This window comes from Carcharhinus amblyrhynchos, chromosome 6 (assembly GCF_965287045.1).
Source record: "Carcharhinus amblyrhynchos chromosome 6, sCarAmb.v2.hapA, whole genome shotgun sequence".
Classification (NCBI taxonomy): domain Eukaryota; kingdom Metazoa; phylum Chordata; class Chondrichthyes; order Carcharhiniformes; family Carcharhinidae; genus Carcharhinus; species Carcharhinus amblyrhynchos.
In genome coordinates this window covers 73,535,861-73,824,218 of record NC_137329.1, presented here as the reverse complement: position 1 = coordinate 73,824,218, position 288,358 = coordinate 73,535,861, and the positions used below count along the sequence as shown (strand labels likewise).

General features: G+C 43.2%; 1 protein-coding gene and 1 pseudogene across 4 annotated transcripts; one reads left to right on the top strand and one right to left on the bottom strand.

Annotated features, from left to right (window-relative positions):
- The first annotated feature begins 155,277 nt into the window (after positions 1-155,277).
- Positions 155,278-155,568, top strand: LOC145344492 (dynein light chain roadblock-type 2 pseudogene; annotated as a pseudogene).
- A 9,531-nt stretch (positions 155,569-165,099) lies between these two features.
- Positions 165,100-288,122, bottom strand: svopl (SVOP-like). 4 transcript variants are annotated; one of them, XM_080190655.1, is made up of 17 exons: positions 288,029-288,122; positions 269,201-269,322; positions 264,913-265,032; positions 234,387-234,481; positions 227,862-227,960; positions 222,525-222,596; positions 215,926-216,050; positions 211,976-212,039; positions 209,758-209,883; positions 206,657-206,785; positions 200,493-200,566; positions 194,709-194,896; positions 185,523-185,634; positions 182,060-182,141; positions 174,270-174,359; positions 169,094-169,207; positions 165,100-166,934 (listed from the first exon to the last, which is right to left on the bottom strand). In XM_080190655.1, the coding sequence occupies exons 3-17, from the start codon at positions 264,980-264,982 to the stop codon at positions 166,905-166,907; spliced, it is 1,470 nt and encodes a 489-aa protein (XP_080046781.1). In that variant the 5' UTR covers positions 264,983-265,032; positions 269,201-269,322; positions 288,029-288,122; the 3' UTR covers positions 165,100-166,904. The 4 variants fall into 4 exon arrangements, with proteins under 4 accessions (XP_080046781.1, XP_080046779.1, XP_080046780.1 ...); XM_080190653.1 differs by lacking the exon at positions 269,201-269,322 and adding an exon at positions 287,642-287,787 and having other exon boundaries at positions 288,029-288,120; XM_080190654.1 differs by lacking the exon at positions 269,201-269,322 and having other exon boundaries at positions 288,029-288,118.
- Positions 288,123-288,358: the final 236 nt, after the last annotated feature.

Genomic DNA, 288,358 nt, shown 5'->3' with positions numbered 1-288,358 from the left:
CTAATCTTCAAGTTCAGAACTACTTGTCCCCACATTTCACTTCCTGAAGTCTATCACTGTCTTCCTCATGATTCAGTATGTTATCACATTTCACATCATCTGCAAATTCTGGCATTGTTCCTTGTGCACGACAGTGCAAGCAATGGTCTCAGTACATGACCGTCTCCTGGTAAACCCTTTTATATACCTTCCTGCAATGCAAGAAACAACTGTTCATCATTACTCTTTATTTCCTGTCACTCAACTCTATTCCCCTCAAATACGTGCTCACACATCTCATTAAAAGCTCCAAATCTTAACAAATCTTTTTGCTGCTCCACATTGATGGATTTTTTAAAATCTTCTATCCAATAATGGATTCCGAGGCTCTGACACCATTCAAGGTTTGTACACCTTCCACCTTCAGAATGTGATCATTTCCCCATTCCTATTGCCCAGCTGGTTCAGGCAGTGTGTGGATGAATCATCCAGACCAGGAAGGTGATAGGGTTTGACTGAGACATTGGGCCTGATTTTACCATTTTCATTCTAAGTGCTGAATCTGGGCGTAATGCAGATCCGATTTAGACATCTGCTTTCAGGCGCCCCCCCCATATGCTCTCAGCCATCTCCAGTCCCATTCGCGCTGTGAGTGGGGTTTAGTGCGGCCAGAACGATCGGAGCTCTGATCTGCGCATGCACAGTTAGAAAAAAATTTGAAAAAGCGTGGCCATGTCAGATCGCTCCCGAGCCGCAGGAAGTGGAGAAAGTGGACTGGGAGTGAAAAGCGGGAGCGATGGTGCACACACACATCAGTGTCCTCCTTATCCACCCCCCCCATTACCCACACACATCAGTGTCCTCCTTATCCACCCACCCCAGACTGATTGCCACTGCTGCCCCCTCCTCCCTTAACCGACTGCCCACAAAGTGGCAACGGACCCCCGCCCCTGCCCCCCCACCAGAGATCCATCAACCCCGCCCCCACCGGGATCCATCTGTCCCCCCCACCAGAGATCCATCTTCCCACCTGCCCCAAGATTCATCTTACCTGCCTCCGTCCGCTCCTCCTCCTCCCCCTCCCACCCCCCCACCACAAGACAATGATCTGGCGTCACTCACCCCCCCCTCCATATAACAATCTGGCTCACACCACCCCCCCTCCCCCACCAAACAATGAACTTGCCTCACTTCCCCACCTTCCCCTGCCCCAGGGGATGGTCTAGCCTCACTCCCCCTCCCTCCAGAAGGACATTTGACCCACCTCCTCCACCACCACCAGACAACAATCAGCCCTCCCCGCCGCCAGAGATGCATGTGACCCCCCTCCTCCTCCCCGACCCCCAACCAGACAACGATCTGACCTCTCTCCCCTTTCCCCCCTCCAACCAGAGAATGATCTGACCTGCCTCCTCCCCCCCACAACCACTGATCAGAGTCAGTGAGCCTTTGAAAACACTGAACGAGCTCTTCAGAAGCTGGAGCACCTGACTCAGACTTTTATTTAGCAGGTCCATTACGACGCAGTTCCGGATTAGCAAATGAGGTAGTAAGGGGGGATTAGCAAATGCAGTGGTATAGCTGATAAAGTTGCGTGGGCAGTTCATTAATTCAATTTAAATGCATGCAAATACATTTAAATCGTTGTTGCGCCATTTTGAGCGCGAAGCAGATTGCTGCCGTTTCCGGGTTTTGGTGAAGTGGCAATCTGCACGGACGCGGGTGCGGATTGCGTTAATGGCCTCTCACCTGACTTTACCACATTTCCATGCCTGAAAACTGGCTTGAGGCAATGGTAAAATAGGGCCCATTCTCTCAGAGATTTGTAATTTCTTCCTCATGGGGTCAAAGAAATGGAAATTGGAAGCGTTCCCCAGGGTAAATCGAGTGTCATCACCTGTACAATTCCTACTATCTGAAATACGTTAACAGTGTGGAATGTTAACAATACTTACAGCTTTTGGTTTGAAAATGTAACATTGAATCAATGTCCTCTTCTCCAGACAACATTTTCACAGCAACACTGACAGTGTATGGGGTTGACTCAATCAGATCTGTTAAAGGGAAATAACCAGATACATTCGTCACTTAGGTCCCATTTTAAAATGGAGACTGATTTAAGGTCAATGGTAAAAGACCCAAAGAAAAAATGAGCGCAACATTAGTTAGGATCTGGAATGTGCTGCCTGAGAATGTGATGGAGTCAGTTAAATCGTAGCATTTAACAGGGATATTGTAATGTGATCATCACTTTCACAGCTATGGACAGAACAATCCATACAGCTGACAGTGGCTGGAGTTCTTCATGGAGACGGCACAGTTCCTATACTCCTCCTTCACAGAAACATATTTTTCCCAATCAGATACCCTCACTGGTGTCTTCAGATCTGTATGGATAGAAATTATTTCTATTTTCATATATCGTGGGTTGTGTATCTCTCTCTTATGCTGCTTTATTTTCTATTCTTCTATCCTGCAATGAAATTCTGCGTGGTCCTTTAAAATCTCAAACTGGGAAATAAACATTGGGAATTCCATATGTGGTTCCCTGAACAGCAACAATCATTTTATGCTCAGGTCCAAAGTAAAGCAGTTCTATTGGTCTCAGTTGGTGCTGTCAATAGACATGACACTTAACTGATACATACTCCACTACAATGGGAACTTAAGTCACAAGTCAACGACATGCAAACTCTTCCTTGTTAATGATCCTGATTTTAATCATCTCTCAACCACATCACATACACACCTGGTGAAAGGCCAATACTGCCTTTACCCCCACTCCCATCTCTGCCCCACCCTGCCACCTGGTCATAGACTTGCCAGGACACACCCACACACTTCCCACCTGCATGCTCCCACAGCGCATGTCAAAGTGTCCTTTGGTTCCTCACAGTTAGTTGCACTGACTGTGTCATTACCTGTGAGGATCACACTGGTATTCGGAGGGAAAACAATTAGATTCTTCATGACTCTGTCACTATCAGAGGGACCGTAGCTAATGGAATAGGACAAAACCAGGGCAGCATCGGAGGTGGGTGGATCCCAGCTGATCACAGCGGTAGATGAGGTTATCTGAGAAACATTCACGTTGCTGAGGAATCTCGAAGCTGCCAATAAAACAAAGCCTCAGTTAGATTGAGGAAAACATTTCAGTTCTCCAACTGTGAGAGAAAGACAAGCTGACACTAATATTAACGTTTGTGAATACATACATGGGAGAGTAGTGACATTAAGAGACTGGGAACGGAGTGTCTCATTAAACGGAGAGACACATTCAACAGCCACGGAGTAAGTTGTGTCTGGTTCCAACCCTGAAAAGAAAGATTCAACATTAAATAGAAGTCCAGAATTCTGTGAGAATATTTCACGTCAATTATTTTGCAAGAGTAAATACTTCTCCATATTTACTTCTTAACCTCCCCTTCCTCATTCAGGACTTACAGCTCAGACATGCCAACTACAACCATGTTTGGGGTTTGTCTGACTGGTCACATGTTAACGCTGCCCTTGAGCAAGGTGCAGCAGAGCAGCCTGGGAACAAGCTGCCCATTTCTGTCAGAAAGTAACAGGGTGACATTTGCTGCTTCCCTCAGGTTAACATGGTGTTTTCAGCTTTCACAGAGACATTAAAGACCTGTTAGAATCTTTAAGAAGGGAGTGAGGTGGTGGAGGTGGTGGTGGTGGGGGGAATGTGGATCAGATGGCCGAGTGGGCAGGGAGAGAGAGGGGAGTGGTCTAATGAGTGAGGGAGGGGGTTCTAATTCCAGCTTCATGGAGGCCATCAGTCAGCTTTTACTCCTCAGTGAGGTTGACATGTTTCCTACAAAGCCGTGCTGTGTGAGGGATCTCCCACACCCTCAGTCACAGTGGAAAACACTCACTCCTTTGATTCTACACATGGTGGGGATGAATTTCCCTGGGGTTATGCATATCACTCTCATAATAAAGCTGAAACACTGCCAGTTGGTATAAATATTGTCTGCATTAGATTTAACCATAAACATTGTTTACTCTTTATTTCAGAGATTTCCACTGTTCCCCCACCAGCTCTGTATTGGAGAACATTGTTCTCTTTGATGTTTGCCTTGAGAGTGTGTCATATCCTTTACTGCGCACTTTGTCCAGGGAGAAAAGGTGACACAAACTTTAGATAAGGAGCAGGATCCATGGATGGTTTTCCTTCCCTTAACCTGGAGCCAGTGTGGCCTATTGCCAACCCCAGGAACTTTCCTGACAGAAGTTAGTAATATTGCTATGGACCATTCATGGCATCAGGATGTCCCAAAGTGCTTTTAAGCAATGATGTATGTTTCAAGTGGAGACACTGTTGTAATGTAGGAAATGCAGCAGCCCATTTGTGCACAGCAAGATCACACATGCAGCAATGAGATATTGACTTGACAATCTGTTTTACTGATGCTGGTTGAGATGCCAGTACTGGCCAAGGTTTGGAGGTGATTTTTCCTCGCTCTGTTTTATAATCAGCCTAGTGGATCTTCTTCATTCAACAAAGCTTTGGTCTCTTCTGCACCTGAGAGTGCAGCAATCCCTCAGTTCTCTCCACAAGGGTCAGCCTAGCCTTTGCGCTCAGGTGTCTGGAGTTTGATGATCCCTGCAAGTTTCTATCTCAGGCAGTGGTAGCACTGAGTCACACCTGGCACACGAGGTCCTGGTTGAGATCTAACTGGAAGCAGAGAGTGAAGGATGAATCCCGAACATTCCTGCGCTGAGCAATTCAAAACTCCGGACATTCCTGTTGAATGTTTTGGGTGGCTGAGGTTTAAAACTGATGTTCCTGGAACTGTGAGGCAGCAGCACGAACCACTGCACCACTGTACTGACATCACACTCCCAATGGTTAAAATTCAATCCAGAACAGATGTACAGAATCATAGAATCCCAACAGTGCAGAAGTCTGCACCAACTACAATCCCACCTAGGCACTATTCCCGCATCCCCACATTTATACCCTCCTTACACACTCAATATAGCATGGCCGATCAACTTAACCTGCAAATCTTCAGACTGTGGGAGGAAACTGGATCACCCAGAGGAACCCACACAGACACGGGAGAATGTGAAAACTCCACACAGGTAGTGACCCCAGGCTGGAATTGAACCCAGTCCCTGGCGCCATGAGGCAGCAGTGCTAACCACTCTGCCACCATGCCATGGGAGGAATGGCAAAGATTTCACAAAGCTCTGCCCTGAGATTGGTACTTTGCCAACCTAAACTGCAAACTACCCTCAGGCAGATTCTCAGCTGCCACTGACTGCAATGCTGATGTGTCTGTTACCAGGTGGAAACCAGACAACTCTTTCTGCTTCTCACATCATGTTCCCATTGCTAAAACTTTCACTTGGAACAGTGATAGAGTGTGAGGTGAAAAGAAAAGGGCAATGATTTCACAATGTTACCTGGGGGATACATTCAGTCCAGAACTATTACGATGGCAGAATTTTAAAAATAGTTTCCCTTATTGCTCTCAAGGGGCTGACAGATAAATTGGGGAAAAACAGCTAAAATGGTTCTCTGGTGTTTACAATGGAGACCTGGAAAGCTTCCTGTAAAAGGAGGAGTTGGGGGAGGGTACATCTTGGCAATAATTAAATGGGGGATTTTCACCCAACCCCAATATTGCAAATGTGACCATTATTTTATCTTTGCAACTATAATTATGTTTGTAATTGTTTGGCCAAAAGCACCTCTTGATTCTTCATTCTGAAATTACTGATGATATATTACAGAATAAAAGGCTGTCCATTAACTTGGCTGATGACTCAGTAAGAATGTCCCAAGCTGGATCCCAGGGATATGTTGAGTCGGTCAGTTTTCTACAATTAATCTTCTTGCAGCAGGTTTAGGGAAGGAAATAATATCAGCCAGGGATCCTGCTCGCTCTCCATGCCAATTCAGGTCCCCTCACTTAACTGGGTGGTAAACTTAGAAATATTACTTTGACTATGGCCATTTGTGGAAGAATCCATTCAACCTTTGGAGGAATTATCCAGTTTGACTGAAACTCAAAGCTTTGTAATCTAAGACTGTTATCTGTTCTGCGAGAAAGTCAGATGTAGGGGTCCACTCTTGGGGTGGAGGTGACTTCAGATGAGATCTGAAATTTCTTTTGCACTTGAGATACAAACATTCTTTTCAACTAAAACGTTACAAAGTGGCCCCAAATGATTGTTGTACCTACAGCAGTCTCATTCACGAGTTGCAGATGAATTTTGCTACTTAAGTCTTAGTCATAGCTCAGTGGTAATTGTCTGCACCTCAGTCGGAAGGTTATATCACACTCCAGAGACTCGAGTGCAAAATCTCAGCTGACAGTGCAATGCAGCATTGAGGGAGGGCTGCACTTTCAGATGAAATCATAAACCGAAGACCCATCTCTGTCTGCAGGTGCATGTGAAATATTCCACAATAATATTTCAAAGAGTATCAGGGCACTTCTGTCTGGTGTACTGGCCAACATTCATCCCTCATCCAATATCACTAAAATAGGGCACCGTAGTGTAGATTCTGGCAATATGCAATAAAAACAGAAGAGTTTTGGCTTTGCTCTCCATAGATGCTGCCAGACCTGCTGAGTTTTTCCAGCATATCACTAAAATAATTCAGCACTCCTTGTAAGAGTTTGGTGTACACAATTGGTTGCTGCATTTCCAAGATTATAACAGTGTAAACACGTCAAAATGGATTTTAGAGGCTGGAAAGTAGCTTCAGATGTTCTTAGCTCATGAAAATGACAAGTGATTTCTTCACTTTGCTGTGAATTTTACAGAATGATAAGGTTTGTCCACATTAGATGGAAGCTGATTACCTTCATTTCTTACCTGTGATCAGTGTGTCTGTGTTGGCTGAGACGAGGCTGACAGTGTGGTCAGTGTTGGGTGTCCCAATACTGTGGTAGTGCAGACTGCAGTCCCTCAGCGCACTCACATTCCCAAGAGGGGCCCACGAGATCACAGCACTGCTGTTGGAGATGGATGTTAAACTCAGAGTCCCTGCGATCATTTCTAAAGACCAAAACAAAAACTCATTAATCTCAAGGGTTCCACGGGATCACTGCAAGAACGGCAATCTGTGCTCACGGCTACAAAGGGAATTCTTATTTCCTGGATTACTCTTTAAAAACCAGGAGCAAAAGAAAGTGCGTCTGAAATTTGTTTTTATTTATCCCTCTCGAGAGAGCCCTATGAAATACCGATATTGACTTTTCTGCTGTTGTTGTTTCTCTTCATCTGCAGTTTAATGTCAGATTCTCCCAGTTAAATAGAATGTTTGAGACTAATGTTCGCAGATCCAAGATCAGGAACTTCCATTGGAATGAGAATTCCACGGTCCGAATAACTCAGGAATCGTCATGTTCTCCACAACAATTACATTAAAGGATGTGAGAGGTTTCTGGGTATGATTTCCATTCCCAATGAGAATAAAGGTCAGATATCGGGGATAGAAATAAAAAAGAATATTGAAAGATAGAAATGGGATGAATTCCCTCTGAGATGATTCAATAACAATTACCTGTACAATTCCTTCCATCTCCAATGTACCCAGCCTTACACACACAGTGGAAAGAGCCGGGGCTGTTGAAACAGGAGGCTGAGCTGTGACAGTCGTGGTTTCCACTTTGACATTCATTCACATCTGAAGTTGAGAAGAAAGGAAGAGTTCATTGGAGGACCTGCAACTGTTTCAATCTTAAGCATTCGACAAATCCAGATTTAGACTTCAACCACACGACCACCCCTGCCTGGTCTGGTTTGGAACTTGACAAAATCTGCCGTCCTGTATGTAAGCAGTAACTTCAGTTCACTCCCCAATGGGTTCAGTGATTCCCATCACACACCTGTACAGATAGATCCATTCCAGGTGTAGCCAGTCACACAGGAGCATCTGAAGCTTCCATCCTGCTGGGTACAGGAGGCATTGGGTCCACACGGATTATTCACACACATGTCAATAACTGCAGTTATAGTGAAAATATAGGTGGTTTAGACAAACAAAGCTGAATAACAGCACAAATAATGTGTTCAATTCAAAGCCGACAATTTTCTACAGATTCCCTAGGCACATTCAAAACAAGAGAATGTTCTGTCATATTTGTGACGGAGCATTTGGAATTCAACATCGGGGATTGTCCAATAGAACAAGGTTCACAATGCTCCCATGAGGAAACTGAATAAAGTTAGGCACCTTAGGAGAGGACATTGTATTTGCTCAATGAGGATTGAATATTGGGCCAATTTTTAACCATCAGTTAAAATGAACTTATTGCTGTACTTTCCAACATACTAATTGGTAAAAGTGTTTACTTTGTATCTGGAATCAATTTTGAGGAAATCACAAATATTTCAGATATTCGACAAATTTCCTCATTCCCAAAAATTAAAGAATGATCAGAAAAAGGGATCTTCCCAGGAATGCAGACAGTCGGCAGGTATATCATGTAGACAAGGGTGTTTCTGGATGTGATTCCCATAACAGTCCTGAACAGACACCCAAATATTGTGGGTACAAATTAAAACGAGATGGAAATGGGATAATTTGCCACAGGGAAGATTCAATATCTTTTACCTGTACAATTCCTTCCATCTCCAGTATATCCAGCCTTACACACACATTGGAAAGAGCCGGGGCTGTTGAAACAGGAGGCTGAGCTGTGACAGTCGTGGCTTCCACTTTGACATTCATTCACATCTGAAGTTGAGAAGAAAGGAAGAGTTCATTGGAAGATAAGAACATAAGAACATAAGAACATAAGAAATAGGAGCAGGAGTAGGCCATCTAGCCCTTCGAGCCTGCCCCGCCATTCAATAAGATCATGGCTGATCTGTTGTGGCTCAGTTCCACTTTCCCGCCCTCTCCCCATAACCCTTAATCCCCTCTCTTATCAAAAACCCATCAACCCGCTTCTTAAAAATATTTAGCGAGGCAGCCTCCACCACTTCAACGGGCAGAGAATTCCAGAGATTCACCACCCTTTGAGTGAAGAAGTTCCTCCTCAACTCCGTTCTAAACCGCCTCCCCTTTATCTTGAGGCTGTGCCCCCTAGTCCTACTGTCTTTTTTGAGCGGGAAGAGTCTCTCCACCTCTATCCTATCCATCCCATTCATCATCTTATACATCTCAATGAGATCTCCCCTCATTCTTCTAAACTCTAGCGAGTACAAGCCTAGTTTATTCAGCCTCTCCTCATAGCTCAACCCCCTCAACTCCGGTATCAGCCTAGTAAACCTCCTCTGCACTCCCTCCAGGGCCAAAATATCCTTGCACAGGTGCGGCGCCCAAAACTGCACACAGTACTCCAGCTGCGGCCTCACCAATGCCCTATACAGCTGCAGCAAGACCTCCCTACTTTTATATTCAATCCCCCTCGCTATGAAGGCCAGCATCCCATTCGCCTTCCTGACCACCTGCTGCACCTGCAAGCTGGGTTTTTGCGACTCATGCACAAGGACCCCGAGGTCCCTCTGCACCGTCGCCTGCTGCAGTTTTTCGCCACGTAAGTAATAGTCCTTCCTACCATTCTTCCTACCAAAGTGGACCACCTCACACTTGCCAACATTAAATTCCATTTGCCATTTCCTGGCCCATTCGCCCAGCCTATCTAGATCCTTCTGCAGACTCTCCACACCCTCCGCACAATTTGCCTTTCCCCCAATCTTGGTGTCATCAGCAAATTTCGACACCCTGCACTCGGTTCCCTCCTCCAGATCATCTATATAAATGGTAAATAGCTGAGGCCCCAGCACCGACCCCTGGGGCACCCCACTAGTCACCAACCGCCAATCCGAATAGCACCCATTGACCCCCACTCTCTGCCTCCTATTTGACAACCAATCCTCTATCCACGCTAACACCCTACCCCCAACTCCAAAGATCCACAGCTTTGTCAATATTAAATTATCTACCATTACATCCAGATTTAGTCTTGAACAACATGAATCTTGGAGAACAATCAGTTCCCACCAATGGCAACCTTTGCCATTTGGTGGGTTCACACTCCTTGTCAGTAGCTTGTGAAAATAATCAATAAAGTCTAAATTCTATTATTGTTCTATCTTCACTGTTCCCTTGGAGAGAATTGTGTGTGACAGTGGAATGATTTTCAGGATGATTAACAGTCTGACAGCTTGTGATGTGAATGTTCCCTCCAAGGTCATAACTATTTCAATCAGCAGCTACTGCTGTGTTGAAGACATCCCAGTGTCCACCTCATTTGCATTGTTTCAATATGTGGGAATCCGAAACATTGGGAAAAGCAGGAAATTTCTCCTTACCCAGACATTGCTGGGTACAATTTGTAAAGACCTTCAACATGCTTCCCCCCAACCACATTGAGTCACTTTCCATATTTTAGCCCTATCAGTGGCAGCAGGATGTCTCATTGTGAGGGAAATCACATTCTGATGCGAAACTTATCAATCCTTTGTCCAAGGGCAAAACAAATGACAGAACACATGTCTTAATCCCACTCCTGTCCTGGTCTGGTTTGGAACTTGACAAAATCTCCAGTCCTGAAATGGAAGCAGTAAGTTCAGTTCATTCCCCAATGGGTTCAATGATTCCCATCACTCACCTGTACAGACAGATCCATTCCAGGTGTAGCCAGTCACACAGGAGCATCTGAAGCTTCCGTCCTGCTGGGTACAGGAGGCATTGGGTCCACATGGATTGCTCACACACATGTCAATAACTGCAGGTAGAAAATCACATTGTTGGATTCGAAGAAATCACAAAGATGCTGAAAATAATTTCTATGTTGTCATGGTGGGACGGCAAAATTATATCCCATAAACATTGTGAAACCTCAAAGAGGAGATGTAAGGAATATAGGAAAAGAACAAGAGCTTCCTGCCTTATAGATATATCAGGCTGTTCACACTCATTTACCATGAGATTTGTGTATCACTCACATTTCTCTCTGTTGTAATTTGATGCTCTGGTGATTGTTTCTGTCAAGATGACAATTTCTATCCAGCAACACACTTCCAAACTGTGATACATTAGAGCATTTGAACCTTCCTACATGACATGATTCTGAATCTTATAATTTGTCCCTTCCAAAAGATCAGCTTGCTCAGGTTGTCTGTAAATTGGACATCCTGACCAGGATTATTGAAACATCATCTCAGAGATTTGTACTTCCTCTAAAATGAATGCAAAAAAATAGAAATTAGAATGTTTTTCACTGGGAGGATTCAGTATCAGTTACCTGTACAATTCCTTCCATCTCCAGTATATCCAGCCTTACACACACATTGGAAAGAGCCGGGGCTGTTGAAACAGGAGGCTGAGCTGTGACAGTCGTGGCTTCCACTTTGACATTCATTCACATCTGAAGTTGAGAAGAAAGGAAGAGTTCATTGGAGGAGCACCGCTTTTGCCATCTTTAACCTTTTACACTCCCAGCTTTAGGTTTCAACTGGATGTCTCTTATAAATGATGAATGGTCCAGAACTCCAGAACTCAGACCCCTATCTCACCCCTGTCCCAGTCTGGCTTGGAATTTGACATAATCTACAGTCCTGTACGGAAGCACCAGCTTCAGTTCATTCCCCAGTGGGTTCACTGATTCCCATCACACACCTGTACAGACAGATCCATTCCAGGTGTAGCCAGTCACACAGGAGCATCTGAAGCTTCCGACCTGCTGGGTACAGGAGGCATTGGGTCCACACGGATTGTTCACACACATGTCAATAACTGCAGATAGAAAATGAAAGAGATGGTTTCAGCACTATGCGGCTGAATAAGATTGCCTCAGGACAGAAGAGGAATCTTATACGGATGGCGCAGCACCCAGGTGGAGCAAAGTACTTAATTACAAGGCAGCGACATTAACCTTGTTACCTGTTAGTTACATGAAGAAGTTTTTAATCTTTCAGTGTGATGATTTTGAAACACTCAGTTCCCTCTGTACAATTTTATTACTCAGGGTTACTGCCTCAGGAAACGTTCCATTTTCTGTCGAGTAAATGATTTTCAGGCAGCATTTGAACACCTCCCAACATGTTAAAATGAAAAATGTTATAATTCTACTTCTCCAAAGGCCTAGATGGTCCAGACAGTTTGTAGATGCATCATCCACACCAGGGAGATGATAGTATTGATTCATTCGTAATCTGACATCTTGCAATTTGATCACAATGATTATAAAAGAATAGGAAATGAGAATACACGTCACTGGGAGGATTCAATGTCAGTTACCTGTACAATTCCTTCCATCTCCAGTATATCCAGCCTTACACACACATTGGAAAGAGCCGGGGCTGTTGAAACAGGAGGCTGAGCTGTGACAGTCGTGGCTTCCACTTTGACATTCATCCACATCTGAAGTTGAGAAAAACGAGTTCATTGGAGGATCCTCTGCTTTGACAATCTTAATCTTTCTACACACCCAGATTGAGGCTTGAAACACATAACTCTGACAAATGGTGAATTGATTCCGTATGATGTTTCAATGGGTAAAGGTTCCACATGCTATAACATTGAACCTCACAGCATAGGAAGCTCCCAGTTTCCCTGCTTGCTCTGCACTGTGTTACTGACCTCAGTCAGGGCAGCAGTTGGGTGTTAGAAATGATCTCTGCTCTCCTGGGCTGGGAGATAAAATCATTGATCATTCTACCTCTGATTAAACCCTAGTTACTCCTGCTGGAAAGTGTGTGTCTGTAAACACAGAGTGAGGACAGGATCAGACCCTCTATGGTCACACAGGATGGGATTTTCCAGCCATGCACTGCCCAAAAACCAGAGAACCCTGCCTAAGGTCAATGGACCCCGCCTAAGGCTGTGTCCTGCTCACCATAATTCCTGTGTTGTGCGGGATGGTGTGATTCCGCCTACGCTGATTCTGATGATCTATGAAGAATTGCTCTTTGTTTGGTGGGGTCTGTATTACTGTATCATGATGTGCAGATGCCAGTGTTGGATGGGGGTAAGCACACTAAGAAGTCTCACAACACCAGGTGTAGTCCAACAGGTTTATTTGGTAGCACAAGCTACAAGCTTTTGGAGCGCTGCCCCTTCATCAGGTGAGTAGGACTTGCGTTCACAAACAGGGCATATAAAGACACAAGTTCAATTTACAAGACAATGGTTCGAATGCGAGTCTCTACCCCGATCCTGATAATGGTTGGAAGACTCACATTCCAACCATTATCTTATAAATTGAGTTTGTGTCTTTATATGCCCCATTCTTGAACATGACTCTAACTCACCTGATGAAGGAGCAGCGCTCTGAAACCTTGTGGCTTGTGCTACCAAATAAACATGTTGGACTTTAACCTGGTGTTTTGAGACTTCTTATTGTAACTGTATCCCAGCAGGGACAGAGTCAATGTTATCAGTGGGTGAATACTCTGCTGAAAGGGAGGGGGCTTCAGCAGCCCCGACTGCACAGTCTCTTGGAGCAAGATTTTTCCAATTCACTCAGCAGGTTCTGACTGCTCGTCAACAATTCAAATCTTTATTTCAAACTTGCATCCAAAAAAACATAAAGAAGCAATTTTGAACATGAGATGTGAGGGATTCCTCCGCACCTTCCAGATATATATGCTTTTCTCATTTTCCAGAGCTGGATATATTTTAACAGATAGGCACTGACAGTTTCATTAAGTTATATGTATGAAGTTGGCCTCTTTCAACATAACGAGTATCTGTTCATGTTAAAGCTTTCATCATCGGTAAAGCAAACTCCAGAACTCAGACCCCAATCCCACCCCTGTCCCAGTCTGGTTTGGAATTTGATAAAATCTCCAGTCCTGTATGGAAGCAGTAAATTCAGTTCAATCCCCAATGGGTCAATGATTCCCATCACACACCTGTACAGACAGATCCATTCCAGGTGTAGCCAGTCACACAGGAGCATCTGAAGCTTCCGTCCTGCTGGGTACAGGTGGCATTGGGTCCACACGGATTGTTCACACACATGTCAATAACTGCAGATAGAAAGCACATGAAATACTTGAGAGAAATCATTATATTTTTGAATAGAATCCATTCAGAAGTGTGGTGGCAAAATTACTGTTCTTAAGGATCAAGAAGAGATACAGGCAATAACAGGAAGAAAACAAACCTGGTGCCTTTAAAATACACCAAGCACCTCTCTCTTTTTCAGGAGGAGATTTGTGGATCACTCACAGTTCTCCCTGTGCTGATGGAGAATCAGAGTGCTTACATTCAAAATGTTGTCTTTCAGTCCACTGAGCCTGACCCAGCTCCCTGCAACAGTCATGTCATTATACTTTGTTGGCATGAGGCTGTGTGGCCCTTTATCTTATCCCCATAGTCCTGGAATATCCTTCCCTTCAATTGATTACCCAATTCTGTTTGGACAGCATCATATGATATCTTGATTGTTGCTAAACTAATCTTAATTCAAGTTCAGCACTACTTGTCCCCACATTTCACTTCCTGAAGTCTATCACTGTCTTCCTCATGATTCAGTATATTATCACATTTCACATCATCTGCAAATTCTGGCATTGTTCCTTGTGCACTACAGTGCAAGCAATGGTCTCAGTACATGACCGTCTCCTGGTAAACCCTTTTATGTACCTTCCTGCAATGCAAGAAACAACTGTTCATCATTACTCTTTATTTCCTGTCACTCAACTCTATTCCCCTCAAAATACATGCTCATACATCTCATAAAAACCTCCAAGAAAACCTTAACAAATCTGTTTGCTGCTCAGATTGATGGATTAATTTTTTATTTTCATTCCAATAATGGACTCCAAGGCTTTAACACCATTCAGGGTTTGTACACCTTCCAGCGTGTTATCATTCAGAATGTGATCATTTCCCCCTTCCCATTGCCCAGCTGGTTCAGACAGTGTGTGGATGAGTTGTCCAAATCAGGTAGGTGACAGGGTTTGACTGAGACATTCTCTCAGAGATTTGTAATTTCATCCTCATGGGTTCAAAGAAATGGAAATTGGAAGTGTTTCTGAGGGTACATCGAGTGTCAGTTACAGTCAGTTAATTCTTACTGTCTGAAAAAAGTTAACAGTGTGGAATGTTAACAATACTTACAGCTTTTAGTTTGAAAATGTAACATTGAACTAATGTCCTCTTCTCCAGACAACATTTTCACAGCAACAGTGACACTGTATGGGGTTGACTCATTCAGATCTGTTAAAGAGAAATAACCAGATACATTGGTCACTTTGGTCCCATTTTAAAGTGGAGACCGATTTAAGGTCAATGGTAAAAGACCCAAAGAGAAAATGAGCGCAACATTAGTTAGGATCTGGAATATGCTGCCTGAGAATGTGATGGAGACAGATTAATTGTAGCATTTAACACTTTCATCACTTTCACAACTATGCACAGAACAATCCATGCAACTGATAGTGGCTGGAGTTCTTCATGGAGATGGCACAGTTCCTATATTGCTCCTTTGAGGAAACATGTTTTTCCCAATCAGATACCCTCACTGGTGTCTCAAGGTTTGTATGTCTCAAAATTTTACATGTTATAGATTGTGCATCTCTGTCTTATGCTGCCTCATTTTCCATTCTTCTATCCTGCAATGAAATTCTGCGTGGTCCTTTAAAATCTCAAACTGGGAAATAAACATTGGGAATTCCATACGTGGTTCCCTGAACTGCAACAATCATTTTATGCTCAGATCCAAAGTAAAGCAGTTCTATTGGTCTCAGTTGGTGCTGCCAATAGACATGACACTTAACTGATACATAGTCCACGACAATGGGAGTATAAGTCACTGGTCATCTACACTCTAACTCTTCCTTGTTAATGATCCTGATTTTAATTATCTCTCAGCCACATCACATACACACCTGGCGAAAGGCCAACACTGCCTTTAGCCTCTCCCCCGCCTCCACCCCTATACTGCCACCCGATCGTGGACTTGCCAGGACACACCTACACACTTTCCACCTGCATGCTCCCACAGCACATGTCAAAGTGTCCTTTGGTTCCTCACAGTTAGTTGCACCGACTGTGTCTTTACCTGTGAGGATCACACTGGTATTCAGAGGGAAAACAATTAGATTCTTCATGGCTCTGTCACTATCAGAGGGACCGTAGCTAATGGAATAGCACAAAACCGGGGCAGCATCGGAGGTGGGTGGATCCCAGCTGATCACAGCGGTAGATGAGGTTATCTGAGAAACATTCACGTTGCTGAGGAATCTCGAAGCTGCCAATGAAACAAAGCCTCAGTTAGATTGAGGAAAACATTTCAGTTCTCCAACTGTGAGAGAAAGACAAGCTGACACTAATATTAACATTTGTGAATACATACATGGGAGAGTAGTGACATTAAGAGACTGGGAGCGGAGCATCTCGTTAAACGGAGAGACACACTCAACAGCCACGGAGTAAGTTGTATCTGGTTCCAACCCTGAAAAGAAAGATCCAACATTAAACAAAAGTACCAGAATCCTGTGAGCATAATTCACGATGTGGATGTGCCAGCGTTGGACTGGGGTAAACACAGTAAAAAGTCTGACAACACCAGGTTTGGTGTTGTCAGACTTTTTGCTGAGCAAAATTCACGCCAGTTATTTAGCAAGTGCAAATACTTCTCCATATTTACTTCTTAACCTCCCTTTCCTCGTTCAGGACTTACAGCTCAGACATGCCAACTACAACCATGTTTGGGGTTTGTCTGACTGGTGACATGTTAACGCTGCCCTTGAGCAAGGTGCAGCAGAGCAGCCTGGGAACAAGCTGCCCACCTTTGTCAGAAAGTAACAGGGTGACATTTGCTGCTTCCCTCAGGTTAACATGGTGTTTTCAGCTTTCACAGAGACATTAAAGACCTGTTACTGAGCTGTTAGAAAGTGAGTGAGGTGGGGCGGGTGTTGGGGGCGGGGGTCGGTGGGGAGACCAGAGGGAGAGGGGGCTGATCTTATGGGCAAGCGTAAGCGGTTTTAATTCCAGCTTCATGGAGGCCATCAGTCAGCTTTTACTCCTCAGTGAGGTTGACATGTTTCCTACAAAGCCGTGCTGTGTGAGGGATCTCCCACACCCTCAGTCACAGTGGAAAACAGTCACTCCTTTGATTTTACACATGGTGGGGATGAATTTCCCTGGGGGTTATGCATATCACTCTTGTAATAAAGCTGAAACAGTGGCAGCTGGTATAAATATTGTCTGCATTAGATTTAACCATAAACATTGTTTACTCTTTATTTCAGAGATTTCCACTGTTCCCCCACCAGCTCTGTATTGGAGAACATTGTTCTCTTTGATGTTTGCCTTGAGAGTGTGTCATATCCTTTACTGCGCACTTTGTCCAGGGAGAAAAGGCAACACAAACTTTAGATAAGGAGCAGGATCCATGGATGGTTTTCCTTCCCTTAACCTGGAGCCAGTGTGGCCTATTGCCAACCCCAGGAACTTTCGTGACAGAAGTTAGTAATATCCCTCTGGACTTTTCATGGCATCAGGATGTCCCAAAGTGCTTTAAAGCCAATGATGTATGTTTCAAGTGGAATCACTGTTGTGATGTAGACAGTGCAGCAGCCCATTTGTGCACAGCAAGATCACACATGCAGCAATGAGATATTGACTTGACAATCTGTTTTACTGAGACTGGTTGACTTGCCAGTATTGGCCAAGGATTGGAGGTGATGTTTCCTCGCTCTGCTTTATAATCAGCCTAGCGGATCTTCTGCACCCTGACAGTGCAGCAATCCCTCAGTACTCCCCGCCAGAGTCAGCCTAGCCTTTGTGCTCTGGAATTACATAACCCCTACAAGTTTCTATCTCAGGCAGTGGTAGCACTGAATGACACCTGGCACACAAGGTCCTCATTGAGATCGAACTGGAAGCAGAAAGTGAAGAATGAAACCGGAACAAAACTCCGGACATTCCTGTTGAATGTTTCGGGTGCTGAGGTTTAAAACTAATGTTCCTGGAGCTGGGAGGCAGCAGCACTAACCACTGCATCACCGTGTTAACATCACACCCCCAATGGATAAAATTCAATCCAGAACAGATGAATGCAATCATAGAATCCCAACTGTACAGAAGGAGGCCATTTGGCCCATCGAGTGTGCACCAACCACAATACCACACAGGCCCTATTCCCATAATCCCACATATTTATCCTGCTTACCCACACAATTTAGCATGGCCAATCAACTTAACCCACATATCTTCAGACTATAGGAGGAAACTGGACCACCCAGAGGAAACCCATACAGATACAGGGAGAATGTGAAAACTCCACATAGACACTTACCCCAGGCTGGAATTGAACCCGAGTCTCTGGCTCTGTGAGGCAGCAGTGCTAACCACTGTGCCATGAAATGAATGACAAACATTTCACAAAGCTCTCCCATTTATGGAAGAATCCATTCAGCCTTTGGAGGAATTATTCGTTTTCATTGAAACTCAAAGCCTTGTAGTGTTAGCGACTCTGTGAGAAATTTTGAGGTCTTGGTGACTTCAACTAAGATCTGAAGTTTCTTTCGCACTCTAGATCCGGACATTCTGATGAACTAAAATGTTACAAAGTGGCCTCAGGCACCTGTTGTACCGACAGCAGTCTCATGAGTTGACGGATGAATTTTGCTACTTAAGTCTTAGTCATAGCTCAGTGGTAATTGTCTGCACCTCAGTCGGAAGGTTATATCACACTCCAGAGACTTGAGTGCAAAATCTCAGCTGACAGTGCAATGCAGCATTGAGGGAGGGCTGCACTTTCAGATGAAACCATAAACCGAAGACCCATCACTGTCTGCAGGTGCATGTGAAATATTCCACAATAATATTTCTAAAAGGATTTGGGGCACTTCTCTCTGGTGTTACTGGCCAACATTCATCCCTCATCCAATATCACTAAAGCAGGGCACCTTAGTGTAGATTCTGGCAATATGCAATAAAAACAGAAGAGTTCTGGCTCTCCTCTCCATAGATGCTGCCAGACCTGCTGAGTTTTTCCAGCATATCACTGAAGTAATTCAGCACTCCTTGTAAGAGTTTGGTGTACACAATTGGTTGCTGCATTTCCAAGATTATAACAGTGTAAACACATCAAAATGGATTTTAGAGGCTGGAAAGCAGCTTGAGATGTTCTAAGATCATGAAAATGACAAGTGTTTTCTTCACTTTGCTGTGAATTTTTCAGAATGATAAGATTTGTCCATATAGATGGAAGCTGATTACCTTCATTTCTTACCTGTGATCAGTGTCTCTGTATTGGCTGAGACGAGGCTGACAGTGTGGTCAGTGTTGGGTGTCACAATACTGTGGTAGTGCAGACTACAGTCCCTCAGAGCACTCAAACTCGCACGAGGGGCCCACGAGATCACAGCACTGCTGTTGGAGATGGATGTTAAACTCAGAGGCCCTGCAATCATTTCTAAAGACCAAAACAAAAAATCATTAATCTCAAGGGTTCCATGGGGTCACTGCAGGAACGGCAATCTGTGCTCACGGCTACAAAGGGAATTCTTATTTCCTGGATTACTCTTTAAAAACCAGGAGCAAAAGAAAGTGTGTCTGAAATTTGTTTTTATTTATCCCTCTCGAGAGAGCCCTATGAAATACCGATATTGACTTTTCTGCTGTTGATGTTTCTCTTCATCTGCAGTTTAATGTCAGATTCTCCCAGTTAAATAGAATGTTTGAGACTAATGATCGCAGATCCAAGATCAGGAACTTCCATTGGAATGAGAATTTCACGGTCCGAATATCTCAGGAATCATCATGTTCTCCACAACAACTACATTAAAGGATGTGAGAGGTTTCTGGGTATGATTTCCATTCTCAATGAGAATAAAGGTCAGATATTGGGGATAGAAATAAAAAAGAATATTGAAAGATAGAAATGGGATGAATTCCCTCTGAGATGATTCAATAACAATTACCTGTACAATTCCTTCCATCTCCAATATACCCAGCCTTACACACACATTGGAAAGAGCCGGGGCTGTTGAAACAGGAGGCTGAGCTGTGACAGTCGTGGCTTCCACTTTGACATTCATTCACATCTGAAGTTGAGAAGAAAGGTAGAGTTCATTGGAGGATCTCCAGTTTTGTCAATCTTAAACTTTCTCCTGTTACACACCCTGATTTAGACTTGGTCTGTACACCCCTTATAAAAGATGAATTCTTCAGGCTGTGATATAAAGAGTTGATTTTTGTGGTGGATACCTGTACAACTGCAACATCAGCAATGAGATTATTCATTCGGGGGTGGGTAGGGAGACAATGTGACAAGATTTTTCCGCATGTTTAATGAATTAGAGATGAAAGTGAGGAAAACTGAAGCAAGAAACTTGTAAAAGTCACAGGGATAGAATGAAAAATGTAGATCAAACAAGGCTGCTTGTTCTTAGGCAGTAAGCATGCAATGTGGTGACTGTGGATGGGACTTTTCCAGTCAGCGGTGAAATGATTGTCTCTCCTCTGGCTTCACAGAGAGAAACAAGCTCAGTTAGTTTGCTGGCTGCAGTGAGAACTCCCTCATCTTCCGACACCAGGGACGGGCACCAGGACAAACAAGGAACTCTTCCAGCCTGACACATTGCTGGTGAAGTCACGGCCACCATTGACCTCAGGAACTGAATAGACATCCCTTGAGGTCAGTTTTCAGTTCAATGGCAGGTTCTGATTTGAAACATTTTCAAGAGTTATGAAACTTTTAAAACATCTTACGAATTTTAAATATTTTTAATATTTTATAACAGGTTTTAAATGTTGATAAATCATCCAATACTGAGGCAGAGGGAGAGGGAGATGGGGCGAAAATTAAGAGGGTAGAGGCAGATGCTTAGAGTGGTAGACATGAGATGGTTGTGTGATAATTCTCTCTCTTGCCTCTGGCGTTGCGAATGAGGAGCTCCCGAGGCACTGCAAAGAAAGTGTGGCCCTGGCCCAAATGTTGCTGGATAATTGGCAAAGTAAAAGAGAGACACTAAAGGCTGCTGGGAAACGTGGCGAAGTTGTAGCGATTCTGCAAGGAATCACATAGGCAGTTCTCTCACAGCATACAAGACAGCAGGAGAGTTCTTGACTTCAAAAAGTGATGGTTATCAGTTTCAGATGCCAATGATCACAGATGAAAAAACAGTTGTAAACTATCACCCATCACACAGAACTGGGTGATAATGACTAAAGAATGGGAGGCCATCAACATGGACAACTGTGGTGATCTGTCAAGGAACAGAGGAAAGCAAGCAGACATACAGTCCCAAGGACGATGTAAATATTGTCACAGACCGAGTCAAATGAGTGATAACCAAAAGCAAGAAGCATTGTGGAAGGGAGCCTCAAGCTATCAGGTTGAAGACAGTTCAATGCGCATTAATCCCTGCCCAGCACCATTGCGGGGGGCGATGTCTCCACAACTGGGAGTCAGCACAGAAGTATTCAGAAAGAGAAAATGCTGGAAAATCTCAGCAGGTCTGACAGCATCTGTGGGGTGAGAATAGATCCAACGTTTCATGTCTGGATGATCCTTTGTCAGGTATGTTTAAACTTACGCTGAAGAATTTGAAGCAGCAGTAAAGGGAAGTAGAATCATTTCTATGTTTTAAACAGGATATAGTATGTGATAAGCATCGGCATTTTATATTTTGTTTAATAAAGAAGTAATTTGATTCAAGAATAATGTTGTGGCGTCTATCAATTGACTGGAGCGAGGGTCTCAGTCAAAAGATTCAATGATTCCCATCACACACCTGTACAGACAGATCCATTCCAGGTGTAGCCAGTCACACAGGAGCATCTGAAGCTTCCATCCTGCTGCCTACAGGAGGCATTGGGTCCACACGGATTGTTCACACACACATCAATAAGTTTTAGTGAAAATATGGGTGCTTTAGACAAACCACACAGCTGAATAATAGCACTAACTATGTGTTCATCTCAAAGCCTCCAATTTTCTACAGATTTCACAGGCTCAGGCACAATCAAAACAACAGAATGTTCCCTCCGTCCTGGGACGGAGCATTTGAAATTCTACATCTGGAATTGTACGATAGAGGAAGTATCATAATGCCCCCATGACGAAACTGAAGAAAGTTGAGCACCTTAGGAGAGAGGACATTGAATTTGCTCAATGAGGATTGATCATTGGATTAATTCTTAACCATTGATGTTTTTTCAAACCAGAGTCTTGTTAGATTTTGTAATTTACTTTCCAACTTTCCATTGCTATTAAAGATTGTCCTGTGAATGAAGTTACTGCTGATCTTTTCAACTCACTAATTTGGTAAAAATGTTTCCTTTGTATTCAGAATCAGTTTTGAGGCAATCACAAATATTTCAGACATCGGACAAACCTCCTCATTCCCAAACATTTTAGAAATATCACTAAATGGATGTTCCCAGTGACTCTGTTAGCTCAGATAGTCGGCAGGTATGTCATGTAGACAAGGGTGTTTCTGGATGTGATTCCCATTCTAGCCCTGAACAGACACCCAAATATTGTGGGTATAAATTAAAAACAGATGGAAACAGGATGATTTGCTCCTGGGAAGATTCAGTATCTTTTACCTGTACAATTTCTTCCATCTCCAGTATATCCAGCCTTACACACACATTGGAAAGAGCCGGGGCTGTTCAAACAGGAGGCTGAGCTGTGACAGTTGTGGCTTCCACTTTGACATTCATTCACATCTGAAGTTGAAAAGAAAGAAAGAGTTCATTGGAGGACCTGCAACTGTTTCAATCTTAAATATTTTATAAACCCAGATTTAGACTTCAACCACATGACCACCCCTGTCCTGGTCTGGTCTGGAACTTGACAGAATCTCCAGTCCCGCATGGAAGCAGTAAGTTCAGTTCAATCCCCAATGGGTCAATGATCCCCATCACACACCTGTACAGACAGATCCATTCCAGGTGTAGCCAGTCACACAGGAGCATCTGAAGCTTCCATCCTGCTGGGTACAGGAGGCATTGGGTCCACACGGATTGTTCACACACATGTCAATAACTGCAGTTATAGTGAAAATATAGGTGGTTTAGACAAACAAAGCTGAATAATAGCACAAATAATGTGTTCACTTCAATGCCTACAATTTTCTACAGATTCCCTGGGCTCAGGTGCAAACAAAACAAGAGAATGTTCTGTCATATTTGTGATGGAGCATTTGGAATTCTACATCAGGGATTGTACAATAGAACAAGTTTCACAATGCTCCCATGAGGAAACTGAATAAAGTTAGGCACCTTAGGAGAGGACATTGTATTTGCTCAATGAGGATTGAACATTGGGCCAATTTTTAACCATCGATTAAAATGAAATTATTGCTGAGCTTTCCAACATATTAATTGGTAAAAGTATTTACTTTGTATCCGGAATCAATTTTGAGGCAATCACAAATATTTCAGACATCAGACAAATTTCTTCATTCTCAAACATTTTAGAATTATCACTAAAGGGATCTTCCCAGTGACTCTGTTAGCTCAGACAGTCGGCAGGTATGTCACCTAGACAAGAATATTTCTGGATGTGATTCCTATTCTGGCCCTGAGCAGACACCCAAATATTGTGGGTACAAATTAAAAAGAGATGGAAATTGGATGATTTACTACTGGGAAGATTCAGTATCTTTTACCTGAACAGTTCCTTCCATCTCCAGTATATCCAGCCTTACACACACATTGAAAAGAGCCGGGGCTGTTGAAACAGGAGGCTGAGCTGTGACAGTCGTGGCTTCCACTTTGACATTCATTCACATCTGAAGTTGAGAAGAAAGGACAAGTTCATGAAATGATCTCCAGCTGTTTCAATCTTAAACTTTCTACACATCCAAATTTAGGTTTGAAGAACACGAGTCTTGGAGAACAATGAGAGTGCCCACTTCTGACAGGCTTTGCCATTTTGTGGGTTTACACTTTCTAGTCAGTACCTTGTGACACAAATGAATAAACTTTAAATTCTATTATTATTGTATCTTCAAGCCTCCCTTGGAGAGAATTGTGTGTGGCAGTGGAATAATTGTCAGGATGATTAACAGTCGGAGAGGTTGTGATGTGAATGCTCCCTCCAAGGTCATAACTATTTCAGTCAGCAGTTACTGCTGCAGTGAAGACTTCCATCCCAGTGTCCACCTCATTTGTGCTCAGTGTCAATGACTCCCATGTGAGGGAATCCAGGATTCCAAGGCTCTGGGAAAAGGAGGTAAGGAAATTTCTCCCCTACCGAGACCATGCTGGGTGCAGTTCAACACTGTGTAGATACTGTCCAACCCCTCACCCAGTGAGTCAGTGTCCATCTCTTATCATTGACAGGAAGTGTCAGCGGGATGTTTCATTGGGAGGAGAATCATAATGGGTGCAATTTTCCAGCAGTTCATGCCGACGGGATTCTCTGGTCCCAGGGTTGTAAATGGAGATTTGCTGAGTCAAATTCTCCACCCTCACTTGCAGTGGTGGTGAAGCAAGAACAGCTGGGAAGTTCTGGCCAACCTGGTTACTAAAGTTTTTAAATCATTTTTCAAAGGTGAAGCGAACTTCAGAACGTACACCTGAATCCCACCCCTGTCCCGGTCCGCCCTGGTTCCTTGGAGAGAATTGTGTGTGACAGTGGAATGATTTTCAGGATAATTAACAGTCTGACAGCTTGTGAGGTGAATGTTCCCTCCAACGTCAGAACTATTTCAATCAGCAGCTACTGCTGCAGTGAAGACTTCCATCCCAGTGTCTACCTCATTTGCATTGTTTCAATGTGTGGCAATCTGATACATTGGGAAAAGCAGGAAATTTCCCCATCCCCAGACATTGCTGGGTACAATATGTAGAGACCTTCAACGCGCTCCCCCGCCCACCTCCTCCCGGCCCCCCACCACATTGAGTCACTTTCCATATCTTAGCCCCATCAGTGGCAGCAGGGTGTCTCATTATGAGGGAAATCACAGTCTGATGGTAAACTTATCAATCCTTTGTCCAATGGCAAAACAAACTGTCTGGTTTGGAACTTGACTGAATCTCCAGTCCTGTATGGAAGCAGTAAGTTCAGTTCATTCCCCAATGGGTTCAATGATTCCCATCACACACCTGTACAGACAGATCCATTCCAGGTGTAGCCAGTCACACAGGAGCATCTGAAGCTTCCATCCTGCTGGGTACAGGTGGCATTGGGTCCACACGGATTGTTCACACACATGTCAATAACTGCAGATAGAAAACACATGAAATGCTTGAGAGAAATCATAATATTTTTGAATAGAATCCATTCAGAACTGTGATGGCAAAATTATTGTTCTTAAGGATCAGGAATAGATACAGGCAATAACAGGAAGAAAACAAACCTGGTGCCTTTAAAATACACCAAGCACCTCTCACTTTTTCAGGAGGAGATTTGTGGATCGCTCACAGTTCTCTCTGTGCTGATGGAGAATCACAGAGTGCTTACATTCAAAATGTTACCTTTCAGTCCACTGAGCCTGACCCAGCTCCCTGGAACAGTCATGTCATTATACTTTGTTGGCATAAGGCTGTGTGGCCCTTTATCTTATCCCCATAGTCCTGGAATATCCTTCCCTTCAATTGATTACCCAATTCTGTTTGGACAGCATCATATGATATCTTGATTGTTGCTAAACTAATCGTAATTCAATTTCACCACTACTTGTCCCCACATTTCAACTCCTGAAGTCTATCACTGTCTTCCTCATGATTCAGTATATTATCACATTTCACATCATCTGCAAATTCTGGCATTGTTCCTTGTGCACGACAGTGCAAGCAATGGTCTCAGTACATGACCGTCTCCTGGTAAACCCTTTTATGTACCTTCCTGCAATGCAAGAAACAACTGTTCATCATTACTCTTTGCTTCCTGTCACTCAACTCTATTCCCCTCAAATACGTGCTCATACATCTCATAAAAACCTCCAAGAAAACCTTAACAAATCTGTTTGCTGCTCAGATTGATGGATTAATTTTTTATTTTCATTCCAATAATGGATCCCGAGGCTTTAACACCATTCAGGGTTTGTACACCTTCCAGCGTGTTATCATTCAGAATGTGATCATTTCCCCCTTCCCATTGCCCAGCTGGTTCAGACAGTGTGTGGATGAGTTGTCCAAATCAGGTAGGTGACAGTGTGTGACTGAGACATTCTCACAGAGATTTGTAATTTCATCCTCATGGGTTCAAAGAAGTGTTCCTGAGGGTACATCGAGTGTCAGTTACAGTCAGTTAATTCTTACTGTCTGAAAAAAGTTAACAGTGTGGAATGTTAACAATACTTACAGCTTTTAGTTTGAAAATGTAACATTGAACTAATGTCCTCTTCTCCAGACAACGTTTTCACAGCAACACTGACAGTGTATGGAGTTGACTCATTCAGATCTGTTAAAGAGAAATAACCAGATACATTGGTGACTTTGGTCCCATTTTAAAATGGGTACAGATTTAAGGTCAATGGTAAAAGACCCAAAGAGAAAATGAGCGCAACATTAGTTAGGATCTGGAATATGCTGCCTGAGAATGTGATGGAGACAGATTAATTGTAGCATTTAACACTTCCATCACTTTCACAACTATGGACAGAACAATCCATACAGCTGACAGTGGCTGGAGTTCTTCATGGAGACGGCACAGTTCCTATATTGCTCCTTTGAGGAAACATGTTTTTCCCAATCAGATACCCTCACTGGTGTCTCAAGGTTTGTATGTCTCAAAATTTTACATGTTATAGATTGTGCATCTCTCTCTTATGCTGCCTCATTTTCCATTCTTCTATCCTGCAATGAAATTCTGCGTGGTCCTTTAAAATCTCAAACTGGGAAATAAACATTGGGAATTCCATATGTGGTTCCCTGAACAGCAACAATCATTTTATGCTCAGATCCAAAGTAAAGCAGTTCTATTGGTCTCAGTTGGTGCTGCCAATAGACATGACACTTAACTGATACGTAGTCCACGACAATGGGAGTATAAGTCACTGGTCATCTACACTCTAACTCTTCCTTGTTAATGATCTTGATTTTAATTATCTTTCATCCACATCACATACACACCTGGCGAAAGGCCAACACTGCCTTTAGCCTCTCCCCCGCCTCCACCCCCACCCTGCCACCCGATCGTGGACTTGCCAGGACACACCCACACACTTTCCACCTGCATGCTCCCACAGCACATGTCAAAGTGTCTTCTGGTTCCTCACAGTTAGTTGCACTGACTGTGTCTTTACCTGTGAGGATCACACTGGTATTTGGAGGGAAAACAATTAGATTCTTCATGGCTCTGTCACTATCAGAGGAACTGTAGCTAATGGAATAACACAAAACCAGGGCAGCATCGGAGGTGGGTGGATCCCAGCTGATCACAGCGGTAGATGAGGTTATCTGAGAAACATTCACGTTGCTGAGGAATCTCGAAGCTGCCAATAAAACAAAGCCTCAGTTAGATTGAGGAAAACATTTCAGTTCTCCAGCTGTGAGAGAAAGACAAGCTGACACTAATATTAACATTTGTGAATACATACATGGGAGAGTAGTGACATTAAGAGACTTGGAGCGGAGTGTCTCATTAAACGGAGAGACACATTCAACAGCTACGGAGTAAGTTGTGTCTGGTTCCAACCCTGAAAAGAAAGATTCAACATTAAATAGAAGTCCAGAATTCTGTGAGAATATTTCAAGTCAATTATTTTGCAAGAGTAAATACTTCTCCATATTTACTTCTTAACCTCCCTTTCCTCATTCAGGATTTACAGCTCAGACATGCCAACTACAACCATGTTTGGGGTTTGTCTGACTGGTCACATATCAATGCTGTTCTTGAGCAAGGTGCAGCAGAGCAGCCTGGGAACAAGCTGTCCACTTTTGTCAGAAAGTAACAGGGTGATATTTGCTGCTTCCCTCAGGTTAACATGGTGTTTTCAGCTTTCACAGAGACATTAAAGACCTGTTATTGAGCTGTCAGCATTTAAAAAGTGAGTGAGGTGGGTGGGTGGGGGAGCCAGAGGGAGAGGGGGCTGATCTTATGGACAAGCGTAAGTGGTTCTAATTCCAGCTTCATGGAGGCCATCAGTCAGCTTTTACTCTTCAGTGAGGTTGACATATTTCCTACAAAGCCATGCTGTGTGTGTGATCTCCCACACCCTCAGTCACAGTGGAAAACAGTCACTCCTTTGATTTTACACATGGTGGGGATGAATTTCCCTGGGGGTATGCGCGAAAAACTGCAGCAGGCGACGGTGCAGAGGGACCTCGGGGTCCTTGTGCATGAGTCGCAAAAACCCAGCTTGCAGGTGCAGCAGGTGGTCAGGAAGGCGAATGGGATGCTGGCCTTCATAGCGAGGGGGATTGAATATAAAAGTAGGGAGGTCTTGCTGCGGCTGTATAGGGCATTGGTGAGGCCGCAGCCGGAGTACTGTGTGCAGTTTTGGGCGCCGCACTTACGCAAGGATATTTTGGCCTTGGAGGGAGTGCAGAGGAGGTTTACTAGGCTGATGCTGGAGTTGAGGGGGTTGAGCTATGAGGAGAGGCTGAATAAACTAGGCTTGTACTCGTTAGAGTTTAGAAGAATGAGGGGAGATCTCATTGAGACGTATAAGATGATGAATGGGATGGATAGGATAGAGGTGGAGAGACTCTTCCCGCTCAGAAAGGATAGTAGGACTAGGGGGCACAGCCTCAAGATAAAGGGGGGGCAGTTTAGAACGGAGTTGAGGAGGAACTTCTTCACTCAAAGGGTGGTGAATCTCTGGAATTCCCTGCCCGTTGAAGCGGTGGAGGCTGCCTCGCTAAATGTTTTTAAGACGCGGGTTGATGGGTTTTTGATAAGCGAGGGGATTAAGGGTTATGGGGAGAGGGCGGGAATGTGGAACTGAGCCACGACAGATCAGCCATGATCTTATTGAATGGCGGGGCAGGCTCGAAGGGCTAGATGGCCTACTCCTGCTCCTATTTCTTATGTTCTTATGTAACACTCTCGTAATAAAGCTGAAACAGTGGCAGCTGGTATAAATATTGTCTGCATTAGATTTAATCATAAACATTGTTTACTCTTTCTTTCAGAGATTCCCATGGTTCCCCCACCAGCTCTGTATTGGAGAACATTGTTCTCTTTGATGTTTGCCTTGAGAGTGTGTCATATCCTTTACTGCGCACTTTGTCCAGGGAGAAAAGATGACACAAACTTTAGATAAGGAGCGGGATCCATGGATGGTTTTCCTTCCCTTAACCTGGAGCCATTGTGGCCTATTGCCAACCCCAGGAACTTTCGTGACAGAAGTTAGTAATATCCCTCTGGACTTTTCATGGCATCAGGATGTCCCAAAGTGCTTTTAAGCCAATGATGTATGTTTCAAGTGGAGACACTGTTGTAATGTAGATAATGCAGCAGCCCATTTGTGCACAGCAAGATCACACATGCAGCAATGAGATATTGACTTGACAATCCGTTTTACTGAGACTGGTTGAGATGCCAGTGTTGACCAAGGACTGGAGGTGATGTTTCCTCGCTCTGCTTTATAATCAGCCTAGCGGATCTCCTGCACCCTGACAGTGCAGCAATCCCTCAGTACTCTCCGTCAGAGTCAGCCTAGCCTTTGTACTCTGGAATTACATAACCCCTACAAGTTTCTATCTCAGGCAGTGGTAGCACTGAATGACACCTGGCACACAAGGTCCTCATTGAGATCGAACTGGAAGCAGAAAGTGAAGAATGAAACCGGAACAAAACTCCGGACATTCCTGTTGAATGTTTCGAGTGCTGAGGTTTAAAACTGATGTTCCTGGAGCTGGGAGGCAGCAGCACTAACCACTGCATCACCGTGTTAACATCACACCCCCAATGGATAAAATTCAATCCAGAACAGATGAATGCAATCATAGAATCCCAACTGTACAGAAGGAGGCCATTTGGCCCATCGAGTGTGCACCAACCACAATACCACCCAGGCCCTATTCCCATAATCCCACGTATTTATCCTGCTTACCCACACAATTTAGCATGGCAAATCAACTTAACACACACATCTTCAGACTATAGGAGGAAACTGGACCACCCAGAGGAAACCCATACAGATACAGGGAGAATGTGAAATCTCCACATAGTCAGTTAACCCGGGCTGGAATTGAACCCGGGTTTCTGGCTCTGTGAGGCAGCAGTGCTAACCACTGTGCCATGAAATGAATGACAAACATTTCACAAAGCTCTCCCATTTATGGAAGAATCCATTCAGCCTTTGGAGGAATTATTTGTTTTCATTGAAACTCAAAGCCTTGTAGTGTTATCAACTCTGTGAGAAATTTCATGGTCGAGGTGACTTCAGATAAGATCTGAAGTTTCTTTCGCACTCTAGATCCGGACATTCTTTTGAACTAAAATGTTACAAAGTGGCCTCAGAACCTGTTGCACCTACAGCAGTCTCACTCAAGAGTTGACGGATGAATTTCTCTACTTAAGTCTTAGTCATAGCTCAGTGGTAATTGTCTGCACCTCAGTCGGAAGGTTATATCACACTCCAGAGACTCGAGTGCAAAATCTCAGCTGACAGTGCAATGCAGCATTGAGGGAGGGCTGCACTTTCAGATGAAACCATAAACCGAAGACCCATCACTGTCTGCAGGTGCATGTGAAATATTCCACAATAATATTTCTAAAAGGATTTGGGGCACTTCTCTCTGGTGGACTGGCCAACATTCATCCCTCATCCAATATCACTAAAATAGGGCACCGTACTGTAGATTCTGGCAATATGAAATAAAAACAGAAGAGTTTTGGCTTTGCTCTCCATCGATGCTGCCAGACCTGCTGAGTTTTTCCAGCATATCACTAAAATAATTCAGCACTCCTTGTAAGAGTTTGGTGCACACAATTTGTTGCCGCATTTCCAAGATTATAACAATGTAAACACATCAAAACGGATTTTAGAGGCTGGAAAGCAACTTGAGATGTTCTAAGATCATGAAAATGACAAGTGACTTCTTCACTTGCTGTGAATTTTTCAGAATGATAAGATTTGTCCATATAGATGGAAGCTGATTACCTTCATTTCTTACCTGTGATCAGTGTGTCTGTGTTGACTGAGATGAGGCTGACAGTGTGGTCAGTGTTGGGTGTCCCAATACTGTGGTAGTGCAGATTGCAGACCCTCAGAGCACTCACATTCCCAAGAGGGGCCCACGAGATCACAGCACTGCTGTTGGAGATGGATGTTAAACTCAGAGTCCCTGCAATCATTTCTAAAGACCAAAACAAAAACTCATTAATCTCAAGGGTTCCATGGGATCACTGCAGGAACAGCAATCTGTGCTCACGGCTACAAAGGGAATTCTTATTTCCTGGATCAACTTTTAAATACCTGGCACAAAAGAAAGTGTGTCTGAAATTCTTTTTCATTTATCCCTTTCAAGAGAGCCCTTTGAAATACCGATATTGGCTTTTCTGCTGTTGTTGTTTCTCTTCATCTGCAGTTTAACGTCAGATTCTCCCAGTTAAATAGAATGTTTGAGACTAATGTTCGCAGATCCAAGATCAGGAACTTTCATCAGAATGAGAATTCCATGGTCCGAATAACTCAGGAATCATCATGTTCTCCACAACAATTACATTAAAGGATGTGAGAGGTTTCTAGATATGACTTTGCATTCCCAACGAGAATAAAGGAATTGCTTGATAGAGCAGACGCAGCACGGTTTTGTTAAGGGGAAGTCAGGTCTGACAAATTTATTGGCGTTCTATGAGGATGTGTCTAGGGCGGTGGATAGAGGAGAGCCAGTGGATGTGGTCTTTCTTGATTTTCAGAAGGCGTTTGACAAGGTACCTCACAAGAGGTTACTGCAGAAGATAAGGGGGCATGGAGTTGGGGGTAGGGTGTTAGCGTGGATAGAGGATTGGCTGCCTAATAGGAGGCAGAGAGTGGGGGTCAATGGGTGCTATTTGGATTGGCGGTTGGTGACTAGTGAAGTGCCCCAGGGGTCGGTGCTGGGGCCTCAGCTATTTACCATTTCTATAGATGATCTGGAGGAGGGAACCGAGTGTATGGTGTCGAAATTTGCTGATGACACCAAGATTGGTGGAACGGCAAATTGCGCGGAGGGTATGGAGAGTCTACAGAAGGATCTAGATAGGCTGGGCGAATGGGCCAGGAACTGGCAAATGGAATTTAATGTTGGCAAGTGCGAGATGGTCCACTTTGGTAGGAATAATGGTAGGAAGGACTATTACTTACGTGGCGAAAAACTGCAGCAGGCGACGGTGCAGAGGGACCTTGGGGTCCTTGTGCATGAGTCGCAAAAACCCAGCCTGCAGGTGCAGCAGGTGGTCAGGAAGGCGAATGGGATGCTGGCCTTCATAGCGAGGGGGATTGAATATAAAAGTAGGGAGGTCTTGCTGCAGCTGTATAGGGCACTGGTGAGGCCGCAGCTGGAGTACTGTGTGCAGTTTTGGTCGCCGCACTTACGCAAGGATATTTTGGCCTTGGAGGGAGTGCAGAGGAGGTTTACTAGGCTGATGCCGGAGTTGAGGGGGTTGAGCTATGAGGAGAGGCTGAATAAACTAGGCTTGTACTCGTTAGAGTTTAGAAGAATGAGGGGAGATCTCATTGAGACGTATAAGATGATGAATGGGATGGATAGGATAGAGGTGGAGAGACTCTTCCTGCTCAGAAAGGACAGTAGGACTAGGGGGCATAGCCTCAAGATAAAGGGGGGGTAGTTTAGAACGGAGTTGAGGAGGAACTTCTTCACTCAAAGGGTGGTAAATCTCTGGAATTCTCTGCCCGTTGAAGTGGTGGAGGCTGCCTTGCTAAATATTTTTAAGACGCGGGTTGATGGGTTTTTGATAAGCGAGGGGATTAAGGGTTATGGGGAGCGGGCGGGAATGTGGAACTGAGCCACGACAGATCAGCCATGATCTTATTGAATGGTGGGGCAGGCTCGAGGGGCTAGATGGCCTACTCCTGCTCCTATTTCTTACGTTCTTATATCGGGGATAGAAATAAAAAAGAATATTGAAAGATAGAAATGGGATGAATTCCCTTTGAGATGATTCAATAACAGTTACCTGTACAATTCCTTCCATCTCCAGTATATCCAGCCTCACACACACATTGAAAAGAGCCAGGGCTGTTGAAACAGGAGGCTGAGCTGTGACAGTCGTGGCTTCCACTTTGACATTCGTTCACATCTGAAGTTGAGAAGAAAGGAAGAGCTCATTACAGGTTCCCCAGCTTTGTCCATTTTAAATTTTCTCTGGTTACACACCCAGATTTAGAGTTGGTCCATTCATCCCTTATAAAATTGTTCAGTCAGTGATATAAAGAGTTGATCTTTATGTGGTGGATACTTGTACAATTGCAACATCATCAATGAGATTATTCATTCAGGGGTGGATAGGTAGACAATGTGACCAGATTTTTCCGCATGTTCAACACATTAATGATGAAACTGAGGAAACTGAAGCAAGTAACTTGTGAAAATCACAGTGATAGAACGAAAAATGCATTTAAATCAAGGTTCCTGGCCTTTGGCAATAAGCTTGCAATCCAGTGACTATGGGTGGGACTTTTGCAGTCAGTGGTGAAGTGATTGTTTCTCCATTGCCTGCACAGAGAGAAACAAGCTCAGTTAGTTTGCTGCCTTCCGCGAGAATTCCCTCATCTTCCTGCAGCAGGGACAAACACCAGGACAAACAGGGAGCTCTTCCACGCTGACACATTGCTGGTGAAGTCACGGCCACCATTGACCTCAGGAGCTGAATAAACATCCCTTGAGGTCAGTCTTCAGCTCAATGGCAGGTTCTGATTTGAAACATTTTCAAGAGTTATGAAACTTTTAAAACATGTTATGAATTTTAAATATTTTTAATATTATAACAGGTTTTAAATGTTTATAAATAATCCAATATTGAGGGAGAGGGAGATGAGTAGAAGGATTAAGAGAGGGAAGGAGGCAGAATGCCATAGTAATTATTTACCAAAATTTGCTGGATTCCGGGGAAGTGCCGGAAGATTGGAAAACAGCTAATGTTACGCCACTGTTAGGTAGCAGACAAAAGGCAGGGAATTATAGGCCGGTTAGTTTAACGTCTGTAGTTGGAAAAATGCTTGAATCCGTCAACAAAGAAGAAATAGCGAGGCACCTAGAAAAGAATGGTTTGATAGAGCAGACGCAGCACGGATTCGTTCAGGGGAAGTTGTGTTTGACGAATTTATTGGATTTCTATGAGGATGTGACTAGTGCGGTAGACAGAGGAGAACTGGTGGATGTGGTGTTTTTAGATTTCCAAAAGGTGTTTGATAAGGTGCCTCATGAAAGGTTGCTACAGAAGGTTAGGGTGCACGGAGTTGGGGGTAAGGTGTTAGCGTGGATAGAGGATTGGTTGTCTAATAGGAAGCAGAGAGTTGGTATCAGTGGGTGCTATTCTGCTGGCGGATGGTGACTAGTGGAGTGCTGCAGGGATCGGTGCTGGGGCCTCGGCTATTTACCATTTATATAGACAATCTGGAGGAGGGGGCTGAGTGTAGGATGACGAAATTTGCTGATGACACAAAGATGAGTGGAAAAGCAAATTGCATGGAGGGTGTGGAAAGTCTGCAGAGGGATCTGGATAGGCTGAGCGAGTGGGCGAGGACCTGGCAGATGGAGTACAATGTTAGCAAGTGTGAGGTTATCCACTTTGGCAGAAATAATAGTAGGAGGGATTATTATTTAAAAGGCGAAAAGCTGCAGCATGCTACGGTGCAGAGGGACCTGGGGGTCCTTGTGCATGAGTCGCAAAAACCCAGCTTACAGGTGCAGCAGGTGGTCAGGAAGGCGAATGGAATGTTGGCCTTCATAGCGAGGGGGATAGAATATAAAAGTAGGGAGGTCTTGCTGCAGCTGTACAGGGCATTGGTGAGGCCGCAGCTGGAGTACTGTCTGCAGTTTTGGTTGCCGCACTTACGCAAGGATATTTTGGCCTTGGAGGGAGTGCAGAGGAGGTTTACTAGGCTGATACCGGAGTTGAGGGGGTTGAACTATGAGGAGAGGCTGAATAAACTCGGCTTGTCCTCGTTAGAGTTTAGAAGAATGAGGGGAGATCTCATTGAGACATATAAGATGATGAATGGGATGGATAGGATAGAGGTGGAGAGGCTCTTCCCGCTCAGAAAGGACAGTAGGACTAGAGGGCACAGCCTCAAGATAAAGGGAGGGCGGTTTAGAGCAGAGTTGAGGAGGAACTTCTTCACTCGAAGGGTGGTGAATCTCTGGAATTCTCTGCCCGTTGAAGTGGTGGAGGCTGCCTCGCTAAATATATTTAAGACGCAGTTTGATAGGTTTTTGATAGGCAAGGGGATTAAGGGTTATGGGGAGAGGGCGGGAATGTGGAACTGAGACATGACAGATCAGCCATGATCTTATTGAATGGCAGGGCAGGCTCGAGGGGCTAGATGGCCTACTCCTGCTCCTATTTCTTATGTTCTTATGTTCCTAGGTGCCAGTGATCAGAGGTGAACAAATGGTCGTAAACAATCACCCATCACACAGAAGTAGGAGATAAGACTGTGAAGGATGGGAGGCCATCAACATGAGCAACTGTGTTAATCTGTCAAGGAACAGAGAAACGCAAGCAGAAATACAATCCCAAGGAAGATACAAATATTGCCACAGACTTCGTCAAATTCATGATAACCAAAAGCAGGAACATTATGGAAGGGAACCTCAAACTGTCAGCTTGAAGACAGCTTTCGATCTGCATTCATTCCTGGCCAGCACCATCAGGAGGTGATGTCTCCACAACTTCACTGAAAGTCATTAGATAAGTATTGTTTGTTTAAACCTACGTTGAGGAATTTGTCAAAGCAGCAAAGGAAGGTGGAAACATTTGTGTTTTAAACAGAGTACAGTAGTGTTAAGCATTGGAATTTTATATTTTGTTTAATAAAGAAGTGATTTGATTCAAGAATAATGGTGTGTCCATCAATCATCTAGAGTGAGGGTCTCAGTCAACAGGTTCAATGATACCCATTACACACCTGTACAGGCAGATCCATTCCAGGTGTAGCCAGTCACACAGGAGCATCTGAAACTTCCATCCTGCTGGGTACAGGAGGCATTGGGTCCACACGGATTGTTCACACACATGTCAATAACTGCAGATAGAAAATTAATAAAGGTGGGATAGCCAACATCAAAGTGTGGTTGAATAATGTCGCTAAAACCTGTAATTGGGGCATTTGCTTTCCCCAGGATAGCTTAGCAATTTCCTTTCCACCTAAGTGGCATTTGCTAATCACTGTAAAATCTATCATTTTTAACAGAGATCTTGGGCTAGGCAGCAGTAAAAATCACGGAACGTTCACTTCTCAGAGTGAAAGCTTACACTTGTAGATTGAGTGAGAGCAGCATTGGGGCTGTGTCATGATGTCCCCGCTGTCAGTTGGTGTCCCATGAAGAATGGATACTTCAAATTAGGTACTGGGTTGGAATTGTAATGAAATAAAGGCAACTTCAGGAGGAACAGCGTGAAGCAACTGAATGTTGATAGGACAAATGATATACTTTAAACTGCTGTTTTCCTAATGTATGGTCTGAGCAATTTACTTTCCCAAATTTGAACTTGTATAAAATTTTGAAATTTATATGAACTAATGTAGTTCAGCATCCCCCACGTACTGAGTCAACAAAATGTTCCTTTTTGTATGTGGAATCAGTGTTGAGGAGGATAGACATACTTAAGGGATGAGGCAAACCTCCAGACTCCCCAACATGTTACAATTTTCACTAAAGAGATTCTCTCAGTCATTCAGTTGGGTCTGGCAGGGAGAGGCTTTGTCACATGGGGCACGAGTTGTCTGGGTGTGATTCCCATTCCAAGATCGAATAAGCTCCCAGGTATTGGGATTACAAATTGAAAGGAGCATCCATGGAATTAAAATGGACGGGGTAATTTCCACTTTGCTCAGTTGACTAAATGATTAGTGTGAGGAGCAGAATGGCAGCAGCAGTTCTGCTTCGATTCCCATTCTGGCTGAGGTTGATTTGTGACCTGCTGCCTCACTCTGTCCCTGGAAGGCAATGGCAAACCACCACTGACTAAAAACCTGCCAAGCAAACCCCTCATGTACAAAGCAGACAATGGGCCAGGGGCCTGCCTTCAGGAAGAGAACGCATGACAAGATCTGAAAAATAAAGATGGAAATTGGATGATTTACTCCTGGGAAGATTCAAAGTTATCAGACTCAAAATTTTGGCTGTGTTCTTTCTCTACAAATGCTGTTCAGGCCTGCTGAGGTTTTTCAGCATTTTCTCTTTTGGTTTCAGATTCCAGCATCCACAGTAGTTTGCTTTTATTAATATTCAGCGTCAGTTACCTGTACAATTCCTTCCATCTCCAGTATATCCAGCCTTACACACACATTGGAAAGAGCCGGGGCTGTTAGAACACGAAGCTGAGCTGTGACAATCGTGGCTTCCACTTTGGCATTCATTCACATCTGAAGTCGAGAAGAAAGGACAAGTTCATTGGAGGATCCTCAGTTTTGTCCGTTTTAAATTTCTTACACACACAGACTTAGGCTTGAGCCACATGAGCCTTGGAGAACAATCACATGCCCACTTCTGACAGGCTCTGCTGTTTTGTGGGTTCACACTTTCTAACCAGTAGCTTCTGATATGAATAAATAAACTTTAAACTTCATTATTGTTGTATCTTCACTCCTCCCTTGGAGAGAATTGTGTGTGGCAGTGGAATGGTTGTCAGAATGATTAACAGTCTGACAGATTGTGATGTGAATGCTCCCTCCAAGGTCATAACTATTTAATTCAGCAGCTCCTGCTGCAGTGAAGATTTCCATCCCAGTGTCCACCTCATTTGTGCTCAGTGTCAATGACTCCCATGTGAGGGAATCCAGGATTCCAAGGCTCTGGGAAAAGGAGGTAAGGAAATTTCTCCCCTACTGAGGCCATGCTGGGTGCAGTTCAACGCTGTGTAGATACTGTCCAACCCCTCACCCAGTGAGTCAGTGTCCATCTCTTATCATTGACAGGAAGTGTCAGCGGAATGTTTCATTGGGAGGGGAATCATAATGTCCGGAATTTTCCAGCCATTCATGCCGACAGGATTCTCTGGTCCCAGGGCTGTGAATGGAGATTTGGCTGAGAGTCAAATTCTCTGTCCTCTGTCTTGCAGCAGCAACCGGGTGTGACTGGCCAGAAAATTCCAGCCAACATGGTTACGAAACTTTTTAAATCATTTCTTCAAATGTGAAATACACTTCAGAATGTACACCTTGATCCAAACCCTGTCCCAGTCTGGTTTGGAAATTGACAAAATCTCCAGTCCTGTATGGAAGCAGTAAGTTCAGTTCATTCCCCGGTGGGTTCAATGATCCCCATCACACACCTGTACAGACAGATCCATTCCAGGTGTAGCCAGTCACACAGGAGCATCTGAAGCTTCCATCCTGCTGGGTACAGGAGGCATTGGGTCCACACGGATTGTTCTCACACACGTCAATAACTGCAGCTATGGTGAAAATATAGGTGGTTTAGACAATCAAAACAGCTGAATAATAGCACAAACAATTCCCTGATTTTAGAGACAAGGTCTCCCCAAAATCAGGGCGGATGAGGCTTGAAGAATAACATTCTTTATTGGCCTCAAAGGTGATCTTACTTTCCAACGGCAACAATAATCTATCCCTCAATGTCACAAAATGAGGGAGATTGTTATTGACTTCAGGAAACATCAAGGGGAACATGTCCCTGTTTACATCAACAGGAACGAAGTAGAAAGGGTTGAGAGCTTCAAGTTTTTAGGTGTCCAAATCACCAACAACCTGTCCTGGTCTCCCTGTGCCGACACTATAGTTAAGAAAGCCCATCAATGCGTCTACTTTCTCAGAAGACTAAGGAAATTTGGCATGTCAGTTACAACTCTCACCAACTTTTACAGATGCACCATAGAAAGCATTCTTTCTGACTTATCACAGCTTGGTATGGCTCTTGCTCTGCCCAAGACTGCAAGGAACTACACAAGGTCGTGAATGTAGCCTAATGCATCATGCAAACCAGCCTCCCATCCATTGACTCTGTCTACACTTCCTACTGCCTTGACAAAGCAGCCAGCATAATGAAGGACCCAATGCACCCCGGACATTCTCTCTTCCACTTTCTTCTGTTGGGAAAAGGACACAAAAGTCTGAGGTCACATACCAACCGACTCAAGAACAGCTTCTTCCCTGCTGCTATCAGACTTTTGAATCAACCTACCTTGTATTAGTTGATCTTTCCCTACACCCTAGCACTCCCTCATTCCCTTCTCTATGAACAGTGTGTTTTGTCTGTATAGCGTGCAAGAAACAATACATTTTACTGTGTGTTAATACATGTGACAAATTAAATCATGTCAAATCAAATCAACTTTCCATTGCTATAAAAGGTTGTCCTGTGAATAAAATTATTGCTGATCTTTCCAACTTACTAATTCAGTTTACAGTGTTTACTTTGAATCCTGAATCAATTTTGAGGCAATCACAACTATTTTAGACATGAGACAAATCTCCTCATTCCCAACCATTTTAGAATTATCACTGAAGGGATCTTCCCAGTGACTCTGTTAGCTCAGACAGTCGGCAGGTATGTCACATAGACAAGGGTGTTTCTGGATGTGATTCTCATTCCAGCTCTGAACGGACATCCTGATATTGTGGGTATAAATTAAAAAGAGATGGAAACTGGATGATTTGCCACTGGGAGGATTCAGTGTCAGTTACCTGTACAATTCCTTCCATCTCCAGTATATCCAGCCTTACACACACATTGGAAAGAGCCGGGGCTGTTGAAACAGGAGGCTGAGCTGTGACAGTCGTGGCTTCCACTTTGACATTCATCCACATCTGAAGTTGAGAAGAAAGGAAGAGTTCATTGGAGGATCTCCAGCTTTGTCGATATTAAACTCTCTACACATCCAGATTTAGGCTTGAATCACATGGTTCTAGAAGAACAATCATCTACAGATATCTGACACCACGGAGCAGTAGAATCACAGAATGCCCATTTCTAACAGGCTCTGCCATTTTATGGATTGACAATTTCAAAATCAGTAGGTGACTATTCTCAGACCTTCATTCCTCTCTTGGAGAGAATTATGTGTGGCAGTGGAATGATTTTCAAACTGACTGACAGTCTGACAGGTTGTGATCTGAATGCTCCCTCCAAGATCAGAATTATTTAAATCAGCAGCTACTGCTGCAGTGAAGACTTCCATCCCAGTGTCCACCTCAGTGTCCAGTCTCAAACATTTCCATGTGTGGGAATCCAGGATTCCGAGGCACTGGAAAAAAGACATAAGAAAATATCTCCCTCCCCAGACGATGCTGGGTGCAAATCAACAATTTGTGAAGACAGTTAGCACCTCATCCAATGAGTCACTGTCCAGGTCTTAGACCCAACCGGAACTGTCAGACGGATGTCGCAATATGAGGGAAATCACAGTCTGATATTAAACTTATCAATCCTTTCTCCAATGGCAAAGCAAACTACAGTCCTGTATGGAAGCAGAAACTTCAGCTCATTCCCCAATGGGTTCAATCATTCCCATCAGATCCATTCCAGGTGTAGCCAGTCACACAGGAACATCTGAAGCTTCCGTCCTGCTGGGTACAGGAGGCATTGGGTCCACACGGATTGTTCACACACATGTCAATAACTGCAGAGAGGAACTGAGTTGGTTTAGATAAAATTACAGTGCTGGTGTTTTACATCCTAAAAATATATAACTGGTGAATTTTCATTCCCCTGGATATTTTACCAATCTTCTTCCTCGGGTTTAGAATTTGCTGATCACTGGAACGCCTACAATTCTCTGTAATGATCCTAAGTTTCAGAGCCATAAAATAGCATAAAGTCTCCATGTCATCATAGAGATCAAATTGTGAAATGTGAGAGAGCAGAATTGGACTCTTCCACAATGGTCTCTTGATTATTGTTCCCTCTTACTGTTGAAGCTGCCATTGGTTGTGGAACTATAACTGGGTAAAGGTGAGCAGCTTTAAGTTCGGAGCTTGCAAGGCAACTGGACAGTGTTAGGACACAGCATTGGATTTAAACCCTCCATGTGTTTTTACACTGGATTCAGCTCAGTTGGACAAATTATTTTCCAAGTTTGAACTTGTATCGGAGTTTGAGTTGTATCTGATTTTATTGCTTAGCTTCCCCACTTCCTGGCACAGAAAATATTCCACTTTGCAATTCTAATCGTTTCTGAGGCTGCCACAAGTATTTCAAAGATCTGACAAACCTCTTCACTCCGCAACATTTTATTATTGTCATCAAAGGAATCCTCCAAGTCAATCGCTCGGTGCAGACAGTGAGCAGCTACATCAAATAGACCAAGGTGGTATGATCCCATTCCAGGCTAGAATAGACTCCCAGACTTTGCGGCCCACAAATTAATAATAACATAATAAGAAAGACGATAAAAGAAGGATCTTTTTCACCTGGAAGGATTCAGTGTCAGTTACCTGTACAATTCCTTCCATCTCCAATATACCCAGCCTTACACACACATTGGAAAGAGCCGGGGCTGTTGAAACAGGAGGCTGAGCTGTGACAGTCGTGGCTTCCACTTCGACATTCATTCACATCTGAAGTTGAGAAGAAAGGAAGAATTCATTGGAGGATCCCCCGCTTTGTCAATCTGAAACTTTCTACGTCCACCAAACTTTCACACTGATCCACATAACCCTTACAAATGATGAACAGACTATGAATGAAGAATAGAAGTTTGTCTGGTGGATATTTGTAAAACTGCAACATCAGCAATGAGTCAATTATTCATGGCTGAATAGGGAGGCATGATTTTCCAGGAACTAAAGACTAAATTCCCAAATGCTGAAGTGAGCAAATTGGGTGAAAATCAAAGGAAGAAACAAAAATGATGAGTTGAAAGGCTGTTTAACCAATAACAACTCAATCCAACTGTCAGTTGTTTATTATTTAATGGTATTGGTATGTCCCATGGCGGGAAAGTGGGGGCTGGGCAGTAGGAAGATGGAGGTCATGTGACGAACCTTCCTGTGGTATGCCCAACAAGAGCTAACAATGTGGTTGTGGGAAAACAGAGGAGGGATTTGAGTGAATTTACAATCTGTTGAAAAAGACAAATTCCAGCAGATGCTGCAAATCCGAAACAAAAGGAAATGTTGGAAATATAGAACAGGTGAGTTAGTAACTGAGGAATTTCCATTTCAAATCAGGAACCTACACCAATTGTCCACTCACTGTCCCCATTGCTTTTCTTCAATTCTCTGCCAATTATAGAATGTGTGGAAGAATTGAAAATCGGTACAATGACAGAATACAATTGACAATGCTCAGTAAATCTACAGTTACCCATGAAGAAAATGTGAACACCAACAGTCAATCAACAAAAGTCTTTTGTATTTTTATTGAATTCCAGTTTATTCACTTTTGAATCTGTCCTCAACACTGAGTTCCTTGTTTTCATTCCCCTGTCCAGATTGAGATTCAGGTTAATATTTGTTAACCATCCTCCAGTAGCTGTCCCACATTGTTAATGTATGAGCCTTGATGGTCAGGTGGATTGTGAAGAAAGTTAAAATTGATTGTTGGGGGTTTCAAAGGTTTACAGGCAAAACAATACCACAGAGATCCCGAACCCCAGAGGAGTAAAATCACAGGGGGTCCTCTTCTGACAGCCACAGGCCCTGCTCATTTTGAGGGATGGCACTTCAAACCAATTAGGTGTCATTTTTATATCTTCACTCTTCCCTTGGAGAGAATTATATGTGGCAGTGGAATGATTTTCAGGCTGATTAACAGTCTGACAGGTTGTGATGTGAATGTTCCCTCCAAGGTCATAACTATTTAAATCAGCAGCTCCTGCTGCAGTGAAGGCTTCCATTCCAGTGTCCACCTCATTTGCACTCAGTGTTAGTATGTGGGAATCTAGGATTCTGAGATACTGGGAAAAGAAGAACATTTCCCCATCCCCAGACGTTGTTGAGTACATTTTAACGATTTGTAGACACTGTCCAACCCTTCACTCAGCGAGCCACTTTCCATGACTTAGCCTCGTCAGTGTCAGTGGGATGTGTCATTGTGAGGGAGATCACAGTCTGATGCTAAACTTATCAATCCTTTCTCCAATGGCAAAGCAAACCACAGAACACATGTTTTAATCCCACCCCTGTCCCGGTCTGATTTGGAACTTGACAAAATCTCCAGTCCTGTATGGAAGCAGTAAGCTCAGTTCATTCCCCAATGGGTTCAATGATTCCCATCACACACCTGTACAGACAGATCCATTCCAGGTGTAGCCAGTCACACAGGAGCATCTGAAACTTCTGTCCTGCTGGGTACAGGAGGCATTGGGTCCACATGGATTGCTCACACACAAATCAATAACTGCAGATAGAAAATCAGAGGGATGTTGTAAGCACCATGCAGCTTAACAAGATTGCCTCAGTACAGAAGGGGAATCATATTAAAAAGGAGCACATCCAGGTTGGGTGATGCACTTATTACAAGATGGCAACCTTATCCTGGTTACCTGTTAGATATATGAAGCAGTTTCGAACCGTCAGAATGAGCAATCTGGAACACTCAGTTCCCTCCATGCAATTTTATTACTCAGACTTACTGCTTCAGGAAAGGTTCCATTTTCAATCCAGCAAATCATTTTGAGGCAGTGACACATTTCAGGGTTGGAACACCTCCCAATATGCTACCATTCAGAATGTTATAATTCCTCTTTTCCAAAGGCTCAGATGGTCCAGCAGTTTGTAGATTCATCATCCAGAAAGTGATGATATTGATTCAATCATAATCTGTCATCTTGCAATTTGCTTACGATGATTATAAATGAATACGAAATGGGGATATTTTTCCTGAGAATATGTAGTGTCAGTTACCTGTACAATTCCTTCCATCTCCAGTATATCCAGCCTTACACACACATTGGAAAGAGCCGGGGCTGTTGAAACAGGAGGCTGAGCTGTGACAGTCGTGGCTTCCACTTTGACATTCATTCACATCTGAAGTTGAGAAGAAAGGAAGAGTTCATTGGAGGATCCCCAGTTTTGTCAATCTTAAACTTTCAACATACGCAGATTTAGGCTTGAAACACGTGACTCTTATAAAGGATGAAATGATCCCATCTGTTGTTTCAATGGGTAAAGACCCCAAGTGCTATAATATTGAACCTCTTACCACACAATGCCCCAACCTTCCATTCTTGCTCTGCACTGTGTCACTGAACTCAGCTGGGGCAGCAGCTGTGTGTTAGAAATTATCTCTGCTCTCCTGGGCTGGGAGACAAAATCATCAATCATTCCTGATTGGAGCCCAGTTACTCCTACAGGAACTGTGTGCCTGTAAACACAGAGTGAGGTCAGAATCGGACCCAGTTGTGGGGTCCCATTGCTTTCACACAGGGCAGGCTTTTCCAGCCCAAAACCAGAAAATCTCACCGAAGGTCGACGGGCCTTTCCATGGTCCCGCCCACAGCAATTCCTGCAGCAGGCAGGACAGTAATATTCAGCCCATGCTGTCGATGATGAGCTGTGAAGAGTTGCTCCTTGTTTGGAGGGCTCCGTGTAACTGTATCCCGCAAGGACAGAGTCAATGTTATCAGTGGGTGAATACTCTGCTGAAAGGCAGGGGGCATCAGTAGCCCCTACTGCGTATCTCTTGGAGCAAGGTTTTTCTAATTCACTCAGCAGGTTCTGACTGCTCGTCAACAATTCAAATCTTTATTTCAAACTTGCATCCAAAAAGAATGAAAGGCAATTTTGAACATGAGATGTGGGGGGGTCCCTCCACACGTTCCAGATATATATGTTTTTCTCATCTTTCTGAACTGGATATAATTTAACAGTTAGGCACTGATGTCCTCATTAAGTCATAAATGGTCACGCATGAAGATGGCCTCTTTCAACATAACGTTAACATCATGTTAAAGGTTTCATTTTCAGTAAAGCAAACTCCAGAACTCAGACCCCAATCCCACCCCTGCCCCAGTCTGGTTTGGAATTTGATAAAATCTCCAGTCCTGTACGGAAGCAGTAAGTTCAGTTCATTCCCCAATGGGTTCAATGATTCCCATCACACACCTGTACAGACAGATCCATTCCAGGTGTAGCCAGTCACACAGGAGCATCTGAAGCTTCCGTCCTGCTGGGTACAGGAGGCATTGGGTCCACACGGATTGTTCACACACATGTCAATAACTGCAGATAGAAAACACATGAGATGGTTCAGAGAAATCGCAATATTTCTGAATGGAATCCAAAGGTGTGGGATTGTGATGGCAAAATTATTGTTCTTCAGGATCAAGGGAAGATACAAGCAATGACAGAAAAAAAACAAGCCGGCACCTTTGAAATACATAAGGCATTTCTCACTTTTTCTAAACTAATTTTAATTGAAGTTCACCACTACTTCTCCCCACATTTCACCTTCTGAAGTCTATCATGGTCCTCCTCATGGTTCAATATATTACCATATTTCACATCATATGAAAATTCTGACATTGTTTCTTGTGCACTACAGTGCAAGCAATGGTGCCAGGACATGGGATCAAAACAGTAGGTCAGTAAGGACAGAGGCTGGAGACGAGCTTGGGGCCAGAACAAAGCTGGCTAAGAAGAAGAGCATTCTGGAGGAGAATGACCTGAGTGGGCCTGGAGGTCTGGAGTGCATCTGCTTCAATGCAAGGAATGTAACAGGTAAGACAGATGAACTTAGGGCCTTAATGCTTACGTGAAATTTGGATGTGGTTGTGGTGACGGAGACTTGGTTAAAAGAACAGGACTGGCAGCTGAATATTCCAGGGTATAAGTGTTTAGGCGAGACAGAGGAGGGGCTAAAAGAGGTGGGGGAGTAGCAATATTAGTTAGAGAGAATATTATAGCAGTGCAGAGGGTGGACAATTTAGAGGGGTCATGTAATGAGTCACTGTGGGTAGAGGTCAGAAACAGGAAGGGCGCAGTCACTATGCTGGGGGTATATTACAGACCACCCAACAGCCCACGGGATGTGGAGGAACAGATATGTAAGGAGATTCTGGATAGGTGCAGAAAAAATAGGGTTGTTGTCATGGGAGACCTTAATTTCCCTCGTATAGACTGGAAAGTGCTTAGGGCTGGGGTCTGGACGGTGAGGAATTTGTATACAGGAAGGTTCTTTGGAACAATATATAGATAGCCCAACTAGAGAGGGGGCTATACTGGACCTAGTACTGGGTAATGAGCCCGGTCAGGTCCTCAAAGTTTCAGTAGGGGAACATGTGGCAAATAGTGACCACAATTCTGTAAACTTTAGGATAGTAATGGAAAAGGATGAGTGTTGTCCGACAGGTAGGGTGTGTTGGGGGAAGGCTAACTACAGCTGGATTAGGCAGGAACTGGTGGCCATTGATTGGGAGAGGCTATTCGAGATTAAATCCACATCTGACGTGTGGGGGTCTTTTAAGGAGCAGTTGATGGGGCTGCTGGACAGGTATGTGCCTATAAAAAGGAAGGCTAGGAAAGGTAGAATTCGAGAGTGGATAACCAGGGAAATTGAGGATCTGATCAAAAAGAAAAGAGAAGCGTACGTTAGGTCCAGGCAACTAAAAACAGACAGAGCGCTAGAGGAATACAGAGAAAGTAGGAAAGAACACAAACAGGGAGTTAGAAGGGCAAAAAGGGGTCATGAAATGTTCTTGGCAGACAGAATTAAGGAAAATCCTAAGGCATTTTATTCATACGTTAGGAACAAAAGAGTTGTCAGGGAAAGAAATCGGACCTCTCAGGGATAAAGGAGGTGAATTATGCTTAGAACCCAAGGGAATAGGGGAGATCCTAAATGAATACTTTGCATCAGTGTTCACAAAGGAGAGGGATGTGTCGACTGGGAGTCTCTCAGAGGGAGATGTTGACCCATTAGAGAAAATCCCCATTACAAGGGAGGAAGTATTAGGTTTTTTAGGGAATGTTAAAACTGACAAATCCCCAAGCCTGATGGCATCTATCCTAGACTGCTCAGGGAGACAAGAGATAAAATTGCTGGGCCTCTGACAGAAATCTTTGTTTCTTCATTGGACACAGGTGAGGTTCCTGAGGATTGGAGGATAGCCAATGTGGTACTGTTAATTAAGAAGGGTAACAAGGACGCCTGAGTAATTACAGGCTGGTGAGCTTGATGTCCGTGGTAGAGAAATTGTTGGAGCGGATTCTTAGAGATAGGATGTATGTACATTTGCAACGGAATAATTTCATTAGTGATAGATAGCATGGTTTTGTAAGAGGGAGGTCATGCCTCACAAATTTGGTGGAGTTTTTTGAGGAGGTGACAAAAACAATTGATGAGGGTAGAGTCGTGGATGTCATCCATATGGATTTTAGTAAAGCGTTTGACAAAGTCCCTCATAGCAGGTTGGTGCAAAAGGTTAAATCTCATGGGATAAAAGGAGAGGTGGCGAGATGGATAGAGAACTGGCTTGGTCACAGAAGACAGGGGGTAGCAGTGGAAGGGTCTTTTTCCGGTTGGAGGTCTGTGACCAGTGGTGTTCCGCAGGGCTCTGTACTGGGACCTCTGCTATTTGTGATATATATAAATGATTTGGAAGAAGGTGTAACTGGTGTGCTCAGTAAGTTTGCGGATGACACAAAGATGGCTGGACTTGCGGATAGCGATGAACATTGTTGAGAATACAACAAGATATAGATAGGCTGGAAAATTGGGCGGAGAAATGGCAGATGGAATTTAATCCAGATAAATGCGAAGTGATGCATTTTGGTAGGACTAATGTAGGGGGGACCTATACAATAAATGGCAGAACCATAAAAGTATAGACACACAGAGGGACCTGGGTGTGCAAGTCCACAGATCCTTGAAGGTGGCAGCACAGGTGGAGAAGGTGGCGAAGAAGGCATATGGCATGCTTGCCTTTAATGGACAGGGTATAGAGTATAAAAATTGGCGTCTGATGTTACAGCTGTATAGAATGTTGGTTAGGCCACATTTGGAGTACTGTGTCCAGTTCTGGTCACCGCACTACCAGAAGGACATGGAGGCTTTGGAGAGAGTACAGAGAAGGTTTACCAGGATGTTACCTGGTATGGAGGGTATGAGGAACTTTGAGGAGAGATTGGGTAAACTGGGGTTGTTCTCCCTGGAAAGACAGAGAATGAAGGGAGACCGAATAGAGGTATATAAAATTATGAGAGGTATGGATAGGGTGAACAGTGGGAAGCTTTTTCCCAGGTCGGAGGTGACAAACACGAGAGGTCACAGGTTCAAGGTGAGGGGAGCAAGGTTTAACTCAGATATCAGATGGACGTATTTTACACAGAGGGTGGTGGGGGCCTGGAATGCACTGCCAAGCAGGGTGGTGGAGGCAGGCACGCTGGGATCATTTAAGACTTCTCTGGATAGTCACATGAGCAGTCTGGGAATGGAGGGATACAAAAGAATGGTCTAGTTGGACCAATGAACGGCGCAGGCTAGGAGGGCCAAGGGGCCTGTTTCCTGTGCTGTACTGTTCTTTGTTCTTTATGACCGACTCCTGGTAAACCCTTTTATAAACATTCCTGCGATGTAAGAAACAGTTCATCATTACTCTTTGTTTCCTCTCACTCAACTCTATTCCCCTGACCAGTCCTCTCATAAATCTCATAAAAAGCTCCAAAAAACCTGAACAAATCTGTTTGCTGCTCAGATTGATGGATTTTTTAAAATTTTCATTCCAATAATGGATCCCGAGGCTTTAACACCATTCAGGGTTTGTACACCTTCCAGCGTGTTATCATTCAGAATGTGATCATTTCCCCCGTCCCATTGCCCAGCTGGTTCAGATAGTGTGTGGATGAGTTGTCGAAATCAGGTAGGTGACAGGGTTTGACTGAGACATTCTCTCAGAGATTTGTAATTTCATCCTCATGTATTCAAAGAAATGGAAACTGGAAGTGTTTTCCGGGGAATATTGAGTGTCAGTTATCTGTACAATTTTTACTACCTGAAAAAAGTTAACAGTGTGGAATGTTAACAATACTTACAGCTTTTAGTTTGAAAATGTAACATTGAACTAATGTCCTCTTCTCCAGACAACATTTTCACAGCAACAGTGACACTGTATGGGGTTGACTCATTCAGATCTGTTAAAGAGAAATAACCAGATACATTGGTCACTTTGGTCCCATTTTAAAGTGGAGACCGATTTAAGGTCAATGGTAAAAGACCCAAAGAGAAAATGAGCGCAACATTAGTTAGGATCTGGAATGTGCTGCCTGAGAATGTGATGGAGACAGATTAATTGTAGCATTTAACAGGGACATTGTAATGTGATCATCACTTTCACAATCCATACAGCTGATAGTGGCTGGAGACGGCACAGTTCCTATATTTCTCCTTTAAGGAAACATATTTTTCCCAATCAGATACCCTCACTGGTGTCTTCAGGTCTGAATAGATAGAAATTCTTTCTGTTTTCATATATTGTGGATTGTGTATCTCTCTCTTATGCTGCCTCATTTTCCATTCTTCTCTCCTGCAATGAAATTCTGCATGATCCTTTAAAATCTCAAACTGGGAAATAAACATTGGGAATTCCATATGTGGTTCCCTGAACTGCAACAATCATTTTATGCTCAGATCCAAAGTAAAGCAGTTCTATTGGTCTCACATGACACTTAACTGTTACGTACTCCACAACAATGGGAGTATAAGTCACAGGTCATCAACACTCTAACTCTTCCTTGTTAATGATCCTGATTTTAATTATCTCTCAGCCGCATCACATACACACCTGGTAAAAGGCCAATACTGCCTTTAGCCTCTCCCCCCACACCCTGCCACCTGATCATAGACTTGCCAGCACACACCCACACACTTCCCACCTGCATGCTCCCACAGCGCATGTCAAAATGTCCTTTGGTTCCTCACAGTTAGTTGCACTGACTGTGTCTTTACCTGTGAGGATCACACTGGTATTCAGAGGGAAAATAATTAGATTCTTCATGGCTCTGTCACTATCAGAGGGACCGTAGCTAATGGAATAGCACAAAACCAGGGCAGCATCGGAGGTGGGTGGATCCCAGCTGATCACAGCGGTAGATGAGGTTATCTGAGAAACATTCACGTTGCTGAGGAATCTCGAAGCTGCCAATAAAACAAAGCCTCAGTTAGATTGAGGAAAACATTTCAGTTCTCCAACTGTGAGAGAAAGACAAGCTGACACTAATATTAATGTTTGTGAATACATACATGGGAGAGTAGTGACATTAAGAGACTGGGAGCGGAGTGTCTCATTAAACGGAGAGACACATTCAACAGCCACGGTGTAAGTTGTGTCTGGTTCCAACCCTGAAAAGAAAGATCCAACATTAAATAATAGTACCAGAATTCTGTGAGAATAATTCATGCCAGTTATTCAGCAAAAATAAATACTTCTCCATATTTACTTCTTAACCTCCCTTTCCTCATTCAGGAACTAAGAGCTCAGGCATGCCTACTACAAACCATGTTTGGAGTTTGTCTGACTGGTGACATATCAATGCTGTTCTTGAGCAAGGTGCAGCAGAGCAGCCTGGGAACAAGCTGCCCACCTTTGTCAGAAAGTAACAGGGTGACATTTGCTGCTTCCCTCAGGTTAACATGGTGTTTCCAGCTTTCACAGAGGCGTTAAAGACCTGTTATTGAGCTGTCAGCCTTTAAAAAGTGGATGAGGTGGGTGGGTGGAGGAGACCAGAGGGAGAGGGGGCTGATCTTATGGGCAAGAGGAAGAGGTTCTAATTCCAGCTTCATGGAGGCCATCAGTCAGCTTTTACTCCTCAGTGAGGTTGACATGTTTCCTACAAAGCCGTGCTGTGTGTGTGATCTCCCACACCCTCAGTCACAGTGGAAAACACTCACTCCTTTGATTCTACACATGGTGGGGATGAATTTCCCTGGGATTATGCATATCACTCTTGTAATAAAGCTGAAACAGTGGCAGCTGGTATAAATATTGTCTGCATTAGATTTAATCATAAATATTGTTTACTCTTTATTTCAGAGATTTCCACTGTTCCCCCACCAGCTCAGTATTGGAGAACATTGTTCTCTTTGATGTTTGCCTTGAGAGTGTGTCATATCCTTCACTGCGCACTTTGTCCAGGGAGAAAAGGTGACACAAACTTTAGATAAGGAGCAGGATCCATGGATGATTTTCTTTCCTTTAACCTGGAGCCAGTGTGGCCTGTTGCCGACCCCAGGAACTTTCCTGACAGAAGTGAGTAATATCCCTCTGGACTTTTCATGGCATCAGGATGTCCCAAAGTGCTTTAATAGAAATGATTTATGTTTCAAGTGGAGTCACTGTTGTAATGTAGGCAATGCAGCAGCCCATTTGTGCACAGCAAGATCACACATGCAGCAATGAGATATTGACTTGACAATCTGTTTTACTGAGACTGGTTGAGATGCCAGTATTGACCAAGGATTGGAGGTGCTCTGCTTTACAATCAACCCGGCGGATCTTTCACATTCAACAAAGTCTTCGTCTCTTCTGCATCCTGACAGTGCAGCAGTCCCTCTGTACTCTCTGTCAGGATCAGCCTAGCCTTTGTGTTCAACTCTCTGGAGTTCAATAACTTCTACAAGTTTCTATCTCAGGCAGCAGTACCACTGAGTCACATGAGGTCCTGGTTGAGATCTAACTGGAAACAGGGAGTGAAGGATGAATCCCGAACATTCCTGCGCTGAGCAATTCAAAACTCCGGACATTCCTGTTGAATGTTTCAGGTGGCTGAGGATTAAAACTGATGTTCCTGGAACTCTGAGGCAGCAGCACTAACCAGTGTAGTCTCACTCATGAGTTGACGGATGAATTTTGCTACTTAAGTCTTAGTCATAGCTCAGTGTAATCGTCTGCACCTCAGTCGGAAGGTTATATCACACTCCAGAGACTCGAGTGCAAAATCTCAGCTGACAATGCAATGCAGCATTGAGGGAGGGCTGCACTTTCAGATGAAACCATAAACCGCAGACCCATCTCTGTCTGCAGGTGCATGTGAAATATTCCGCAATAATATTGCAAAGAGGATCAGGGCATTTCTCTCTGATGTACTGGACAACATTTATCACTCATTCAATATCACTAACGCAGGGCACAATACTGTAGATTCTGGCAATATGAAATAAATGATGTGGAGATGCCAGTGTTGGACTGGGGTACGCACACTAAGAAGTCTCAGAACACCAGGTTAAAGTCCAACCAGTTTATTTGATAATAATCCCACAAGCTTTCGGAAACGGTGTTCCTTCATCAGGTATGTGGGAGGTTCTGATCAGAGAAGGGCATATAAAGATTGTCTTCATCTTTAAGACTTGAATAGCAGGTTAGCTGTAAAGACTTGCATTCTAATCAGTATTCTGTAAACTGTGTGTGACTTTATATGCCCTTCTCTGATCAGAACCTCCCACACACCTGATTAAGGAACAGCGTTCCCGAAAGCTTGTGGGATTACTATCAAATAAACTGGTTGGACTTTAACCTGGTGTTGTGACACTTCTTAATATGAAATTAAAAACAGAAGAGTTTTGGCTTTGCTGTCCATAGATGCTGCCAGACCTGCTGAGTTTTTCCAGCATATCACTAAAATAATTCAGCGCTCCTTGTAAGAGTTTGGTGTACACAATTGGTAGCTGCATTTCCGAGATTATAACAGTGGATACACATCAAAATGGATTTAATTCTCTGTGAAGCAGCTCAAGATGATGTAAGATCGTGAAAGTGACAAATGATTTCTTCACTTTTCTATGAATTTTACAGAATGATAAGGTTTGTCAACACAGATGGATTCTTACCTGTGATCAGTGTCTCTGTGTTGGCTGAGATGAGGCTGACAGTGTGGTCAGTGTTGGGTGTCCCAATACTGTGGTAGTGCAGACTGCAGTCCCTCAGAGCACTCACATTCCCAAGAGGGGCCCACGAGATCACAGCACTGCTGTTGGAGATGGATGTTAAACTCAGAGTCCCTGCAATCATTTCTAAAGACCAAAACAAAAAATCATTAATCTCAAGGGTTCCATGGGATCACTGCAGGAACGGCAATCTGTGCTCACGGCTACAACGGGAATTCTTATTTTCTGGATCAACCTTTAAATACCCGGTGCAAAAGAAAGTGTGCCTGAAATTTGTTTTCATTTATCCCTTTCGAGGGAACCCTTTGAAATACCGATATTGGCTTTTCTGCTGTTGTTGTTTCTCTTCATCTGCAGTTTAACGTCAGATTCTCCCAGTTAAATAGAATGTTTGAGACTAATGTTCGCAGATCCAAGATCAGGAACTTTCATCAGAATGAGAATTTCACGGTCCGAATAACTCAGGAATCATCATGTTCTCCACAACAATTACATTAAAGGATGTGAGAGGTTTCTGGGTATGATTTCCATTCCCAACGAGAATAAAGGTCAGATATCCGGGATAGAAATAAAAAAGAATATTGAAAGAGAGAAATGGGATGAATTCCCTCTGAGATGATTCAATAACAATTACCTGTACAATTCCTTCCATCTCCAGTATATCCAGCCTTACACACACATTGGAAAGAGCCGGGGCTGTTGAAACAGGAGGCTGAGCTGTGACAGTCGTGGCTTCCACTTTGACATTCATTCACATCTGAAGTTGAGAAGAAAGGAAGCGTTCATTGGAGGATCCCCAGACTTGTTGACACCCAGATTTAGGCTGGAACCACATGACTCTTGGAGAACAATCAGAGTGCCCACTTCTGACAGGCTCTGCTATTTTGTGGGCTTACGCTTTCTAGCCAGTAGCTTCTGATACAAATAGGTAAACTTTAAACTCTATTATTATCGTATCTTCACTCCTCCCTTGGAGAGAATTGTATTTGGCAATGGCACAATTGTCAGGCTGATTAACAGTCTGAGAGGTTGTGATGGGAATTCTCCCTCCAAGGTCATAACTATTTACATCAGCAGCTACTGCTGTAGTGAAGATTTCCATCCCAGTGTCCTTCTCATTAGTGCTCAGTGTCAATCACTCCCATGTGAGGGGATCTAGGATTGCGAGGCTCTGGAAAAAGGAGGCACTGGTAAAAGGAAGTAAGGAAATTTCACCATTCCACCATGTTGAGTGCAGCTCAACACAGTAAATACTGTCCAACCCCTTGCCCAGTGAGTCAGTGTCTATCTTAACATTGTCAGGTAGTGTCAGCGACATGTTCCATTAGGAGGGGAATGGTGCTGAAGGGACTTCTGGTCCCCCTGCTGTAAATGGAAATTTGGCTGAGTGTCAAATTCTCTTTCCTCACCTGCAAAAGCAGCAGGAAGTGAATGGCTGGAAAATTCTAGCCAACCTGGTTACTAAATGTTTTAAATATTTCTTCAAAAGCAAAATAAACTTCAGAATGTACGCCTTGATCCAAACCCTATCTTGAACTGGTTTGGATCTTGACAAAGTTTCCAGTCCTGTTTGGAAGCAGTGACTTCAGCTCATTCCCCAATGGGTTCAATGATTCCCATCACACACCTGTACAGACAGATCCATTCCAGGTGTAGCCAGTCACACAGGAGCATCTGAAGCTTCCGTCCTGCTGGGTACAGGAGGCATTGGGTCCACACGGATTGTTCATACACATGTCAATAACTGCAGATAGAAAATGAATAAAGGTGGGTTAGCCAACAACAAAGTGCAGTTGAATAGTGTCGGTAAAACTGTAATTGGGGCATTTCCTTTCCCCAGGATAGCTTAGCAATTTCCTTTCCACCTAAGTGGCAATTGCTAATCACTGTAAAACTTATCAGTTTTAACAGAGATCTTGGGCTAGGCAGCAGTAAAAATCACAGAATGTCCACTTCTCAGAGTGAAAGCTTATACTTGTAGATTGAGTGAGAGCAGCACTGGGGCAGTGTCATGATGTCCCCGCTGCCAGCTGGTGTCCCATGAAGAATTGATACTTCAGATTAGGTACTGGGTTGGAATTGTAATGAAATAAAGGCAACTTCAGGAGGAACAGTGTGAAGTAACTGAATGAAGATAGGGCGTACAATATATTTTAATCCACTGTTTTCCTGATGTATAGTGGGCTCAGCTAAACTGGGCAATTTACTTTCCCAAATTTGAACTTGTATAAAATTTTGAAATTTATATGAACTGATGCAGTTCAGCTTCCCCACATACTGAGTCAACAAAATGTTCCTTTTTGCATATGGAATCGGTATTGAGGAGGATAGACATACTTAAGGGATGAGGCAAACTTCCAGACTCCCCAACATGTTATAATTTTCACTAAAGAGATTCTCCCAGTCATTCAGTTGGGTCTGGCAGGGAGAGGCTTTGTCACATGGGGCACAAGTTGTCTGGGTGTGATTCCCATTCCAAGATCGAATAAGCTCCCAGGTATTGGGATTGCAAATTGAAAGGAGCATCCATGGAATTAAAATGGGTGGGATAATTTCCACTTTGCTCAGTTGACTAAATGATTAGTGTGAAGAGCAGAATGGCAGCAGCAGTTCTGCTTCGATTCCCATTCTGGCTGAGGTTGATTTGTGACCTGCTGCCTCACTCTGTCCCTGGAAGGCAATGGCAAACCACCACTGACTAAAAACCTGCCAAGCAAACCCCTCATGTACAAAGAAGACAATGGGCCAGGGGCCTGCCTTCAGGAAGAGGACGCATGACAAGGCCTGAAAAATAAAGATGGAAATTGGGTGATTTATCCTTGGGAAGATTCGGAGTCATCCAGACCCAAAACTTTTGGCTGTGTTCCCTCGCCACAGATGCTATCAGACCTGCTGAGATTTTCCAGCATTTTCTGTTTTTGTTTCAGATTCCAGCAACTGCAGTAGTTTGATTTTATTAAAATTCTGGATCAGTTACCTGTACAATTCCTTCCATCTCCAGTATACCCAGCCTTACACACACATTGGAAAGAGCCGGGGCTGTTGAAACAGGAGGCTGAGCTGTGACAGTCGTGGCTTCCACTTTGACATTCATTCATATCTGTAGTTGAGGAGAAAGGAAGAGTTCATTGGAAGATCCCCAGTTTTGTTGATATTAAACTATACACAAACCCAGATTTAGGCTGGAACAACATCACTCTTGGAGAACAATCAGAGTCCCACTTCTAACAGGATTTGCCATTTTGTGGCTTTACACTTTCTAGTCAGCAGATTGTGACACAAATAAATAAACTTTAAATTCTATTATTGTTGTATCTACACTCCTCCCTTGGAGAGAATTGTGTGTGACAGTGGAATGATTGTCAGGATAATTAACAGTTGGAGAGGTTGTGATGTGAATGCTCTCTTCAAGGTCATAACTATTTCAATCAGCAGCTCCTGCTGCAGTGAAGATTTCCATCCCAGTGTCTACCTCATTTGTGCTCAGTGTCAATGACTCCCATGTGAGGGAATCCAGGATTCCAAGGCACTGGGAAAAGGAGGTAAGGAAATTTCTCCCCTACCGAGACCATGCTGGGTGCAGTTCAACACTGTGTAGATGCTGTCCAACCCCTCACCCAGTGAGTCAGTGTCCATCTCTTATCATTAACAGGAAGTGTCAGCGGGATGTTTCATTGGGAGGAGAATCATAACGGCTGCAATTTTCCAGCCATTCATGCCGATGGGATTCTCTGGTCCCAGGGCTGTGAATGAAGATTTGCTGAGTTAAATTCTCCATCCTCGCTTGCAGCAGCAGCAGGGCAAGAACGGCTTGGAAGCTCTGGCCAAACTGGATATTGAACATTTTTAAATCATTTTTTCAAGGGCAAACTTCAGGTGTACACCTTGATCACACTCCTGTCCTGGTCTGGTTCAGAAATTGACAGAATCTCCAGTCCTGTATGGAAGGAGTAAGTTCAGTTCATTCCCCAGTGGGTTCAATGATTCCCATCACACACCTGTACAGACAGATCCATTCCAGGTGTAGCCAGTCACACAGGAACATCTGAAGCTTCCGTCCTGCTGGGTACAGGAGGCATTGGGTCCACACGGATTGTTCATACACATGTCAATGACTGTGGATATAAAATGAATGTGGTTGTTTGAACACAACATGAATAAGATCACTTCAATGTAGAACCATTTTCAGATAAAGAGGGAGATGCTTTAAGTCAGGGAGAAGCAGTCAATTAAATGAAAAGGAAACTTTAACCTGAATGCCTTTCAGATACAGGGAACAGTTTTCAGCCCTTCAGAATGAGATGTGGAACACACCCTGCTATTTCTCTCAAATGGATTCCAGATCCGTTACCTGTACATTGCCTTCCATCTCCAGTATATCCAGCTTTACACACACATTGGAAAGAGCCGGGGCTGTTGAAACAGGAGGCTGAGCTGTGACAGTCGTGGCTTCCACTTTGACATTCATTCACATCTGAAGTTGGGAAGAAAGGAAGAGTTCATTGGAGGATCCCCAGCTTTGTCAATATTAAATCTCTACATACCCAGATTTAGGTTTGAATCACATGATTCTAGAATAACAATCATCTACAGATCTACACTCAGATTTAGGCTTGAACAAGGTGAGTCTTGGAAGAACAATCAGAGCGCCCACTTCCTACAGGCTTTGCCATTTTGTGGGTTTACACTTTCTAGTCAGTAGCTTCTGACACAAATAAATAAACTTTAAAGTCTATTATTTTTGTATCTACACTCCTCCCTTGAAGAGAATTGTGTGTGTGGCAGTGGAATGAATGTCAGGCTGATTAACAGTCGGACAGGTTGTGATGTGAATGCTTCCTCCAACGTCATAACTATTGAAATCTGCAGCTACTGCTGCAGTGAAGACTTCCATCCCAGTGTCCACCTCATTTGTGCTGTTTCAATGTGTGGGAATCCAATACACTGGGAAAAGCAGGCAATTTCCCCATCCCCAGACATTGCTGGGCACAATTTGTAGAGACCTTAACGCCCCGCACCACATTGAGTCACTTTCCATATCTTAGCCCTGTCAGTGGCAGCAGGATGTCTCATTGTGAGGGAGATCACAGTCTGATGCTAAACTTATCAATCCTTTGTCCAATGGCAAAGCAAACTACAGAACACATGTTTTGATCCCACCCCTGGTTTGGAACTTGACAGAATCTCCAGTCCTGTACAGAAGCAGTAAGTTCAGTTCAACCTCCAGTGGGTTCAATGATCCCCATCACACACCTGTACAGACAGATCCATTCCAGGTGTAGCCAGTCACACAGGAGCATCTGAAGCTTCCGTCCTGCTGGGTACAGGAGGCATTGGGTCCACACGGATTGCTCACACACACATCAATAACTGCAGATAGAAAATCAGAGGGATGTTGTAAGCGTCATGCAGTTGAATAAGATTGCCTCAGTACAGAAGAGTAATCATATAAAGATGGAGCAATGTCCAGGTGGGACGGTGCACTTAATTGCAAGATAGCGACATTATCCTGGTTACCTGTTAGGTATATGAAGCAGTTTCGAACCGTCAGAATGAGCAATCTGGAACACTCAGTTCCCTCCGTGCAATTTTATTACTCAGGGTTACTGCTTCAGGAAAGGTTCCATTTTCAATCCAGCAAATCATTTTGAGGAGTGACACATTTCAGGGTTGGAACACCTCCCAATATGCTACCATTCAGAATGTTATATTTCCCCTTTTCCAAAGGCTCAGATGATCCAGGCAGTTTGTAGATGCATCATCCAGACCAGGAAGGTGATGATATTGATTCAATCGTAATCTGGCATCTTGCAATTTGCTTATGATGATTATGAATGAATAGGAAATGGGAATATCTTTCCTGAGAGGATTTAGTGTCAGTTACCTGTACAATTCCTTCCATCTCCGGTATATCCAGCCTTACACACACATTGGAAAGAGCCGGGGCTGTTGAAACAGGAGGCTGAGCTGTGACAGTCGTGGCTTCCACTTTGACATTCATTCACATCTGAATTTGAGAAAAAAGGAAGAGTTCTTTGGGGGATCCCCGGCTTTGTCAATACTAAACTTTGTACACACTCAGGTTTAAGATTGAATGACATGCCTCTTGGAGAACAATCAGAGTGCCCACTTCTGACAGACTCTGCCATTTTGTGGGCTTACTCTTTCTAGCCAGTAGCTTAGAACATAGAACAGTACAGCACAGTACAGGCCCTTCGGCCTTCAATATTATGCCGGGCTTTGTCCAAAACCAAGATCAAGCTATCCCACTCCCTATCATTCTGGTGTGCTCCATGTGCCTATCCAATAACCACTTGAAAGTTCCTAAAGTGTCTGACTCCACTATCACAGCAGGCAGTCCATTCCACACACCAACCACTCTCTGAGAAAAGAGTCTACCTCGGATATCCTCCTATATCTCCCACCATGAATCTTATGGTTATGCTCTCTACTGACAGCTACATCCACCCAAGGAAGAAGTCTCTGAAGGTCCATTCTATCTATCCCCCGCATCATCTTATAAACCTCCATTAAATTGCCTCTCATCCTCCTCCGCTCTAAAGAGAGAAACGCTAGCTCTCTCAACCTCAATCTCCAATGCATCCACATCCCTCCTTAGGTGAGGTGACCAGATCTGCACACAATATTCCAAATGGGGTCTCACCAAAATCTGGTATAGTTACAGCATAACCCCACAACTCTTAAACTCAAATCCCCTTTTAATAAACACTAACACACTATAAGCCTTCTTCACAACTCTATCCGCTTGAGTGGCAACCTTCAGGGATCTGTGGATATGAACGCCAAGATCTCTCTGTTCCTCCACATTCCTCAGAACCCTGCCGTTGACCCTGTAATCCACATTCAAATTTGTCCTACCAAAATGAATCATCTCACACTTATCAGAGATAAACTCCATCTGCCACTTTTTGGCCCAGCTCTGCATCCTATCAATGTCTCTTTGCAGCCTGTTGAAGGCTGCATTGAGCTTCTGACATGAATAGAACTTTAAACTCTATTCTTGTTGTATCTTCACTCCTCCTGTGAAGAAAATTGTTTTTGGCAGTGGAACGATTGTCAGGATGATTAACAGTCGGACAGGTTGTGATGTGAATGCACCTTCCAAGGTCATAACTATTTCAGTCAGCAGTTACTGCTGCAGTGAAGACTTCCATCCCAGGGTCCACCTCATTCGTGTTCAGTGTCAATCACTCCCACATGCAGGATTCCAAGGCACTGGGAAAAGGAGGTAAGGAAATTTCTCCCCTACCGAGACCATGCTGGGTGCAGTTCAACACTGTGTAGATACCGTCCAACCCCTCACCCAGTGAGTCAGTGTCCATCTCTTATCACTGACAGGAAGTGTCAGCGGGATGTTTCATTGGGAGAGGAATCATAATGGCCGGAAATTTCCAGCCATTCACGCTGACGGGATTCTCTGATCCCAGGACTGTGAGTGGAGATTTGGCTGAGAGTCAAATTCTCCGTCGTCGCTCTTGCAGCAGCCAGGTGTGACTGGCTGGAAGATTCCAGCCAACTTGGTTACTAAACTTTTTAAATCATTTCTTCAAACGCAAAGTAAACTTCAGAATGTACAACTTGATCCAAACCCTGTCCCAGTCTGGTTTGGAACTTGACAGAATCTCCAGTCCTGTATGGAAGCAGAAAGTTCAGTTCATTCCCCAATGGATTCAATGATTCCCATCACACACATGTACAGACAGATCCATTCCAGGTGTAGCCAGTCACACAGGAGCATCTGAAGCTTCCGTCCTGCTGGGTACAGGAGGCATTGGGTCCACACGGATTGTTCACACACATGTCAATAATTGCAGCTATGGTGAAAATATAGGCGGAAAATATAGACCAAAGAATAGCTGCATAATAGCATAAAAAATGGCCTTCATTTTACTGGCACGGCCAGCCCAAAATCAGGATGGGTGAATCTCGAAGAACAGCATTCACCGTTGGCCTCGGGCATGACCTTACGAGCCTCGAGTGGCCATGCCAGTAAAACCAGGACAAATATGATCACTACAAAGCCTCCAATTTTTCACAGAGTTCCTGAGCTAGGGAGAATCAGAACAAGAGAATGTTCCCTCCATTCTGTGATGGGGCATTTGAAATTCTACACTGGGGACTGTACGATAGAGGAAATGTCATAATGCCCCCATAGGAAATCTGAATAAAGTTGAGCATCTTTGCAGAGGACACTGAATTTGCTCAATGAGGATTGACCATTGGGCCAATTTTTAACCATTGTTTTTTTTTAACCCGTGCCTTGTTAGAATTTGCAATTTATTTCCAATTTCCTGTTGCTATAAACGTTTGTCCTGTGAATGAACTTATTGCTGAGCTTTCCGACTTACTAATTCAGTTTAAAGTGTTTACTTTGTATCCGGAATCAGTTTTGAGGCAATCACAAATATTTCAGACATCAGGCAAATCTCCTCATTCCCAAACATTTTAGAATTATCACTAAAGGGATCTTCCCAGTGACTCCGTTGGCTCAGACGGATGGCAGGTATGTCATATAGACAAGGATGTTTCTAGATGTGATTCCTATTCCAGCCCTGAGCAGACACCCATGCATGGGTACAAATTAAAAAGAGATGAACACTGGATGATTTGCCACTGGGAGGATTCAGTGTCGTTACCTGTACAATTCCTTCCATCTCCAGTATATCCAGCCTTACACACACATTGGAAAGAGCCGGGGTTGTTGAAACAGGAGGCTGAGCTGTGACAGTCGTGGCTTCCACTTTGACATTCGTTCACATCTGAAGTTGAGAAGAAAGGAAGACAGCTCATTGGACGATTTGCATCTTTTTCAGTCTTAAACACTCGACAAACCCAGGTTTAGGCTTCGACCACACCAGCATCCCTGCATGGTCTGGTTTGGAACTTGACAGAATCTCCAGTCCTGTAATGGAAGCAGTAAGTTCAGTTCATTCCCCAATGGGTTCAATGATTCCCATCACACACCTGTACAGACAGATCCATTCCAGGTGTAGCCAGTCACACAGGAGCATCTGAAGCTTCCATCCTGCTGGGTACAGGAGGCATTGGGTCCACACGGATTGTTCATACACATGTCAATAACTGTGGATATAAAATGAATGAGATTATTTAAACACAACATGAATAAGATCACTTCAATGAGGAACTGTTTTCAGATAAACAGAAAACAGCTTTAAGCGAGGGAGATGCAGTCAATTAAATGAAAAGGAAACTTTAACCTGAATGCCTTTCAGATACTCCGGACAGTTTTCAACCCTTCAGAATGAGGTGTGGAATACACTCAGTTATCTCTCTGCTATTTCTCTCTACCCAGGATTCAGTTAATGTTCCATTTTCCATCCAACGACACATTGAGGCAGTGAAATCTTTTCAATCACCGTACACCTCCTAACATGTTACAATTCAGAATGTTAAAATGACTGCCTCTGAAGTGCCGGCTGGTCCAGGCACTGTCTGGTTGGATCATCCAGACCAGGAATTGTGAAAACATGCCTGGGATAAACTCCGAGATCTTGCAATTTCCTCAATTGGATACAAAAGAAATTAAAAGGGAATATTAACCCCAAATGGATTCTGGACCAGTTACCTGTACAATTCCTTCCATCTCCAGTATACCCAGCCTTACACACACATTGGAAAGAGCCGGGGCTGTTGAAACAGGAGGCTGAGCTGTGACAGTCGTGGCTTCCACTTTGACATTCATTCACATCTGAAGTTGAGAAAAAAGGAAGAGTTCATTGGAAGATCCCCAGTTTTGTCAATATTAAACTATATACAAACCCAGATTTAGGCTGGAACAACATCACTCTTGGAGAACAATCAGAATCCTACTTCTAACAGGCTCTGCTATTTTGTGGCTTTACACTTTCTAGCCAGCAGATTGTGACACAAATAAATACACTTTAAATTCTATTATTGTTGTATCTTCACTCCTCCCTTGAAGAGAATTGTGTGTGACAGTGGAATGATTGTCAGGATAATTAACAGTCGGACAGGTTGTGATGTGAATGCTCCCTCCAAGGTCATAACTATTTAATTCAGCAGTTACTGCTGCAGTGAAGACTTCCATCCCAGTGTCCACCTCATTTATGCTCAGTGTCAATAACTCCCATGTGTGGGAATTCAGGATTCCAAGGCACTGGGAAAAGGAGGTAAGGAAATTTCTCCCCTACCGAGACCATGCTGGGTGCAGTTCAACACCGTTTTGACACTGTCCAACCCCTAACCTTGTGAGTCAGTGTCCATCTCTTAAGATTAACAGGAATCAGTGAGATGTTTCATTGGGAGGAGAATCATAATGTCCAGAATTTTCCAGCCGTTCATGCCGACGGGATTCTCTGGTCCCAGGGCTGTGAATGGAGATTTGCTGAGTTAAATTCTCCATCCTCACTTGCAGCAGCAGCAGGGCAAGAAAGGCTTGGAAGTTCTGGTTAAGCCAAATACTAAACATTTTTAAATCTTTTCCTCAAGGGCAAAGCAAATTTCAGGATGTTCATCTTGATCATAACCTGTCCTGGTCTGGTTTGGAACTTGACAGAATCTCCAGTCCTGTAATGGAAGCAGTAAGTTCAGTTCATTCCCCAATGGGTTCAATGATCCCCATCACACACCTGTACAGACAGATCCATTCCAGGTGTAGCCAGTCACACAGGAGCATCTGAAGCTTCCGTCCTGCTGGGTACAGGAGGCATTGGGTCCACACGGATTGTTCACACACATGTCAATAACTGCAGATAGAAAATCAGAGGGATGTTGTAAGCATCATCCAGCTTAATAAGATTGTCTCAGTACAGAAGGGTAATCATATAAAGATGGAGCAGCATCCAGGTGGGGTGGTGCACTTAATTGCAAGATAGCGACATTATCCTGGTTACGAAGCAGTTTCAAACCGTCAGAATGAGCAATCTGGAACACTCAGTTTTATCACAATTTTATTACTCAGGGTTACTGCTTCAGTAAACGTTCCATTTTCAATCCAGCAAATCATTTTGAGGTGGGACACATTTCAGGGTTGAAACATATTACTCTAAACATGTTACCACTCAGAATGTTATATTTCCCCTTTTCCAAAGGCCCAGGTGATCCAGGCAGTTTGTAGATGCATCATCCAGACCAGGTAGGTGATGATATTGATTCAGTCGTAATCTGACATCTTGTAATTTGTTTACGATGATTATAAATGAATAGGAAATGGGAATATTTTCACAGGGAGGATTCAGTGTCAGTTACCTGAACAATTCCTTCCATCTCCAGTATATCCAGCCTTACACACACATTGGAAAGAGCCGGGGCTGTTGAAACAGGAGGCTGAGCTGTGACAGTCGTGGCTTCCACTTTGACATTCATTCACATCTGAAGTTGAGAAGAAAGGATGAGTTCATTGGTGAATTCACAGCTTTGTAAATTCTAAACTTTCGACATATGTCCAGACTTAAGCTTGAAACATATGACTCTTATAAAGGATGAATTGATCCCATCTGTTGTTTCAATGGCCAAAGGCCTCACGTGCTCACCATAGGAAGCTCCCAGTTTCCCTTCTTGCTCTGCACTGTGTTACTGAACTCAGATAGGGCAGCAGTTGGGTGTTAGAAATAATCTCTGCTCTCCCAGGCTAGGAGGCAAAATCATCAATCATTCCTACTCCTGACTGGAGCCCAGTTACTCCAACTGGAGTCTGTGTCTGCAAACACAGAATGAGGACGGAATCGGACCCAGTTGTCTGACTCATTCAGAAAGGGTGGGATATTCTGGCTGCATTCACCCCAAAACTAGAAAAGCCCGCCCAAGGTCAATGAATCTTTGCATGGTCCTTGTCCTGCCCACTACAATTCCCGTGCTGGGCAGGACGGTATAATTCCACCCATGTTGTCTATGATGATATTTGAAGAATTACTTTGGTGGGGTCTGTGTAACTGTATCCCAGCAAGGACAGAGTCAATGGTATCAGGGTGTGAATACTCTGCTGAAATGGAGGGGGCATCAGTAGCCCCTACTGCGTATCCTCTTGGAGTCAGGTTTTTCCAATTCCCTCAGCACGTTCTGACTGCTCTTCAACAATTCAAATCTTTATTTCCAACTTATATCCAAAAAGAATGAAAGGCAATTTTGAACATTAGATGTGAGGGATTCCTCCACACATTCCAGATATATATGTTTTTCTCATCTTCCCGAGCAGGATATAATTTAACAGACAGGCCCTGATGTCTTCATAAAGTCATAATTCTCCATGTATGAAGGTGGCCTCTTTCAACATAATGTTTGTCTGTTTATATTAAAAGTTTCATCATCTGTAAAGCAAACTCCAGAACTCAGACCCCAATCCCAATCCTGTCCCAGTCTGGTTTGGAATTTGATAAAATCTCCAGTCCTGCACGGAAGCAGTAAGTTCAGTTCATTCCCCAATGGGTTCAATGATTCCCGTCACACACCTGTACAGACAGATCCATTCCAGGTGTAGCCAGTCACACAGGAGCATCTGAAGCTTCCATTCTGCTGTGTACAGGAGGCATTGGGTCCACATGGATTATTCACACACATGTCAATAACTGCAGATAGGAAACACATGAGATGCTTTAGGGAAATCACAATATTTCTGAATGGAATCCAAAGATCTGGGATTGTGGTGGCAAAGTTGTTGTTCTTAAAGATCAAGAAATTCAAACAATGACAGGAAGAAAACAACTCTGGTGCCTCTGAAATACACCAGGCATCTCTCATGTTTTCAGGGAGAGATTTGTGGAACACTCACACTTCTCTCTGAGTTAATGTAGAATCACAGAGTGCATTCACTCAAAATGTTGCTTTTTAGCCCATTGAGCCGTCCCAGCTAACTGGAATGAGAATGTAGTTAACCTTACTTTGTTAGCATAAGGCTGTATGGCCCTTTATCACTTTGAAAGCAAAAACAAGAAGGTAGTTTATGCCTGAATGGCTGTAGATTAGGAGAGGGGACCTGGGTATCCTTGTGCATTAGTCGCTGATAGTAACCATGCAGGTGCAGCAGGTGGTAAAAAAGGCAAATGGTATGTTGGCCTTCATTACAAGAGGTTTCAAGCACAGGAACAGGGAATGTGTTGTTGCAATTATATAGGGCTTTGGTGAGGTCACATCTAGAATATTGGTCTCCTTTTCTGAAGAAGGATGTTCTTGCTCTCAAGGGAGTGCAGCGAAGGTTTACCAGGCTGATTCCGGGGATGGCGGGATTGATGTATGAGAAATTGACTCGGCTGGAGTTCAGATGAATGACGGGGGATCTGATAGAGACTTATAAAATTCTAACAGGATTAGACAGGGTAGATGCAGGAGGATATTCCCAATGATGGGGGAGTCCACTCACCTGATGAAGGGGCAAAGCCCCGAAAGCTAGTGGCTTTTGCTACGAAATAAACCTGTTGGACTTTAACCTGGTGTTGTGAGACCTCTTACTGGGGGAGTCCAGAACCAGGGGTCACAGTCTGAAGATTTGGAGAAGATCATTTAGGACAGAGGTCAGGAGATATTTCTGCACCCAAAGAGCGGTGAGCATGTAGAACGCATTACCACAGGAAGTAGTTGATGCCAAAAGACTGAATGTATTCAAGAGGCATCTAGATATAGCACTTGGGGTGAATGGGATCAAAGGTTCCAGGGAGGAGGCAGGATTAGGCTATTGAGTTGGGGACAATCAGCCATGATTGTAATGAATGGCGGAGCAGGCTTGAAGCACCAAATGGTATCCTCCTGCTCCTACCTTCCATATTTCTATGTTTTTATCTTATCCCCAGAGTCCTGGAATATCTTTCCCTTCAATCAATTACCCAATTTATATTGATTGTCAGTTACCTGTACAATTCTTTCTATCTGAAAAAGGTCAACAGTGTGGAATATTAGCAATACTTACAGCTTTTGGTTTGAAAATACAACATTGAATCAATGTCCTCTTCTCCAGACACAGTTTTCACAGCAACAGTGACAATGTATGGGGTTGACTCAATCAGATCTGTTAAAGGGAAATAACCAGATACATTCGTCACTTAGGTCCCATTTTAAAGTGGAGACTGATTTAAGGTCAACGGTAAAAGACCCAAAGAGAAAATGAGCGCAACATTAGTTAGGATCTGAAATGTGCGGCCTGAGAATGTGATGGAGTCAGTTAAATCGTAGCATTTAACAGGGATATTGTAATGTGATCATCACTTCCACAGCTACGGACACAAAACAATCCATACAGCTGACAGTGGCTGGAGATCTTCATGGAGACAGCACAGTTCCTATACTCCTCCTTCACAGAAACATATTTTTCCCAATCAGATATCCTGACTGATATATTAAGTTCTGCATGACTAGAAATTATCTCTGTTTTCATATATTGTGGATTGTGTATCTCTCTCTTACGCTGCCTCATTTTCCATTCTTCTCTCATGCAATGAAATTCTGCAAGATCCTTTAAAATCTCAAACTGGGGAATAAACATTGGGAATTCCATATGTGGTTCCCTGAACAGCAACAATCGTTTTATGCTCAGGTCCAAAGTAAAGCAGTTCTATTGGTCTCAGTTGGTGCTGTCAATAGACATGACACTTAACTGATACATACTCCACTACAATGGAAATATAAATCACAGGTCTACGACACGCAAACTCATCCTTTTTAATGAACTTTATTCCAATAATCTCTCAGCCGCATCACACACGCACTTTGTGAAAGCCCAAAATGCCTTTTCTGCCCCACCCTCACGCCCCCCACCTCTGCCCCACCTGATCCTGCCACCTGATCATAGACTTGCCAGGACACACCCACACACTTTCCACCTGCATGCTCCCACAGCGCATGTCAAAGTGTCCTTTGGTTCCTCACAGTTAGTTGCACCGACTGTGTCTTTACCTGTGAGGATCACACTGGTATTCAGAGGGAAAACAATTAGATTCTTCATGACCCTGTCACTATCAGAGGGACTGTAGCTAATGGAATAGCACAAAACCAGGGCAGCATCGGAGGTAGGTGGATCCCAGCTGATCACAGCGGTAGATGAGGTTATCTGAGAAACATTCACGTTGCTGAGGAATCTCGAAGCTGCCAATAAAACAAAGCCTCAGTTAGATTGAGGAAAACATTTCAGTTCTCCAACTGTGAGAGAAAGACAAGCTGACACTAATATTAATGTTTGTGAATACATACATGGGAGAGTAGTGACATTAAGAGATTGTGAGCGGAGTGTCTCATTAAACGGAGAGACACATTCAACAGCCACGGAGTAAGTTGTGTCTGGTTCCAACCCTGAAAAGAAAGACCCAACATTAAATAAAATAACAAGAATTCTGTGAGGATAATTCATGCCAGTTATTTAGCAGGTGTAAATACTTCTCCATATTTACTTCTTAACCTCCCTTTCCTCGTTCAGGATTTACAGCTCAGACATGCCAACGACAACCATGTTTGGGGTTTGTCTGACTGGTCACATATCAATGCTGCTCTTGAGCAAGGTGCAGCAGAGCAGCCTGGGAACAAGCTGCCCACCTTTGTCAGAAAGTAACAGGGTGACATTTGCTGCTTCCCTCAGGTTAACATGGTGTTTCCAGCTTTCACAGAGACATTAAAGACTTCTTATTGAGCTGTCAGCATTTAAAAAGTGGGTGGGGAGACCAGAGGGAGAGGGGGCTGATCTTTTGGGTGAGGGTCAGCTTCATACAGGCCATCAGTCAGCTTTTACTCCTCAGTGAGGTTGACATGTTTCCTACAAAGCCGTGCTGTGTGAGTGATCTCCCACACCCTCAGTCACAGTGGAAAACACTCACTCTTTTGATTTTACACATGGTGGGGGGCTGAATTTCCTTGGAATTCATCCCCTTTATGTGCTGTTGGTCCTTGTAACAAAACTGAACCCTATACAGCTGACATAAACATTGTTTGTGTTAGATTTGATCAATTACTCTTTATTTCAGAGATTTCCATATTTCCCCTAGCAGGTCTGTAATGGAGAACATTGTTCTCTCTGATGTTTGCCCTCACTGGGCTATGATTCACACTTTGTCCAGGGAGCCAAGATGATGCAAACTTTAGATTGGGATCAGGATCCGTGGATGGTTTTCCCTCCCTTATTCTGGGTCCAGAGTGGCATTTGCATCCTCCAGGAACTTTCCTGACAAAAGAAAATAACATTTCTATGGACTCTTCATGACATCAGGATGTCCCAAAGTGCTTTAAAGCCAATGAAATATGTCTCAAGTGGAGACACTGTTGTAATGCAGGCAATGCAGCAGCCCATTTGTGCACAGCAAGATCACACATGCATCGATGAGATATTGACCAGACAACCTGCTTTACTGATGCTGGTTGAGATATCAGTATTGGCCAAGGATTGGAGGTGATGCCTCATAATCAGCCTGGTGGATATTTCACATCCAGCTGAGTCTTGGTCTCATCTGCATCTGGTAGTGCAGCAGTCCTTCTATTCTCTCTGTCAGGATCAGCTCAGCCTTTGTGCTCTGGAGTTCAATAACTCCTACAAGTTTCTATCTCAGGCAGTGGTAGCACTGAGTCACACCTGGCACACGAGGTCCTGGTTGAGATCTAACTGGAAGCAGAGAGTGAAGGATGAATCCTGAACATTCCTGCGCTGAGCAATTCAAAACTCCGGACATTCCTGTTGAATGTTTTGGGTGGCTGAGGTTTAAAACTGATGATCCTGGAACTGTGAGGCAGTAGCACTAACCACTGCACCACCGGGCTGACATCACACTCCCAATGGTTAAAATTCAATCCAGGACAGATGTTTAGAATCATAGTATCATAGAATCCCTACAGTGCAGAAGGTGGCCATTCAGCCCATCAAGTCTGCATCGACTACAATTTCACCCAGGCCCAATTCCTGTAACCACATATGTTTACCCTGCTAATCCCCCAGACACTAAGGGCCCCCATTTTGATTCTAAGTGCTGGGCGGACTTTATACTGGGAGTGTTTCATATCCAATTTTTAGACCCGTTCTGAGTCGCCCCCATACACATTCTGTCTGCAAAAATATTCGCATTTCTGAATCATGCTGCAAAACCTGTGGACAGGGCATAACGCGCCCAATACCCTGCAGCTCCGATCAGTGCCTCCAACTGCACATGCACAGAAAAAAAAAGATAGGACGCTGCTCCCATGCCACATCCCTCCCAGGCCGGGTAATACCTCCCCCGGTTCCCACAGACATTGCCCCACTCTCACAACATTACTGACACCTTATCCCCCCACATCTCTCCTGGGCTGGATAATACCTTCCTCAGCCCCCACAGACATTGCTCCACTCCCATAACATTACTGACCTCTTATCCCCCCCCCTCCACATCCTACCACCCAGACTGATAGTGGGCCCCACCCCCACTCATTCCCCCTACCGACCTCAGGCAGTGTGATCCACCCTCCCACTTCCTCCTCACCATCACAGGTAGTGTGGCAGTAGACCCTCTTTCCTCCCACCCCCACCAATCTCAAGCAGTGTGACAGCAGACCCATCCACCCCGGGCGCGGAGATGGGCATGGGTCGCACTACTCGTCTCACGCCTGACTTTACCAAAAATGGGCGCAGCACAATGTAAAATTGGTCCTAAGAGTCAATTTATCACGGCTAATGAACCTAACCCGTACGTTTGGACTGTGGAGGAAACCAGAGCACCTGGAGGAATGTCATGCAGATACGGGGAGGATGTGCAAACTCCACACAGACAGTCACATGAGGTGGGAATTGAACCCTGGTTCCTGGCGCTGTGAGGCAACAGTACTAACAACTGTGCCATCGTGCCCTGGGAGGAATGACAAAGATTTCACAAAACTCTACCCTGTGATTGGTACTTTGTCAACTTAAACTGCAAACTGCCTTGAAGCAGATTCTCAGCTGCAGCTGAATGCAATGTTTTTGTGTCCATTACCAGATGGAAACCAGACAACTCTTTCTGCTTCTAACATCATGTTCCCTTGGCCAAAACTTCCGCTTGGAACAGTGCTAGAGTGAGAGGTGAAAAAAAGGGCAATGATTTCACAATATTATCCCAAGTCAATGTTATACCAGGATCAAGGGCGTCTCTTAACGGTTGCAGGACATTCTTAAGGGGGAGGGAGAGCAGTCAGAGGTCGTTATATTAGTACCAACGACATAGGTCGGAAAAGTGATGAGGTCCTGAAGTGTGAATATCACGAGTTAGGCAGAAGGATAAAGTGCAGGACCTCAAAGGTAATAATATCTGGACTACTACCAGTGCCACGTCCTAATGAGAGTAGGAATAGGAATATTAGGCAGATGAATGTGTGGCTTCAGAACTGGTGCAGGGGGCAGGGATTTAGATTTTTGGATCATTGGGATCTTTTTTGGGGAAGGCGTGACCCGTTCAAGAGGGACGGGTTACACCTGAACTGGAGGGGGACTAACATCCTGGCGGGGAGATTTGCGAGAACCATTTGGTCGGGTTTAAACTAGTTTGACAGGGGGATGGGACCCAAAGCAATAGGGAGACAGAAGAGAAGTTTGAGGGCAACATGGAAGTTAAAAAGAGCACATTAAGTAGTAAAGGCAGTGTCAGTAATCCTAGTACCAGACAGATTAGGCAAAAGAAAGACAGAGAGCTAGGGAAGTCCAGATTAAACTGCATTTATTTCAATGCAAGAGGCCTGACAGACAAAGCAGATGAACTCAGGGCGTGGGTGGGTACATGGGACTGGGATAGTATAGCAATTACTGAAACATGGCTGAGAGAGGGACAGGACTGGCAACTCAATGTTCCAGGGTACAGATGTTATAGGAAAGATAGAACAGGAGGTAAGAGAGGAGGGGGAGTTGCACTTTTGATTAGGGAAAACATCACGGTAGTACTGAGAGGGGATATATCCAAGGGTTCACCCACTGAGTTTATATGGGTAGAACTGAGAAACAAGAAAAGGGAAATTACTTTGATAAGGTTGTACTATAGGCCCCCAAATAGTCGGCGGGAAATTGAGAAACAAATATGAAAGGAGATTACACATAGCTCCAAGAGAAATAGGGTGATAATAGTCGAGAATTTTAACTTTCCCAACATTTACTGGGACAGCTATAGTATTAGAGACTTGGATGGAGGGAAATTTATTGAGTGTATTCGGGAGAAATTTCTCATTCAGTATGTGGATGGTCTGACTAGAGAGGGGGCAAAACCTGACCTCCTGTTGGGAAATAAGGAAGGGCAGGTGACCAAAGTGTTAGTGAGGGATCACTTTGGGACCAGTGACCATAATTCTATTAGTTTTAAGATAGCTGTGGAGAATGATAGGTCTGGCCCAAAAGTTAAAATTCTAATTTGGGGCAAGGCCAATTTTGATGGTATCAGGTAGGAACTTTCAACAGTTAATTGGAGGATTCTGTGAGAAGGCAAAGGGACATCAGGCAAGTGGAATGCTTTCAGAAATGTGTTAACCAGAGTCCAGGGTAAACACATTCCTTTTAGAGTGAAGGGCAAAGGCTGGTAGAAGTAGGGAATCCTGGATGACTCGGGACATTGAGGCCTTGGTCAAGAAGAAGAAGTCACATGACATGCATAGACAGCTGAGATCAAGTGAATCCCTTGAAGAGTATAAGTGGTGTAGGAGTAGAGTTAAGAGAGAAATCAGGAAGGCAAAAAGAGGACATGAGATTGTTTTGGCAGATAAGACAAAAGAGGATCCAAAGAGCTTCTACAAATACATAAAAGGCAAAAGAGTAACTAGGGGGACAGTAGAACCTCTTAAAGATCAACAAGGTCAATGTTCGGATCCACAAGAGATGGGTGAGATTCTAAATTAAAATTTCTCATCAGTATTTACTGTTGAGAAAAGCATGGATGTTGGGGAACTTGGGGAAATAAGTAGTGATGTCTTGAGGAGTGTACATATTACAGAGAAGGAGGTGCTGGAAGTCTTAAAGTGCATCAAGGTAGATAAATCCAAGGGACCTGATGAACTGCATCCCAGGACATTATGGGAGGCTAGGGAGGAAATTGCAGATCACCTAGCCGAGATATTTGAATAATCGATAGCCACAGGTGAGGCACCTGACGATTGGAGGGTGGCAAGCATTGTGCCTTTGTTTAAGAAGAGCTGTAGGGAAAAACCTGGGAATTACAGGGCAGTGAGCTTCACATCTGTGGTGGGTAAGTCGTTTGAAGGTATTTTGAGAGACAAAATCTACAGGCATTTAGAGATGCAAGGACTGCTTAGGAACTGTCAGCATGACTTTGTGAGTGGAAAATCATGTCTCATAAATTTGATTGAGTTTTTTGAAGGGGAAACAAAGAAGGTAGATGAGGGCAGTGCAGCTGATTTTGTTTACACGGACTATAGCAAAGCCTTTGACAAGATACCACATAGTAGGCTGTTGTATAGGTTAAATCTTACGGGAATCCAGGGTGAGGTAGCTAAATGGATACAAAATTGGCTTGACGATAGAAGCCAGGGGGTGGTTGTAGAGGGTTGTTTTTCAAACTGGAGACCTGTGACCAGCGGTGTGCCTCAGGGATTAGTGCTGGATCCACTATTATCTGTTATTTATATTAATGACTTGGATGAGAATATAGGAGGCATGGGTAGTAATTTTGCAGATGACACCAAGATTGGTGGCAAAGTGAACAGTGAAGAAGGTTATCTCGGACTGCAATGGGATCTTGATCAATTGAGCCAGTGGGCTGACGAATGACAGATGGAGTTTAGTTTAGGCAAGTGCGAGGTGATGCATTTTGGTAGATTGAACCAGGGCAGGACTTACTCAGTTAAGGGTAGGGCATTGGGGAGAGTTACAGAGCAAAGAGATCTAGGGGTTCATAGTTCCTTGAAAGTGGAGTCACAGGTGGACAGAGTGGTGAAGAAGGCATTCAGCATGCTTGGTTTCATTGGTCAGAACATTGAATACAGGAGTTGGAATGTCTTGTTGAAGTTGTACAAGACATTGGTAAGGCCAGACTTGAAATACTGTGTACAGTTCTGGTCACCCTATTATAGAAAATATATTATTAAACTAGAAAGAGTTCAGAAATGGTTTACTGGGATGCTACCGGGACTTGATGGTTTGAGTTATAAGGAGCGCTGGATAGATTGGCACTTTTTCCTCTGGAATGTAGAAGGTTGAGGGGTGAACTTATATAGGTCTATTAAATAATGAGGGGCATAGATCAGCTAGATAGTCAGTATCTTTTCCGAAAGGTAAGGGAGCCTAGAACTAGAGGGCATAGGTTTAAAGTCAGACAGAAGAGATACAAAAGAGTCCAGAGGGGCAATTCTTTCACACAGAGGGTGGGAGTGTCTGGAACAAGCTGCCAGAGGTAATAGTAGAGGCAGGTACAATTTCATTTTTTAAAAAGCATTTAAGACAGTTACATGGGTAAGATGGGTATAGAGAGATATAGGTCAAATGCAGGCAATTGGGATTAGTTTAGGGCTTTAAAAAAAGGGGCAGAATGAGCAAGTTGAGCTGAAGGGCCTGTTTTCATGCTGGAAACCTCTATGACTTTATGAGGTGCTACATTTAGACCAGAACCATTATGATGGCAGAATATTTAAAACAATTCTGTTTCTTAATGCTCTCAAGAGGTTGAAAGACAAATTGGGGAAAAGCAGGTTAAGTGGATCACTGCAGTTTACAATGGAGAACTGGGAAGTTTCCTGCTGAAGAAGGAGTTTGGGGAGGGTACATCTTGGCTATAACTAAATGGGGGATTTTCACTCAACTCCAACCATTGCAAATGTGACAATTATTTTATCTTTGTAATTGTTTGGCCAAAAGCACCTTTATATATTATATACTAAAGAGCTGTCCATTAAATTGGTGGTGACTCAGACTGGAATGTTCCAAGCTCGATCCCCAGGATATGTAGAGTGGTTGACATTTTCACAATTGGTCTTCTTGTTGCTGGTTTAGGGAGAGAAATAATATCAGCCAGGGATCTCGCTTGTTACCCATGTCAATTCAGGTCCTCTCACTTAGCTTGGTGGTAAACCTAAAAATATTACTTTGACTATCACCGTCTGTGGAAGAATCCATTCAACCTTTGGACGAATTATCCAGTTTGATTGATACTCAAAGCTTTGTAATCTAAAAGTGCTATCTATTCTGTGAGAAAGTCAGCATGTGCTTCAGGTGTCCATTCTCGGAGTCTAGATGACTTCAGGTGAGATCTGAAGTTTCTTTTGCACTTGAGATGCAGACATTCTTTTGAACTATAACATTATGAAATGGCCCCAGATGCCTGTTGTACCTACAGCAATCTCATTCATGAGTTGACGGGTGAATTTTGCTACTTACGTCTTAGTTATAGCTCAGTGGTAATTGTCTGCACCTCAGTCGGAAGGTTATATCACACTCCAGAGACTCGAGTGCAAAATCTCAGCTGACAGTGCAATGCAGCATTGAGGGAGGGCTGCACTTTCAGATGAAACCATAAACCGAAGACCCAACTCTGTCTGCAGGTGCATGTGAAATATTCCACAATAATATTTCAAAGAGGATCAGGGCACTTCTCTCTGGTGTACTGGCCAACATTCATCCCTCATCCAATTTCACTATAATAGGGCTCAATACTGTAGATTCTAGCAGTACGAAATAATAACAAGAGTTTTGGCTTTGTGTCCCATCGATGCTGCCAGACCTGCTGAGTTTTTCCAGTGGATCACCAAAATATTACAACACTCCTTCTGAGAGTTTGGTGTACACAAATTGGTGGCTGCATTTCTGAGATTATAACAGTGAATACACTTCAAAATGTAAAGCAGCTTGGAATGTTCTAAGGTCATGAAAGTGACAAGTGATTTCTTCACTTTTCTGTGAATTTTACAGAATGATAAAGTTTGTCCACATGACCTTATGTGGACAAACACATAAGGCAGCTGATTTTACCTCCACTTCTTACCTGTGATCAGTGATTCTGTATTGGCTGAGATGAGGCTGACAGTGTGGTCAGTGTTGGGTGTCCCAATACTGTGGTAGTGCAGATTGCAGTCCCTCAGAGCACTCACATTCCCAAGAGGGGCCCACGAGATCACAGCACTGCTGTTGGAGATGGATATTAAACTCAGAGTCCCTGCAATCATTTCTAAAGACCAAAACAAAAATTTATTAATCTCAAGGGTTCCATGGGATTTACTGCAGGAATGGAAACTGTGCTCATGGCTACAAAGGATTCTCTGAATCGCCCTTTAAAAACCAGGAGCAAAAGAAAGTGTGTCTGAAAATTGTTTTCATTTATCCCTTTCTAGACAGTCCTTTGAAATACCGATATTGTCTTTTCTGCTGATGATGGTTCTCTTTGTCTATAGTTTAACATCAGGTTCTCCCAGTTGAGTAGAATGTTTGAGACTAATGACCACAATCCAAGATCAGAATGAGAATTCCAGGGTCCGAATAACTCAGGAATCATCATGCTCTCCACAACAAACAATTTGTTTTTGTCTTTAATAATCCTTAATCAGTCCTGTCTCCAGCCAAATTCCCACCAATTCCTTCTGAAGCTTAGAATTGCTACGGAAGATATTGTGTCAAGCAGTTTGTTTTATGTTACTGTGACGTTGTGTAGCTGGGTTGGGAAATACTTCCCCATGTAACTCATGCATAAAGGTAAATAATTTTTTTTCATGTTATTGATGTCAGTACTCAACAATACAAGTAATTTCTCTCAGTATCTCCAAATGTTATCTGGAGGAGTAATCAATTTCTTCAGTTCCTGTTGCTAGTTTCAGTTAATGTTTGGCACAGCACTTGGAGGAGATCCTCTCGCTATATTTCTGACATTGTCCTTACAAAGCAGCTTGTGAACATCTTCCCTCTTGGCCTGATTAACTCATTTCTCAATGATAGTCATGACTCATACTTTGATTCTCCATGTCCAACATGGATTATGGAGAACTGTGTGTGAACACTCGACCATATATTTTGGACCAAGTCACAAAACAAGAGAGCAGGAAAAGCTCACCAGAGTAGGTCCTGAAGGTAAAAGGCCGAGTGGTCACCAGTCCATCTGAGGAGGTGTTTACCTGGATCACAGTGGTACACACCGACAGGGTGCCCAGACCTGCAATTTAATTCACATTAGTCACATTCATATTAGACAACATCAAAAACATCTGAAAACAATTTTTATAAACATACATCTGAGCTTCTCTGCTATTTCCCTGATTAAATGTGTTACAGTGGGGGATTGAACCACACAGAATTAGAAGGTCCAATGTTCAGTCTCTGCTCCCTTGGCCAGTTTACAGCTTCTGTAAACCTGAGTTCATCCTAAACTCTGCCACCTGTCTCCAAACTGTGACATTACTGTACCTTTAAGACATTTTTATTTTAATCATATCCTCTGCATCTATCAGAGTGTCAATTTTTAAAATTATGGGACCAGCTGTCTGGACAAGTCCTTTTATTGCTACTTCAATGGATTAAATGAAGTTTTGTTTATTTTTACTCTGGGACCTTTATTGATTTTGCATTGTGAAGTCAAAGGCTGATTGACAAGTCAAAGTCAGATGGTTCTTCCCCAGAAAATAAACTAAGGATTCATTTGCTGTTTTAGTTGAGAAGGGGTTGGACATTAAACTGGAAAGCAGTGTTTCTCTTTCTCTCTCTCTCCCTGCTTTTGGAAATTTTGCTGTTAGCTAGAAGCACGGTTCCTGGCCTTTCTGGAAAAGGAAATCTGCTGCTGGTGGTTGTCTTGACTAGAATGTAGTCTCCCTTGTGTTCTGACTCCAAGCTTGTCTGTGTGTCCCTCAAAAGAGCAGCAACATTTAACAAAAAGGTTCAGTTCCAGCATCACATGAGCACTTGTATTTGCCATGTTAAACCTGTGGCCATTGTTTTGTGTATGAATTTTGTTTGATTGGAACATTTCTTATCTTAATTTAGGTTTATACACATCATAGCTTTTTTTGCGATTGGTGAAAGTAATTGCCAGTTTTCTTTCCATTCATGTTAGCTGCATGCAGAAATAAATATTGTTTGATTAAAGCTCACTCATAGGTCATTTGAATCATTTCAATAAGTGAAATATCTCATGCTCACCGAAGCTAAATTCAAAACGCAAAACTTATGATCCAGGTCAACTTCATAAACACTTTGGAATTTCTGACCTGACTTATAACAAAACACACACCCAGTCCCATTGACTTGTTACCCCTGTGGTCACTGGACACTGGCTCCCCATTCATTAACACCTCTGTTTCAAAATTCATATCCTTGTTTTTCAATCCTTCTTTAGCATTGCCCTTACCAATCTCTATATTCTCACCAGTCCACAACACTCAGAGATTTCTGTGCTTCTCTAATTCTGGTCTCTTGAGATCATCAACTCTACTTGCTTTGCCATTGGCAGTGCATCGTATCTGCCCAGGCGTTTGCACTAGAATTATTCCATGAATCTGTCCACATCTCTCTCTTGCTTTAAAATAATCCTTAAAACTTACCTCTTTGTTGAAACTTTTGATCATTTGTTGTAATGTTGTTTTGTATGATTCAGTGTGAAATTGTATTTGGCAATGCTCTTGTGAAGCATCTTGGGACATTTTACTATGTTATAGGCGCTAACAGTAAGCTAATGGTGTCCAAGGACAGAGAAATCTCAGTGAGATCTGAAATACTTACCAGTTAAAACTAAACTGGTGGTGTTTCCATGTTGGTAACTTTGCAGCTGGAGGATCCCATTGGTGTGGTTTGTGCAGTTTGTGTGTATTTGGTAGTTGAGAATCACAACTCCTGGTATTGGAATGACCATCCACTTCAATGTGACATTGGGGCCTGTGACGTTGGCCCTTATAGTGTGTACCATGTTCCTGAGGTCTGGGGAAAAAGTGAAGAGGAAGAAATAAATAATACAGATAGATGGATTGCTAATGTTCAGGCCTTACTGCAAAGCAATGTTGCGTATGTATTTAATGTGTAACTACGGGACTTGGTAATTATTAGATTGTAAAAGGAGACATTTTTGGATTTAAAATGATGATTATTTACAAAATCAGGAGGTAATTAATCATGTGAGGGGTGATTTTGGGTCCAACTTCGCCACAAGCGTAAGAACATAAGAACATAAGAACATAAGAAATAGGAGCAGGAGTAGGCCATCTGGCCCTTCGAGCCTGCCCCGCCATTCAATAAGATCATGGCTGATCTGTCGTGGCTGATCTGTCGTGGCTCAGTTCCACTTTCCCGCCCTCTCCCCATAACCCTTAATCCCCTCTCTTATCAAAAACCCATCAACCCGCTTCTTAAAAATATTTAGCGAGGCAGCCTCCACCACTTCAACGGGCAGAGAATTCCAGAGATTCACCACCCTTTGAGTGAAGAAGTTCCTCCTCAACTCCGTTCTGAACCGCCCCCCCTTTATCTTGAGGCTGTGCCCCCTAGTCCTACTGTCTTTTTTGACCCAAATCTTGCAAGAGTCAGGAAACGACATTCTCATCAGCAAGAGCTTATTTCCTGGTTTTTCATGCCCTTCACCAGTGACGTAACAAGGTCAGATGGGAATCTTATTTAAATTAATTTAAATATTCACAGCTTCCCCACCGCATGATTCTCCCTAAGGGAACATTGATCACCTGTCACATCGGCAAGATTTAAAACAGCTTTACAAAGACAAATTCGGATTAGTCAAAGGGGTCCCGCTGGGTGTGCCAAGGAAAATATAGCCCTGAGAGGGAGAAGGACATGCCCGGGCAGTGACCTGACACTACCAAGCTGGGCCAACCTAGCAATGCCAACTTGTGCCAGGGGCCAGTGCCTGAGGTAAGCCCTCTGGGAGACCCATTGAGGGAGTGAGAGGGGGTTTGTGTTATGTGTGGTGGGGGGAGGGGAAAGGGCTGAGGTATGTGAAGGTTACCTGGTAATGGGGGTGAGAGAGGGGGTGAGGAGGTGGTAGGGGAGACCTGGCAATGAGCACCCGCAATACTGCTGTGATACTTGTGAGCTGTGCAGGCTGGAGAGCCCCAGATGATGAGTGGTCGTGGTGGGGGGAAAAGAGAGAGGATGTTGGCAGTTTGGTGAGAGCTTTACCTTTGACCTGATCGGGGTGTCGTTTAAAGATGGAACTCTAATCTCCATGGATTAGGCCTTGTTAAATTTATCAAGACCTTCCAGTGTGACAATGTAAACCAAACCACATCCCCCCTGCCCCCGCCGCCATCACCGATTTATTTTTGTTAGAGTGGCTGAAGTTTTGTCTGAGAACTAAGCAGTGAATCAGGAGAGACACACGCTGGTTTTCAATCAGAGTCTGACACTCTGACAAATGATGGGAAAATTCCACTCCATGGATTGTAGCAATCTAATGATCTATTGTCTATGAAATTCAATGTAGATTTCTTGAATAGCGAGGGTATGTCAAGGAAAGTGAGATTGCTGGGTTAAGTTAAATAGTTGGAAAGGGAGGAGTCTATTGCAATCCTTGTACATTATTGAAATCTGCACCATATTCACAAGTAGCTTGTATTCACTGGAAGACTTCATTCTCCTGTTGTATTCAATAAAATGGGGAAAGATGTACCATGTAGAAACAGAAGGGAAAGAGGTTGACTAACATGAAGCATTCAATTCCTTGAGAGGCCTTGAACTCTTGACCTCCTGACATCGAGCTGAGTGTGTTACCAAATTGGGTAAATAGACCACAAAAATCCAGGCTCTGTGTATATTGCAGCTTAGGTCCATTAGAATTTAAACAAAAACTACTTTGGCATTAAAATTGTCTTGTGTGGAGATAAACGGATGTGCTTGGGCAACCTTACCGTAACACCTGGTGTCTAATCTCCTCCAGCCTGGTTTGCAGGTACATATCAGGTATCCGGAGCTGTCTACGCGACACTCTGCATTGACATCACAACTCAGGTTCTGGCAGAGTCCCGGCACTGTAACATGAAGGACACACAGGAATATCAGTGTGAACACAATAAAGGGGAGGTTGGGGAAATGTAACAGCCCAGGAGCAGGGTAAAACTTTCTCTTACCCCTCCCATTACAAACACTCTAAATAAAATCTCCAGTTCATCAGAATCTACAAAGGGGATCATTTTGACATTTGACCAATGGTAGATAGTCTAAATACTAACTTGCAAAATGAATTGAACAAATACCTGTTAAAGAGGAAACTGTCAGCCTTGTAAGAAAGAGGACAGCGAGTGGGACTGATTGAGTAGTTCTTTCAAATAGCCTGCATCAGCTCTATACAATAACATTCTCTGATAATATGTATATGTAATACCAACTCTCTATCTAATTCATAATGTATTATAACAACTATTCCATTGACAATTATGTACTGAGTTGATTATACGGGGCATGACAAGTAAACACAATCTAATCAGTTTGAAATTGTTTTATTTTATAATGTTGTTCCAATGTTTAACCCCAGTTCTCAGCTTATCTTTTATAAGGTCTGGATCGGGCCAGAAATGGGGATGATGGTTTTGAGAAAAGAATTAAACAAAAACTCACCCATTTCATAATAAATTTTGAATCTTGTGTTCGGCACATTTGGTCCAGAATAGAAATGGACCCAGGCGTCAGTGCAATCGGAGAGGTGAAGGTTGGTGATGTTCAAGGATTTCTGGGTCAATGTGAAACGCTTGTTTAGATCAGGATCTGCTCCACAGCCAAAGGAGATGTAATCATCCTGGGATACCACAGATAGAGACTCCACCCTGAATCGGATTCCTGTGTATAAATAGAAAAATAGGCCTAGTTAGTGGAAGCTCCATTTGTGTAGACTGTCCCTGGCTCACTCATTGCTTCAAACATGGACAGTATGATTTTATAATCCTAGTGCCCTCATGTTGTTGGAGACGTGCTTGCCTAGGCAGTAACTATCTCACCTCTGAGTCAGAAGATGATGAATTCAAGTCTCCCTCTAGATACAAACACGTAATTGAGACTGAGACTCAATAACAACTTAAATTGACATAACATTAAAAAATAAGCCACATGAAATCCTGGAAATCCAGCTCAGTCAGGCCCATTTCCATGCCCCAGCCATCAAGCTCTCATTCCTGATGGAGCTAAATTTAGGTTGGTGACCCTCCCAGATAACCCCAGACTGAAAGATTCATTCCTTGGATGTTCCTATGAAAAAAGCAGAAGAAATAATCATGAGGAGAACTTTCTTCTCTCATTTCCCTGACGCTGGACTGACACATTGCTCTCAGATGCGAGCGTGTCACATGTCAGCTCATATGGCAAAAACTACATGCTGGGTAGAAGAGTTCCTGGGGAGCAAAGGATTGTGGCTGTCACTGCAGCCATTAATCACTGACTGCTATGAAGATTAATGTGTCTGGTAACCAATGGCAAGGAAGGGCGAGCCATGATGTCATGTTTCAAACCTCCCAGAGCACCATCCAAGGAGTGTTTGAAATCTCCAGACCAGACCAAGAAGCAACTCACACACCTTCCCTCCCAAAAATTTGCCTTTTGCTCAGTGGAAGGTGCAGCAGTTCAATGTCTCTCACCTTTGGGAATGGAGTTTGCCTTTACCTTTATATTGCCGAGTGGAGTTAGACAACTGGGTCATGTTGAAGAACCAGTACATGGATGCCCTGTTCAGGTACAGACTCGGGAAGTTATTGGACATGATAAAACCAGATACACAGGAACAGGGATTCCCTGAAAGAGCTGGCTGCTTTGCTGTTCCTGGGATAATTTCCGGTGGACAAATGCAAGCTGTAAACAGAGAAAGGAAACATGAATTGGTTCAGAGAACTTTGGCTCTTTGTAATATCAGGTAAACTGCTTCAACAGGCAGGCCAAACCAGGCGAGGGTAACCATCAGGTGTCTTACCCTTGGTCACTTGGAGGTCTCCCTACCAGGCATGCAAAGATTAATTCCAGCGGACTGAGCAGGCATGATCAGTCTAAGGCCCAATGGCCTTGAAACTGGGTCAGCACCAGTTTGGGGACACATAAAGCTTGATAAAACACAGGTGACCTCCTGATCATCCACTCCATCTGGATGACCAGGTCTTTGACACAGTCAGCCATGAGAATCTTTAGAAGATAATGGAGAATTTCAGCTGCTCTTGAGAGACTCAACACAATGGTTTGACAGTTCTATGACAATGTGCTCACTCATATCCTGGATGATGGTGAGTCTTTGACCCATTCCCAATCACTGGTGGAGTTCAGCAGGACTAGACTAACACCAATTCTCTAAGCATGTTTCTCTAGCCATGCTTGCGATTGGCTTCCATGATCCTGGTGTTGAAATCAGATATCATTCGAATGGGAACTGCTCAATCTGAGACCACTCCAGCAAAAGACCAAGGTCTCCCAATGCACAGCTCATCCCAGTTTGCCAATGACCGTGCAACAGTTGCTGGTTCAGAGCTGGAAGTGCAACGTAGCAGCAACTTTCCCTTCAATGTGTGCAACAACTTCAGCACAAGACAAACTGAAGTAATGTGCCAGACTGCTCCAGGAAAGCCCTATCTCGAGGCACATATTTCAATCCATGACCAGAACTTGTCAGGAATGAATTGGCTAATCTCGGCAGCACAATCTCTCTGACTGTCTATATTGATGATGAGATACTTGCAAGAACTGCCAAATTTGGCAGAACTTGAACATCAATCTGGGAATGAAGAGGACTAATTCTGCATACCAACCTAATGTCTATAGAGTCATAGTCCTGTCCACTCTATTTGATGCATGGCGGACTCAGACTGTCTACCAGCATCCTGCCAAAAAGCTCAACACACACACAAGTTTCATTTTGAAGTTTCTGAAGGTCAGAAAACAGAATAAAATACCAGACACTGAGGTGTCCACCTGAACTGGCGTGCCAAGCATCCACACTATTGTGAGACAGCAACAATTGAGTTGAGCTGTTCATGTAGCCAAAATGTCTAACACTAACTTACCAAAGTGGACAGCTCGAGTGTAGAGTACACTCTCAAGATGTGAAAGGAAGCACCAGAAGGGCACTCTGAAAACTTCACTTGGGAGTCAGATATTGACTTGGGTTTTTTTGGAGAGGTTTGTTGCACCTGGCACAACAAATTAATAAATAGAGTAGCTTTCCTAAAAAAGCGCATAAAAAAGCGCAAAAGGGCAGTCAGCTCAAATACATTGGGCAATTTATGTTCCAAAGTTTAACTTCTTTAAAATTTGAGTTGTGTTTGAATTTATTGCCCGTGTCCCCATTCCCTGATCCAGCAAACATTCTGTTTTGTATCTGGAATCACTTTTGAGGCAGTCATATTTATTTCAAAGATTAGTTTTAATTACATTTAAAAGTATCACTAAAGGGATCATCCCAGTGACTCAGTTGGTTCAGGCAGCGAGCAGTTTTATCACTGAGGCAAGAGGTGAGTGGATATGTTCCTCATTGTAGACTGGAGCACACTGTCTGATATTGGGGAGGTAGAAATTAAAAAGAATCTGATTTTCCTATGTGAATATTGAATGTTAGTTACCTTTACAATTCCTTCCATCTCCAGTATATCCAGCCTTACACACACACTGGAAAGAGCCGGGGCTGTTGAAACAGGAGGCTGAGCTGTGACAGTCGTGGCTTCCACTTTGACATTCATTCACATCTGAAGTTGAGAAGAAAGGAAAGGTTCATTGGAGGATCCCGAGTTTTGTCAATCTTAAACTTCTGACATACACCCAGATTTGGATTGAGTAACATGATTATTACAAAGGTCAATAGTCAAGGATCTGATACTAAGCACAGACCTTTCTGTGGTGGACGCCTATATGACAGCAACCACATTATCTTCAGGTGTTCTCATGCCATTGGAATGCTGTGATCACTTTCAGAGAATTGTCTGTGCCTGGAAATGCTGGCTGTTACTGTTGCTGGGCCAAAATTCACCCTTCAGACCTTCTGAAATTCTTGTTACTGTTGCTGTTTACAAATCCTTGACATTGGGCAGTAATTGGTCAGGAGTTAAACAGTCTTTCAACTGAACTTTATTTGTTTCTGTCCTTTTCATTTTTACCTGAAACATGAGCCAATTTATTCAGAATGGGTATTGAGACAAAAGGCAAAATTTTAAAGAATAAACATTAATTTCCCAAACACTGCAATGAAGTTCAAATAAAGTTTCACTGAAAGACTGTTTGACTCTGGGCCAACGATTGCCCAATGTCAAGGATTTGCCAATCAGTAACAGTAACAAAACATGATGAATCTTCCTGTAATGTAGGAAGCTGGCAACCCTCAAATTGGGGCAGGACGAATCGAGAAAGAAGAGAAGGGAATTGAGTGAACTTACAAATTCACAGAGTCTTAATATCCTGAATTGGAACAGAACACATGGACCAATTGAAAACTGAGTTGGTAGACAAGGAGTTAAAAGATACAAGTTGCAAATCTCACTGAAGGTTGAGTGATAGTAATAGAAGTAACCAGTAACGTCGATCACCAAAACATCGTGGTATTTTAATCTGACTCACCCTGAGTTTCTGTATTTCCCTCCTCTGTTCATGTTGGGGTTTAGTTTATTGGTTGGAAAACATCCCCACAACACTGAGTTTGGAAGTGCTTGTGGCCGGATGGATCACATGGAAAGCCACAGTTTATTGTTGAGATTTTGAATGACTTTTAGTGACCAGCAAAGCAAATTCCAGAACTGGTCTCCTAATCCCAGCCCTGTCTCAATTTAACAGAATCTCCAGTCCTGTATGGAAGCAGTAAGTTCAGTTCATTCCCCAATGGGTTCAATGATTCCCATCACACACCTGTACAGACAGACCCATTCCAGGTGTAGCCAGTCACACAGGAGCATCTGAAGCTTCCGTCCTGCTGGGTACAGGAGGCATTGGGTCCACACGGATTGTTCACACACATGTCAATAACTGTGAATATAAAACGATTGTTTAAACACAACATAGCTGAATAAGATCTCCACAGTAAGGTATCACTTTCAGATAAAGAGGTAGCACCTTACAGGGGGGAGTTGTAGTCAGTCACAGAAAAGAGACTCAAATCTGGCTGCCTTTTGGATGCATCAAGCAGTTGTCAGTTTTGTGCAGCACTTGATCCCTCAGCACTATTTTTGTTTAAGGATTAATGTTCTATAAATGATCCATATTCTATACAACATATTTTGAGGCTGTGACAAATTTCGGAATCTGGATAGCTTCCAACATGTCCCTGAAAGTATAATTTCACCCCTCCACTTACACAGTTTGTCAGACAATATGTAATAGAATTTTCCAGATGAGGAAGGCAAGAGCATTTGGTTGAAACATACTCTCAGATACTGCAATTTCCTCCCAACGAATGTGTGAGAAATAGAATGATTTATTCCTGGGATGATTCAGTGTCAGTTACCTGTACAATTCCTTCCATCTCCAGTATATCCAGCCTTACACACACATTGGAAAGAGCCGGGGCTGTTGAAACAGGAGGCTGAGCTGTGACAGTCGTGGCTTCCACTTTGACATTCATTCACATCTGAAGTTGAGAAGAAAGGAAGAATTTGTAGAACAGAATCCCTACAGTACAGAAGGAAGCCATTCGGCCCATTGAGTCTGTACCTACCACTCAGGCCCTAACACCGTAATCCCACATATTTACCCTGCGAATCCCCCTGACATTAGGGACAATTTAGCACGGCCAATCTAACTCGCACATCTTTGGACTGTGGGAGGAAACCGGAGCACCCTGAGGAAACCCACTCAACCACGGGGAGAATGTGAAAACTCCACACAGACAGTGACCCCAGGCCAGAATTGAACCTGGGACCCTGGCGCTGTGACGTAGCTGTGCTAACCACGCATTGGAGTTCATTGGAGGAATTCCAGCTTTGTCATTCTTAAACTTTCTACATACACCCAGATTTAGCCTTGAGCCACATGACTCTTAAAGAGGAGTTTGATAAGGCATTCGATAAGGTCCCCCATGCAAAACGTCTTGAGAAAGTGAGAGGACATGGGATCCAAGGGGCTGTTGCCTTGTGGATCCAGAACTGGCTTGCCCACAGAAGGCAGAGAGTGGTGGTAGATGGGTCTTTTTCTGCATGGAGGTCGGTTACCAGTGGAGTGCCCCAGGGATCTGCTCTAGGACCCTTGCTGTTTGTAATTTTTATAAATGACCTGGATGAGGAAGTCGAGGGATGGGTTAGTAAGTTCACCGATGACATGAAGCTTGGTGGTGTTGTTGATGGTTTGAGGGAAGTCAGAAGTTGTAGTGTGACATAGATAGGATGCAAGACTGGGCGGAGCAGTGGCAGATGGACTTCAACCCAGATAAATGTGTAGTGGCCCATTTTGGCAGGTCAAATGGGATGAAGGAGTATAACATCAAGGGTAAGATTCTTAGCAGTGTAGAGGATCAGAAGGACCTTAGGGTCCAGGTCCATAGAACTCTTAAATCAGCCTCGCAGGTAGAGGATGTGGGTAAGAAGGCGTATGGTGTACTAGCCTTCATTAATCGAGGGATTGAGTTTAGGGAGAAAATGCTGCAGCTTTATAAGACCCTAGTCAGAGCCCGCTTAGAGTACTGTGCTCAGTTCTGGTTGCCTCATTATGGGAGGGATGTGGAAGCTACTGAAAGGGTGCAGAGGAGATTTATAAGGATGTTGCCTGGGTTGGGTGGCATGCCTTATGAGGATAGGTTGAGGGAGCTTTGTCTTTTCTCCCTGGAGAGACGAAGGATGAGAGGTGACCTGATAGAGGTGTAAAAGATGTTGAGAGGTATAGATCGGGTGGATTCTCAGAGGCTTTTTCCCAGGGCTGAAATGGTTGCTACGAAAGGACACAGGTTTAAGGTGCTGGGGAGCAGGTACAGAGGAGATGTCAGGGGTAAGTTTTACTCTCAGAGGGTGGCGGGTGAGTGGAATCAGCGGCTGTCGGTGATGGTGGAGGCAAATTTGATAGGGTCTCTTAAGAGACTTCTGGATGAGTACATGGGACTTAATAGGATTGAGGGTTATAGGTAAGCCTAGTAGGTAGCGATATGATCGGTGCAACTTGTGGGCCGAAGGGCCTGTTTGTGCTGTAGTTTTTCTATGTTTTATGTTCTATGTTCTTGGATAAACATTCCAAGCTGGGACATGAAGAATACATGGGCGATATCTGTATAACTGCAACGTCAACAATGAATCAGTTGATCCTGGAATGGAATAGGAGACAACAATCAATTGTTTCTGGATGTTTCATGAATTAAAGACTAATCAGGATGAAGCAGATGCTGGGAATCAAAATGAGGAAGTATGGGAAACATAAAGCAGGTGAGTCAGTAACTGAGAAGTTTCTGTTTCAGCTCAGGACCCTAAACCATTGTCCACTTGCACTGTCTCTGTTAATTTTCTCCAATTCTCTGGCAAGGTGCACAATGTATGGAAGAATTACAAATTGGGGGGAAAATCTTATAGTTAAATAATGCAAACAACAATACCCAATGAAGCTTTTGTGATCATGGGAAAAATGTGAACAAAAGCATAAATCACTTTTCATTTTTATTGAATTCCAATCTAGTAGCTTTTGAATTTGACCCCAATCTTGAAAGTCTTGTTTTCCCTCCCTTGTCCATATTGAGATTTGCTTTAATGTTTGCTAAACATTCTCCAATACCTGACCCACATTAACACTGTTAAAAGCAAATTACTGTGGATGTTAGATCTGAAACCAAAAGAGAAATTGCTGGAAAATCTAAGCAGGTCTGGCAGCATCTGTCAGGAGAGAAAAGAGATGATGTTTCAAGTCCAGATGACCCTTTGTCAAAGCCCTTAACACTGCTAACATCTGAGGCTTGATGGTCTGTACAGTCAGATGGATCATGCGGAGAGTCACTGTTATTGAGAGTTTCAGTGGGTTTCGTTACAGGCAAAACATAACATCAAAACTGACACCCTGATTCCACCCCTGTCCTGGTCTGATTTGGAACTTGATAAGATCTCCAGCCCTGTATGGAAGCAGTAACTTCAGTTCATTCCCCAATGGGTTCAATGATTTCCATCACACACCTGTACAGACAGATCCATTCCAGGTGTAGCCAGTCACACAGGAGCATCTGAAACTTCCATCCTGCTGGGTACAGGAGGCATTGGGTCCACATGGATTGTTCACACACATGTCAATAACTGCAGATAGAAAATCACACAGCTGATTTAGAAGAAATCACAAAGGCGCTGAATAGAATTTCAATTATGTAATAGTAGAGCAGCAAAATCAAATCCCATAAACAACAAGTAGCTCCAAAGTAATTATAGGAACAACATGGGAACTTCCTGCCTTTTAAATATATCAGGCTGTTCTCACCCATTTACCATGAGATTTGTGGAACACTCACACTTCTCCCTCTGATAATTTGATGCTCTGGTTATTATCCCTGTCAAGATTTCAACTTCTGTCCAGCAACGTAATTCGATTTAGTGATATCTTTCAATATCTCTCTCTACATGATATAGTTCTGAATATTATAATTTTCCACTTCCAATTGTCCAGCTGATCCAGACTGGGAATAGACAAGTCCTCAGTACCAGAAAGGTGACAGGATTTGGCTGAAACATACTCAGAGATGTTGCAAATTTCTCAGAATAAATGGATAAAATGAAATTAGGAATATTTTTCCTTGGGAGGATTCATAAGAACATAAGAACATAAGAAATAGGAGCAGGAGTAGGCCATCTAGCCCTTCGAGCCTGCCCCGCCATTCAATAAGATCATGGCTGATCTGTTGTGGCTCAGTTCCACTTTCCCGCCCTCTCCCCATAACCCTTAATCCCCTCTCTTATCAAGAACCCATCAACCCGCTTCTTAAAAATATTTAGCGAGGCAGCCTCCGCCACTTCAACGGGCAGAGAATTCCAGAGATTCACCACCCTTTGAGTGAAGAAGTTCCTCCTCAACTCCGTTCTAAACCGCCTCCCCTTTATCTTGAGGCTGTGCCCCCTAGTCCTACTGTCTTTTTTGAGCGGGAAGAGTCTCTCCACCTCTATCCTATCCATCCCATTCATCATCTTATTCAGTGTCAGTTACCTATACAATCCCTTCCATTGTCCAGTATGTCCAGCCTTACACACTTGGTAAGAGTCTATTCATACATCTCTTGCTGAACCTTCATCCACCCTCTGCATCGAGGAACTCAAGCTAGCCAACCACTGTTAACATGCCATTAGCAAATCTCTGCTGGCTATCCTTATTAATAAACAGTACTTTGTGAGTGTGAATTGGAAATGGGAATATTTTTCCTTGGGATGATCCAGTGTCAGTTACCTGTACAATTCCTTCCATCTCCGGTATATCCAGCCTTACACACACATTGGAAAGCGCCGGGGCTGTTGAAACAGGAGGCTGAGCTGTGACAGTCGTGGCTTCCACTTTGACATTCATTCACATCTGAAGTTGAGAAGAAAGAAAGAGTTCATTGGAGGAACCCCAGCTTTGTCAATCTTAAACTTTCCACTATTACACACCCAGGAATGACATGGCTCCTTTAAAACATATACAGTCCAGCTTGTGACATGAAGAATAGAACATTGTGTGGTGAATACCTGTACAACTGGAACATTAGCAATGAGACAATTTATTCAGGAGTGGATAGGGAGACAACTTGATCAAATTTTCCTGGATGTTCCAGGAATTAAAGACTAATCTCTCGAACACTGTAATGAGCAAACTGGGTGAAAATCAGGCAGAGAAACAAAAGGCTGTTTGAAGTGAGACCGATGACCATCCAGTCAGATAGTTATTATTTGATTAAATTGTGAATGGTCTGGGAAGGTCATGAACCACAGTAAGTAGTCTCACAACACCAGGTTAAAGTCCAACAGGTTTATTTGGAATCACGATATTTTGGAGTGCTGCTCCTTCATCAGATGAGTAGAGCTAGGGTCACACACATGGCAATGATACAATTGCAAGATAGTTACAGATTGGAATATAAAAATGGTTGGAATGCGAGTCTATATAGGTAATCAAGTCTTTACATGCACAAACAATGTGCGTGGGGAGAAGGAATAATCACAGCTTAAAGAGATTAAAGAGGTGAATTGTCTCAAGCCAGAACAGTTAGTAGGATTTTGCAAACCCAGACAGTGTGCTGGAGGTTACAAGCAGTGTGACATGAACCCAAGATCCCAGTTCCACATCACGTGAACAACAATAATAGACATATTGCACATCCAGTGGCAGGAGGGAGATTTGGCTCAATGGATGAGGAAGGTCAAGTGATGAAACATCTCATAATATATCCAAGCAGAGTTGACAATCTTTAGAGTGGTACAGAGAGAGAATCAATTGAACAGATGAAGGAATTGGAGTGGAAATAACTGTCTAAAGAAAAACACTAAATACACCAGATACTGGAAATGGAAACAAGAGGGAATGTTGGAAACACAAAGCAGGTGAGTCAAGCCATGACACCTTTCAGTATTTGAACACTTCCCTACATGTTATGATTCAGAATGTTATAATTTCCCCTCCCAATGGCTGTTGGTTCAGACAGTCTAGGATCATCCTGACCAGGATGAACAAAAAATGGAAATGGGAGTATTTTTCACTGGGAGGATTCAGTATCAGTTACCTGTGCAATTCCTTCCATCTCCAGTATATCCAGCCTTACACACACATTGGAAAGATCCAGGGCTGTTGAAACAGGAGGCTGAGCTGTGACAGTCGTGGCTTCCACTTTGACATTCATTCACATCTGAAGTTGAGAAGAAAGAAAGAGTTCGTTGGAGGATCCCCAGTTTTGCCAATCTTAAACTTTCTACACACCCAAATTAAGGCTTGAGACATATGACTGTTATCAAGGATGAATGTCCAGGTTGTGACACAAAGTATAGATTACTTGTGTGGTAGATATACGTATGAGAGCAACATCAGCAATTCGGAGTGGATAGTGAGATAACAGGTCCAGATTTTCCTGGATGTTCCAGGAATTAAAGACTAATCTCTCATTCACCGTAATGAGCAACACGGGTGAAAATTAGGCAGAGAAATAAAAGGATGTTTGACCCAAGATCAGTAATTATCCAACTGGATTGTTACTATTTTATAAAATTTGGAGTTGTGTGGGAAGGTAGTGAATCACAATGATGGACGTGTCACAAGTTCAACGGCTGTAGTAAGAACCTGGGTAATTTTATGATGGAGGTCAGGAGTTGAAACATCCCATAATATATCCAAGCAGCGTTGTCGATCTTTAGAGTGGAGCAGAGAGAAATAAGAGAACAGAGAAAAAAATTGCAATGGAAACAACTGTCTGAAGAAAAACACTAAATATAGCAGATACTGGGAATGGAAACAAGAGGGAATGTTGGGAATAAAATGCAGGTGAGTCAGCAACTGAGAACTTTCTGTTTCAGCTCAGGGTAATACACCAATTGTCTATTCCATCAATCACAATTGTTTTATTTCAGTTTCATTGACCAGGTTAAGAAAATATGGAGCCATTCAAATCTTAGTAGAAAGATAGTTAAAATAATACAAATGACCATTGCTCATTGAAGTTTGTGATTACAGAGAAAATGTGAACGACTCTATCATTTACCAAAATACTTTTGAGTTTTTATTGAATTCCAATTTTTTTCTCTTCTTAATCTGTTGCCAGCCACAATTTTATTGCTTTCCCTTCCCTGTCCATTCTGAAATTCAGTTTAATATTTCCTAAACAACCTCCAACACTTGACCCGTGTTATCATTGTTAATGACTGAGCCTTGATGGAAAGTATAGTCAGATGGATTATGATGAGAGTCATTGTTGTGGATTTCACTCCTTTTCATCACAGACAAAACATGACATGTGATCCCACTCTTCCCAGTCTGGTTTAGAACTTGACAAAATCTCCAGTCCCGTATGAAAACAACATCTTCAGTTCATTCCCCAGTGGGTTCACTGATTCCCATCACACACCTGTACAGACAGATCCATTCCAGGTGTAGCCAGTCACACAGGAGCATCTGAAGCTTCCATCCTGCTGGGTACAGGAGGCATTTGGTCCACACGGATTGTTCACACACATGTCAATAACTGCAGGGAGAAAACAAAAATGTTGTTTTTGAAGAAAGGACAAAGATCTTGAATAGAATCTAATTGATGTAATAGAGGTGTGACCAAATTATATGCTTTAAACAAAGACTAGCTTTAAAGTGGAAATGTAGGACATTTAGGAGGAATTAGGGAATCTTCTGCCTTTCACATATATCAGACAGTTCTCACCCGTTCAGCATGAGATTTGTGGAACACTCACACTTCTCTCTATGTTAATTTCATGCTGTGGTTATTATTCCTAGTTCTAATTTTTGTCCGGCAACACAGTTTGCAGCAGTGACACCTTTCAGTATTTGAACACTTCCCTACACGTTAAATTCAGAATGTTATAATTTTCCCTCCCAGAGGCTGTTGGTTCAGGTAGTCTAGGATCATTCTGACCATGGAAATGGGAATATTTTTCACTGGGAGGATTCAGTGTCAGTTACCTGTACAATTCCTTCCATCTCCAGTATATCCAGCCTTACACACACATTGGAAAGATCCAGGGCTGTTGAAACAGGAGGCTGAGCTGTGACAGTTGTGGCTTCCACTTTGACATTCATTCACATCTGTAGTTGAAAAGGAAGAGTTCATTGGAGAATCCCCAGTTTTGTCAATCTTAAACTTTCTACACACCTAAATTTAGGCTTGAAACATATGACTGATATCAAGAATGAATGTCCAGGTTGTGACACAAAGTATAGATATTTGTGTGGTAGATATGCGTATGACAGCAACATCAGCAATTCAGAGTGGATAGTGAGATAACAGGACCAGATTTTCCTGGATGTTCCAAGAATTAAAGGCTAATCTCTCATTCACCGTAATGAGCAACACGGGTGAAAATTAGGCAGAGAAATAAAAGGATGTTTGACCCACGATAAGTAACCATCCAACCGGACTGTTATTACTTTATAAAATTTGGAGTTGTGTGGGAAGGTAGTGCACAACAATGACGGACACGTTGCAAGTTCAACGGCTGTAGTAAGAACCTGGGTAATTTTATGATGGAGGTCAGGAGTTGAAACATCCCATAATATATCCAAACAGAGTTGACAATCTTTAGTGTGGAGCAGAGAGAAATGAGAGAACAGAGAAAGAAATTGAAGTGGAAACAACTGTCTAAAGAAAAACACTAAATATAGCAGACACTGGGAATGGAAACAAGAGGGATTGTTGGAAATACAAAGCAGGTAAGTCAGCAACTGAGGAGTTTTTGTTTCAGTTCAGGGTCCTACATCAATTGTCTATTCCATCAGTCACAATTGTTTTATTTCAGTTTCATTGGCCAGGTTAAGAAAATGTGGAGCCATTCAAATCTTAGTAGAAAGATAGTTAAAATAATACAAATGACCATTGCTCATTGAAGTTTGTGTTTACAGAGAAAATTTGAACGACACTATCATTTACCAAAATACTTTTGAGTTTTTATTGAATTCCAGTTTTTTCTCTTCTCAGTCTGTTGCCAGCCACAATTTTTTTGCTTTCCCTTCCCTGTCCATTCCGAGATTCAAATTAATATTTCCCAAACATCCTCCAACATTTGACCCATGTTAACATTATTAATGACTGAGACTTGATGGAAAGTATAGTCAGATGGATTATGATGAGAGTCATTGTTGTGGATTTCACTCCTTTTCAAGACAGGCAAAACGTAACATGTGATCCCACTGTTCCCGGTCTGGTTTAGAACTTAATAAAATCTTCAGTCCTGTATGAAAGCAACATCTTCAGTTCATTCCCCAATGGGTTCACTGATTCCCATCACACACCTGTACAGACAGATCCATTCCAGGTGTAGCCAGTCACACAGGAGCATCTGAAGCTTCCATCCTGCTGGGTACAGGAGGCATTGGGTCCACATGGATTGTTCACACACATGTCAATAACTGCAGGGAGAAAACAAAAATGTTGTTTTTGAAGAAAGGACAAAGATCCTGAATAGAATCTAATTGATGTAATAGAGGTGTGACCAAATTAAATGCTATAAACAAAGACTAGCTTTAAAGTGGAAATGTAGGACATTTAGGAGGAATTGGGGAATCTTCTGCCTTTCACATATATCAGACAGTTCTCACCCGTTCAGCATGAGATTTGTGGAACCCTCACACTTCTCTCTATGTTAATTTCATGCTGTGGTTATTATTCCTAGTTCTAATTTTTGTCCGGCAACACAGTTTGCAGCATTGACACCTTTCAATATTTGAACACTTCCCTACACATTACGATTCAGAATGTTATAATTTCCCCTCCCAATCGCTGTTGGTTCAGATAGTCTAGGATCATCCTGACCTTGGAAATGGGAATATTTTTCACTGGGAGGATTCAGTATCAGTTACCTGAACAATTCCTTCCATCTCCAGTATATCCAGCTTTACACACACATTGGAAAGAGCCGGGGCTGTTGAAACAGAAGGCTGAGCTGTGACAGTCGTGGCTTCCACTTTGACATTCATTCACATCTGTAGTTGAAAAGGAAGAGTTCATTGGAGGATCCCCAGTTTTGTCAGTCTTAAAGCTTCTACACACCCAAATTTAGGCTTGAAACATATGACTGATATCAAGGATGAATGTCCAGGCTGTGACAGAAAGTATAGATATTTGTGTGGTAGATATGCATACAACAGCAATATCAGTAATTCAGAGTGGATAGTGAGATAACAGGACCAGATTTCCCTGGATGTTCCAGGAATTAAAGACTAATCTCTCACTCACCGTAATGAGCAACACTGATGAAAATCAGGCAGAGAAATAAAAGGATGTTTGACCCAAGATCAGTAATTATCCAAACAGATTGTTACTATTTGATAAAATTTGGAGTTGTGTGGGAAGGTAGTGAACCACAATGACAGACACGTTGCAAATTCAACGGGTGTAGTAAGAACATGGGTAATTTTATGATGGATGAAACATCCCATAATATATCCAAGCAGAGTTGTCGATCTTTAGTGTGGAGCAGAGAGAAATGAGAGAACAGAGAAAGAAATTGAAGTAGAAACAACTGTCTAAAGAAAAACACTAAATATAGCAGACATTGGGAATGGAAACAAGAGGGATTGTTGGAAATACAAAGCAGGTGAGTCAGCAACTGAGGAGTTTTTGTTTCAGCTCAGGGTCCTACACCAATTGTCTATTCCATCAATCATAATTGTTTTATTTCAGTTTCATTGACCAGGTTAAGAAAATATAGAGCCATTCAAATCTTCGTAGAAAGATATTTAAAATATTACAAATTACATTGCTCATTGAAGTTTGTGACTATTGAATTCCAATTTTTTTCTCTGCCATCAGACACAATTTTCTTGCATTCCCTTCCCTGTCCATTCTAAAGTTCAGGCTAATATTTCCTAAACATCTTCCAGCCCATGGCCTTTGCTAATTGTTATTGTCTGAGTCTTGACGGAAAGTATAATCAGATGGATCGTGAGGAGTGTAACTGTTTGTTGTTGTGCACTTCACTCCTTTTCATCAAGGTAAAACATAACATGTGATCCCATCCCTCTCCCAGTCTGATTTGGAACTTGACAAAATCTCCAGTGATGTATGGAAGCAGTAACTTCAGTTCACTCCCTAATGGGTCAATGATCCCCATCACGCACCTGTACAGACAGATCCATTCCAGGTGTAGCCAGGCACACAGGAGCATCTGAAGCTTCCATCCTGCTGGGTACAGGAGGCATTGGGTCCACACGGATTGTTTATACACATGTCAATAACTGCAGAGAGGAAACAAATATGATGTTCTGAAGAAATGACAATTTCTGAATAGCATCCACAGGAGTGGTATTGTGGTGGCTGAGGGTGATTTGTGGAACGCTCACAGTTTTCTCTGCGCTATTTTGTTACTTGTAATTACTGCTTCATTATGCCTTCCATTTTCTATTGAGGCAGTGATATTTTTCAATATCTGCCACACCTCCCAACATGTTCTCATTCAGAATGTTACAATTTCATACACCTGATGTCTTTGTTCGTCCAGGTAGTGTGTGGTTGAATCAACTAGACCAGGAATTGCTAGAACATAGCTGAAGTTAATTCTGAGTTTTTGCAATTTCCACAAATGGATATGAAAAAATTGAAAGTGGAAATATTTTCTACTGAAAGAATTCTGTATCAGTTACCTGTACAATTCCTTCCATCTCCAGTATATCCAGCCTTACACACACATTGGAAAGAGCCAGGGCTGTTGAGACAGGAGGCTGAGCTGTGACAGTTGTGGCTTCCACTTTGACATTCATCCACATCTGAAGTTGAGAAGAAAGGAAGAGTTCATTGGAAGATCCCCAGCTTGGTTCATCTTAAACTTTTTACAAGGCTTGAATCACATTAATGTTATAAATGAAGAATTGTCCAGGCTGTGACATGAAGCAGAGAATTTTGTGTGATGGTTACCTATAGAACTGAATGATCAACAGTGCATGAATTTATGTAGGATTTGATGCAGAATGTCAAGAAAATAAGAGTTTTAATATTTTCCTCTTTAATGATATCACTGTCATATTCTAACATACTGGAAAACAAGCTTGTGGTGGTAGTGACTGGATCAATTGGATTAGCGACTGTAGGACTATGAAGGTCAATCATCAATGAGAAGGGTTTGAATACATTTGATTTGAGATGGAGATGAACATGGAAAAGCAGGAGTGTTGGCTGTCGTACTTCAAAGGAGAACATTTACAAATTGGCAGATTGCAAATAGATGCGGCAAAGGTAGTGTAAGTTTACCTTAAAAATGCAGTAGCCATGAAATTGAAGAAAAAGGAGAATTGGTAAATTCTGGAAATTACAATTCAGAATGCATTAGTTTACCCTTTCCAAAGGCCCACTTGCTTCATGAACAGGTTCGTCATCAGACCAGGATTGGGACAGGATTTGCCTGAAACATAGTCTATTGCTATTTCCTCAGAATGAATGTATTTTTCACTGAGAGGATTCCATATCAGTTACCTGTGCAATTCCTTCCATTTCCAGTATATCCAGCCTTACACACACATTGAAAAGAGCCGGGGCTGTTGAAACAGGAGGCTGAGCTGTGACAGTCGTGGCTTCCACTTTGACATTCATTCACATCTGAAGTTGAGAAAAAAGGAAGAGTTCATTGGAGGATCCCCAGTTTTGTCAATCTTAAATTTTCTACACACCCAAATTTAGGCCTGAAACATATGACTGATATCAAGGATTAAAGTCCAGGCTGTGATGCAAAGTATAGATATTTGTGTGGTAGATATGCGTATGACAGCAACATCAGCAATTCGGAGGGATAGTGAGATAACAGGACCAGATTTTCCTGGATGTTTCAGGAATTAAAGACTAATCTCTCATTCATCGTAATGAGCAACACGGGTGAAAATCAGGCAGAGAAATAAAAGAATGTTTGACCCAAGATCAGTAATTATCCAAACAGATTGTTACTACTTTGTAAAATTTGGAGTTGTGTGGGAAGGTAGTGAATCACAATGATGGACATGTTGCAAGTTCAACGGCTGTAGTAAGAACCTGGGTAATTTTATGATGGAGGTCAGGAGTTGAAACATCCCATAATATATCCAAGCAGAGTTGACGATCTTTAGAGTGGAGCAGAGAGAAATGAGAGAACAGAGAAAAAAATTGGAGTGGAAACAGCTGTCTAAAGAAAAACACTAAATATAAGAGATACTGGGAATGGAAACAAGAGGGAATGTTGGGAACACAAAGCAGGTGAGTCAGCAACTGAGGAGTTTCTGTTTCAGCTCAGGGTAATACATCAATTGTCTATTCCATCAATCACAATTGTTTTATTTCAGGTTCATTGACCAGGCTAAGAAAATATGAAGCAATTCAAATCTTAGTAGAAAGATAATTAAAATATTACAAATTCCAATGCTCAGTGAAGTTTGTGATTGCAGAGAAAATGTGAACAACTCTTTGGAGTTTTTATTGAATTTCAATTTTTTCCTCTTTTTAATCTGTCAGCAGCCAGAATTTTCTTGCTTTCCCCTCCCTGTCCATTCAAGCAACCAAGCAATCCTATCCCCAGTAATAATAGTAGTAGTAGCATGAAGGCCTTAAAGATCCAATCAAATAATCCGTGACCCAACCAATCCAGCGGGTCATAATCATGAAATTCACGACCAATCTTTTGAATTTTATCAGCCTGTCTCTTACTAGGATTGCTTTGTTGCTTGTGTAAATGTATTTTTAATTGGGTCATGGATATACCCATTAAATTAGTTGTCATCATATGACAAAAGGAGGGAATGTGAAGTTGTACGAATGAAATCGTGGCATGATGGGAAAATTGGCCAAGTATTTGGTACAAAATAAGAAAAGCTGATCAAGCTATTCCAAAATGCTAGACCCCTGTAAGACTTAATAAGATTGACTCTGCATAAGTTAAGACATGAATAAGACCAGAGAAGGTTAAGCTATGCTGAACCTCTGTAAGACCTGATAAGGCTGACTCCACATGACCTAGAGCTGTATGAGTTGGACAAGATAAGGTCAGGGATGAAGGAGTCACCAACCTTCCTCAGTTCTATCAAAGGACAAGATAAAGGTATGACTGCTGAGACAAAGAGTTCTAGGAGGTCTGCAGGTTGTACCATGATTTATGACGTTACATATGATGCCACTATTTGATCAACTTCCTGAATAAGCTCGGGTCATGCAAACTGATAATGATTATGTATAAATACTGAATTGATTCTTTAAGTAAGCGCGGACTTGAGGAAGAATTAGCGAGTCGTAACGACGGCTCTCTGAACTCAAGTTTTTGCCAACACTACATGCAGTCTTTCGGAAATAAAGACTAGTTATTTTCTCGGAACAAATTTTGTTAAGTCTTTCCACCACAGTCAAGAAGCAGGAAAATTTCCACTTCAACATTTGGCGCTGCAGAGCAGAAACCCATACCCTGGGTGAATTCCGTGGGGGACTGAAGAAGTGATTGAGCCACGACCCGGAGGGAAGAGACGGATGTTGGCACAAGGTAAGATTCACCTTGGTCTCTCTCTCTCTGTGGATCGGTGCTACGACCCTTCATCCCTTACGGAGGACACTAACAGGTGACAATATTCGAATCTAAATTGGACTGTGAGTAGAGTGTTTAGGGTCAGGGACCCTATTGCAACTAGCCTAAAGTCAGGGACGCCTTGATCTCATTTTAGATCTGGATCAGGGATACACAGGCTTAATTTGGGTCAGTGACCCTGTGATTTTTGGGTCAGGGACCCTGTGATTTGATTTTGGTACCAGGAATTCTTTTTATTACTGTTTTTGCCAGGGGCATGGTATACTGACATTATTGGACAGATTTTAGACAAAACAGGGGGCAATTCCCCTTTGTTTTTTATGTATCCTGGGTATTCTGGGAATACATGGCGTCCCAGTTACCCTGGCATGCTGCTATTTCCCGATTCAGTTTATATGAAGGAAGAGAGGAGTTGACCCCTAGACCCTCTCTTTCATTGTTAATTAGCTGTTATTAAATGTGTTGAGCATACAAAGGGGACACTCCTGTGCAATTAGGGAATGCCTGTGCTGATTCAACTGCCAAGGCGGTAGCTGTATCGGCCTCGTGATAGTTCCCGCTGGGCGTAATCAGGCTCTAAATCGGGTACCTGCATTAGGGACGGAGGGCGTGCCAGAGATTACTGAGGTTCAACATTTACAGAGGGACGCCTCTGATTCTGAGCACGCACTATGGAAGTCAATGGGGTATTCGTACTCCTTGGCGCAGGATTTCTGGCTTACTCCAGTTGGTCAAGTTTGTATTCCGAACTCTTTATTGCCAGTACTTATTGACTATTTGCATTCTTGTACCCATCGTGGCAAGGACGGAATGGTACAGCTACTTCTAAAGACTTGGTGGCATCCAGAATTGAATACAGCAGCGCAAATGCAGCTGGATCAATGTCTCATTTGAATGAGAAATAATAAGGGTAAAGGTATTAAATGCCCCCCTGGGACCACTCCCTTGTCAGATGGCCCTTTTGCCTGTATACAGCTTGATTTTATTGAATTACCAAAAGTACATTGCTATAAATATTGTTTAGTGTGTTTAGTAAATGGATTGAAGCCTTCCCCACCAGGAATTGTACTGCACGTATGGTGGTGACATTATTGTTGACAGAAGTTATTCCTCGTTTTGGGGTATCCAAAATGGTGAGCTCAGATAATGGACCACATTTTGTGACCCAGATCAATACTGAATTGTGCGACGCACTCATAATTAAACAACAACTGCATTGCGCATATCACCCATAGGCAGCAGGAATTGTGGAAAGGGCTAATGGAACTTTAAAAGAAAAATTATCTAAATTGACTGAAGAAACTGGATTAAATTGGCTACAGGTATTGCCCTTGGCACTATTTCACATGTGAGTGACTCCCCATTCGTGGACTGGACTGTCAGCTGCCGAGATAGTCTACGGTCGGCCAATGAGGACTCCCTGGGATGCCCATGAAAATCCCCTGGAGGGAGTAGACCTCCATGTGATGGGGAACTGATGCTGAATTATTTGAAGCAACGAACACTTTCTCTGAAGTTTCTCCACTGACAGGTAAAACAGGCACATCTCCCAGAGACAGCAGCGTCAGCTACCTCTCGATATCCAGTGATCGAACCTGGAGATTACGCATTGGCGAAGAACTGGGATAGAAAGAAACTAAGACAATGTTGGAGCGGACCTTTTCAAGTACTACTGACCACACCGACTTCCATCAAACTTGAAGGACGTTCAAGTTGGATACATCTATCTGATTGCAAGAAGATTGTCTCCAACCCAGGTACGAACACAGGATGAAAATCTTCATTATATTTTTTGGACTTTCTGGGCTATTTGGCCTTAATGGCCACTAGGTAGTGAAAAAGCAAACTATCTGGGGACTGCATGCCAATACCTATTTATATATATCATATATATATGCTGAAAAATTGAATATAAGTAAGTTTGTACCCAAATCCCCGTCCATTCGAGGGAAGGAATACCTCTCCAATCCTTCCCATTCCATACAGCAGAGGCAGCTGAATGGATTCTATGTCAAAACCGAACAGGGATCGGGGGGAGATATGATAAAATGGAAGTCGGCTGGCTATGAAATGACTAGGTTTTCAGCTTGGTACCAGCCTGCTTATAATCATGCCTCGCTTCCATCCCCCCTTATTATCCCCTCGAATGATGTGCAAGGTTCCCTATGTTTTAGTAAATCAGGGAAAGGAACGTTGATGGGGCAAAGTAGATGCAGACACTGAAGTTTGGGAAGCAGCTGCCTTCCAGACTCCTGTCTGCACAAAAAGCCGAGTTATTTGCCCTTACCAGAGCTTGTCCTTCATGCCACTACTACTATTGCTACTGGGGATAGGATTGCTTGGTTGCTTGTGTAAATGCATTTTTAATCAGGTCATGGATATACCTATTTAACTAGTTGTCATGATATGACAAAAAGGAGGGAATGTGAAGTTGTATGAATGAAGTAGTGGCACGATGGGAAAATTGGTCAAGTATTTGGTACAAAATAAGGAAAACTGACTCCGCATAACCTAAGATGTGAATAAGACCAGAGAAGGTCAGGATCTGATAAGGCTGACTCCGCATAATATAGGGCTCTATGAGTATGACAAGATAAGGTCAGGTATGGAGGAGTCATCGACCTTCCTCCATTCTATCAAAGGACAAGATAAAGGTATGACTAATGAGACAAAGAGTTCTAGGAGGTCTGCAGGTTGTACCATTATTTATGACATTACTTATGATGCCACTATTTGATCAACTTCCTGAATAAGCTCGGGTCATGCAAACTGATAATGATTATTTATCAATACTGAATTGATTCTTTATGTAAGAGCAGACTTGAGGAAGAATTAGCAAGTCAAAACGACGGCTCTCTGAACTCAAGTTTTTGCCAATACTGCATGCAGTCTTTTGGAAACAAAGACTAGTTATTTTATTGGAATGAACTTTGTTGAGTCTTTCTACCACAGTCAAGAAGCAGGAAAATTTCCACTTCAACAGTTGGTCCTGGTAGTGTGTGGTTGAATTAACCAGATCAGGAATTGCCAGAACGTAGCTGAAGCTAATTCTGAGATCTTGCAATTTCCTCAAAGGGATAGGAAAATGGAAATATTTTCTACTGAAAGAATTCTGTATCAGTTACCTGTACAATTCCTTCCATCTCCAGTATATCCAGCCTTACACACACATTGGAAAGAGCCAGGGCTGTTGAGACAGGAGGCTGAGCTGTGACAGTCATGGCTTCCACTTTGACATTCATCCACATCTGAAGTTGAGAAGAAAGGAAGAGTTCATTGAAAGATCCCCAGCTTGGTTCATCTTAAACTTTTTACAAGGCTTGAATCACATTAATGTTATAAATGAAGAATTGTCCAGGCTGTGACATGAAGCAGAGAACTTTGTGTGATGGTTACCTATAGAACTGAATGAGCAACAATGAGTGAATGTATACAGGATTTAACACAAACTGTCAGAAAAATAAGAGTTTTGCTCTTTAATGATATCACTGTCATATTCCAACTGGAAAACAAGCTTGTGGTGGTCGTGACTGGATCAATTGGATTAGCGACTGTAGGACTATGAAGGTCAATCATCAATGAGAAGGGTTTGAATACATTTGATTTGAGATGGAGGTGAACGTGGAAAAGGAGTGTTGGCTGTCGTACTTCAAAGGAGAACATTTACAAATTGGCAGGTTGCAAATAGATGCGGCAAAGGTAGTGTAAGTTTACCTTAAAAATGCAGTAGCCATGAAATTGAAGAAAAAGGAGAATTGGTAAATTCTGGAAAAAGGGATATTGTAATTCAGAATGCATTAGTTTACCCTTTCCAAAGACCCACTTGCTTCATGAACAGGTTCATCATCAGACCAGGATTGGGACAGGATTTGCCTGAAACATAGTCTCAGACACTGCTATTTCCTCAGAATGAATGGAAAAGTTAGAAGCGGGAATGTTTTTCACTGGGAGGATTCCATATCGGTTACCTGTACAATTCCTTCCATCTCCAGTATATCCAGCCTTACACACACATTGGAAAGAGCCAGGGCTGTTGAAACAGGAGGCTGAGCTGTGACAGTCGTGGCTTCCACTTTGACATTCATTCACATCTGAAGTTGAGAAGAAAGGAAGATTTCACTGGAGAATTCTCAGCTTTGTCAATCCGAATCTACATGTCAGTTAGGCTTAAGCCAAATTACTCTTATAAAATATGAATAGCCAAGTACATGAAATGAAGAGTAGATCTTTGTGTGGTCGATACCTGTAGAACTGCAACATCAGCAATCAGCTATTATTCTGGAGTGGATAGGGAGACACAATGATGAGGACGGTTATTCCTGGATGTTCCAGGAATCAAAGACTAATCTCTCAAACACTGTAATGTGCAACATGGCTGAAAGTCAGGGAGAAAAACAAAAGACTGTTTGACCCTCCACCAAAAACTATCCAAGCAGATAGTTATTACTCTGTTCAATTTTGATTGGTCTGGGAAGGTAGTGAACCACAATGCCATGCAGTCGGGGTCATTGGAGGATGGAGGCCACTGATGAAACATCCCATCATATATCCAAGCAGAGTTGACAATCTTTAGAGTGGAGCAAAGAGAGAATAAAGGAAAGAATTGGAGTGGAAACAACAATCTAAAGAAAAACATTAAATACAACAGATACTGGGAATGGAAACAAGAGGGGATGTTGGAAACACAAAGCAGGTGTGTAAGTGACTGAGGACTTTGTTTCAGCTCAGTAACCTACAACAATTGTCTGCTTCCTCAATCCCAATTCAATTAATTCAATTTTAATGACAAGGATACATGGAGCAATTCAAAACTGAGTAACAACAGAGATAGTTAAAAAAAAATGTTCAACAGAACCCATCAAAGTTGCAGGGGGTGGATGCAGAAGTTATATCCCATAAACATTGAGGAGGTTCAATGAAAAGATGGAAGTATTTACCAAAAGGAAACTCAAATATGGAGCCTTTGGTTGTGCAGTTCTCACCCGTTAATGATTCAGCAAAGATTTCCAGTTTTCATCTCAGCAACACATTTTGAGCTGCTCACACTATCTGCTCACTTTGTAATATGTTCTAATTCAAACTGTTACAATTGTCCAAAGGCTCAGCTGATTCATGAGCATGGGAATTATCCAGGCCAAGAGGTGACAGGATTTGGAGGAAACATTCTCATAGAATCACAGAATCCGTACAGTGCAGAAGGAGGCCATTTGGCCCATCGAGTCTGCATGGACCACAATCCCACCCAGGCCCTATCCCTGCAACTCCTTGCATTTACCCTAGCTATTCTCCCTGACACTAAAGGGCAATTTAACATGGCCAACCCATTGCACCCGCACAGCTTTGGACTGTGGGAAACTGGAACACCTGAGGAAACCCAGGCAGACACGGGGAGAATGTGCAAACTGCACACAGACAGCGGCCCAAGTTGGGAATCAAACCCAAATCCCTGGCACTGTCAGAGGTTGCTATTTCCTCAGAATGAATGCAAAGGTTAGAAAGCGGATTATTTTCCCTTGATTCCCTGTCAGTTACCTGAACAATTCCTTCCATCTCCAGTATATCCAGCCTTACACACACATTGGAAAGAGCCGGGGCTGTTGAAACAGGAGGCTGAGCTGTGACAGTCGTGGCTTCCACTTTGACATTCATTCACATCTGAAGTTGAGAAGAAAGGAAGAGTTCATTAGAGGATCCCCAGCTTTGACAATATTAAACTCTCTACATACACCCAGGTTTAGGTGTCAACAATAAAATAAATGATGAACAGACCAGGCTATGAACAATGGATCTTTGTGTGGCGAATAGGTGTACAACTGCATTATCAGCAATGAGACAGTTTATTCAGGAGTGGATAGGGACACAAATTTTTTAATTACAAAATTAAAAAATTATAAATAACAGTGCTCAAAACATGAGTACTACCACTATTCACCAAAATACTAGCACATTTTTATTGAATAAAATTACAGCCGTTTTCAAGCTGTTCCCAATTCTAAGGTTTTTTTTTCCTGCTCTGTCTATATTGGGATTTGGGTTAATATTTGTAAACATCCTCTAACACCTGATCCACATTAACATTCTTAATGTTTGAGTCATTATGGTCAGCACAGTCAGATCGTGAGGAGAGTCACTAATGGTTTTTGAGTGTTTCATTGGTTTTCATCACAGGCAAAACATAACATCAAAACTCACATCCTGATCCCACCCCTGTCCCAGTCTGGTCTGGAACTTGACAGAATCTCCAGTCCCGTATGGAAGCAGTAAGTTCAGTTCATTCCCCAATGGGTTCAATGATCCCCATCACACACCTGTACAGACAGATCCATTCCAGGTGTAGCCAGTCACACAGGAGCATCTGAAGCTTCCATCCTGCTGGGTACAGGAGGCATTGGGTCCACACGGATTGTTCACACACACGTCAATAACTGCAGATAGAAAACACAGGATTGGTTTAGAAGAAATCACAGAGATGTTGAATAGAATTTCTCCAAGGTAATGGTGGGGTGAAATCATGAGGCCAATTTTCTGGCTCCATGCACACAGGCACAAATCGCATTATGGCCAGAAACTTGTGTGAGGAGCCATAACACAACTTGTGCCGGAGAGAACTGATTTTCTCCCCATCTGACATTATAATCTAGTTCATGCCTAGTGAGGGACTGTACCAGATTAGCATATTTAAATCTTTATTAGCATATTCAGATTTGGCTTTGAGCTAAATTCACCGGGCTCTGTCAGTTCTTTCACTTTCCAGGATAACGTGAAGCTGGTGTGAACCACTGCTGGTCTCTGAAAATGGACACCGGATGTGAATACCACACTAGGGGCTTGGAGGCCATTGAAGCCCTCAGGTGCTCAGCCACATGCATGGAAAGTGCCCTACGACTGACCCCTGGCACCTTGGCAGTGCTAACTTGGCCCACAGCCAAAGTGCCAAGAGGTGGCACCAGGTTGGCACTGCTAAGGTGCAGGGCCTGCTGGGGGTCTCTGAAGGGGGTGGTCTGACTGCATAGCAGGTTGGGGGGGGGGGTGGGCTGCTGATGCCAATGAGTGTGGGGTTGCGGGGCAGGTCACCCTGATGTCTATATGGTGTGGGGGGCTGGTGGGGACGACCCAGACATTTAATTGTGCCATTTAGTCTTGCCTCACCATGGTTGGGTGTTTTCTGCAGGGGTTTGTGGTGTCCGGGGAGTGATGGGGGGGGGGGGATGATTCTTCAACTTTACTTTGAAATTGGGTTGCCTTTTATAAACGGCACTCCGATGTCAGTGTCTTTTGCTTCCACACATTTTTTTAAACCTCCCCAAACTTTCAAAAAATGTCCAAGTATGGATAGATTGCAACCAGGAATTGGCTGACCCACTCAGCAGGAATCCCATTGCATTTACTGCCAGAAATCTGAATTTTTGGGAGAATTGTGCCCTATGCCCCATTAACATTGAGCAGCTTCCATAGAGAAGATACAGTTATTGGGGATGAGAAACAGGAACCTCGTGCTTTTTAGATTTTCAGGAAGTTCTCCCGGCTTCACTGTGAGATTTGTGGAACACTCACACTTCTCTCAGTGATAATTTGGTTCTTTGGTTATTGTTTCTGTCAATCTTTCAATTCCTGTCCAGCAACACAATTTAAGACAGTGACACATTTTAGTATTAGAATACTTCCCTCCTTGTTATGATTCAGAATTTTATAAATTGCTCCTTCAAATAGCACAGCTATTTCAGGCAGATGAAGCATCCTGAGCCATGTGACTCAAACGTCATCACAGAGATTGCTATTTTATTCAAAATAATGCAAAGACTGGAAACGAAAACATTTTTCCCTGGGAATTTTCAATATCAGTTACCTGTACAATTCCTTCCATCTCCAGTATATCTAGCCTTACACACACATTGGAAAGAGCCGGGGCTGTTGAAACAGGAGGCTGAGCTGTGACAGTCGTGGCTTCCACTTTGACATTCATTCACATCTGAAGTTGGGAAGAAAGGAAGAGTTCATTGGAGGATCCTGGCTTTGACAATCTGAAACTTTCGACATACACCCAGATTAGGCTTGAATCACATGACTCTTATAAAGGATGTATAGTCCAGGATGTGTGTTGGATATCTGTACAACTGCAACATCAGAAATGAGTCAATTTATTCGGAAATGGATAAAGAGACTCCATGACTAGATTTTCATGGATGCCCCATGAATTAACAACTGGTCTTCGAAATATGACAGTGAACAAACTGAGTGAAAATCACTTGAACAAACAAAAATCTGATAAAAGGCTGTTTGGCCCTATCCAGAACATCCAATCAGGTAACTGTAAGTCTGTTCAATTTTAAATGGTATGTGGAGGCAAATTGAGGTGACTTGATGTGGCTAGTAATAAACTAATAGATTTATTGATTAAGAAGAACTATACACAATGAAAATTTAACAGCACAACCAAACAAGTCCACTCCTAACAACACTTTGCTGGCAACAGCAGCTTCATAGCCCAAGGCTTGCTCATCCTCTCTTCAAATAGGCCCAGGTATGTGTGCTTGCACTCCATTGGTTCTGGCCTGGTCATGTGTTCTGTGAAGGATGGCCCATTAAAGGGACCATGTGATGACAGACATGAACCACAGAAATTGACATATTGAAAGTCCAATGATGGTTGTGAGACTGTGGGTCATTGGAGGATGGGGGTCATGCGATGAAATATCCCAAAATGTATCAAAATTTACTATAACCAAATGACAACATTAAGTGTTCACTTTTGAAAGTTATATGAACACAGTGAGTAACAAGAATGATTTTCCAGGCTGGTAGTTGCAAGGTTTCTTGGTGGGAGGTGGTTGGAGGATGGAGGGCATGGATTCATCTTCCCAAACTATGGCCCAGCAGAATTGGCAATTTTTGCAGTACTGTGGTGACGATTTGTAAAATGAACTGAGTGGAATCTACATTCCCAAGAAAAACACTAAATACAGCATAATGGCACTCAGAAACAACGGGAAATGTTAGAAATGTCAAGCAGTTGTGTCAGGAACTGAGGAGTTCTTATTTCAGGATAGGCCCTGCAGAAAGTTAGTCCTTAAAAAAAAATGATAATCCTCAGCAAAGCTTTAGAGATATTGAAATAAAATTAACAATCGCCATCAATTCCTCCCTTTGTTGACATTTCGAGGCAGTGACAACTTTTTAATGTCTTTACAGCTCCCAAAATGTTATAATTCACAGTGTTATAGTTTTCCCTTTCCAAAGGCCAGACTGTTTCATGAGTTTTATTCATTCATGGGACATGGATGTTGCTGGCTGGCCAGCATTATTACCTATCCCTAGTTCCCCGAGGGCAATGGAGAGTGGGTAAGACAATGAGACCAGAAAGGGAATAGGATTTGGCTGAAACATACTCTCAGGTACTGCAATTACCCAATGATGACTACAAAAATCTGAAATGGGAATATTTTTCTCTGGGAAGATTCAGTGTCAGTTACCTGTACAATTCTTTCCATCTCCAGTATATCCAGCCTTACACACACATTGGAAAGAGCCAGGGCTGTTGAAACAGGAGGCTGAGCTGTGACAGTCGTGACTTCCACTTTGACATTCATTCACATCTGAGAAGAAAGGAAGAGTTCATTGGAAGATCCCCAGTTTTGTCAATTTTAAACTTTCTACACGCCCAGATTTAGGCTTGAACCACATGACGCTTATAAAGGATGAACAATTCACTGTGTGACATGATGAATAGATCTTTGTGTGGTAGATACATGTACAAGTGCAATTTCAGCAATAAGGCAACTTATTCAGAAGTGTACAGAGGGACAAACATGTCCGGATTTTCCTGGATGTTCCAGTAATTAAAAACTAATCTCTCAAACACTGCAATGAGAATTACAGGTGAAAATCAGGTGAAGAAACAAAATGTTATTTAACCCTAGACCAATAACCATCCAATCAGGTAGTTATTACTCTGTACAGTTTTGAACAGTATGGGAAGAGAGAGAACCGCAATGATGGACACCTTGCAGAATTAAGTATCTGCATCATTGGATGATGGAGACCATGAGATGAAACGTCCCATTGTATATTCAAGCAGAGTTGGCAATCTTTAGAGTGGAATTATAGAATCATAAAATTCTGACAGTACAGAAAGAGGCCATTCGGTCCACCAAGTCTGTACCAACCACAATTCCACCCAGGCCCTATTCCCATAATCCTCATTTACTCTGCTAATCCCCCTGATAGTAGGGTCAATTTTGCATGTTCAATCAACCTAACCTCTTTGGAGTAGAGAGAATTGAGAGAACAGAGAAAGGAATTGGAGTGGAAACCACTGTCTAAAGAAAAACATTAAATGCAGCAGATACTGGGAATGGAAACAAGAAGGAATATTGGAAGCACAAAGCACACAGGTGAATCAGGAACTGAGGAGTTCCTGTTTTTTCAATTTCACTGACCAGGTTAAGAAAATATGGAACAATTCAAAACTGCGAGATAGTTAAAATATTACAAATGATACTGCTCGGTGAAGTTTTGGTGATCGTAGAGAAAATATGAACAACACTTATTCACTAAAACATTTTTATATTTTTGCTGAACTCCAACATCAAGTTTCTTCTTTACCCTCCCTTATTCATATTGAGGTTTGGGTTAATATTTGCTAAAGTTCCTCCAATATCTGGCCCACATTAACATTGTTAATGCTTGAGTCCTGATGGTCAATATAGTTAGATGGCTCATGAGGAGAGTCACCATTTGTTATTGCAGGTTTCATTGGGTTTCATCTCAGGCAAAACAGAACATCAAAACTGACACCCTGATCCCACCCCTGTCCCAGTCTGATTTGGAACTTGACAAAATCTCCAGTCCTGTACAGAAGCAGTAAGTTCAGTTCATTCCCCAATGGGTTCAATGATTCCCATCACTCACCTGTACAGACAGATCCATTCCAGGTGTAGCCAGTCACACAGGAGCATCTGAAGCTTCCGTCCTGCTGGGTACAGGAGGCATTGGGTCCACACGGATTGCTCACACACATGTCAATAACTGCAGATAGAAAATCACATTGTTGGATTCAAAGAAATCACAAAGATGCTGAAAATAATTTCTATGTTGTCATGGTGGGATGGCAAAATTACATCCCATAAACATTGTGAAACCTCAAAGAGGAGATGTAAGGAATTATAGGAAAAGAACAAGAGCTTCCTGCCTTATAGATATATCAGGCTGTTCACACTCATTTACCATGAGATTTGTGTATCACTCACATTTCTCTCTGTTGTAATTTGATGCTCTGGTGATTATTTCTGTCAAGGTGACAATTTCTATCCAGCAACACACTTCCAAACTGTGACACATTAGAGCATTTGAACCTCCCTACATGACATAATTCTGAATCTTATAATTTGTCCCTTCCAAAAGATCAGCTTGCTCAGGTTGTCTGTAAATTGGACATCCTGACCAGGATTATTGAAACGTCATCTCAGAGATTTGTACTTCCTCTAAAATAAATGCAAAAAAATAGAAATTAGAATATTTTTCACTGGGGAAATTCAGTGTCAGTTACCTGTACAATTCCTTCCATCTCCAGTATATCCAGCCTTACACACACATTGGAAAGAGCCGGGGCTGTTGAAACAGGAGGCTGAGCTGTGACAGTCATGGCTTCCACTTTGACATTCATTCACATCTGAAGTTGAGAAGAAAGGAAGAGTTCATTGGAGGAGCATCGCTTTTGCCATCTTTAACCTTTTACACTCCCAGCTTTAGGTTTCAACCGGATGTCTCTTATAAATGATGAATGGTCCAGGCTGTGAGATGAAGCATAGAACATTGTGTGATGGATACTTGTATAACTCAATTGTCAGCAATAGGACAATTTAATGAGGAACGGATGGGGAGACTGTGCGACCAGATTTTTCTGTTTGATCCAAGAAACTTTGTGAGAAGTATAGGGAGAGAAATATGAAAGAGATGGGAAAGTATTCTAATGTCAAAAGCTATCCAAACCAATAACTCTAAATCTGTTCACTTTTGAATGGCATGGGAAAACAATGAGAAACAACTCTGATTTTTTCAGGCAGCTATTAGGGTCCTGGACATGTATTCATAATTATGTTAGGAAGTCAGACTAGATTCCATCAATGTTTCTACTATGGCATAAATTGATGCCACCCTGATAATAGGATGCTTCATTCCAGGAGTAATTCCACTGACAAATTAAGGATTTTCCCGCCAGGCACACTGACAGCCTTCTTGCTGTGTATGGTGATAATTTGTAAAAACACAGAAAAGAATTAAACAGAGCCCATGTTCTCAAAAAACCCACAAAATAATGGAGCTCAGAAACAAGAGGAAATGTTGGAAACAACAAACAGGTGAGTCAGAGACTGAGCAGTTTCTGTTTCGGGTCAGGACCTTACCCTAATTCTCCACTTACTCAGTAAAACTACCTTTTTCTGCAATTCGATGATCAAGTACCAAATATACAGAGCAATTTAAAACACAGTGTAAAGATGGAAACTTGGAAATTATTAACGACAATGCTTACTAAAAGTTTGGAGATGATGTAATGCCTGGCACCAATAAACATTAAACTTTGGAAAATATTTCTCTCCCGTCATTGGAAACACGATTTTAGTGATCATTGAGAAAACGTGAACAAAACCACCATTCACCAAAACACTTCTATATTTTAACTAAATCCTCATTGAGTCACTTGTTAATCTGTCCTCAACCAAATTGAGAATCAGGTTAATACTTGCTAAACACCCTCCAATACTCTATCTATGTTCGCACTGTTAATAAGGTATAGGTGCAGAATTAGACCATTCAGCCCATAATGTCTGACTGTTGATGGACAGTAAAGTCAGATGGATCACAAGGAAAGTCATTGTTGGTTGTTGAGGATTTCATTTGTTTTAATCACAGGCAAAACAGAACATCAAAACTCACACCCTGATCCCACCCTTATCGCAGTCTGGTTTGGAACTTGGCAAAATCTCCAGTCCTGCATGGGAGCAGTAAGTTCAGTTCATTCCCCGGTGGGTTCAATGATTCCCATCACACACCTGTACAGACAGATCCATTCCAGGTGTAGCCAGTCACACAGGAGCATCTGAAGCTTCCATCCTGCTGGGTACAGGAGGCATTGGGTCCACATGGATTATTCACACACATGTCAATGACTGCAGTGAGGAAAAGAAATGGTCGGTTTAGAAGAAATCACAAAGATGCTGAATAGAATCTAATCAAAGTAAAGGTGGAGTGCAAAATTATCTCACATAACATCGAGTAGCTTTAGAGTGGACTTCTGGGAAATTATAGGAACGGCAAGGAAACCTGCGCTTTTTTGATCTATCAGGCAGTTCTCACCAGTTCATCATGATATTTGTGGAACACTCACATTTCTCTTCATGCTAATTTAATGTTCTGATTATCATTCCTCTTACGATTCCAATTCCCCACCGCAGCAACACAATTTGAGGCAATGAAGCCTTTCAGTGCTTGAACACCTCGCTACATGACATGATTCAGAATGTTTCAATTTGTTTCTTCCAATGGCCCAGCTAGTTCAAGCAGTCTGTCAATGAGATATCCTGACCAAGGAGACTGAAACATTCTCGCAGAGATTGATTTTATCTTCAAAATGAATGCAAGAAATGGAAATTGGAATACTTATCCTTATGGTGATTCAATGTCAGTTACCTGTACAGTTCCTTCCGTCTCCAGTATATCCAGCCTTACACACACATTGGAAAGAGCCGGGGCTGTTGAAACAGGAGGCTGAGCTGTGACAGTCGTGGCTTCCATTTTGACATTCATTCACATCTGAAGTTGAGAAGAAAGGAAGAGTTCATTGGAGGATCCACAGCTTTGTCAATCTTAAACTTTCTACATATACCCAGATGTAGGTTTGAACCACATGACTCCATTAAAAGATAAATAGTCCAGCATGTAAAGTGAAGAATAGGTTTTGAGTGGAGGATACATGTACAACTGCAACAAAAACAATTAGTTATTTTTCCCAGAAGTGAATAGTGAGACAAGATGACCAGATCTTCCTGGATGTTCCAGGAATTAAAGACTAATCTCCAAACCACAGTAATGAGCAACACGGGTGGAAACCCGGACGAAAAACAAAAGGCAATTTGATCCTACACCAAAACATTTCAATAAGGTGTGTTTATTCAGTTGAATTTTGAATGGTGTTGTAAGATAATAAACCACAATGATGGACATGTTGCACATCCAATTGTGGGAGTGAGAATCTGACTAATTAATGATGGGTGGGGGTCATGTGATGAAACATTCCATAACAGATCCAAGCAGAGCTGACAATCTTTAGAGTGGAGCAGGGAGAGAGAGAATCGATTGAACAGAGGAAGGAATTGGAGTGGAAAAAGAAAAACACTAAATACAGCTGATACTGAGAATGGAAATAAGAGAGAATATTGGAAACACGAAGCAGTAACTGAGTCAGTAACTGAGGAGTTTCTGTTTCAGCTCAGGGTCCTACACCAATTGTCTGCTACCTCAATGCAGTTAGTGTTATTTCCATTTCATTGACCCAGTTAAGAATACATGAAACAATTTAAAACTGAGTAGAAGTACAGTTTATTACAAATTTACAGATGACAATGCTCGGTGAATCATTGTTGATCATGGAGATAATGTGAACAACAACCAGGACACTTGTGCATTTCTTAATATTTTGTCACTTTTTAATTTGTCACCAATCACAATTTTATAGTTTTCCCTCTCCTATCCATATTAAAATTTAATATTTAGAATTTCTATAGTGCAGAAGGAGGCGATTCGGTTCATCGAGTCTGCACCAACCACAATCCTACCCAGGCCCTACTCCCATCATATTTACCCTGCTAATTGCCCTGATACTGGAGTCAATTTAGCATGGCCAATCAACCTAACCCACACATCTTTGGGCTGTAGGAAGAAACTGGAGTACCCGGAGGAAACCCACGCACACACAGGGAGAACGTAAACTCCACACAGACAGTGACCCAAAGCCAGAATTGAACACTGGTCTCTGGCACTGTGAGGCAGCAGTGCTAACCACTGTGCCCTGTCACCCCACATGTGCAACTATGCTAAACATCCTCAAATACCTGACCCATGTTAACATTGTTAATATGTGATTCTTGATGGTCGGTATAGTCTGATGGATCGTGAGGTGAGTCACTGTTGGTTGTTGAGGGTTTCATTGGTTTTTATCACAGGCAAAACATCACACCCTGATCCTACCCCTGTCCCAGTCTGATTTGGAACTTGACAAAGCTTCCAGTCTTATATGGAAGCAATAAGTTCAGTTCATTCCCCAGTGGGTTCAATGATTCCCATCACACACCTGTACAGACAGATCCATTCCAGGTGTAGCCAGTCACACAGGAGCATCTGAAGCTTCCATCCTGCTGGGTACAGGAGGCATTGGGTCCACACGGATTGTTCAAACACATGTCAATAACTGCAGAGAGGAAACACAGGGTTGGTTTAGTATAAATCACAAAGAGGTACAATAGAATCTCATTGATATCATGGAGAGTTGGCAAAATAATATGCCGGTACATAATTAGATTCATAAATATTGAATAGCTTCAATGGGGAGTTGGAGGTAGCTACAGATCAATCAAAAAGGAATTCTGGTGTATTTTAGTTCTAACAGGCTGTTCACACTAATTCACTGTGACATTTGTGGAACACTAATTTGGTGCTTTGGTTATTGTTCCTGTTAATTATCCAAATTCTCACCAGCAACACAATTTGAGGCAATGACACCTCTCAGTATCTGAACACTTCCCTACATGTTATGATTCTGAATGTTATCATTTTCCTTTCACAAATGTCCTGCTGGCTCAAGCAGTCTGTAGATGAGACATTCTGACCAAGATGATTGAAACATCCTCTCAGAAATTGATATCTCCTTCAAAATGAATGCAAAAGTTGGAAATGGGAGTCTCGTTATCTGGGGAGATTCAGTGTCAGTTACCTGTACAGTTCCTTCCATCTCCAGTATATCCAGCCTTACACACACATTGGAAAGAGCCGGGGCTGTTGAAACAGGAGGCTGAGCTGTGACAGTCGTGGCTTCCACTTTGACATTCATTCACATCTGAAGTTGAGAAGAAAGGAAGAGTTCATTGGAGGATCCCCTGCTGTGTCAATTTTTAAATTTTATACAGCCAGATTTAGGCTTGAAACAGACAGCTCTTATAAATGAAGTAGAACGCAGGTTGTGACAAAAATATTAGACCTTTGTGTGGTGGCTATCTGTATAACTCCAGCATCAGTTTAGAATACATATAATGGGCAGCATGGTGGCACGGTGGTTATCGCTGCTGCCTCATAGCATCAGGGACCCAGGTTCAACTCTAGCCTTGGGTGACTGTCGATCTAGAGTCTGCATGTTCTCTCTGTGTCTGCATGGGTTTCCTCTGGGTGTTTCGGCTTCCTCCCACAGTTCAAAGATGCACTGGTTAGGTTGATTGGCCATGTTAAATTGCCCCTTCGTGTCAGGGAGATTAGGAGAATAAATATGAGGGCTTACAATTATTCTCGAACCACACGATTCTTGTAAATGATGAACAATCCAAGCTGTGATACGAAGAATAGATTTTTGTGTTGCACAAGTGGATACTTATACAACCGTAACATTAGCAATAAATTGATTTATTAAGAAGTGGATAGGGAGACAACTTGACCAGGTTTTTCTGGATTTTCCATGAATTAAAGACTAATCTTAATGAATACTGTAATGAATAACACAGGTGAAAAATTAGGGAGAAACAAAAGACTGTTCACCCCTCAATCAATAACCATCCAAACAGATAGTCATTACCCTGTTGAATTTTGAATTGTGTGGGAAGGTAGTGAACCACAATGGTGGACATGTTACATGTCCAGTGGCAAGAGTAAAAATCTGGGTAATTGGAGGATGGAGTCATGCAATGAAACATCCCATAATATATTGAAGTAAAGTGGACAATTTTTAGAGTTTAGCAAAGAGAATTGAGACACCAAACAAAGGAATTGGAGTGGAAACCATAGTCTAAAGAAAAACACTAAATACTGCAGATACTGGAAGCAGTAACTTCAGTTCATTCCCCAATGGATTCAATGATTCCCAAGACACACCTGTACAGACAGATCCATTCAAGGTGTAGCCAGTCGCACAGGAGCATCTGAAGCTTCCGTCCTGCGGAGTACAGAAGGCATTGGGTCCACACGGATTGTTCACACATACGTCAGTAACTGCAAATAGAAAATTAATTATGGCAGCTTAGAAGTTAGCACAGTATTAGTGACTAATATTTCATAAATGTATTACTGACAAAACAGGCCATGAGACAATGGAAGAACAGGAGATTTGGTCACCTGTACTATCACACATTGCACAATCAAAAGGGCAATTGATTTTTAGAAATCATATAATTCAGATTCAGTATAATGATGCCAGAAATACTGGGTGAAATCATACCAAACAATGGCAAAATGTTAGGATTTGATTGTGTTTCCCACCAAAGATATGGGCAAGTCTTATTCCCAGATGTTATGGCTCTTTGTGAAAGAAAACCAGGAAGGCATGTTTCATGCTGTCATTTTGAGGGCAGGGCCTAAAGATGTCGGTAAAGGCAACTGCACAGAGATTGGGGTGCAGATCAGAACAGAAACCTTCCCCACTCCACCACAGAGGTATCAATTGTTCCCCCTCCCCAAACAGCTATTGCTGGCAACCCCTTCTCACCAACACCCCTACCCACCTCCATCATCGCTGACACCTCCCTCTCCACCCGCACTCCCATTATTCCCAGCATCATGCATTCCCCCCACCCAATCCCGATCATCCCGCCTTTTTGTCCACCCCTCTACCATCCAACATCCTGACATTTCCCTTTCCACCCCTCCTCCCCATCATCGTTGGCATCCCCACCAATCCCATGTTCGTTCCTCCCCACCACTGCAAATAAATGAATCCCCACACATGAGGCTCCCCCCGGCCCCTGGCACAGGTACTCTCCCCTTGGGGATATATTCAGTGTTATGTCACTGGAGGGTAGGAAGAATGGTAGGAAAGACTATTACTTACGTGGCGTAAAACTGCAGCAGGCGACGGTGCAGAGGGACCTCGGGGTCCTTGTGCATGAGTCGCAAAAACCCAGCTTGCAGGTGCAGCAGGTGGTCAGGAAGGCAAATGGGATGCTGGCCTTCATAGCGAGGGGGATTGAATATAAAAGTAGGGAGGTCTTGCTGCGGCTATATAGGGCATTGGTGAGGCCGCAGCTGGAGTACTGTGTGCAGTTTTGGGCGCCGCACCTGCGCAAGGATATTTTGGCCTTGGAGGGAGTGCAGAGGAGGTTTACTAGGCTGATACCGGAGTTGAGGGGGTTGAGCTATGAGGAGAGGCTGAATAAACTGGGCTTGTACTCGTTAGAGTTTAGAAGAATGAGGGGAGATCTCATTGAGACGTATAAGATGATGAATGGGATGGATAGGATAGAGGTGGAGAGACTCTTCCCGCTCAAAAAAGACAGTAGGACTAGGGGGCACAGCCTCAAGATAAAGGGGAGGCGGTTTAGAACGGAGTTGAGGAGGAACTTCTTCACTCAAAGGGTGGTGAATCTCTGGAATTCTCTGTCCGTTGAAGTGGTGGAGGCTGCCTCGCTAAATATTTTTAAGAAGCGGGTTGATGGGTTCTTGATAAGAGAGGGGATTAAGGGTTATGGGGAGAGGGCGGGAAAGTGGAACTGAGCCACGACAGATCAGCCATGATCTTATTGAATGGCGGGGCAGGCTCGAGGGGCTGGATGGCCTACTCCTGCTCCTATTTCTTATGTTCTTATGTATCCCCACGATGGGTTCATGTCTGGATGAAGTAAACTCACCAATGTCACGTCTGTTAAGTATGAAAAATTAGTGAAGGGAGAAGGTCTGGTGAGGGGATGGTTAATATATTTAAGTTTATTAAAATGCATGTAAATCAGATTCTTGCCCATTTCCTGATTATATTGTCAGTGAGGGGCAGCGAAAATTGAAAATGGCGATCTCGCTGGAGTGACTGGCTCTGAAAACATTCCAGCAATAGCATTTAAAACTTGTGCTCCAGAACTAGCCAGGCACTAATCAAGTTATTCTAGTACAAATACAACACTGGCATTTTCCCCAACCACATTGAAAATTACCCAGGTATGTCTTATCCACAAAAATCTGAATAAATCCAACCCAGTCAATTATCACCCTATCAGCCTAGCTGCAATCATCAGTAAAGATGATCAGCAGTGACTCACCAGGATTCCTTTGACAGCATCTTCCAAACGCTGTGTTGTCTACTGGAGAAGAACAAGGACAGCAAATACTCTTGCAGAAAAGATTTACTAGGATGCTATGGGGACTTGATGGTTTAAGTTAAAAGGAGGGGCTGGTTAGGTTGGGACTTTTTTCTCTGGAGCGTAGGAGGCTTAGGGGTGATCTTATAGAGGTTTCTAAAATAATAAGGGGCATAGATCAGCTAGATAGTCAATATTTTCTCCCAAAGATAGAGGAATCTACAACTAGAGGGCATAGATTTAAGGTGAGAGGGGAGAGATAGAAAAAAATCAGAGGGGCAGTTTTCACATGCAGAGGGTGGTGAGTGTCTGGTATGAACTGCTGAAGGCAGTAGTAAAGACGGGTAGAATTTTATCTTTTAAAAAGCATTTAGACAGTCACATGGGTAACTTGGGTACAGAGGGATATGGGCCAAATGCAGGCAACTGGAACTAGCTTAATGGTAAAAATTGGACAACGTGGACAAGTTGGGCCGAATGGCCTGTTTCCATGCTGTTAACTTTGACCCTATACTGTGAGCATCACTGCCACCTGGGTGAAAATCCTGGAACCTCCTTCCCAACAGCAGTGTGGGTGAACCTGCACCACATGGACTGCAGCAGTTTAAGGAGGTGGCTCACCACCATCTACTGAAGGACACTTAGGTATAGGCAATAAATGTGACTCTAAGCCAGCGTTGCTGACATTCCTTGAAAGAATAAATCAAAATAAAGCTGACACAATGAGTTATTTTAACCCTTATTTTTCTACAGAAATCAGGTAGGCAGACAGGCAAGATTGCCAGGTGCTTAATCTGGCTCTGCCTATCTGACTTATGCCATCTTCAGTTTTAACCTACTTTCCAGATAGGTGGCATGAACATCGTCTGTGGGGTAGTTCTCTCAATATATAAACGGTGATCAAATGGATTTTTAGGCTCTGTCTGCAATTTTACCTCTGGCTTGGACAGAGAACAATCGTGGCTTTTTCGTGGGATAACAACAGTGAGAGGAAGGTCCATGAGCTGAACAGATGTGTTCCATCCTCTCTGGGCTCAAATAGAGCAGCATGTTTCCTTCAAATCTCACAACAGAATTCAGGCCTTCCTTGCCTTGGTTCACCTCTCCTTTCCTCCTGCACTGCCCCCAGGAAATCAGCTTCTGCTCATGCAACTTCATGCCATTTAGCTTCCACTACTGCCAGTTTCTGAGGCTGCCTCTGCCTGCTCTTCCACTCTTACCCACCAGGTAGCAATCACTTTCTGACCATTGCAGGCGACATATAGTTGATGTCCTGAAGTTAAAAGGTTGGTGAACAAGGAGAAGTGAGGCAGTCTGGAGCTTTCCCTCTTTTCTGTCTGTCCAAGTTCCACTCCAAGTTAAAAGTTTATTTTCAATTTTATTCCAAATCTGGGTCAGCATGAAAGTTTTTCCAAAACAGGCCTCTCAAGCCTGGTGTTGACATTAGAGAGAGGATTTTCACAAGGCAGATTTAGATTCAGATTTAGGGACTGAAAATGAAATGTGTGTCACGCAATATCTCAAATCACCACTGTACGTCCAAAGTCAGCCACTAATCTGTCTTGTGCATAGTTCTGACTCACCTGTGCAGTTACCAGAGGGACACACACACAGATAGCTCCCCACAGAGTTTAAACAATATTCAGTGGGGGCACACGGATTGATTCTACATTCATCTGTGTCTGCAAAAGAAGAAAATAACACTTTACAAAGTAAATCTTGAGTTTGTTTTACTGAGGAGTGAAGTAAACTTTAACAGTGAACTTGCATCAATTACATTACAGTATCCCAGTTACTTGCTCCATAGAGAATGCCTTTCCAATTATCTCTGCATTAGATAGTGGAGGTGGAGGATTTCAGTTCAGTTTTCTTTTCATAATCAGACTCAACCCAATAAAATTTCTGCCGGGCAGTGTGAAATTTACTCTGAATAAAGCATGGCAGAATCCCTCCAACAATTGTCCACTTTTCCTTTCCAATTCTACAAAGGGGTGACTTTCAAAACACAAACATTAACATACATTATCTCTTGACAAATCCACTGGCTGATCCAATATCTTAGTTTCTTTACATTTAAAACTAGGAAGTTAATGTTGCTGGGTTCTAGATTTGACTGAACTTCCATTGACTAATGTGCTACCACCTCACAATTTGTCAGGGGTTCAACTTGGAACATTTATTGGTGTCGAATAGGAACTCAATTCATGACCAATTTACATTACCCATGCTGTACCTATAGTGGACAATCAAGTTTCAGTGTTTTCGGCCAATTTTCACAATTGCAAGACAGAATGTAGGAAACAAATTGTTTATTCAGCTCCTCTCTCCCTGACACTGATCTGAGACATTTTGGCTGGCACAGTTTCTGAAGTGACCATGTAGAATATTTCTGAAGTATCTCCAGGCGTGTGACAGACTTACCAACACATATACCACCACTGAGCTCAAAACCAGTTCTGCAGTCACATCCATAACCTCCAGGGAAGTTCCTGCACAAGCTGTGCATATCACAAGGGTTGGCTAGACACTCATTGATATCTAGAAAATAAAAGAATAATTTTGTTTTCTCTCAATTCTTGCCTTTCTTCCGTTTCTGAAGCATTTTGACATGTCCTCATCAAGAAACAGGCTGAAAAGCTGTAGCTAGGTCTTTGACTATGTTCCACCACCACATGTAAAGGGGTCTTTCATTTTGCACTGGCTTGAAAGGATATTAAAGACCCATGACATCCATGGAAATGGGCAAAAAGTTTTCATGATCAAGGCAACATTCCTACACCAACACCGCCATAGAACTGAGAGTAAGAGCTGAAGTGAGATTGAATGCTTTTGGCATCAAAGCAGCTTTTGTCCAAATGTCGGACTAAGGAACACAAAAACCACAAAATCAACGGCAATCAAGAGGAAACCTTCTAAAGGCTGGAATTCTAGGTGTGATGTTAGCATACCTTTAAGAGAGTTATTAAAAAAATCATGTTCCCTTAGCTCTCAGCTCACAGTTTTCTCTTGTAGCTGAGCTGGCTACCAGATGGCCTTTTATTCCTATTTCAATGAAGTTGTTTGTTTTTACTTTGAGTTTTTTTTATGACTCTGCTTTTTCAGGAGAGAGGAAAAAACTGGTTGGCAGGTCAGGTGACAAGAAGTTTTTTCTCATTTTTAGTTCTGAGCCACAGTTTTAGTTCTAGAAGGGACTGCAAGCTAAAAATAAGTGTTTCCCTCTCTCCCTGTTTTATTTGGAAATTGTGCTGGTGATCTTAAAGCAAGTATTTTGCCTTCCTGAAGGAAAAAAATCTGCTGTTGTTGGGAAGCTACGTTGTCTTCAAAAATGTTTGCGGTGAATCCAGAGTACTGAAGACTTCAACCAAAGAACTCAAATTCCATTATCATATGAGCAGTAGACAGTGCAGTATTGAACCTGTTAAAAGAGTTTTGTCTATGGAAAGGTCTTTGGCTTGATTGGAGCATGTTAGGTACCTTTGTTAAGGGCCATACATTATAGTGGTTGTTTTGTACTTTGTTTGTAATGGATAAAAGTTCTTGCTAATTTTCTTACTATACATGTTAACTATATTCTTAAATAAACTTTGTTTGATAAAAGCTCCCTTATATGTCTTTTGAATCGCACCTGAAAGCTTATCCTAGCCAAGTTCAAGATGCAAAAAACTTATGATTCAGGCAGGTTTCATGAAACACTTTGAAGGTTCTAACCTGAACCTTAGGTTACACATGGAGCAATGATTGTGGTGAATCATTGAAGTCCCATTATTTCACTGGAGGGTTGTCTCAGGGAAGTGTCCTCTGCCCAACCATCTTCTCTTGATCATATATTTTCTCTCTACCATGAAAGTTATGGTTAGACTCCTTGTTAATGATTTTATGGTACTTAGCTACCTTTCTAGCTCTTCCAGTGCTGAAGAGACCCATAGAGAACAGGATGGCTCTTTCAATGAGACCACCACCACTGATGCCCGCATCATCAATATACCAGGGATCACCATTGACTAGCACTGAACCAAATCAGTTATATCCTCATTATATGGTAGAATGAAGAAGTCTATGTCAAATGGCTCATTTCTTGACCTTGCTAAGTCTTATCACCATCTACTATTGTGACTAGATGGCTACAATTACAATCATACTCAAGAAGCTCAATGCCACCCAGCATTGGGTGATTCACATGATCTATGTCCCTGTCACTGTGTATTCAACACTAACATCTTTGGCTCTCTCTGGATGTAGTATATATCATACACAAAATACACTTCAGCAATTCTTTGAGGTTGCATTGACAGTCCTTGAGGCCCTGTGGCAAGGACAGCAAGATCATGGGAACACCATCACCTCCAAGCCATACGCTAACTCAGACATATAGGGGGGAATTTTCCCATCCTGCCCACCACAGGAATCGTAGCAGGCAGAAGGCAGACCGTGCAAAGGTCCATTGATCTTGAGTGGGATTTTCCAGTTTTGGTGGCGAATGCAACCAGAAAATCCTGCCCATATTGTCACACTTTCACCACTAAAGTATTACTGTCAGAATTATCTATCTAACCAACATGCTAATGGTGAAACAATCATAACAGCAACGTATGGGCGGCACAGTGGCACAATGGTTAGCACTGGTGCCTCACAGTGCCAGGGTTTAATCTCTGGCTTCGAGGACTGTGTGGAGTCTGCACATTCTCCCTGTTTCTGCATGGGTTTCCTCTGGGTGCTCCGGTTTCCTCCCAGAGTCTGAAAGACATTCTGGTTAGCTGCATTGGCCATGCTAAATTCTCCCTCAATGTACCTGAACAGGCTCCCGAATGTGGCGACTAGGGGATTTTCACAGTCGCTTCATTCTAGTGTTAATACAAGCCTACTTGAGACTAATAAATAAACTAACAAAAGGCCACCACGTTTTTGGAGCAATTAAGGATGGGTAATAAAAATGTGCCTTTGGCAGCTTACTCCACATCCAGAGAACAACTAAATAGATCGACGATGAGCTCTTAACATCAGAATTCAAACCCTGACCCTAAAACTATCCCCTGTCTGGATTGGGATTTGGCAGAAATCAGCAATTTAAATTCCACTCAGTCACTTCAATTTAGCAGCAAAGAAACGTGAAAAGTCAAACCTATGCAGGTTGTTCTTCTTCCGGGTCTCAGGGTGTACCCTGGGTGACAGCGACACTGATAACTGCCCACCGTGTTCATACAGCGCTGGGAGCACCTACCATTGTTACGTGAACATTCGTCCACATCTGAAAATGTCAAACAGAAAGTAAGGAAAGTACAGATTGCACCTGGCATGAAATGAATAAAAATGTAAACATTTTTATTTTCGATATTACTCCTTTCTTTTGCAGGCTATCCCTTCCCTGTCATCCCCAACCCCATCTCTACTCTTAACTACAATGGTTAATAAGAAAGTCACACAACCAAAAAAAACTGCACACCAGCACATATTTTTGGTGTCAGGAAGACATCAGGAACAGATAAGTAGACCACACTCAATCAGCTATCTTTATAACCTAGAATGCAATAATAAATTTAAAACACAGATTCTTGACAAGTGAAGAAAAAAACCCATCATGAGTTCTGGCAAACGTAACTTCTCAAAAGGCCCATAACATGGTAGAAATTGAATATGAAATTGGTATGAACCTTCTTAGAATAAAATAGGGCTGGCTGTCTTTCAGAAGAAATTAACAATGATTAAAACCACATTTATAACATAAAATAAGAGAAACCTAAGTACAACTCAGAGACAACTACAGTGGGGAAGAAATTATTCAGCTCAAAATGCATTTCTATTGTTGAGTAGCAAATAGAGAGACAATTAGATCTCTTTGACTAAGTTCAGTATCTGATTCACTTAACTGGTTCAGGTGTTTCTCACTCATCTGTGGATTAAGGTAAATATTATTTTAATATTTGATTGATATCCTATTTAACATATTTTTACAGCAACAATAGTTTAAATTTAAAGGTGGCTATTCTCCCAGAATTATACTTTCTCCTTCTTTCTTAGAACCTATTTGATGTTGCAATTGACTGGTTCCTCCAGACTTTCAATTGCACGTTCAATACAACAATAAACTTCTATATATTTTAGAACTTATATTGTCTCATAGTCTTCTGTTTCAGTGGCCCAAGAACCCAACGCTCTATTCCCCATGTTGAGGGAATACACTAATGAGCAATTTTTACTGTCACCCTAATAATATCTGGGAAATTAATATCTGGCTTTAATTTACCAAAATGGCTATCTTTGAGGATTTAAATAGTGCTGTGGGAATATATCCAGTGAGATGTATAGGATTTAGACAGTGATGTGGGCTAGATAGCCAATAAGGTGTGCAGGATTCAGATAGTGCTGTGGAATACATACTTGGTGAGGGACACAAGACTCAGTCAGTGCTGTGCGATGTATACTTCGTAAGATATACAAGATTCTGTCAGTGCTGTGGGATATATACCTAGTGAGGTATACAAGGTTCTGTCAGTACCGTAGGATATCTACCAAGTGAGGTATACAACATTCCTTCAGTACTGTAGGATATATATACCAAGTGAGGTATACAAGGTTCTGTCAGAACTGTAGGATATATATACCGAGTGAGGTATCCAAGATTCTGCCAATATGGCAATGTATGCACTTATGAGGTACTTGCTCCCTGGGTGGATGAGGAAAAGGGCAGTAGGGAGGATGAACTAGTCGACCACTGCATTGTGGTACAGGAGGCCATTCAAGGGGGGAGCAAAAAGACAAGTGATAGTTGTAGGGCATTCTTCAATTAGGGGGGTTGATAGTTTTGTAAACCAGATCGTGAATCCTGCATGGTATGTTGCCTGCCCAATGCCAGGGTGAGAGACATTTCTGAACGGTTTGAAAAGGTATTGAAGCAGGAGGAGAAGGATCCAGTTGTCATGGTCCACAATGGGACAAACAGTATAGGCACGACTAAGAAGAAGAACCTGTTTGAGGGCTATCAAACACTGGGAACTAAATTAAAGAACAAGTCCTCAAGCGTTATAATCTCTGGATTACTAACCGAGCCACATGCAAATTAGCAAAGAGTTGAGAAAATTAGGGAAGTAAACATGTGGCTAAAGCAGTGTTGGGGGAAAGAGGGGTTCAATTTCATGGGGCATTGACATCACCTGAACTAATCTGGGACCAGTGTTCTAGCGAAAAGAATAAATAGGGTGGTCACAAGGACTTTAAAGTAGCAAGTTGGGGGGAAGGGAAGAGTAAAACTACAGGAAGTATAATGGTTAATGGAAAGCAAAGCAGCAGGTTAGCATGTGGGGAGAAGGTTTCAACTACATCGAAAATCAGGAAAAAAGTTTAAAAAAAGGAGCGTGCAGGGGGTGTTATTAATGGAGGTGTTAGGATTCAAAAAGAAGGTACAAAAAGTTTTTGTACTAGCATAAGGGCACTTTATCTGAATGCTCATAGCATTCAAAACAAGGTAAATGAGTTGACAGCACAAATCGTTGTGAATGAGAATGATTTGGTGGCCATTACAGAGATGTGGTTGCAGTTTGGTCATGACTGGAAGTTAAATATCCAGGGATATTGGGACTGTTGGGAGAGATAGGCAGGAAGGTAAGACAGATGGGGTAGCTCTGATATTTAAGGATGACATCAAGGCGGTAGTGAGAGATGATGTGGGCTCTATGGAAAAAAGTTTGAATACATTTGGATGGAAATTAGAAATAGTAAGGAGAAAAAGTCACTGATTGGCGTAGTCTATAGACCACCACATTATAACATCATGGCGGAGTGAGTGATAAACAAAGAAATAACTGATGCGTGTAAGAATGATACAGCAATTATCATGGGGGATTTTAATCTACATGTTGATTGGTCAAACCAGGTCAGTCAAGGCAGCCTTGAGGAGGATATCATAAAATGTATCTGAGATAGTTTCCTTGAACAGTATGTAATGGAACCTATGAGGGAGAAAGCTAGCCCAGATCTGATCCTGAGTCATGAGGCAGGAATAATTAATAATCTTACAGTTAGGGATCCTCTCAGAAGATACAATCACTGTATAGTTGAATTTAAAATACAGATGGAGTGTGAGAAGGTAAAATCCAATACTCGTGTCTTGTGCTTAAACAAAGGAGACTACAATGGGATGAGGGAGGAGTTGGCTAAGGTAGACTGGGAGCAAAAGCTTTATGGTGAGATAATTGAAGAACAGTGGAGGACTTTCACAGTGCTCAGCAAAAATATATACCAGTGATAAGGAAGAACAGTAGAAAAAGAGATAATCAGCATGGATATCTAAGGAAATAAAAGGAGTATCAAATTGAAAGAAAATGCATACAAAGTGGCAAAGATTAGTGGGAACCTAGAGGATTGGGAAATCTTTAAAGATCAGTAAAAAGCACAAAGAAAGCTAAAAAGATGGACTATGAGGGTGAACTAGCTCAGAATATAAAAACCAATAAGAAAAGTTTCTACAAATGTATAAAACAAAACAGAGTGGCTCAAGTAAACATTGGTCATTTAGAGGATGAGAAGGGGGATGTAATGTCTGGAAATGAGGAAATGGGCAAGGCATTGAACGGGTATTTTGCGTTGGTCTTCACAATGGAAGACACAAATAACATACCAAAAATTGATGACAGGAAGGCTATGGCAGGTAAGGACCTAGAAACTATCATTATCATGAAAGAAGTAATGTTGGGCGAGCTAATGGGGCTAAAGGCAGACAAGTATCCTGGGCCTGATGGAATGCATCCCAGTGTACTAAAAGAGATGGCAGGGAAAATAGCAAATGCACGAGTGGTAATTTACTAAACTTCGTTGGATTCTGAGGTTGTTTCCACAGATTGGAATACAGCAAATATGACGCCACTGTTTAAAAATGGGGCTAGATAAAAGATGGGTAACTATAGACGAGTTAGCTTAACTTCTGTATAAGGGAAAATGCTTGAATCTATCATCAAAGAAGAAATAGCGAGATACCTGGATGTAAATTGTCCCACTGGGAAGACGCAGCATGGGTTTATGAAGGGCAGATTATGTTTGACTAATTTGGTGGAATTCTTTGAGAACATTACATGCATGGTGAACAGTGGGGAACCTGTAGATGTGGTGTATCTGTATTTCTAGAAGGCATTTGATAAGATTCCGCACCAAAGGCTGCTGCATAAGATAAACATGCACGGTGTTACGGGTAATATATTAGCATGGCTAGAGGATTGGTTAACTAACAGCAAGCAAAGAGTAGGGATAAATGGGTGTTTTTCTGGTTGGCAATCAGTGACTAGTGGTGTGCCTCAGGGATGAGTGTTGGGACAGCAATTGTTTATGATTTACATAAATGATTTGGAGCTGGGGACAAAGTGTAGTGTGTCAAAGTTCGCAGATGACACAAAGATGAGTGGCAGAGCGAAGTGTGCAGAGGATACAGAAAGTCTGCAAAGGCATGTAGATAGACTAAGTGAGTGGACAAGGGTCTGGCAGGTGGAGTACAATGTTAGTAAATGTGAGGTCATCCATTTTGGTAGGAATAAGAGCAAAATGGACCATAATTTAAATGGTAAAAAATTGTAGTATGCTGTTGTGCAAAGTGACCTGGGTGTCCTTGTGCATGGATCATTAAAAGTTGGTTTGAAAGTGCAGTAGATCATTAAGAAAGCAAATGAAATTTTGTCCTTCATTGCAAGAGGGATGGAATTTAAAAACAGTGAGGTTATATTGCAGCTGTATAAGGTGCTAGGTGAGGCCAAACCTGGAGTTCTGTGTATAGTTTTGGTCTCCTTTTTTCAGAAAGAATATACTCACACTGGAGGGGGTGCAGAGGAGATTCACTAAGTTGATTCCAGAGTTCAGAGAGTTGGCTTATGAGGAGAGACTGAATAGACTGGGACTATACTGATTGGAATACAGAAGAATGAGGGGCGATCTTATAGAAACATATAAGATTATGAAGGGAATACATAAGATAGAAGCAGGGAAGTTGTTTCCACTGGCAAGTGAAACTAGAACTCGGGGGCATGGCCTCAAAATTAGAGCAAGCAGATTTAGGACTAAGTTGAGGATGAACTTCTTCACCCAAAGGGTTGTGAACCTGTGGAATTCCCTGCCCAGGAAAGCATTTGAGGCTACCTGTTTTTAAGGCAAGGATAGATAAATTTTTGAACAGTAAAGGAATTAAGGGTTATGGCCAGTGGGTGGTTAAGTGGAGCAGAGTCCACAAAAAGATCAGCCATGATCTTACTGAATGGCACAGCAGGCTCGAGGGGCCAAATGGCCTACTCCTGTTCCTATTTCTTATGCTCTTATATCCTTAGTGAAGTGTGCAAGATTCTGTCAACAGTGCAGGGTATACATTTATTGAGATGTATAGGACTCAAATTGTAGTATATTTAATTTCTTTATTCACTTAGAGGATGTGGGGTGTTGCCGGCTGGACCAGCATTTGCTGCCCATCGCTAATTACCCTTGAACAAAATGGCTCACTAGGCCACTTCAGAGGGTGTTGCTGTGGGTTTGGAGTCACATATAGGCCAGGTTCAGCTAAGAACGGCAAATTTCCCTCCCAGATGGATTTTACAACAATCGACACTGGTTATCATTAGACTTCTAATTCCAGACTTCTTTGGATTTAAATTTCAACATCTGCCTTGTCCCCAGACCATTACCCTGAGTCTCAGGATTACTATTCCAGTGACAATGCCACTATACCACCACCATCAATGGGATGCACAGGGTTCTGATGCTGCAAATGAATATATAACCAGTGAAGTGTCTCTAGTCCAACACTGTTGAATAACTGATATCTGAACATGAGTTGAACCTTCAATTCATTCCCACTTTTTGCTCAAGGTTATTTGATATAACATAATGCCAATAGGTTAATTTTAAATAAATGATTGCATGGCTATAAAAACAGGTCAAACCTGTGCAGATTGTTCTGCTTCCGGGTCTCAGGGTGTATCCTGGGTGACAGCGACACTGATAACTGCCCACCGTGTTCACACAGCGCTGGGAGCAGCCGCCATTGTTCTGTAAACATTCATCCACATCTGAAAATGAAATATGGCAGAATTATTGTTGTTAATGCAATGTCCACTGCATGCAAAAAAAACTTCTGATATCACTGAAGTAATTCAACTCCAAAAATTGAAACATCATAGTAATTGAGTATAAAAGTTGGCAAGTTATGTTATGGCTGTATAAAACTTTAATTAGGCTGTGTTTGGGATTTGGCGTGCAGTTCTGGTTGCCACACTACCAGAACGACACGGATGTTTAGGAAAGGTTACAGAAAGGATTTCCGGGATGTTGCCTGGTTGGAGAGTTTTAGGTGTGAGGAGAGGTTGGATAAACACGGACTGTTTTCACTGGAAAGACAGAGGCTGAGAGGTGACCTAAAAGAGATCTGCAAAATTATGAAAAGCACAGAAAGGGTGGATAGTCAGAGGCTTTTTCCCCAGAGTGGAAAGGTCAACAACAAGAGGGTACAAGTTCAATGTGAGAGGGGGTAAGTTTACAGGAGATGTGCAAGGAAAGGTATTCACACAGAGGGTGGTGGATGCCTGGAATGCACTGTCAGTGGAGGTGGTGGAAACAATCACATTAGCAACACGGACACATGAATGGGAAGTGAACAGAGGGATAAAAACCATGTATCAACGTAGGCTTGGTGGGCCGAAGGGCTATATTGCTCTTTGTCAGTACAACAGTTGACAATTGGCCAGTCTAGCCTGCCCTTCAGTATCCGTAGAATCATAGAATCCCTACAATACAGAAAGAGGCCATTCGTCATATCGAGCCTGCACCGGCAACAATCCCACCCAGGCCCTACTATTTACCCTGCTAGGAGCCCTGACATTAAAGAGCAATTTTGTATGTCCAATCAATCAATCAAATCCACACATTTTTGGATTTGGGAGAAAACCAGAGCGCCCAGAGGAAACTCACACAGACTGGGGAAAACGTACAAACTCCACCCAGACAGTCACCCAATGCTGCGATCAAATCCCGGTCCCTAGCGCGGGGGTAGCAATGCTAACCACTCTGCCATCGTTCCACCCTTTAACCTGTTAGTTATTTCACAGTGATATAAATGGTGATCCAAATAAGGTCAGAGACGAGTTAAAAAAATCATGAGTTCAATCCTCACAGCAGGATAGTGTAGTATTGTCAATGATACCATCTTTTAAATGAGATATGAAAGCCGAAGATTCTGTCCAGCACGCAAACAAGAATCCCATGAGCAGCTAGTTCCCCCAGTATCCTGGCCAATATTCCTCTCTCAACCAACACCATTAAAATAGATTAAGGAGGGCTTATCCCGTTGCTGTACATGGGATCTTGCTGTGCACAAATTGGTTGTCATATTTGTCTACAAAATTATACTGATATCAAAAATAATTTGCTGGCTGTGCATAGCTTGGAAATGCATCCAGTGGACATGGAAAATGCTAATCTAAATTCAGACTCACTTTGATTTGCTTTCTATCCCATTTCCCAGTAAGATTTCATCCAGTCCTGGATTAAAACCCCTCATGGATTTTTGTCAACATATATGAATATTCCTGTAATCAAATGTCAATCACTTAGGAATTCTTCACAGGGTCCAGAAATCCATTAAATGGATGATTAGGAGACCTTGTGAGCTGGTTAGTAAGGCCTCAGTTTATTCATGGTATATATTGTGAGAGTATTCATGGGCAGTAGTTTAGATCACCTATTGTTGTCTCCTTACCTGTACATGTCTGTCCATCGCCAGTATATCCCGTCCTGCAGATACATCGGAAGGAGCCAGGAACGTTGATACAGGTTGCCAAACTGTGACAGTTTTGGTGACCCTCTTGACACATATCTAATGAAAATAGAAGAATGAAAAAGGCTACTGTAGCATTTGTCTTTATTTCAAGGCAGCTGGCGTACAAAGGGAAGCAAGCGCATTGGCCAGACACAATCTGGCACTGCATTCAGGTTTGGGTGCCACATGTTTGAAAAGGGGTGCACTGGGAAAGAGTGCAGTCGAAGCTTGATGCTGGAGTAACATCACATCACTTAGACAATAACAGAAGATATTTCCTGAACACTTAGAAAAAAAACGAATACCCAAAGAAAGGTACTCTAAAAGCGATCACAGTAGTGGCATTTAAAGGAACTGAGATTTGACAGCTGGAAACAATCGAAATCAGAGAGGCACAGAAAAAAAAGATGTTAACTGTATGTTTCATGTCACTGAAACAGATGGCCATCTATCCTGGGTTGAGCAATTGCAAAGAGCTGGAGGTTAACTCAGTAACATTGAGATGAAGGATGCAACACTGAGGGTTGAAGGTAGCCCATCCATTGAAAAGTGTCATCTGGTCAGAAGAAGATCTGGTACAAGTGTAGCCAGTGTGCTTTGATGAGGCTATTGGACGTTTTGAAGATTTTGAGTATCACATCATCATTGGAAGGAGGGAGGGAGAAAGTATAATAGCAAGGAGGAAGCAATGGCAGGAAGGGAGAAAGAAGGAATGAAGATGGGAGGGGAGTAATGAAGGGAGAAAGACGTGCTTGAAAGAAAGGCTTGTAATAGTCAATATGTTCAGATGTGGAGGAGAAAATTGAGATGGCAATTATTTTATTCTGTGCAGAATTACCCCCCCCCCTTCACCAATGTTGGAAATCTGGAGTTTCCATCCAATAGTAGTCCCGTATTTTCCACCATCCCTCTCAGATTGACACTAACCTGTACAATTACCAAAGAGGCAAATACAGGAGTAGCTTCCAACTGTGTTCATACAGTGTTCCTGAGGTTTGCATGGGTTGCTTTCACATTCATTCACATCTGAAAAAGCAGAAGAAAGGTAAACAAGGAATTCATCGATCCCTAAATACACATAAACATCTGCGCTGTCACAGTAAAGAAACAGGTTCTCCCCAGGGACCCTTGTGAAACATTCATATCTAAAGCTGCCGATAGTTCGGGTGAACACAGTAAGAAGTCTCACAACACCAGGTTAGGGTCAGCATGTGTGGGAGTCAGAAAAGCCGGGAAATCCGGAAATGTGGATAAAACAAAGACATCATGGGGAGGATTGAGATCATGGGTTTGGGAGTGAATGTGGATCAGGGAGAATTCAAGGATCATGGGGTTGATCACAGGTCAAGGGGCTTATGGGTCAGGGGAGTCATAGGTCAGATGATATTGCAGGTCATGTAACCAATGGTAACATGCTGTGAGGGTCAGCTGACAAGCTGACTTGGTAGACAATGTAACCAATGGTAAAAGTGATGTGGTGGTCAGCTGACCAACTGACCTGCTATAAATAGAAAGGAGATGGGGATTGTGAGGAGCATTTGTGGTGTGGCCTAAGTGGCAGTGTAAAATAGTTTCTTTATTAAATCTTTTCTTTGAGTTACTTTGTGAAGTTAGTTCTTTTATTGCTTGCTACTGGAGTATCCTTACCCCATAGACCAAGGTCAGAAGAGAGATTGTGTGTTGTGGTGGAGACAGGGCAATTTTACCTGGAGTCATGGACACTGAGCTAGTGAAGATCAGACCGAGTACCCTGGGGGACCTTGGTTTAGTTTCTCCATCTCTGCTGCATCTGTTTTGATGATGTCACCTTCGAAACAGTAGTTCTGATACGTTCACCTCTTTGCTCAACCGAGGTTTTGCCCCATTGTGGTGAACAGGGCACGTAACCGTGTTTGACTCATCTGCCACACATCTGCCCTTACTCCTTCCTCTCCCTCCCAGAACAATCATAGCGTCCCCTTGTCCTCACTTTTTAGCTCACCAGCATCTGGATGCAAAGGATCATCTTCTGCCATTTCTGGCAACTCCAGCACGATGCTACCATAAAACACATATTATTTCCCTCACCGCCACCCGTCCACGGCCTCACCACCTGGCAGTATTCTGCAGGGAATGCTACCTCGGTGACACCCTCCAGCGCCCCCTACCTTTCATCCTCTTCCCACAACACATTTTTATGCAATCATAACATGTAAAACTCCTGCCCCTTAACCTCCTCCCTCCTCACTGTTAAGGTCCTAAAACATTATTTTCAGGTTAAGCAGACTTTTACTTGCACTTGCTTCAATTTAGTTTCTCCATTCATTGCTCCCAATGTTGTCTCCTCTGCATTGAGGAAACTAAACACAGACTGGGTGACTGTTTTGCAGAACACATTAACTCCACCCACAATCATAACACCATCCTTCCTATTACTTGCTATTTTAACTCTGTATCTTGCTCTCATGCCCATCCTTGGCCTGTTCCAGTGATGCCCACTGTAAACTGGGAGAATAACACCTCATCTACTGATTTGGTATGTGACAGTCTTCTGGACTCGACAGTGAGTTCAACAACTATAGACTGCGAACTTTCCCCTCCATCTTGATTTCTCCCCCTGATTTCTGTTGTTTGGTTTCCATGGCTTGTTCCAACACAACTCCACCTCACACGGCTGCTGTCCCTTGTTGTTCCGTTCTGCTTCCACTGAGCACTGACCCATGTTCTCCTATTAGCACATACATCTATCCTATCTTTGTGACCATTAACATTCCCAGGGTGGCATAGGCAGGGTGCAGTGCCAACCTCTGACAGGGCAGTGCCAACCTGTGCCAGGAGAAGTGACAACCTGTGCTGAGGCAGCGCCAATTGGTGCTAGGGGCCATGCCATTCGGTGTCAGGGGCAGTGCCAGTGTCGGGGCAGTACCAAGCTGTGCCCAGGAGCCGAGCCACCCCATGAGCTACACTTAATCCCAGTGGGTTCCACTCGATTGAATGCAGCTTTAAAACAACTGTTGTAACCCTCATTGACTTAACATCATGTTGGCAAGGTATGAATATTTAGTAAGGAGGGGTCATCTTGCTGGGAAGCCCTTTAATAAGATTTAAGTTTATCAAAATATATGGAAATGAGGTTCCTGCCCAGAAAGGGCAGGAACCACCGGCAAAATCTCGCCTGTGAGAATCTCAATTCTTGACCCTTGAGGGATTTTGTGCCCAATTGCCATTTGCAGATGGGTGCAAAATCACCCCTTAAGGCTTTGATGGCAGAGTCTATGAGAGGTATCAAAGAGAATGGTTAGCCACCGCGCCCCCCCCCCCCCCACACACACACACACACACACACACACACACACAATGTAGAAGATCACCAACTTTGAAAGGGGAAGCAGGTTAGGCAGTGAGAAGGTGATGGCATGTTAGGAATTTGAAGGGTAAATGATTGTGGGACGAAGTAAGGTTGAGACAGGTGAGCAGTCTGAGACTGGGAAAGATTGGGTTGATGTGGGAGAACAATGCCTCAAATTCAGCGCAACAAGAACAGAGATGAAAGACAATAATTCAGACATGTATTTGGAGCTTAGCGGAAACAAAAGAGAACAGCTAGGAGAATAATGACCAGAAGTATTTTAACAGCTACTTACATTTAGATAAAAGAAAAACAGTCAGGTGACTGTAACAACAATGAAGTGTGAAAGATCAAACCTGTGCAGGTTGTTCTGCTTCCAGGTCTCAAGGTATATCCTGGGTCACAGCGACACTGATAACTGCCCACCATGTTCACACAGCGCTGGGAGCAGCCGCCATTGTTCTGTAAACATTCATCCACATCTGAAAATGAAAACCAGACACAGATCACCATTAGACTCAACCTGCCAACGCTGTTTTCCTGACTCCAGCATTCAGCATAGCATCTCACTGTCTCTCCAGGATGGATCCTGACTTGTCAGAATGGTGTAAAACAGTGGATTCCATGTTGACAGCAATTATTCACCTTTCCTGGGGCACTGAAGTCAACAGAAATAAGGATTTGGAGAGTTGTGAAATGCGTTGCTATTTTACACAACTGTATAAGGTCAAAATCAACATTCTCATAAAGGGAATTAAACAATGATTTTTAGTGAAGTATTTGCTGTATTGAAGTGTTCAAATATTGGGGCATGGGAGTGATTGGAAACTGTTTAAAAGTTAGCAAAATGAAAGAGGTGCAGTGCATAATGGAGTTGTACAAAATGGCCATCAATAAAGTGAAGAGAAAACAGAGTGTGGTTCCTGAGAGAGAAGAATTTGAAGGATTTGATGAGAAGGTGGGTTAATTTATGATAAAGAAATAAATTAATAATATCCAAATGATTTATTTCCTGCTCTCAGTTTTTGTGGGTTCACCTGTACAGTCTCCTCTCAGTCCACTGCCTGCATATCCTGCAGCACAGACACAGTAGTATCCAGTCCCATTCTGTGGGTTATATGATGTGTTCACACAGGTTGCCAACTTTGGATCACAGTTATGGGTCCCGTCAGTGCATTGATCCTGAGGCCGCTCTGGAGACAGAAAGAAACAATGTTAAATCAGGGCATCAGCTCCAAGAAATGCTATGCGTGAATGCTCTACATATCAGGAGAAAGTACTGCTTCCATCTGATCATGGATGGGGACTATACTGGGACAGGGTCAGTAAATGTAACATTGCTCTGGAAATGGGGGCTATATTAAGAAGGGTCAGTGAGTGCAGTATGTGTCAGGGAATGGGGGGCTATACTGGGACAAAGTCTGGGTGTAGTATGAGTTTGGGAATGGAGGCTATACTGGGACAAGGTCTGGGAATGAGGCAAACTGGGATAGCTTCTGTGAATGGGGGCTAATCTGGGACAGGGTCTGTGAATGGGGGCTATACTGGGACAGGTTCTGGAATGGGGTTATACTGGGACAGGATATGGGAATGGGGGCTATACTGGGACAGGTTCTGGAATGGGATTATACTGGGACAGGATATGGGAATGGAGGCTATACTGGGACAGGGTCTGGAAGGGAGGCTACACTGGGACAGGGTGTGTGAATGGGGACTATACTGAGACAGGATCAGTGGGTGTAGTATGTGTCTGGGAATGGGGGCTATGCTGGGACAGGCTCAGTGAGTGCAATAAGGGTCTGGGAATGGGGCTATTATGGGACAGGGTCAATGGGTGCAGTATGGGTCTGGGAATGGGGGCTATTATGGGGTTGGTTCAGTAGGTGCAATATGGGTTTGGATTTGGGGGCTTTACTGGGACAGGCCCAGTGAATGCAATAAGGATCTGGGAATGGGGGATATGTTAAGACAGGGTCAGTGAGTATAGCATGGCTTCAGGAATGGGTTTTAGACTAGGAAAAGGCCTGACAACCTGTGTTAGTGTTGTCCTGTTTCTTACCTGTACAGTAGGCCGCACTGATTGGAGTGGGCGGCAGTTTATACAGGTAAAAAACTTCTCCCGTCACAGGGTGCTGACAGAAAGTGATTCTGATGGGCAGTATTTCTTTGCAGCAATCTCCTGATTGTAGATCTGGAACGCATGCGATTTGATACACAACACTGGTCTCCAGAGTGGGGTGGGATCCATTGACCCACACAGGCCTCCTCGTGCCACAATGCAATGGTGGAACACACTGATCTATCAGCTTTGTTCCTGATGCTCCAATGAAACGGATCCACTGATTGCTGATCTCATTGTCACTGTGAAAGGAGGCGTTCATCCCAGGTAAAATGTTAGAAGAATCATCCATCCTCCAGCCATCATTCACCACAACATAGACTTTTGGATTGCAGGGATCTGTGACAAAAGAAAATGAGAAGAAGGTTTGCAAAGATGAAGAGCTTGTTAGGCAAAAAAGATTAACAGAAGACCTGATAAAGCCTTAAAATCATGAAGGAGTTTGATCTGATGGATGTGGAGAAATTGTGAATGAAGCCAGAGCAAAGGGGATATTAATGTCAGATATCTGTTGAAGGCAGATTTGACCAATAGCCCCCTCGGGCAATGAGGCAGGTCCCAAATCAACCACAACTGGAATAGGAGTCGAACCCATCCTTTTGGTAACAATCTGATCCACACCGGCCTGTCAGCCAACTGAGCCAACGCAAGGAGTTTGGCGATGTATAATTTTACATGCATGTGTAGTCATGGTAGAGGCTCTAATGTGTTTTTTTTCCATCACATGGCTAACCAGGAATCTGTCCCGTTCTTTCTGCCAGCGTTTGGTGTGTGTTGGAAAGATTAGACTTGCTCTGACCACTCCTTCCTTGGCCATCACATCCTGGAATGGGGTGTGAACTCAGAGTTTCTGCTTCAAAGGCAGGGACGCTACCTCCACCACACCATAAGGTCTCCTATAATATTCTCTAACCAGTTCTAAAAAAACAAGGAAGAATTTCTTTACAATGAGAATGCGGAATATGTGAAGGAATGGAATAGTATTGGTGTTTTGAAGGGAGATTGGTGTACAAAGGAGGGAGAAGGGAATGGAGGGATTTGGCATGAAGCTAAATATGGCATAATTGGATTAAATGGTCTGTTGCTATGCTGATGTTTGTAATGTATAATAATAATAGCGCAAGTTTGCAAAATGGAATGGTTTTGAATGCCCATTTGTCAGACTATTTCAAGTTTGATTCCTGCTTTGGGCTGAACTCAGCTGAAGGTGGTGGGGAGAAAGATGGAGCAAAACTGGTTTGGAATGAGGCTCAAAACAATAAAATTAAACAGTTCCTTTCAAAGGTTAGAATACAGAATTGAGGCAAATCAGCAGCTGATTTTTCATTGCATTGACTTTGAAATATTATCAAGATTTAAAGTTTGGACCCAGCAATAGTAACAGTCTCCAAAAAGGGTCTAAACTATCATTCTATGTACTTCAATGCTGACAGGTAACTTGCCAATTCAATATACATCCATTCACGCTGCTGGCATTGATCTCGTTCAGCCTTCATTAATTGGAATAAGAGATTAAGGAACAAGGGAGCTTGAATTAGTTGAGAACGAGAGGAAAATTAGTAAACAAAATCCCACATACAGCTAAAAAAAATCTGGTTAATCTGCTTTTGATCAAGGGAGGAATGTTAATTAGGACATTGGCAGAGTTACCTATCCTGGGACCCACCTGAACCATCAGAGTAGTTCATTTAAAGCACTGTACCTTTGACAGAACAGCACTTCTTCAGTTTTGCATGGGAGAGTCTGGATAGGTTGTGAGTTCACCTCCTGAAATGGGAGTCAAAGTTATGAGCCTTGACTCAAAGCTGAGCTGACACTTTGATGCAAAATCCTGTTGATTTTAATTGGTAATCACACAGATTCATGTATCAAGTACGGTTTTAGGATTAAGGTGGTATTTTGTCGAAGAACTAAATATGATCAGTTCTTTAGGTGAGATTCTCCAGCCTCGCAGCCGCATGTTTCCCGACAGCAGGAGGTAGTGCATTGTTTACTCACGGCAGGGCTCTCTATTCCCACCCATTGAAACTCCCATTGATGTCACCCCACGCCAGTGAGAAACCCACAGACTGGGAATTACTACCACCAGGACCGGAGAATCCTGTCAGTGTGAACAACTGGAGAATTCCGACCTTTGATTTTAATGGCATTCTGACAACAGGATATTTCTGTGTTCCCCTTTTTTATTTCAGTGTTTAACTTTTAGAAAATGTATCAGTTGAGTGTATGAACTTCTCTATGCTTGAGTCCAGCACTTGGTCCTCAGTGTGGGATAGTCATTATTTAAAAGGACAGTTTGTATTTAAGCCCTATCTCAGGTATCCTAACTTTTTCTTAAAATTTAGCAAATTGTCTGATATTTTCAACTTCCTGATGTCCATTGCATTTTGTAATACCTGATTTCACCAAATGGTTACTATTCTTGAAATAACACGAAGGGTAGTATTATTTTTATTTTTTATTCATTCATGAGATATGGCCATTGCTGGCTGGACCAGCATTTGTTGCCCATCCTGGATTGCCCTTGAACTGCATGGATCCCCTGATCATTTCAGAGGGCATTTAAGAGTCAACTACATTGCTGTACGCCTTGAGTCATATATAGGCCTGACCACGTAAGGATGGCAGATTTCCTTCCCTAAATAATATTAGTGAACCAGATGGTCTTTTACAATAATCAATAATGGTTTCATAGTCATCATTAGATTTTTAATTCCAGATTTGTATTGAATTCAAATTTCATCATCTGTCATGGTGGGATTTGACTCGATCCCCGGATCATTGTCCTGGGTCTCTGAATTACTAGTTCAGTGACAATACCACTTTTCCACTGCCTCCATGACAATATTGTTCTATTATTCCAAAATGATTCAGGAATTTTAATGTCATGTATGTATTATATATACATATATATATAATACACACATATATATCCACAGTACTGCACTGCTCACTACTGCACTGCAGTCAATGTACCAAAGCAACATTGCCACACACCTGATTTGATTTGATTTATTATTATCACGTATATTAGTATTATAGACGGAGAAAGAACAGCTGCAACAATGATTTTACAACAATATTGGCATTAGTGGCTTTAAAATGGCTATTTTGGCCGAGAGTTAAGCATGCTGGGATTTTTGGTTAACGTATAATTGAAGCCAGATGCAGATCGTAAAGTTGCTCTGGGCCAGGTATCTGGCCTGGGAACTATGATCTGAAGCTTCCTGTGTTGGTCAAACAAGTGAAGTTGTTTATGTTGGCCTGAAATTATATTGTCGTTATGTGTGGAACATGCAGTTTGAATTAAGTGTAATGGCGTCATTAACAAGTAATTTCATTGGATGTTCGAGCAATGTGATCGGTTTCTGGTTACACAATTGGCTGGACGACAGAAAATCTTCTGGAAGCAAGTGGAGGATTTCTAGATAAAAGACAATGCAGTCCTTTGTTTGCCAGAGTCAACTCTATAGAGACTAACCATCGTAAGGCATGTGCCCTGAAGGATGCTTCAGAGAAGAAGATAGATTCTACATTGAGGATATTTCTTGACCAAGGTTTATCCTAAACTTGGTACTATCTATTTTCAGTTAAATAATTAAAGTTAACATTCAATTAAAGTTAACATTCAATTAAAGTTAACATTCAATTAAAGTTAAAGTGCAGTTAAGAGTTCAGTTGAGAATTGATGTTCAGTTAAGAGTTAAAGTTCAGTAAAGAGTTAATGAGTTGCAACTGTTTATGCTTAAATTGGTATGTGAAGTATTAAACAAAGACATAAATTGTTGAATGAATTAAAGAGTGAAATTATTGTCCTTGTTTGTCTCATTAAAATGGAGTACTTGCAAGGTGTTTAAATTAAAAACCGGATAACAGAATGCAGTGAAAAGTGTTGTTTCTTGCGCACTGTACAGAAAGAACAGATCATGCATAGAGAAGGAGAGGAGAGGATGCAGAATGTAGTGTTAAAGAGAGATATGAAAATACATTTGATATAAGCTCCAGTATCTGTGTAACAAAGTATGTAATTATTTCAAACTTCTGGAGACCACAATTCAGTCAGTAGTTTAAAAGAAACAACATACTGTGGAGGATGATGAGATGAGGATGGGTCAATCATATATAAGATAGCCATCAATTATATAGTTACATTATTTTAATTTTAATCAATGTTATATTTTTTTTTAATGGACGTTCAGGGAACTTGATCTTAATTTGGATGTTTGTATAGCATACTTCTGATTGAGTGCAATTGAACTCATTTGAACTTCAGTAGTTTTATCAGGTACCCTGTATCCAGCATAAGGATCGTTGATCAGTTGAAAGGAGGGCATCAATGAAACTTAAAGTTATATAGCACCTTTAACGTAATAAATTGTCCTGAGGCATTCCATAGTGATGTGAACAAATATTAGCTTTGAGCAGGAGAAATTTAGAGGGTAACTATAATCTTCATCAAAGAGGCAAGTTTTGAAGAAGATTCTAAATGAAATGTGAGAGTACAGAACTTGAAAGTTTTCAGAAAGAAATTCCAGAACTTAGGACTTGGTCGGCAAGGACATGAATGGTGGATGAAGCGACTGATGCATAAAAGGCTAGAGTTGGACAAATGCAGAGTTCTTGGATTGTTACAGGAGGACGAGATTACATAGATAGTGAGGCAGGAAAATCAGGTCTTGATTTCTAATAAGCATCCATTATAGACATGTGGATGGTGCAGTGAGAATAGACTGAGCTTGGTTGGGATGAATTCCATCCCTGGTCCAACAATCTGCTGACATTTTATTTGGGAATCCATATGTGAAGAATAGAGTGAGTTGTTAAAGAACACCTGAAGACTATCAGGCCATGAGCCTGAATATGGTCAACACTTAATGTAAAAGAGACAGAAATAAAATGCCTGTTAACAACCTTATATTTTGCCTGTTCAGTGGTCGCTGTGAAGATGCGCAAGCTCTCGTCTAATTAATTGTCAGTACTGCTTATCTCCTGTTACTGATGTGAGAGTGTAAATTAATTTATTTCTTCCTCCCTTTATCAAAAAGAAGTTTAATCAGAGACAGGTAATTTTTTTTCATCAAAAATGGTGATTCTTTGGTGCAACTTCCTTTGGAGATCAGTTCCCCATTGGGAGTGTCCAATTGGTGAATTTGCCTTGATATCTAGGAATAGTCAGCAGGATTCTCCAGCCATTCACGCCAGTGGAATTCGCTGGTCCAACTGCAGTGAATGGAAATTTGGCTGAGTGCTAAATTCTCTGACCTTACTGGCAGCAGCAGCAAGGCTTGAACAGACAGAGAATTCCAGCTCTGTCTTTTACTCTCTTTATACACCAAATAATGTTCTAGTCCTTATACTACAATTGGCCATTCTTCAATAAGGCTATTAGGCTGAATGAGAAAATCCATTTCTTGATGACTCATCATTCTTCACTCGTATTAAAGTTCCATACTCATTTCTAAGGCAACTCAATTTCTAGTTTCCAAACTAGAAACAATGGCACACATGGAATAGAACACTGGAACAGTACAGCACAGGAGGAGGCCATTTGATCCATCAACTTTGAGTCAGCTCTTATTGTATTCCAATTATTCCCACTTTCCTACTCTTTCCACTTATCCCCGGTATTATTTTCTTCTTCAAGTGTTTCTCCAGTCCTCTTTTCTGCCATCTTATCTGGCAGTCAATTCCTAATCATAAGCCACTCGTGCGTAAGGAGGTGTTTTGTCATGTCATTTGGGCTCAACACCCAAATATCTACACCTCAATGGCAATAAACGGCACCAATAATTTTTTACTCTCACCATTAGGTACTGCTCGTTATTACCTGAAATTGGCATGTGAGCACTCCATCTGTATCATTCTAAGTTCAATGTTAAACAGTAATGAAAAAGCAGAAAATAGATTTACCAACTTTCCATTCCATGATATGAAATAGTAGAAATGACTGAGGGACGTTTCAGTATAGTGCTGTAATTGCAAGAGGAGACTGTGTGTTTTCCCCTTCCTACACAGTGCATTTTAGCCAGAGTTATTCAAATCTTTATCATGTTTGGGAGAGAGGTGAGGTGGTTTAGTGGGGGGTGGGGGTGTGGGGGAGTGGGGGGACGGGGCTGGCTGTTGATGGCTGCACACCAAACATCTCAACAATGTGTTGCAAGCAACTCACCAAGACTTCTGCTTCAACATTTTCCCAAACCCATAACTTTCACCACTTCGAACGACACCAACAGCAATTGTAAGAGAAGATTACCACCTCCAAGTCACACACCGTCTTAAGATACACATTTCATGGATTCATAAAATGGGTACAGCACAAAAGGATGTCATTTGGTCCATCATGTCTCTCCTCAATTCATCTGGTGACAACTGCCATCCCTACCTTCCCCCCTGTGCTGTTCCTCTTTCATCACCCTTCAAAATTCAGAAACTTCCCTCTCTGTAAGGGCACTAGTGAAGCACTTCTACACACGGACTGTAATCATTCACAAAGAAGGCTGACCACCACTTTACAAAGTTCAGTTAGGGATGGACAATAACTGCTGGCCTTGTTAGTAAGAACCACAATTCTGAGAGGGCAAATCTGCTGGATTCACCTATTGTTCGATCTGAGTGCCTTGCCAATCGCCTGCAGCTGAAACTAACAGTAAATGAATAGTTGGCAGTGTGTTTCAAGGAATTAAATTAGATCAAGCCATTTCAAAAAGTCCTAGGTGGAGGTAAAGGCACCACCCTGTACTGTATTAAGGTGCAGGAACTTAATTCCTGGTCTGTGTCAGCTGATCTCAGCCAACGCAGTCAATGGGTGATTAAAACTGGGATTAGTAAAAAGAATTGAAATAGTAAGAATGGGTTTGGACATTCACAAATTCAAGCAGAAAATGCTAATAAGACCATAAGACCATAAAATATAGGAGCAGAATTAGGCCACTCGGCCCATCAAGTCTGCTGTGCCATTCAATCATGGCTGTTTATTTTCTCATTTCCATTCTCCTGCTTTTTTCCCATAACCGCAATCCCTTTATCAATCAAGTACCTATCTATCTCTGTCTTAAAGATACTCAATGACCTGGCCTCCACAGCCTTCTGCGGCAAAAAGTTCCACAGATTCATCACTCTCTGGCTGAAGAAATTCTTCCTTCTCTCTGTTTTAAAGGATCATCCCTTTAGCCTGAGCTTGTGCCCTCTGGTTCTAGATTTTCCTACGAGTGAAAACATCCTTTCCACGTCCACTCTATTCAGGCCTCGCAGTATCCTGTAAGTTTCAATAAGATTCCCCCTTACCCTTCTAAACTCCAACGAGTGCAGACACAGAGTCCTCAACTGTTCCTCATATGACGACCTCTTCATTTTGGGGATCATTCTTGTGAATCCCCACTGGACCCTTTCCACGGCCAGCACATCCTTCCTTAGATATGGGGCCTAAAACTGCTCACAGTACTCCAAATGGGGTCTGACCAGAGCCTCATACAGCCTCAGAAGTACATTCCTGCTCTTGTATTCTAGCCCTCTCGACATGAATGCTAACATTGCATTTGCCTTCTAACTGCCAACTCAACCTGCACATTAACCTTAAGAAGCTCTTGAACAAGGACTCCCAAGTCCCTTTGTGTTTCTGATTTCCGAAGCATTTTTCCAGTCAGAAAATAGTCTATGCCTCCATTTCTCCTTCCAAAGTGCATAACCTCACACATTTCCACATTGTATTCCATCTGCCACTTCTTTGCCCACTCTCCTAACCTGTCCAAGTTCTTCTACAACCACCTTGCTTCCTCAATACAGCCTGAACTCTACATATCTTTGTATCATCTGCAAACTTAGCAACAATGCCTTCAGTTCCTTCCTCCAAATCGTTATTGTATATTGTGAAAAGTTGTGGTCCCAGCACTGACCCCTGAGGCACATCACTAGTCACCGGCTGCCATCCTGAGAAAGACCCCTTTATCTCCACTCTCTGCCTTCTGCCAGTCAGCCAATTCTCTACCCATGCCAGGATCTTACCCTTAACACCATGGGCACTTAACTTATTTAATAGTCTCCTATAAGGCACCTTGTCAAAGGCCTGGAGATCTAAATAAATCACGTCCACTGGCTTGCCTTTGTCTAACTTCCTTATTACCTCCTCAAAGAACTCTAACAGATTTGTCAGACGTGACCTTCCCTTGACAAAGCCATGCTGACTCAGTCCTACTTTATCATGCACTTCCAAGTGCTCTGCAATCTCATCTTTAATAATGGACACTAAAATCATGCCAACGACCGAAGTCAGGTTAACCAGTCTATCATTTCCGTCTGCTGCCCCTCTCCCTTCTTAAACAGCAGTGTTACATTCACTACTTTCCAGTCCTTGGGTACTCTCCCTGCCCCCAGTGATTCCTAAAAGATCACCACCAATGCCTCCACAATTTCTTCAGCTATCTCTTTTGGAGATTCCCGGGAGGGTCAGACAGAGTGTGAAACAGAGGGACAGGTGACCTGTAATGAAGGGTCAGCACCCAAATCCTGAACCCCGTCCTTTGGTTGCTGAATAACCTGCGCTGTATTTTCAGCATTTTCTTATTTTAAATTTCAGCCTGTCACCATTTCCACCTTGCTTTTTTCATTCCCAATTCTGCACAAGTGTCTCTGGGTGGCTGTGGTGAGCCTGCGAATAACAAGCCAACATTAGATTTTTAAAAATTCATTTGTGGGTGTAGGTGTCACTGGCTGAACCAGCGTTTATTGTCCATTTGCCCTGAATTGCCCTGTATTGAGTGGCTTGTTAGGCCACTTAAGTGTCAACCACATTGCTGTGGATTCAGGGTCACATTTAGGCCAGATCAGGTAAGGATGGCAAATTTCCTTCCCTAAAAGGCAGATGGATTTTTTTGACAATTGTTTCACGGTCATCATTAGATTCTTATTGAATTCAAACGGTACCATCTGCTGTGGTGGGGTTGAACCCTGGATCTTGAGATCACTAGTCCAGTGACAATACCACTATACCTTTACCCCCCCGCTGCGGAGGTATCCACAGCCATCTTCAACCTCTCTTTACAATAATCTGAGGTCCCTATCTGCTTCAAGAATACGACCATCATTCTGGTATCTAAGAAAAACCAAGCAATGTGCCTTAATGACTTTCGGCCAGTGGCTCTGACCTCCATCATTATGAAGTGCTTTGAAAAGTCAGTTATGGCACGAATCAATTCCAGCCTCCCAGACTACCTGGATTCACTACAGTTGGCCTACTGCCATAACAGGTCCACAGCAGATGCCATTTCCCTGGCCCTGCACTCAACTCTGGAACACCTAGATAACAAGGACACCTACATCAGACTCCTATTTATTGACTACATCACAGCTTTCAACACTATTATTCCCACTGAACTCATCTCCAAGCTCCATGGCCTGGGCCTCGGCACCTCCCTCTGCGCCTGGATCCTGAACTTCTTACTCACAGACCACAATCAGTAAGGGTAGGCAACAACATGTCCTCCACAATAATCTTCAACACTGGTGTTCTCAGCCCCCTACTATACTCCTTGTACACCTTGATTCCGCTCCAATTTGATTTTCAAGTTTGTTGACGATACCACCGTAGTGGGTCAGATCACAAACGATGACGACACAGAGTACAGGAATGAGGTAGGGAGCCTAGTGAACTAGTGTGGCAATAATAATCTCTCCCTCAATGTCAACAAAATGAACGAGATTGTCAGCATTAAGGAGAACATGCTCCTATCTACATCAATGGAGATGAAGTAGAAAAGTTTGAGAGCTTCAAGTTTTTATGTGTCCAGATCACCAACAACGTGTCCTGGTCTCCCCAAGCCAATACTATAGTAAAGAAAGCCCACCAACACCTCTGCTTTCTCAGAAGACCAAGGAAATTTGGCATGTCAGCTTCGACTCTCACCAACTTTTACTGATGTACCATAGAAAGCATTCTTTCTGGTTGTATCACAGCTTGGTATGGCTCCTGCTCTGCCTAAAACTGCAAGAAACTACAAAACTTTGTGAACGTAGCCCAATCCATTACACAAATCAGCCTCCCATCCATTGACTCTGTCTACACTTCCCAATGCCTCAGCAACGCAGCCAACATAATTAAGGATCCTACGCACCCCAGACATTCTCTCTTCCACCTTCTTCCGTTGGGAAAAAGATACAAAAGTCTGAGGTCACGCACCAACCGACTCAAGAACAGCTTCTTCCCTGCTGCTGTCAGACTTTTGAATGGACTTCCCTTGCTATAACTGTAACACTACATTCTGCAGTCTCTCGTTTCCTTCTCTATGAACAGTATGTTTTGTCTGTTTTGCACGCAAGAAACAATACTTTTCACTGTATGTTCATACATGTGACAATAATAAATCAAACCAAATCAAAAAGTCCAATCTCACTGTGGTAAATTGAGAATGCAATAATCTGGCAATTTGTGGTACCAGAGCTGTTGAGTTGCTGTAAAAAACCTAAATGATTCTTTGATGTCCTTCAGAGGATGGAACTTGCTGCCCTTATCTATCAAGTCCACATGTGATTCCACTCACATTATACACTGATGGCTATAAGGAATGGATAATTAATGCAGCTTTGTCAGTGTCACCCACAAACCAAGAAGAAATACAAGGAAAACACTGTACCTATATCAAAAAGTCAATATACCTGTATCAAACAATAGAGAGTCCAACAGGTTTGTACTCAGTGACAAGGCCAACATTTATTGCCCATCCCTAATTGACCTTTGTGGTGAGCCTTCTTCATGAACTGCTGCAGTCTGTGTGTAAAGGTGATCCTACAGATCTAATAGTGAAATTGCAAATGTAAAACTCCACACAATGAATTTTCAATAATGTTTTCAAATGTCCATGAACCTCAAGTATTTGATAAATAAATAAGACTAACCAGTAGCAACCAAGTGAACCTAATCCTGTGATGTCCTGAGTACCTCTCGACAGAAGAGGGGGTGAAGAAATCAGCCATCTTTCTTCAGTGTGTTGTTACTCTTTCTATTCTGAAAGGGGAGAGCAAGGGCAAAACTAAATCCTGTGTGATGTTCTCCACTATTGAAATAGCCTTTTTAGAGTCACTGAGGTCCATTGTATCATCATCATAATTTTAATCATAATCCATTACACAAGGATCTTACCAAATCCACCTGCTACTCATTTCCCATCAAACCAGACTGTATGACTAAGACCACCATGCCAAGCAATACAGCAGAGGCCCAGTGGCAGCAGGAATGGGACCAACACAGCACCATTAAAAACCATTTCCTCATCACAGATGCCACAGCCTGTCCACCTGCCTTTAACCTGCCATGCCAACATTGGGCATTCCTCGACCATTTCTGCACTGGCAAAGGTCTTTGTGTCACAAATTGGCACAAATGCAGCCTTACAGGGAGCCCACACTGCAGCTGTGGTGCTCCCCAATCAATGACCCACATCTATGAAGACAGTCCCCAGACCAAATACAGCAGCTGGCTCAGACAGCTCCATTTAGTCACTGGGGAAGCTACTGCCTAGCTTAGTGATTACTGCACGCGCTAAAAAAATAAAATCATGAACTCATATGGAACAGTAAGAAGACATTTGGTCTGCCTTGCTTGTTCTGACTCTCTGAAAGAGTTGTTCAATCAATTCCCTGATCTCTTCTGTTCCCTCTGAAAAATCTTTCTTTTCAATTTTGGAAAGTTAGTGCTTCCACACACGTTTCACTGTGTTCTCTTGTTACTGACCCTCTGACCAGTGGAAAAAGAATTTCTCTACTCATGAATGCTACACCATTTTTGATCTGCTAATTAAATCCCCCTTTAACCTTCGTTTCCCTAAGCTGAAAATCCTAGCTTCTGGATTCTCTGCACACAAGTTCTTCAATTCTAGGAGGTTCAAGTAAATCTGCTATGCACCCTTTAATCTTTGACATCCTCGCTGAAGTATGTGCCCAGAATTGGAGCAACTGCTTGTGTGAGACAAAGATGTCAGGAGACGTGAGCAGAACATAAAATATGAAAGAAGCGATGTGCTAGGTACATTGTGCGTGATACAAAGTAAATGATGGCAATGAATTTGGAGCTAAAGCTCATATTTATGTCTTGCCTTTCAACATCTCTCAAAGATTTCAGCCTACAAGGGATATTTTTAAAAGTGAAGTGTGCATTATAGTAAGCGCAGTAGACATCTTGCAAAAAGAAAGGTCCCACACACAACAATGAAGTAAGTAATTAATTTATGTTATTGGTAATATTGATTCAAGGACCTGTCAACTCATTGCTCTTTTTTCAATAGAACTACAACATCCATCTGAATCATTTGGGTTGGTTGAATCTCGGTTTAATGCCTCTTTTGGAGGAGAGGCACCTCCACCAGTGCAGTTTTCCCTCAGGACTATGCTGGGGTGAGTCTGACTGTGCTGCCATGCCATTGAGAGAGACACAAAGCCATACTCTTGGCTGAGGTAGAAGTGCCAATAATTGAGCCAAGCTTAAAGGTTGTTGGAATCCAATTACTAGAGTTTTTATGCCCCACCCCTGCCTCAGCCGATCTGCTGCTGAACACATCATTTGATCTTTTGTTACCTCGACACCTGTCTATTCCTGTACATCTCCTGGCTACCCTTGCATCTTCCACACTCCAGAAACTTCAGCTCATCTGAAACTGCCTATATCCTGTCCTGGTCATCCATCATCCTTGGCTTCTAATCTTGCAAGGCCTTGATTTTAAGATTCTCACCATCATGTTCAAATCCTTCCATGGCCTCACTCATTCCTATTTCTGTAACCCCCTACAAGTGCTACAACCCTGCTGGATCTCTGCCTACCTGTTTCACCCCCCACTGCTACCTTCAGTAGTCAAGGCCCTAAATATTATAACTCTAACTCCAATCCTCCCACACTCTCACTCCTCCTTAAACAAAAAACACCTTTTTCATCAAGTATTTGGTCACCTTATCTAAAGTTTCCTACTTTGGCTTGGTGTCAATTTTTGTCCAATTACGCGCCTGAGAAGCACCTTGAATTGTCTTGCAGCGATAAGCATGCTTAATAAATACAAATCGTTGTTGTTCTCACCTGAAACTGCTTTGACAGGGGAAGTCTAAAAAACATTATTACCAATTTAGAACCCACCAGTTAGTTCACATCCAAGTTCAGTTTCCAAAATGACACAAAAACTGGGAAACTGAAGCATGAATAATAATTTTCAGGATGTGATTCCCTCATCACAGCCAGCATAAAAATTTAATAAAAGCTCGCAGGCCATTGCTAATACATCATACACTGTTAACTGCATAGATATTGCTATAGAGGCGCCAATGAAGGGCAATCAATTAACTTGAGCTTTATCAATATTAACCTTTTACCCACAATGTTCCACATACTTAACACTTTCCTTATGGAGCACATTAACTAAGGTCATAGACCAAAGTCTCATTGGTTCCAGTGATTCAACAAGGTGGAAAGGCAAGCTGTGTGGTGGAAAGAAATAGGTCAGAATTCTCCAGTCTCAGATGCCCTACCATCACTGCCAGCAAGAATGGAGAATTTGGTGCTCAGGTAAATCTCCATCCACTGCAGTGAGAACCAGAGAATGCATCCTACAAGAAACGTCGGAGAATTCTGGCCATATACACAGATGGCAGATTGAGTATAGGAATATGTGAAGCTATTCACATTGTTTGTTAGAATAACAAAATAGAATATTTTTAATAAAGTGAGAAACTTGTAAATGTTGTTATTCGAAGAGACTTGAATGTGCTTGTAAAGAAGGAATGCAGAAAATTGATATGCAGGTATAGCAAGCATTTGAGAAGGCATTTGGCATGTTGGCCTTTGGGGGATTGGAGTACAGGAATTAAGAAGTCTTGTTACAGTTATACAGGGTTTCGGTGAGACCACATCTGAGATACTGTGTGCAGTTTGGGTCTCCACATTCAAGAAAGGATATACTTGCATTGGAGGCAAAACTGTGAAGGTTCACTACGTTCATCCCTGGGTTGAGAGGGTTGTCCTGTGTTGAGAGGCTGAGTAAATTGGGTTTATACTCTCTGGAGTTTAGCAGAATGACAGGCGATCACATTAAAACTAACAAAACTTTAAAAGCGCATCACAAGGTGGACACAGAGATTGGGTGGGATTTTCCAGCCCACTTACGGCATGTTTTCTAGTGGTGGAGACATCTCACCATTGGCAGTCAGTAGGATCTTTTGGTCCCACCTAAATCTATGGCACCTGGGTGGCTCATCCATCCCACCCGCGGGGTCACCTTCAGCGGGACCAGAAGATCCCACTGGTAAAAAGGACGAGAAAATTCCACACATTGTTTCTACTGATCACGGAATCCGAAACACGGGGGCACAGTCTCAGGAAAGGGAACTAACCATATAGCACTGAAATGAGGAGAAATTTCTTCATTCAAGGGGCTGTGAATCTCTGGAGTTCTCTACTCCTGAGGATCGTGAATGATCCATCACTGAATATGTTTAAGGCGAAGACAGGCAGATTTTTAGTCTCTCTCAGAATTTAGGGATATGGGGAGCTGGGCAGGAGGGACTTGAAGCCCAGGATCAGCCATGATTGTATTGAATGGTGGAGCAGGCTCACTGGGCCATGTGTTTCTGCTCCTATATCTTATTTTCTTATGTAAGCAGTCGCAATGGATCCACTGAAACCGATCACTTTGCAGACTATACATTGTATCATAGATGGCAGGCCTAGCATTATCTGCAGGAACACTGTCCCGAGAATACTGCTCATCTTAACCATTGATTAAAATAGAATTTCAGTTCACTTTTATCGCAATTCCCACATCTGGACCATCAAGCTGCATGGTGAGTGCAAAAAGGTGATGCAATTTAATGCTGTGCAAATTTAATTTAGTTTAGTTTAGTTTAGTTTTTAGTGTCACAAGTAGGCTTACATTGACATTGCAATGAAATTACTGTGACAATCCCCTCATCACTACACACCGACGCCTGTTTGGATGCACTGAGGGAGAATTTAGTATGGCCAATGTACTAACCAGCACAACTGTGGGAGGAAACCAGAGCACTTGAAGGAAACGCACACAGACACGGGGAGAACATGCACATTCTGCACAGGTAGTGACCCAAGCCGGGAATCAAACCCGAGTCCCTGACACCGTGAGGCAACAGTGCTAACCACTGTGCTACCATGCAGCTCCTGTGTCACTGTACTGCCTTGTCGATGTAAGATTGCCAACTCTGGCTGAACATGTTTCCGGTGATTTTGCTTGACCTCCTGCCTCCTGCTAGCCCATTCTGTCAAACAGCCTTTCACATAGAATTTCCCAGCACAAAAATGGCCTTACTGTCTATACTAGTGTTTATAATTGAGCCTCACTTTATTTATTTAATCTCATCCTATCAACCTATCCACCAATATTTCTTTCTCCCTCATGCACATATCTATCATCCCACCCTTAAATGCACTTCTCAGTTTTTCTAATCTTTTGTATTCTTTTAACAGATAAGCAAAATTATGCAAAGAAAATGCACAATTGTTTTTGACCGTCAAGTTGCTCGCCATTGGAAACTAATGTTTAATTCTTGAAGATTCCAGGAGGTCCTGGGGCATTTAACATTCTGGTTCAGGCAAGTGCTTTAATTATTGCTCAGATTTGTTCAAATACAAACACTTTCCCTGCCTCCTATGCCAGGTTCCAGTGCTTGGATAGCATGCCTCACAACACAAGGCAAGAGATGAACATAGAATCATCGAATCATTGAATCCCTACGATGCCGAAAGAGGCAATTCGGCCCATCAAGTCTGCACCAAAAACAATCCCACTCAGGCCTTATCCCCATAACTCCACATATTTACCCTGCTAATCCCCCTGATACTGAGGGGTAATTTATCATGGCCGATCACCTAACCCAAACGTCTTTGAGCTGTGGGAGGAAACCGGAGCACCTGAAGGAAACCCACATAGACGCAGGGAGAAAGTGCAAACTCCATGCAGTTACCCAACGCCAGAATTGAACTTGGCGCTGTGAAGCAGCAGTGCTCACCATTATGCCACTGTGCTGCCAAAAATATGGAATGTTGCAGCGTCTCATTAAAGTCAAGAAATTTAAAGGCTGATGATCCCTTAATTTGGCAGAAGATGTTGGGATGGCACGGTGTGCTGTGTGCAGCGTGTATCCTTTGAGATTATAAGCTTTATTTTGTTTTGCAAACTGGCTTGCTGTCCATTTTATCAATAACTTGTCTTTCTTTGGCATCTTTCTTGACCTCAGGGTGTCCCAAGGTTTTAAGGCCAGTGAGGTACTTTTTAAGGCATAGACACCATTGTAATTTTAAAAAAATGCACCAGTCAATTTGCTCACAGCAAGCTCCCGCACAAATAAAATGCAATAAATGAATGCGTGTTGCTTAAAAGTTAATCAGGATATCAAGGAGAATGTCCTGCTCTTCTTTCAACTGCATCTGTCTAAGGAGTCAGAGGAGTTCAACATCGCATCTAAAATAATCATGGCTAACTGGTTAAAAGGTTAGGCAAAGTAGATTTTGGAACAAACACGTAATGGTGGATGAGGGTGGCTCAATATCTCATTGACTTTTCTCTTTGCCTCTTGCATTACACTGGGAGAAAATGAAATGAAGAAAATGACAAGCAGTTTAGGGCCAGCTAGTCCATTTGGCCTGCCCGAATAGCACAGTTCCTAGAGCACATCACCTAACCCTTACTTCATCTTCACAACACAACATTCACCAGGGCAGCATTCCCTCAGCACTGCACTTCAAGTGTCAGCCTGGGTTATATGTTCATATCAGTGGATTGGGATTTGAATCCACAACCCTCTGACATGGGGACGAACAAGAGTACCACCACCAAGCCAAATCTGACATCTTCCCATTTCTTTCAAATGATTTAGCTTTACCTATGAATAGAGATTGCCTCCTTACCACAAGTAGCAGTCACCTCTGCCAGTATCCAGTACAAGGACAGCAAACCGAGCTCAATGCTTAATATGGGCCCTCCAGCCATTCGATCTCCCTCCAAACGCTGCTCACAAAGTACTGATATTGTTTGGAATACAGGTTAGCTTTTTATAAATGTAATTATTTATTCCTAATTGTCACACCCTGACATTTTGATATTCAATGGGACATTGTGAAGATGGGTGGATCTTGTCACTCGCACGTGACGTAAACATAACAAATTTTAAAATGAAATGTTAGATTGCAACGAGCAAGGAAAAGGAAGTGGATGAGTTTCATCTCTTCTTGCAGGTGAACTAGTTAAAAAAGCAATTCTACTTGTTGAATTAGTTAGCAAGGTAATAACAGCAATCACTGGTCTATTCCACTGGGTAGTCTTTGAAATATCCTATTAACCATTGCAATTAACACAAAGGATCTCATTCAAGACAAGCTGCCTCACTTCAAGTCAGTACGGGTCATTGAAGTACTCAGGGCTCTACTTACATTGGAAATAGTCATTCTAATGACAATTCTGGTACTCATAATGGTATAAACAGACAACCTGCCGCAATCAAAAGATCATTGGAAAAAGACACATTGCCAGGAACATACTGTCAAAGTGCCAACTCAAACACCCCTGATCCAGTAATGCTGGGAATCCTTTTAAAAGCAGGAGAAGTTCAGTTGGCTGTTTGTAAGTAAACTCCAAAGTGTGCAAAAAAATCAGTTTCAGTTTTGCTATGAGTAGCGTACAGAGGCAATCTTTCCAAACATTTCTATAATCTTAATACAAGAAGGACTTGCATTTATCTCAAGCCTTTCACAGCCCCCCAATCTCCCAAAAAGCCAATTTTAAGTATTTTGAACAGTAGTCACTGTTATAATGTGGAAAACATAGCAGCCAATCTTCATGCAGCAAGTTTCTACAAACTGATAATTAGCCAAAAACTTTTTTTATTGACGTTGGTTTAGAGATAAATATTGGCCAGTGTCATTACTCAGACAGAGTGGAAGTGAAGGATATAACTGGAGTCCCTTCAGTCCTCATGGTGTGTTGTTGGTGGTTGGAGCCTCGGAAGGAGATGATGAGAGAGGTAGAGGAAATGCTGCACAGGATTCAATCTCACAAAGGTGTGATTGGAACTATAGTTGTGAAATCAGAAGGAGTGCCATTAAGGACAACTTTGGATAACTCCTCCACAATGCAGTTTGCAGGCCTGTTTGATCATTTTGCCATGAAGGCCAAAAGCACTGTCTGAGATGTTGAGCCACAGAATGACTTGACCTTCCTACAAATCTGGTCAATAAAACATGAGTTAATGATTGCACCAGATAAAGAATACCTTTTAACTGTTACCCAAAATCTGAGTGAATGAAGTCAGTGAATATCTGAAAGGCATCAAGAGAAATGTTCAGACTATCAGCACAATGTTAAAGAAGTTCACTTGTGACAACAGTGTGAGGGACCAGTCATGATTATGAATCATACTTATTCTTGATTAATTTTGATTTCTTTTGTTTTCAAAATGCTTCAATCCAACCATTAGAATTTCAGCCTCCTCCTATCCATAGTAACACAAGTGAATCTCCAACTAATGTCCTGCATCTGAATACAATTCAAAAATCCTAACTGATTTACAATTAACAGCCAGAATGTCAAGGGGAACTGTTTTGTTCTTCCTTGGAATATACAGTCATCGGGCCTTTTATGTCCAATCTAACAGAGAAATAATGGCCTGGATTTTCATCAAGTTGGGATGATTTTAAAGTGGGAGGGCTGGTTCACATAAAAAAGGGCATTTTTTGCATTCCCGACTGGACTGCTCCACTGTAGTGATGTGCATCCTATTCTGCTGCAATTTTCATTGAGTCATGCCATACTTTTAAAGACTCATTGTTTAAAATCTCTCAGCAGAGTTGTGAACCTTACTGTGCATGAGGGGGCCTTTAAAAAGGGACATTCAGAAGGTCCTCCTCACGCCCCCATCCCAAGCTCAATCCTTCCACCTACCCCTATGGTCTCTCAAGATCCCTATGCCAAGCTATGGCTCTTCTATGCCCACTGACCTATTAGGAACCAATGAAACCTATAGTGACAGTAGGATGTGAAAAAATCTATACAATGCCTACAGTACCAAAAAGGGTCATTCAGCCCATTGAGTCTGCACCGATACTCCAAGAAAGCATCCCACCTAGACTCTCCCCTCCGCCCTATCCCAATCATCATGGTTAATATACCATCAACTGAAACCAGCTGTGATGGCATTGCTTGTAGGACCAGAGGCCATTGAGGCCCCACTAGTAGCACTGCACCCTGGACACCCTGGCATTACCCTGGCAGACTGGCAGTGCCATCAGGCACACAGCAGTGCCATGGGAATGGGGCCTGGTGGGGTGGGGCAGGGCAGCATGGTGGCACAGTGGTTAGCACTGCTGCCTCACAGTGCCAGGGGCCCAGGTTCAAATCCCAGCTTGGATCACTGTCTGTGTGGAGTTTTCACATTCCCCTTACGTCTGTGTTGGTTTCCTCCAGTGCTCCAGTTTCTTCCCACAGTCCAAAAATGTGCAGGTTAGGTTGATTGGACATGCTAAATTGCCCTTTAGTGTCAGGGAGATGAGCAGGGTAAATACATGGGACTACAGGGACAGGGGCTGGGTGGGACTGCGTTCAGTGCAGATGCTATGGGCCGAATGGCCTCCTTCTACACTGTAGAATTCTATGGGAGTTGGTGAGGGATGCTGCGCACTTTGCATCTGGGATCAGCTTGGGGAGATGCTGTGCACTCTGCAACTGGTGATCAACTGGGGGGTGGGGGGCAGCAATCAACAGAGACAGTGCGGGGGGAAATCAACCAGGTTGGGGGAGTGAATAGGCAGCCCATGCAGCAGCGGGGGAGCAGCATGGTGATCAGCCAGCTCATGTTGGTGGGAGCAATCAGCTGTGGAAGCCAGCGATAGCTGGGGGGGAGGCGGTGACAGATCTCTCTGTTCTGTGTATCAGCACAGAGATCTGCACATGTACAATGGCATCCTGTGCTGTACTCTGCCGGCTCATGGGTGAGCTTAGGCCCCACCCCTCCCCCTGGTGAGAAACAGATCTTGCTTCAGTTTTTTTGCCCAATGTAGTAAGATTAGATTTTTAACTCACCCAAAAATCAGCATGTTTCTCTTTCATTTTCAGCTTGTTTGGAACTTAAAACGTTTGTGATAAGATTGACCTCAGTCTCTGGACTTTTTTCTTGCATTGCTCTGGGAGGGAAAGAGAAAAGACAGGGAGAGACAAAAAAGAGATAGAGAGAGAAGGAAGGAGAAAAAGAGGAGACACACAGAGAAGGAGAGGAGGAAAGTAACAGGAGACAGGAGTGAAAGAAAGAAGGCAGGAAAGAAATGGAAGGAGAGGGGAGGGGGAAGGGGAAAGGAAGTGAAGGACTACATCCTCTCTTAAGCCTTTAAATGATCAAAACCAGATAAAGAGAGCAAATAAATAAATAAATTTATTTATTTTGGTCACTGCACTACCAGGAGAATGTGGAGGATTTGAAGAGGGTACAGAAAAGATTTACCAGGATATTGCCTGACATGGAGGACTTCAGCTATGAGAGGAGGTTGGAGAAATTTCCCCTGCACTATATTTGTTCCCACTGGAACGACAGAGGTTGAGGGGTGACCAGATCTAAGTCCACAAGATTATGAGAGGCATGGACAGAGTGGATAGTCAAAAGCTTGTTCCCAGGGTGGAAGAGTCAATTACTAGAGGGCATAGGTTTAAGGTTCAAGGGGCAAAGTTTAAAGGAGATGTACAAGGCAAGTTTTTTACACAGAGGGTGGTGGTGCTTGGAACTCACTGCCAAGGGAGGTAGTGAAAGCAGATACGATAGTGACTTTTAAGGAGTGTCTCCACAAATGAATGAATAGGATGGGAATAGAGGGATGTGGTCCCCTGAAGGGAAGGAGTTTGAGTTCAGTTGGACAGCATGCTCAGTGCAGGCTTGGAGGGCCGAAGGACCCGTTCCTGTGCTGTAATTTTCTTTGTTCTTTGTTCAAATAGAATAAATGTCAACATAAAAAAGTTACATTAATGACCCAAGCTCTGACCCAGTCAGGAATTGGGCTGGCTTCCTCCTGAAGCTTCACAGCATCTACCATTCATTCAGCAACCTATAAGCGGCTCACAGTTCATTCTGGGAAAAGAAGAGTCATTGAGTAGCCAGGCTATACCTAGTCTAATATTGACATGGAGGTGCCTGCGTTGGACTGGGGTGGACACATTAAGAAGTCTCACAACACCAGGTTTAAGTTCAACAGGCTTATTTGGAATCACAAGTTTTCGGATCGCTGCTCCTTCATCAGGTGAGTGGACAGGTGTGTTCACAAACACGGCATAAATAGACACAGACACAATTGCAGGTAATCAAGTCATAACAGGTACAGATAGTGCAAGTGGAGAGAGGGATAATCACAGGTTACTAGTCTTACATTATTTGAACTCATTGCCTGGTACTCTTCAACCTGCTGCTAACCTGGAAACATCTACCAAAAGGCAATTTTATCTACCTATTTAATTATTTTATAGATGATGAGGTTGACACGTAGTTTGCAGTGTGCTATGGTAAATAGACCAATGTTCTTAAGCCTATCTGAGCAATTTAATTCTGTAAGCTAATCATTATTTTTGTTCCTTTCCTTTGGATCTTCCCAAGGTCACTACATATTGACTATGTAGGGAGACTGTAAATGAGCACAATACTCCAGGTGTAGTCTGACCAGTGACCTGTACAGTGTCAAAATTGCATCTTTTGATTCATACCATGGTAATAGGGTAATGATAATAGGCTTTAATATCCCATTAAAGAAAGAGCAATGTGCAACTAAAATTATATGAAAATTACGAACCAATTTTTATATTACAGGCACAAAAGTGCATGCAAATTTCATAATTTATGTACTTCATTGAGGTCTGGGACCATTTACGGAAAAGGGCTGCATCTGTACCTTTCCATCCTATGTTCACAGAGTTGAGTTTAGTCCAAGTTTGAAGTTACCATGATTGCTCTGTATGTGGTGGGCTTTACCAGTTCTGAAGTTGGGTAGATTGTAGAAAGGATTTTCTGATTGTTATTAACTCTTCTTGTTTGTAAGATTTTGGGCTCTATGATATGAAGGGTGCTGTCATCCAACTGATGCTAAGGGCCTAAGAGTAATCTTAGTGTGCGCTGAAGTATTCTTTCAAGCTTGGCTGCAGATTGAAGTCGATTTGTAACCCAATGCTTCAGATTTCTGATGACGCGAGACTCCATGTGAGGAAGGTTTCTTATTAAAGGTTTTCTGTAGGTCCAGGTGAACAATGTATATCGGATTTCCCTCATCTATTACCCTGGTGACTTCTTCAAAACATAATCAATTCGTTATGTTCAGCATGGTCAAGGGTTTGTAGCAAAAGTGGTGCTAAAGGTTCGACTTATTAAAAACCAATGTTAAAACTGACATCAAAAATCTCTTTTTACTAAGAATGGCCCTCACACAGGCTAAAATCTTCTGTCCACATTCATGGCTGGGATTTTCTGATTCAGCTGAAAGTGGACGAAGTTTTGGCTGGAATTCCAAATTTTCTGTTCTTTCTCGCACCGGTAATGAACCACTATTGGCTTTCAAAAGTGAAAACCTGCTGTGATGACCACACCAGGACACAAGGGGGCCTGGAGGTTCCGGGCATGAAGAATTTGTTATTGTTATAGTTGGACATGTACTCCTCATTGGGAGAAAGCCCCACACTCGGGAATTGGCCACCTATCTAATTGGCCTGCAGCTCCAGCAATGCCAGCACCGTAAGCATCAGTGTTGGGTGGGACTGAAATGGAGAGGACATGGTCAATGGACTCAGGTAAGTCCAGTTTTGGACAAGGAAGAATTGGGGAACCCAGGGAGGGATTCAAGAGAAGGGTAAGTTTACGAAGGCCAGACAAGGAGGCACAAAAGAAGTGGATGGCATACAATCATTGTAAGGGAAGGAGGTGGGGTGGGGGGGTGCTGCCTCTGATGTGTACAGTCTTCCCCTAAAGGAGGTAACACGCTTCCTTCTCCCCCTTTCACCAAAGCTGGTGAAAAAACAGCCCGCTTAACCTCATCCATCTTCTACTGGCCAGCATATTATGGTGGCGGAGGTGAACTTAGACACTTAAATACCCAATAATTAGTCACTAAAGGGCATCTTACCCATCCCCCCATATTATGGGAGCCAAGTTGGAGTGAGGCAAGTAGGCATTGGGCTGGTGACCTGACTTATTTAATGTGCCCTCCTTACTAATAATACACTGGCAGGACACCACAAAACCCAGCCCAATGTTTATTGCACATTAAATATAACATCATAAGCCATGAAATAACACCATAGAACAAATTCTTCCTGCCTATATAGGTAAAAATCAGACAAGTGGAATTAGAAACATCCATTATCTGTAAAGAATAATGGAACAGTTTAATGCCCCAAATTTAACATCTGGGATGTTGAAGTCTTCTTTTGACATATACCGTTGTTATTTATCTTTAGACAGCATTCCACTTCAGAATTTTGCCTTTGTAATGATTTTTTTGAGCCTAATTAATCTAATTTGTAGTAATTCAATACCTGATGTATCCCATCACCAAAATATCAGGGCCCTGAATTCAATTCCCAATAGAGGTCTAAAATCACCCACTTCAGATTAATAAGTCCAAGAAAAGCTATTTTCTCTAGAGGTTAACAGTTTGTCAAGCTGTGTAAGGATTATTTTCATGAGAAACATCTTAAATCCTCATGAACTGATCAAGCATTTGATGGGTTATAAGTGTTTGTATCATAGTTCTTGCTGGCATCATGCTTTTGTGTAATTAATCTGATCAACAAGAATAAATTATCAGATTTAGCCAAAACATAACAGTAATGAAAGCAAAGCATTAACTATCTTTCAAATTAGGTGACAGAGAGCATTGGAGATCCCCTAACATGCAACATGTTTGTAGTAGCGTGGCCCCTTTAAGAGTTGATCTGTGACAGTCCAGAACCAATGGAGTGCGAGCACATGAGCCTTGGCCAATTGGGAGTGAAGGTGTGCATCCCAGGGGCCAGAAGTCTGCAGAGTGAGTTGGGGAGTTGTTGGGAGCAGACTTGTGTTGTAAATAGCTTTGTCTAGTTGAATAAATCTTCTTGTTTTATAGATGCTATATTGAGTCACCTCAAGTTATCACACTGGCAACGAGGACAAATTTAATCAGTTGTTGAAAGCCTGCAGTGCAGCATTAGAGGGAGAGGAGAGTGATCATTCCAAAGTCTAACAGAGGAAAGGTACAAACTCCATTTTAAAGATGCCATTATTCAGGAAAATAGAACCATTCGATCCTGAAGTCAAGAGTACATGGGGACAGTACATTGAGAAACTGTTGTATTTTTCATGACAAATGAAATAACAATGAGGGAGAAACAGAAGGTGATACAACTCAGAGGCCACAGTCCATAGACTTACAATCTGGTGAGGAGTTTGACATCACCCTAACCTCTAGACACAAAACTCTTCGACCACTTAGTCAATTTAATTAATGATCACTGTAACCACCCCCCCTCCCCCCCGATATTCTGTTATCATGCAAAGGTACAAATTCCTTTCTGCCAGGAAAGACAGTCTCCAATTTGCGGCCAGGTTTTGACAATTGGCTGAACCCTGAGTTCATGCCTTCATTAGAAGAAATGTTAAGAGATCATTTGGTTTGTGGGGTCAACAGTCACAAGACCTGGGCATCAGCAAGCCTTTGCAGTTTTCTAAATGGGCCACAACCATCATCCCTTTCTTGAAATCAGACCATACCGTGAGGATCTGTGGGGGCTAGAAACTAAAGGTAAACAGGGGCATTCAGCTGGATCGTTACCCACAAGGAGTTGTATCAGTATACCCAATTGCCATTTGGTGTTTTGTCAGCCTGTGCAATTTTCAACGCACCATGGAGAGCCTGTTACAAGGAATCCCCAAAGTGGTGATATATTTGGACAATGTCTTAGTTACAGGTGTGTCTGCTGAAGAACATGTTGCAAACCTGGAGGAGGTCCTCAAATGGCTTAAAGAAGATTTTAAATGGGAGAAACGTACCTTTCAAGTTGATGAGGTGATGTATCTCAGTTTCAAAGTGGATGTGAAGAGTTTGCATTCCCTCAAAGACCAGGTGAAAGCTATTAAGGAAGTGCCGGTGCCTGTGAATGTAGCAGAACTGAAGTCCTTCCTCGGAATGGTCAATTATGGAAGCCTAAAGTATCATTCTGCCCCCCCAGACCAGCTTTTAAAAATCATCAGTGCTGGAAGTGGAGAAACATGCAGAAAGAGGCTTTTGTCCAAGTCAAACAGGCTTCACCATTGATGACATTGCTCGTTCACTTCGACCTGAACAAGCCAGTAGTAATTAGTTGCGACACCTCATCATATGGAGTTGGAGTAGTTTTAAATCATAGAATGGCAGATGGGGTGGAGAGGCCAATTGCATTTTCTTCAAGGACTTTGTCAGATGCTGGAAAAAGATACTCACAAATTGACTGAAAAGGCTGAGCAGTCATCTACATGGTGAAGAAATTTCACCAGTGCATCTACGGGACGACATTTCACTATCATGTCAGACCAGAAGCCATTATTGTGATAAGATCTGTCATGCTGCCCCCCTTCCCACTGATCACTGTCCTGAACATTGCCCCCCACTTCCCCAATCATGGCCTCAGCCAATGGCCCCCCACCATTGTGTGCTGAGCTGGTAAGATCCTGCCCTACATCAGACCACCATTGGGGTCACGCCCACAGAGTTGCTAATGGGTCAGCAACTGCGTAACTGTAACGTAGACTTAGTGCTCCCAAAATTGTCAGGGAGGAAGGAGGCTAGGCAATCTTCTCAGAAAGAGCATCAAGGTGCTGAGAAAGGGGACAGATTGTTTAATGTTGATGACCTCGTTTTGACAAAGAATTTTGGTGAGGGATCTGCCTGGGTGTCGAGGAGGATTATGGAGAAGACAAGGCCAGTCTCAAACGTGGTGGAAGCACAGGGCTGTTAAATGGAGAAGCATGTTGGCCACTTGCGTAAGAGGGTAGAAGCAGCTCGGGAGATAATCAAGTGGATCCTGTTTGAGTTTCATCTGCACCAGCTTCTGAACTTGAGGTTTCGACACCCATGGTTTAACCAAGGGAAACCCTAGCTTCAGTGGCAGAGGAAGGGGCCAGCAGCAGCCTACGATCGAAGGTTGCTAATCTGTTCGCTGCTGATTCTGTGGATCCTGGCAGAGTTGTAGCGTTTCTCCAGGATCCGGATATCTCCAGACAGACTGATATTATGAACTAACCCGCACCCTCCAGCCACCCTCTCCATGCCTTGGTGTCTCACCGTAATTCTATTGCTTTTAACTGTTCTTCTCTTTCGTTTTGTTGCAGGTATAGTCCAAGAGGGTGCGATGGGTGGGCAGAGAAGGAGTGCGGTAACATGGCCCCTTTAAGAGGTGATCCTTATGGGCCATGTGACCATGCCTGAACTAATGGAGTGCCAGCTCATAAACTTTGGCCTATCAGGAGCCAAGGCACACAGCTCCGGGGCTGGAAGCCTGCAGAGCGAGTTGGGAAGTTGCTAGGAACAAACCTGTATTGTCGTGTTGCAAATTCTTTCATTGTAAATAATTTCTTCTCGTTGAATAAATCTTCTAAACCTGCCATACCAAGTCACCTTGAGTTATCACAATGTTATAGAACAGTGGAATTGCTCTGCCTGTGTTGTGCTTAAGCATGTGAATTCAATTCAGATCAAACACTGATTTTTTTTCTTGCTGTGAGCACAACTTGTTAGCAGAGTAAGTTGTTCATAGAAACTCTATAGTGCAGAGGGAGGCTATTTGGCCCATTAAGTCTGCAGCGACAACAATCCCACCCAAGTCCTATCCGTGTAACCCTACATATTTACCCTGTTAATCCCCTCCACTAAGGGACAATTTACCATGGCCAATCCATGTAACCTGCACATCTTTGGACTGTAGGAGGAAACTGGAGCATCCGGAGGAAATCCACACAGGCAAGGGGAGAATGTGCAAACTCCATACTGACAGTGAGCTGATTTTAACCTGGGACTCTAGGAGTGTGAAGCAGCAGCGCTAATCAGCGTGCCACCGTGCTGCCCTAATTGCCCTATTGGAAAATTTCATAGAGATGTTCAAAACCAGGACTGATTTTTATAGAGTAAATAAGCAGAGTTGATTCCATAGGAATCAGTAACCAATACGCACAGATTTCAGGAGGCATGATTCGCCAATCTCGTCCTTGCCCACCTCTGCTGCCAGTGACAATGGAGAATTTGATGTGCACCCAAAACTCCATTCACTGCGGCAGTACTGGAGAATCCCATCGGGGACAAGGTTTTCTGGGATGATAATTGCAAAAGAACCAAAGAAGAGGAATAAAGACAACTTTTGATTTCATGCAGCAAGGGATGATGATCCGGAAGACGCTGCCTGAAACTTCAGTGGAAGCAGATTCAATAGTAACTTTCAAAAGGGAGCTAGATAAATACTCGGGAAAAAATTGGCATTAGACTATAAGGAAAGAGAAGGGGGAATGGTGACTAATTGGATGGTCCTTTCAAAAAGATAGCACAAGTGCCATGGGCTGAATGGCCTCAATGAATTCTGAGATCTGATGATTTAAAGTTTAAAGTTTTGTGGGGATTCATGACAAGTGGAAATTTATGGACAGAAGAATACTTGGGATGACAGGTTTGAAACAAAAGAAAAACTCAATCCCACTGCAGCAATAATCTGTAATAAATTCAGCTGCAGATTAGCAAATAGAAACTCAACGTAGCTGAAAAATATTCCTAAAGTATTTCAATTTCATATCAGTAAATGGGAAGTTTCTACAACATTTGTGTGCAAATAGCAGAAGTTTATTGTAATGCAATCATAAAAAAGTCTGTACCCAAATACCCTTCAACATGATAAAAATGACAAATCATTCTTCAAAGAAAACAAAATGCAGCATTTTTTTGCTGTCAGTTACTCGTGAGCAATTATACAATTTCTCACCATGTAGTGAGTACAATACGCTTGGGTGACTGCGGACCTATGCTTGGGATTTTCCTCACATCATGTCCAAGTCTGTTGTTGACTAATTCGTGGAGGTTGATTGCACGGTTAGTCAACATCTATACTATCATTGCATAGTGCAGTTACCAGGAGCCAGAAGGCAAAGTTAAGTAGACCTCAGCCTTCTTTTTGTTTATTAATTCTCAAGTTCCTATGTCAAGGGCTAATTTCCCAGTTGGGTGTGACATGCTCCTGTAGTTCTGATTTTTCTGTTAATTCATTTGGCTGGATGTTGTCATTTTTTGACCGAAAATCAAGCTCTCTCTGATTTTTGGATCAGTGCTTTTTTCAAGTACTGTTCTTCAGTGGGAGAGCAAAGCCAGCTTGATGTTATCTTTGTTATATACATTCTATGCAAAATCATTCTATAAACCCCAGTTAGCCTGAGCCATGTACATCCATTAAAGCAGTAGGGCAATGCTTCCATAACTTGGGTCAACTTTGGTGTGTGCAGCTTCTTTCAAAACTCAGCCGAGAGCAGTCTTGGTGAAGAACAGAGGCCTCATCGTGAACAACACTGAGTTTGAAAGCAGCATAAAGAAATTGAGTTGAATCACCAGAAGTAGCCAACATTGTCCTTAGAGCTCATAGTTCATGAGAGGAAGGAATGGCTCAGGGAAGTGAAGGGGTTTCCTCAGCTTTGAGGTCGATTAAAAGAATTAGTGCAATAAAATCTTGAATTCAATATAGCAAGGAATCAGAAAATGGAACAATGCATCAGGTGCTTATGAGGAACCAGAAGGGCACTAGTAACAGAGCATAGCATTATCAATAAAATGGATGCAGGTATGTTTATGATTTTGAAGTTCATGAGAAAATATACAAGGCAGATATGGAGGCATGCAGAATATGACAAGCTGACTTCCAGAGAATTGGCTTTGTTGCTCAACTAAATGGTTATCACATTTTTGACAAAAGCCAATGGATAACTCAAACTTCAACAGAAACTAATTATAGGCATAGGGAGATGGTTCAAAAGATGAGACAGATCTTTCTTCAGGATCAGAGGATTGCGAAGTTCCGTGGCAGAGGCAAAGAGGACTGGCAACAGTAGATGATATGCTCTTAAGACCTGAGATCTATTTCAGTTCAGAGAACAGAAGATGCAACATTGCTAGCAGGGACAGAACATAAGTGGTGCTTGTTTCAAATGATGCTTTTCCCAATCCACACAACGGAAAGTACTGTTGCACTTACGGAATTTAAATTAAGTTTCTTTCACCCCTTGATCACTGTTGCAATTTTTCATTTGCTTATTATTTTTTGCGACATTTTATGCCACTAAGTTGATTCCTGAGTGCAGACAGCAGAACAAATTCCTCCCAACAATCAGCCTTTCTAAAACTTCTTCCTCTGTCAAAGGCAACTTGTGATTGATATTTGAAGGATGTGAGACAACGACATAAGCTTGCAGATAAAATAATGTATGTGGTCAGTAAGATATGATCCAAAGTAGAATGGAATTAATAACACGCAACATAGACAGCCCAGCAAACGTTTCAATCTCTCCTTGTTGACCGTGCTCCAGAGGTATCGAGGGGAGATTCCATCTGCTCTGTTGAATATCCATTACACAACTGAAGTTTAAATACTGGAGGTGGATGGTTTGATCTCCTGGAAAATAGATAAAAAAAACTGCTGGTTAAAGCTAGCAACAAATTAAAGGATTAAAGTATAAAGTTGCAAACCTTCTCCCAGAGTGATATTGGTGTGAAGAGGCTTGGTGGATGCTTCTTAGCATTCTCCAAGCATCTTGTTCATTATTCTAGTGAGATCTTCACAGAATAATAGAATGATAGAATTCCTACAGTGCAGTAGCAGGCCATTCAGCCCATTGAGTCTGCACTGACTCATCTAACTAGAAGTCTTTCCTGCTTTTTACCCCACTAATCTCCCTAACCTACACATCTTGGGACACTAAGGAACAATTGAGCATGGCCAATCCACATAACCTGAATATCTTTGGACTATGGGAGGAAGTCAGAGCACCCAGAGAAAACCTATGCAGACACGAGGAGAATGTGCAAACTCTACATGGATTCTTAATGCACAGACCCTCACGTTCAAGATTAGTCTCCAGTCCAGTTCAGCTCATCAACTGCTAGCATCCATATCCACGCCTTGTTACATTTAAATTCAACAATTACAATGTTCATCTGGTCAGCCTTCATAAACTTCACTTCACCCTGCACCAAGTTTGATCCACCCTCTCACATTTGTGCTTGCTGACCTACATTTGCTCCCAGTTCAGCAACAAACACTTGGATTTAAAACTTTTCAGCTTTGGTTTACAATTCCTCTATTTCTTTGCCACTGCCCATGCCCCATTCCTGTAAACTCCTCAAGCCCTACAACCCTCCTGGATCTCTGCTCATCTCCAATTCTGGGCTCTTGACAATGCTGATCTCCATCATTCCACTACTGGCGACCATACTGTCAGCTGCCTAAATCTAAAATTCCCTCCCTAAATCTTGACAAGATGCATCTTTGACCAAGTTTTGGTCACTTAAGCTAATATCTGCTAACGTGGTTCAGTGTCAAATTTTGTTTGTCACTGCTCTTGTGAAGCACCTTGAGATATTTTATTCTGCTGGAAGAGCTACATAAAAGATGCAATTTTTTGTTGTTGTTGTTGAAGAGTCACTTTTAACTGTCAGCAAGAAAGCAGAGGGATCAGTTAGTATCTGACTGACTTGGCAATCGTAGGCATGCAGGCACTGTCTCTTTGAAGACTCGGCCCCATACTATACCAGTGCTAACCACACACCATCACTTGCTCCATGGTCATGTTGTAGTGGAGAAGCTTCAGCGTTAATCTCGTAGGAGCAAAGGGAGGATGCTCCCCGGGGGTAGAATTGGCCTGATCTTTCTTTCTTGGCTGCAAAAGAGCAGGACCTCTACTCCTCCTCGGCCCTCAAAGAAAAGTGAATAAATTTATCTTTTAAAGTCTCATGGCAACCCAATCGCTTCTGAGCTGGTTCAAGAAGGCCTCAACCACCCCACTCTAGCCATCATGAATATTGCAGGCAATCTCCTGACGTTTTGGAAGCATGCTTGCTCCAGGACTTGAACATAACAATCAGGGCTGGCACTCCGGTGCAGTATTGAGGGATTGCTGCAATATTTGAGGAACCATCTCTTTAATGAGACCCAAAGCTCAGGCCCCATCTTCCCTCTCAGGTGGATATAAAATGTCATCACAAGAGGAATTGCACTTCAAAAGAATTTAAATATCCTTTTGCTTATTAATGTGCCCTGCCCTTCTCTGTACTAATGCCCTGCCATTACTCTACATCCAAAGTGATGGCAAGGCATTAGTACAGAGAAGGGCAGCGCACATTAATAAGCATAAGGATATTTAAATTCTTTTGAAGTGCAATTCCTCTTGTAATGAATCCAATCTGCATACCGGAAGGCACACGCTAATTAACCAATTTCTCTGTTTTGATGTTTGTTGAGAAATTATATTCGTTTGGAAATCCCTGCTCTTCTTCAAATAGTGCAATATTTGTATTCATCGGAGAAAGAAGATGGCTCTTGCTTCATATCCCACCCAAAAGACAGCCCTCAGCAGTGCAACACTACTTCCATACTGCACTGGAGTGTTAGCTCAAATCTTGGATCCCATGGTGTTCTAACCCAGAGGGAAGAGTATTAGCATAGGGTGCTGCCCTTTTAAACACATCACCACTTTTAAGAGTCAGTGTGGAAGTAAAATGGTTTATCAAAAACGAGGCTTGAGGATATTTCAAGGATTGCAATTCCATCCTCACCTGCATTGCACGTCCCATAGTCTCAATGGGAAGAGTAAAGGCCAAAATAGCACAAATGATGCATATAGCACTAAAGAAACACAGAGCTGTTATAGGCCATGTGCCCAGCAGAACCTAGATGGAGCAAACACAATGAATTAGCAGGTGCACTGAGCTCAGATAACAGTGATGGCTAAACATTAGCAATAAAGAGACATGAAGGCTGATGGATTTTGAATGAAATGGTTCACTGAAATTTTGCTTGAATTTGCTGAAGATAACACCATTTTTAAAGAGCTAGTTAGCCCATTTACTGCTATCTTTCATATACTTACCAACTATTTTCTATTTTCTATTTCTTTCAAATCTTTACCAGCACTAATTTTCCTTGATAGTCATGTCAAAAACAAAAAAAGTGGCATCATATCAGATAGAAACAGACTAATAAGGATTATGAAAGATACGATGTCAGCTTTAGAATGCTTGTACAAAGTGTGGTGAATAAAACTGGTGAGCTACAAGCACAAATAGTTGTGAGGGAATATGATGTAGGGGCAATAATGGCAACAGGGCTTAAAAATGCTGGTGACTGAACACTTAAAATTCAGAGATGTAAGATGTTCAAAAAATATAGGAGATACAAGGGAGGTGGCCTGGCAGTAATGACTAGAGAAGACAGTGTAGGACATCTTTGGGGGCGGGTAAAGACAGAATCCATTTGGTTAGAGTTGAGAAGCAAAAAGCAGATATTCATGCAATTGGAGGTATTCCATCAGCTTCCAAATAATGAGAGAGAGAAAGAAGAGCAAACCTGCATGGAAGTCACAGAGATCTGCAAGAATCTGCAGTGGTGCTATTGGAGGGCTTTAATAACTCAAATATGAATTGAGATAATGTTAAAATTAAGAGTAAGGAGGAGGGAGAAATTTCTGAAATAAGTTCAGGAGAACTTGCTAGTCAATATGTTCTCCATTCAACTAGGAAGGAGGTGGTGCCATAACTGGTGCTGGGGCGTTATGTGGACCAGGTAGACCAAGACTAGAATTCTCCATGCCCATTTTCAGGGGGTGCAGAGAATCTAACAGGAGCTCCCAAATGGCTTTTACACTGGCATGATTTCCCTTTTAAAATTTCCCCACGCCTCACCAGTGACATAACGGGGTTCCTGCCAATGTAAGGTCAGGAACCCAATTACCAAGCATTCACATCTCATTCATGGGCTTCCCCACTGTGTTATTTCCCCTCCTCCCCTTCTACCCACCCTCCCTCCACATGAAGTGATGCCACTACAGTACGGTTTACAACACGTTTGGAACAATAGGGACCTGGAAATAGTCTAGCAAATAATACCAGTAGACTATCACCTCCCCTTCCAATCTTCCCTAAGTATGGAAGAGGCACCAGAAGATTGGAGAGAGGCAAATAATGAAGTCCTGATTCAACAAATAGACCTGGTGCTTGCAGGCCAGTGAGTTTAACAGTGATAAGTAAGGATTTTGAAAAAGAATCATCATGCACTTGGAAAGGTTTGAGTTAATTAATGAGAGCCAGCAAAACTTGTAAAAAGCCAATCCTGCTTGACCAATCTAATCAAGTTTTTTGATGAAGTAAATGCAACAGACGTTATCTAAATGGATATTCAGGAAGCATTTCACAAAGTAACATAAAAGGCTAGTTAACAAGGTTGTCGCTCATTAATAAAAGAAAGAAAATAGTAAGCCATGATAAATAAGTGTTCTTCAGATTAGACAAGGGTAGGCAGTGGTATTTCACAAGTATACCATTAGGTACATTGTCTTTTAACATACATAAATGATTTGGAATAGAGTAAAATTTTTCCATTTGGTAATGATACAAAACAGCTATGAAGAAAGGCTGGTGAGGGCAAAGTTGTTTTCCTTAAAGCGGAGGAGGCTAAAGGGGAACCTGATTGAAGTGTACAAAATTATGAGGGATATAGATAGGTAAATTGGAAGAAACATTTCCCCTTAGTAGAAAGATAGGCCAAAGGGCCTCTTTCTGTGCTATCAAGATCTATGACTCTATGAAGGTTTCGTCAACAGTAAGGATGATTCAAATAACAAAAGAATTAAGAGTGGGAGGAGCCTATTTGGCCTCCTGAACGTACATAACCATTCAATGAGATCATAGCTTACCTGTCTGTGGATTTTACTCCACTTCCCTGCCTGCCCCCATAACCCTTCACTCACTGTTGATCAAAAATTTGTCTAATTCAGCCTGGGATATACTGAATGAGCAAATTCCATTGCTTTCTGGGAAGAGAATTCCAAAGACTAAATGACCCTCAGAGAAAAATATTCTCCTCATCTCCTCATGGGTGACCCTTATTTTGAAACCTTGCCACTTAGTTCTAGGTTGTCCCATGAGGGGAACTTCAAAAGTCACAGATAAGCTAGTAGAATGGGCAGACAAGTAACAGATAGAATTTAACTCAGAGGGGATGCACTCTGGCAGAAAGTAGGGAGACAGTCAATGGCATATTTCTGAGTATTCAGGGACTGAGCAACCTTGGAACATATATGCACAAATTCTAGAAGGTGGCAGGACATATTAAGAAAGTCATTAGCAAAGAATATGGGATCTTGGGCTTCTTAAATACAGGTACTGAATACCAAGTAGGAAGGTTATGTTGAACCTTTATAAAGCTCTGGTTTGGCCCCAACCAGAGTAATGCAACCAGTTCTGGACACTGGAAGGATAGGAGCACCTTTGAGAAGGTGTAGAGGACATTTACCAGAATAGTTTCAGGAATGAGGGACCTTAGCTACAAGGTTAGATTGGAGAAACTTGGATTGTTCTCCTTGGATCAATGGAGATTGAGATGGAGGTGTACAAGCTTATCACAGGTTAAAATCAAGTAGACAAAAAATAAGTTGTTCCCTTTAGTTGACAGTACAAGGACCAGGGACACTCCTTTAAGGTTTTGAGCAAGACATGCAGGGGGGATTGAGAAGAAGAACGTCTTTAAAGCAGTTTAATGCCTCCTGGAATGGAGGAATTGGAGACGATGAATGATTTCAAAAGGAAATTAGTTGGGAAGTTGAGTGAAATAAACTTGCAGGGATATGGGGATAGAATGGGACAAAGGGACCGATTGGATTGGTGAACAGAAAATCAGGATGAACTTGAGGGGTCAAATGGTCTCCTTCTGTGCTGCAATGACTCTGGATGATTCTTCAGAACCGGAAAACCCCACCTGTGGGAGGTGCGTAAAATTCTGCTCTCTATCAATAGAATATTGTTTTCTCCTTACTTGTTATTGCACGTTATTTGATCATGACAACTGGTGAATAAAAAGAGAATGAAGCAAGGTGTAACACCAGGAGAGGTTACATTGGCTCAATGCCTATAGTCGCTTTGATACTGACAGCCAGCTTCATTAACTCACCAGGTTCCGCTGCAAAATTCAGCAGGATGACTTGACAAGCTTGGATAAAGGTTCACAGCATCTCTCACAAACTCAGGTCTTCACAGAGAATAATCTGGAAGGGTGGGATCAAATAGACTAAAGAGCTTTCTTCAGTCAGATTGATCTTGTCATCTCATGTCCAAATATTTTCAGTTTTAATTAAATCAACCCCAGTTTGGCTTCCTTTGCACTGTTGTTAGATTTCAAACAGGATTATCAATTGCCTGGCAGATTTTTAAATTTCCCTTTAATTATTCATTCACAGAACCTGCTGTTACTTCATTTTAAACTGGACCATCTGGCTGAACAAAGACCATAAAGATGGCCCACCCACCTGCAAGTCCCCAGAGCAAAAGAAGCCATTTTGCAGTATTGGAAATGTCATACCTTGTTATTGCCAAGGCCACCTGGGGATTGCAAAGCCCAACTTCAGAGGAGGATTGCACAAAGGCCATTTATATTAGGGCTGCTGGCAGATTCAGGAAGTCCACGGAGGCATTGACTTCCCAAACACCAGATCCTCAACAAATAGCACATCTACCAACCCATAATGACTAAGATAATTCCGACCGGAGACAAAGCCGAATTTCACACACTGCTTATACGTCCTCTGTTGAAGGTATTGTAGAGAGATAAAGTCATATGACCTCAGACAGGTTAACATTGCCATCCTGAGCTGCAAGCCAATCTTTTGTTTTAACATAAGACTAGCAGGCCACACAGAAGGACATCTGGCCAAGAAGCCTCATTTACCTCTGCTAATAGTTCTGTATCATTGCCTACAAACTGATTCATCACTGTGTGTCTATTTTATCTTGTGAAGTCAACACCACCAGTAAAACAAATTTTACTTCATCAGTTTGCAGCCTGCTGACCTCTGTGAAGGTATTTCTTTTGAGACTTTGCTTCTGAACTCGGGATCTCATGTCAACCAATAATTAGTTTCTCTTTAGTCTTTGTCCACAGGTCTCTGTCCAGTAAGATCTTCTTTTCTCCAGTCTTCTCTTTCCTGTATGTGTGCAGAGGGGGGCCACTCCCATCCCTCCTTTATATGGTTTTTGAACGTGTGTGATTAATAAACCTTTTGTGGGATTATTGGTAGAGATTGGATCACACAGAAACTGAGGGCTTGGGAAATAGATCATCACTTATTAAAAAAGAAACAAGACACCCTTTCTGCTTACAGACCGATGGTGAGAGGAAAAATTGGTGCCGTTGAACAGACTCTCCCTTCCTGTCCAAAACAACAGCACACGGACACCACCAACAAAGTCACCACATATTGACGGCCTTGGTCAATGCAATACTCATTAAATATCATGTAATCTGGAAGATAAATTCATACTTACAGGCACTTTTATTCATCATTTTATCAAAGGATTTAAGAACTGGTTTGTCCTTCTTACAAACTCAGAACAATGATGTTGGTGGTTGTAGTTTGAAATAAAAAGAAAAGTTTTCTTATTATGGAGGAAAAGTTGGATCTGATGTGAAGGTTCCTCTTTAACCTGTTCAAAATGACTCCAGTAAAGTTCTATAGGACAGGGGTGTCAGAGGGTTCAGAGTTCTCGCTAAATCACGATTAGTTTCAATGATTAGAAATAATTAGAAATCAACCAATAATACAAATAAAGGAGAATTCCAACATGATCGCAACCAAAAATATGAATATTTGTTCACTGAAATGAACATAGGGAATCTTTATGCCCTCAGATTCTGGTTGTCAAGTATAGACCATCCCATTCCCTGAAATAGGAAGATACTTACCTGTGCTATAAAGGGTGCAATCATTGCTCCAATTCGAGCCATCGAACTACAAGAGCCCAAGCCCAAAGAACGGATGGTGGTGGGATAGACCTAGAAAATAGTCAGCACAGTTTTAAACAAGAAGATATTTTTATATATTCAATCTGCTTTTAAAAAGCAGAGAGAAACCAAAGAACTGTTACTGCACAAAAGAATGGCAACCATCATCCAGAAAGCCATTTCATGAGGATATAAATTGACCAGATTTATTGACAACATTAATAAAATAGGCAACCATGTGGCAAATGCCCATTATACCAAACAAAATATGACTTGACAATTAAACATTTCCTCTGATGGGGCAATCCAGAATAAGTGAACATGATCTTAAAATTAGCGCTAGACCTTTCAGAAGTTACGTTGCAAAACATTTCTTCACACAAAGGGAAAATCTGGAAATTCCATTCTCCAGAATGCTGTTGAAGTCAGCTCGATTGCCAATTTCAAAACTGAGATTGATTGATTTTCTCTTACGTATTTTTATCAAATGATATATAACCCAGGCTGGGATCGTCTGACCTCGCCCGGATTATCCGGTCCCTCTGCAGTGAATGGAGACTTGGCTCAATGCCAAATTCACCGTTCTCGCTGGCTGTGTTGGTGGGGCAAACAACATTGGAGAATTCCAGCCCAAATAAATGGAGTTTATCAGCTGTTAGATCTGTCATGATTTAATTCAATGGTGGAGCAGGGACTGAATCACTTATTCCCTGTTCACATGTCCCCCCTCTCCTCCAGAAATCACCTGCCAATATCGTCCTTTTACAGCAGTACTTTTGAGCAGATCGAGATTATACAGTAATTCAGTATGATATGATTAAGTATTTGGATAAATAACAATTTTTCTGAGTGTATTATAAAGCTTCATCGCTGTTTTGTGTCTCAGCAAGGAAGCCTGGTGGATGGCGAGATGAGAAGGTTGGAAACTGGGATGTCAGCCCAGTTTTAATCAGGAATGTCAAATCTTCACCCAAACCAACTCCACCTTCCCCTTCCAGGCCCCATCTCCTCCATGGTCACGTGTATCCTCTATAGCCACTCATTCAATATCCACAATGGATAGGCCTCAAGATACCTTTGAAATGAACTTTGAAGATATTAGATTCAAATAATCTAATAGAGCCATCATATTCAAAGACACTCCACACTGAAAAAAACTTTCATCCCTAAAACACAATCAAAAATGTAAATTCCCTCAAGTAGTTAATCTGATATAAAAACATTTATCAATTGATGACATAAAAAATAAGTAATCCTATAATAACTTCTCAAAACTGGAGACGAAAATGGGAAAATAAAGCCCCTGTTGGGATAAATAATTCTGACATTTTTGAAACTCAGACAAGAATTCAGAATAGCCCCAGCAATTAAAACAAATCTTGGGAAATGTCAACAATGGAGTCAACCCTTTTTCAGCTGCATTTCATTTCAATTTCAAAGCAGATTGCCTGCCAAAGAAAAGTGTAAAAGATGTTTACATTGTTTTCAATGATTAAAATCAGGCCATTTTTCCAAAGCTAAAGAGTGCTGGTCATTAGAATCCCAGTCCAAAACATTTCAGAAGTAATATTTTGAATGTATTACGGTACTTACTCTTTTAGGAAAAGTACTCTAAAGCATGTCAACACTTACACATTGGTGGTCACGGTAATATGTCATGATAATAGTCAACTTACTTTTGCAGAACAGAGCCACTCACTCATGGCAGTGAAGACATACAATTTAAAGTAACACACCAAATTATTGAAAGTGAAAACACCATTTTTTAATGTATTTCAAAACCCATCATTGAGAGAATTCCAAGAGCAACTAACAGATCTTTTCTCGTTCCCAATTTGTGTCTGGGGTTCCTTCAAGTTTCAATACTCCTCTGAGGTGCCATAAACTGTTTCCTAACAAAACAGGCCCAAGCCATGAAAATAGTGAGGGAGTCTAAAATGCTCACCCCAGTCAAGGAGCAGGTCCGCTGAGTGCAAGCTCACTACCTTCATCCTTATTGTTCAACTATATAAATACCACAGGACAGGAATGGGGTGGGAAACCCCAGAATTGGATCTCATCTGTCATTTTTAAATCCCTTCCTGCCTTCATTCTAATTGTGTGCTGAAGCATGGAAATCAAGGTCCTAATATCCAGTCCGCACTGTCTGGAGCTCGAGAGCTGAATCACAGTGGGTGGAGCTGACTGCCCAGAGCAATCCAAGGTCAGCATTTTCAAAAGTGATTTTTATCAATGATTTTTTTCCCAAAGTGACCAGCAGCGCTTCCCTCCAGGATCCACAATGAATCCTCAGGCCTTCCAATTCTGGTTTTGACTCTCTCAAGAGCAAAGAACTGCAGAGACTGGAATCTGAAATAAAAAATAGGCTGGAAACAGCAGGTTTGGAAGCATTTGTGAAGAGAGAAACAGTTAATAGCTATGATTCTCCCAACCTGCTGCGCTAATTCATGGGGTTCTCATAAGCAGTTACACCATGCTTGTGTCTCCCTGGACTGGATTTCCTGCAGCGTCTGTGCCATGACAGGAATTGGCCAGGAGATGGGGTGAGCTTTTAAAGGATATTTAGCATAATATTTAAATGTTACTAACGGGCTGGGGACTGAATTCTCAAGGCTCACTAGCATCTCCCACACCACCAGATTGTTTTTCTCCAGAGGGGTTTACAGTAGCTCACCACTTTCGGGGAACCAGCAACCCGACCTCTTTGGAGTGATGGTGGGGGGGGGGGGGGAAATCTTGGAACCCCAAAGGATCAGGTGGTCGGTGTTGGTGCCTCCTGGACATGAGCACTCTGGCAGTGCCCAAGGGGCATATAAGGGCAAGTCCTAGGAGGTGATCAGTGGGGGTCGGAGGCCCCGCTGCCATTGAGATCAATTGGGGCAAGAATGAGGCCAGCGATTGGGTGGGCTGGGTTCCGGGTAGGGGGATTGGAGGGGGCTTGGCACTGCTGAGGTGGGGCAGGCCAGGAGGATAGAGGGAAATCGAGGCTGGCCCTGAGAATGGTCGGAGAAGGCTGCAATTGGGCTGTGGAGGAGTTGGGGAGGCAGCACGATGGGTGTCCCAGGCTGGCCAGCAATTGAGTTGGCCAGCAGTCAGGCAGCTAACAGTTCAGGGCCAGTGTACATGCACAGAGGTCCACTTGTTTCAGCCTCTGAAATCTAATGGTATACATGCTTGTGACCTCTGCAGTGCACAGAGTTTGGGAGATTCTAGTGTGAATTCCCACAGAAACAAATAGCGTGAATTATTCCAGTTTTCCCAGGAATTCAACTGTTAGAATCTTCTTGGCCAACATTCCAGCCAATGTTTCATGTCGATAAAGTGTTAAGTATCTGTGATCTGACTCTCAGGTGGGATTTTCCAGCTCTTGCCACCAATGGCATCTTCTAGTCCTGCCACTGAAGGCAAACCACACCCCCCTCCAACCCTCACCCCTCTGCTGCGATGGTTACTTCAGCAGTAGGATGGACAAGCATTGGAAAACATCATAGACATCAGGGGGACTGGAAGATCCCATCAGCAGGCAACGGCAATACAAATCTGCTGCTGGAAAACATGCTGTGGGTGGTGATGGGGGGAGTTCCACTCGTTAACTCTGCTTCTTCTTTATTACCTGCTGTCAGGCCTGCTGAGTATTTCCAGTAATTTCTATTTATATCAAAATGCTTTCTGTTCCAATTCATTTCAGTTTTTGTTCAGGCAGTGCTGAGCAGCCACTTACTACTTGGCTCTAAAACAAAAGGTTGGTTGTAATCTAATTGGGACAAAAACAGTCATCTTATAGAGTCATACGTTTCCTCGTTTTCTATAAAACTACACCTATATTAAATTCTCACCCAAGAACAAAGTGGATCGGTACTCATGCCAACCTCACAAGTTGTTAGACCCAAAGCAAAAGGGAGAGTCAGTGAGAAGGACTTAATTAAATTCAACACACACTGTTTATTAGTGTTTGCTCAGGGGTTAGGTTCAGTTCATTAATAACCCTAAAGCTCCCTTTCTGCATGTGGCCTTCAGGCATTCAGATGAAGGTCAATTATACTAAAGATATTCATGGACAGCAAGACATTTGTTGCTTTTTAACAGAATGGAACAATGAATGACAACAGAAAATCTAACTCTCAAGTTGCATGTATTATGGTCAGATCCTGTCACCATAGTTACATTTTGTATTTCATTGAACTTACGATGTTGGCCTATGAGCATAAATTCACTGACAGTATTCTCTCAGAATTGAGAGGTTGTAAAATTTGGGCTACCATTTGTAGCCCGACCTCTGGCCTTGGATCGAACACCTTTGATGCAGAGAGCATCAAGGAGTCATTTTAAAAAGCCAGAATTCCTTCCACAGAGCAAAAAACATGATATAATAACCTGTAACCAAGTACCCCGATACAAACAAAGATAGAATCATGAGGGGTAACTTTATGAAGCTCTTCTCCCTGGGTTTTCAGTCTCACTAGCACTCTGGTCTGAAATTGACTGCCATTGCTGAAAGCCCAATTGCCCGAGCTGCGTTTTGTATCAGCAGTGAAACCTCTGAAAATTACACCAGTAGAGATCTCACAAAGTCCAAATCGAAACCACACATATCAAATGACAATCTTCAAAGCTCATTCCCACCTCCCCACATCTTCCTGCCCTCTGACTTCATAACTTAACACAGTTTATATTCCTTGCAGAATTACACACAGTTTAGAATTTCTTTTCCTTCAAGCTCCTTGAAGTCCAGACACTGGGAAAGATTATGCTAATTAGAGGAATGTGACAGAGAAGTGTAAATTGGAGGCTCAGTAATTACCCCAGAATATTGGGACCATAAATACACAGAAGTTCTAACATGAGTACAGGCCATTTGGCTTCTCCTTATCGAATGAGCAGATAGTCCTAATCGTATTTCCCTAACCTGTTCCTATATCCTTCTCTTTCATTCATCTGCACAGCCAATCTAATCTTGAATGTTGACATAGCTTCTACTGTAACTACTAAATTAATTCCACACCCTTTGTTCTCTGTTCTAGGTCTGACATTTCTAGAGTCCTTTATTCCACACTCTTGAATTACTGGAAACAATCTGAACCTTTTTATCCTGTCCCATCCTGTCAGAAAGTTAAACACTTAGACCTTATCACTCCATAATCTGTGTTGCTCAAATGATAAAATGCAATTTTTCATGAGGTCCTTTGCATTTGCTCATATCAGGCAGCATCTTAATGAATACATTGTTTCTTCTCTATATCCTACCTATGGTCAGTGGCTCACTATTGTGCACAACACTTTCTCTGATGTCTTATTCAGCTTTTGTACAGGCCCATCATTCTCTCATGGTTTTCAGAGACTATATTTCTTATAATTAAGGCCCAGAGGTTCATTAACTTGTCTTAAAGAGCAGCACAGTGGTTAGCACTACTGCCTCACAACACCAGGGACTTGGGTTTGACTCCTGGCTTGGGTCACTGTCTGCGCAGAGTCTACATGTTCTCCCTGTGTCTGCGTGGGTTTCCTCCAGGTGCTCCAGTTTATTTCCACAGTCCAAAGGGTGTGCTGGCTAGGTGCACAGGCCATGTTAAACTCTCCCTCAGTGTACCCGAACAGGCGCCGGAGTATGGTGACTAGGGGATTTTTGCAGTAACTTTATTGCAGTAGTAAAATAAACCCAAATATGACACTAATAAAGACATGTAAAGTTAGTGATCTTATCAAACTGCGGTGCAGACTATGAACCTGTACCCACTATTCCCTCTGCACTCCCACAGTATTGAGGATACTTTAGTTCAAAGAATAATGCTTTCAGTTACTTACTTCAAAATGCATCATCGTATACTGACTGACATCAAGTTTCATCTGTCACTTGAAGCTCCTTCCCCATCTCAGCAAAAAGCATTTGCAGCTAAATTTGCCTAAGACCACTTCACGACACTCCATGAGAGAGGTTAGATTGAAGAAAGTTTTGGTCTATTGCTTCAGATAGTTGCTGGTTTTACCTTTCTCCTCCAGTTCTGTTCAAAATATCCCTTACATTGCTTGGATTATTCAGTAGTTAGGATGGATCTTGTGATTTACAAACTGAGCTCTTTTCTCAGCTGTTTACGGAAGCCTTAGTTTCCTGGATGTCTAGTTACATTGACTAATCAAAAGGAGAAGGAAGGATTTATTGGATAAAGAAACTTGCCCGCTAAATGTGGAAAAAAAGACATACAGCCATAAAAACAGCTGCCAATTTTCTCTTCAAACACCAGAATTGCACAATGTCATGTCTCCGCATTGTGAAGCTACTTTGGGTCATCCATATGATCCAAAATACCCCAAGAGAAAATTGAATGGAGTTGAGTTGCTGACCCCATGGAGCATATGTAACTATAATATAACCGGAATAACATTACTTCCTGCAACATGTAAAATCTTACAGCAGGAAAGGAGGGTTTTCCACCCATCATGCCTACGCTGACTCTTGCACCTGGATTTTCAGTCTAGAGATGGGTATGTTGCAAGTAGGGAGATTTCCCAATTTGCCACACTCAACCTGGGGGATAAAGTGCTCAAATCGCAAGATCTTTGATCTGGGGGAAGGGATGGGTGCAGGTTAGAATCAGGGCCACAGTCCTAGAGGTGCCCACAAGAGATTCAATAAAAGATATCTATTAAGGACTTCTATATATAATAAATATGTAATTTATGTATATATAACATACATATAAAAACCCATTCATTGCATGAAATCCTCTCAAGTACTTAGTCCCTTATAAAAACAAACATTTATACTCATAACCCCACAAAGACAACTAATCCTTTACTAACGTGTTTCAGCTGTCAATCAAACTATGAATTTAACAACTCCCTTCCCCACCACTGTGAATTTGGTAGTAGGTGGAAAGCAATCAAGCATGAATAATGCTAGAGCAATAGCATTCAGGGTTATGTCAGCAAACAACTATTCAAACTAACAGAAATTCTCGTCCCCAAAAAGCAGTGAAGTTTGTGTCATTGTATTTATTCAGGGCCGTGTGATAGATTTTTGAATGACAAAGAAGTCAAGGTTTATGGGGACAGACAGGAGAATGGCGTTAAGACCACAGCCAGATGAAGTGTGATCTATTTGAATGAAGGATGAGGTTTGAAGGGCCAGATGGCCTACTCCTGCTTCTAAGTCCTATGTTCTTTTTAAAACTGTTGGGACAGATGTTTTTCCAACTCTCCTAGCAACATGCAGGTTATTTAAATGATTAGCCCTTTAATTTTTAAAGGGCTGATCAGTTAAATAACTTGCCAGCTTCACAGTTTTATAGAACTTATATATCCTTCATGTGTATTTAAGACTTTTCTGAAGATTCATAGTTCCCACACTGCAGAGGCCTTTGCTACAGTGGAAATGGGCTCTGTTCACTGAGTTCTGGTTTCCCTGATGTGAGAGTAATGTACCACCCCCATTATCCTGAGGTTACGACTGCCTAACACATTCAGGGAAGTCATTCCAGGGTTGCTTCGTCATCAGGACTAACATAGAATATTCAGCAAAGCAGAAACCAAACTCTGCAAGTCTCTGTTTAAAGAGCCAAAAATTGGAAGTTAGCTAGAAATGCATTTAACAGTCCATTGTGACAGCAGTATTTTTTTCAATATACAATGGAAAAATGTTTAGCACAAGAGTATTCTCCATGACATTCTTTGACATTTCAGCTGAGACAACACTGATACCTTCAATGGCAGGGCCGAGTTCCTCATTAATATTTACAAAGATGTTGCCTACCTACCTCTGCAGTGTAAATGTAGATGATGGTGAAATTAGCAGCAACCAGGGCTCGGAGAATAAAAAGTAAAGCAGTCAATACACCTCTGGGAAAGAAAGAAAGATTTGCACTCATATATGGTGTTTTTCATCATTTCCCAAAGCAATTTTCTATCAATAAAGTAATTTTAGCAACTAGTCGTGATGGTAATTCAGAAATGTGACAGATAATTTCACACAGCAAGCTCCTACCATCAATAATGTGATAACACCAGATCATCCATTTTTAGTAATGTTGGTTGTGGAGTAATAAAATCAGGACACCAGAGATACCTTCTGCACTCATCTTCAAACAGTTGTCATGGAATCTTTTACTTTTGCCTCTGTTTAATATCTTATCTGACACCAGCTCTCCCTCAGTACTAACTGTGCTCAATCTCGGAATCCATGATCTTTCAACTCAGGAAGTTATTAACTCATTGCCAAGTGTAGAACCTGCTGGTTTATAATGGATGGGAAGCAGTTTACCAGAGCACTTCGGATATTTCAAGGGGTCTCACTCCCTTGAGGGAAGAGAACATTCCCAAGATGGCACCGGAACGTGGTGACTTCTTGCAAGCTGCATCCAGCATACCCTCTAATTTTATCTTTTACTCTTGTTCTATGTTTTTAAAACTCTATTCTAATTTTTTAAATTCTGTAACAATGCTTTAATTCAATCTCCAATTCTCACCCGCACTGTGCATTGTTGAATCTCAGATAAATGTCTATTAGAAAGCTGGCGCCTTGAGCAGTGCAGTACTGGAATGTCACCCCTAGATGATGTGCTCAAATTTCTGCAGTGAGACTTGAAGCTACAACCTATCTGGATTCCAGGCTATGACCCACTGACCCACAAATGACATCAACAAGCCAAGTAACAATTCACTTGGAAGTTTTAGCTTTAGAATCAAATGATTCTAAAGTACATGCAAACCTGGAGGAGGTGATTCCTTTCTCTGATAATATTTACCATTACTGATTTGCTCTAGGAAAGAGAAGTTTTCATCAGGGAAGACAAAGTTGATGAAAGCAATGAATCATTGGGACCTGATTTGACTGGGGAAATAAGTGTGTTTCTGAAGAATGATGTTGGGATTGCATTTTCCCCTTCAGCCTGTTCTGTCCTGTCTCTTTAAAGAGAGGTTTGCAAGAAGCATACTTCACAAGAAAACTTATCGGTATCACTTCTGCAACAAAGGTCTCGGTCTGCAGATTTTACTGGCACTTTTACGGTTTTAAGTAGTGAGCATCCACATGTGAGAAACAGCATAACCCTGCCTGTCTCATCTTTCTGAAGAACCACCATCATCCTAGTAACAAGTTACTGAACGGAGTTTGTACATAATGCCTGCAAGCCAATTACAATGTTAGAACTGCAGCTTGCTCTGTACCAGCGATATTGTTCTAACAAATTTGACACAAACCTACATAAGACTTAAATTTCCAATGAGAATGACAAATCAATCATTCAACCTGCAGAAATTCAACCAGCAGAAAATTCATTTTCCTAAATGCAACAGGGCAAACCAAAAACAAGGGAACAGGTACAGTGAAACAAGGGATTGAGAGTGAAGGGAAGTTACAGTAGATATCTCTTTCTCAATCTTGCCGCATCCATAGGTTTGACTTTCATCTGTTTCTGTAGATAATTATTCCTGGAACAGGTTGCTAGTTTGTCGTCACCAGGGGTTTATAGCTTGAAGGACACTACACCATTTCAAGCATAATCACATTCACAAACAAACACAAACTAAGGGGCAACTTTGCATGGCCAATCTGCCTAATCTGAACATCTTGGGACCGCGGGAGGAAACCAGAGCACCCAGAGGAAACCCACACAGACATGGGAAGAACGTGCAAGCTCCACATTGTCACCTGAAGCTAGAATTAAACCCAGGTCCCCAGTGCTGTGAGGCAGTAGTGCTAACCACTGTGTCAACCACAGTGAACATAGAGATTGTTAATAAATGGACTAGTGAAAGAAGGGATTCGGGATGTGGAAAAGAAAGTAAATAGAAAGGGGTGGAGATGACAGGCACAGATGGATAATGGAGGATGTGAAGATGGGGCAGCAGACAAAGTGAAGAGAACTAAGTGTGTTGAAGGGATGAAGAAAACCTGGCTGAAAGATCCATGAAGCATTGGGACATTTTAGGAGTATTGTTTCGAGTACAACTTGGTCATGAAATTGGGGGGTAAATTCTTACCTATCAAAGGTTGATTCTTCATAACCAATAGTTGATAAGGACATAAGAACATAAGAAATAGGAGCAGGAGTAGGCCAACTAGCCCTTCCAGCCTGCCCCGCCATTCAATAAGATCATGGCTGATCCGTCTTGGCTCAGTTCCACATTCCCGCCCTCTCCCCATAACCCTTAATCCCCTCTCTTATCAAAAACCCATCAACCCGCGTCTTAAAAATATTTAGCGAGGCAGCCTCCACCACTTCAACGGGCAGAGAATTCCAGAGATTCACCACCCTTTGAGTGAAGAAGTTCTTCCTCAACTCCGTTCTAAACCGCCCCCCCTTTATCTTGAGGCTGTGCCCCCTAGTCCTACTATCCTTTCTGAGCGGGAAGAGTCTCTCCACCTCTATCCTATCCATCCCATTCATCATCTTATACGTCTCAATGAGATCTCCCCTCATTCTTCTAAACTCTAACGAGTACAAGCCTAATTTATTCAGCCTCTCCTCATAGCTCAACCCCCTCAACTCCGGCATCAGCCTAGTAAACCTCCTCTGCACTCCCTCCAAGGCCAAAATATCCTTGCGTAAGTACGGCGCCCAAAACTGCACACAGTACTCCAGCTGCGGCCTCACCAATGCCCTATACAGCCGCAGCAAGACCTCCCTACTTTTATATTCAATCCCCCTCACGATGAAGGCCAGCATCCCATTCGCCTTCCTGACCACCTGCTGCACCTGCAAGCTGGGTTTTTGCGACTCATGCACAAGGACCCCGAGGTCCCTCTGCACCGTCGCCTGCTGCAGTTTTTCTCCACGTAAGTAATAATCCTTCCTACCATTATTCCTACCAAAGTGGACCACCTCGCACTTGCCAACATTAAATTCCATCTGCCATTTCCTGGCCCATTCACCCAGCCTATCTAGATCCTTCTGTAGACTCTCCCCACCCTCCGCATAATTTGCCGTTCCACCAATTTTGGTGTCATCAGCAAATTTCGACACCCTACACTTGGTTCCCTCCTCCAGATCATCTATATAAATGGTAAATAGCTGAGGCCCCAGCACCGACCCCTGGGGCACTCCACTAGTCACCATCCGCCAATCCGAATAGCACCCATTGACCCCCACTCTCTGCCTCCTATTTGACAACCAGTCCTCTATCCACGCTAACACCCTACCCCCAACTCCATGCCCCCTTACCTTCTGCAATAACCTCTTGTGAGGCACCTTGTCAAACGCCTTCTGAAAACTACCTTACCTGCTGCTGCAGAAGTTGAGGAAGAGAAAGAAAACTCCAGAGGCTCCCATAGTTAAAGCCAAACTGCGACGTCTTCCCAATGTTTCAATGACAAAAGGGCTAAATGGAACAACTGAAAGAAAAGACAGTTAAGCCATAAGATAAAAAGGGAATAATTCAGTTCAAATTTTGCATAAGAGAGGAAATAATCAACTGAAGAGGCTTGAAATAAATTAAACTTGATAAAAATAAAATTTGGTGTTGAGTTTGTGTTCCTCGAAGGAGGCGTTAGTTAAGTACAAACTCTCTTCCATTTTCTCCATGAACAATTTCTCCAGTGCCTCAGCAACTTTGCCACTCATCATGTGGACATCATCGACTGATGGCAGGCTATTCACCTGATATATCTTGATTGCAAATTGTTGTATCTGTCATTATTGAGAAGCATCTAAAAAGAGAGTTTTTCTTCAAAACACACAGTACAGATTGCTGCTCAAGGTAAACCAATCCTTAAGAGTCATTGTTCAATGAACCCAAATTTTCTGATTGGCATTACTTTAACCCAGCCACTTCAACTGGATTTGTGTTAATTTTGAAACAATCCAAGTTGGAAGATTACCACTGAAAAGGAATTCTTCTCAGAGCTATTTATGGTGGTTTGGATCCTTAAGCAAGGATTTGCATTTATCTAATTTGAGATCTCAGGACATCCCAAATGGTTTTACAAAGAATCAAGTAGTTCTAAAGTACAGTCACTTTTCTAATGCAAGGAAATGCGACAGCCAATATACACACAGCAAGCTCACACAAACTAATTTAATAAGTTACTGAATCACCCAATTTAGGCATTGGATAAGATGTAAATGATAACCAGGACACAAGGAAAAAGTGTCCTCTTTAGACTATAATGTTTCATTTAGGGAACAATAAGAACAGAAACATAAGAATATAAAAACTAGGAGCAGGAGTGGGCCATCTGCCCCCTCAAGCCTGCTCCACCATTCAATAAGATCATGGCTGATCTTTCTACGGACGCAGCTCCATTCACCTGCCCACTCACCATAACTCTTAATTCCTTTACTGTTCAAAAATTTATCTATCCTTGCCTTAAAAACATTCAATGTGGTAACCTCAACTGCTTCACTGAACAGGGAATTCCACAAATTCACAACCCTTTGTATGAAGAAATTCCTCCTCAACTCAGTCTTAAATCTGTTTCCCCTTGTTAGTTCTAATTTCACCTGCCAGTGGGAACAGCTCCCTGCTTCTATCTTATATATTCCCTTCATAATCTTATATGTTTCTATAAGATCTCCCTTCATTCTTCTGAATTCCAATGAGTATAGCCCCAGCCTACTCAGTCTCTCCTCATCAGCCAACCCTCTCAACTCAAGAATCAACCTAGTGAATCTCCTCTGCACCCCCTCCAGTGCCAGTATATCCTTTCTCAAGTAAGGAGACCAAAACTGTACACAGTGCTTCAGATGTGGCCTTACCAGCACCTTATACAGCTGCAACATAACCTCACTGTTTTTAAACTCCATCCCTCTAGCAATGAAGGACAAAATTCCATTTGCCTTCTTAATTACCTGCTGCACCTGCAAACCAATTCCTTGAGATTCCTGCACAAGGACACCCAGGTCCCTCTGCACAGCAGCATGCTGCAATTTTTTACCATTTAAATAGTAGTCCATTTTGCTGTTATTCCTACCAAAATGGATGACCTATTTACCAACATTGTACTCCATCTGAAAGACCCTTGCCCACTCACTCAGATTATCTATATCTCTCTGCACACTTTGCTCTTCTAACCACTTCAGTGTCATCTGCAAATTTTGATACACTATAGTTGGTCCCCAACTCCAAATCATCTATATAATTTGCAATCCTAACACTGATCCCCGAGGCACACCACTAGTCACTGATCACCAACCAGAAAAACACCCATTTACCCCCACTCTGCTTTCTGTTAGTTAACCAATCTATCCATGCCAATACATTACCTGTAATACTGTGCACCTTTATCTTACGTTGCAATCTTTGGTGCAGCACCTCGTTAAATGCCTTCTGGAAATCCAGATACACCACATCTGCAGGTTTCCCATTGTCCACTACACATGTAATGTTCTCAAAGAATTCCACCAAATTAGTCAAACATGACCTACCCTTCATGAACCCATGCTGCGTTTTACCATTGGGACAATTTATATCCGAATGTCTCGCTATTTCTTTCTTGATGATAGATTCAAGCATTTTCCTTACTACAGAAGTTAAGCTAACCGGCCTATGGTTACCTGCCTTTTGTCTACCTCCTTTTTTAACAGTGGTATCACATTTGCTGTTTCCAATCTGCGGGAACCACCCCAGAGTCCAGCGAATTTTGGTAAATTACCACTAGTGCTTTTGCTATTTCTTCCACCATCTCTTTTAGTACACTGGGATGCATTCCATCAGGACCAGGAGACTTGTCTACCTTTAGTCCCATTAGCTTGCCCAACACTGCCTTTTTCGTGGTAATGATAGTTTCTAGGTCCTTACCTGCCTTAGCCTTCCTGTCATCAATTTTTGGCGTTTACTTGTCTTCCACTGTGAAGACCGACGCTAAATACCTGTTCAATGCCTCAGCCATTTTCTCATTTCCAGTTATTATGTCCCCTTTCTCATCCCCTAAAGGACCAATGGGTGGGATTCTCCAGTCTTTCCCACTAGCAGGATCTTCCAGTCCCTCCAATGTCCATCCCACCACGGATTCCCTGGAAGTGGGACGGGCAAACCTTGCAATTGTCCGCAGATTTCAATGGGACTGGAAAATTCTGCCGATGGCCAATGGACAGTCGCTTCCACTGTAGGAAAACCCGCTGTTAGAGGGGTGGGAAGGCTGGAAAATTCTGGACAATATCTCTGATGGTGCAGTATTCCCTCAGTACTAGTACTTGAAGATTGGCTTAAATCTTATGCCAAGGTTTCTAGGGTGGAACTTTAACCCAAACCTTCAGCCTCAGAGGCATGATGCTACCTCAGTGTCCAGGCTGATACTTGATAGCACTGAGTATAATCATTTCCCAAAATCATACAAATAATTGCGCAGAATTTTACAGTTATAGCCATGCTCCTCTTCCAAATCCTCTCTAAAGGAAGTTGTGTTGGTCTTCATAAACATTTCCAGGAATGCTGTGATATAGTATACAACCTTGTACCCGACAATCCCAATACAGAAAATTCAAAACTACCAGAAAATCTACAATAGCTACCCTATTACTTATCTCACACTGTAACGGAAAGGAGGCCTTGTGGTGCCATGGTAATGCCCGCTATCAGTGGACCAGGAACTCTGGGTTCGAGTCCAATGCCAGGATACCCACCCCCATGGCAACACCCACCTTCCCTTGTGCACCTGTCCATCCCATGCAGCACCTACCTCTAAACAACTGCCATCGCCATGAAGCAGAAGTCAAAGAGAGAGGACATTTCCATTTGAAATTTTAAAAACGGTTTCAGCTATGGCCAGATAGGTGGGAGATGGCAGGGGAGAGGGTCTCCCAAAGTCTTTCTGGAGAGCTGTTCCCCAGGTCTGCTACCAGGACACTGCCACCATATTGGGGGGACGGGGCGGGGGGTGAGGGGTGCAAGCAAGCAAGCACACTGGAAAATTCAAATTGGTCTCCAAAAGTGCCTAACTCACCAGTGGCTGGCTAGTGGCATAAAAGGCTATCTATTTCCACCCCAATACTGGGGCAAACAGCTGTCTCAAGGTTTCAAGTCGATAATTCTGTTTCTCTCTCCACTGATGTTTCCTGACCTGCTGAGCGTTTCCAGCATTTTCTATTTCTATTCTAGACTTCCAGCGTCCAATAAATTGCTTTTGATCAAACTGTTTAAAGCTGTTCCCAGGGTATCTTTCTTCCTCATTGAGGACAGATGGTGTAGAAGGATAGTTGGTATAGGAATGCCAATGTACAATTGTTACTGTAACAGGAGAGTTCTGGTCGGAATGGGATAGGTTTCACTGGCTGAATGGGATGTCTGCCTTTCCTCCAATTGTTGGTCAACTCAGATACCAAGTAGCAAGTTTGGAACCTGGAGCTTTCTGGGGCTGTTTGATTCAGGTTGACATCAGCTGATCTAATCAGACTTGGTTTCTCATCTTTAGTTTGCTCAGCATTCCCACCATCCAGCTGCGGGACAGAAAACGCAATATACTTGAGGTCTTCAAATTTAGGAAGGTTTTTTGATGAGGTAATTCAGTATTTACATTGCTCGGTGAGTTGTTAAGCTGAGGACACATATACAAGGTCACCACTAGAATACAAGGGGTTAATAATGCATGGAATGCCACACCAGAGATAGCACAGTGGTTAGCACTGCTGCCTCACAATGCCAGGGACCCGATTCAATTCCAGCCTCAAGTCACACACACTGTCCTCATGTCTGTGTGGGTTTTCTCTGGGTGCTCCTGTTTCCTCCCACAGTCCAAAAGATATGCAGGGTAGGCCTATTGGCCATGTTACCCTAGTGTCAGGAGATTAATAGGGTGAATATGTAAGGTTATGGGAATAGGGTCTGGATGGAATTGTGGTCAGTGCAAACTTAATGGGCCCAAATGGCCTCCTTCTGCACTGCAGGGATTCCATGATTCGATGAAATGGGGTGAATTCAGTGTCCACGAGGGAGTGGATTTTCAGATTATCACCCCACTCAAAAGTGACATTGCAGACTGGCCACTTGGTAACACAGTGGAAATGAAAATTGCAATGACAGACTACCGATTCACAATTCCAACGTTAAAACTGAGTAGTGGGCTACAAAACTACCTCAGGAACTTATAAAAGAGAAAGAGTGGTAAATGTTTTGAAAGAGGAGCACAGATGGAGGAAAGGGACTAATTGGATAGCTCCTTCAAGGAGCTAGCACACATGAAATGGGCTGAATGGACATGTTCTGTGCCGACATCTTAATTCTCACATTGGCACATGAACAGATGAATTTAGCTTGTGATACATAACTTGAGCTCATCCCAGTAATCGAAATGAGTCTGTACTTTGTAGGAGTGAAGAAAATAAAGGCTTTGTGAGGTGAAGTTTCTCTCGTCGTTTGGCCGATACCATATCAGCAGCAATATGTCACTGACACCTTACAGTGAGACACAGCTGAGCTGTATGCTGCTAATATCTACTGATGGATTTCCCATATCAGAAGAAGGTCATTTTGTTTTTCATGATAGCAGCCTAGAATGTGGCTGAATCTAAGAGCAGCCTTTTCATTAAGTTTACTCATACATGCTACCAGAATCACCTGAAAATCTAATCTGCAAACAATCTGATTCTCACCACAAAGTGCACTGTCATGCCTAAATTTTTTAAATGTAAGTGTTATTCATAAGGGACAGTCAGTTTAAGGAGTTAAATTACTCCTTTGCTTGACATGCTGCCCCCAAGGAGGGGTGGAATCTAAAAACATCTAATAACTTTTTGTCATACTCCTCTGATCAGGAAATTCCATTAAGAAAGGAGCTTGCATTTATATATAGCACTTTATACAAACTCTTTGCAGCCAATTAAAGGCCCTTGAGGTGCAATCATTGTTGCAATTTAACCCAAGTCATGCAAAATGCACTAACCCTTTCTCAAACCCAACCCTCAGCTTGTGGAGGCAAAGTCCCACTTTCACATTGAGAATAATCTCCATCTTGTTGTGTGGAACTATCACCGTGCTAAATCAGACTGACTTTAAACTGATCTAGCAACTCAAGACTGGGCATCCATGAGGTGCTGTGGGCCATCAACAGCAGCGGAACTGTACTCCAACACAATCTGCAACCCCATGGCCCAGCACATCCCCCACTCAGCCATTACCATCAAGCCAGGGAATCAACCCGAGTTCAATGGGGAATGCAGGAGGGCGTGCCAGGAGCAACACCAGGCATACCTAAAAATGAGGTGTCAACCTGGTGAAGGTACCAAACAGGACTACTTTCATGCCAAACAGTATAAACAGCAATCGATAGACAGTGCTAAGCGATCCCACAACCAATGGATCAGATCCAAGCTCTGCAGTCCTTCCACATCCAGTCATGAATGGTGGTGGACAAATAAACAACTCACTGGAGGAGGAGGCTCCACAAATATCCCCATCCTCAATGTTGGAGGAGCCCAGCACAACAGTGAAAAGATAAGGCTGAAATATTTGCAGCAATCTTCAGCTGGAAGTGCCAAATGGATGATCCATCTCAGCCTCCTCCAGTGGTTCTCAGATGCCAATATCCAGCCAGTTTGATTCCCTCCATGTGATATTAAGAAATGACTGGAAGTACTGGATACTGCAAAGGCAATGGGCCCTGATAACAATCCAGCAATAATACTGAAGACTTGTGCTCCAGAACTTGCTGCTCCCCTAGCCAATCTCTTCCAGTACAGTTACAACACTGGCATGTACCCGACAATGTGGAACATTGCCCAGGTATGTCCTGTACACAAAAGGCAGGACAAATCCAACCCAACCAATTACCATCCAGTTTACTTTCAATCATCAATAAAGTGATGGAAGGGTTCATCAACAGTGCTGTCAAGCAGCACTTGCTCAGCAATAGCCTGCTCAGTGACTCCTAGTTTGGATTTCGCCAGGATCACTCAGCTCCTGACCTCATTACAGCCTTGATTCAAATATGGACAAAAGAGCTGAATTCCAGGGGTGAGGTGAGAGTGAGAGCCCTTGACATCAAGGCCGCATTCGACCAACTGTGGCATCAAGGAGCCTTAGCAAAACTGGAATCATGGGATATCAGGAGCAAACTCTCCGCTGGTTGGAGTCATTCCTGGTACGTGGAAAGATGGTTGTGGTTGTCAGTCATCTCAGCTCCAAGATATCTCTGCAGGAGTCCCTCAGAATAGTGTCCTAGGCCCATCAATCTTCAGCTGCTTCATCAATGACCTTCCCTCCATCATAAGGTCAGAAGTGGAGATGTTCGCCGATGATTGCACAATGTTCAGCACCATCCGTGACGCCTCAGATACTGAAGCAGTCCATGTCCAAATGCAACAAGATCTGGACAATATCCAGGCTTGGGCTAACAAGTGGCAAATAACAATCGCGCCAGACAAATGCCCCAGGCAATGATCATCACCAATAAGAGACACGCTAACCACCGTCCCTTAACATTCAATGGTGTGACCATCACTGAATCCCCCACTGTCAACATCCCTGAGGTTACCATTGACCAGAAACTCAACTGGATTCACCATATACACACAATGCCTACAAGAGCCGGTCAGAAGCTAAGAATACTGCAGCGAGTAACTCATTTCCTGACTCCCCAGGGCATATCCACCACCTACAAGGCTAAGTCAGGACTGTGATGGAATACTCCCCACTTGCCCAGATGGGTGCAGCTTCAACAACACTCAAGAAGCTTGACACCATCCAGGACAAAGCAGCCTGCTTGACTGGCACCACATCTACAAGCATTCAATCCCTCTACCACCAACACTCAGTAGCAGCATGTGTACTATCTACAAGATGCTCTACAGCAAATCACCAAACATCCTTAGACAGCACCTTCCAAACCCATGACAACTTCCATCTAGAAGGACAAGGGCAGCAGATAAATGCGAGTACCACCACCTGCAAGTTCCCCTTTAAGCCACTTACCATCCTGACTTGGAAATACATTGCCGTTCCTTTGCAGTCGCTGGGTCAAAATCCTGGAATTTCCTCCCTAATAGCATTATTGGTCAACCCACAATACATGGACTGCAGCAATTCAAGAAGGCAGCTCACCACCACCTTCTCAAGGACAACTAGGGATGGGCAATAAATGCTAGCCGGCCGGCGATGTCCCACGAATGAATAAAAAAAGTATCATTTTAATCATTTAACTAAATACATTTAGTTGAATTCCTGACTCATTACTTTTGTAAATCAGTTCCTACAAATTCTTTGTGACATAGAATTAAGAAGGAGCTCCCAAAAATATGAAATATAGCCTTTCCATTTTGTTAATGATAGCTAGTTTCATTACTGTTATTTTACTTGGGTGTGTCTTTTGCCCCAGTCTAAGTAACCTATTTAACAATGTTAGAATTCAGCAAAGGATGACGCAGAACTCGATAAAGGAAGAGAAAAGAAAATATGAGAGCAGATTGGCAAGAGACATAGAAACAAATTGTACAAACTTCTATTGATATTTAAAAAGGAAGGGATAGGCAAAGGTCAAGATGGGTCATATGGAGGCAAAGAAAGGAGAAATTATAATGTGGAATGAAAAAGCGGCAAGCGATTTTGGGCGAGATTAAACTTCCAGTAAAGCTGGCATGTTCAAACTTTACTATTACTGGATGGCAGAATAGCTTTGAGCCTTCTGCAGAGCACACGCTACATGATGCTAATACAAACATTGGGCCATCCTTATCAACGGAACCATCATAGTAAATACATGTGCAAACTGGGATCAGACAGTATTGCGTCATTGCACCAATGTTCTTCTCCATCTTCCTTGCAGCAACACTTGACTCCATCACCCTGAAGCTCCCCACTGGAGTGGAACTACCTACCAGACAAGCAGGAAACCGTTTAACCCACTATGCCTCCATGCCAGAACAAGACCACCTCAGCTTCTGTCATCGAGCTGCAGTATGCAGATAAAGTCTGCATCTGTGCACATTCAGAGGCCGAACTACAAACTATTGTCGGCGCATTCACCGAGGCATATGAAAGAATGGGCCTCAGACCAGGGTTCTTGGGACTGGGACTGGGGAGAACTGCAACCTTAAATAATCTTACAAGTCATGTAGGGTTCTTGTCCAATAATTGCATTGAAGCTCTGGTATGTACATACATATTGGGGAGAATGTGACTTGTTTATTGCCAACCAATTATTAGTAACGTTAATCTGAATCTTTCTTAACAATGAGATACCTGCTGTTTTTTGACCCACCTGTCTAAAACTGCACCAGTATTATATCATATTCTACACTGAAGATATTTGGAAGAGGCAGAGTTGGACAATCAAAAAACAAAGAACAATACAGCACCGGAACAAGTCCTTCAGCCCACCATGCCTGTACCGATGCATGGTTTCTATCCTTCATCTTTGAGCGTGCACACAATGCAGAGTTCAGAGTCACATGGATTCAAGATCATGAAATCCAGAAATTACATGAAAGAGAAAGGATGAATAATAATTAAAATTTTAAACAGAGAAGCCGCTCTTACACAAGAATTCTCCCAAAGTGCTGATGATCATAGTCTGGTAGTCTGCAGATTCGAACATCTTGCAGTGACAGGTCTCCACTGTATTGACTGCAGTCTTGCTACTTCCTCCATCACCACAGACAGGGTTGTTTTCCAAAAGCTCTGAGCTGGTTAGAACCAACCCATAATAAGCAAATGCTGTTCCTAACCTGGAAAAACCAAAGAGGTTAATTACTTCAAACAGGTACCTTTTTCAGTCCATTTCAATTTAGGTTATTTTACCAAGTAAATGTTGGCATATTATTTCAGGAGATCTTCACAAAATAGCAGTCAATCATCACAAGCCTGATTCAAGTGAGCTAGGCCAAGCAGAAGTCCGGTGTCTCAGACCATCCAAATTGGCCCATGGCTTTCATGAACCTCTTCAGGCCTTCTTCAAATTGGGTGGTCGTAAACAAGGACAAAGAAACATTTACTGACCCAGAATGTGCTGAAAAAGTAATGCCATCACTCAGGATGGCTGATTATTAATTAATCCATATTAATAATATACCATTATTACTAATCAATTCAATCAGCAACTTGAAGTAAAGGAGGGATACCTTGTGAATTGGAAATCATCACAAACCGCTGGACAATTTACACCACTCTACCAAAAGCTTTGAAAATAAAAGCACCTAGCCCTCAACTTCCTATAATTTTTAAGAACTTGCTGCATTTACCTGTCACCTGCTCATTGCCTTTTAAGGATATGTATATTACTGTCAATATCTTTTGCCCAGAAAATAAACAACTAAAAGTCTGACATTTCAGGTTCTAAATTGTTGCTGCACTTAGAGGTTAAATATAAGTACAGTTTCTTACTATTCCATTTTGTCAATTTAATCTTTCTTTCATTCTAATCTTTCACGCTCTTCATTTATTTCTCTCTTTGTACCTGATTTGATAATTAATTCCTCCTCACTTATTCATCTTGCTTCTCAATCCTTTCTCTGTTTGCTTCAGGAAATACATTGTTTGTTCCATTGCTCACCAAGGTCTCAGATAACCAAGAGCCCTGATTGATTACGTCATGATCAACATTACACTGTTAGAAACCTTGCGGACAAAAATTTGTTAAAATCTAAACTTTCACAGGATGCCCTGCTCCAGCAAGATCCAGGCATTATTGCTCAAATGTAGCCATCTAATGTCCTATGGGCCTGTAGTACAGCACTGCTGCCTTTGGACACGTTACAATGTGGAGCATTAGTGCCTCTACACCTAGTCACCTCATGAAATCAAGATGATTGCCAATGAATTTAAAGACCCACATTGCTTGACTCACGTAATTTAAATAAGAAATATTCCCAAATGACCGTACAAGATTGTCACTAAAGGTTGTATAGGAATATAAGAACTAGGAGCAGGAGAAGACCATCTGGCCCCTCTAGCCTGCTCCACCATTCATGGCTGATCTTTTTGTGGACTCAGCTCCACTTACTTGCCCACTCACCATAACCTTCAATTCCTTTACTGTTCAAAAATTTATCTATCTTTGCCTTAAAAACATTCAGTGAAGTAGCCTCAACTGCTCCACTGGGCAGGGAATTCCACAGATTTACAACCCTCTAGGTGAAGAAGTTCCTCAACTCAGTCTCGAATTTGCTCCTTCTTATTTTGAAACCATGTCCCCTAGTCCTAGTTTCACCTGCTGGTGGAAACAACATCTCTGCTTCTATCTTCTCTATTCCCTTCATAATCGTATATGTTTCTATAAGATCTCTCCTCATTTTTCTCAATTTCAGTGTGTATAGTCCCAGCCTATCAGTCTCTCCTGATAAGCCAACCCTCTCAACTCTGGAATCAACCTAGTGAATCTCATCTGCACCCCCTCCATTGCCAGTATATCCTTTCTCAAGTAAGGAGACCAAAACTGTACACAGTACTCCAGGTGTGGCCTACCAGCATCTTATACAGCTACAACACAACCTCCCTGTTTTTCAACTCCATCACTCTAGCAATGAAGGACAAAACCCCATTTGCTTTCTTAATTACCTGCTGCACCTGCAAACTAACTTTTTGTGATTCATGCACAAGGACATCCAGGTCCCTCTGCATAGCTGCAATTTTTTACCATTTAAATAATAGTCCATTTTGGGTGTTATTCCTACCAAAATAGATAACCTCACATTTATCAACATTGCCAGACCCTTGCCCATTCACTTAGACTATCTATATCTTCTCTGCACATTTTGTGTCCTCTGCACACTATGTTCAATTTCCAGCTGTTAGCCAGGCAATCCTTGTCACCACCAGGAATCATTTATTTGATTCAAGGATTGATTGAGATGTCAAGTCTATAATTTATTAAATATGGTCAGTTTGTCACCAACCCCTTATAGAATCTGTACTATGTAGAAGGAGGCCATTCAGCCCATTAAGTCTGCTCCAACCCTCCATACGAACACTCCCCTACCCTCCCCCAGTAACCCTGTGCACTTCCCGTGGCTAATCCTGATAACCTACACATCTTCAGACACTAAAGGGAAATTTAACTTTGCCAATCCACCTAACCTATACATTGTAGGACTGGTCACTGCTGTTCTGTCATATCTGAAGTTGCATAATTCTTTCACTAAATGATGCATCTACAGTTCTAGAGGGTGCAAGTCCCACCTCAATGCGTATAACACACTCGTGGGAATCTCCCCATTATTTCGACTTTCTAATGGGAAAAGGCACCAGGTATCAAGAAGAAGTCGAAACAACCTGGACATTGGTGTAATTAAAGGGAGAAATTAATTTAAAGTTGAAGTTTGTAATAGTGAGCTCCATTGCTCAAGCAGTTGAGTTCCTCAGGTCCCAAACTGATTGCAGTGACTTTGAGCCTTAATGATGTTGATCGCTGAACTGAATGTCTTTCACAAAGTGGCCATCCAACTTTCTCTGTGCAACTTACAAATCTGGACCATGGTTCAATCTATAAATCCTCAGCAAACCAGGAGGCCAAGTCACACCACTTCCTCAAACACAGGGGAACGGACAGCTCTTAATGGCATTGCCCAATGATCTGATGGTCAGTACACTTGCCAAGTATAGAATAAAGCCCAGTGTTTCCAGGTTTCATCATCAGCCTGTGCTAAATTGGCTAATCTCAGACATAAGATAGAATTCAATGAAAACTGCCAAAATGGGTTTTGTGACAAGAAGGCCATAAAATCAGGTGGGAATGGGCAAATAGGAATTCCAACTAGTGAAACTGATGGCTGATTTAATTGGCCAATGCAGAAGCAGCTTCATGGGGAAGAAAGCCAACAGTGATAGTTAAAAAGTCTGTTAACATTCATTTGCATGTCGCTGAACAGTTTTACACATACTTTTTACAATTAAGCAAATGACAAGTGAGAATTAGAGACTGCCAGATCCCCTCCAAGTGCAATTTGGCAGTGTTAAAGCAGGAAGGAAGACAGCCAATCATCTCATTGCAGTATTTCACAGGAGAACAGAAGGACTTTGCAATGTTGCAGGCTTGAGGGTCACAGATCAGAGAGGGAGGGCCTGATTGGCGAGTCTGAGGGTGACAAATAAGAAGGGGAGAGCCTGATGGGACAGGCTGAGATTCACAGAATGGAACTCAAATATAGGGCAGCAGCCAGAGAGATTAGTTGTCAACTTAACTTCAGTACAGCACAACTTCCTTGGCATTGGAACCTTAGTTGTGAGAAATATATGATTTCATAAAAATTAATCCAAGAGACTCATTGAGCCAACTGGCTTACTTCTATTCCTACATCTTAAGTAGGAAGAATGTCCTGCAGCCTCTCAGACATCTTATAGCAGCATACGGTTACATTATAGAATATAACCAGCTGTCTTTTTATTAAGAATAATTGTACAGCTCTCTAGTACGGAACAAGAGAAAGGTTGTTTTGTCTACAAACAGTGTAGCTCAGCCTTCACTATTTAATGGAGATCACAATATTGAACATGTGACCAGAGCAGCATCAAGGGGAGCACTGGTGAGTTTGCACACAAGCAGTGGAGGAGGACACATTCTGAGTGAAATATAGCCAGAGTGAGTGGAATATCAGGTATTTGGAACACAGGGGGAATTTGGAGCACAAGGAACAGGGGCTTTTTGATTTTTTTTCTTTGCTTTCTAACTTCTTTAATCTTCAGGGAGTGGGCTTGCCCTGCTGCAGCAGTAGAGGTTACAAGGGAGAGAGCTGATTGGCAAGTAGTGGGTGAGGTTAGGTAGTATTCACTACTTTTGGTGCCTGTACTTTGAAAGATCTTATTGCGGTTTCTAGTTGTACATTCTGTAGCAACAAGGATCAGGAAAAAGAGCCCTAGAGTAATTGATATAAAAGATTTAATTTAAAGGAGTAAATCATGGTAGAAAAGTCCAAAGAAATGGTGTGCTCCTCAAGCTCCATTTGGGAATCCAGTGTCCAGGGCCATTATATGCACAGGAAGTGTCTCCAGCTACAACTCCTGGAAGCCCAGCTTTCAGAGCTGGAGCTATGCCTAGGGATAATGTGGAGCATCTGTGAAATTGAGGGTACTGTGGAAAGCATTACAGAGAGGTAGTCACACTGCAGGCTAGGATTCCACAGGCAGAAAGGGAAAGGGTGATCACCAGGCAGTGTAAGAGGACTAAGCAGCAGTACAGGAATCCCCTGTGGCCATTCCCCTGCGGAATTGATGAACTGCTTTGGATATTGTTGGAGGGAATAACCTCTCATGGGAAAGAAGTAACAATTTGTGGCACTACAGTTGGCTCTGTTTCTCAGGAGAGAAGGAGAACATGTGGGAATGCAATAGTTACAGGGGATTCAATTGTAAGAGGAAATAGATAGGTGTTTCTGTGGCCGCAGACAAGACTCTAGGATGGTGTATTCCCATTCTGATGCTAAGGTCAAGGATGTCTCAGAGTGATTGCAGGACATTCTGGAGGGGGAGTGTGAACAGCCAGTGGTCATGGTACACATCGATACCAATGAGGTATGTTAAAAAAACCTGAAGTCCTAAAAGCCGAATGTGGAGAGTTAGGAAATAAGTTGAAAAGTAGGACCTTAAAGGTACTGATTTCAGGATTACTGCCAGTGCCACGTGCTAGTCAGAGTAGAAACACCAGGAGATATCAGATGAATACCTGGCTGGAAAGATGGTGCAAGGGGGAGGGAATCGAGGGTTATGGGGAAAGGACAGAAAAGTGAACATTAGAAATGTTGGATCAGCCATGATCCTATTTGATCAGCCAAATGGCCTACTGCTCTTCTTATTTCTTATGGTCTTATGTTCTGTAGGAACCAGAAGCAATTATCAATGAGATCAGCGAAGGGGCCCATACCCGCCATGTAACTGGGAAAGCCCTCGGGCATCATTTTCATTGAGACCAGCTGTCAATCATTAGGGCGGCCTGGCCCTTTCCCACACAGCCAGGAATTCCGCTGATTTCAGTAGGAAGTACCCCATCTCCTGGACTAAATCCCTCCCATAGTTAAAACTGTCTCGATGTGATGAGCAACAATTTGCAGCCCCTGCTTCATACCTAAAAACCCCTGCTGAAAACGTGAGCAGAAATTCAGGGGACTGATTGGATTAGATAAGATGCCTTCCACAGTTCAATGTCCATTGATATTCACCACTGAAGAATAGCCAGCAGTGGTGGGGTTAGGGGAGGAGGAACAACTGGCCTTCAGTGCTCATGATGCCTGTGACACAGAAAGGAGTGAGGAGCCGAAGGAGAAGAGCTGCATTCAAGAATATTTACAGGCGTGCTTGTATATCTGGATATAGCTTAAAGGTAGGCGCACTTACCAGATGAACCAGGACTGTAGTGTTGTGCGTCTGTACTCTGCATCTATCAAGTCAAAAAGTTTTCCCTTTTTTGGCTACAGACAAAAAAGAAATTCAAGTCAGAAATTTGTCAAAGTCATTGTTTCTTTCAATAAAATTCAGCTGAGATTATCCTACCACAATGATCCATAGAATCCCTACAGCGCAGGAGGCCATCCTGCGTTTGCACCAACTCTCTGAAAGAGTATCTTATCCAGGCCCTCCCCTATGCCCTATCACCATAACCCTGTGCATCTACCACGACCAATTCACCTAACCTGCACATCTTGGGACTGTGCAAGGAAATCAGAGCATCTGGAGGAAACAAACACAGGCATGGGGAGAACATGCAACTCCACACAATCACTCAAGGTTGTAATTGAACCCAGGTCCCTGGTGCTGAGGCAGCAGTGTCACCATGTCACCTTTGATTTCTCCAGCATTGGAATTTGATATCTTGCCCTTGTTGTATTCTCAATGATGGTTGTTTGTGTGGCTGACACACTGAGGGATATATTTGCAGCTCAGAGAGCCCCAGTCACTGGCATACTGCTATTGTGTGATGTGACTGGGAACAACTTTCTTCCAGGTTTTAAAAAGGCCATCAGAAAAGCCATCTTTTCAACTCAATTTGGGAACCGGAGTGCCAGTGCAGATAGTGGAGCGGGGGTAAAAAGACAGGTTAGTTCAAGCAACATCACAAAGGGAAGGGTTGAGCGTGGTGGAGATAATCCTTTGAGGTGTGTCTGCTTCAGTGCCAGGAGTATTGTGGGGAAGACAGATGAGCTGAAGGCGTGGATTGACATGTGGAAATATGACATTATAGCCATTAGTGAAACTTGGCTACAGGAGGGACAGGACTAGCTCAATATTCCAGGGCTCCAATGTTTCAGGCGTGATAGAGGCAGAGGGATAAAAGGTGAGGGGGGGGTGGGTGGCATTGTTGGTCAGGGAAAACGTTACAGTGGTTCTCAGGCAGGATAGATTAGGGAGCTTGTCTACAGAGGCCCTATGGGGGGAGCTGAGAAACAGGAAAGGGATGACCACATTAATGGGGTTGTCTTATAGACCACCCAATAGTCAGTGAGAATTGGAGAAGCAAATCAGCAGAGAGATAGCTGACAACTGCAAGAAACACAAAGTCATGATAGTAGATTTTAATTTTCCACATATAGATTGGGACTTGCATACTGCTAAAGGTTTAGACGGGGTAGAGTTTGTTAAATGTGTTTAAGAGAATTTTCTACATCAGCATATAGAGGTGCCAACTAGAGAGGATGCAATACTGGATCTCCTATTGGGAAATGGGCTAGGGCAGGAGATGGATGTGAGTGTGAGGGAACACTTTGGATCCAATGATCATAATGCCATTAGTTTCAACCTGATCATGGATAAGGATAGATCTGGTCCTCGGGTTGAAGTTCTGAACTGGAGAAAGGCCAAGTTTGATGAAATGAGAAGAGATCTGGGGAGTGTAGATTGGCACAGGCTGTTCTCTGGTAAGGATGTAAATGGGAAGTGGGAAGCCTTCAAAGGAGAAATTTTGAGAGTGCAGAGTTTGTATGTTGCTGTCAGGATTAAAGGCGAAGTAAATAGGGATAAGGAATCTTGGTTCTTGAGGGAGATTGTAACCCTGATTAAGGGGAAGAGAGAGTTCTATGTAACGTACAGGCAGCGAGGAACTGATCAGATGCTCAAGGAATATAAAAAGTGCAAGAAGCTACTTAAGAGGGAAATCAGGAGGGCTAAAAGAAGACATGAGGTTGCTTTGGCAGACAGAGTGAAGGACAATCCAAAGAGCTTCTATAGATAAGTAAGGAGCAAAAGGATAGTGAGGGATAAAATTGGTCCTGTTGAAGACCAGAGTGGTAGACTGTGTATGGAACCAAAAGAGATGGGGGAGATACTAAATGGGTTTTTTGCATCCATATTTACTGAGGAAAAGGGCATGGAGTCTATGGAAATAGGACAAATAGGTAGGGAGGTCATTGAATCTTTACAGGGGAGGAGGTACTGGTTGTCTTGAGGCAAATCAGAGTGGATAAATCCCAGGACCGGACATGGTATTCCCATGGACCTTGAGGGAGACTAGTGTTGAACTTGCAGGAGCCCTGGCAGACATATTTAAAATGTCAATATTCACAGGGGAGGTGCCGGATGATTGGAGGGTGGCTCATGTTGTTCCGTTGTTTAAAAAAGGTTCCAAAAGAAATCCGGGAAATTATAAGCCAGTAAGTTTGACATCGGTGGTGGGCAAGTTATTGGAAGGTGTGATAAGGAATAGGATCTACAAATATTTGGATAGACAGGGACTTATTAGGGAGAGTCAACAAGGCTTTGTGTGTGGTAGGTCATGTTTGACCAATCTATTGGAGTTTTTCGAGGAGGTTACCAGGAAAGTGGATGAAGGGAAGGCGGTGGATGTTGTCTACCTGGATTTCAGCAAGGCCTTTGATAAGGTCCCTCATGGGAGGTTAGTTAGGAAGGTTCAGTCACTGGGTATACATGGGGAGGTAGTAAATTGGATTAGACACTGGCTCAGTGGAAGAAGCCAGAGAGTGGTTGTGGAGGATTGCTTCTCTGAGTGTGACTAGTGGAGTGCCGCAGGGATTGGTGTTGGGTCCATTGTTGTTTATCATCTATATCAATGATCTGGATGATAATGTGGTAAATTGGATCAGCAAATTTGCTAATGATACAAAGATTGGAGGTGTAGTGGACAGTGAGGAAGGTTTTCAAAGCTTGCAGAGGGATTTGGACTAACAAGAAAAATGGGCTGAAAAATGGCAAATGGAATTTAACGCCGACAAGTGTGAGGTATTGCACTTTGGAAGGACAAACCAAAGTAGAACGTACAGGGTAAAGGTAGGACTCTGAAAAGTGCAGTTGAACAGAGGGATCTGGGAATACAGGTACAGAATTCCCTTAAAGTGACGTCACAGGTGGATAGGGTCATAAAGAGAGCTTTTGGTACATTGGCCTTTATAAATCAGAGCATCGAGTATAAAAGTTGGAGTGTTATGGTAAGGTTATATAAGGCATTGGTGAGGCTGAATTTAGAGTATTGTGTACAGTTTTGGTCACCTAGTTACAGGAAGGATGTAAATAAGGTTGAAAGAGTGCAGAGAAGGTTCACGAGGATGTTGCCAGGACTTGAGAAGCTGAGTCACAGAGAGAGATTGAATAGGTTAGGACTTTATTCCTTAGAGCATAGAGAATGAGGGGATATTTGATAGAGATGTATAAGATTTTGATGGGTACAGATAGAGTGAATGCAAGCAGGCTTTTTCCACTGAGGCTAGGGGAGAAAAAAACCAGAGGGCATGTGTTATGGATGAAAGGAGAAAAGTTTAAAGGGAATATCGGGGAGGATTCTTCATGCAGAGAGTGGTGGGAGTGTGGAATGAGCTGCCGGATAAAGTGGTAAATGCGGGGTCACTTTTAACATTTAGGAAAAACTTGGACGGGTTCATGGATGAGAGGAGTGTGGAGTGATGTGGTCCAAGTGCAGGTCAGTGGGACTAGGCAAAAAATGGTTCGGCACAGACAAGAAGGGCCAAAAGGCCTGTTTCTAAGCCATAATTTTCTATGGTTTTGGGACCGCTCCCAAATGCTCCCACCTTGGCTCACATTGTGTTCTATTCCACCTATCTCTGAATACTTCAGCAATTTATGCAGGCTAAAGGTGCTATATACAGATGACTAGGCTATTGTCATTGTTCCAATTATCCTGGCTAATATCCCTCCTTCAACCAAAACCACATTGGCCAGGATTTTCTAGACCCACCTGCAGGGGGATTTTCTGGTCCTGCCAAAGCCAAAAGACCAAACGCAACCCCCACCCCTATGCCACTAAAGAAGATGTCGCCAAGTTAGCACTGATCAGAACTTTCTCATCAAATTGATAAATGTGGAATCTTCTTAACCCTTCAGCAGCCCAGGTTGAAGAAAATCTGGTTGTAAAATGACATCTGTAGCATTTGCAGTCAACAAAGCACTGACATTCCAACACTAACAAGTCTTTAGAAATTGAGATTATAGCAAAATAAAGCATTAAGAAAGATATTGCACCCAGGTTTTCATTGAGCTGTTAACTTGCTGGCTTTAACTGAACTATAGAAATAAACTGAGACAGGTTGTTTGCACCATAACTCTGCCAACTCTTTGCTAGGGCGATCCAAAACATATTACACTTTACATTCAAACACATTTTATCCTGTAGCAATACTTTTTTATTCATTTGTGGGAACTGGGTGTCATTGGCTGGCAAGCATTTATTGCCCATCCCTACTTGTTCAAGGGCAGTTGATAATCTTCCACGTTACTGTGGATCTGGAGTCACATGTAGGTTAAACCAAGTAAGGACAGCAGATTTTCTTCCTTAAATGACATTAGTAAACCAGTTGGGTTTTTCCAACAATGGTTTCATGGTCATCTGTAGATTCTTAATTCCAGATATTTTTTATTGAATTCAAATTCCACCATCTGTCATGGCGGGATTCAAACCCGGGTCCCCAGAACTTTAGTTGAGTTTCTGGATTAATGGTCTAGCAATAATACCACTAGCCATTGCCTCCCTCTGTTGTTTTTTCCCTTTACATATTTGATATTTTAAGATGACCCATTGCTAATCTTGTGACCAGCTGGCTAACATTTAAGCACAGTTCATTTGTATCAGATACTATATTACCTGGCTTCCTTTTTCTAATCTTGTGTGTGACTCTTTAATCTTCTTATATCGAGCCTAATTATTTTGTAGTTACTTTTTTTTCACATCTTTCCCTAATCATAGATACATTCTTAAAAGCATTTCTCCACAAAGATCTTATTTAACATATGATTCTGATAATCATAGACTCCTACAGGTGCAGAAGGAGCCCATTCAGCCCATCGAGTCTGCACTGACACTATAACAGAGCATCTTACCTAAACCCTATTCCCGTAACTCCACTTATTTACCCCACTAATCCCTCTAACCTACACATCATGGGACACAAAGGGATAATTTAGCATGGCCAATCAATCTAACTTGCACATTTTGAACTGTGGGAGGAAACCAGAGCACCTGAAGGAAACCCACGCAGACATAGGGAGAACATGCAAACTCCACACAGATGATCACCCAAAGCCGGAATTGAACCCAGATCCCCGGGCACTGTAGGGCATCAGTGTTAAAAACTGTGCCACCCATTTTTTATGTAATCAGTGTTTTCAGACCCTTACTATATTCCTTATACATCTACGACTGTGTAGTCAAACTCCCCTCCAATTCAATTTTCAAATTTGCTGATGACACCACCGTAGTGGGTCAGATATCAAACAATGATGAGATGGAAAGAGATAGAGAATCTGGTGTGACAACAATAATCTCTCCCTCAGTGTCAGTAAAATGAAGGAGATCATTATCGACTTCAGGAAGCATAATGGAAGACATACTCCTGTCTACATCAATGGGAATAAAGCAGAAATGGTTGAAAGCTTCAGGTTTCTAGGTGTCCAGATCACCTGGAACCTGTCCTAGTCCCTCTGAGCCAACACTAAGTAAGAAAGCCTACCAACGCCTCTACTTTCTTAGGAGGCTAAGGAAGTTTGGCACGTCCACTACAATTCTCACCACCTTCTACTGATGCACCACAGAAGGCATTCTTTCTGGTTGTATCATAGTTTGGTATGGTTCCTGCTCAGTCCAAGACCACAATAGATTACAAAGGGTCATGAACGAAGCCCAGTCCATCATGCAAACCAGTCTCCCATCCATTGACTCTGTCTACACTTTCCACTGCCTCAGAAAAGCAGCCAGCATAATGAAGGATCCCACATGCCCCAGACTTACTTTCTTCCACCTACTTCTGTTGGGAAAAAGATACAAAAGGTCACATACCAACAGATTTAAGAACAGCTCCTTCCCTGCTGCCATCAGACTTTTGAATGAACTCACTATATATTCAGCTGATCTTTCTCTACACCCTAGCTATGGCAGTAATGTTACACTCTGCATCATCTCCTTTTCATCTCTATGAATGGCATGCTTTGTCTGTATAGTGCACAAAAACTTATACTCATCACTGTATACTAATATATGTGACAATAGTGATTAAATCAACTCAAAAACTACTGCAAGATTAGGAGGTTGTTTTTGGTCTTACCGTTTCAAATTCTGTCAATGTGCCAGAGGGGAGGCAGGAATGGTTCATCTTTGCAATGTGATTCAAGGTTTTCGTAGCAAGCTGAGGGTTTCCCTGAGAGACATTGTAACGGGCCGATTCTGGAATACACTGAAAAAAAATTAATAAGATTTAAATTCAATTAATACATCTGGAATGTAAACTTAGTCTCAGTAACGGTGACCATGAAATTATCAATTGTTGTAAAGACCCATCTGGGAATGGACAGGTGGGTGGTGAATGAATTTTAATATTTTGGATAATGTGTGGATGGTCAGACAGGTAATTAGGCTGAGGGGAGTGAATGAAGTTATGAATAGGTGAATGTAGGGATGAACTACAGCACAGTTGAACACATCTCCTGACCAACAAAACACAGTCCCTCAGTGCCAGGGACCTAAGCACTGTCTGTGTGCCTGTCTGTGTAGAGTTTGCACATTCTCCTCATGTCTGCATGGGTTTCCTTCGGATGCTCTGGTTTCTTCCCACAGTCCAAAGATGTGCGGGTTAGGTGGACTGTCCTGCTAAATTGCCCCTTAGTATTAGGGGGGCTAGCTAAAGTAAATGCGGGGGTTATGGGGATCAGGGCTGTGTGGGATTGTGGTCAACGCATATTTGATGGGCCAAATGGCCTCCTTCTGCACTGTAGGATTCTATGATTCTAAGTGTTCCTATCGGAGTTAAAATCAGAGATGAGATTGTTGCTCATCGCTTATAGAGGTAGTGGTATACTTGGCCAAAAAACAGATCCAGACAGGCAGAAATGAAACAGTTATGGGTGCATTGAAACCATAGATCAGGACAGGATTTCTTGTAAATTAATACAGATTACCCAGTGACATCAACAATTCTCCATCCACAACCAAGACACTGCTGGCTTATTCCTACCAAAAGACATGATTATGTTACACAAGCATTTGCCATCCGTTGGGCAGCTCCAAGCTCTAGAACATTCTAGACTGTTTGGTACAGTACTCAGTGGTTTTGCTCACAGCAGTTTTTGTTAATAAGCAATTGAACACACCTAAAACAAAGCACATTTTATTCAGTTCACATCTCTCCCTTCTACTGTTACAACTGATTATCTTATTACATTTCCAACCGAAACAGCAACGAAATTCCACACCCAAGTTTCAAACACTTCTTCTTTGTTCCTTAAACTGGGGCATCATCTGGATTTATTTTGTGAATTCATGCTTTTTCAGCAATGACTAGAGATTTCTGCAAAAATTTCAGCCTATTTGCTCGATGTACTGTTTTGGGAACGTGAACTCCATTGAGAATGTTTCTCAATTTTCAATTTTCCTATCACTTCCAACAAATACTTCAAATGATAGTGTCAGTGTTTTAGCTGAGACCTCGGCAAAACACAACAAACTCTAATTTAAATTCACCAAAGAATGATTATCCTTCTAATCGCACAGCTCCTTCAAGGCATTGATCACACACTGGGTCACTGACCCTTGCAGTAACTGTTAGTCAAGGTAACGGGGGGCACTTTACTAGACTCAACAATTTTGGACTGGTGGTCGCACTTTCTGGATTGTTGGCAATGGTCCAGGACTTAGGTGAGGGCAAAACTGGGCACAGTTGCAGCGGGACTCTTCAAAAATCTTCAACACATACTGTTGCTGTGGCATGTGATGGTTTGGTGTGGTGTGATAGACACTCAGCTGACCAGAGTTATACTCTCAGCTGTACCTTGCCATGCGTTCCAATAAACTTCACGACAGAGCTGATTACTTGCATGCATATTGGTCAAATTTCATCACAGACCAAAATTCAATAACACTCCATCTCAGCACCAGTTCAGGGCACCAAACTCCTATTACTGCTAATGTAAGTGATCCAATTTCTGCACACTATCGGTGGGGATTCTTTTGCAACACCTCCAACCAGAAGTCTGACTAACTGATATATCTTGACCTCCTTCTTTGGCTTCTGTGATAGTGGGGTCTGTCTTCAGACAAGTCAATTTACTCCGCGTGAGATCAAAATGTGGCTGAAGGCACTGGGTACAAGAAAGGCTATAAGTGCAGAAAAATCATGGCTATTGCACAAAACAATGGTGCCCCAAAATTAGCCATGCTATTAGCCAGCTGTTCTGGTCCAAATAAATCACTGATATCTACCCAACAGGTGGTTAAGTTGTTCAGATATGTCCTCTCCACAAAAAGCAGGACAAATCCAATCTAGCCAACTACCAATCCAATACCAATATATACTCAATTGTCAACAAATTGATAGAAAGTGTGATCATCAGTGCTATCAAGAACTTGTTTAGCAATAATCAGCCCAATGATGGATTTTCACCACATCCACTACCTTAAACATTCACTTCCTCCACCCCAACACACAGTGGCAGCAATGTGTACAAGAGACACTGCAGTAACTCACCAAGGCTCCATCAACAGCGCTTTCCAAATTTGCACCTTGGGAGCGCCAGCCTACATATTCCCTTTTCTCAGTGCCCACCCTCTTTCCACCCTCCCCAGCGGTACGTTCCTTATTGGATGCCCGTTAATTGGCCAGCCAGTGTGAAGTTGTACGCTGGGGCCAACTGCAGTCCAGAACGGATTCACACCCACTTCCAAATCCACACAGTGTACGCGCCCAATAGGCAAAAACCCAGGCCATCAGCTGTCACTTCTGACAATGCAGCACTCCCTCAGTACTGCACAGGGAAGGGCAGTGCATGTTTTGTGTTTTGGTCTCTGGATTGGGACTTGGACCACAATCTTCTAACCCAAAGGCTACCACTGACCTAAGACTGACACCTTTGAACATGGACACAAAAGGTTGGAAAGTAAAGAGTCAGTATCAAATGGAATGCAGTGAAAAAAAAGGGGGTTTGAGGATTGAGACTGAGAACAAGCTCGTTGGAGGGGCAAGGAAAAAAAGAGTAGATTGAGGTGAGAAAGGAAAGAGAACCACAGCAACCATCCATAAATAATCTGTGTCCTGCATAAGAGTCCTCTTCACACAATCTTCAGTGGCTATGCAGTTTTCTGCTCAATTTAGAACAGATTGGATCAAAGATCTGTTCAAATTGCTCTGAGAATGGAAGGATTGCTTTACTTCACCTTGAATAGCACCAACAAGATGATACTGGGTACGGTGGAGATTCGCACAAGCCAGCGCCAGCCCAGCGTGGGAATAATTAGATATGCCAGCAGGATTTCGATTGTGGATCCCAGGAGCCAGAATATCTACAAGGAACAAAGAGATGAAAATAATAATAAAAAAGAAAAAAAAACACCATGAATGATCTGTTTCTTTTCCCAATTGGAAGAGTGAAGAAAAGATTAAGGTCTGGCATATCCTGGAGAGAAAGCAAGGGGATGAACATTTTGATTAAAGTTCCTTCATTTGACTTGGGAGAAAAAGATGGAAAGGAAATTCCAGTGTCAAATAGAATAAAGTAGTGAATAGGGTTGAACCACAGGTAGAGGTACAGTGTACAGGTAGTGTACCATTACACTGGGTAAAATGCAGGTAACATTTCAAAAACAATACCTCAGTGGTTTAAATCAACAGATAGTTGCTCATGGAGAAAAATGCAGATGATTGAGAAGGATTATATCCATTAGTCAGACGCTGAAGGGTATTAGAAAGACAAGAAGAATAAAACAGATCTAAAATGGAGGGGAAACAAAGAAAGGTCATCTTTTGTTACAAGTGTGTTGAAGACAAGTGGGTTCATAACTCCACTGAAATGACACAGATAGGAATGTATTTCTGTTACAGTAAAGGTAATGTAAAGACTAAAGTAAACCACAAATCTTAAGCAAACAATTTACTCCAACCATTCTCGAGTGCTAGAAATATTTTCCATTCTCAGGGTAATGCAATAGTTTGATCCAACACAGATATGCTGAGTCCACATGGCCTCCTTTTGTGCTGTAGACTACTATGGCTCCATGGGATGATTTGGACCTCCCTAGTGCCCTGTTTATACAGGGTAAGTGGTGGATAGTTACACCAGTTTACCTCAATATTGACGTCTGTTTTGCTTTCTGTTCTGGGAAAACATGAATTCTGTCAACAGGAGCCCCACTCTAATACAGGAGAATGTCTCTTGCATTATTGTCTCAAGTGAGCTTACATTAACACTGCTATTACGTTACTGTGAAAATCCCCTAGTCGCCACTCTGGCACCTGTTCGATACACTGAGGGAAAATTTAGCTTGGCCAATGCACCTAACCAGCACGTCTTTTGGGCCGTATGGGAGAGACCAGAGGACTTGGAGGAAACCCATACAAACAAGGAGAGAACATGCAGACTCCACACAGACAGTGACCCAAGCCGGGAATCACTGTCACCGGCGCTGTACAGCAGCAATGCTAACAATTGTGCCACAGTGCCACCCCGCATATGGGAGTCAAGTGACATGATTAAAGCCCCAGTGTTAATTTTGCTCTATCACCTGACTTCTGCCAGTCCCTGCCCTTGCCCACCACTCCCTGGGTGCAACAGACTGAGGAGGTGGCCATTTCCAACCATAATTAAACGGACTTTCATCTGTCATCAGAGACAGCAAGATGGAGGTTTCAGAGAAGTCTTTTTTCATTCTAGTTGTATAGATCTTTGGATCCGAATGCAAAATGCAGAAAGCACCACCCCTCTCCCCCTTAAACTATTGCCCATGTCCAATTTACCACCTCTAGATCAGCAGGCTTCTATTGGAATACCCACCACACACTGGCAGCTCACTGACTACAGATTTACAATTTGAGCCACCATGCCAATCCACCATATCCCACTATGACCACTCCAGGCATCTCTCGCCCATCTGTTAAAATGTCCACATCAAAATGGCACCGTCTCCTGCCTCATATCTCCACAACAAACTGTATGCAGGGGTGATCAATTCTCTTAATATATGGGTCAGAATTCTCTGATCTCAGATGCCCTGCTGCCATTGCCAGCAAGAACAGAGAATTTTGGCGCTCAGCCAAATCTCCATTGACAGCAGCTGGACTGGAAAATCCCAGCTGTGGGCAAGGTCAGAGAATTCTGGCCGTGATCTTGAGCAGATCTGGGCATTGAGGGTGATAATTGTGTGAAACAGGCTCTTGGAGATTAGCTCCCTGTTACACATTCATCTTGAACGCTCATAGTCCAAATTACACTGCTCCTTCTTAAAGGTTTACCCTTGAATCTCCTGAGAGAAGAGAGCATCAGTGCCCATCAAGGCTATCTATTGATGTTGAGATGATCAACACTGAATCATCTCCCCTGGACAAGGCAGCTGTTGAAATCTAACCACTTAGCTTTTCAGAGCGCATACACTTTCTCACCTGTCCCAGGGGTAAAATACGACCTCGATATTTGGAGGGCATGAATTCTGTCATGAGAATAAATCTGTACAGAAGAAAATAAAATTGGTGTCACCATGTTATACAGAATGATGCAGCACAGAAGGAGCCCATTGTGCCTGCGCAGATTCAAGTTACGATAGAAATGAGAAACAGAACAGACTGAAGAATGCCCAACATCAAGGCAGCAAGGAACACCAGAACTCAAACCAATGCTCAACAAGATCCTCTTCTATAATCTAAGGCTCATTAGAAAGAAAACAGTTAATGAGAATCCAAGTCCAAACATTGGGGACCAAACACAACCCTTAGAGAAATATGTGCAAAATTTAGATCACATCTTTTACATGACATCATGGTCTCAGAAAGTGTGGACATCTTAACACAAGACTAATCATTTGAAAAGTAATGAATTGTCAGTTGGAGAATGTAAGTACAGACCTGATAACAGGTCAACACATATTTGCTTGCTACCTACTATGACCAGTAAAAATTACCATAGTCCCAGATGATCAATGGCTGCTCCCCGCTTTGAGGGGGAGGGCTGACTGATGATGATTTAACCTGAGGATCACCACACCTCAGGAGAGGTTGAGAAGGCAGTGCCTTCATGAATAACCTTAGCCTGTATGGGAAATGAACCACCGCTTTTGGCATTGTTAGATTGGAGCTCCTGAGCCACTATAGCAATGTCTAACAGAGTTGACTATCATGGTGCAAACCATCATCTTACAAGGTGGAAGGCTGCCACCCAATCATCTTAATGAGACATAAACTGATGAACACAGCTGTTTCTGTCCAAAATGAAAAAGCGCTTAAGATGGCATACCCAACCTCTCTGAAAATGACATAAGAACATAAGAACATAAGAAATAGGAGCAGGAGTAGGCCATCTAGCCCTTCGAGCCTGCCCCGCCATTCAATAAGATCATGGCTGATCTGTCGTGGCTCAGTTCCACTTTCCCGCCCTCTCCCCATAACCCTCAATCCCTTCTCTTATCAAAAACCCATCAACCCGCTTCTTAAAAATATTTAGCGAGGCAGCCTCCACCACTTCAACGGGCAGAGAATTCCAGAGATTCACCACCCTTTGAGTGAAGAAGTTCCTCCTCAACTCCGTTCTAAACCGCCTCCCCTTTATCTTGAGGCTGTGCCCCCTAGTCCTACTGTCTTTTTTGAGCGGGAAGAGTCTCTCCACCTCTATCCTATCCATCCCATTCATCATCTTATACGTCTCAATGAGATCTCCCCTCATTCTTCTAAACTCTAACGAGTACAAGCCTAGTTTATTCAGCCTCTCCTCATAGCTCAATCCCCTCAACTCCGGTATCAGCCTAGTAAACCTCCTCTGCACTCCCTCCAGGGCCAAAATATCCTTGCGCAGGTGCGGCGCCCAAAACTGCACACAGTACTCCAGCTGCGGCCTCACCAATGCCCTATACAGCTGCAGCAAGACCTCCCTACTTTTATATTCAATCCCCCTCGCTATGAAGGCCAGCATCCCATTCGCCTTCCTGACCACCTGCTGCACCTGCAAGCTGGGTTTTTGCGACTCATGCACAAGGACCCCGAGGTCCCTCTGCACCGTCGCCTGCTGCAGTTTTTCGCCACGTAAGTAATAGTCCTTCCTACCATTCTTCCTACCAAAGTGGACCACCTCACACTTGCCAACATTAAATTCCATTTGCCATTTCCTGGCCCATTCGCCCAGCCTATCTAGATCCTTCTGCAGACTCTCCACACCCTCCGCACAATTTGCCGTTCCCCCAATCTTGGTGTCATCAGCAAATTTCGACACCCTGCACTCGGTTCCCTCCTCCAGATCATCTATATAAATGGTAAATAGCTGAGGCCCCAGCACTGACCCCTGGGGCACCCCACTAGTCACCATCCGCCAATCCGAATAGCACCCATTGACCCCCACTCTCTGCCTCCTATTTGACAACCAATCCTCTATCCACGCTAACACCCTACCCCCAACTCCATGTCCCCTGACCTTCTGCAATAACCTCTTGTGAGGTACCTTGTCAAACGCCTTCTGAAAATCCAGAAAGACCACGCTAATGCAAATGGTTAATGACTATAACTTTACGGCCTATAAGCTGTTTTCAGTGTAAATGCGATGAGAACTATATTTTTATAATTACAAGATAGAGGCAGAGAAACGTCACTACATGGGGCCATCTAGTGGCCAGAAGCTGCAACTTTATAACAATTGACAAAGATTGAATGGTAAGTGTTGACGTAGCAATTTATGATGGAAAATACTGACTCTGTAACAACAAACAAGATTTGTGAACAGGAAGTCTACACCCTACACTGTTAGTGGCAAATGTGATTTAAAGTACATAACAAGGAAACTTGCCCATCAAATTATTTCCTTCCAATTTGTATCGGTTTTGTAAAGTTTATCAAATCCCACTGAGGTTGCACCACAGGCCATGCGTTCAACATTTCTGAAAAATAATATTAACTTTCTAACATGACTATGTTTCTAAAATAAACATTAGCTTAAAGAGTCCTCTGATTAGTGCATCCAACCTCGTTAATTTTCTCTGAGGAATATTCTGTCTTCTTTTCCAACAGGCAATAAGAACATAAGAAATAGGAGCAGGAGTAGACCATCTAGCCCTTCGAGCCTGCCCCGCCATTCAATAAGATCATGGCTGATCTGTCGTGGCTCAGTTCCACTTTCCCGCCCTCTCCCCATAACCCTTAATCCCCTTGCCTATCAAAAACCTATCAACCCACGTCTTAAAAATATTTAGCGAGGCAGCCTCCACCACCTCAACAGGCAGAGAATTCCAGAGATTCACCACCCTTTGAGTTAAAAAGTTCCTCCTCAACTCTGTTCTAAACCGCCCCCCCTTTATCTTGAGGCTGTGCCCCCTAGTCCTACTGTCCTTTCTGAGCGGGAAGAGCCTCTCTACCTCTATCCTATCCATCCCATTCATCATCTTATATGTCTCAATGAGATCTCCCCTCATTCTTCTAAACTCTAACGAGTACAAGCCTAGTTTATTCAGCCTCTCCTCATAGTTCAACCCCCTCAACTTCGGTATCAGCCTAGTAAACCTCCTCTGCATTCCCTCCAAGGCCAAAATATCCTTGCGTAAGTACGGTGCCCAAAACTGCACACAGTACTCCAGCTGCGGCCTCACCAGTGCCCTGTACAGTTGCAGCAAGACCTCCCTACTTTTGTATTCAATCCCCCTCACTATGAAGGCCAGCATCCCATTTGCCTTCCTGACCACCTGCTGCACCTGCAGGCTGGGTTTTTGCGACTCATGCACAAGGACCCCGAGGTCCCTCTGCACCGTTGCATGTTGCCGTTTTTCACCATGTAAGTAATAGTCCTTCCTACCATTATTCCTACCAAAGTGGACCACCTTGCACTTGCCAACATTAAATTCCATTTGCCAGTTCCTGGCCCATTCGCCCAGCCTATCTAGATCCTTCTGCAGACTCTCCACACCCTCTGCACAATTTGCCGTTCCACCAATCTTGGTGTCATCAGCAAATTTCGACACCGTACACTTGGTTCCCTCCTCCAGATCATCTATATAAATGGTAAATAGCTGAGGCCCCAGCACCGACCCCTGGGGCCCTCCACTAGTCACCAACCGCCAATCCGAATAGCACCCATTGACCCCCACTCTCTGCCTCCTATTAGACAGCCAATCCCCTATCCATGCTAACACCCTACCCCCAACTCCATGCCCCCTTACCTTCTGCAGTAACCTCTTGTGTGGCACCTTATCAAACGCCTTCTGAAAATCAAGAAACTATCTGGTACAGTGATTGCCACACTGAAACACATTGGACACTATTGAAACACATAACACGCAGGCAGGTTGGTGACCAGAGCCAGGAAAGGGCAACACTGTAAACAATCAGGAAAAGAGACAAGATGGAAACAAAATGCATCATACCCTTGTGAGTGACCAGCCACACCACATCCTACCATGGAACGGAGGAAGACAAACCAGCCATAGGTGTGTGCAAAGGAAGTCATGCCCGAGTAAAAGGAACTCCAGACGGTGACGAGCAGAAGAATCTGGAAGAGAAAGCAAAATCAGAAACACAATTCAAACAACAAAACAAGGGGTAGCACAGTGGTTAGCACTGCTGCTTCACAGCTCCAGGGACCTGGGTTCGATTCCTGGCTCGGGTCACTGTCTGTGTGGAGTTTGCATATTCTCCTCGTGTCTGCGTGGGTTTCCTCCAGGTACTCCGGTTTCCTCCCACAGTCCAAAGGCTTGTGGGTTAGGTTGTTCGGCCATGCTAAAATTGTCCCTTAGTGTCCTGGGATGTGTAGGTTAGAGGGATTAGTGGGTAAAGTGTGTAGGGATGTGGGGGATAGGGCCTGGGTGGGGTTGTGGTCAGTGCTGACTCGATGGGCCGAAGGGCCTCTTTCTGCACTGTAGGGTTCTATGAAAATTCCAAAATATCAATTTTCCAAAGAACCTCTCAAATGCTTGATGCTGCAAACTTGATTCAGAAAAATTAAATGATTCTGGATCTTTTATCCAGGTCCAAGATTTTATCAGCTGAGACTCTGCAGCTAATTGTTACCCAGTACACAAAGGAGAATATTCAGACCCTAATACTGTACTGGCTACTTGCAATGATACAAAATCAGAGGATGTTCATTGCACAAAGATCAATTCCGATTCCTCGTGAGAAGAGTCTCTCTTGAATCCTTCACTGTCTACACTGCAGAAATGTCAGTTAGTTGCAGTTCCCTGAGAATTCATTGAAAAATTGACCCCCATCTGTGCATCTAAGGGGATGACTACTCACTTGATCCCCAAGTGCCAATTCCTCACTGTTCAACCAACTATGAAACTTAAGAACATAGACACAGGGATATGATCTGGACTTTCAGTCTGCTCTGCCATTCAACAAGCACTTTGTTATTTTTTCACATCCACTCCACATTCCACACTATCCCCATAACCCTCAATATCCCAGAATTTATCGATCTCTGTCTTGAATATACTCAATTGTTGAACATTTAGAGCTCTCTGGGGCAAAGAATTCCAAAGATTTGTGACCTCCTGAATGAAGATATTTTTCCTCATCTCAGTCCTAAAATAGTCAATCCCTCATGCTGAAACTGCATTCTATTCCCCAGTAAGAAGTCTCACAGCACCAGGTTAAAGGTTTATTTGGTAGCACAAACTTTCGAGTGTCACTCCTTCTTAAGGTGAGTAAGGGCTTGTGTTCATAAGAACATAAGAAATAGGAGCAGGAGTAGGCCATCTAGCCCCTCAAGCCTGCCCCGCCATTCAATAAGATCATGGCTGATCTGAAGTGGATCAGTTCCACTTTCCCGCTTTCTCCCCATAACCCTTAATTCCCTTGTCTATCAGAAACCTATCTACCAATGACTTAAATATATTCAGTGAGGTAGCCTCCACCACATCAACAGGCAGAGAATTCCAGAGATTCACCACCCTTCGAGTGAAGAAGTTCCTCCTCAACTCCGATCTAAACTGCACCCCCCCCCCCTTATCTTGAGGCTGTGCCCTCTAGTCCTACTATCCTTTTTAAGCGGGAAGAATCTCTCTACCTCTACCCTATCTATCCCCTTCATTTTCTTATACGTCTCTATAAGATCTCCCCTCATCCTTCTAAACTCCAACGAGTACAGGCCCAGTCTATTTAGTCTCTCTTCATAGTCCAACCCCCTCATCTCCGGTATCAGCCTAGTGAACCTCCTCTGCACTCCCTCCAAGGCCAATATATCCTTGCGCAAGTGCGGCAACTAAAACTGCACACAGTACTCCAGCTGCGGCCTCACCAGTGCCCTGTACAGTTGCAGCAAGACCTGCCTACTTTTATATTCTATCTCCTTCGCTATAAAGGCCAGCATCCCATTTGCCTTCTTGATCACCTGCTGCACCTGCAGACTGGGTTTTTGCGACTTGTGCACAAGGACCCCCAGGTCCCTCTGCACCGTAGCATGCTTCAGCTTTTCGCCTTTTAAATAGTAATCCCTCCTACTATTATTTCTGCCAAAGTGGATAACCTCACACTTGCTAACATTATACTCACTCTGCCAGGTCCTCGCCCACTCGCTCAACCTATCCAGATCCCTCTGCAGACTTTCCACACCCTCCGCACAATTTGCTTTTCCACTCACCTTTGTGTCATCAGCAAATTTCGTCACCCTACACTCAGCCCCCTCCTCCAGATCATCTATATAAATGGTAAATAGCTGAGGCCCCAGCACCGATCCCTGGGGCACTCCACTAGTCACCAACTGCCAATCAGAATAGCACCCATTGATACCAACTCTCTGCCTCCTATTAGACAACCAATCCTCTATCCACGCTAACACCTTACCCCCAACTCCGTGCACCCTAACCTTCTGTAGCAACCTTTCATGAGGCACCTTATCAAACGACTTTTGGAAATCTAAAAATACCACACCCACCGGTTCCCCTCTGTCTACCGCACTAGTCACATCCTCATAGAAATCCAATAAATTTGTCAAAAACAACTTCTCCTTAACGAATCCGTGCTGCGTCTGCTCTTTCAAACCGTTCTTTTCTAGGTGCCTCGCTATTTCTTCTTTGATTACGGATTCAAGCATTTTTCCAACTACAGACATTAAACTGACCGGCCTATAATTCCCTGCCTTTTGTCTGCTATCTTTTTTAAACAGCGGCATAACATTAGCCGTTTTCTAATCTTCCGGCACTTCCCCGGAATCCAGCGAATTTTGGTAAATAATTACTAAGGCATCCACTATCACCTCTGCCATTTCTTTCAGAACCCTGGGATGCATTCCATACGGTCCTGGGGACTTGTCCACTTTCAGTCCCATTAGCCTATCAAGCACTACCTCTCTAGTGACAGAAATCACATTCAGGCCCTCAACTCCTACCATCCTTCTATCTTTAAGATCCAGCAAACTATTTGTGTCCTCCTCCATGAAGACCAAGGCAAAAAACTTATTTAAGGCCTCAGCCATTTCCTCATCTCCCACTGCTAAATCCCCCCGCTCATCCTCTAAGGGTCCAACATTCATTCTAGCCAGCCTTCTCTTCTTTATATATTTGTAAAAACTTTTACTGTCCTTTTTTATATTTAGTGCTAGTTTAGCTTCATAGTCCATATTTCCTTTCTTTATCACCTTCTTAGTCATTCTTTGTTGATTTTTAAATTTTTCCCAATCTTCTAATCGCCCACTATTTTTTGCCACTCTAAACGCATCAGCTTTTAATTTAATACTCTCCTTTATTTCCTTTGATAACCACGGCTGGTTATCCCTTCTCCTACATTCCTTCTTTACCATTGGAATATATTTCTGTTGAGTACCGAAAAAGATCTCCTTAAAAATCCTCCACTGTTCCTCAGCCGTCCTACCAACCAATCTGCGCCCCCAATCTACATTTGCCAATTCCTCTCTCATCCTATCATACTCCCCTCGGTTCAAACAGAGGACACAGGTTCGGCACCCTACTTTCTCATCCTCCATCTTCACCAAAAACTCAACCATACAATGATCACTCGTCCCAAGAGGATTCCTCACAATAAGATCCCTAATTCTTCCTGCCTCGTTACACTGTACCAGATCTAAGATAGCTCGCTCCCTCGTAGGTTCCGTCACATACTGTTCAAGGAAGCTATCCCTACAGCATTCCAAGAACTCTTCCTCAAGCCCACCGCGTCCGACTTGGGTCATCCAATCAATATGCAGATTAAAATCCCCCATAATTATCACCGTTCCATTTCTGCACGCATCATTTATTTGCTTGTTTATAGCCCGTCCCACCTCAAAGTTATTATTTGGGGCCTATAGACCACACCCACCAGCATCTTCCCTTACTATTCCTTATCTCCACCCACAGCGATTCAACGTTTTGCTCTTTGGAGCCTATATCTTCCCTTACTATCGCCCTGATATTATCCTTAATTAACAGAGCGACCCCACCCCCTTTTTCCTCCCATCTATCTTTCCTAAACACTTGATACCCCTGGACATTCAGCTCCCAGTCCCTGTCACCCTGCAACCATGTTTCCGTAATGGCCACTAGATCATACCCATTTGTGCTGATCTACGCCATTAGCTCATTCGCTTTGTTCTGAACACTTCGTGCATTCAGGTAAAGTGCCTTTATACCAGCCTTTATCTGAACCTTATTTGAAAGAACGCTACTAACCTTTCTCATGCCCCCTACCCCTTTTATTATTGGGACATCCTCAACATTTTCCCACGCCCGTACCCTCTCCTTTACTTTAGATTTTGTAATTTCTCCCACCCATGCACAAACCACGCCCCCCCCCCCCAATTAGTTTAAAGCCCTATCTACAGTCCTAGTTATATGATTCTCCAGGATCTGGTCCCAGCACGGTTCAGACTAAGACCACCCCATCTGAACAGGTCCCATCTGCCCCAATACTGACGCCAATGCCCCATAAATTCAAACCCATTCCTCCCACACCAATCCCTGAGCCACCCATTCATCTCTTTAATCCTATTTACCCTGCGCCCATCTGCATGTGGTTCAGGTAGTAATCCAGAGATAACTACCTTGTCAGTTCTGCTTTTTAATTTGATTCCCAGCTTTGCATACTCCCTCTGTTCACAAACAGGGAATATACAGACACAAACTCAATTTACAAGATAATGGTTGGAATGTGAGTCTTTACAGGTATCAAGTCTTGAAGGTACAGACAATGTGAGTGGAGAGAGGGTTAAGCACAGGTTAAAGAGGTGTGAATTGTGTTCAGTCAGGACAGTTATTCCCCAGCCAGGAAAGACATTTTCTCAGCTTCTCCCCTATCAAGTCCTCTGATAATAATACCTTTCAATGAGATCAACTCTCATTCCTCTAAACCCTAGGGAAAATTTTACTCAATCTCTCCTCAAAGGACAGCCCTTTCATTACAGGAATCAATATTTTGTAAAAGCAAATTTCTGCGGATGCTGGAATTTGAAACAAAAACAGAAAATGCCGGAAAATCTCAGCAGGTCTTAAAACATCTGTGGAGAGAGCTAATGTTCGAGTCTGGATGATCCTTCATCAGAGCTGAAAACAATTAGAAATAGGATGAGATTTATACTGTTATGGTGAAGGGGGTGGGGGTGTGGGGGGTGAGGGCACTGTAGGGTCTGGATGGAGGGCCAGAAATAGATAGAATGGGGAAGGACTTACAACAATGTCATGAGCGAAAAGACAAAAGGAACATAAATGGTGGTGATCATGGCTAAAAAGGATGCTGATCAGAATGTGTAAATGACAGAACAAAGGTCAGCAGTGTGGCAAAGGTCAACTGAAGACATATAACAGGTGGCCCTGGTGGGGTGGGGTTGGGGAGGGGAGGGGAAAAAAGATGAAAAGCAAGATTTAAAAAAAAAGGAAATGAAAAATGAATCAGTGGAAAAAAAAATCAAAATTGATGGAAACAGGGTGAAGGTGGAGGAGAAAGTTCATGGTCTGAAGTTACTGAGCTCACTCTAAAGACTGTAAAGAGTCTAATTGGAAGATCAGGTGCTGTTCCTCCAGTTTGCCCTGGGCTTCACTGGAACATTGAAACAGGCCAAGGAGAGACATGTGCACCAGAATTCTATTGCCCCATCCGTCATGGAATCGGAGCCGGCGAGGGGCAGAAAATGGAACTAGCTGTTGTCCTTGGGCAGGATTTTCTGGTCTCACTCTAGTGAAGCTGTAAAATCCCACGTTAGACTTGAGAGCAGGATAGCAATATAATGTAGCTTTGTTGCACCCCTTTCAAGGTAAATATATCCTTTTTAGGTAATGAAACCAAAACTCTGCACACTACTACTGCGATCTTAAAAAAAAATTATACAGTTACAGGAAAACTTGCTTACTCTGAAACTCTAACCCTCTTGTAATTACGTGCCTTAAAGTTCTTTAACCAAGATTTTGGTCATCTGTGTTAGTTCCCCTTCTGCAGTTGAGTGCCATATTTTATAAGAACGTAAAAACTAGGAGCAGGAGTTTGCCATCTGGCCCTTCGAGCCTGCTCCACCACCCAATAAGATCATGGCCAATCTTTTTGTGGACTCGGCTCCACCAACCTGCCTGGTCACCATTACCCTATTTCCTTTATTCTTCAAAAATCTACCTATCTTTGCCTTAAAAACATTCAATGAGGTAACCTCAACTGCTTCACTGGGCAGGCAATTCCACAGATTCACAACCCTTTGTGTGAAGAAGTTCCTCCTCAAGTCAGTCCTAAATCTGCTTCCCCTTATTTTGAGGCTATGCCCCCCAGTTCTAGTTTCACCAAGTGGTGGAATCAACCTCCCTGTTTCTATCTTATCTATTTCTGTCATACTCCTATATGTCACTATAAGATCTCCTCTCATTTTTCTGAATTCTAATAAATATAGTCCCAATCTACTCAGTCTCTCCTCATAAGCCAACCCTCTCAACTCTGGAATCAACCCTTATTTTTATTTTGCCTCTGTAAAAGACCTCGGGTCATTTTATTATATTAAAAGATGTTATTTACACATGTGCAACTTGATATAAAGCAATTTTTGACTCACCTTCCAACGGCCATATCTATCAGCTAGGTAACCCCAAACCCAACTGCACGACATGAAGCCCAGAAACACCATCTGAAATAATTGCATTTGAAGGCACAAATTAGTCAGAGATTGGCCTTATTTTCAGTTAGTTACACCTGCACCTGAAACCCCACCTACCCTGCCCCGCACCCCACCCACCTCAACTACCACCAAGCCCTGAAGATCGTATAGGTGGTAAATAGTGATGAAAAGTCTGAATATCAATAGGCTTGATTATAAGCCATTCTAATAAAAATATTCCACGCAGGGGAGTTGAACAATTCTTTGTTCAATGTGCGGATAATGAAATCAGGGGACGTCTGCCCTCCATGACACCCGTCCATGGTTATTATTTCAGGACATTGGGATAGGAGCTCAAGGTTAGCATCAAAAGACAAGCAAGTCTCAAAGGTCACGATGGTCAGTACAGATAAGTGTGGCCATTCAGCCCATCATCTTCATCCTTCCCTAGAGGATTATAATCCTCTAATCACAGCATCTGAACTGACTCTAGAACACTTAACCACATAAGTGGTAAGAAAACTAAAGGAAAGACCTGATCGTAGTTGGTAGGAGAACCTTAAGAAAGGTTTAAATCTGTGATGCCTGTTCTTGATTAACAATCAGGTATTCCTGGGCAATGAAATGCAATATTTTGAAGAATGTTTTGTACTGTAAATTCATGTGGACACATCATGACTCCATCTGTGAACAATTCCTCAATCCATTCTGCTCACAAGTTGTAAACATATTCATGTTGGGCATTGATTTTTGTCTGCTGGTGCATAAAGCACTTTGCCTTGTTAACCACACACTCCAATTGATTTGTTGCAATAATCGACAAAGAGAAACATCATATAAAATGCAAAGAACATATCGATCCCAGGGAACTGGGAGACATAAAGGACAGCAAAGCAAAACAAAAACAAGATTGCCAGAGCCGCAAAGACAGAATATAAAATGAAATTTATGAGCGACATATAAATTAACAAAATGTTTTTGCAATTCAAGGTCATTTAAAACCAAATACATTACAAGAAATAATGTATCTAATAAAGCACTGACAGATTTGTTCAATCATTGGGTGAAATTTTATGCTGGTGAGATTTTCCGCTCCCACTGAAGTCAATGAACATTTGAATGGCTCGCTGTGTTTTCCAGCCTCACCTTCTCCACAAAGGGACAATAAAATTCTGCCCATGATTTTGTTTCAATCCCCACAGTAGAAGAACATACGAACATTTAATGTCAATATATTGGAGGAAGTTACCAGCGGTGTACCTCAGGGATTTGTGATTTTTATCAATGACTTGGAAGAGGGGGCTGAGGGGTGGGTTAGTAAATTTGCTGATGACACCAAGATTGGTGAAGTAGTGGATGAGGTGGAGGGCTTTTGTAGGGTGCAAAGAGAAATTGTTAGGATGCAGAGCTAGACAGAAAAGTGGCAGATGGAGTTTAACCCTGATAAGTGCAAGGTGATTAATTTTGGTGGGACACACTTGAATGCAGACCACAGGGTCAAGAGCAGGGGTCTGAGGAACATGGAGGAACAGAGATCTTGGGGTTCAGTTCCCCAAATCTCTAAAGGTTGCCACTCAAGTGGGTAGAGTCATGAAGAAGGCGTTTATTAACAAGGGGTATGAGTTTAAGAGTCATGGGGTTATGCTGCAACAGTACAAGACCATGGTGAGAGCACATTTGGAATAGTGTGTGCAGTTCTGGTCACCTCACTACAAGAGGGATGTGGAAGCATTGGAGACAGCGCAGAAGAGATTTACCAGGATGCTGCCTGGTTTGGAGGGTAGGTCTTATGAGGAAAGGTTGAGGAAGCTGGGGCTTTTCTCTTTAGAGCGGAAGAGGACGAGAGGCGACTTAATAGAGGTTTATATGATAATGAGGGGGATAGATAGAGTGGGCATGCAGAGACTATTTCCTCGGGTGGATGTAGCTGTTACTAGGGGACATAACTATAAGGCTCATGGTGAGAGATATAGGCAGAATGTCTGAGGTAGATTCTTTACTCAGAGAGTGGTTGGGGTGTGGAATGCACTGCCTGCTGTGAAAGTGGAGCCGGACACTCTAGGAACTTTCAAGGCGTTATTGGATAGGCACAAGGAACACACCAGAATGATAGGGAGTGGGATAGCTTAATCTTGGGTTCCAACATAGCTCGGCACAACATTGAGGGCTGAAGGGCCTGTACTGTGCGGTACTGTTCTATGTTCTATGAGGAAGTGTTGAGTATCCTAAATTGCACTAAGGTAGTCAAGGGGCAGGATGGGATCTATCCAAGGTTTCTGCGGGAGGCACGGAAAGAAATAACTGGGGCCTTATCAGACATTTTCACATCCTCTTTTACCACAGTTGAGGTTCCAAAGGATTGAAAATGGCCATTCCCTTGTTTAAGAAAGGAAACAGGGATAATCCAGGAAATTATAGGCCAGTAAGCCTGCCATCAGTGGCGGGGAAGCTTTTGGAAAAGATACTGAGGGAGAGGATATAGGTACATTTGGAGGAAAATTGACTAGTTAATGATAGGCAGTGTGGTTTTGTAACGGAGGAGGTAATGTTTCATCAACTTGATTAAGTTTTTTGAAGAGGTGACAAAGATAATTGATGAAGGAAGGGCTGTGAATGTAGTTTACATGAACATTAGTAAGGCATTTAACAAGGTCCCACACAGCAGACTGGTACAAAAACTAAAATCATATGGGATTTGGAGTGGGCTGGCTAAATGGATACAGAATTGGCTTGGTTTTGGAAGACAGAGAGTAGCAGTGGGAGGATGTTTTTCAGATTAGAGATCTGTAGCTAGTATTGTTCAAAAGGGACCTCTGTTGTTTGTAGTATATATAAATGATCTGGAGGAAAATGTGGGTGGTTTGATTAGTAAGTTGGCAGATGATATGAAGATTGGTGGAGTCACTGATAGTGCTGGGGATTGTAAGAGGATACAACAGGATATATATAGGTTGGAGACTTGAGCACAGAAATGGCAGAAGGAGTTTAATCCGGACAAATGTGAGGTGATACATTTTAGAGGATCAAACTTACACTGTAAATGGCAGAACTCTCAGGAACATTAACATACAGAGATATCTGGGCATGCAGGTTCACAGTTCCCTAAAAATGGCAACGCAGGTGGCCAAGATTATTAAGAAGGCATGCTTGCCTTCATCAGCCGAGGCATGAGTACAAGAGTTGGGAAATCATGTTGCAGCTATATAAAACTTTGGTTCGGCCACATATGGAGTGCTGCATGCAGTTCTAGTCAACACACTACAGAAGGATGGAAGCCCTGAAAGAGTGCAAAGAAGGTTCACCAGGATGTTGCCTGTTTTCAAGGGTGTTGGCTATGAGGAGCGGTTGAATAAACTAGGGTTGTTTTCACTGAAAAACGGAGGCTGAGGGGAGACCTGATAGAGGTCTACAAAATTATGAGAGGCATAGACAGGGTGGATAGTCAGAGGCTTTTTCCACAGATGAAGGTGTCAATTACAAGGGGGCACAAGTTCAAAGAGACAGGGGGAAATTTTAAGGGAGATGTGTGGGGGAAGTTTTTCCATGCAAAGTGTGGCAGGTGCCTAGAATGTGCTGCCAGAGGAGGTGGTGGAAGCAGGCACATTTAAGATGCATTTGGATGGGTACATTAATCGGGAGGATGTAGAGGTATACAGACCGAGTAAGGGCAGAAGGTTTCTTTTAGATAAGTTAGGACATCATGATCGGCACAAGCTTGGAGGGCTGAAAGACCTGTTCCTGTGCTGTACTTCTATTTGTTCTTTGAACAAGGAACAGGAGTAGGCTATTCAGCCCCTTGAGCCTGCCCCACCATTTAATAAGATCATGGCTGATATGATAGTAACCTTAAATCCGCATACTGCCCACTCCCGATAATCTATCACCCCCTTGCTCACCAAGAATCTCTATTATGCTGCCTTAAAGATATTCAAAGGCTCTGCTTCCACCACCTTTTGAGGAAGAGTTTCAAGGACCATCTGAGAGAAAACATTTCACTTCATCTCCATTAGTCCAAAAGATGTGCTGGGTCATTAGTCATACTAAATTCTCCCTGTGTACCCAAATAGGTGCCAATATGTGGCAACTAGGGGATTTTCACAGTAACTTCATTGCACTGTTAATGAAAGTCTACTTGTGACACTAATAAAGTAAACATAAAAAAAATGTAAAACTTAAACTGACAACTCCTTGTTGTTAAACAGTTGCCCCTAGTCCTAGATTGTCCCACAAGAGGAAACATCCTCTCCACATTCACCCTCTCAAGATCTTGTATGTTCCAATCAAGGAAGAGAATATACCATGCATACGGAACTCACTGAAGTTAACACAATCAACAAAATATTATCAGGAATAATAACAATAGTAAAAAGTGACCAATCCCCAGGATCAGATGGTTTAAATCAAAAGAGAACATTTCCATAAACTTCCAATTTTTAAAAATTCATTTACGAGATGTGGATATTAGTGGCTAAGCCAGCATTTATTGTTCATCCCTAGTCGCCCTCAAGAAGGCTGTGGTGAGCTACCTCCTTGAACAATTGTAGTCCATGTGGTGTAGGTGCATCAACAATGCTGTTAGAGAAGAAATTCCAGGATTTTGAGCCAACAACAGTGAAGGAATGGTGATATATTTCGAAGTCAGGAACTGTCTCTTTAGATTGCAAATTATTTAATTAAAGTAGGTGAGAGAAAAGGGAAACAATAGACCTGTTAGTACAGGATGGATGGATGTCATTGGAAAAGTCAGAATAACTGAATACTGAGAGAAATAGATTTATAAATAGGCCATGTCTAACAAACCTAATTGAAGTCTTGAGGAAGCAATTACATAGTAGACAGGAGAAGGTCTTTAGATATAGTTTCTTAAGAGTTCCAAAAGCATTTGATAAGATTCCACATAGCTGAACAAAAAGAAACTTTGAAAAACTTGAAGGTGTGAACGACACAAGTACACCTTTTAACACTCCATGTTAGAAATTACTTTATTGGAAAACAAAAGAGAATGGTTCACATTGTAAGACACTAATGTGGAAGAGTGAATCAGCAAAGTGCAACCAAACAACTCTAAAGTTCAGTTTCAAAAGCCTGAAGACAATAGGAAGCGTAGGTCCTTCTTATTAATGAGAGCTAGATCGGTCATACTGCAAGCTAGCAGAGACTTGGATTGGATTCAATTTCTGGACAATTGTCATAAAGTCACCATGGTACAATGCCACTCTTGACTCACAGGGGGCTAAGTGAAGAGGCTATATAATGTCCTAAACAGGAACGGGAAGTGCAATAAAGTAAACTTACTGTGGTAACCATGGCAACTTGCCATTCCTCCAGGCGCCATTCACAACGAATGACTGGGGAAATGACTGCCAGCAACATGATCTCCATGGCTTCAGCCACCTGAAGGAATAACCAAGGAAATGTTAAAGTCAAGATTCAATCACATTCAAACATTTCAGCTCATCCTCAAATAATTTCATTTTTTGTCCTCTGCTGACCCACTCAGAATTCCAGTCAGCTCTTTTACCCACCTGACTACAGGAAGCCTTCAGCTTAATGAAAGTATTCCCACCTCAGAGTCAGAGTGGAAAGAATTCCAGCTTTTTTTTTCCAGACAGTCCTTGTGGGTTGAACCCAGAATATTGACATTGGGATGATATCCAGTGGCATTGGAATAGAGGGATCACTGGTTTAGTAACAGTATTTGTCAGATGGGCTGAGTTCTATCTCACTCCAGCAAGTGGAGACCTGAAAGCAAGTATTGGACTGATATATTTGCATCTGATGGGTCTGGCTGGCCCCTCTCATTGAGAAGGTTGGTGGGCTTCTTTAGCCTCAGTTGCAGCCCAGCCAAGGGAAGATAAAGAATCAAATTTGAGAGCGTTACCACAGAGCCAGCAGTCCATGATAAAGTCTTCAGCTTCTCATCTTTTCTCCTCAAGAATCTTATATTTCAGTTCCATTTTAGGATGTGCCTTGTGGGTCAGACCACAAGACCAGTCTCTACAATAGCTCCCTCAATTGTCAGATTTCAAGACCAAAATATTCACATTTCTCCCTTTCCCTTTCAGCTGAGTGTTGACATTGGCTCTGTGGCATTTACTTACTTAACCTCTTCATCTCTTCTAGGACACAAGACTGCTGGCTGGCTCTGTGGTAACTCTCCCACACCTGAGCTAGCTGGTTGGGACTCAAGCCCTCAAGTAGGAATTTGAGCATATAATCTATGTTTGACACTGAGGGAGTCTTGCACTGTTGATGGTGCGACATGACGTGGTCAATTACATGAGGGTAAAGGAAATAGGTTGAGATAAAGTAATGAGAAGAGTCTTGAGTTAAACACTGGCAGAGCACTGTTGGCCAGAATGGCCTATCTGTGGTATGAAGTTCTATCTGACTTCCATAGCTGTTTCCTGCATCATCCTGATCAGAATTAGATCCAAGATCTTACTCAGCAATTGGAGAGCCAGCAAGAGTCAGCATCATCTCCACTGGGGAAGGTCTGCTATTTTGAGTACTTATCAGGCATTTAGCTGACCAGGACCTCAGGAGCAGAAATAGAGTTACCAGCCAGTCAGAGGCCAGCAGCTCTCCATTACCTGCCAGCGCTACTGGGAGCAGTGGCAACTGGTGGAACTGCACCCATCAAAGACTGCACCAATCAAAGGATCGCCATGGGACCAACACCACAGATAAGTGAGAGTGGGATGGCAGTTGAGGGAATGCAGGTTTGAAGAAAAGGCAAGCAGGTGGCTCTCAGCACCCCCCACACCCCTTTGCCCCAGTTCCAGGTCAAGATCAAGGTTTTGAATGAAGGCCCCTCCCTTGGGAGCCCACAAGCAAACCCAACACTGCTTCTCATGGGGCAAGTCCCTTATCTGCTATTGTTGAATGCCAATGGTGACAGGATGAAGCCCTTACGAGTTTATTAATGCCCGCATAATAGCTTGAATTAACATCGAGCTGGGAAGGCTATTCAGGGAGCATTTAATGTCACCTGCTTTCTCAGATACTTGCAATCCAAGGAACTTATTTTTAGTAGGGGAGTAGTTCGGGAACAGTGACCACAATTCAGTAAGCTTTAAAGGTACAAAGAAAAGTGTAGTCCTCAAGTTAAGTTGCTAAACTGTGGAAGGCTAATTACAACAATATTAGGTAGGAACTGAAGAATATAGATTGGGGGCAGATGTTCGAGGGCAAATCAACATCTGGCATATGGGAGGCTTTAAAGTGTAAGTTGATAGGGATTCAGAACCAGCACGTTCCTGTAAGGATGAAAGATTAAGAATGGCAAGTTTTGGGAACCTTGGATAACAGGAGATATTGTGAGTCTAGTCAAAGAGAAAAAGGAAGCATTTGTCAAAGCTAGGAGTCTGGAAACATACGAAGCAAGTGGGGAATACAAGGAAAGTAGAAAGAAACTTAATTAAAGTCCAACAGGTTTATTTGGTAGCACAAGCCACAAGCTTTCAGAGCACTGCTCCTTCATCAGGTGAGTGAGAGTTCTGTTCACAAACAGGGCATATAAAGACACAAAGGTGATTTACAAAATAATGGTTAGAATGCGAGTCTTTACAGGTAATCAAGTCTTAAAGCTACAATGTGAGTGGCGAGAGGGTTAAGCACAGGTTAAAGAGATATATATTGTCTCCAGCCAGGACAGTTAGTGAGATTTTGCAATCCCAGGCCAGTCGTGGGGGTTACAGATAGTGTGACATGAACCCAAGATCCCAGTTGAGGCCGTCCTCATGTGTGTGGAACTTGGTTATCAGTTTCTGCTCAGCGATTCTACGTTGTTGTATGTTGTGAAGGCCGCCTTGGAGAACGCTTACCCGAAGATCAGAGGCTGAATGCCCGTGACTGCTGAAGTGTTCCCCAACAGGAAGAGAACACTCCTGCCTGGTGATTGTCGAGAGGTGTACATTCATCCGTTGTCGTAGTGTCTGCATGGTCTCCCCAGTGTACCATGCCTCGGGACATCCTTTCCTGCAGTATATCAGGTAGACAATGTTGGCTGAGTTGCAAGAGTATGTGCCGTGTACCTGGTGGATGGTATTCTCACGTGACATGATCCAGCATGTCTTGCAGGGATTGCTGTGGCAGGGTTGTGTGATGTCACGGTCACTGTTCTCCTGAAGGCTGGGTAGTTTGCTGCAGACAATGGTCTGTTTGAGGTTGTGCGGTTGTTTGAAGGCAAGAAGTGGGGGGTGTGGGGATAGCCTTGGCGAGATACTTGTCTTCATCAATGACATATTGAAGGCTCTGGAGGTTTCATAGCTTCTCCGCCCCCAGGGAAGTACTGGACGACAACGGGTCCAGTACTGGAAGACAAACATCTCGCCAAGGCCATCCCCACACCCCCATTTCTTGCCTTCAAACAACTGCACAACCTCAAACAGACCATTGTCCGCCGCAAACTACCTAGCCTTCAGGAGAATAGTGACCACAACACCATACAACCCTGCCACAGCAACCTCTGCAAGACGTGCCAGGTCATTGACATGGATGCCATCATCTCACATGAGAACACCATCCACCAGGTACACGGTACATACTTTTGCAACTCAGCCAAAGATGTCTACCTAATATGCTACAGGAAAGGATGTCCCGAGTTATGGTACATTGGGGAAACCATGCAGACGCTACAACGGATGGATGAACACTGCTCGATAATCACCAGGCAAGACTGTTCTCTTCCTGTTGGGGAACATTTCAGCCTCTGATCTTTGGATAAGCGTTCTCCAAGGCAGCCTTCATGACACACGACAATGCAGAATCGCTGAGCAGAAACTGATAGCCAAGTTCCACACACATGAGGGCAGCCTCAACTAGATCTTGGGTTCATGTTACATGATCTGTAACCTCTATGACTTGCCTGAGCTTGCAAAGCCTCACTAACTGTCCTGGCTGGAGACAATACATATCTCTTTAACTTGTGCTTAATGCTCTCTCCATTCACATTGATTACCTGTCAAGACTCGCATTCCAACCATTATTCCGTGAATTGACTTTGTGTCTTTATCTGCCCTGTTTGTAAACAGAACTCTCACTCACCTGATGAAGGAGCAGTGCTCTGAAAGCTCGTGGCTTGTGCTACCAAATAAACCTGTTGGACTTTAACCAGGTGTTGTGAGACTTCTTATTGTGCTTACCACAGTCCAATGCCGGCATCTCCACATACAGTGGAAGTCCCAGAGAATTGGAAAATAGCCAGTGTTGTTCTTATATTTAAGAAGGATAGCAAGAATAATCCAAGTAATTACAGGCCGGTGAGCCTTACCTCAGTGATGGGGAAATTATTGGAGAGGATTCTTCAAGTCAGGATTTATTCCCACTTGAAAATAAGTAGACTATTAGCGAGAGGCAACATGGTTTTGTGAAGGGGAGGTCACGTCTCACTAACTTGATCAAGTTTTTCGAGGAAGTGATGAAGATGATTGATGACGGTAGGGCAGTGGGTGTTGTCTACATGGACTTCAGCAAGGCCTTTGACAAGGTCCCTCATGGCAGACTGGTGCAGAAGGTGGAGTCACATGGGATCAGAGGTGAGCTGGCAAGGTGGATACAAAACTGGCTCAGTCATAAAAGACAGAGGGTAGCAGTGGAAGGATGTGTTTCTGAATGGAGGGCTGTGAAAAGTGGCGTTCCTCAGGAATCAGTGCTGGGACCTTTGCTGTTCGTAATATGTAGAAATGATTTGGAGGAAAATGTAACTGGTTTGATTAGTGAGTTTGCAGACGACACAAAGATTGGTGGATTTGCGGATAGTGATGAGGAGCATTAAAGGATACAGCAGGATATAGATTGGTCAGAGGCTTGGGCGGAGAGATAGCATTTAACCCAGACAAATGTGAGGTAATGCATTTTGGAAGGTCTAATACAAATAGGAAATATATAGTAAATGGCAGAACGCTTAAGAGTATTGTTAGGCAGAGGGATCTGGATGTACGGGTACACAGGTCACCGAAAGTGGTAATGCAGGTGGAGAAGGTAGTCAAGAAGACATACGGCATGCTTGCCTTCATTGGCCAAGACACTGAGTTTAAAAATTGGCAAGTCATGTTGCAGCTTTATAGAACCTTAGTTCGGCCACACTTGGAATATAGTGTTCAATTCTGCCCACCACACTAGCAGAAGGATGTGGAGACTTTGGAGAGGGTACAGAAAATATTTACCAGGATGTTGCCTGATATGGAGGGCATTAGCTATGAGGACAGACTTGGTTTGTTCTCACTGGAATGTTACAAGATTATGAGGGGCATGGACAGAGTGGATAGTCAGAAGCTTTTTCCCAGGGCGGAAGAGTCAATTACAAGAGGACATAGGATTAAGGCGCGAGGGACAAGGTTTAAAGGAGATGTACAAGGTAAGTTTATCATACAGAGGGTGGTGGGTGCCTGGAACTTGGGGAGATGGTGGAAGCAGATACGGTAGCAACTTTTAAGGGCCGTCTGGACAAATACATGAATAGGATGGGAATAGAGGGATACCAACCCCGGAAGGGTAGCGGGTTTTCGTTCAGTCGGGCAGCACAGTCGGTGCAGGTTGGAGGGCCAAAGGGCCCATTCCTGTGCTGTAAGTTTCTTTGTTCTTAGCATAGTGATGTGTGAAAATGTTAAACATTTGATTCGTCATTTCAGAGTGGAAGCACTTCTTAATTAATTCTTCCAATTCCACTGGGGTGTTCACTGTGATTTTAAGGTCAGCAGCTTCCAGTTTAAGATTTTCCCTGCTGTAAGGTGGATGAAGCCAGGATAACTCAGCAATTTTTAAAGGACAAGGTATCACATTGCACCTGGGAATGGAAGTGGAACAATTGGATTGTCTGACAAGGAAAGGTTGAACTCGTCTTTCAACCTTGTGGCTTGTTTCCACTAGAACTTAGAAGAGTGAGGACTGACTTGACTGGAGTATGTAGGATCCTGAACGGTATTGACAAGGTGGACGTGGAAAGGATGTTTCCTCCTGTGGGTGGGTCTAGAACTGGGGGGGGCACTGCTATAAAATTCAGGGTCATCCTTTGACGGCAGAGATGAGAAGAATTTTCTCTCACAGAATCTCTGCCTCAGAAGGCAGTGGAGGTGTGGTCACTGAATATTTTTAAGGTGGGCACAGATAGATTCTCATTGGGTAAGGAAAGGAAGATGGAATTCAAAACACAAACAGATCAGCCATCATCTTATGAAATGGCACAGCAGGCTCGAGGGCTGAATGGCCTACATCTGCTCATGTTTTGAATGTTTTTACCTGAAGGGACAGCACCTCACTTTTGATTCGACAGTTTGCAGCTTCTGACTAAATATTCAACAATTTCAGACCCTAACCTCTGCCCCTATTTTGTTTCCTTTTCTCTGCAGGTTTTGGTCTTAATCTCATTTTTCTCCTACCTTTGCATTCATTTTCCCACAATTCACATCTCTTCTGGGCACATCTTCTGCTTTTTTGCTTGTTCCATCATTATACCCTTTTCCTCTGTGCCACCAAATCTTCAATCCTCCACTCTCTATCACTGCTCTTTGTGCTTTTCCCACCCTCCCCCTTTTCACCCGCTTAAGGCCTATCAATGTTTCTAACTTTTCCCAGTCCTGATCAAAGAATCATCAGCCTGAAACATCAACTTGGGTTTTCTCTCCACAGATGCTGCCAGACCTGCTGAGTGCCTCCAGCATTTTCAGAGATTTTTATGAAGTTGCACTCCCTAGCTCTGCCCTGTATTATTCATTTGCCCAAAGCCAAGGCAAAACTTACCTTTCATCACCCTCCAGTCATTGTTCTGGCAGTGTGCAATACAGAGGTCTCTACAGTCTGGACTCTACCAATACTCACACTGGTGCTCCCCATGATTGTGACCAGTAATACATGGAATCGTCCAAATCCAATAGTTTCCACTGCTTCTTCCACACTGTACGACTTTGTTGGAGCTGAGAAACAAAAAGACTCACTTACTGAAGTCCAAAAGGATCATTATTCAATAAATACAGTTTCACCTTCGGCTACAAAATGGCTACATAATATTGGTTGACATACTTATGTTGACATTCTAAGTTTTCACTGGGATCTCAGATCAAATTCAGCCTAGTCTGAATTAGTTTGAGTCTTTCCTCATGCTGGAAATGATTGATAACTCTTTGCCACATCTATGCTAAGTTAAACTGAGCAAAGCATTCTCGTGTCCTGTGACTGAGTTGCAAGAATCACTACAAGACTAAGACAAAACAATGGTACCTTGGGCAAGATTTTCCAGCCCCTCTGCAGAATGTTTCCCGGTCCAGCCAGAGCCTACCGAATTCGCCGCAATGGGTCACCTTCTGCAGGATCAGAAGATCCCACTGGCAGGAAAGGCCGGAAAATCTCACCCTCCATTTCTCTTGTCACAACCTGCCTTGGATTTTCTCCTTACTAAAAGATGATTAAGAACAAATGCCATCATTAACAAACACAACTTGAATTTATATTGTCCTTTCAATGAGATAAGATGTTCCAAAGCATGCTACAGGTCTGTTATCAGACATTATTTGACACAGAGTCGTAAAAGGACATATTAGGACAGGAGATATTGGTCACTAAGTAGGTCTTAAGATGTATTTTAAGGGAAGCCAAAAGAGTTAGGGAGGTGGAGGATTTGAGAGAGGGAATTCCAGAGCTCAAGGCGTAGGCTGCTGATGGCACGACTACCCTTGATGCAGTGATTAGATGCTTAATGGGCCATCATCTGATAACTGCTCATATACTGGGAGTGAGAGGTTCAACCAGTGCTGGGGAAGGGGGTGACTGGCTGGTGGGGAGGGAGGCAGACTTCCTCATAGGCCTGCTCCTGGGCTTGGCCAAGGTGAATATCAACAGGTTCAGGCAGTGGGCAGTCAGTTGTCCGACCTGACTGTCTATCCCTCTACCATATCTGTGTTTGTGACTGGGTGACCCTGGATAGGGAGCATGAGGTGTCTAACGATCAGCGGGTACTGCCAGGGCTGGGATGCATCATTACTTCAAGAGACATCATCTTCATTTGATTTAATAAATTTCCTCTGATGTTTTGTTTTAGTTACTGTGCCTCATCACAGGCTGTTACCGCCCACCCCACTATGATTATTTTGTTTTATTAATCATTTGTTCTTGATTCTTCAGAAGACTACATTTAGTATTGGAATAGTTAAGTCTAAGTGTCAAAGGCAAGGGTGAGGGTTTCAGCAGCAGATGGCACAGTGGGCAGCACAGGAGCAGAGAGTTAATGCTATGAGGTGAAAGCAGTCGTCTTAGTGGTGCCACAAATATGTGGCCAGACGCCCATCCCAGAGTAAGATACAACACCAAGGCTGCAAGCAGTATTGTCCAGTTTTAGATAATTGCCAGGGAGAGGAATGAGACTAGGGAGTGGAGATTGTAGTGAAGACTAAAGACTAGGTCGTGGACTCCCTAATGTTTACTTGGAGGAAATTTCTGTGCATTCAATACCAAATGTCCGACAAGCAGCACAACAAATTAGATGTAGAGGAAGCAAATTAGATGTAGAGCAACCTGTGCTTAATCCTTCTTCACTCACATTGTCTGCAGTTGTAAAGACTCGATTACCTATTAAGACTCGCATTCCAACCATTATCTTGTAATTGAGTTTGTGTCTATATATGTCCTGTTTGTGAGCTCAACTCTTCACTCACCTGATAAAAAGGCAATGCTCTGAAAGCTTGTGGTTTGTACTACCAAATAAATCTGTTGGACTTTAATCTGGTGTTGTGAGACTACTTACTGTGCCTATCTCAGTCCAACGCCAGCAACTCCACATCATAGGCTCTAACACTTACTATTTATTAAAAGTCCAATGTTACGCGCTCACAGCCAGCATTGAGGTTATAAATAATGCTTTGCTGAAGATGATATTCCCCTTACAGTCGGGTGATCCCAACCCTCCCAGTATCTCACAACCTCACATCACAGTGGCCAGATAACAGGCGGCTATGTCAACCCCAACACTTTCAATCTTGCCTTTAAGTTATTAATTAAACACACCCAGATTCAAACAGGCTGCACAATGAGAGGATACAACAAACCACCTCATCTATTTATTGTATAGAAAATAATAAACAGATAGATGTGCCTGATGGCATTAGTACCATCCAATGCTGTGTTAAGTGACAATTTGTTGACATTTTATAGATGTGGTTTGTCAGCTATATTTGCGAGTTTTACAATTCTATTTCATTGACACAGATAATAAATAAAGCAACACAAGTGATTCTTGCACATAAAGTTGATACAAATATTTTTCCAACCCAGCCATTGCATTTGCATCTAACTTCCAGGTCTCCTGACAAAATGCATGAATGAGACATGACGACAACGTGAATTGAATGCAGCTGAACTGGTGACATTAGTGATAGTAATCTCTCAGCACAGTGTGCAAAAGCCTCTCACACAATTGGAGAAGATAACAGCTGTGAGAGTTATGGAATTTTGTGCCTGTTATTTCTTTAAGTCGTGTCAATTTCCACGGTGCGCTCGCTGTGCTCTGGGAAGCCCACTCAAGTGTTGGCAATGGCTCATGGAATCCCTACAGTGCAGAAGACGACCATTTGGCCCATCGAGTCTGTACTGACTCTCTGACAGATCATCTTACCCAGGTCGTCTCCCCCTGCCCTCTCCTTGTAACCCCACATATTTCCCATGGCTAACCCACGTAACATGCATATCTGAGGACACTAGGGGCAATTTAGCATGGCTAATCTGCCTAACCTACCATCTTTGGACTGTGGGAGGAAACCAGAGCATCTGGAGGAACCATACATAGATACAGGGAGAATGCAAACCCCACATAGTCACTCAAGGTTGGAATTGAACACAGGTCCCTGGCGCAGTGAGGCAGCAGTGATGCCCATATTGCCACCATGCTACCCAATGGATAGCACTCTTGTCGCATGGATTGATAGAATCCCTGCATTGCAGGAGGAGGCCATTTGCCCATCAAAACTGCACCAACCTCAGTCCCACCCGGGCCCTATCCCCATAATCCAATATTTTTACCTTGCTCGTCCCCCTGACACGATTAGCATGGCCAATTCAAGTAACTCGCACATCTTTGGAGTGTGAGCACCTAGTGGAACATGCAGACTCCACACAGACAGTGACCCAAAGGCCAGAATCAAACCTGGGTCCCTGGGGCTGTGAGGTAGCAGTGTTAACCACCATTCCACTGTCTCTGAGTCATGAGGTTCTGGATTCAGGTCCCACTCTAGGCTTAAGCACAAAAATCAATGTTGATGCTCCAGTGTGGTAGTACGAGAGCTGCACTGTTGGAAGAGTCAAATTTCAGGTCAGATGCTAAAACAAGCCTGCTGTTCAGGTTGATGTAAAAAATCCTATGGCATTATTTCAAAGAGTTTACTATCAAATAAATCAGTTGGACTTAAACCTGGTGTTGTCAGGCTTCTTATATTATTTCAAAGAACAGGGGAGTTCTTCCTGATTCATCCCACAATCAACATCACACAAAAAAAACAAGATGATCTGGCCATTATCACATTGCTTTTTGAGGGAATTTGCTCAACATTTATTGTTTTATATATGACATAATGGTGTGTTTTCTGCAGTGACACCACAAGGGAAGCAATAGCTTAGTGGTATTATCGCTAGACTATTAATCCAGAAATTCAGTTAATGTTCTGGGGACTCAGATTCAAATCCCAACACAGCAGATGGTGGAAATTGAATTCAATAAGAAACATCTGCAATTAAGAATCTGCTGATGATCATGAAACCATTGTCATTGACAGAAAAACCCATCCGGTTCAAAAATGTCCTTTAGAGAATGAAATCTGCTGTCCTTACCTGGTCAATAAGACACATAATTCCAGAGCCAAAGCAATGCCCTCTGAAATGGCAGAGCTAGCTATTCAGTTCAAGGGCAGCAAGGGATGGGCAATAAATGCTGGCCAGCCAGTGAAACCCATGTCCCATAAATGAATTTTACAAAGTACTTCATTGACTGTGAAGGACCTATTCACGTGAGCAGCAAAAACAAATCCATTGAATAAGCTGAGGAGGAATCTGAGATCTTCTGCCGCTTAACCAACAAAGAAAATGATAAAACTTTCACAATTGTATTTGCTGTCAAATATCACCAGGATTTAGAATCATAGAATCCCTACAGTGCAGAAAGAGGCCATTCGGCCCATCAAGCCTGCACCAACAGCAATCCCACCCAATTACTGCACATATTTACCCGGCTAATCACCCTGACACATAATTTAGCATGGTCAATCCACCTAACCTGCGCATCTTTGGAGTGTGGGGGGAAACCGGAGCATCTGGAGGAAACCCACATTGACTACAGGAGAATGCGCAAACTTCACACAATCACCCAAGCCGGGAATCGAACCCGGGCCCTGGCACTGAGCAGCAGCAGCAGCGCTAACCACTGTGCCAGCCCATGCCTGAGAAATATGTTGCCCTGGATTCACATGTGGAGGATATCTGAGGATGCAGGTGAAATAGAGAATACCTGAACACAAGCACCATCTCCTTATTAAGGGAATAAAATGATGGACCGTGTTCCCAGGAAAATGGGAATATTACTAGTTCTGAGAGGCAATCAACTGGGAAAAGAGAAAGAAAGGGGTGGGGAGGGCTAGATTGAATTATTAAATAAGAGATGTCGCTAGACCAATGGAACCTCACTTCTAACCATTTCTTTGAGAGATGTTTGAATGATAAACAAGGGACTGCGGTCGGAACTTTCCGGCTGTTCATGCCGCTGGAAGCTCTGGCCCAGCCAGTGGTGCACCCCCACTGTGAGTTTGATGGAGTCAATGGGAAATCCCAGTGATAATGCTAAGGACCAACAGGTTCTGCTAACGGCCAAATGTGTGCTACTTCCCTCCATGTGAAACACACCATATGGGGGCAGGGGAGTTAGGGTGGGATGGAGTGGGGCAAAGAGGGTAGTGGGAGCTGAGAATCCAGTAACTGATAGGTTAAGTGTATATATTCAGGGTCAGAGTTGGAGTTCAGACACAGTTCGGCCTTGATCTAGCTGAAGGGTGGAACGGGTTTGAGGAGCTGAATGAACGGCTTCTGTTATATGGCCCCAATCATTAAATGTAAATACTCTGACTACCAAACTGTTAAAACAACTTAATGCTGGGAAGGGCTTAAATCTTCAGCTTGACCCTTATTGGGCCATTAAGGCCGAGAGGCCTGTGTTAAATCCCATCCATTACGGTAGCACAATGGTTAACACTGCTGCCTCACAGCTCCAGGGACCCGGGTTTGATTCCCATCTTGGTTCACTCTCTATGTGGAGTTTGCACATTCTCCCCGTGTCTGCGGGGGTTTCCTCCGGGTGCTCCGGTTTCCTCCCACAGTCCAAAGGTGCATAGGTGAGGTTGATTGGCTGTGCTAAAATTGCCCCTTAGTATCAGGGGAACTAGCTCGGGTAAATTCATGGGATTTTGGGGTAACGGGGATAGGGCCTGGGTGGGATTGTGGTTGACGCGGACTCGATGGGCCGAATGTCTCCCTTCTGCACTGTAGAGATTCTATGATTAACTTGTTAACAAGTTGATCACTTCACATTCACACAAAATGTCAATCCCACCAAAAGGGTGTCCAAGACTTTACAATGTCATGGGGCAGCCTCATCAGATATAAAATATCGGGGCCCCATGACATTGCACCGTAGTGTTAGCAGAAAATTACCCAAACATTTTATACAAGATTTTTTTTAGCACAAAAGAGGCAACAAATCCATATTGCCCAATTTGGAGACTATTTCACCTCCAAGGTATTTCATAAATTTCCCAGTTGATTTCATAAATCAGATTGTATAAAGGTACGTGTGCGTGTTTGTGCTGCCACACTGTGGTAAACTTTAAGTACTGCACCCTTATCTATCAGACACCAGCATCATAGGTTGGTCTGATAGAGCCTGTGGGGAGAGGATAGAGCTAAAGGAGTGAAATTTGAGGCCACAAGCTCGTCTACAGGAGCGATGGTGCATGCGCAAAACCTGGAGTGTGCAATTGGCACTGGGAGTTTCTGAATCCCTATCTTCCCACCCATGGAGGGGCAGGAAACACCCTGTGGGACCGCAGAAAGCTCATTTTAATACATTAGTATTTCATTAGTGAGCATGCTGTCGAGATATTGAGACTGCGCCGAATTTTAACCATTTACGATAGGTCTACAGAAGCGTGAACCTGGCACCCCCATCACCTCAGAGGTGAACGCTCAGGCAGCCAGCACCCTCTGCAATATGCACTGCTCGGGGGCACTGGAGAGGATTCAGGAGATACGGATAGCTTCAACTCAGGGCCGGGGGTGAGGGTCGCAGAATCCCCATTTCGGGGAGACGCATCAGATGGGCCGGAAATGCCTCCCATCTGGAATGCCCGTGGCTGTAATCTTGCTAATCCTCTTCCCTTCAGGTTCCTGGGGGCAACTGTGTTCCTTCAAGAGTTGGAGGGTCAGCTGGAGTGAGATCCAAGGGCCTGCCATCCTGTTGTGCTGACATTTCTGGATTCCCAATAGAGTCCGTACCATACAGTTGAAGCCCTGCAGCATGGTGCGGACATGCCCTGCCATAGAGTGCAAGTCTCCATGTGGATGCCAACCTCATGGTGTTAGCCTCAGTTCACTGCAATGACAGCACCATCTACTCGGAGAAGGAGAAGGGATTGATCCACTCTGAGGGCTGGGGTCATCCCTTGCTAAAGTTCACAACTCTATTTTACAGATCTAGCAGCTGTGGGGCAACTGGATCCAGGGGCATATCAGCGGCCTGGGGCTCAGCAGATTCCTGGGCTCCAGCATCCCTCCAAATCCCAGCTCCCTGGGGTGTCCCTGTCTCTACCTGCTGTGGATCTTCAGCTGTGAGGTGCTCACCAGTGAGTGACCCAGAAGCCTGTCTACTTAATGAATCCACTGAGGTGTGAGTATCTGCATTGGTGCCGGGTGCAGGTGACAGTTGTGAGGCCTCTTCAATGATGGAGTTGAAGAAATCCCCCTTCTGAGCAGTTGGAGTGAGGATGGTGTGAGGGTGGTGCGGCCTGTTCCAGTGGTCAGCCTGCAAGGCAAGGCAGATGGAATCACTTCAGTACAGGGGATTGAGAGGGAATATTTATTACTCACTTGAGACTTGAGGAATATCAGCATATGTGGTGAAGATTCCCAAGTTTCTTTGTTACCTCCACTTCACCAGAAACACAGGTTCCTCCTCCCTGGCCAGTTTGAGGGAGGGCTTACTCCTCAAACCATTTAACGGTTCTCCGCTCAGTAATGATTCTAGCTGACTGCGCCTGTTGTGGTCGAGATTGTATGACGTAGGTAGGGAGAGTGCAGGTGGGAGTGCTTACATTTAAGATGGTGATGAAGAGTGGCAGGCTTTGCTTGAGAGCTGGAGTCTGAGAAGGATAGCAACTACTTGGGGAGCATGGTGCTTGTGGGAGGGAGGCGGCAATCTAGTGTCTGGTCTTGGCAAAGGACAAGGTGGCTGAGCGAGAGAAGGGGCGGGGGCGAGGGGTGGGGGAGCAATGGGGTGGGGGGGAATGGGGGGGGGGCGCGGTCCAGTGGGAGACTGGGGGGTGGATCACTTACCCTGGCTGAGTGATCACTCATCTTCTTCCAACATTGCCCCCTGTCCAGGCAGGGGTGGTGACTCTGCTGGAAGGTTGTATCCTGGAATGGAGGTAGAACGTGGCCTGTCTCTGTTCCACTCCATCCAGCATTCTGGTGAGGGCCCCCTCCAAAAAGGGCGGTGCTACCTTCTGGGCTGCCTTCCCTGATAGCCCTGGTGGAACTAGTGCATGGGAGCTGTTTATATGGGGCTCCCCGGTGCCTGCAGCAGTGAAGGAGTTATGGGGTGGGTAAATCAGAGGGAACGTGCCCCTGGAGAAGCGTGAAACTCATAGAATAGAAAATAATACCAATGAGCCGTAAGATTTAGCCTGACATCATCGGTGGGAAACACTCCGCTTATCACACCAGACCCAACATTCAGCCATTTTTAGGTAAGATTTCACCCAACATTTCATGTCTGGATGATTTTTCATCAGAGTTCTGTCTAAGGGTCATCCAGACTCAAAACGTTGATTCTATTCTCTCTCCATAGATGCTGCCAGACCTGCTGAGAATTTTCAGCATTTTCTGTTTTTGTTTCAGATTCCAGCATCCGCAGTAATTTGCTTTTATCTTAGTATGATGGACGATTTGCTTTGCTCTGGTCAGACACCAGGGTGTTCAGAGATTGGTAGATTTTTCTGGTATGATAAGGTACAGTTTTAGCAAGGCATTGTGGGGTTTTTCTCTGTGGAAGAAAATATTCATAGTTTGAAAGGAATTAAATCATTGCAGGATTGTTAGAGATCTGAGTGAGATGCGAGGTCTGTCTTCCCCCTCGGGTCCCTTGGCAGTGTTACAGAAGGATAGAGGAGTTCTTGGCATTCTGGCCAAGATATATCCCTCAGCTAACACCATTAAAAAGTAGATTCATTGCCATTATGTTGTTACTATTTTGCAGGAGTTCGTTGTGCGCAGATTGGCCGCAGCATTTTCTTTATTACATCACTAACGACACGTCAAAAATATTTCACTGGTAGTAAAGGCTTTTGGGCCTAAAAAGATGCTGTAGAAATGGTAGTTCTTTCTCTGTTACTTTTCCATTTCAGCTGCTATGGATGCTGGGGACCATTAGAACTGACCTGAACCACACACTGAAGGATGGGCAAGGTTACTGTTTGTAGGAATGTCTGGGAATGGAGACAAAGTTGAGGACAGGATTACTCCCACAAATCTCTGGCTCCTCTCCCACTTATGAAATGCCATTGCTTCCACTTATTTAATTGCAGATGCCTGCCCGAATCCAGCCCCAACACAATATCACCCTCAAATGGCTGAGAGAGATCAAAACTTCAGAAAGAAAAAGGATGGAAGAAAGGGGAGGCAGTGGTGGTATTGTTGCTGGGCTAGTGAGCCAGAGACCCAGGGTAATGCTCCAGGTTCCCAGGTTTGAATCCCTTCACGGCGCATGGCAAAATTAGAATTCAATAAAAATCTGGAATCAAAACTCTAATGAGTGATTGTACCGTAGGAAAGGAAATCTCTCGCCCCTACGCATGATTCCAGATCCACAGCAATATGGTTGACTCTTAAATGCTGTCAGGGGTGGAGAATAAATGCTGGCCCAGCTGGCCAAAAAAACAAATTTTAAAAATAACCAAGTCAGAAACACTGCCGGAGCGATTTTCAGCCCATGCTCTCTGTCTGCGGGAATGGTGTTCCACGTTCAAAATCCGGAGGGTGCAACTCGTGCCGGTGAGTTTCCAAATTCCGACCTTACTAGCCCCCTTGTCGACGGAATGGTCAGAAACAAGCCATGGGACTGCAGAAAGCTCATTTTATTACATTAGCGAGCATTCTCTCCAGGAATCCCACCCCTACCCCGCATCAAATATTCATTTACAACAGTGAACCTGTCATGGGGGAGAGGAACATGGCCAGGCAATGCCCCCGGGCAGATTGGCACTGCCAGGTTGACACCACACCCATGCCAACCTGGTAGTGCCAAAGGGCAGATCCCAGTGAGAGCCTCATGGGGCGGGAGGGGGGGATTCAGTCAGATGTGATGATGGCCAGGAATAGATGGGAGGTGCAGGGGATACCGGCAATAGCGTTGGGTTTGGGGGGTGGTGGGGGCGTGGGCCAGGAACAGCTGGAGGTGCAGGGGACACCAGCAATCGCATTGGGGATGGGATGGAAGGGCAGGGGCAGTAATTGGGGAGAGATAGAGAAGTACTGATTTCGATCAGGCATGGAGAGGTCTCCAAGATCTCCAGAGTGGGCTGGAGGGGGTGCTTTACTCAGAATGAGCAGCAGGATTTTGCTGGCACACTCCCATGATTTTATTCAGCAAAGTCATAAGATCTGGAGAGAAAATCGACCTGTTTCTCTGAAGAGAAAGACACTGGTTTTCTTGTTGGGATCAACACTTCCATTTTTTGGTAAGATATCACCCTGATAGTTGCAATGAGAAATAATAGAGATGGGTAAGAAACATTAAATGCACAGACAACCTTAACACTCCCTTTGTCCAGCAGCAGATTCTGAATGTTAATAGCTGTGAGATAATTTAAATCCTCATGCTTTTTTCTAATGGTGGACGTAGTCTAAATGGATGATGCTTGAGGCCTGATTCCTGCTCTGGAAAAGCCACAGGAAACAGTAGTGTGGGATTTTGACACAGACTCTCCCTGCGTGGGATCACCAGCAGGGATACAAAATTCCAAGAAAACTGGAAATCATGAATCTCACCAGCAGCGGAATCAGTGGCACCCTGGCTGTGCCAAGCCAGCAGTACCAATCTGTGTCTAGGGGCTGTGCTGGAGCCAGACCCCAGTGGAAGGTTAGTTTATGTATGATTTGGGAGGGGGAGTGGTTGGGGCGGGGCGGGGTGGGGGTTGGGGGGGGACGGTGTGGTGGCAATGATTTTACTGGGGACAGAGACCCTCAATACCTCGTGGTGGTGAGGGGAGGAGTTTTCTGATTGATGTGCCTTTTGATGGGACGTGCCAATAACTGTGAAGCCTGTTTCCAACTCGGAGTGCCCACCCCCTTCCACAGTGATGGCTTAAACCACGACCACTTATTGCTTTTTCTTTAAAGCAATTCAAAATTTGGAGAGAAAACTGCTCTGTGCAACCGTCGAGCTACACGCTAGCTTTCTGACTGAGCCGGATACTTTGCCCCCAAAATTAAAAAAAACAAATACTGGAAAGTTAACAACTCTGCTCCCCTCCCATCCCCAACATCTCCCACTGAGGGTGTCACAGCAACTCTGAAGCCTAGAGATGGGGGTCTCCAAATGGAAATGTTTAAGAAGCACTCCATTACTGCTTCAAAGGTCAAGGGGGACCACCACCCCCCACCCCGTCCCCAAACCCCACACACAATCTCAGCACTGCTGGGGCAAATTACTGGCACTTCCTCCCTCACACCACACTACATTGGTTCAACATCACCACCTTCAAAGGGGCAATTAGGGATTGGCATCAATTGTCAACCTTACCAGCTGTGCCCACTGCCTGAGAATAGATCCTTTTAAAAAAAAGTTTCAGCAAAGCCAATCGAGTAGTAATGTGACATTTTGTTGTGAGGGAGCAATGGAAAATCACAGGATTTAATATCCAATTAATGCTTTCTCATGGAGCCTGCACAATGTTTAGAGAACAAAACGTACATTGTACACATCCTGGGCCACAGACAGATTACTAGAGTTATTAGGAAATCAGGTCACGTCAACTACAGAGACTGCCAGATCTGATTTCCCAGCTCCTCTCAGCTTTCAATCTCGCCTACGGCAGGTGTTGGGAGAAAGGCTGTTCCCTTCTGACAGGATAAAGGACAGGAACAAATGAGAGGCCCCATTTGGCGAATATCTGCACAGTCAATGTTCCAGGGAACGGTGGAGAGCGAGCCCTAGGGTACAGGTAAAATATCGAGCGAGCAAAAATTTTATAACTACCTGAAAAAGAGTGGCCACTTGTAATTAATTATTTCACAAACTTCCAAGCAAGCTCAGATGTGCTTCTTTCTGTGCCTTGTTTGTTTTACTCGTTATAAACTGGTGAGTTCACAAGTGGCTCCCTGTAGCCAGAGAAAAGTTTCAGGAGAAAATGCCAACAAAAGCTAATTCTTTAATTAGTGTTGTTGTTCAAGAAATCCGTGATAGAGTGGGGGAAACCAAATCAATTAAATTTCAATGCTCTGTAATGTTTCTAATCTTGAATGATGACTTTGTGCCTTTGTCAGGAAGGTTCCAACAAAACCGTAACCTCACTCGCAGTTTCCAGTAGCACCTGTACTGCTTTCAAAACAAATAAGTGCAACGTCAGCAACAGAATCTAACACTCTCAGGGGCTTCTGAAGCTCGGTGTAATGTGTGTTAACTTCTCCATGAAGTACAACCAGTTTACTTGCCTCCCAGCCTCTATATTCAGTGGTGTAAGAGTTACAGGTGATCAGATTTACTGTTCTCCCCACTGCTGCCACCCAATCTCCCTCATAAACACACTTGTCGTCTACTCCCAGATTGACTCTCTGGGTCCCGACACAGCTCAATGCCAGCCGTGCCGTCAGCCTGGTTAATATACACTCACTGAGACTTTAAATTCCTTAGACCAGAGCAGAGCATGTGAATATATACTTGGCAATCGTGCTTTACCTTTACAGTGACTTCGAGTCTTACAATTGCTGAACTCCTGGTATTGCTGCCTTGACATCTCCATCATATCTCCCAGTGCCAGGTAGAGTCAGCTGAGAGTGAGCACCCAAGTGAAATGCTGATAGGCTGTCTGCGGCAGCTCTACTCGTCACACAGCCAAATAAAGGAGAAGTCCACCAGGAATGCCAGATTGCTTCACAGAAACCAGTGACAACTACTCTGCTCAGCAAGCCAGCTGCTGTTCAAAACCTCAGGCTCGTTGGACAATTGTAGAGGCTGATAGTCCTGATGTCTGGGTCCCCTCACCTGCCTCAGCTACAGTCACATCCCCCTGTTCCTGAGCATCTTGCACAGCAGGAGACCCTATCCTTCAAGGTGTGATGATCTCCTAGCACGAAGCATTCAGGTAATGCTCACTGTCCCTGGTATGATGCAGTGACCACACCTCAGCCTCCAGCCCAATGATTCTAAGCCGAAGCACCTAACCAGAGCTAGGTAGATAATCGAGGATAGGTGACAGTGCAGATGGGGGTTACAATCAGATCACTTGTTACTTGGGAGGCTGAGTGGTTTACTCCTCCTGCTAATTGGTACGTTGATTTGTTCACAGGGGCCTGCCAACCGGTCTCCAGACTGTGTGAACTTAACCTATTTTAGGTAAGATCAGTTCCAATTTAATTACAGAGAAGACAAAAAGCTCCAATCTTCAAATACAGAATGTTATAACATTCGCACCACTGATTGGAGTGCTCGACTGCAGAGTGAGCCAGCAGAGGGTCGTAAATGGTGAATATTAGGTAAGCAATTATGGGCAGAGGGTGCAGTTGATGTATTTTTCCATGTGTGTGTGCACTAAAGCTAGGGAGTGTGAGAGTGAGTGTGTGTGTGTGTGTATCTGTGTATAGAATTGAATAGAGCATCGTGTGCATGAGAGAGGGTGTGTGTTTGGAGGTGATACAGTGTGAGTCAGAGTGTGGGCAGATTAATAGTGTACAATGTGTGTCTGAGCGTGGAGGGTTGTATGAGAGTTGAATGGGCTACAGTGAATGTAAGAGGGTGGGGGGCTGGATGGGGTACAATGTGTGTGTGTGTGAGGGTGGGGAGTTGGATTTGGCAGACTTTGTGTGAGAGTGGGGAACAGGATTGGGTACAGTGTGTGTGAGGGTGGGGAGTTGGATAGGGTAGTATGTGTAAATGTGAGAGAATGAGGAGCTGGATGGGGTGGGGTGTGTGTGTGTGTGTGAGAGAGAGAGAGTGAGGGTAGGGAGTTGGAATGGGTTGTGTATGTATGTGTGAGATGGTGGGGAGTTGGATGGGGTGGTGTGCATGTGTGTGTGTGTGAGAGGGCAGGGAGTTAGGTGGGGACAATGTGTGAGGGTAGAGAGCTTTTTGGATACAGTTTGTGTTTGAGTGTATTTAGTTGTGTGGGGTATAGCGTGTGTAAGAGGGTGGGATACATGTTGTGTGGTGTGTGTGGAGTTGGATTGTTAGTGCCTGTCTGCATCGTATATCCCATCCCGTCACTGGTATCTATGTTCCTAACTCTCCCTTTTCATTACTGGCTTTCTAACCCCTCTACCTATTAACCTGGGACACTTATCTCCCTCCAGCCCAGTTCAATCAAGCACACTCTTTCTGTTACTGCTCATTCCATAAGACCATAAGGCAAAGGAGCAGAATTAGGCCATTCAACCCATCAGGTCCACTCCGCCATTCAATCATGGCTGATATTTTTCTCATCCCCATTCTCCAGCCTTTTCCCCAAAACCCCTAAACCCCTTATTAATCAAGAACCTAGCTATCTCTGTTTATGACCTGGCTGCCACAGCTTTCTGTGGCAAAGAGTTCCACAGGTTCATCATTCTCTAGCTCAAGAAACTCCTCCTCATCTCTGTTTTAAAGGATCTTCACTTGAACCTGAGGATGTGCCCTCTGGTTCTAGTTTCTCCTACTAATGGAAACATCCTTTCCATGTCCACTCTATCCAGATCTCACAGTTACCTGTAAGTTTCAATAAGATTCCCCTTCATCCTTCTAAACTCCAACAAGTACAGACCCAGAGTCCTCAACTGTTCCTCATACAACAAGCTCTTCATTCCAGGGGTCATTCTTGTGAACCTCCTCTGGATCCTTTCCAAGGTCAGCACACCCTTCCTTAGACACGGGGCCCAACCTGCTCACAATACTCCAAACGAGCCCCTCATCCAGTCCCTGAAGTTGATTCACAGTGGCTTGTCTGATTCCCATGATGTGGAGATGCCGGTATTGGACAGGAGTAAACACCGTAAGAAGTCTCTCAACACCAGATTAAAGTCCAGCAGATTTATTTGGTAGACCAAGCCATTAGCTTTCAGAGTGCTGTCCCTTCATCAGGTGAGTGGGAGCTCAGTTCACAAACAGGGCACATAAAGACACAAAAGAGTTTGTATCTTTATATGCCCTGTTCGTGAACAGAACTCCCACTCACCTGATGAAGGGGCAGCGCTCCAAAAGCTAGTGGCTTGGGCTACCAAATAAATCTGGTGTTGAGAGACTTCTTACTGTCTGATTCCTGCCAACTGAGAGTGCCGCCTCGCTCCTTATCTTTCTCCCAGGACAAGCTGATACTCTTTCACATTTCCCTTTTCCTATAGGAATGGTTAGGCTTGATAACTTTAGCACAAGTATGTTGTACAACAATACAATGATTTATTTAATTGTTCTCCCCGGTTGGACATATCATTGACATCGTGCATGCTGATAGTTTACATAAAATTGACCACACCTGTTATCTTCTGAAATCTGAGTGAGGGAGAATTAAAACTAAGCTCAGCATTGACAAACTAGTGACTTATATACTCTGATGTTTGTAATATCTTGCATTTTGAGACTAACATGTTTGCCTACCTCACTGCAGTGACTATTATTCAACTGTGAAGAAATTTGGGATGTCTTGAGGAATTGGCTATTTAAATGGACATTGGTTCCCCTTTGAGCCGCGTAAGGACCCACAGAACCCTTGACCAGTGGAAACCGATTTTCTTAGGTGGACAATCATACTCGTTAACAAATCTTTGGCAATGATCCCCTTTGAAAAATGAGCAATAATGGATCATCAAATGGGTTACACTGGGGAAGAGAGGAAAATGCAGAATTAAATTGACTGAAAAACTTAAGCACAGATTTTCATAGTGACTCCACGCTTTAGCCAATATAACACGGAGAGCCCACACACACTGTCCTGCTCCCATTTCTGACAGAATCCACTTTTCTGTGGTTGCGGAGTTGCAGTGTGTGGGGGGTGTTGTGAGCCACGTATTTGGGGAAACCCAAACACAGAAGAGTTATTTGAACTAAGTGCTGAGCTCAACAAACCCAATTATTTTTGGAGCAAGGTGTGTTTCTCAGTGTGCGACTTAAGATTTAATAGAATAGGCATGAATGTGCAATAAATATGGATAAATCTGTGGACTGTCAAGTTGTCAATTCCTTTAAATCTCCTGCTCCTTACTCTTTTAAAACGGCATGCTGTGTCTCGGAACTGAAAAGAAATGGTGCTTGTCATTTCCATAGCTGTTTGTTGACATAAACCTGAGGTCTATCATTACAGCATTATTACTGTTTGATTGCTTCCCCATTGATCATTATCACGGGGGGGGGGGTGGTGGCGGTGAGGGAAGGGGGAGAAAGAGGGTCTACAATTTCAATGATTGATTGCTCTAAATGTTTGTTATGGAATTAGCTATCTCCGATATGAGACTATGAATAGAAATGTTTGTTTTTATAAGGAATTGGGTACTTGAAGGGATTTAAATGTACTGAAAATTTTGGAAGCCCCCTTTTGACTGGGGATGCCCAGTGACCTCTGGACTACTCTCCACATCCTCGGTCTATCCCACAAGAATCCGATCACCCTCCTCATGATCCTCCCAGTAGCTCCTTACCCTCTCTACCCTTCCACATACCCGTTCTCCAATTCCTGTAACTCAGTGCCAGGCAGTCCCTACTATGCCTCTTCCATCCACTGCAGTGCTTTTGCCTGGAGAGCATCTGATTGTCCCACCTTGGAGAGCTGCCAGCCATTCTCCCATGAGGAGTAGAAGTTACACCTAATGCCAATTAATGCTCTTTAGATTATAAAATGGCAGTGCGGCTACTGAAATTGGTGGGCGTGGGACTTGGTCCCCACCATCCCAGATATCAGGCCCGATCAATTTGATTTCTGGTTGTGTCACCTGGACTTATCTAGGCATACTTTCCTTTTGGAAGCTCCTTGAACCAGACATTTATAATAACTTTACATCAAATCAATTCACTTTCCCCTCTTTCATTGGGATCACTCAGGCCATGTGGTCCAACCATGTTGCCTTTCCCAATGGATCACCCATTACAAAAATCACTTCCTTTATTTTACCTTGATGTTTGATCTTAACCAGGTCGTCATGAAATTGATCAAATACCCTCTTCTTCACTATCAAATGTTGGTGTGCAGATTGGATCATATCAGGATTGAACACCTCTCTCATGCTTTTGACCTCCCTGAGTAAATGAGTGTGATGGTGTCCAATGTAGAATTACCCGTGTCTTTCCAGCACATTCCCCTCAAACCAACAACTCTCCACACACCATCCTAAGTACAAGCGTCCACACTCCACATTGAATCTGCCTCTCCCTGCCATTTCAATACATTGCTCATTTTGAACTGCAGTAAATATGAGAGAGACATGGACAAGGTGTAACTATTATGTTAACTCACTAGCAGAGATTGCCCAGAGGCAAGACTGAAAGTTTAGAACAGAGATTTTATGTGAGGTTGTGAAATACATTACAACACAGTTAGTGATTGAAACAGAGGCCATGTCATCAATTAAGCTTGCTAACATTGGCCATTATGGGATTAGATGTACTGCTCATGAGAGAATTAACACCAATTTGGACTGTTTAGACCTAATGGCCTCCTGTCCTTTTCCACTTTCTTGTAATCTGATTTCTGTTTCTAATAGAACAACACCCAGGATTTTGTTGGAGTCCTTGATGTCAGGTAGAAATGCCTGGCACTGGAATAACAGGCAGGCAGCGAGACACCACTCCCTGAATTTTACCATCAGCAGCCAATGAAGGGGGTGCCAGTGAGGAAGTGAGCAGGTCCTAGTGATAATGGCCTAAAGAGTGCTTGGATTTTTTTAAAATACAGCTGCAAATCATTCAGCCAGCCTTGAACCTGGCGGGGGCAAGTATGTAGTGGCGACAGATAGCTGAGAAGGCAGTACAGAGATGGCAGCAGAAAAAAGGGTAGCCCCCGTGTTTCAGAAACACCACTCTTGAAGCACTTTAGAAATCAGTCCACAAAAGGAAGCAGATCCATTTTCTGGAAGAGGAGAGAAGACCAGGAAATGTTCCCAAGAAGGCATGGCTGGAGGCGACAGACATCACGAGCAACCGAGTTGGTGCAGGCTTTAGGTTTATATAAGGAGCAGCTGCGGTCTGGAAAGGTGAGTGGTAGACACGTGCATGGGGCAGCAAGGTTAATATTGAGGCGTCTAGGTTTTAAAAATTATTCCTTTCTCAGAGTTACAAAGTCAACGTGCTGAGTGTACAAGACCAGCCCTTAATCCATCTCCTTGCTTACTCCAAAAAAACAATTCAGATTGAATTCAATTCATGATCCCCACAAGATTCAAGCTGACAAGAATCGGCATTACATCTGATCTCAGGCTTTATCTTACACTTGATCTTAGCCAAAGGCACCCAGTTATCATGCAGCCGGGACTCATGCTCAGGTGACTGAGCATTTTATTCCTATATTAGGAGCAAGAGAGTAGTTAGAGGGAAAATTGGTCCTCTTAGGGACAAAAGTGGAGAGTTATGTATTGAGTCAGAGGGAATGGGGGAGCTCCTGAATGAATACTTTGCATCGGTATTCACGAAGGAGAGGGGTTTGGAATCGTGCGGTCTCTTGGAGGGAGCTGAGGATCAGTTGCAGGAAATATCTATTACGAGGAAGGAAGTGCTAGGGCTTTTAGGTAGCGTAAGCACGGATAAAGCTCCGGGGTCTGATGGTATTTATCCCAGGCTGCTTAGGGAGGTGAAAGATGAAATTGCTGGGCCTCTGGCGCAAATCTTTGTCTCTTCTTTGGACACAGGTGAGGTCCCAGAGGACTGGAGGGTAGCAAATGTGGTACCGCTGTTCAAAAAACGTAGTAGGGATAACCCTGGAAATTATAGACCGGTGAGTTTGACATCGGTGGTAGGGAAATTAATGGAAAAAATACTTAGGGGTAGGATGTATGAGCATTTGTAGCGTTGCGATCTGACTAGGGATACGCAACATGGCTTTGTTAGAGGGAGGTCTTGCCTTACGAATCTGGTGGAATTCTTTGAGGAGGTGACAAAAACGGTTGACGATGGGAGAGCCGTTGATGTCATCTATATGGATTTCAGTAAGGCGTTTGACAAAGTCCCTCATGGTAGGCTGGTAGAAAAGGTTAAGGTGCATGGGATACGGGGTCAGGTAGCTAGGTGGATTGAGAACTGGCTGGGCAATAGGAGACAGAGGGTAGTTGTGGAGGGGACTTTGTCCAGCTGGAGGCCGGTGACCAGTGGTGTGCCGCAGGGCTCAGTACTGGGACCTCTCCTCTTTGTAGTCTACATAAATGACTTGGAAGAGAACGTAGGTGGTGTGATCAGCAAGTTTGCTGATGACACCAAGATGGCAGGGTTGGCGGGTACTGAACTGGATTGTCAGGTGATACAACAGGATATAGATAGGTTGGTGCATTGGGCAGATAGGTGGCAGATGGAATTTAATCCTGACAAATGCGAGGTGATGCATTTTGGAAGGAATAATGCAGAGAGGAGCTATGTGATAAAAGGTAGACAGATTAGGAGTATAGAAATACAGAGGGACCTGGGAGTGCAGGTTCACAAATCCATGAAGGTTGCGTCACAAGTGGAGAAGGTTGTTAGGAAGGCTTATGGAATGTTAGCCTTTATAGGAAGGGGTATAGAGCATAAAAGCTGCCGTCTAATGCTTCAGTTGTATAGAAAGTTGGTTAGACCGCATTTGGAGTACTGCGTCCAGTTCTACATAAGAAATAGGAAATAGGAGCAGGAGTAGGCCATCTGGCCCTTTGAGCCTGCCCCGCCATTCAATAAGATCATGGCTGATCTGTCGTGGCTCAGTTCCACTTTCCCGCCCTCTCCCCATAACCCTTAATCCCCTCTCTTATCAAAAACCCATCAACCCGCTTCTTAAAAATATTTAGCGAGGCAGCCTCCACCACTTCAACGGGCAGAGAATTCCAGAGATTCACCACCCTTTGAGTGAAGAAGTTCCTCCTCAACTCCGTTCTAAACCGCCCCCCCTTTATCTTGAGGCTGTGCCCCCTAGTCCTACTGTCTTTTTTGAGCGGGAAGAGTCTCTCCACCTCTATCCTATCCATCCCATTCATCATCTTATACGTCTCAATGAGATCTCCCCTCATTCTTCTAAACTCTAACGAGTACAAGCCTAGTTTATTCAGCCTCTCCTCATAGCTCAACCCCCTCAACTCCGGTATCAGCCTAGTAAACCTCCTCTGCACTCCCTCCAAGGCCAAAATATCCTTGCGCAGGTGCGGCGCCCAAAACTGCACACAGTACTCCAGCTGCGGCCTCACCAATGCCCTATACAGCCGCAGCAAGACCTCCCTACTTTTATATTCAATCCCCCTCGCTATGAAGGCCAGCATCCCATTCGCCTTCCTGACCACCTGCTGCACCTGCAGGCTGGGTTTTTGCGACTCATGCACAAGGACCCCGAGGTCCCTCTGCACCGTCGCCTGCTGCAGTTTTTCGCCACGTAAGTAATAGTCCTTCCTACCAAAGTGGACCACCTCACACTTGCCAACATTAAATTCCATTTGCCATTTCCTAGCCCATTCGCCCAGCCTATCTAGATCCTTCTGCAGACTCTCCACACCCTCCGCACAATTTGCCTTTCCCCCAATCTTGGTGTCATCAGCAAATTTCGACACCCTACACTCGGTTCCCTCCTCCAGATCATCTATATAAATGGTAAATAGCTGAGGCCCCAGCACCGACCCCTGGGGCACCCCACTAGTCACCAACCGCCAATCCGAATAGCACCCATTGACCCCCACTCTCTGCCTCCTATTTGACAACCAATCCTCTATCCACGCTAACACCCTACCCCCAACTCCATGTCCTCTGACCTTCTGCAGTAACCTCTTGTGAGGTACCTTATCAAACGCCTTCTGAAAATCCAGAAAGACCACATCCACCGGCTCTCCTCTATCCACCGCCCTAGACACATCCTCATAGAACTCCAGTAAATTTGTCAGACACGACTTCCCTTTAATGAAACCGTGTTGCGTCTGCCCTATCAAGCAATTCCCTTCAAGATGCCTCGCAATTTCCTCCTTAATGACGGATTCTAACATTTTACCTATCACAGACGTTAAACTAACCGGCCTATAATTCCCCGCCTTTTGCCTGGCACCCTTCTTAAACAACGGCGTAACATTAGCCGTTTTCCAATCTTCCGGCACTTCCCCGGAATCCAGCGACGTCTGGAAAATAACCACCAAGGCATCCACTATAACCTCCGCCATTTCTTTCAGAACCCTCGGATGCATTCCATCCGGTCCTGGGGACTTGTCCACAATCAGCCCCTCCAGTCTGTCACGCACCACCTCTCTAGTAACAGTAATGTCATTAAGACCCTCCAGTCCTACCACCTTTCCATCGCTAACACCCGGCAAATTATTCACGTCCTCCTCCGTGAAGACAGAAACAAAAAAGTTATTCAAGACCTTAGCCATATCCCCATCCCCTACCACTAGGTCCCCTTTCTCATCCTCTAAGGGACCAACGTTCACCCTAGCCAGCCTCTTCCTTTTTATATATTTATAAAAACTCTTGCTATCCTTTTTTATATTAAGCGCTAGCCCAGCTTCATAGCTTCTTCTACCCTCCTTTATCAACTTTTTTGTCAATCTTTGTTGACATTTAAACCTTTCCCAATCCTCTTCTCGCCCACTGCTCTTAGCTACTCTAAATTCCTCCGCTTTTAATTTAACACTTTCCTTCACCTCCTTCGTTATCCACGGCTTATTACCTCTCTTCCTACTGTCCTTTTTAACCATCGGAATAAATTTCTGCTGAGCACCAAGAAAGATCTCCTTAAAGATCCTCCACTGCTCCTCAGCAGACCTACCTTCCAACGCGCTCCCCCAGTCCACATTCGCCAATTCTTCTCTCATCCTACCATACTCCCCTCTATTCAAACAAAGGACGCGTGTCCGGGAACCCACTTTCTCCTCCTCCATCTGCAACAGAAACTCCACCATACAATGATCACTCTCTCCAAGAGGATCCTTCACCGCAAGGTCCCTAATTCTACCCGCCTCATTACATAGCACCAGTTCTGGTCACCTTACTACCGGAAGGACGTGGAGTCTCTGGAAAGGGTGCAGAGGAGGTTTACCAGGATGTTGCCTGGCATGGAGGGGCTGGGTTACGAGGAAAGGTTGGAGAAACTGAGACTTTTCTCCTTGGAAAGACGGAGATTGAGGGGGGACATGATAGAGGTATATAAGATACTGAAGGGAATAGATAGAGTTAATAGTGAAAGACTGCTCCCTAGACTGGGTACAAATACGAGAGGTCATGATTTAAGGGTGAGGGGGGAGAGGTATAATTTGGAAGTGAGAGGAAGGTTCTTTACGCAGAGAGTTGTGGGGGTATGGAACACGCTACCGAGTAGGGTGGTGGAGGCAGGAACATTGGACTCGTTTAAGGTTCATTTAGACAGACACATGAGTGAAACAAGGATGGAGGGTTATGGTAGGGGCTATTAAATAAGGTTAGAACCTCGGGAGACACCGGAAAAGCAGACTTGTAAGATTAACGTTTTTGTCTTTTTATTCCGCAGGTGGAGGTCCACCTCGTGTGAAACGAGGGGCATGCACACGGTGCATGGGCTGCTCTTGAAGGTTCCGGGAGTGGCCTAGTACTTCGTGTCGGTGTGTGTGCTTGATCCTGGACCGGTAGACGGGCGCCGCAACAGCTCGGTGACTAGCACTGCTAGCTGTGCAGATACATGGATTTGGGCCTGTGTCTGTGGGAGTTTGTGCATTCTCCCTGTGGTTGCGTGGGTTTCCTCCGGGCGCTCCAGTTTCCTCCCACACCCAAAGATGTGCTCTTAGGCTGATTGGTTTTACCAAATTGACACTATTCTCCCCTGAATCTGGCTAAGTTAGGGGTTCCATTCGTAGACACGCAGGGTAGAATAGGTGTAGGGTGATGCGGCGGCGCGGGCTTGTTGGGCCGAAGGGCCTGTTTCCCGTGCTGGGTTGTTCTTTGTTCTTTGTTCTTTGACTGCTGTGCTTGAGATGGCTGAATGGTAGCTTCATCACCAGACTGAGCAGCACATCAGCACTAAGAGGCAGGACTGACATTGCCCATGTTCATTACAGGGAAAGCATGCTCAAAACGTTAGGGAATGTCAATGGTCCTGAGGTGGAGTTGAAATTATCACTATGGTGACAGCAATGAAACAGGCGGCCATGCAGGTTGGATGGTTCACTGCTGGACAGTCTGTCGCTGAGGCCAAATCAGGCGGAGAAGGTTTGGAGAGGGTGTAAAGATTTGGTAGCTATTCATGAGGCATTTGTGTGGGCCTTCACCACCAGTATAAGCTCCCCTCAGACACTTGCACAACTAAAGACACATCTCAACCCCTGCAACAGTGACAGAGAGGCTGGTCCTGCTCTTAATGCTGAGGTACACGGATGTAGATAGGCCTAAATATGCTGGGCCCTGGTATAGTTCCAGTACTACACAGGTTCAGGCTCTGCCCATCTCCTGCATAGAGGCAAGAATTCAGCCATCTACCCCCATAACAAGGCACGCAGGGCATTGGGGTAATTGTAGAAGTTACTCTAAGCAAACACCTAGGTTTCTGGACTTGCACTGATGGTGGTGGGAGTGAGGGAGCATTGATGGGACAGGGGAGGAGAGGAGAGTCACTGAGCAACACCATATTGTGGCATGCAACATAACTTATGTTATTTCATGGAAGGAATGATTGTTAAACTGCAAATTGAAATGTTTTGTACATTGATTTCAATGCAGTACAACAGCTGACAGTTAAATACAACATCTGGGTGGTCTGCAGGGATGTGGGTCTCATGAGCGCCTGTTTCAGTAATGACTCAATTGCTGTAAAAATCCATCTGGTTCACTAATGGCCTTTAGAGAAAAAAATATCTGCCATCTTTACTTGGCCCACGTGGCTCCAGATCCACAGTAATGTGGTTGACTATTGAAATACTCTCTGAGTGACCAAGCGAACTATTCATTCTAAGAGCAATTAGGAATAGACAATAAATGCTGGCCCAGCCAGTGATATCCCTCAATGAATTAAAAAGAAAACTGCAGAGTTCAGAGTTAAGGACATGATGGTGAGCAAGTGTTGTGTCAGGGGAACAGCAGTTGGACCTGGTGGCAAAGAGATTAGCACTGCTGCCTCACAGGAGCACAGACCCGGATTTAATTCCAGCCTTGGATGGCTGTGTGGAAATTGCACATTCTTCCCATGTCTGCATGGGTTTCCTCTGGGTGCTCGGTTTCGTCCGGGTGCTGGGTTTCCTCCCACAGTTCAATAATGTAAAGTATATTTATTAGTCACAAGTAGGTTTACATCTGCACTGCAATGAAGTTACTGAAAGTCCCCATGTGCCACACTCTGGCACCTGTTCAGGTACACGGAGGGAGAGTTTAGCATGACCAATCCATCTAACCTGTACATTTTTGGAGTGTGGGAGGAAACCGGAGCACCTGGAGGAAACCCATGCAGACACAGGGAGAATGTACAAATTCCACACAGACAGAGATTCAAGTGGGGAATCAAACCCTGGTCCCTGGAGCTGTGAGGCAGCAGTGCTAACACTGCGCTGCCATGCTGCCCAATGTGCAGGTAGGTGGATTAGCCATTGTAAATGTGTGGGGTTACTGGGATAGGGCAAAGGGGAGGGCTTGGGTAATGCTCTTATGAAGAGTTGGTGCCAGATGGCGTCATTCTGTTATACTTGCTTGATCAATGCTGTAATTTAACCATTGAGTGAGAAGGAGGGAGGGTACAATGAGATAAGTAAATTCTATACCCACCAGATACTTATGCATCAGACAAACAGATTATAACAAACCTCCTGAAGTTGTCTAAATTCAACACACAGGCAGGGAGCAGGAAACCAGCCACAGCAACTGCAAAAGCATCACGCAGCATTTACCACAAGATGGCATGATGCACAGTCCAGGGAGAACTATAGAAACATGAGCATTATAAACAGAGGCAGAGAATATTAAAAAGGAAGGAACAAGAAAACAAAGGCCAAGATTTTCCAGCCCCACTAGGTCAGATGCAGTGAGCCAGCCAGCCAAAGGTCCACTGACTTCTGCGGAATCAGAAGATCTCTCGGATGGGATGGGCTGGAAAATCCCACCCACCATGGTGGAGAAACCTGGCAGGTCTGGCAGCATCTGTGGAGTGAGAAGCAGAGTTAATTCAAATCCAAGATGATTCTTGTTCAAAACTAAGGAGGGGGTTTATGCTGCTGAGAAAGGGGGAAAATTCAGATAAAGGGAAGGTAAAGGGTAAGTGAAAGAGCAGGGTGTTAAATACCAATGATGTCATAAAAGAAGAGGCAGAGAGTGGTAAGGATTATAGTAAAGGAAGACTATTTTGGCCTAGGGTAGGCGCTAATAGATCAGCTAGGTTTGAAAGCAAAAACAGACACAGACTGTCACTTGGCAAAAAAACCATATCTCTTGACAGATGCTACCAGTACATGCTAAGTTTTTCCTGCACTTACTGTTTATAAATGAGACCTCCCAATATCTTGCTTTTATAAAAGGATGTTATTCTTAATGTTTATAAATCATTAGTTATGCCTTAGCTGACATGATCTTGATACCAAACTTCTGGAATGAAATCAAGGCCTAGGAAAGGCTGCTAAAAAGAGATTTATGAAAATACACCAGAGTTCAGAGGCTTCAGCTACTTGGAAAGACAGAAGAAGCCAGGATTGTTGTCCTTAGAACAGAGAAGTTTCAGAGGAGATTCAATAGTGGTGTTCAATAGTGGTTTACAAAGGTAAATAAAGGGAAAACTGTTGCTACTGATAGGAGGACTGATAAACAGAGGACACAGATTTAAAGTGGGCCTTGGGGGAGTCGGTGCAGGCTCGATGGGCTGAATGACCTCCTTTTATCGTGTAGTGATTCTACAGTTAGCAGGAGAAACTGAGTTTTTTTTTAATTTTACACAGCAAGAATGACCTGGAATGCCTGAGGGAGGTGGTAGAAGATCTTGTCATAATTTTCAAAAGGGAATTTGGTAAAAACTTCAAAATGAAACATTTTTAGGACTATCAGAAGTGGGACTAATTAGATTGCTCTTCCAATCAGCTAGTACAGGGACAATGGGCCAAATGGCCTCTTTCTGTACAGTACTGTATCATTCTTTGATTTTATAACCGGGTCTAATTATGCAAATAGTCAATAAAACTGGACTGGGCTGTTAGAAGGTCAAAGACATTTAGATAACAATCATCTCTCCTCTATTCCATCCCATTTTGTTCTGTTTTAATCTTCATTCAGAAAGTTGACCAGATTCTTATATTGCATGGAATTGTATGGGAATCACATCATAGATGTAGGCCATACAACCAGTTTGTGCTGATGTTTATCTCTTGTGTGAGCAGTAATCCAAATCCCAGATTCCAATCCTGCTACCATGTTACATCATCTGCTTTCCTTCAATTGCTTACTGAACCTTTTCTTAAATGTTGACATGGTTTCTGCTTCAGTCGCTAACTCTGCTATTGTGTTCCACAGCATCATCACCTACTGCATAAAAATCGTTCTTCTGCTCCCTGTCCCAAACAGCCTCTATTTAATCTTTTATCTGTACTGTGGAGTTACTGTAAAGTGATGTCACAGGGTACTTATAGAGGTTATCAGTATAGCTATGGACAGACTGGAAAGAATGAGCTGCTGGAAGTAAGTGATCACTTGGGAAAGCCTCTGGGTTTGGCTGGGTTCTGATCTTGCTTGCATTGTGCATAATCTTGCTGGGTTGAGTCAATGTCCTTTGTGGAATGTGTGTTGTTACCCATGATGCCATCATGACTACTCTTGAGGACAGCCTCAGAGTGGATGGGATTGTCTGGATCTGCCAAGAAAGAGCAGTGCATCAGCCAAAATACTAGAAGATACAGGTAACGTCTGCGCCAACATTGACCTGGTGGGTAGCACTTGTATCTTCTGAACAAATGATTGGGACCACATCATCCACCCAGCCATGGAGAATGATGGTCCATAGGAATTACCGGAGTTCAAAGCGCACTTACCTGGAAAGTGTTCAAACCTCCACTGGCTGGAGCTGCTTGGAGCCTGCAGCGAAAGAGCCTGCAGGGCCTGGCACAGTGTAACCCCAGAATTGAGGGAGGCCAGGCCCTTTTTTTTTTACAGTACTGGCTGCCAGGATGTAGGTAGATTCAAAGGGTCCAATAAAAATGACAGGCCAGGGAGAAGGTAAGTGGATGGGATTTGGCTGATGGGGAAGGATGTGTCAGGTCAAATCTTTGAGGGTTGGGATATCAGGTCAGTTGGGACATTAGAGATCAGACATTGGGGTGAGAGGTATAGTATGGATGTCAGGAGGCTCAGGTCAAGTGTGTCAGGTATTATAATGGATCAGGGGATGGGACTTAGAGATGGGCCTAGAGGTTGTGGGGAGGGGAGCTGGGGAGTCCAATGAGGCTGGGGATTGAGGCGATTAGTCACAGGGGTCAGGTGTTCAGGAGTGAGAGGGTTGTCCTATGCGGGACTCAGTCTGGAAGTTTAAAATGGTCACAGTGAAGTTAGAAGTGCTTCATTTCCCTTTCAATGTAATTATTAACGTAAAATTAGCAGAACTATGAAGTTAGTGATTTAAATCACTTTGTTAGATGGTTCCCAGCTCAGTGCAATTGTCCAGGGAAGTTACACTTCTGGACAAATGTCAGGTGAACCCTTACCTGGGGACTTGGCAGAAGAATTCCCCACCGCATCAATGGGGTCCAAATGGGTCCAAATCCAATGCTTGGGAGCTAGGATGTCACAGGCCCTGAATTCAAGTCCCACTCCAGAACTTGAACACAAAGCCTAGGCTGACACTCTAGTGTTGTACTAAGGGAGTACTGCACTGTTGGAGAAGTTGCCTTCTAAATGAGACATTAAACCAAGGCCCTATCTGAGGTGGGTGTAGGAAGGGTAAAGGTTAATGGGCATAATTCCAAAGAAGGGCAGGGAAGATCTCCTGATGCTCGGCTGCTATTTATCCTCCAACTAACACCCGTAATTCTGGTGTTTGTGGAGTTTGCTTTAAGACAAATTGGTTGCTGTGTTCTGTTTATTCCAACAATAAGATAGCAAGATGGGCTTGTTGAGACATTAACTCCAACCTTGCAGCCTCCCATTCCCCCATCCCACACCTGCATTTCAAAAACAGGCACAAAAATGTTCTAAGACACCTCAAAGAAAGGAGTCAGTTGTGCCTCAAAGACTAGATTCCAGACGCACTCAAGGGCTCAAGCACAAAGGCTGGCATAATGAGGGAGTGCCGCACAGTCAGACGTGCCATTGTTTAGCTGAGATGTTAAACCGTGGTCCCATCTGCCTGCATGGGTGAATCTAAATGATCTAATGATATTATTATAAAAATCTGGAATTAAGAATCTACTGATGACCATGAAACCATCGTTGATGATAAAAAAAAACTCATCTGGTTCACTGATGTCCTTCAGGGAAGGAAATCTGCTACCCTTACCTGCTCTGGCCTACGTGTGACTCCAGAGCCAAAGTATGGTTGACTCTCAACTCCTAGGTCAACTAGGGATGGGCATTGAATGCTCGCCAGCTAGCAATGCCCATGTCCCAGGAATAAGTAAAAAAAAATCCAAAGAGGAGCGTGGGACATATCCCTGATGTCCTGGTTAATATTTATTCCAATGTCTGCTAATTATTGCTGGTTGTGGGAGCTTGCTGTGCACAAATTTGGCTGCTGCATTTCCTCCATTACAATGGTGACTTCATTGGCTGTAAAGCACTTTGAGGTGCGTGGTGGGTGTAAAGGATGCTGTATAAATAAAAGCCTCTCTTGAAGTTAATGCAAGATTTTGTTTTCTTTGTGCATTACACATTGCAACCAACATGTCATATTAAGGTTTTCCAAAAGTAACATAGCAATTGGGAATACAACATGTTCACAGAAGTCTTTCACCAGGTGCTTACACTATAATATTTGTGCCAAAGTGCACCAATGTCAATAAATTCACAAATCAGCTGTGACTCACACTACGTAAATACTTAAATGAATGCAAATTTTTGAAGATTCTGAGACAGAAACAGAAAATGCTGGAAAATGTCAGCGAGTCTGACATCATCAGCAGATCCAATGTTTCATGTCACGTGGCAAAGAATCATCCAGACTCAAAACATTGGCTCTGTCCTTTCTCCACAGATGCTTTCATACCTGCTGAGATTTTTCAGCATTTTTGGATTTTGTGATGTTTCAATACTTTCCACTCAAGGCTTACACAAGAAGAGCATTCTCAAGAACATAAAAACAGCAGCAGGTAGCCTATCAAGCCAGCTCCACCACTCAAAATGAACATAGCCAATCTTCAGCATCAACTTCATTTAGCCTGCCCCCCATATCCCTAAATTCCCCAAGAGTCCAAAGATCTGTCTATTCCAGCCTTAAATATATTCAACAATGGAGCAGTCACAACCCTCTGAGGTAAATAATTTTGAAGATTCACAACATTTCTGAGTGAAAATGTTTCTCCTCATCTCAGTCCAAAATGATCAACCCCTCATCGTGAAACTGTGCCCTTTTGTTTTAGATTTCCCAACCAAGGGGAAAACACTTCATGGTATCAAAATCTTTCCAAATTTTGTATGTCAAATTATCTCATCTCTTATTCTTCTAAATTCCAGAGAATAAAGGCTCAATTTACTCAGCCTCTTATCATCAGACAACCTTCTCATCACATCCACTACTCTTTCAGGCAATGAGTCCCAGACTCTCACCACTCTTTGGGTGATAAAGCTTTTCCTCACAAAGCCTCTAAACCTCCAGCCCATTACTGCACTGTCTCTCTCTTTCTACCTTTCTTTAACTTGTGCTGGTTTGTCCTTTGGTACTTCACCCAAGCAACTGAAGAAGTAGAATGGAGGAACATTTTAAGCGATCCTTCATTGTACCGGCTGCAATGCAAGTATATCCTCCTTTAAATAAGAAGATCGAAACTGCACACATCATTCCAGATGTGACCTCACCAATGCCTTGTGCAATTTTAGCAAGACTTCTTTATTCTTCTACTCCGATCTTTTTGTAACAAAGGCCAACATGTCATTTGCATCCTAATTGCTTGCTGTACCTGCACCTCTGTTTGCATACACCTAGATTCATAGAACCCCTCGAGTGCAGAAGAAGGCAGCTAACCATTGTTCTACCACATCTCCCTCTTATATCAACATTTGCAAGTTTCACACCTTTTAAAAAATATTCCACTCTTCCATTCAAAGTGAAAAACACTTCCCCACATCATAATCCATCCTACTTCTTCAGTTGCTTGGATGAGGTACCAAAGGACAAACTAGCACGAGCTAAAGAAAGATAGAAAGAGAGAGACAGACAGTGAGGTAATGGACTGGAGGTTTAGAGGCTATGTGAGGTAAAGTTTTAGTCACCCAAAGGGTGGAGAGATTCTGGAACTCATTGCCTGAAAGGTGGTGGAGGCAGAGACTGTCATAATATTTAAAACAAATTTAGATGCGCACTTGCAATGGCAAGGCATTCAAGGCTATGGGCCAAGTGCTGGAAAATGGGATTAAAATAGTTGGGTGATTTGTCTTTGACTGGGCACAGATGTGATGAGCTGACAGCCCTTTTTCTGTGCTATAGATCTCTATGACTATAAAGTAAGAGAGGAAACCAAGAATAGACCTGTGCTGGGTTCGCCAAGTGTGGTGTAGGGCTTGGCCAAGTTTCCAATGGTTCTCAACACTATGGAACTGTTCTCCCATTGAAAGAATTCCTATCTGTTGTATCCATACCTTTTGGAAATGAGAGAGTGCAGCATTCCTTCATGTGAATGTAGTGGACTGTTGGTTTCCTGGATACCATTTTGGAACTGAATCACAGGTTTTGTTCAAACGGCAATGAGAAAGGAAAACCTGAAAGGGAAAGCAAAGCAAGAGGTTGGCATACATGACAAATAAAGTTTCAAAATTTTTTATTCTTGAGCTTTTTGCAAACATCTCATTTGCAGTTTTTGTCTGCCCGCACGTATTTCATTGGTAAGTGGGATGAGAGACAAAGCCTCACATGGGGAGCATGAACATTGGAATGCATGAGGCACGTAGATGTCATGTTCACAAAATTCCACTCATTGTCTCAGTGAGGGATGTGATATGGCTGATGGAGGGAAGGATGTGTCAATGATTAAGTGTGGCAAAATGGAGGGGAATAATTATTTGATATAACTAATTATTCAAAAGCTGCTTTTTGTGCAAGAGTAATGATTGACTAGATTTGGATCAAAAGGTTTTCAACAAGCTGTCAGATGAATTCAAAGAATGCATCACTGTTGATTCTAAAGAAGACGATAACAGTCTAGACATTCCAGAACATGATGTGACTCTAACAGATATGTCACTGCATAAAGTTATGCCAAGATTTTCCACTTCCACCGGTGGTAGGAATTGGGGTGGGTGGATTGATAAAAGCTCACCCTTAGGCTCTAGGAAAGAACAGTTGTGATGTTGCTACGAAACTTAAAACGTAAAAGGAGGACATCATCTTGAACAAGACTGGTACTTGGGAAATGTTTTCTTTAATTAATAGATGGTGCAATTATAACAGGCCAGTTTCCAGAGAATAGAATGTTTATTCCTCAAATAATATTGAGCCCCACAAATGTAAACTTAGATTTCAGCTTAAGAGAAAGCAGACTTGTATATCCTACGAGTACAAACAAGGCAGATGATCAAAACTTTCATTTATATTCCTAGGCCTGTTTTTACACATGGGCAGTGTGAGAAGTTTTGATTCTGTTAAAGTTCAAACAATCAGAAATCCTGTGTTAATATAGCAAGTATTTTATATACGTATAAACATATCAAAATGAAAGGCAGATAGACCCTCCAGGAAGCTTGCCTTGCCATTACCCTGAGGGGTTCAAGTATTCCAGCATAGGATCAAAATGATCCTATGTATCACGTACTGAGAATGTTGACCACAGAATGCACAATGCATTCTGCGAGCAATTGCTAACAAGTTTCATATAAACAGCCTCCATTGGTCACTGTTGCTATATAGGTAGCATAACAGGCAATTTGTGCACAGCAAAATCCCACAAAATCCAGTGTCCTGCTGAAGGCCAGATCATTTTTTTGATCAGTTTGATTGGCAGGTGTTGACCAGGAAACCGGAGTGAACCATAGTATAAATAAGACTTACTTTAAATGTTACCGTAATTGTCAATTTTCTATAGAAACAAATTAACTACAGACTATGTAACGTACTCTAAACAAATTGCATGGTCCTCCTTAAGTGTTTCTATAGCAACATAATGTTAGTAGCTATAACCACAATAAGCAATGGCATTTTTATGGGGCCAGGGAGGAGATGCATTTCCATCTCTTACATACTCTATCTTTCAGGTTTCCCTCATCAGCCTAAAAACTATTGATCCCTGGTTACTTTTAAACAATTCCTTGTAGTAAATAACTTAGTAAATGTTTTACTTCCTCAAGAGTGTTGTAATAACTATCTCAAGAACAGAAACTGCAGGGAGGAACTGATTAATCATTCTTGTAGAACACCTTTCATAGCTACTGGCTTCCTTCCCTTTAACCCCACAGTGACCGTGAAATGCTGACTGAAAATGCAAAGCCACCTGCAATCGATTGGAGGTTTTACGAGGCATTCTGCATTAAGTGGAACTTTTTTCAGCTTCATTTTTTGGGTTTAGCAAAACAGGTATTTATTGCCCTCAAAAAGCCTTCTTGACTGGAAAAGAAAGACTTGCCTTTTTATCATGCATTATAAGCACGCAGGTGTAGCAGACATTAAAGCAGGCAAATGGTATGTTGGCCTTCATAACAAGGGGATTTGAGTATAGGGATGGGGATATTTTGCTGCAATTGTATAGTGCATTAGTGAGGCCACACCTGGAGTATTTTACACAGTTTTAGTATCCTAATCTGAGGAAGGATGTCCTTGCTATAGAGGGAGCACAAAAAGGTTTACCAGGCTGACTCCTGGGATGGTAGGTCTGTCATATGAGGACAGAATAAGTCGGTTAGGATTATATTCACTGGAGTTTAGAAGAGTCAGAGGGGATCTCATAGAAACTTCTAAAATTCTAACAGGATTGGACAGAATTGATTCAGAAAGAATGTTCCCAATGGTAGGAGAGTCCAGAATTAGGGGTCATAGTTTGAGGATAAGGGATAAACCTTTTAAGACTGAGGTGAGGGAAGATTTCTTCACCCAGAGAGTGGCGAATGTGTGGAATTCACTACCACAGAAAATAGTTCAAATCAAAACACTGATTTCAAGAAGAAATTAGATATAGCTTTTGGAGCAAAAGAGATCAAGGGATATGGGGGGCGGGGGCAGGGAGGGTGAGAGTGGTGGAGGGAGGATCAGGATATTGAATTTGGTGATCAGCTATGATCATAATGAATGGTGGAGCAGGCTCAAAGGATTGAATGGCCTACTCCTGCTTCTAGTTTCCATGTTTCTTTTCATGGCCACTAAACATCTCAAAGTGATTAAGTCTGATTATGCAGACCTGGCTGATCTTTTTAAATTTTGATGGTGTTCATGTACCTATTTAGTGCAGCTGTAAATCCAGAGAGATCAGAATTTTGGCACATTTTCATCCTTTCAAACCTTGTTCACAGAGCAAGCAATCTTTTTTTGAAAGAGAAGAGTAATCTTGGGATCACTGACAATGCTGATATGTATTAAGAACATAAGAAATAGGAGCAGGAGTAGGCCATCTAGCCCTTTGAGCCTGCCCCGCCATTCAATAAGATCATGGCTGATCTGTCGTGGCTCAGTTCCACATTCCCGCCCTCTCCCCATAACCCTTAATCCCCTCGCTTATCAAAAACCCATCAACCCGCGTCTTAAAAATATTTAGCGAGGCAGCCTCCACCACTTCAACAGGCAGAGAATTCCAGAGATTCACCACCCTTTGAGTGAAGAAGTTCCTCCTCAACTCCGTTCTAAACCGCCCCCCCCCCCCTTTATCTTGAGGCTGTGCCCCCTAGTCCTACTGTCTTTTTTGAGCGGGAAGAGTCTCTCCACCTCGATCCTATCCATCCCATTCATCATCTTATACGTCTCAATGAGATCTCCCCTCATTCTTCTAAACTCTAACGAGTACAAGCCCAGTCTATTCAGCCTCTCCTCATAGCTCAACCCCCTCAACTCCAGTATCAGCCTAGTAAACCTCCTCTGCACTCCCTCCAAGGCCAAAATATCCTTGCGTAAGTGCGGCGCCCAAAACTGCACACAGTACTCCAGCTGCGGCCTCACCAATGCCCTATACAGCTGCAGCAAGACCTCCCTACTTTTATATTCAATCCCCCTCGCTATGAAGGCCAGCATCCCATTTGCCTTCCTGACCACCTGCTGCACCTGCAGGCTGGGTTTTTGCGACTCATGCACAAGAATATATTGCCCAATCCTTCTTGCCCCAACCTACTTCACAGATTGGTTAAGGCTCAACCACTATTGGTGAGTCCTACACAGATCAAACCAGAGAAATTGAAAAGGTTTATTTGCCTAAAGGACATAGTGAACCAGCTGGGTTCTTACAACAACCCAACAGCTTTGTGGTCACATTCACTGAGATGAACTTTTTACTTCCAGATTTTCAAAACTGAATTCAAACTTTCAAAGCGGAAGTTTAATTCAGAGTTAATAATTTAACCACTACACCAACATGCCTGTACCCAGTGAAGATGACAATAGGGTGAACAGTGGTAATGGCAAAATCAATTGTTAACCTTATCTGTTTGACTCTCCTCGGGTGACTGGAGAAGTTCACGTAGCAGCTCCCTCTCACTTCACACTGCTCTCATCTACTGAAAGTCCAGGCCTCAGGCTTTGACCTTCAGCGTAAGACTGATTCCAAAGCTCTAGAACCTTCTCTGTCATGTTCACGCCCTTGTTTTATTCTGCTGTTGTAAAATTGCCAACCTTCTCTTTCCACTCACAAGCTTGGCAACAGAAATCCCACTGGTAGCCTCCTCTGTGCAAACAATGAAATGCTGACGCAGGGAAGCAAGTTGTGGGTACAGCAGCAAACTGGAAATAATTACGCACCTCTTGAGATAGGTAAACGTCTCAAAGTGCTTCTCAGGAGCATCATCAAATATTATCTGGCCACAGGATGTTCTGTCCAAAACGGGAAAATTTCAGACTTGGTCCCCGTTTCCCAAATCAGCCTTTGACAGGAGAATAGAGACATAAACCATAATTAAACACGGGAGTGCCTTTGACCATTTTAGTACATTTAAAGACACTGATGTATGTTGTCATTGTTCTCATGTAACACACAAAAGTTTGCCACAGTTTCAAACCCATAATATAAAATTCTTCAGATGACCCTTTCACAAAAGAGGAGCCCCTTCTCTAAAACTGGGGGACTGGAACAGGTCATTTAGGACTGAGTTTAGGAGTGTCATGACAATGGATCATAGCTTCAAATTACTTACAGGCAGATTGAAATTTTAAGTAAGACATGTGCTTTTAAAAAGGGATGTACAAGCAGAAACTGGCTGAGACTGTAAGCCAATCATCTGCTTCAATCCCTATGTGGATTACACTTGACCAACTAATGCAGTGAGAATGGAGTGTAATATGTAAAAAGGTGTCAAGGCCAATTTCAGAGAGATACTACATAGAAGAGATGCAATGCAAAAACTGAACAGTAATATTCTGGAGGAAGCTATTGTCACTTCAGCAGAAACCATCTTCTGTGAGTTATATCACACTATGTAGACATGATAGGAGTTGAAGGAGAGCAGTTCCTGGGTGGAAAGGCATGGTTGTATGTTTCTTCTTCCAGGAATACACAAGAAAAGTGGCTAAAAACCAACTGCAATCCTCGTCTAGTGTGTTAGTCTGGTGTTCTAGTTCTACTGTTCTCAGTAAGGACACAGTTGAAGAACATCCACAAAAAATCCCTGTGCTTGTAGGTAAAAAACGTCTCTCTCTGATTACTGGAAGTAAGTCACAGGTCAGCAACATCACAGTTAAAATGGGATCAGGATAACACCGTTCAGCTAACCTGCAGAACCGAGAATCCACAAACTGCTTAACTGTCAAAGTCAATGCCACTGGAATCACCCAACCTAACTGCCACAATGTTTCACCACCTACTCTTTACAGACAAGCCAAAAACTGACTTGCATATCTTATTTTTAAACTTTTACTTCTGGACTCACTTCTCATTTCTAAACTGTGTGTCTATGTGCGGCATTTTATTATCTTTTTCATCATATTTTGGTGACTAATAAACTCACTCTTCCTTTAACTCAAAAGAGCCTGGTTAAATTTGCCCCTTTTAAGACACTAGTACTTTTGGACTGGGAAAAGGAATCCATTAAGGAAGGGATCCTTTTTAAAATTAACCTTTTTGCAAGCAACTGCAGGACTTGAATCAACAAAGGGAAGACAGTTTATCATAAACCAACAATATTTTATTCATTGGAGGCAGGTTTCACTGGCTAGGCTGGGCCAGAATTTATTGCCCATCCCTAATTGCTCTTGAACTGATTGGCAATTGAAAAAAATCAACCACACTGTTGTGGGCCTGGAGTCGCATGTAGATCAGACAAGGTAAGGTCAGCAGATTTTTCCCCCTAATGGACACCAGTGAACCAGATGGGTTCTTATGAAAATTGACAATTGGTCATCATTAGACTGAATTTAAATTTCACCATCTACCGTGCTGGGATTTGAACCTGAAACCCCAGAAGTCTTGAGTCTCTGGATTAATAGTCAGCAATAATACTGTTACATTATTGCCTCCCCACTGGGGGCACCTCATCAAGAATCATAACAAATTGGTCATAACAAGTAGAATTTCTTCATTGAGAAGGTGGTGAACCTTTGGAATTCTCTTCCCCGAGAGCTGTGGATGCTCAATCATTGGGTGGAATTTTACCGGCACATCCGCCCGAGGTTCAGACAATCCTGCCTGAGGCTAACAGAGAACGTGTTCTCCAAGCCTTGCCCGCCCCCAGAATCGGGGAGAACATGCCAGTAAAATTCCAGCTATTGAGTATGTTCATGACTGAGATCGATAGATTTATGGATCTGAAGAACATCAAGGAAAATAGGGAAAGTGCAGGAAAATCAGGCATGATCGCGTTGAATGGTGGAATGTGTTTGAAAGGTTGAATAGTCTACTCTTGCTCCCATTTCCTATGTTGTGTTGTGTTCCATCACTTTCCTACCTTGCAATACTTCATTTTTATGGAAATCAATACTTGCCCTGGATGAAAGTAGTCATCACATCTCCCATTAACCCTGCTCCCTCCTTTTAGTCACTTAATCCCTCATCCTTCAAAATGCTGGTCAGAACAAACATTTAACCTGTCCCTCCCCATTGAGATTTCCAGCATTCCATGTGAGAGACAGGCCTGTTTCTGGCTGGGGAGCAGACATTGCCTGGTAACATTAACCAGGCCCAGGGTGGTAGAAACACAGCAAAATTTACAGAAAGATTTGGTTCATTGTCATTGAACCATATTAAAAAGTGCCAACCCTGATTAATCACACCTTCCAGCTCTTGGTCCATTGCCCTGTAAATTGAAGCTCTTCAGTGCCTGTCAAAAAGACAATCTCCTCAATTAGTTTCAAGTACCTAAGGGTGGAGGAGGGATTGGACAGGAATTTTCCTCTCCCAGGGGATGATGGTAATGGAAGGGGAGAGGTAGGGTGGGATGGGAGTGTCTAGCCATGTACTCCAGCTAGTATGGGCTTCTTTTTACTGTGCTAATTTCACATGTCTGTACAAGCCAACAGTACCTAAAAAAAACTGCTACACAGGTGCAGAGATTTTGCTGTATCATAACTGCAGGTTTTCTCTCAACACATAACACTGTCAGCTCATTTATCTCAGCAATGAAGTACATCAAGTCTTTCTTGCCTCACTCGACCAATAATGGCCCGATTCCAATCAAATACGATAAAAAGACTAACATTCATGTGGTGTTGCAATACACCTCTCAATTTGCTCAATTGCACATTGAAAACTAATTACTTAGAAGGGCACAAGTCATTGGTGGATAAGCAGGCACAGTGGCCATTTCTAATGCCAGTCAACAACAACAACAACAACAACTTGTATTTACATAGCATGTTTTAATATAATAAAATATTTCAAGGTGCTTCACAGGAGCATTATCAAACAAAGTATCACACTGAGCCACTTAAGTAGATATTAGGGCAGACGACCAAAAACTGACCGGAATGTTACCACCATTCATGCAATGGGATTTTCTCATCCAGCTGCAGTGAACGGAGATTTGGCTGACAGTCAAATTCTCCAACCTCGCTGCAGCGGGAGCATGGCATGAATGGCAGGTAAGATCATGCCCTTGGTTAAAGATGTAGTTTTTGAAAATAATTTTATGGGTACTGGGCATTGTTGGCTAGGCCAGCATTTATTGTCATCCCTAGTTGCCCTTGAGAAAGTGGTGAGTTGCCCTCTTGAACTGCTGCAGTCCCTGTTGTGTAGGTAGACCCTCAGTGCTGTTAGGGTAGGAGTTCCAGGATCTTGACCCAGTGACAATGAAGGAACAGGCAGTATATTTCCAAGTTAGGACAATGAGTGGCTTTGAGAGGAACTTCCAAATGATGACATCCCCGTGCATCTGATGCCCTTATACTTTGAGATGGTAGTTGAGGTGGATTTGGCACTTACTGTCTTGGTTAATTCCTCCAGTGCATCTCTCTGGAGGTTGCAAGGAGTGTCTTAAAGGAAGAAAGCAAAGTGGAGGAATGGAGAGATATATGGAAGGAACAACAGAGCTTAGGCCATGGCAACTTATTCGTGGCCACCGGAGCATTTAAAGTCAGGGATGCGTAGAAGTATAGAGCACATATCTCAGATGGCTATTGGAGAGAGGGAAGAGCAAGGTTATGGAGAGGAAAACAAGGATGAGTTTAGATACCTCAGCATAACTTAACTGGAAATCAAAGTGGGTCAGAGAGCACAGGGGTGATAGGAGAGCGGGACTTGTAGTGAGTAAAAACAAGCACAGCAGAATGTTGGAGAGCTTAAACTAATGGATGTAGAACATGGGAGACCATCCAGGAGTACGTTGGAATAATCAGTCGAGAGGTGACAAAGGTAAAAATGATGGCTTCCAAGGCAAATGAGCTGATCCCGAGTTCAAACCAAAACAATCTTGCAGCGTTGGGTATGAGCAGTCTCAGTGATCGTCTGAACGTATGGTCAAAAACTCATTTCAGGGTCAAAGATGGCACCAAAGTTACAAATATTCAGCTGGAGATAATTGCCAGGGGAGGAAGCAGACAGGGATTTTACTGGACCAAGAAAATGGTTGTCTTAGTCGGAGGAAATTTCTGCTTCTCTACACTGAATATCAAACAAGTGATCCAATAAACCAGAGAGAGTAATGAAGGAGTGAAAGAGGAAACGGGTCTCATCAAGCTATAAGTGCAATTGATGCTGTGACCAGCAACCTCAAAGTGACCTTCTCTTCATCAGGAAGTTAGAATTTCCAATTTTATACTGAAGATTGCATTGTGTCCAATTCCATTCACAACTCTAACAACAATGAAGGAGTCTGTATTTGCACGCATCAAGGTGTGGACAACATTCAGATTTGGGTTGATAAATGGATAGTAATATTCAGGCCACACTAGAGTCAGGCAATGATCATCTCTATCAACAAAATCTTTCCAAACCTCCCTAATATTCAACAGCATCGCCATGGATGAATTCCCCATATGACAATTAGGACTGCGCATTAATTGCTGGCCTTGCCAATGCTGTTCTCATTCCATCAAAATCTGGTCTAAGTTGTCACTAAGGAGTGGCTTGCAGATTAGTACCAGGTGAAGGCCAAGGATAGATTCTTTGGGAATTCCAGAGGAACAGTGAGGGAATGAAAAAAGAAGCCATTGCAAGTGCACGTCTGGTGATGAATAGATGGATAAGAATGGATGTAGGCAATAGTATCCTTGCATGATTGTGTGATGGTGTTGAAGGAGAATGGTGTAACCAACAGTATCAAAGCCTACAGTCATGTCAAAGGATGTCAGTTGTGACATTGATAAGAGCTGTTTCAGAACTGGGGTGGGGAGGGGGAGTCGGTTACACCTGATGGGAGACATTCAAACATAAAGTGATGGGCGTGAGTTTGAAGGACAAGGACTTTGGAGGAGAATGGGAGGCTGGACATGGGGTGGTAATTCACAAGGATGGAAAAGTCAAGGTTTCAGTTTCCTGAGGAGCTGGGAGATCTGAAGGAAAGTGAAACAGTGCCTGAGGAGAGAACAGTTAACAATATCTGCTCACGCTAGAAGCCAAGAAGGGAAGCTGGATGGTCAACAGTTTAGTATGAATAGGATTGTAGGACTGAAGGAACAGGAGAAAGGTCTCTTGCAGAAGTTGAGCTCAGAAAAGGCATGAAGGGAGGTAGAAAAGAAACTAAGAACTGCTGCCAGTTTAGGGCTAGGGCAAGGAGGAACATGGTGGGAAGTTATAATATGCCTTTAAGGGATAGCAGCATGACATCAGTAGAAGGGATATGCATCATGTGATCCAGTTTTAGTTTCACTTTTGCTTTGAGCAGAGCACACACAACTCTGATGTCTTGAAGTGTCTTGATCTGGAGGAGGGAACCGAGTGCAGGGTGTCGAAATTTGCTGATGACACCAAGATTGGGGGAAAGGCAAATTGTGTGGAGGGTGTGGAGAGTCTGCAGAAGGATCTAGATAGGCTGGGCGAATGGGCCAGGAAATGGCAAATGGAATTTAATGTTGGCAAGTGTGAGGTGGTCCACTTTGGTAGGAAGAATGGTAGGAAGGACTATTACTTACGTGGCGAAAAACTGCAGCAGGCGACGGTGCAGAGGGACCTCGGGGTCCTTGTGCATGAGTCGCAAAAACCCAGCTTGCAGGTGCAGCAGGTGGTCAGGAAGGCGAATGGGATGCTGGCCTTCATAGCGAGGGGGATTGAATATAAAAGTAGGGAGGTCTTGCTGCAGCTGTATAGGGCATTGGTGAGGCCGCAGCTGGAGTACTGTGTGCAGTTTTGGGCGCCGCACCTGCGCAAGGATATTTGGCCCTGGAGGGAGTGCAGAGGAGGTTTACTAGGCTGATACCGGAGTTGAGGGGATTGAGCTATGAGGAGAGGCTGAATAAACTGGGCTTGTACTCGTTAGAGTTTAGAAGAATGAGGGGAGATCTCATTGAGACGTATAAGATGATGAATGGGATGGATAGGATAGAGGTGGAGAGATTCTTCCCGCTCAAAAAAGACAGTAGGACTAGGGGGCACAGCCTCAAGATAAAGGGGAGGCGGTTTAGAACGGAGTTGAGGAGGAACTTCTTCACTCAAAGGGTGGTGAATCTCTGGAATTCTCTGCCCGTTGAAGTGGTGGAGGCTGCCTCGCTAAATATTTTTAAGAAGCGGGTTGATGGGTTCTTGATAAGAGAGGGGATTAAGGGTTATGGGGAGAGGGCGGGAAAGTGGAACTGAGCCACGACAGATCAGCCATGATCTTATTGAATGGCGGGGCAGGCTCGAAGGGCTAGATGGCCTACTCCTGCTCCTATTTCTTATGTTCTTATGTTCTTAAGTGTGGTACCTACATAGATATATACATATCTGTTCCCATGTGCCTTGTCTTAAATGTGTTTATCCAAACCCTCATGTGCAATTGTTGCCATTACTATTAGAATAATAGTGGCTAGGGGATCGGTGAGAAATGGGAGAGGAAGCTGATTGGGGATGGTCTCAATTTTATTGATGAAGTAGTTCATGAGCTCCTTAATGATTGTTTAATCTTATTGGCTGGAGTTTTATCGCCCCATCTGCCACAGCAATAAGAGCGGGTGTGGGACAGGCAATGGGAAAGCCTGTTGACCTTCGGCAAGATGTTATGGTTTTGGGGTGAGTGAGGCTGTAAAATCCCACCCATCTTAAATCGGTCAACTCAACTATTGAAAGTCCCATTGAGGAAACATTCAATCTACTTCACAGCTCTTGATCTTGTTGAGAAACTTCCAAGGAAGATGCAAGGAGGCTTCAGGGGGATCCGGTCAGGCTAGGTGAATGAGCAACAACAGCATGTCAGATGGAATATAATGTGAATAGATGAGAAGTTATCTACTTTGGCAGGAAAAACAGAAATGCTGAGTATTTTATAACTGGCAAGAGGTTGGGAAGCATTGATGCCCAAAGGGACCGGAGTTTCCTTGTTCACAAGCCACCAAAAGCTAACACGCAGGTCAGCAAGTAATTAGGAAAGCAAATGATATGTTGGCCATTATCATAAAGGATTTGATTATAGGAATAAAAATGTCCTGGTGCAATTACAGTAAGTAGTCTCACAACACCAGATTAAAGTCCAACAGGTTTATTTGGTAGCACAAGGTTTCGGAGCGCTGCCCCTTCATCAAGTGAGCCAAGGAGCAACGCTCCAAAAACTCGTGCTAGCAGATAAATCTGATGGACTTTAACCTGGTTTTGAGAGATACTTACTGTGCCTACCCCAGTCCAACACTGGCAACTTCACATCTGGTACAATTATACGGAGTCATAGGAGGATCTATCTGGAGTATTGTGTACAGATTTGTCTCCTTATCTAAAGAAGGATATTCTAGCGATAGTACAACAGATACTCACCACACTGATCGCTAGGATGCTGGGATTGTCTTAAGTGGAGAGATTGAGAAAACTGGGCCTGTATTCTCTGGAATTTCAAACAATGAAAGATGATCTTATTGAAGCTTACAAAATTCGTACAGGATAGACGTAATTAGGATGTTTGTCTTGATTGGTGAATTCAGAACCCAGGCCACAGCTCAGAACAAAGGGACTTAGGGGTACTTGTGCACGAAAGTTCTATGAGGATGTGTCTAGGGCGGTGGATAGAGGAGAGCCAGTGGATGTGGTCTTTCTGGATTTTCAGAAGGCATTTGACAAAGTACCTCACAAGAGGTTATTGCAGAAGGTCGAGGGACATGGAGTTGGCGGTAGGGTGTTAGCGTGGATAGAGGATTGGTTGTCAAATAGGAGGCAGAGAGTGGGGGTCAACGGGTGCTATTCGGATTGGCAGATGGTGACTAGTGGAGTGCCCCTGGGGTCGGTGCTGGGGCCTCAGCTTTTTACCATTTATATAGATGATCTGGAGGAGGGAACCGAGTGTAGGGTGTCGAAATTTGCTGATGACACCAAGATTGGGGGAACGGCAAATTGTGCGGAGGGTGTGGAGAGTCTGCAGAAGGATCTAGATAGGCTGGGCGAATGGGCCAGGAAATGGCAAATGGAATTTAATGTTGGCAAGTGTGAGGTGGTCCACTTTGGTAGGAATAATGGTAGGAAGGACTATTACTTACGTGGCGAAAAACTGCAGCAGGCGACGGTGCAGAGGGACCTCGGGGTCCTTGTGCATGAGTCGCAAAAACCCAGCTTGCAGGTGCAGCAGGTGGTCAGGAAGGTTAATGGGATGCTGGCCTTCATAGCGAGGGGGATTGAATATAAAAGTAGGGAGGTCTTGCTGCAGCTGTATAGGGCATTGGTGAGGCCGCAGCTGGAGTACTGTGTGCAGTTTTGGGCGCCGCACCTGCGCAAAGATATTTTGGCCTTGGAGGGAGTGCAGAGGAGGTTTACTAGGCTGATACCGGAGTTGAGGGGGTTGAGCTATGAGGAGAGGCTGAATAAACTGGGCTTGTACTCGTTAGAGTTTAGAAGAATGAGGGGAGATCTCATTGAGACATATAAGATGATGAATGGGATGGATAGGATAGAGGTGGAGAGACTCTTCCCGCTCAGAAAAGACAGTAGGACTAGGGGGCACAGCCTCAAGATAAAGGGGGGGGGGTGGTTTAGAACGGAGTTGAGGAGGAACTTCTTCACTCAAAGGGTGGTGAATCTCTGGAATTCTCTGCCCGTTGAAGTGGTGGAGGCTGCCTCGCTAAATATTTTTAAGACGCGGGTTGATGGGTTTTTGATAAGAGAGGGGATTAAGGGTTATGGGGAGAGGGCAGGAAAGTGGAACTGAGCCGCGACAGATCAGCCATGATCTTATTGAATGGCGGGGCAGGCTCAAAGGGCTAGATGGCCTACTCCTGCTCCTATTTCTTATGTTCTTATGTTCTTATGAAACACAGAAAGCTAGCACACAGGTAATCAGGAAGGCTAATGCAATGTTGGAGGTTGGAATACAAGTGTAGGGAAGTCTTGCTGCAACTGTACAAGGTACTGGGGGGACCACATCTGGAGTATAGTGAGCAGTTTTGGTCCCCTTATTTAAGAAAATATACTATTTAATTGGAGGCAGTCAGGGGAGATTCACCAGGATGATCTTTAGCATGGACAGATTGTCTTATGAGGAAAGGTTCAACAAGTTGGGACCCAACTCATTGGAATTTAGAAGAATGAGAGGTGATCACATTGAAACATATATACCAGAACTCTATCGCTTCGTCCAGCATGGAATTGGAGCAGACGAGGGTCCAACAATGGAAATCTCCATTAACCTCTGGCAGGAATTTCCAGTCTCACCTGAGCGAGGCTGTAACATCCTGCCCATATGATTCTTAAGGAGTTTGACAGTGTAAATGCCAAGAGGATGTTCCCCTCATGGGAGAGTCTAGGACAAGAGGGCAGAGTCTCAGAATAAAGGGATGCTAGTTTAAGACTGAGATAAAGAGGAATTTCTTCTCTCAGAGGATGGTAAATCTTTGGAATACTGTATCACAAGACTTTAGAAGCTCAATCATTGAACATGTTAAAGACAGAAATCAATAAATTTCTCGATACTAATAATGTCAAGGGATATGGAGCTAGTGTGGGAAAGTAGCATAGGACTAGATGAACAGCCATGATCCAATGGTGCAGCTGGGTCAAATGGCCTACTCCTGCTCCTATGTTCCTAACTTCATTATTAATGGAAATCAGCTCAAAATGAAAGTTAAATTTGGGGAATGTGGATGGAGAGAGTGATACAAAGAAACAATCAGAGTTGAACTAATCTGTGATTGATGCGATAAATGTAGAAAGGTTGTAAGCGATCGTAGGATCAATGGAGTGACTGTGAGAAATTGGAGGTAGGGAGGGAGTGAGTAATTTATGCAGAAGCGAAATTAAAGACAGTTAAGAGGTCAATGAACTAAGAGAATGATGAGTTGAGGTAGAGATTTAAATCATTCAGGATGAGAAATGATTCTGTGATATCTTTAGTGCTTTCCTCTGCACTATGTAGAACATTTTTATGGAACTGGAGTAGAAAACAAGGATTTTAAATGAGACAGGAGAGGAATCAAGATGTGATTTGGCAACAATCATGGTACCACCATGATGATTTTGGCAAGGAAATTGTAGAATGTACAGGCATAAAGTGCAGCACCACTTAGAACACCCTTCAGCTAGATTTCCATCAAGGTGATAATGCCAATGCAATCATCCCTAGTGAACTCAGTGATCAAGGGCCTAGTTCACAAGTGAAAGGACATTTTGGAGGGAGATGTGGAGCAGGACCAGTGAGAGCTGGGCCTCAGGTAGACACTGGAGTATCAGAACTTGGAAGGGTGAGGTGGGCAGAGAGGAGATAGGCTGGATCAGCCCCCATGGAACATGTTGGATGGGAAGGTCACCAGACAACAGAATGGGCAGTTGTAGTTGCTGCTCATGAGGGTTGCGGCAATGGAGGGTGTCAAGGAAGGCACAGAGGGAAGCAGTAGGCTTAGCCAAGAGCAAGTCAAACCTAGGACAGTGGCAGTGAAGCTGAAGGAATGCTGAAGGGTCACGATAGGGATATGGGAGGGCATATTCCCTGAGAAGGAAGAAATGAAAAGAGGGATGATGAGAGGAGGGGGTGACTAGGAGAGTTTGCCAAGGCCTAGAATGGAGCCAAAAAGTACACATGAACAGACAAGAGGGAAAAATGGATCTCGTAGGCCTGGTTTATACAGGGTACTTAGAATATACAAATGTATTAAATGGAAAGTCAAGAGGATTAAATAGGAGGGAATGCCAAGTTGAAGGATGAGGTCCAGTGGTGGGATAAAGTTGATTTAAATAAAGGGAATCAGTATAGATCTTTGACAAACGCTTATTCCAATGTGACAGATGTAAAATCCAGAAACTATCTGAAGCGCATCCAAGGACTTATTGGTGGAGGTGTTTCTGTGGGAACATACATCCAGAAAATTTCACAGGATTAGTTCCAGGCAGAAAAAGAAACAGTAACGTGTATGGAGTTCATCATAAGATTCAGAAGCAGTGAAAAAACTTGCTTTATCTAAGGAGAGTGAATATCTGGGCAGGAACCAAATTTTAGCGGACGCTGAAAAACCAGTGCGACCACTAGTAAGGCAATGCCTTTGGGGGGGGCGGGGTTGGTGAAAAGAAGGGGCATGGGCAGGTGTGGGGAACAGTCCAGTATAATGAATATGAAAGTTTAAAGAACAGAGTAGTAGATCAGAGATCTAATCTAAGAGTGCAGGGCAGAAGTAAAGTCTTAATACCCAGAGAAGTCCAGGAATTAGGCAAAGAAATAATACAACTGTTGAAAGCAGAGATCAGACATGGCAGTGGGCTGGATACTGGCCGTTTAAACCAGCAATTAATTTGTACTAACTACATCCTTTATTAGAGCCACGGCCATGTCAAGTGGAAGAGACGAGGTTGGGAGTGAAAAAGCTAAAAATGGTTCTAAAACATAAAATGCTGGATACACTCAGCAGGTCTGGCAGCATCTGTGAGAGAGAAACACAATTAACTGCAAATCCATGTGACCTTCTACAGGATCATGTGGTCTCAGAACATTAGCTGCATTTCTTTCTCCACAGCTGCTGCCAGACCTGCTGAGATTTTCCCCAGCATTTTCTGTTTTTATTTCAGATTTCCAGTATTGGCAGTATTTTGCTTTTATGAGGATGGTTCTAGATGGGTGAAGATAAGTGCGCAGTTACAAGCTTTCTAGACCACCCTCATACATATACTACAACAAAGTACCTGGGGAGATGATGGCACAATGATAATCTCACTGGTCTAATAATCCAGAGGGCCAGGCTAACGCCCTGAGGACATGCGTTCAAATGCCACCAAAACAGCTATGGAATTTAAACAAAAAAATTAGCTGATTTCAATTTGCGATTGGTTCATGGTTCACTAATGTCCGTTAGGGAAGGAAATCTGACATCCATACCTGGGCTGGCCTACATGTGACTCCAGGCCCACAGCAAGGTGCTTGACTCTTAACTGCCCCAGCAAGCCACCCAGCGTAAGGGCAATTAGGCAAGGCCAACAAATGCCAGTCTTGCCAGTGAATCCTCAGCTCAAAGAATAAAAGAAAGTAAATAATGAATTGAATTATTTTGAGAGATGTTGTTACCTGTTTCTCTCTGAGTCATATCACTGGAGTTAAAACTTTCATTTGAACTATCATCCCAACAAATAAATCACTTGAGTTTCATTTACACAGGTTTATAATTTTTTTTTGAACCACTCAATTGTCTTACTCCCTTGTAAGCTATCCATGTTTACCCTGTTCACATGATTATGGGGATCAGGCCATTAATTAATATTCATTATATAGTGCACTGACTCAAAAGTTACCGTGGCTGCATAAGAAAGAAAAAAAGAAAGAAATAGGAGCAGGAGTAGGCCATCTAGCCCTTCGAGCCTGCCCCGCCATTCAATAAGATCATGGCTGATCTGTCGCGGCTCAGTTCCACATTCCTGCCCTCTCCCCATAACCCTTAATCCCCTCTCTTATCAAGAACCCATCAACCCGCGTCTTAAAAATATTTGTTCACACTTGTTCACTTGTTCACACCCTGCTTCTTTTAAGGATTCCATTCCATTCTCCCAGTTTTCCCTGTCATATTTGTTCTAATGATACAATTTTCCACAGGAATACTTCTGATGCATTTTCCTTTTTCCTCAACCAAAGTTCACATCCCCGCCCCCCCTGCTCCCGCCCCCCCCATTTGGTTAACAGAAGCCTCAACTGCATCCGGTCGGTTTCCTGCTCTCTGTCCTCACCCATTCCCCTCATGGACAGACCTACAATAGGATCCCCCTTGCCCTCATCTTCAACCCCATCAGCCTCCACATTCAACAGAATATTGTCCACCATTCTTGCCAGCTCCCATGAGATGCCACCACCAAACACATGTTCCTTCCCCTTGTCAGCATTCTGAAAGGGCTGTTCCCCCCCAACACCCAGCTCCACTCTGCGATCATCCCCAGCTCCTCATCCTCTTCGTACAGCACCTTCCCATGCAATCACAGGAGATGTTACACCTCCTCACCGTCCAATGGCCCAAACATTCATTCCAGGTGAAGCAGCAACTTACTTGCTTTCAGTTTAGTCAACTGTATTTGCTGCTCGCAATACAGTGTCCTCCACACTGGGGGGAACAAAACACAGACTAGGTGACTGATTTAAAGCTGGCTGGCCCACAACTCCTTTTAATCACTCCCTCAGAATTCTTAAAGCAGTAAATACAATAAAATAAATGCTTTAAACAGTTCTACAGAGAACAAAGTGCTTTAAACTTATTTAAACAGCTTTTTAACAGGTAAAATCTTATCTCTCTCTCTCTGCTCCTTCACTAGACGCTGGTGGGTGTCATCTATAGGCCCCCGAATAATGATCTGGAGGTGGGGCGGGCTATTAACACGCAAATAAGTGCGGCATGCAGGAATGGGACGGCCGTAGTTATGGGGGATTTCAATCTGCATATTGATTGGTCGACCCATGTTGGACGTGGTGGGCTCGAGGAGGAGTTCTTGGAACGCTGCCGGGATAGTTTCCTGGAACAGTGCGTGTTGGAGCCGACGAGGGAGCGAGCTATCTTGGATCTGGTGCTATGTAATGAGGCGGGTAGAATTAGGGAACTTGTGGTGAAGGATCCTCTTGGGGAGAGCGATCATTGTATGGTGGAGTTTCTGGTGCAGATGGAGGAGGACAAAGTGGGTTCCCGGACACGCGTCCTTTGTTTGAACAGAGGGGAGTACGGTAGGATGAGAGAAGAATTGGCGAATGTGGACTGGGGGAGCGCGCTGGAAGGTAGGTCTGCTGAGGAGCAGTGGAGGATCTTTAAGGAGATCTTTCTTGGTGCTCAGCGGAAATTTATTCCGATGGTCAAAAAGGACCGTAGGAGGAGAGGTAATAAGCCGTGGATAACGAAGGAGGTGAAGGAAAGTGTTAAATTAAAAGCGGAGGCGTTTAGAGTAGCTAAGAGTAGTGGGCGAGAAGAGGATTGGGAGAGGTTTAAATGTCAACAAAGATTGACAAAGAAGTTATAAAGAAGGGTAGGAGAAACTATGAAGCTGGGCTAGCGCTTAATATAAAAAAGGATAGCAAGAGTTTTTATAAATATATAAAAAGGAAGAGGCTGGCTAGGGTGAACGTTGGTCCCTTAGAGGATGAGAAGGGGGACTTAGTGGTAGGGGATGGGGATATGGCTAAGGTCTTGAATAACTTTTTTGTTTCGGTCTTCACGGAGGAGGATGTGAATAATTTGCCGGATGTTAGAGATGGAAAGGTGGTAGGACTGGAGGGTCTCGATGACATTACTGTTACTAGAGAGGTGGTGCTTGACAGACTGGAGGGGCTGATTGTGGACAAGTCCCCAGGACCGGATGGAATGCATCCGAGGGTCCTGAAAGAAATGGCGGAGTGATAGTGGATGCCTTGGTGGTTATTTTCCAGACGTCGCTGGATTCCGGGGAAGTGCCAGAAGATTGGAAAACGGCTAATGTTACGCCGTTGTTTAAGAAGGGTGCCAGGCAAAAGGCGGGGAATTATAGGCCTGTTAGTTTAACGTATGTTGTAGGTAAAATGTTAGAATCCGTCATCAAGGAGGAAATAGCGAGGCATCTTGAGAGGAATTGCTTGATAGAGCAGACGCAGCACGGTTTCGTTAAAGGGAAGTCGTGTCTGACAAATTTACTGGAGTTCTATGAGGATGTGTCTAGGGCGGTGGATAGAGGAGAGCCAGTGGATGTGGTCTTTCTGGATTTTCAGAAGGCGTTTGACAAGGTACCTCACAAGAGGTTATTGCAGAAGGTAAGGGGGCATGGAGTTGGGGGTAGGGTGTTAGCGTGGATAGAGGACTGGTTGTCAAATAGGAGGCAGAGAGTGGGGGTCAATGGGTGCTATTTGGATTGGCAGATGGTGACTAGTGGAGTGCCCCAGGGGTCGGTGCTGGGGCCTCAGCTATTTACCATTTATATAGATGATCTGGAGGAGGGAACCGAGTGTAGGGTGTCGAAATTTGCTGATGACACCAAAATTGGTGGAAAGGCAAATTGTGCAGAGGGTGGGGAGAGTCTACAGAAGGATCTAGATAGGCTGGGCGAATGGGCCAGGAAATGGCAAATGGAATTTAATGTTGGCAAGCGCGAGGTGGTCCACTTTGGTAGGAATAATGGTAGGAAGGATTATTACTTACGTGGAGAAAAACTGCAGCAGGCGACGGTGCAGAGGGACCTCGGGGTCCTTGTGCATGAGTCGCAAAAACCCAGCTTGCAGGTGGTCAGGAAGGCGAATGGGATGCTGGCCTTCATCGCGAGGGGGATTGAATATAAAAGTACGGAGGTCTTGCTGCGGCTGTATAGGGCATTGGTGAGGCCGCAGCTGGAGTACTGTGTGCAGTTTTGGGCGCTGTACTTACGCAAGGATATTTTGGCCTTGGAGGGAGTGCAGAGGAGGTTTACTAGGCTGATGCCGGAGTTGAGGGGGTTGAGCTATGAGGAGAGGCTGAATAGATTAGGCTTGTACTCGTTAGAGTTTAGAAGAATGAGGGGAGATCTCATTGAGACGTATAAGATGATGAATGGGATGGATAGGATAGAGGTGGAGAGACTCGTCCCGCTCAGAAAGGATAGTAGGACTCGAGGGCACAGCCTCAAGATAAAGGGGGGGGGCGGTTTAGAATGGAGTTGAGGAGGAACTTCTTTACTCAAAGGGTGGTGAATCTCTGGAATTCTCTGCCCGTTGAAGTGGTGGAGGCTGCCTCGCTAAATATTTTTAAGACGCGGGTTGATGGGTTTTTGATAAGAGAGGGGATTAAGGGTTATGGGGAGAGGGCGGGAATGTGGAGCTGAGCCAAGACAGATCAGCCATGATCTTATTGAATGGCGGGGCAGGCTCGAAGGGCTAGTTGGCTTACTCCTGCTCCTATTTCTTATGTTCTTATGACTGATTTATGGAATACCTCCGCTCAGTCCACAAGCGTGACCCTGAGCTTCCAATGTTTTGTCAGTTTAATTCTCCACCTTGCTCTCACACTGACATCTCTGTCCTTGGCCGACCGCAATGCTGTAATAAGTTCAACACAAGCTGGAGGAACAGCACCTTATCTTTTCAATAGGCACTCAACATCTTTCTGGAATCAACATTGAGTTCAAAAACGACTGTGGTCAAATGGGCCACTTAAGATGGCGATTTACAAAGCATGCTGGGATAATTGGTCAAGTACAGAAACAGACAGCCTTAAGTACAGAAACAGACAGCCTTAAATGACAGAGAGAGAGAGAGAGAGAGAGGCTGCAGCTCCAGACTGCAAAACACACAGGACATAGGCCATCTCAAAGACAATGGACACTTTCTGTTCAGAGTTGTTTACCAGGGCACCTTAACCCATTACTTGGGAGGGAGGTGTGTGAACTACCTGCCTCCAGTGCCAACAGGCATGGCCAGAGCTAGGTGTGGCAGCACCTGATTGGACTCTATCGTTCAAGGTGATCAAACCCTGATCAATTGATTGGCAATAAACAAGAGACCACCCAAAAGGCGCGGAACCAATGAGGGATAAAAGATGCTGCACTACAAAAGGAACTCTCTCTCTCTCACACATAAATGACATAACTGCAAGGACGAAGAAGAGGAAGGAACAGAATAACAGTGACCACCACAAGCAACTGCCACCATACCAATGACAGAAAGAAGACTAGAGCAAGATTATCAGACCAGACTGAAGGACCAGGCCACATCAAGGACTAAAGAGACCAACTCACAAATAAAGGCCAATATCTGCCTGGGTACTTGCCAGTCACACAAAAGTTAAGTCAATGTCTAGTACTGAACTTGAATTTTAGTATTCTGTAAATAACTTAATATTGATTCTGTGATTGATTAACATTGTGTACAAATATTACAGTATTAACAAGTCAACTCGCTGTTCTTTGTCCATTGTATAAGGGTTAAAACACACTATACAGCAGGCACAACACCTCACACTGACATCTGTCCTTGCCCTGCTGCAATGTCTTAATGAAGTTCAACACAAGCTGGAGGAACAGCACCTTATCTTTTCAAGAGGCACTGGACAGCTTCTGGAATCAACGTTGAGTTCAAAAACTTCAGACCATACACTCTGTCGCCCATTTTGATTCTGTTTCTTTTCAAACAAGTCCCAGTCATAGAAACATAGAAAAACTACAGCACAAACAGGCCCTTCAGCCCACAAGTTGCGCCGATGATATCCCTACCTACCAGGCTTACCTATAACCCTCAATTCTATTAAGTCCCATGTACCCATCCAGAAGTCTCTTAAAAGACCCTATTGAATTTGCCTCCACCACCACCGACGGCAGCTGATTCCACTCACCCACTACCCTCTGAGTGAAAAACTTACCCCTGATATCTCCTCTGAACCTACTCCCCAGCACCTTAAACCTGTGTCCTCTTGCAGCAACAATTCCAGTCCCGATGTTATTTTTCATGATTTTTGCAGCTGAATGGCTGTTCATTATTCTGCCATCTACACCCTGTCTAGCCAAGCCTTTTGCCTCTTTTCTAGAGTCATTAAGACTCTTTGCCTGGTGAACTATGAAATATTGTCATATAATCAATTACTCCTACATCTACCCAGTCGCAGACCTTCCCTTGTGTTCTTTCTCCCACCTCTGGCCAGGATTTTCAAATTCCTCTCCCCCCCCCCCAGGCAGGGAGAACTGTTGCAGATGGAATGGAAAATTTGACAGGCCAGCCATAAGTCTGTCAGCTTGACAGTTTAAAGTTTATTTATTAATGTAAGCCTACTGTGGCACTAACAATGTAATGAGGTTACTGTGAAAATCCCTTAGTTCGCCACACTCCAGTCCCTGTTCGGGTTACACTGAGGCAGAATTTAGCATAGCCAATTCACCTAACCGGCAAATCTTTCGGACTGTGGGAGGAAACTGGAGCATCTGGAGGAAACTCGTGCAGACATGGGGAGAATGTGCAGACTCCACATAGACGGTGATCCAAGTCAGGAATCAAACCGAGGTCCCTGACGCTGAGGCAGCTGTGTTAACCATTATGCCACACAGGTAAGAATTTCCAGTTCCCCCAGCCCAATGAAGTTCTCCAAGAGGGAAACACCCTATACTCAATAAAATCTCAATTACACCCAAAATTCACAAGTCTGAAGTAGACGTCGTATAATGGCAGAGGCCGAAGATAGGCAGATTCAAAATAACAATAGGACTTTCGCAAGTCACAAACAGGAATTTCCCAAATCCCAGACTTAGACCGGGCCCACACAATCACTCACCTGATTGACAAAGTCTGAATCTATCAGGACTGTTCACCTGATCTATTACTCCAGTAAAACGTGTTTTCATTTCCCCAGACCAGGGTAACTCTTGAACAAGCACCGTCTGCTAGATGTGATTGTGTGCAAGCTCAGCCAAGCTCCACCTGCAGAGCATTTTTTTTAGGAGAGGAAGTACGTGGTACTATAAATATCTTTCCTCTATGCAAAGATTTCGCTACAGTTATTTGCTTACTCCCAACCCTCCAACAACACATTTGAAAAACTCCTTTTCCTTTCCCTTCCCCTCCTGTATTAATAAATAGTCACTCCTCATCCTCCCGCCACAACACACATCCTCTAACAACAAGGCCAAATTCCACTTGTAAAAGTATTTCTCAAACCCACCTCCTTATTATTTCATTGCAGGAAAACCTCGATTTTGTTCCTTCAAACAGGAGAAAGAAGAACTTGCTGGCAGGTGAGTTCTCGTTGGTTACATAATCATCGTCAAATTCATTTCGTCTTCCCTCATCAGGTGCACACAACTGGTAAACAGGTTAAACCAGTCAAACAGATGCAACGTCCACCTCCCAACTTCTTAAAGGGGCCATACTACCAACTTAGCTCCACTGAAATAATAACTAGCAGAGCAGTGAAGACTCACTTTTATTGAGATTCAAATTTAATTCACTGCACTTCCAATTTAATGCCTGGGGGTTGGGTGTGGTGGGATGC

Bases quoted from the DNA above. Each gene is read 5' to 3' on its own strand.
- svopl (XM_080190655.1), bottom strand. From the start codon at position 264,982: ATGGTATCCAGGAAACCAACAGTCCACTACATTCACATGAAGGAATGC. The intron at 234,482-264,912 runs GTATGGATACAA...TTTGTTTCTCAG, and splicing joins CACTCTCTCATTTCCAAAAG to CTCCAACAAAGTCGTACAGT. The intron at 227,961-234,386 runs GTGAGTATTGGT...TTATTCCTTCAG, and splicing joins CAATCATGGGGAGCACCAGT to GTGGCTGAAGCCATGGAGAT.